This window comes from Phyllobates terribilis, unplaced genomic scaffold (genome assembly GCF_046119375.1).
Source record: "Phyllobates terribilis strain yellow unplaced genomic scaffold, ASM4611937v1 Scaffold_11__3_contigs__length_659146591, whole genome shotgun sequence".
In the NCBI taxonomy this organism is placed as follows: Eukaryota; Metazoa; Chordata; class Amphibia; order Anura; family Dendrobatidae; genus Phyllobates; species Phyllobates terribilis.
In genome coordinates this window covers 545,410,068-545,698,425 of record NW_027362771.1, presented here as the reverse complement: position 1 = coordinate 545,698,425, position 288,358 = coordinate 545,410,068, and the positions used below count along the sequence as shown (strand labels likewise).

General features: G+C 46.3%; 2 protein-coding genes across 8 annotated transcripts; both read left to right on the top strand.

Moving 5' to 3' along the window:
* Positions 1-64,476: 64,476 nt before the first annotated feature.
* NSD3 (nuclear receptor binding SET domain protein 3) lies at positions 64,477-182,230 on the top strand. Of its 6 annotated transcripts, none has more exons than XM_073653944.1 (23): positions 64,477-64,980; positions 76,583-77,352; positions 99,157-99,319; positions 99,653-99,807; positions 102,730-103,275; positions 105,221-105,350; positions 110,505-110,605; positions 151,440-151,485; positions 151,714-151,844; positions 152,906-153,025; positions 154,711-154,837; positions 154,980-155,177; positions 158,670-158,843; positions 165,020-165,043; positions 170,064-170,220; positions 170,923-171,125; positions 171,222-171,334; positions 173,247-173,516; positions 176,495-176,611; positions 176,832-176,973; positions 178,072-178,178; positions 179,175-179,379; positions 181,786-182,230. In XM_073653944.1, the coding sequence occupies exons 2-23, from the start codon at positions 76,627-76,629 to the stop codon at positions 182,025-182,027; spliced, it is 4,197 nt and encodes a 1,398-aa protein (XP_073510045.1). In that variant the 5' UTR covers positions 64,477-64,980; positions 76,583-76,626; the 3' UTR covers positions 182,028-182,230. The 6 variants fall into 6 exon arrangements, with proteins under 6 accessions (XP_073510045.1, XP_073510044.1, XP_073510043.1 ...); XM_073653943.1 differs by having other exon boundaries at positions 170,061-170,220; XM_073653942.1 differs by having other exon boundaries at positions 164,900-165,043.
* Positions 182,231-248,022: 65,792 nt separating this feature from the next.
* On the top strand, positions 248,023-288,099 carry PLPP5 (phospholipid phosphatase 5). Of its 2 annotated transcripts, XM_073653939.1 has the most exons (8): positions 248,023-248,141; positions 260,283-260,373; positions 274,788-274,896; positions 276,500-276,590; positions 277,715-277,778; positions 278,329-278,453; positions 279,722-279,892; positions 281,732-288,099. In XM_073653939.1, exons 2-8 carry the CDS (start codon positions 260,303-260,305, stop codon positions 281,899-281,901), a joined length of 801 nt encoding a protein of 266 aa, XP_073510040.1. In that variant the 5' UTR covers positions 248,023-248,141; positions 260,283-260,302; the 3' UTR covers positions 281,902-288,099. The 2 variants fall into 2 exon arrangements, with proteins under 2 accessions (XP_073510040.1, XP_073510041.1); XM_073653940.1 differs by lacking the exons at positions 248,023-248,141; positions 260,283-260,373; positions 274,788-274,896 and adding an exon at positions 274,940-275,122.
* Positions 288,100-288,358: the final 259 nt, after the last annotated feature.

The following is a 288,358-nucleotide window of genomic DNA, read 5'->3' as shown; positions in this document are numbered from 1 at the left end:
GGCCATGCGTACCAGGACTGGGAGATGAGGGGTGCCATACATGACAGGATTGGGGATGAGGGATGCCACACATACCAGGATTGGGGATGAGGAGAGCCACACATACCAGGATTGGGGGATGAGGGAGGCCATATTTATCAAAATTGGGGGATGAGAAGGCCATGCATACCAGGATTGGGAGATGAGGGGTGCCATACATACCAGGTTTGGGGGATGAGGGGTGTCATACATACTAGGATTGGGGGATGAGGGGTGCCATACATACCAGGATTGGGGGATGAGGGGGCCATGCTTACAAGGATTGGGGATGAGGGGGCCATGCATACCAGGATTGGGAGATGAGAGGTGCCATACATACCAGGATTGGGGGATGAGGGGTGCCATACATACCAGGATTGGGGATGAGGGGGCCACACATACCAGGGTTGGGGGATGAGGAGGCCATACATACCAGGATTAGGGATGAGGGGTGCCATGCATACCAGGATTGGGGGTTGATGGGGCCATGCATACCAGGATTGGGGGATGAGGGGTGCCATACATACCAGGTTTGGGGATGAGGGGGCCACACATACCAGGGTTGGGGGATGAGGAGGCCATACATACCAGGATGAGGGGGGCCATGCATACCAGAATTGGGGGATGAGGGGGGCCATGCATACCAGAATTGGGGGATGAGGGGGCCATGCATACCAGAATTAGGGGATGAGGGGTGCCATACATACCAGGATTGGGGGATGGATGAAGGGGCTATGCATGCCAGAATTGGGGGATGAGGGGGCCACATATACCAGGATTGGGGATGAGGGGGCAATACATACCAGGATTGGGGGATGAGGGGGCCATACATACCAGGATTGGGGGATGAGGAGGCCATACATACCAGAATTGGGGAATGAGGGGACGCACACATACCAGGATTAGGAGACAAGGAGACCATGCATACCAGGATTGGGGGAAGAGGGAACCATGCACACCAGGATTGGGGGATGAGGGGGCCCACACATACCAGGATTGGGGGATGAGGAGGCCAGGCATACCAGGATTGGGGATGAGGAGGCCATGCACACCAGGGTTGGGTGATGAGGGGGGCCATACATACCAGGATTGGGGGATGAGGGGTGCCATACGTATCAGGATTGGGGGATGAGGGGTGCCATACATACCAGAATGGGGAAATTTACCAGTAGCTGCTGCATTTCCCACCCTAGGCTTATACTCAAGTCAATACGTTTTCTCAGTTTTTTGTGGTAAAATTAGGTACCTAGACTTACTGTTTGACTGCGCCCCTACTTGTATATGTTTGAGGAAAAGGTGTGTGTAAATGGGGTGGCTTAAAAAGGGCGTGGCTTTAACAAATGGGTGTGGTTTTCCTACACAAAAACACAGAACCTGTTGTTAAAAATTTTAATCCCACCCCTGCTTGGAACACTTGTGTGCTGAAGATATAGCAATAGCAAAACAGATGCTGAGAGAAGAGTGTCATGCATTCTCTAAAGATGACTCTGATATAGGCTGTATCCCGTCATTGCAATTGAAAATCAATTTGAAAGACACGACCCCAGTAATCAGAAGTTACATGTCTGTGCCAAAACCATTACATCATGAAGTGAAAGAATATTTACAAGATCTTATCAACAGAGGTTGGGTCCAAAAGTCTAAGTCGTCTTATTCCTCTCCTATTGTTTGTGTTAGGAAGAAGGATGGTACATTGAGACTCTGCTGTGATTACCAGGAACTAAACCGAAAGTCAGTACCTGATCGACATCGGACAGCCTATCAGGATGTACCTGATTCTCTGTCCTCGATCAGGGTAAGGCATACCACCAAGGGTTTGTCGAAGAGTCCAGTAGACCCTTGACAGCATTCATCACAGCGTGGGAATTATATGAATGGATCCGCATACCGTTTGGGCTCAGTTCAGCTCCAGCAGAATTCCAGAGGAGCATGGAGAAATGTTTAGAAGGATTGAGGGACGATATCTGCCAGCCGTACTTGGATGACAATGTGGTACACAGCAAAACCTTCCGGGAGCATGTTGAACACGTGAGGACCGTATTACAACGGTATTAACAACACAGAGTTAAGTTGACCCCAAAGAAGTGTGAACTGTTCAAAAGACAAGTCCGATTTCTAGGGAAAATTGTGTCCAGAGAAGGATATACCATGGACCCAGCAGAAATCGCTCCGGTACTGGCCTTAAAAGACAAGAGGCCCTCTACCGTCGGGGAGTTGAGGCATATATTAGGATTCCTCTCCTACTATCGTACTTACATTCCAAACTTTTCCAGGATTGCCGCCCCACTATACCTCCTTTTGGGGGGGGACGAAAGAGACAACAACACCCATGGAGAAAAAGAAGAATGCGGGTGGGACGGGGCTTAAAATAAACAATGCCGTTTCGTCCCAATAGCCCATTCTCTGTGCAGCAGACCACCAGGAGGTATTGGAAGAACTAGTAGACTACCTGGTAAAACCACCCATCTTGGGATATCCTGATTTCAATTTACCATTTGTTCTTCATTTTGACACTTCTCAAGTTGGACTGGGAACTGCCCTGTATCAGTATCAAGATGGAAAAATGAGTCATCGTTTACGGTTCTAGAACGTTGACAGACGCCAAGAAGAATTACCATCTACATTCTGGAAAATTGGAGTTCCTGGCATTGAAATGGGCTATCTGTGAACGATTTAGAGATTATCTCTACTACACCAAAGAGTTTGAGGTATACACTGACATCAACCCTTTGACCTATGTCCTTACTACAGCCCAACTGAATGCAACGGGTCAGAGATGGGTCGCTGAACTAGTTGACTTCATTTCAGCATCAAGTACAGGCCAGGAAAATGCAATGCGGATGCTGACAGATTGTCAAGAATGCCACTAGAGCCTGAGGAGTTCATGCTAGAATGCTCAGAGGAAGTCAGTCTGGAAGCAATTGAGAGCACTACCCAAGCAGTACAAGCTTATCAGGAGGAAGACACACCATTGCGGTGTCCGTTGATGGCGGAAACCACGAAAAAAGCGAGAGAACAAGATCACCCCTTACCAAAAGGGAAAATCCATAGAGCACAACGGGAAGATCAGTTAATTGGTAGAATACTGCTTTATGTGGACCAAAATCGCTTTCCAAGTAAACGAGAGAGAGACAATGAGTCACCAGCAGTATCTGTTTTAATTAAAGAATGGACGAAGCTCTACTACAGTGAAGACAGTATCCTGTATCGTAAAGGAGGATAAAACTGGCAGTTGGTACTACCCAGAGTATTCCGTAGGTTCGTCTTCAAAGCACTCCATGAAAACATGGGACACCTGGGAGTGGAAAGGACAACCAACTTGATCCATGAACATTTCTTCTGGCCGTACATGCAGAGAGATATTGAGAGGTACATGACCTGGGAGTGTGGGTGTCTGAACGATAAATGTCCCAACACGTCAACCCGCGCACCTATTGTCACGCCAGATGTAAGTGCAATACAGAGAGTCACGCCAGGTGTGAGTGCAACACAGAGGGGAAAGGGAGCCAAGATACTAGGGAAAGGGGCAAGAGGTGACCTCCTAATCTGGACTAGCCCTGTCTCCCCCTAACGTCCCTATACAGCCTCTGCAGCTGTCGCTGATCACGTGCCTCACCCTACCATCCCTGGCGTAAGGCTATAGCTGGGGGTTGAAGGAGATGAGCACTAGTCAACCTCCGCTAGCACTCTAAAGACAAAAGGGGAAGACATCACAGGGGAATAACAACTTAGCTTTTAGAAGAACTCCAAAAGGACACACGGCCTCAAGACTCAAGAGAGGACGTTATGCTGCTTCATCCAAGTTCCAAGTAGAAATGAGTATAACCGGCGATGCCCACCTAGACACACCAGGCATATATACACCCAGACTAAAGAGAGGTAGTCGCTGGGTCCTAAACACAGCCTCCTATCTAGGCAGCTGTCTGCATTGCCAAACGTGGAGATATCCTGTAAACCACTGCAGGGCGATTGTCTGTCACCTCTGACACAACCGTGACAGTACCCCCTCCTTTACAAATGGCCTCCGGACACTCAGGACCAAGTTTCCCAGGAAAAGAGGTGTGAAAAGAGCGAACCAATCTGGGAGCGTTCACCTCTGACGCTGAAACCCACGTTTTCTCCTCCGGACCATAGCCTTTCCAGTGCACCAAGTATTGCAGAGAACGACGCTGGAGACGAGAATCTACTATCCTCGAAATCTCAAACTCCAAATTACCATCAACCATTACTGTGGGCGGTGGTAGAGATGAGGGCTCAAGAGGTTCTATGTACCTTTTGAGTAAGGACCTGTGGAACACATTGTGAACCTTAAGGGCCCGAGGAAATTCAAGACGAAACGCTGCTGGGTTAATGATAGCAGTAATTTTGTAGGGACCAATAAACCTAGGTCCCAGCTTCCAAGAAGGAACTTTCAATCTTATATTCTTGGTAGACAACCACACAAAGTCATTCACATTCAGGTCCGGACCTGGCAAGCGTTTTCTGTCAGCCATACATTTATACCTGTCACCCATGGTCTTCAAATTACATAGAACACCCTGCCATACCGAGGAGAGCGACAAAGCAAACCGTTCCTCTTCAGGAACTCCTGAAGCTCCTCCCCCACTGAAAGTACCAAACTGTGGATGATAACCGTATGCAAAACGGTGACCTGCCAGTGGATTCTTGATGATGATTACTGATGGCAAATTCTGCCAGCGGTAAGTAGGATGCCCAATCCTCCTGATTTTCGGAGACAAAACACCCGAGGTATGTCTCCAAGTTCTGATTGACCCGCTCGGTCTGACCATTCAGATGGTGGAAGGCAGAGGAAAAGGACAGCTGCACCCCCAGTCAAGAACAGAATGCCTTCCAGAACTTGGAAACAAACTGAGTCCCCCGATCAGACACCACATCGGAGGGAACCCCATGAAGCTTCACAATCTCATTCATGAACACCTGAGCAAGTGTCAGCATTGGGAAGTGCAGGTAAAGCGACGAAGTGAACCATTTTACTGAACCTATCTACTACTACCAAAACCACCATTTCGCCTGCAGAAACCGGTAGGTCAGTAATAAAATCCATGGACAAGTGTGTCCATGGCTTGCTAGGGATAGGTAGCGGAAGAAGAGTACCAGATGGACGGGTGTGCGAAACCTTAGAATGCGCGAAAATACTACAAGCAGCTACGTGTTTAATTACATCCCGATGCAACCCCGGCCACCAAAAACGACGAGAGAGGAGGTCTGCAGTTGCCTTACCACCTGGATGCCCAGCAAGCACAGAGTTATGATGTTCCTTGATTATTATATGGTGCAGATCAGGTGGTACAAATAACTTTCCTGAAGGGCAGGAGGCAGGGGCGTCCCCCTGAGCCTCCAGCACTTCACCCTCCAGTTCAGGAAAAAGAGCTGACATAACTACCCCTTTCTGTAATATCGGGGCAGGGTTCTCATGGTCACCCCCACCAGGGAAGCTCTGGGACAAAGCATCAGCCTTGATGTTTTTGACCCCTGGACGAAAAGTGACAACAAAATTGAACCTAGAAAAAAACAGGGACCATCTGGCTTGCCTAGGGTTGAGACGTTTAGCTGACTGGAGATATGACAGGTCCTTATGGTCAGTGATAACAGTAATAGGATGGACAGCCCCTCCAACCAGTATCGCCATTCCTCGAACGCCAATTTGATCGCCAAAAGTTCCCTATTAGCCACGTCATAATTTCTCTCAGTCGAAGACAATTTTTTAGAAAAGAACACATTTTTCTAGTTTGGCATAAAGTTTGTTATCCCTTAATATCTGGAGCACCTGCTTAACATGCCCGGAAATCTAAACAGGGAAGTAGACCGCCATCTTTTTTCTTCACAGGAAGAACCCTGCCACCACGGGTGAAGATGAGGGTCTGATATGTCCCTTCTCCAGACTTTCCGCAATGAAAACCTTCATGGCTTGTCTCTCAGGGCCAGAAAGATTATATAGTCTGGACTTTGATAGTTTAGCTCAGGGGGTCAGGTTAATAGGACAGTCATAAGCACGATGAGGAGGCAAATCCTGACACCCCTTTTCAGAACAAATGTCCTCAAAACCAGACAGAAAAGCAGGCAGTATCCCCGTAGAGACAACAGCAATAGAAACATTCAGACAGTTCTCATGGCAGTAATCTCCCTATTCAGTAATCTCCCCGATTTGCCAATCCACCAACGGATTATGTTTAACAAATCAGGGGATACCTAAAACAATCGGAGTAGGAAGATTTTCCAAAACATAGCAAGGGATGATTTCACAATGAACTGATCCCACCCTCAGTTTTACATTATGTACAATCTGAGTAAATGTTTTCTGCGCAAGTGACGCCGAGTCAGTAGCAAAGATAGGAATAGGTTCAGCTAAAGCACAGCAAGCAAGACAATGAGTTTTCACAAACTCAGCCTCAACCATGCTGACCCCGGCTCCACTGTCAACAAACACAGAAATTTTTTCGGTTTTGCTCTCTAGCACCACCTCTGCTGTCAGGACAAAGCGGGAACTGCAGTTTGGCCACAATTGCACCCCTTGTTTATCCAACTCCAGACTACCGAGATTTAAACGAGTCTCCTTTTGTTTAGAAATTGAAGGACAGGTCCCAACAAAGTGTTCCTTTTTCCCACAAAAAAAACATACGCCTCTTTTCTTGTGAATCTCCTGGGGGGTGTATGATGTAGAGACACCCCCTAACTGCATAGGTTCCTCCACCTCCCCCAGTACTGGTTCACCCCCAGACCGCTCCCTTGGCGAAGGTACACAACCCCGACAAGAAGGCCCCGGAGAAGGTTGCACCCGTCTATCCCGAAGGCGCCTATCCAGACGTATGGCCAACGACATGGCAGCCTTCAAGGACTGAGAGGTTTCATATACTGCCAAGGCATCTTTCAACCTTTCAGAAAGACCCTCACAAAATTGGTTTCTAAGGGCTGAGTCATTCCATTTGGAATCCGTTGCCCATCTACGGAATTCAGAACTGTACGTCTCCACTAACCGATTCCCATGCTGAAGGTGACGTAGCGTAGACTCAGCCAAGGCGACTTGGTCAGGGTCATCATAGATGAGGGCAAGAGCTCCAAAAAAAAACTCCACAGACTGGAGACAAACTGAGTCCTGCGGTAACGAAAATGCCCATGACTGAGGATCGCCCTGCAGTAGAGAGATCACAATACCAACCCGTTGCTCCTCATTACCGGAGGAGTAGGGATGAAGTTTGAAGTACAATTTGCATGCCTCCTTAAACACAAAAAAATTGTCTCTACCTCTTGAAAACCTGTCCGGGAGAGCAACCTTGGGTTCAGACTGGACAGGTCTACCAGCAGAAACCCCTACATTGGTGGCCTGTAACTGGTGATACTTCTGCTGATCCTCACAGCGGAGGTCATTCACCTCCAGAGACAGACAGCGGAACTGCTCTGCGAGCTCTGCAACTGATTCCATACTAAAGGGAGTAAGGAAAAACAAAGGTGCACACCCAAAAACACACACACAAAAAAAAATGTCAATCTTGTGTCGTTTTTTTTTTTTTTTTTTTTTTCAAAACATGCTCGGCCGGTTATAATGTCACGCCAGGTGTGAGTGCAATACAGAGGGGAAAGGGAGCTCAGACACTAGGGAAAGGGGGAAGAGGTGACTTCCTAATCCGTCCAAACACAGCCTCCTATCTAGGCAGCTGTCTGCATTAACATGCATGGAGATCTCCTGTAAACCACTGCAGGGTGACTGTCTGTCACTTCTGACACACCCGTGACACCTATGGGCAGCATCCAAACTACGTATCCGTTTGAGGTGGTCTCAATAGACTTTCTACATCTCGAGATGTGTAAGGGTGGGTTACGACTACATCTTGGTGGTGATGGACCATTTCACTCGATTTGCTCAAGCATATGCCACCACCAATAAATCAAGTCGAACAGCGGCAGAAAAGATCTTCAATGATTTTGCTTTGAGGTTTGGGTTCCCTACGAGGTTACACCACGACCAAGGAAGAGAATTTGAGAACCAGTTCTTTGCTAAGCTAGGAAAGTGCTGTAGAATTCAGAGATCCCACACAACGCCCTATCACCCAGAGGGTAATGGACAAGTGGAACGTTTTAACTGGACATTATTGTCAATGTTGCGCACTTTAACAGCTGTTGAGAAGAAAGACTGGAAGAGTTCCTTGTCAAAAGTGGTACATGCCTATAACTGTACAAAGAGTGATGCAACGGGTCACTCACCCTTTTTCCTATTGTATGGGATGATCACCAGGACTGCCAATCGACATCATGTTCGATATTCCGGTGTCAAAGACTTAAAGAAGGTATCCGGAGTATGTTCGGAAATGGAAGGAACTGATGGCAGAGGTATACAACATAGCGTCCAAAGTGGTTACTCAAGGACAGAGCAAGAGTAAGGAGTACTATAATTGAAAATGTTATGCAGCAGAATTGGCACCGGGAAGCCGGGTGCTAGTCAAGGACGTACGTGAGAAAGGCGGTCCAGGAAAACTTTGTTCGTACTGGGAAGACAAGGTGTATGTGGTCGTAAGGAGGAAAGCTGATGACAACCCAATGTATGAAATCCGATTGGAAATGGGAGACAAGAAGACCAGAATAGTTCATCGGAATTTACTACTACCCTGTGATTATCTCCCACCACAACAAGACTTCCCAGAAGTAGACCGACATCGTCCGAGATCGACTAAGGGACCACCACAGACTGAAGCTCTAGAGGTGGATAATGGCCTTGAAAGTTCCAATGGAGAAGAACACACCGCTGTATTTCTCGGACCGGCAAGGAGAGGGATGTACCATCCTCAGGAGAGTGAACTAAGTCCTGAGACTCCAGAGTTCGTACCAAGTAGTACAGATGAAGTACAATTCAGATCTGATGATCGAACACTGGCCACTGAAGAGACCGATCGACACTCAGGAGGAGCGGAATTACCAGACCGTGCGGAAACAAGCGACTCAGGAGAAGTACAGGAACTTACAGAGGCAGCTCCAAGAGCATCTGAGGAACCACGGGAAATGAGTGCGGCGGAAGAAACTTCTGTGACTGAAGAACCCGTGGTCTCTGAGGAATAACCCACCAGGAGGATGTCGACTCGAGAAGTGAGGAGGCCCGTGATGCTGATGTATGAAACACTTGGTGAACTGAGTCAAGTGCCAAGGACTGTCGACTGGAAGCAGGTATCTCTGCCTGCGGACCAGGTAAGCCCACTTGAGTGGCATTCACCACCGAGAGGCAGTATGGAAGATGTTGCCTGGTGGAAAGACTTGTTTTCATGCTTTGATCTTCCTTAAAAGACTTTGTAGAAACAAAGAACTGTTAAAGCATAGAGAGAGAGAGCTAGTTGAAGATGTACGAAAAGCTCCTGCTGAAGAGATGCTGATTGTTTTAATTGTGTTAATTGTTTATTTCTTACAGGCATACTACAAGAAAAAGGTTGTAAGATTAGGTTGTTATCAATGTTTATGAACGTTATACCAATTTCACAATGCCAATTTGTATATAAAGTTATCCAACTTTCACCACTGTCTCAGAATTGGTCAGATTGACCAATTAAGACAAATGTCAAGGACAACATTAACAAAGGAGGGAAGAGTGTGACATGTAGAAGTAGTGCTGTTGCTTTAAAAGCATTCAGCAACTATTAGAAGTAACACAAGCACAGGAGACAGGAAGTGTTGTGCTCCAGAAGCATCCAGCAACTAGAGGGATTAACACAGTCACAGGAGAAGGGGGAATATTTTAGCAGAGCCCCAGGGGGATTGTGGGGAAGTTGTTTACTGTCTGGCTGGAGCCGAAGAGAAAGGTGGTGTGTGTGTTCTATATCTCACAGAAGCGCCCCTGCAAGTGAAAAGGATTCAAGTCAGGAGTGAAGCTCAGCACAGGTCAAGTAGAGTTCTTGAACTAACAGTGCAGAGTATTTCCAGGCAGAAAGATAAGGGCTGGAAGAAATGGTGTCACAGGGATTATCTCCCTCAGCAAACCCTCCCCCCTCCTCCATCTCACTGTGCTGTAAAGAATGCTGTGTTCATTAATGTGCCTTTGCATTACAACTGTGCTGTCCTGTACTACTGGGAAGACTGTGAACTGCTGTGCTGCTAAGGAAACTGTATTGTTTGTCACTGGAGCCTGTTGCTCATAAGACTTAACTTGCACTGGCTGTGCAGCTTCTTATTAAATGCTACTGATCTACCGCTTATGAGGACTCTTGTCAAGTGTGTCTGGTCAGCAAGTGAAACAACCTACGTGTCTGTGCCTGAGGGTCAATACCCCTGTGTGCCTGAGAGAAGCTGCAGCACATGGTCTATGGTCACCCTGAGTAATGGTTCCTCCAGGATTTCAAAGAATTCATGTAACCTGTCTCACCTCTATCTGAAACTAGCGGCGTGCGTGTAATAGTGTGACATGCAGAAGTAGTGCTGTTGCAGAGTGTGACATGCAGAAGTAGTGCTGTTGCTTTAAAAGCATTCAGCAACTATTAGAAGTAACACAAGCACATGAGACAGGAACTGTTGTGCTCCAGAAGCATCCAGCAACTAGAGGGGTTAACACAGTCACAGGCGAAGGGGAGTGTTTTAGCAGAGTCCCAGGTGGATTGTGTGGGAAGTTGTTTACTGTCTGGTCGAGAAGAAGAGAAAGGTGGCTTATGATTTGTATCTCACAAAAGGCAAGGGAACAGTATCCAGGTCAGGAGGGAAGCTAAACAAAGGTCAGTTAGACTCCCTGAGCTAACAGTATGGAGTATTATTGGTCAAGAAGATAAGGACTGGAAGGAAGCCTGTCATAGAGATCATCTCCCTCACCCCCTCCATCTCCATGCAGGATAAAGAATGCTGTGTACTACTGAGTCCTTGTGAAGGAAAAGCCTGTGGCTGTGTATGCATTAAAACTGTGCTGTATTGTGCTACCGGATAATAGACTGTGTACTGCTGTGCTGCAAAGGAGACTGTACTGTTATTACTGGAGCCTGTTGTTCAAAGAGACATTTACATTGCACTGGCCGTGCCTCATTAAATGTTACTGTTCTATCGTTTATGAAGACTCTTGTCAGATATGTCTGGTCAGCAACTGAATTTATCATGTGCCTGAGAGAAGCTGCAGCCTATGGCTGCCCTGAGTAACGGTTCCCCCAAGATTCCAACAAATTCATGTAACCAGTCTCGCCCCTATCTGACCTTAGGCGGCGTGCGTGTAACACATGTAACGTGATTCATTGGGTACCTGGGGGGGGGGCCACGCTTTCTAAACTGCACAGAGCCCTGGCTACTCTTAATCCACCCCTGGCACCACATTACACTTAGCGTAGTTGGCAGGATCGAGTCTCACACCAGGAAGAATGAAAGGATGCGAGGGAGACTCGAGTTACATGGAGGATGGCAACCATTACGTGATCTAAAATGTCTCTGAGTACAAACTCTAAAATGGTGGCAAGTGGCACAGTACAACAAGGAGGTTCCACCCATCGTGTGCGGAGAAGACACAAAAGAGCGTGAAGAACCATCCAGCCCTCCAGAGGTTTTGCCTACCAAAGGGGGGTCTTATCTGGAAGTGCCAGCCCACAGTACGAGATGCCCGCCCCAGGAGGGCGAAGTGGAAGGACAGGACCCGCCCAGTGAAGTATGATGAAGAAAAATGGGCAGAGGTGTTAACAAAACTGGATGAAGCCCCAAAAAATACCCCACCGAATGACAGGCAGAGCAGTGACATTGACACCAAGCAGTGAGAAGGCCGGCACCATTTGTTTGTTGGAAGGCAGAGAGCCAACAGCGTTTCATGGACGAAGGACTAGAGTCATCAGAAAACATGGTGGAGCCATGGAATGGAGGGGGGTGAAGGAGACCCGGAGTTGGCTAGTCGTGCTGCAGAAGAAATGTGGGCTTGCTTTGGGGGTCTGAAACGAGTCAGCCCAGTTCGCACACCGCGGGTCACAGGCGTTGACTGATGAGACTACTACCCCCATCAGCTGTTATTGTAAACAGCGAGCGCAGGCGCCGCTGGATGGGAGAAGCAGTCTCTCATCACCTGCGCTCCAAGTAAAAAAAGTTACAATTAATAAATAAATATTCAAATAAAAATAAAAAACACAGTTATACTCACCTACACCTTAGGGTAATCCCTGAAGCCATTGTCCCCTGTAAGAAAACAGAAAATAAAAAAACACCCAAATACTCACCTAATGCCTAATCCCCAATGCCCATGTCAGCTGTAAAAAAATAAAAACTAATAAATCACCATATACTCACCTATTCGCCGTAATCACGAGTGTCCCACGGCGATCGGATCACCCGGCAGCAAGCTATACACTGACAGGTGTCACGCAGGCGCTCATTTATGGTAAGTGCCTTGTGCTCCAGAGCTGAAGACACCGAAGATATATTGTAATGGATGGGAGAGTCAGTGTGAGGGGAGATTTATTGTATGGCTGGGAGAAGATTTAGTGTGGGGAAATTTATTGTATGACTGGGGGAAGATTTAGCGTGGGGGGAGATTTAATGCACAACTGGGGGGAGATTTAGTTTATAGCTGGGGGATATTTAGTGTATAGTTGGGGGGATATTTAGTGTGGGGAAGATTTAGTGTATAGATGGGGGGGAGATTTAGTGTGGGGGGAGATTTATTGTATGGTTGGGGGAAGATTTAGTGTGGGGGGAGATTTAGTGTGGAGGCAGATTTAGTGTGGATGGAGATTTATTGTATGGCTGGGGGGAGATTTATTTAATGGTTGTGGGGAGATTTAGTGTGGGGGGAGATTTATTGTATGGCTGGGGGGAGGTTTAGTGTGGGGGGAGATTTATTTTATGGTTGTGGGGAGATTTAGTGTGGGGGGAGATTAAGTGTGGAGGGAGATTTATTGTATGGCTGGGGGGAGATTTAGTGTGGGGGGAGATTTAGTGTGTGGCTGGGGGGAGATTTAGTGTGGAAGGAGATTTATTGTATGGTTGAGGGGAGATTTAGTGTGGGGGGAGATTTAGTGTGTGGCTGGGGGGAGATTTAGTGGGGGGCAGATTTATTGCATGGCTAGGGGGAGATTTATTGTATGTGTGGGAGGAGATTTAGTGTGTGACTGGGGGAAGAATTAGTGTAGGGAAATTTTGTGTGGGGAGAGGGGTGGGGGAGATTTTGTGTGGGGGGGATTGGTTCCAGATACAGTATGGTGAGTGGGGGATTGGTGCAGACACAGAATGGGGAGGATGAGTGTGTACACAATATGGGGAGCAAAGGAAGGTGCGGACACAGTATGGTGAATGGGGGAATGGGTGCAGACACAGTATGGAAAGCGAGGGTGATGTGATGTGTGCAGACACAGTATGGGGAATTGGGTGGAATGTGTGAGGGGATAAATATATGAGGAGACAGTATGGTTAGTAGGGGGGATGTGAGCGAAGACAGTATGAGAAGGGGGGAAACGTGTGAGGAGACTATTGAGGGGAATAGTGTGAGGAGACAGTATGGGGAGAAAAGCGTGAGTGGGCACAGAATAGAGAATAAGTAGTGTGTGGGGGTGTAGTATGGGGTGACAGTGTAAGGTCACAGCCAGCAGGGGACAGTGTGCCAAGGACAGGGAGTGTGATGAGGGGGCACAGTATAGAGACAGGGCCCTATAGGGGGGACACAGTGTGAGAGGCAATGTGAAGAGGGGGCCCAGTATGGAAAGGAGACAGCAGTGTGGAGGGCATGTACCATAAGAGGGACAGTGAGTGTGTGGCGCCCCTGCGCAGGGCCGACTCCAGGTTTTTGTGGGCACTGGGCGAAAGAGTCTCAGTGGGCCCCTTTAACACATACCACGATTCATGATGCACAGATACCGCAGAGAAATATATATATAGTACAATACCAAATATTTCACTTCTTACATTACATGAGCGATATCTATTGTAAATTCTACAATAGCTCATAAACCAGCGAATCGCTCCACACAGTATACTGTCCCCCATATAACGCTCCATACAGGATACTGGCCCCCATATAATGCTCCATACAGGATACTGGCCCCCATATAACGCTCCATACAGAATGCTGGCCCCCATATAACACTCCATGCAGGCTGTGCCACCACATAATGCTCCATGCAAGCTGTTCCCCTCCACATAATGCCTCATGCAGGCTGTTCCCCCCACATAATGCCTCATGCAGGCTCTTCCCCCCACATAATGCCCCACGCAGGCTGTTCCCCCTACATAATGCCCCACACAGGCTGTTCCCCCCACATAATGCCCCATGCAGGCTGTTCCCCCCTTATAAAGCCCCATGCAGGCTGTTCCCCCATATAATGCCCCATGTAGGATGCCCCCACCTTATAATGCCCCATGCAGGATGTCACACACCCCCTCCCTTATAATGCCCCATGCAGGATGTCACACCCCCTCCCTTATAATGCCCCATGCAGGATGTCACCCCCCCTTATAATGCCCCATGCAGGATGTCACCCCCCCTTATAATGCCCCATGCAGGATGTCACCCCCCCCCTTATAATGCCCCATGCAGGATGTCATCCCCCCTCCCTTATAATGCCCCATGCAGGATGTCACACACCCTCCTCCCTTATAATGCCCCATGCAGGATGTCACACCCCCTCCCTTATAATGCCCCATGCAGGACGTCACACACACCCCCTCCCTTATAATGCCCCTTGCAGGATGTCACCCCCCTTATAAAGCCCCATGCAGGATGTCACACCCCCCTCCCTTATAATGCCCCATGCAGGATGTCACACCCCCCTCCCTTATAATGCCCCATGCAGGATGTCACCCCCCCTCCCTTATAATGCCTCATGCAGGATGTCACACCCCCCCTCCCTTATAATGCCCCATGCAGGATGTCACCCCCCCTTTATAATGCCCCATGCAGGATGTCACCCCCCTCCCTTATAATGCCCCATGCAGGATGTCACACACCCCCCTCCCTTATAATGCCCCATGCAGGATGTCACACCCCCCTCCCTTATAATGCCCCATGCAGGATGTCACCCCCCCTCCCTTATAATGCCTCATGCAGGATGTCACACCCCCCCTCCCTTATAATGCCCCATGCAGGATGTCTCCCCCCTTTATAATGCCCCATGCAGGATGTCACCCCCCTCCCTTATAATGCCCCATGCAGGATGTCACACACCCCCTCCCTTATAATGCCCCATGCAGGATGTCACCCCCCCTCCCTTATAATGCCCCATGCAGGATGCCACCCCCCCTCTCTTATAATGCCCCATGCAGGATGTCACCCCCCTCCCCCTTATAATGCCCCATGCAGGATGTCACACACACCCTCTCCCTTATAATGCCCCATGCAGGATGTCACACACCCCTATAATGCCTCATGCAGGATGTCACACACCCCCTTATAATGCCCCATGCAGGATGTCACACACCCCCATCGCTTATAATGCCATCAGGATGTCACACACCCTCTCCCCACCATATAATGCCCCATGCCCCATACAATAAAAAAAAATCAAATACTCACCTCACTTCTCACCTGCTGCCGCTGCTCTGGACTCCTCACGGGTGCCGGCATCTTCCCGCTCTGCGCTGTGACGACTCAGGAGAGAGCGTGGTGGAAAGACGTCACCGCACCCTCTGACCTCAGACGTCACTGTGCAGCAGCCGCGGAAGAGACAGGAGCTGCTTTGGAGGCACGGGGAGAGGTAAGTATTGCGCCGGCTGCCGGGGCCCTGAGCAAGCGGGGGGGGAGCGGGCGCTGGCACCGCTCTCCTCTGCTCACGGGTCCCATAGCGCGGTGGGGTGCCCGACGGCGAGTGGGCCCCCCGCCTGCTCAGGGCCCCGGCACTTGCCTGGGTGCGCTGGGTGCTGACGCCAGCCCTGCCCCTGCGGGTTCAGTTGCCACAGAGGTACTGCATCTCACCCAGAGGTGTGGTACCCCACTCTCAGGTAAGAAGGGAGTACAACCCGGGACCCACACACCCGCATCCATCACACTCCACCTCAGTAGGGAAGGGCGAGATTGCTCCTAAGGGAGAGCACAGTCCCTGGTCCCTAGCTGGAGGGTGGAATCATGTAGTGGGTGTGGGTGGAGGAAGCAGATACGGGGAGCACCGTCAGGAAGAGTATAAGAAAAGAGGGAATCATCTAGAAGCAGTTCAGTCAGAGGAGAGAGAGTTAGGAGCAGGAGCTCAGGAGGAGCTCTGCTCAGGAGGAGTGGAGAAAGGAGCAGGGCACAGTCTGAGAAGCCCAGGAGGAAAGACTGAGAGAGAGGACAGGAGCAGAGGGAAGGCTCCAGAATCAGAGGGAATCCCAGGGGCATGGTGAGTGCAGGAAGCCACCCGTGCACCCGAATCTACACGGACGTGGAGGGATCAGGCCGCAGAGCGACCAGCCCCTAAACTAGTGGAGAATAATCAGGCTCAGCTAGATAACCGGAGGCTGCTGTATTTGCAAGCTGCAGCAGCCAACCACCACCATTATATCGCCAAAAAGGTGGTTGCATAGGGTCCAGGGGACTGCATGTCGCCCATCAAGACCCGAGGATACCGGCTTGGGACACTGATTGTGAAGCGCAGGGCAGGAGGGCGAGAGCCAGCGCAGGGAAGACGACCGTGAAAGGAACATAAAGTGGGGTCCCGTTTAAGTACTCCTGAGAGATTTGAGAGTTGCTGAACCCCTTCCCTGGTGAACACAGGACGACGTGGGAGGTTACACACCGGCCCTGGTAAGCTGGAGTCTTGAACAACTGTGAGTAAACGTTGAAGACTGCACCCCACTGTGTCCTGGAATTATTGCTGCCCCATCACCAGCCCTGCACTACACAGCACCAGCAACATCTACCTCATAAAATCATCATATACTGCCCTGGAGCTAAGCTCTGCCTGTGGAGAGCTGAACCAACTCTGCTGCATCACCATCAGCTCCAGAGGATCTGCACTGCAGCGGCGGCTCCATATAGCCGCATACCACAGGTGGCGTCACGAACATTATCTTTAAAAACTTTATTCCCCTTTTTCTTTTCCCCTTTAATTGACCTTCCTGGGTCATGGACCGAGTCACTGCCACCGTGACATCCCCCAGCCTCGACCGGCCCGGCTACCGAGTACCCCACGGCCCAGGGGGCGCGTCATACTTGGCGTCACGAACAGGATGAACAGACCCGGGTCTGTGCGCCTATAGACTGTGTTTGATACTGAAAGCGGCGCCCGCCCCAGAAGAACGGGCGCCATTATGTGTGTGATTAAGGACGACAAGAAACCTCCCATCGTGGGCCGGGTCCCAGAATGGCGCCAAAAGCGGAGCCCGCCCCATGCACCTGTGGCCATATACCTAGACTTGTCCATCAGTCTGGGGAAGCCGCTCCCAGGTGTGGCCAACAGCAAGCTGCCATGGAACCGCCCCAGAAAGGGGAGAGGAGAAGAAAAACCTTACAGACAGGGCAAGGCCACAGGCAGTGGAGACAGAACGCACCCGGCAGGCAACATGGACGGAGACAAGCACCAGACTCCCACCCGTGGCATGCAGCCAACTGAATCTTCCCTAAACCTGGAGAGGTTTCCTCCGCACCGAGGTACAGGAGCTGGGCCGGCGGATGGAAGAGGCCCAGTAGGCCGCCGTTGCGCTATGAAAGGACGAGCTGCTGGAGAAGCTGATGACCCGGCAGCAGTCCACGCTGGGTTCCACAGTCAGCATCCCAGCCCCGGCGGAGCCTATCCTGGATCTGGAGGCGACGTGCAGTACCGCAGCGGCCGCAGGAGCAGTTAATAACAGCACCCCTGCCCCGGGCGCCGACGGCACTGACACGTGACGCGTCCCCAGGGCAGTGGGGTACTCGGAGTCCGGGCCTATGGATGCTGGGGGGAATATGTCACAGAGGCTGGCCCGGTCCGTGGCCCAGGGCGGTCAACAAAAAGGGGATAGTTTATATGGGATTTGTAGTTATTGTGACGCCACCTGTGGTTTCTGGTAATTTGTACCAGCGCTGCTGCAGAGCTCTGAGGCAGTTGATAGGCAGCTAGGATGGAACAGCTCCTCACAGGTGGAGCGGGCCTCAGGGCAGTGTAGAGTTTGCGGTGGGTGGTGATGCTAGGGCTTGTAGTGCAGTCGGGATGGCGCAGCAAGAGTAACTGACAGAGACAGGGGATTCGCTTCAATACTTTTACTGGTGTGGATGTCAGGTACAGTCCAGGGTACTCGGTAGGAAGGGTGCACTTCAGGACTTCTCCCCAGTGAGCGGGTATAAGGCCTCCTGGTCCTTATCTCCCTTTCTCTAAGCTCCTGGCCAGCCTGCAACTGGGCCTAGCTTTTGTGTCGTACTCTTCCTTCACCTGTCGCTTGGTAGTAGGACCTTCCACTGGCAACCACTATCCCTGGGCGCCGGGGCCTTCGTGGTTCCTGGTCCTGTGTGGGTCTAGCTTGAGGTCGGCCAGGGACTTGTAGTCCTCTTGGTATGCTGGTGAACCCTACTGGGTATAAAGGGACCCTGTAGGCGCAGACCCGGTGTCCGGTTTACGTTCTGGGGTGAGCCTATGATGCTCCTCTGTCCCCTTATCACTTCTCTCCGCTGCTTGCCTCCGGCCACACTCGGGGCCCCTCAGGCTTCACCTCGTGCTGTAGGCCTTGGCTCGCCTAAGCACAGCAGCCAGCGTGCTGCATCTTCACTGCTCTCCTAGCGTCAGCACACTCTGACTACCTAACTCCACCCTCCAGTATATATATCCCTAACAGGGTTCCCTCTGGTGGTCTGAGGTGGAAGGGTGGAGGTGTTTGTATGTAGTGAGGGCCTCTTGTGGAGAAGTCCGTCCATGCACCCTTTTAGGTCCTGTGGTACCTGTGCACAGCAGGGTGCCACATTCCCCCCTAGTACAATTCAGTACTCCTGGACTGAAGCATTTTGTAACAGGTAACAACAATAACAATAACAAGTATAATAACATTAATACATTTTCTTATATAAAACACTCTTCTTAAAGTCTCAATGAGATCTGTTACAGGTGTCCATCTCACTGGTGAGGATGCAAATTGAGCAGCATGAGGGACCTGTCCGAAAACCCTCAACGTAGGCCCTGGGCGTGGCTGCAGGGCATAGGAGATCCTGGTGCTGGACCACGTCTTCGGCCACACCAAACGGGTTTTTGTTCTGAGGTCATGTGTTGCATACAATCAATAAGGGCACTTTAATAAATGCAACTATTTATATGGACAGTTTTTGGCTGCTCACAGTCCTCAGCCTACAAGTCTCTGTACCCTGACTGGTAACTAAAGCACACAGTTCACATAAAAACAATACTCAATACCCAACTGGGTAACTATTTACACTGCAGGCATTTTTAACTCATTCCCTATACCTGGCAGGGATCTGTCCTTGTGTGCTGCGTATGGACCTTCGTAGCAATGGGGTGTTACTAGTGTCTGTGCATGCACTCTCTGTTAATCTAGCAGGTGAACGTGCTGTTAGATTGTAAAACTGCCTTAATCTCTCTATGGGGCTGGCAAGTGCACTGTTCACTGGGCCTTCAGGCTCTGTTTCAACTGGTGCTTCCCCTCTTACTGGGGACTCTTCCTGTTCCTGAGCAGGCTCTTCCAGGGTGCTTACAGGTTCTTCTGGTTGTTGATAGAAGTGTATCACCGGTATTATAACTGCTCCATCAAGTTGAGGCCAGTCCGCAGGGAAATCTCCTAGAACTGTGTGAAGCACATCTTCCTTGGGTTCTACCGGTGCTATAGGAGGTACTTCTTGCTCTGTTGTCTTCAATAGACCTGGGCACACTTTCAAATGGTCTCTTGAGACTGTTGTGGTTGTTTTACCTCCATCTTTACTGATCAGGCAGGTTTTACTGTTGTCAAATCTGGAGTTTAGCACAGTGTAGGGCTCTCTTTCCCACTGGTCATCGAGCTTGTGACCTCTCCTTTTCCGCTTCAACACTATCTCTCCAGGTGCCAAGGGTTTTGCTGGTGCATTTTTATTGTACTGTTCTTCTTGTTTTTCCCTTACTCTGTTTAGACTGTCTTCGACACAGGCCTGTACTCTCCTGTACTGCTCTTGCCGATTTGTATCCCAGTCTTAAGTGGACATATCTGCTTCAGGTTCTACCACTCCGAGTTCCAGGTCCATGGGCAACTTTCCGGGTCTTGCTCTCATGAGGTACGCTGGGGTACAATTAGTAGAACTCACAGGTATGTGATTGTACATATCTACCAGGTCAGGTAGTTTGTCTGGCCACTGGTTCCTTTTTTCCAAGGGTAAGGTTTTCAGCAGGTCTATGACGATGTTGTTCATTTTCTCACACAAACCATTGGTCTGAGGGTGATACGGCGTAGTCCAGATCTTCTTGCACCCATACAGATGACAGAATTCTTTAAACAGCTCGGCTTCAAAGGCAGGGCCTTGATCTGTCAGCACTTTGTCCGGGTATCCATGGGGCCTGCAGAAGTATGCTTGGAACGTTCTTGCTGCAGTTTCTGCTGTCAGATCCTTGACAGGAGCTACCACCAGGAACCGGGAATATTGATCCACCATGGTCAGTGCACAGGAATAGCCTGACCTGCTGGGTGACAGCTTGACGTGATCCAGAGCGACAATCTCCAGGGGCTGGGTTGTTTTGATGGACTGCAAGGGTGCTTTCTGGCTGCCGTAGTCTTTCCTTCTGAGGCTACAGGGTCCACAATTCCGGCACCACCTCTCTATGGAGCTCGGCATTCCAACTCAATAGAACCGGTCCTTCAGCAGGGTTTCAAGCTTATTCCAGCCAAAGTGACCTGCTTGGTCTTGGTAGGCCTCCAACACCATCTGGATATCCGTCCTGGGTACAACAATCTGCCACACCATTTCATGGGTCTTGGGGTTGACATACCTTCTGCACAGCTTCTCTCTGTAGATGAACAGCCGGCTTCTCTTGAATCCAGACAGGGTGTCTGGTTTACCATCATACTGGGGAAGCCATTTTGCTCCAGGGATATACAGCAGGGCCATGGGTATTAACGGAGTCACGACCCCTGCTGGTGGGGCAGCCGCTCCGGCCTGAGCAGCGCGGGGCGCAAGTTGAGCATCAGGAGCGTTATCCGGTGCTCCGGCGTCTCGCTGGTCGTCGGCCATGGTTGCGCCCCCCCTAGTAAACCGTAGCCTACCTCCTGTTTCTTTAATCGGGTAGGCCGCAGCTCCGCAGATAACGATCTCCTTCCAGGACCTGACGCTTCCTGGTGCTGCGTCAGAGTGTGAGGCGGGGCTAGAGCTTCGCGCGCTTCTAGCAGTCACGCCTCTCCGATTCCCACGGTTGCGCCCCTCTTCTTCCCGCGCGGTGACGCGGTAATGGCGGCGATGTTCACCACAGTAAAAACACAGTTCAATTACGGCACACAGTACCTGGTGGCAACGTGCACGAAATCCTGTTCGTGACGCCAGAAGATTATGCGCCCACAGGGCAGTGGGGTACTCGGAGTCCGGGCCTATGGATGCTGGGGGGAATATGTCACAGTGGCTGGCCCGGTCCATGGCCCAGGGCGGTCAACAAAAAGGGGATAGTTTATATGCGATTTGTAGTTTGATCGTGACGCCACCTGTGGTTTCTGGTAATTTGTACCAGCGCTGCTGCAGACCTCTGAGGCAGTTGATAGGTAGCTAGGATGGAACAGCTCCCCACAGTAGGACCTTCCGCTGGCAACCACTATCCCTGGGCGCCGAGGCCTTCGTGGTTCCTGGTCCTGTGTGGGTCTAGCTTGAGGTCAGCCAGGGACTTGTAGTCCTCCTGGTATGCCGGTGATCCCTACTGGGTATAAAGGGACCCTGTAGGCGCGGACCAGGTGTCCGGTTTACGTTCTGGGGTGAGCCTATGATGCTCCTCTGCCCCCTTATCACTTCTCTACGCTGCTTGCCTCCGGCCACACTCGGGGCCCCTCAGGCTTCACCTCGTGCTGTAGGCCTTGACTCGCCTAAGCACAGCAGCCAGAGTGCTGCATCTTCACTGCTCTCCTAGCGTCAGCACACTCTGACTACCTAACTCCACCCTCCAGTATATATATCCCTAACAGGGCTCCCTCTGGTGGTCTGAGGTGGAAGGGTGGAGGTGTTTATATGTAGTGAGGGCCTCTTGTGGAGAAGTCCGTCCATGCACCCTTTTGGGTCCTGTGGTACCTGTGTACAGCAGGGTGCCACAACACGCTTCTGGGCCCCCTAGAGGAACCACCTTCCCCCACACCCAAATGGGTGTACGGACGTGCCGAATGGGATTGGTCCGCGAAAATTGAGGACCAGAGTCTCCCGTTGCTGCCCGCTCCCGCACCCCCGGTTGTCCGCTAGAAGGAAGGAGAGGAGTATAGGTGGAACAGCCCGGTGGGTGACCTGATGGGATTCCCCAGGGAGGCCCAAACAGAGGCCCTACGCAGGGAGGAGCACTGCTGGCAGGAACTCCTCAAGCTAGAGGCAGAGCGGCGGAAGCGACGGTTACGCTGGGAGGCGATGGAGGCCCGCAATACTCAAGATAAAACCCGGGCCCGAAAAACCAAGCCTGCCGCACCCAGTCCACGTGCAATGGGGATCGTGGTCAAATTTGACCTGGAAGCTGGATGAGACTTCATCAGGGAGCCGCATATGGCCACGGATCTCTTCGTCAACTGGCGTGACGTGGAATCCCACCTGTAACAAGAACATCCCGGACGGGATCTATACCCTGACGACAGGGTTACCTACACCCGGCATAAGGGAGCGCGTGGATGGTACACCCTCCATGTGCACAGAGTGATGGAAGAGGAGGACATGCCTCTGCTGTCTGAGGCTGATGACCCGGCTGGGCCATACAGTGGTGAAACACTTCCCCGGAGGGGACACCACTATTAAGACTGAACTGTTCACTTAAAAAGTTTAAAAAAGAACTGTATATAGTTACCCGGAAGGGTATTGCAATAATTATTGTATGAGTGTTCAAAAAGTTTGTCCATTTATTAAGTGTACCCGGTAAAGGTACACGGACGCTTAGGTTGTGGACGGTGAACAGCCAAAAAACTTTCCATTGTAAATAGTTCGCACTTCTTAAAGTGCTTATTGTTGGTTTTATCATGACCACCAAACAAAAACCCGTTTGGTGTGGCCGAAGACATGGTCCAACAACTGGATCAGTTATGCCCTGCAGCCATGCCCAGGGCCTACATTGGGGGTTTGTTGTGGACGGGTCCCCCCACTTTGCACCTTCTCCAGTGAGATGGACACCCGGTTACAGATCTCACTGTAGCTTGCTGAAAATGTGTTTTATATGAAAAATGTTTTATATGTGTGATGGAAAAATGTTATTAAAAAATAAGTTTTATATAGTAACCTGAAACATTCAAGGAAAGTGCCTCCCATAAAGGGAAGAAAATGTTATGGTTATTCTTATATGCGATGCATCTAAAATTTTGTATGTCTTAAAAATTTGCTTTACTCTGTTCCAGCCCGCGGACGTGCTGTGTTTAACTGGGTTCAGTCGCCACAGAGGTACTGCATCTCACCCAGAGGTGTGGTACCCCACTCTCAGGTAAGGAGGGAGTACTATCCGGGACCCAAACACCCACATCCAGCACACTCCACCTCAGTAGGGAAGGGCGAGATCACAGTCCTTGGTCCCTAGCTGGAGGGTGGAACCATGTAGTGGGTGTGGGTGGAGGAAGCAGATACGGGGAGCACCGTCAGGAAGAGTATAAGAAAAGAGGGAATCATCTAGAAGCAGTTCAGTCAGAGGAGAGAGAGTTAGGAGCAGGAGCTCAGGAGGAGCTCTGCTCAGGAGGAGTGGAGAAAGGAGCAGGGCCCAGTCTGAGAGGCCCAGGAGGAAAGACTGAGAGAGAGGACAGGAGCAGAGGGAGGGCTCCAGAATCAGAGGGAATCCCAGGGGCACGGTGAGTGCAGGAAGCCACCCGTGCGCCCGAATCTACACGGACGTGGAGGGATCAGGCCGCAGAGGGGACCAGCCCCTAAACTAGTGGAGAATAATCAGGCTCAGCTAGATAACCGGAGGCTGCTGTATTTGCAAGCTGCAGCAGCCAACCACCACGATTATATCGCCGAAAAGGTGGCTGCATAGGGTCCAGGGGACTGCACGTCACCCGACAAGACCCGAGGCTACCGGCATAGGATACTGATCGTGAGGCGCAGGGCAGGAGGGTGAGAGCCAGCGCAGGGAAGATGACCGTGAAAGGAACATAAAGCGGGGTCCCGTTTAAGTACTCCTGAGAGACTTGAGAGTTGCTGAACCCCTTCCCTGGTGAATACAGGACAACGTGGGAGGTTACACACTGGCCCTGGTAACCTGGAGTCTTGAACAACTGTGAATAAACCTTGAAGACTGCACCCCACTGTGTCCTGGAATTATTGCTGCCCCATCACCAGCCCTGCACTACACAGCACCAGCAACATCTACCTCATAAAATCATCACATACTGCCCTGGAGCTAAGCTCTGCCTGTGGAGAGCTGAACCAACTCTGCTGCATCACCATCAGCTCCAGAGGATCTGCACCGCAGCGGAGGCTCCATATAGCCGCATACCACAGGTGGCGTCACGAACATTATCTTTAAAAACTTTATTCCCCTTTTTCTTTTCCCCTTTAATTGACCGCCCTGGGTCACGGACTGAGTCACTGCCACCGTGACATCCCCCAGCCTCGACCGGCCCGGCTACCGAGTACCCCACGGCCCAGGGGGCGCGTCATACGTGGGTCATATCTTGTGCAGGGAATATAGTGAGGGGCAATTATTTATTCAGGGGCTCAGCGTAGGGCAGATAATTTTATTCTGTAGCATTATAATAACACTCTTATTTTTAAGGGCACCATGTGGGGATGTGCTGCAGAAAACCAGAGAAGATGGAAGTCTACAGAGACAAGATGTGGCTGTGAAAAGTCATCATGGAGTCTGGACAAGATGAAGCAGAAAGAGAACGACTCTAGAGACAACGTCATCTATCAGGTACCAGGATGTAAATGTTATTTGTGATACTGACTAATTTTCTTTTTATTTATGTTAGGAGCATTAAAGTGATTGTCCAAGTTTGTGATGAGCCTGCAGTCATTCTATGTGACTGCAGACTTCTGAATTCTGACAGTGCGCACTGCACGCTCTCAGGATTCTCTGGTGCCAGCGATATGCATACACGCGGTCACATGCCGACTAGACATGTGTGTCCTCTCTCAATGAAAACTAATTAGGCAAGGCCAGCCATGTCTAGTCGGAGTGTGGCCAGAAGTATACGAATCACATACTTGTGTTGATATGACCGTCCTCTCTTTCCAATGGCAAGGAAGAATCCTAAAAGTGTGCAGTGCATGCGCTGTGAGAATTCAGAAGCCTGCAGTCACATAGAGTAACTGCAAACTTTCATCTCAAACCTGGACAAGCCCATTAATTATAAAATGAAGCCCTGTAGCCAATCCTAACAGCGTGTAATATACTCACTGTCAGGATTCAGCCCTGCTTGCTGGTTTCAGCAGTCATCACATGGCCACTTCACTCATATCGATTTTCATACTTTCAGTCACGTGACAACTAGCTTTTCTTCCCGCTTCTCTCAGTTTTTCATTGAGCATTGAAAGAATTAGGAAGAGCAGCTCGTCGGCACGTAACTAAGTGTGCAAATCGCATATGTGCTTAAGGAGGGGGTTGTGCCAAACCGAATTCTTGCGCCGGGTGCCAGAAAACTTAGATACACCTCTGCACAGGAACTCTGTATAAAGTGTATAGTGTACAGGTAATACAGGAATCACCGGTGACATTATATACAGGAGCTCTGCATATAGTGTAAAGTGTGCATGTACATGTGATACAGTGACTCACCAGTGATGTCTCTAGGTGAAGTCCTTCATCTTTGCTTTTCATCTTTATCTGGCACAGACCGCAGAAAATAACAGTCATTTATAGCTGATCTCGTCTAGAATACATTTTCCACTTTTTCCCCGACTTCTACACTATGCAAGATGAAGAAAAAAGCGACATAGTGCTGCCATGCACAGTAACAGTGTGGCACCCCTGCGGGTTCTGTCGCCACAGAGGTGCTGCATCTCACCCAGAGGTGTGGTATCTCACTCTCAGGTAAGGATGGAGTACTGCCCGGGACCCTAACACCTGCATTTATTACACCACACTTCAGAGGGCAGGGCGAGATTGCTCCAAAGGGAGAGCACAGTCCCTGGTCCCTGGCTGGAGTGGGGGGAACCCAGAGAGGGGGAACCACGTAGTGGGTGTAGGTGGAGGAAGTAGATTAGGGGAGCACATGAGAGGGAGGTATAAATTGGGAAGCCATCTTAGAAAGACAGTTCAGTCAGAGGAGGAGAAGTGAAGGAGCAGAGGCTCTGCAGGAGCTCTGCTCCAGAGGCAGGCCTAGTCAGTGAGGCCCAAGTCTGAAGAGAAGGAGAGAAGAGAGGAGAGAGAGCAGGAGAAAGGCTCCAGGAATAAGAAAGGACCCTAGGGGTACTGGCCATGCAGAAGGCCACCCGTACGCCTGCATCTGCCAGGCAGTGGAGGGGTCAGGCCACCTAAAAGGGAACCGGTCCCTCAATTAGCGGAGGACTTTATGCCCAACTAGAAAACGGAGGTTGCAGTACTTTATGTCCTGTAGCCACAAGTCCACGCCAGTCTCACCGAGAAGGTAGCCACATAGGACCCAGGGGACGGAACAGACTTCGCCCGCCAAGGCCCGCGGGGACCGGATTGGAGATACTAGGTGTGAGGTGCAGAGAAAGGCCAGAGAGAGGACACAGAAGGGGGTCCTGCTAAGTACTCCGGAGTTACCTGGGGGTAGACCGAACCCCTCCCTGAGTAAACATAGGATGACGAGGGCAGTTACATGGATCCCTGTAATCTGAACTGCAACAACTGTGAGTAAAGACCCTGGGACTGCACTTCCTTGTCTCTGTGTTTCTTTCTGTGCCATCAACCCCTGCACTATAACGCCCAGCACAACTTGCAATATCTACACTGACCTGGAGCTAGCTCTTCCTGTGGAGAGCCACACCATCCCTGCTGCAGTAACATCAGCTTCAGAGGACTGCTCAGCAGCGGCGGCTCCCTTTAGCCACATTCCACAGGTGGCGTCACGAACTCTATGAAAAACACTATAAATCCCCTATCCATAACCCCTTTTTATTGACCGCCCTGGGTCACGGACCGGGTCACCGCCACTGTGACATCCTCCAGCATTTACCGGCCCAGCACCGGGTACCCCACGGCCCAGTGGGCGCGTTATCATTGGCGTCACGAGCAGGATATGAACCCACCCATTATCACCGGGTATTGTGCGCCTAAAAACTGTGTTTTCTACTAAATGTGGCGCCCGCCCCAGAAGAACGGGCGCCATTATGTGCGAGCCAAAAGACAACCAGAGACCGCCTCCCATCGTGGGCAGGGTTCCAGAATGGCGCCAAAAGCGAGGCCCGACCCGAGCAACAGTGACCATGTATGTGGATGTGTCTGTCAACCTGGGGGGGCCGCCCCAAAGTGTGTCCGACAGCAAGTTGCCATGGAACGGCCCCCTAAAGGGGAAAGGAGAGAAGAAACCTCGGAGACAGGGCGGAGTCTCCAGGAGTCCAGACAGACCGCACCCGACAGGCAGCGTGAACGGGAGTCAGGACCGAGCTCCCGCCCGTAGCCTGCAGCAGCCAGAGACACCCCTCACCTTGGAGGAGGTAGTCTCCAAGTTATCCCTGGAGGATGCGGAGTTCCTCTACACCGAGATGCAAGAACTGGGTCGGCGGATGGAGAAGGCCCAGCAGGCAGCCATCGCCAGCTGGAAAGAGGAGATGCTGGAGAAGATGGTGACCAGGCAGCAGCCAGTGCTGCGTGCTACCATTTGTGCCCCAGCCCCGGCAGAGCTGCTCATGGCCCGGGAGGTGTCAGGCCGAGCTGAAGCGGTCGTGGGAGCAGGTAGGAGTGAAGTCACTGTCCCGGACGCGGCTGGCGCTGCTCCGTCACTGGTCCCCCTGCAGGAACCTCCGTCCCCGGTCGCTCTAGCCTCAGATCTGCTCCTGGGCCCGGAACTGTTAACCCCGGGCGCTGGTGAGGCAGACCTGCTCCTGGGCCCCTTGCTAGAGCCACAGGTCGCGACGAATTTATTTGTTAATCGGAGGAACGTGGAGTCACACCATCAGCAAGGACATCTTGACCGAGAACTGTACCCTGGTGACCGAGTCACCTACACCAGGCACAGAGGTGAGCGGGGTTGGTATGCCCTGAACGTCCACAGGGTGGTGGAGGAGAGTGAACCCTCACCATCTAGAGCTGAAGACCCGGCTGGGCCAGCCTATTGTGGACAGGTGCTTCCCAGGAGGGAGCACCACTATTGAACTGCTTCCTTTGAACTGTACTGTATATAGTTAGTTACCCGTAAGGGTACAGCAATGTTGGTGTGAACTGGAAAAAGTTATGAGTGTGTTTCCATAGTTACCCGGCAAAGGTACCAGAACTTGTAGGCTGAGGACTGTGAGCAGCCAAAAACTTTCCGCTGTAAATAGTTGCACTTCTTAAAGTGCCCCTTATTGGTTTTATGTATCAACGAATGACCTCAGAACAAAAACCCGTTTGGCGTGGCCGAAGACGTGGTCCAACACCCGGATCACTTATGCCCTGCAGCCATGCCCAGGGCCTACGTTGAGGGTTTTCGGATGGGTCCCTCATGCTGCTCATGTTGCACCTTTACCAGTGAAAAGGACATCCGGCTATAAATTTCACTGCAGTTGATTAAAAATGTTTGAGATGAGAAATGTCTTATTTGCTTGAAAAATGTTTTATATGACAAATGTTTTACATATATGAAGAGAGTTTTATTGAAGAAAGTTTTATAATGTTTTGATAAAAACGTAACCAGTAATTTTCAAGAAAAAGTGCCTCCCATAAAGGGAAGAAAAGATGTTATGTTTATGATCTTATATATGATGCATCTAAAAAATTGCATGTCTGTAACATACCCTGTTTTTACTCTGTTCCAGCCCGCGGACGTGCTGTGTTTTACCAAGGGGGTATGTGGCGCCCCTGCAGGTTCAGTCGCCACAGAGGTACTGCATCTCACCCAGAGGTGTGGTATCTCACTCTCAGTTAAGGATGGAGTACTGCCCGGGACTCTAACACCTGCATTTATTACACCAAACTTCAGAGGGCAGGGCGAGATTGCTCCAAAGGGAGAGCACAGTCCCTGGTCCCTGGCTGGAGTGGGGGGAACCCAGAGAGGGGGAACCACGTAGTGGGTGTGGGTGGACGATGTAGATTAGGGGAGCACATGACAGGGAGGTATAAATTGGGAAGCAATCTTAGAAAGACAGTTCAGTCAGAGGAGGAGAAGTGAAGGAGCAGAGGCTCTGCAGGAGCTCTGCTCCAGAGACAGGCCTAGTCAGTGAGGCCCAAGTCTGAAGAGAAGGAGAGAGAGGAGAGAGAGCAGGAGAAAGGCTCCAGGAATAAGAAAGGACCCTAGGGGTACGGGCCGTGCAGAAGGCCACCCGTACGCCTGCATCTGCCAGGCAGTGGAGGGGTCAGGCCACCTAAAGGGAACCGGTCCCTCAACTAGCGGAGGACTTTATGCCCAACTAGAAACCGGAGGTTGCAGTACTTTATGTCCTGTAGCCACAAGTCCACGCCAGTCTCACCGAGAAGGTAGCCACATACCGTAGGACCCAGGGGACGGAATAGACGTCGCCCGCCAAGGCCCGCGGGTACAGGATTGGAGATACTAGGTGTGAGGTGCAGGGAAAGGCCAGAGAGAGGACACAGAAGGGGGTCCTGCTAAGTACTCCGGAGTTACCTGGGGTAGACCGAACCCCTCCCTGAGTAAACACAGGACGACGAGGGCAGTTACATGGATCCCTGTAATCTGGACTGCAACAACTGTGAGTAAAGACCCTGGGACTGCACTTCCTTGTGTCTGTGTTTCTTGCTGCACCATCAACCCCTGCACTACAACGCCCAGCACAACCTGCAATATCTACACTGCCCTGGAGCTAGCTCTTCCTGTGGAGAGCCACACCATCCCTGCTGCAGTAATATCAGTTCAGAGGACTGCTCCGCAGCGGCGGCTCCCTTTAGCCGCATTCCACAGGTGGCGTCACGAACTCTATGAAAAACACTATAAATCCCCTATCCATAACCCCTTTTTATTGACCGCCCTGGGTCACGGACCGGGTCACCGCCACTGTGACATCCCCCAGCATTTACCGGCCCGGCACCGGGTACCTCACGGCCCAGGGGGCGCGTCATCTTGACCCCCCTTTTGTTCCCCCTGATGGAAAACAGTCTCCTAGAAAGTAAATTATATTACAACAGTAATAATGTCCCCCACTTTCCACCATTAACTAATAATGTATGGCCCCCATAAAATAATTATGTTCCTCATCCTGGCCCCTTTTATTTAATAATGTGCCCCATTCTGGCCCCCTATGTCCCTTGGCCTGGCTGGCCCCCTATGTCCTTTGGCCTGGCTAGCAGCCTTGTCTCTTAGTTTGGCTGGCACACTATGTCCCTTGGCCTGGCTGGCACGCTATGTCCTTGGCCTGGCTGGCCCCCCTGTCTCTTGGCCTGGCTGGCCCTCCTGTCTCTTGGCCTGGCTGGCCCCCCTGTCCCTTGGCCTGGCTGGTCCCACTGCCCCTTGGCCTGGCTGGCCGCACTATTCCTTGGCCTGGCTGGCCTCCCTCTGTCCCTTGGCATGGCTGTAACCTCCTCTCCCTTGTCCTGGCTGTACCCTCTTGTCCCTTGGCCAGGCTGGCCCCACTGTCCCTTGGCCTGGCTGGCCCACCCCTGTCCCTTGGCTTGGCTGGGCTGTAACCCATCTCCCTTGGCCTAGGTGTACCCCCCTGTCCCTTGGACTGGCTGTACCCCACTGTCCCTTGGCCTGGCTGCCCCTCCTGTCCCTTGGCCTGGCTGGCCCCACTGTCCCTTGGCCTGGCTGGCCCCACTGTCCCTTGGCCTGGCTGGCCCCACTGTCCCTTGGCCTAGCTGGCCCCACTGTACCTTGGCCTGGTCCCAGCATCATGCCGCCCGCATCCACAGAAGAAACAAAAAAAAGATTCCTCTTACCTGCCTGTGCTCCCAGTGCCGTGCGACGTCCTCTTCTTACAGAACCAGTCACCGACCTAGCAAAGGCCGGCAGCTGACGTGAGTGCACCCGTCGCAGGCACCGCATGACAGTGACGTCATACACTGGCGATATCACTGTCATGCGCCGCCTGTGAAAGGTGCACAATCATCAGCCGCCGGCCTCTGCTAGACGACGGCCTCGTTAACTATTGCAACAGGGCAATACATTTCAACTAAATGTGCGTTCGAAGGACGCACATTCAGTTGAAACCAGCTAGCCCTCTCCTTGTCCTGCTCGGGGGCCCGCCAGTGCCCCGGAGACCACCGGGAAATTCTCCAGTGTCCCGGTGGGCCAGTCTGACCCTGGGTACAAGTCATGCTTGGGGCGGTGGCTCATGTCCACGTCCCAGCAGAGGTGAGGAGAAGAAGGTCCAGGAGAAAGGGGGATATCGTCTCCACGTTCCTTAGAGGAAGAGGCAAAAGGAGCTTTCCAGGACAGATTAACATGCCCATGAGAGTTGAAAGCAGGAAGAGTTTGCATTCTGCTTGTTGCATCCAAATGGCCGGAGCAGTTAAAGTTCCAGGAGAGCGGAGGTCTAGCAGATCTATGATCACGTATACAGGACTCCCCCACATTGTTAGCCATGGTTCCCTGAAGTCGTGTTACCCCCCCCCCCATGTTTATTGCGCTTTCATCTGCTGGATTGAGAGTCGTTGCAGTGGCTGGAAGGTCCTATACCTCAAGTTGACTGATTCCAATCCAAAATGGACGTTGCCCCTAATGGACTGTATTCCTTTGTCTTGGACAATTGTGAGCTACTGTACGGTGTCCCTGTTCTAAGGACGGATGGGGGGACAATGGACTGTGTTCTTGCTGTGTGGGTTCCCTGCAAAAAGAGAGACTTTGCAGTTGTTGTTCCAGGGCCTTTGCAAAAAGCGCCAGACAAACCTGATGGACTGGTGTCGGGTTAGAAAGGACTTGCATGGTTGCGGTTCCAGGGAAGTAGGACCAGGTTGGCGATACTCTACGTTAAGAAGAGAATCCAGTAGTGTTTGACATCGTTTGTGTGAGACAAAATGTTTGGTGACTTCCAGGTTTCAGATGGCCGAGGATGGCCACCATTAAAGAAGGGGGAAAAGTAAGGAGATGAACATACTGCCCACTTTCCCCCTTAAAGACAAGCGTATTGTTGTTTTGTGTAAAGTGTTTTGTGAAATGCGTTATTACTGAAGGTGTTGTATTTTGTCTGACAGTAGGGAGAATTAGGGTTAACGATTGGGACTAGCTCAGAGTTGGAGGGGCTAAAGTGATGGGAGAGAGACAGTTTCCTGTCAGGAGGTCAGATCGGGCCCAGCCTGTAGCAGAAGCAGACCTATGGTCTGATCAGTAAGTAGGGTCGCATTACTAGGGTGTCCCTGAAGTGAGTGGAGACCGAGAAAATGCATATAGAGACCCAGAAAAGAGGCATGAGAAAGTGACAGAAGGTATAAGTTAATATCTGGAGACGGGACCTGGGGCAAGAAGCCTAGCTACTCAATATCGATCTTAAGAAGTAATCAAAAATGCGGAAATGTAGGGGTGAGAATTAGAGAAAGCTATAAACCCCATAGTAGGACTGAATGTATTAGGGACTACTGAAGTGCATCATATAGGAGACAAAAACAAGAAAAACTTCGGAAAACGTCCAATAAGTAGAAAATATATATACTTTATTAGCAAAAAGAGGAAGACAGATCGAACACAACATGAATATAAAAACACAAGAGGAGGGAGACATGTGGGCATGCAAGGACAAACGGCTACCAAAGACAAAGGACAACCTCATGAATTATACTTGTACAAAAAATAAATAAATATATATAATGATATAAGGTAAATACAAAAAGTGGGGTTAATTACTTCAGGTCACATGTGTCTAAATCCTTAAGTATACATTAAGTATACAGTATAATTCGAGATCGATACTTACAATGTCAAACTGGAGCCGAGGTCTCGTGCTCACACGCCACCATCTACCCTACACGCGTTTCGGCTGGGGATGCCTTCGTCCCCAGCCGAAACGCGCGCAGGGTAGAGGGTGGCGTGTGAGCACGAGACCTCAGCTCCAGTTTGACATTGTAAGTATGTAACCTACACGTGGGATTTGTTGCTAGACTACAGATCTTGAGATATTTCTCCATGATAGCTGCATTTAGATTTTATTACATTATTGACACTTATGTGTTCATCATTCCTCCCCTCTTTCCTCCCCATTTTGGGGGATATTGGTTGTAGATCAGGGTTGGTACACCTGCAGCTATCTTGCCAGATATAATGATTATCACTTGTATTTATTTATGATATCCCTCTAGTGTCCATACTGTCAACTCTGACATAGATCTCGAATTATACTTACCTTTTCTTAGTTATTGTAGGTTGGGGTAATTCCGCTGGTCACATACTCTATCCATATTAAACTGTGATCTCTACTAAAGTTCTCTTGTTATACGTTAATAACATTACAACATCAAGGGTTCAATATTGTGATGGTTTTACATAGTTACATAGTTACATAGTTTATAAGGCCGAAAAAAGACAAGCGTCCATCCAGTTCAGCCTATTTCTTGTGCACTGCAGCTATTCCGCAGCGTTGATCCAGCGGAACGCAAAAAAAAAAAAAAAAAAAAAACATGCGGTATAGGCCAATTGACATCATTGAGGAAAAAATTCACTTCCCGACACCAATCTGGATTAATTAACTATCACTAAGCATAAGATGTAATTTTATTGTTCTCAAGAAAGGCGTCCAGGCCTCTCTTGAACTCATTAAGTGAGTTGGACATCACCACTTCCTCTCCCAGAGAGTTCCAGAGTCTCACGGCTCTGACCGTAAAGAATCCCCTTCTATGCTGGTGCAGGAACCTCCTTTCCTCCAGACGCATAGTGTGCCCCCTCGTCTTTGTCACCATCCTTGGTATAAACAGGTCATGGGAGAGATCTCTGTACTGCCCCCTGATGTATTTATACATGTTTATGAGGTCTCCCCTAAGCCTTCTCTTTTCCAACGTAAATAGGCCTAATTTTGACAACCTCTCTGGGTATTCTAGTCCCTCCATTCCCTTTATTACCTTAGTCGCCCTCCTTTGTACCCTCTCTAGCTCCAATATGTCTTTCCTGAGCACCGGAGCCCAGAACTGTGCACAATATTCTAAGTGCGGCCTTACCAGCGCTTTATACAGAGGAAGAACAATGTTCTCATCATATGCCCCTATTCCTCTTCTGATGCATGCCATGACTCTATTTGCCTTCGCAGCTGCTGCCTGACACTGGGCACTCCAATTTAATTTGCTATTAACCAAGACGCCCAGGTCCTTCTCCATGTCAGATTTCCCCAACGATTTCCCATTTAATATGTATGGGTGACTGCTGTTTTTCTTTCCCATGTGCATGACCTTACATTTATCGGCATTGAACCCCATTTGCCATTTTTTGGCCCAACTCCCCAATTTATCTAAATCCTCCTGTAGCTGTGCCCTATCCTCATCTGTGTTAACTACTTTACAAAGTTTAGTATCATCTGCAAATATTGCTATTTTACTATGCAACCCTTCCACTAGATCATTAATAAATATATTAAATAATATAGGGCCCAAGACAGACCCTTGAGGCACCCCGCTAGTAACCCTGACACACCCTGAGCTTACTCCATTGATAACCACCCTCTGCTTTCTATCACTCAGCCAGCTATTTACCCACTTACACACATTATCCCCCAGACCAAGCATTCTCATTTTATATACCAACCTTTTGTGTGGCACGGTATCAAATGCTTTGGAGAAGTCAAGGTATACAACATCCACTGACTCTCCACGGTCCAGCTGTGAGCTCACCTCCTCGTAGAAGGCAATCAGGTTTGTTTGGCAGGAGCGATCCCTCATGAATCCATGTTGATATGGAGTTAGACAGTTATTATCATTAAGATATTCTACAATAGCATCTCTAAGAAATCCTTCAAACAATTTACCCACAACAGAGGTTAAGCTGACTGGTCTATAGTTCCCAGGGTCACTTTTAGACCCCTTTTTGAATATTGGTACCACATTTGCTTGGCGCCAGTCTAGTGGGGCAGTCCCTGTCCATAAAGAGTGCTTGAATATAAGATACAGCGGTCTGTCTATCACATTACTTAATTCTTTTAGTACCCGGGGGTGTATGCCATCTGGGCCTGGTGACTTGTCTATTTTGATATTATTTAGGCGTTTCTGAACTTCCTCCTGGGTTAGGTGGGTGATATTTAGCGGAGGGTTTACTTTATCACTTTGCATTTCCTCCGATAAATTGTTTTCTTTTGTGAAAACAGTGGAGAAGAAGCTATTGAGTAGGTTTGCTTTACCCTCATCGCCCTCTATGATTTTACCCAGGTTATTTTTCAATGGGCCAACTCCATCAGTTTTAATCCTTTTACTGTTTATATAGTTAAAGAACAGTTTGGGATTCGTTTTACTTTCTTTGGCAATTAGTCTCTCTGTCTCCTCTTTTGCTATTCTTATTTGTTTCTTACAGATTCTGTTTTTTTCCCTATAAGATATTAGCGCTTCCTCGCTGCCTTCTTGTTTAAGTTTACCGAAAGCCCTTTTTTTGTTTTTCATTGCCCTCTTGACTTCCTTATTTAGCCACATTGGCTTCCTCCTATTCCTAGCCCTTTTATTCCCATAAGGTATGTACCTTCTACAGTGACTATGTAGGACTGTTTTGAAAATTTCCCATTTTCTATCCGTGCTCCTATTACTGAAGATACTATCCCAGTCTATAAGGTGAAGGGCATCTCTTAGCTGATCAAACTTTGCCCTCCTGAAGTTCAGTGTTTTTGTGACTCCCTTGCTGGGCACCCTACTGAAGCACATGTGGAATTGTATAATGTTGTGGTCACTATTTCCGAGGTGCCCCCCAACCTGCACCTCAGTTATTCTGTCTGGCCTGTTAGTTAATATTAAGTCTAAAAGGGCCGTCCCTCTAGTTGGTTCCTGCACAAGTTGTGACAAATAATTGTCTTTGATAATTGACAGAAACCTGTTTCCTTTCTGAGATCTACAGCTTTCGGTTTCCCAGTCTATATCGGGGTAGTTGAAGTCCCCCATAATAATCACCTCGTTATTTTTTGCTACTTCATCTATTTGTCTCATTAATAGACTTTCCGTGGCTTCTGCTATATTTGGTGGTTTATAACAGACTCCTATGATAATTTTATTATTGTTTTTTGCCCCATGTATCTCCACCCATAAGGACTCGACCTCCTCATTTCCCTCCCATACATCCTCCCGTATTGTAGGCTTTAGACACGTCTTTACATATAGACAGACTCCACCCCCTTTCCGATTTCTTCGATCCCTTCTAAACAGACTGTAACCCTGTAAGTTAACTGCCCAGTCATAGCTTTCATCCAACCATGTCTCGGTTATTCCCACTATGTCATAGTTACCTGTAGATATTTCTGCTTCCAGTTCATCCATCTTGTTTGTCAGGCTCCTGGCATTTGCTAGCACGCAGTTTACACGATTTTGTTTTGTTCCAATCTTCTCCCTGTGGATTGTATTAGAAATTTTCTTACCTTCCTTCCAAGTATCTGGTCTTGGACCTTCTTTGTCGCACTTCATATCTTTCATTAGTATGTCCTCTGGTTGCATCTTCGTGTCCGGCGTTTTTCTTCCCATCCCCTCTTCTTCTAGTTTAACGCCCTCCTGATGAGTGTTGCGATTCTCCTGGCGAATGTGTGTTTCCCGGGTTTGTTGAGGTGTAGTCCGTCTCTGGCAAGGAGTCCATCATAGAGGTAATTCACACCGTGGTCCAGGAATCCAAATCCTTGTTGTCTGCACCATCGTCTCAGCCAGCTGTTCACATCAAGGATCCTGTTCCATCTCCTGACGCCATGCCCGTCTACTGGAAGGATAGAAGAAAAAACTACCTGCGCATCCAGTTCTTTTACTTTCTTCCCCAATGCTTCAAAGTCCTTGCAGATTGTCGGTAGGTCCTTCTTTGCCGTGTCATTGGTGCCAACATGTATCAGAAGAAATGGGTGGACATCCTTGGGACTGATGAGCTTTGGTATCCTATCGGTAACATCCTTGATCTTCGCCCCTGGGAGGCAGCATACTTCTCTTGTTTTGACATGATGTATACTTAAGGATTTAGACACATGTGACCTGAAGTAATTAACCCCACTTTTTGTATTTACCTTATATCATTATATATATTTATTTATTTTTTGTACAAGTATAATTCATGAGGTTGTCCTTTGTCTTTGGTAGCCGTTTGTCCTTGCATGCCCACATGTCTCCCTCCTCTTGTGTTTTTATATTCATGTTGTGTTCGATCTGTCTTCCTCTTTTTGCTAATAAAGTATATATATTTTCTACTTATTGGACGTTTTCCGAAGTTTTTCTTGTTTTTGTCTCAATATCGATCTTGCAAGTTCAGGAGGTAACAGGACAGTTCAGCGCAGGGAACGTGAGATGAAGAGAGTGCCCCAGGCGGTAGTTCCAAGGCGTCGGTCAGTAGAGAAGCTGAGTGTCATGAGAACACCAGAGAGATCACGCAGATTCCACTGCTGCAACCAGTTTGTCAAGGTATACCTGCAGGGAGAGTCGCGCAGATCTGTCACGGGTGTGTCAGAAGTGACAGACAGTCGCCCTGCAGTCACCTTCTTAGAAGCTGTTTCTCTAGGCCCAGCGCTACCTTACTCTGGCTAATTAACACCCTGGCCTGGGTGTATAAATACCTGCTGTTTGCTAGAGGGAGTTGCCAGCGATACTCACATTACCCCTTGTGACGCCTCAGAGCAAGTGCATTACTTTTTCCTCTCTGGTGCTATGAGGACGGGTGTTCATCTCTCTGAAGTCGACTAAAAGCTAAGCTATCTTCCCTTGTTTGTTGCCCCATTGTTGTCCTTAGTTGTCAGTGGGGATCGACTAGTGCTCATCCCCTTCCTTCCCTAGCCAGGGCCAAACGCCAGGGAAAGACAGGGCGAGGTTCCTGTGCGGCAATTGGTGAAGAATAGTGATGAGAGTGCATGTTCTATTAACCCTTTCGGTGAGCAAGCTCGGGTGCTCGCTGAGTATTTTCAGCGTGCTCGGGTGTTATGTTTGAGTCACTCCGTGTGCATGATTTGCGACCATTTGACAGCTTTAATACATGTGAGGAATGCCTAAGAAACAGGCATTCCTCACATTTATTAAAGCTGTCAAACAGTCGCAAATCATCGCACGGAGTGACTCAAACATAACACCCGAGCACGTCAAAGATACTTGGAAAACACCTGAGCATGCTCGTAAATCTCGAGTAACGAGCATGCTCTCTCATCACTAGTGAAGAACCATATAGGGACATTAGTGGAGACAGGGTGATATCAGATCAGCCTAGAAGGTCTCCCCTTCCCCCTTTCCCTAGCGTCTGGGCTCCCTTTCCTTTCCCCTTTGTGTTGCATTAAGTCTTTCCCACACTGTGCGTGACATTATCGCCGACCGTGCACATTTTTTGAAAAGAAAAAAAACAAAAACTGTCAGTGTTTGTTTTTATTTGCATGTGTTTTTTGTGTGTGTTTTTTTTTTCTTTTCTCCCTTAGTATGGTTTCAGTTAAAGAGCTCGCAGAGGGGTTGCACAGTCTGTCTCTGGAGTTGATTGACCCCCGCTGTGAGGTTCAACAACAGCATTCGCAGCTACAGATCGCTTATGTGGGGATCTCTGCAGGTAGGCCTGTCCAGCCTGAACCCAAGGTTGCTCTCCCGGATAGGTTTTCAGGAGGTAGGGACAAGTTTTTTGTATTCAAAGAGGCCTTCAAACTGTATTTTAAACTTCGTCCCTTCTCCTCTGGAAACGAGGAATGGGTTGGAATTGTAATCTCTCTGCTGCAGGGAGATCTTCAATCATGGGCGTTTTCTGTACCGCAAGATTCGGTTTGTCTTCAATCTGTAGAGGGTTTTTTTGGGGCTCTTGCCCTCATCTATGATGACCCTGACCGAGTCGCCTTGGTTGAGTCTAGGCTATGTCGCCTTCAGCAGGGAAATCGGTCAGTGGAGACATATAGTTCTGAATTCCGTAGATGGGCAACGGATTCTAAATGGTACGATACAATCCTTAGAAGCCAATTTTGTGAGGGTCTTTCTGAAAGGTTGAAAGATGCCTTGGCAGTATATGAAACCTTGAAACCTGAGTCCTTGGAGGCTGCCATGTCGTTGGCCATACGTCTTGATAGACGCCTTCAGGATAGACGGGTGAGACCACCTTCTCCGGGGCTTTCTTGTCATGGTTATATAAATCTGCCGGGGGAGCGGTCTGGCGGTGAACCAGTAATGGGGGAGGTGGTGGAACCCAATCAGTTCGGGGGTGCCTTTACATCATTCATTTTCATGGAGATTCGCAAGAAAAAAGGTGTATGTTTTTTTTGTGGGAAAAAGGGACATTTTATTGGGACCTGTCTTTCAATTCCTAAACAAAAGGAGACTCGATTAACTCTTGGTAGTCTGAAGTTGGATAAGCAAGGGGTGCATTGGTTGCCAACTTGCTGTTCCCGGTTTGTCCTGACAGCAGAGGTGGTGCTAGAGAGCAAAACCAATAACATTTTTGTGTTTGTTGACAGTGGAGCCGGAGTCAGCATGATTGATGCTGAGTTTGCGAAAGCTCATGGCTTTGCTTGCTGTTCTTTAGATAAGCCTATTTCCATCTTCGCCATCGACTCAGCGCCACTTGCACAGAAAGCATTTACTGAGATTGCACATAATGTAAAACTGAGGGTTCAATGTGAAATAATCCCTTGCTATGTCCTGGACAGTCTTCCCACACCAATTGTACTGGGTCTTCCGTGGCTGGTGAAACATAATCTGTTAGTGGATTGGCAAGCGGGGAGATTATTGAATGGGGAGATTACTGCCATGAGAACTGTCTAGATCAGGGGTCTCAAACACGCGGCCCGCGGGCCGCATGCGGCCCCTGAGGCTGCTTTATGCGGCCCGCAGGCACAGACCCCTTGACGATCCCGACCTGGTCCAGGAGGAGCCGCCGACAGCAGCGCTGCATTGCCGCACAGAGACTGTTTCCCAGCACTGCATTTCCAATGCCAGCCGCCGGCCAATCAGAGGCCAGCAGCTGATATCTGCGTGTCGGCGCAGCGAGTATGACGTTATTGCCATACGCAGCTATCAGCTGCTGGCCTCTGATTGGCCGGCGGCTGACATTGAAAATGCAGTGCTGGGAGACAGTCTCTGTGCGGCAATGCAGCGCTGCTGTCGGCGGCTCCTCCTGGACCAGGTCGGGATCGTCAAGGGGTCTGACTCTGTGGTGCCTGCGGGCCACATCTGCAGGAAGGCCGCCGAGGGAACGGAGGACAGGTGAGAATCATCTTTTTTTTTTTCTATTTTATGTGTGTGAAGAACAGGGGGCACATAGCCACAAGAGGGGACCTGGATGGGGCACATAGCCACAAGAGGGGACCTGGATGGGGCACATAGCCACAAGAGGGGACCTGGATGGGGCACATAGCCACAAGAGGGGACCTGGATGGGGCACATAGCCACAAGATGGGGACCTGGATGGGGCACATAGCCACAGGATGGGGACCTGGATGGGGCACATAGCCACAGGATGGGGACCTGGATGGGGCACATAGCCACAGGATGGGGACCGGGATGGGGAACATAGCCACAGGATGGGGACCGGGATGGGGCACATAGCCACAGGATGGGGACCGGGATGGGGCACATAGCCACAGGATGTGGACCGGGATGGGGCACATAGCCACAGGATGTGGACCTGGATGGGGCACATAGCCACAAGATGGGGACCTGGATGGGGCACATAGCCACAAGATGGGGACCTGGATGGGGCACATAGCCACAAGATGGAGACCTGGATGAGGCACATAGCCACAGGATGGGGACCTGGATGGGGCACATTAGTACAAGATGGGGACTTGGATGAGGAACATTACTACAAGATGTTTGCCATTATTACTATATGATGCTAATTGTAAGACAATATTACTGAATGTGGCCAATTGGGGGAAACAAAATTGTAAAAATCAAAAAAATAAAAATAAAGCATGAAAAAATATTGGGCACTAAAAATGCTGTTTTATATGTAAACTAAAGTAAACACAAAAAAGTGCACGTTTATTATCACCACATCCATAACGACCCAAGCCATAAAAAAATAAACACGGAAAAAATGTTCAAAAGGTGTATACAAAAAAAAATGGTATCACTAAAAATGTCTCATTGAACAAAGAATGCGGCCCCCCAAATTCAATTTTTTTCCATGTGCGGCCCATATACCCAGCCGAGTTTGAGACCCCTGGTCTAGATATTTCCATTGCTACTGTCCCTACGGAAATATAACCTGATTTTCTGTCTGGTTTTGAGGACGTTTTTTTCTGAGAGGGGGTGTTAGGATTTGCCTCCTCATCGTTCTTATGACTGTCCTATTAACCTGACCCCCTGAGCTAAGACTGTATAATCTTTCTGGCCCTGAGAGACAAGCCATGAAGGATTTCATTGCGGAAAGTATGCAGAAGGGACACATTAGGCCCTCATCTTCCCCTGTGGCGGCTGGGTTCTTCTTTGTGAAGAAAAAAGATGACGGTCTACATCCCTGTTTAGATTTTCGGGAATTAAATCAAATTACCATCTGAGACCTATACCCTCTTCCTCTGATTCCGGATTTGTTCAGCCAGGTTGTGGGAGCTAAGGTATTCTCCAAGTTGGATTTAAGGGGAGCCTACAATCTGGTTAGACTCAGAGAAGGGGAAAACAACGTTCAATACCCTATGAAGGACATTTTGAGAGTCTTGTTATGCCTTTCGGTTTGACCAATGCACCTGCAGTATTCCAGAATTTCATAAATTATATTTTCCATCATTTGGTTGGGAGCTTTGTGATGGTCTACCTGGATAATATTTTGGTTTACTCACCAGATTTTGAGACACATCGGGGGCATGTTAAACAGGTGTTCCAGATATTAAGGGATAACAAACTTTAAGCCAAACTGGAAAAATGTGTTTTCGCCGTTCAGGAGGTGCAGTTTTTGGAGTACTTGTCATCTTCGGGTTTTCAGATGGATACGGAGAAGATCCGTGAAGTCCTTGATTGGGACCATCCTGAGAACTTGAAGGCTCTACAACATTTTCTGGGCTTTACTAATTATTACTGGAAATTCATCCAAAATTACTCAGTAATTGTGAAACCCCTTACTGACATGACTAAGAAGGGGTCTGATTTTTCCAAATAGTCGGAGGCCTCCCTCCAGGCTTTTTCTTCCTTAAATAATAATTTTTCCACTGCACCTATACTCACTCAACCCGATGTTTCCCAGCCCTTTATTGTGGAGGTTGATGCGTCGAATGTGGGGGTTGGGGCTGTGTTGTCTCAGGGTCCATCCCTTGGTAAATGGCGTCCATGCGCCTTCTTTTCTAAAAAATTGTCTTCGGCTGAGAGAAATTATGACATGGGTAATAGGGAACTTTTGGCGATAAAATTGGCGTTCGAAGAATGGCGACATTGGTTGGAGTGGGCTGTCCATCCTATTACTGTTATTACTGACCATAACAACTGTCATATCTCCAGTCAGCTAAACGTATCAAGCCTAGGCAAGCCAGATGGTCCCTGTTTTTTACTAGGTTCAATTTTGTTGTCACTTTTCATCCAGGGGTCAAAAATGTCAAGGCTGATGCTTTGTCCTGGAGCTTCCCTGGTGGTGGTGACCATGAGAACCATGCCCCTATATTACAGAAGGGGGTAGTAGTCGTTTCGGCATTATATTCTGAACTGGAGCGTAAGGTGTTGGAGGCTCAGGGAGACGCCCCTGCCTCCTGCCCTCCAGGAAGGTTATTTGTACCATCCAATCTGCGCCGTAAGGTTATTAAAGAACATCATAACTCTGTGCTTGCTGGTCATCCAGGCAGTAAGGCAACCACGGACCTCCTCTCTCGTCATTTTTAGTGGCCGGGGTTGCATCGGGATGTGATTAAACACGTAGCTGCTTGTAGTATTTGTGCGTGTTCTAAGGTTTCGTACACCCGTCCGTCTGGTACTCTTCTTCCGCTACCTATCCCTAGTAGAGCATGGACAAACTTGTCCATGGATTTTATTACTGAACTACCGGTTTCTGCAGGCTGTGGTTTTGGTGGTTGTAGATAGATTCAGTAAAATGGTTCACTTCGTCGCATTACCTGCAATTCCTAATGCCAAGACACTTGCTCAGGTGTTCATAAATGAGATCGTGAAGCTTCACGGGGTTCCCTCCGATGTGGTGTCTGATCGGGGGACTCAGTTTGTTTCCAAGTTCTGGAAGGCATTCTGTTCTCGACTGGGGGTGCAGCTGTCCTTTTCCTCTGCCTTCCGTCCTCAGTCAAATGAACAGACCAAGCGTGTCAATCAGAATTTGGAGACCTACCTCAGGTGTTTCATCTCCGAAAATCAGGAGGATTGGTTACTACCCACAATTTGGTACCTTTAGTGGGGGAGGAGCTTCAGGAGTTCCTGAGGAGGAACGGTTTGCTTTGTTGCTCTCCTCGGTATGGCGGGGTGTTCTGAGTAATTTAAAGATCATGGGAGACAGGTAAAAACATATGGCTGACAGAAAACGCTTGCCAGGTCCGGATCTGAATGTGAATGTGCGGTTGTCTACTAGGAATATAAGATTGAAAGTTCCTTCTTGGAAGCTGGGACTTAGGTTTTTTGGCCCCTATAAAATAACCGCCGTCATTAATCCAGCAGCATTTCGTCTTGAACTTCCTCAGGCCCTTAAGGTCCACAAAATGTTCCATAGGTCTTTACTCAAGAAGTATGTGGAACCTCTTGAGTCCTCACCTCTACCACTGCCCCCAGTAATGGTTGATGGTAATTTGGAGTTCCAGATTTCGAGGATTGTAGATTCTCGTCTCCAACGTCATTCTCTACAATACTTGGTGCATTGGAAGGGCTATGGTCCAGAGGAGAGGATGTGGGTTTCAGCATCAGAGGTGAACGCTCCCAGGTTGGTTCATTCATTCCATACCTCTTATCCTCATAAACCCAGTCCTGAGTGTCCAGAGGCCACTCGTAGAGGGGGGGTACTATCACAGGTGTGTCAGAAGTGACAGACAGTCGCCCTGCAGTTGGTTGCAGGAGATCTCTTTGTTTGGCATTACAGACACCTTCTTAGAAGCTGTCTCTCTAGGACCCAGCGGCCCCCTTCCTCTAGATAATTAACACCCTGGCCTGGGTGTATAAATACCTGCTGTTTGCTAGAGGGAGCTGCTGGCGATACTCACATTACCCCTTGTGAAGGCTCAGAGCAAGTGCATTACTTCTTCCTCTCTGGTGCTATGAGGATGGGTGTTCATCTCTCTGAAGTCGACTAAAAGCTAAGCTATCTTCCCTTGTTTGTGCCCCCATTGTTGTCCTTAGTTGTCAGTGGTGATCGACTAGCGCTCATCCCCTTCCTTCCCTAGCCAGGGCCAAACGCCAGGGAAAGACTAGGCGAGGTTCGCGTGCGGCGATTGGTGAAGAACTAATATAGGGACGTTAGTGGAGACAGGATGAAATCGGATCAGCCTAGGAGGTCTCCGCTCCCCCTTTTCCCTAAAGTCTGGGCTCCATTTCCTTTTCCCTTTGTGTTGCACTAAGTCTTTCCCACACCGTGCGTGACAAGATCCCACCACTGCCACCAATTTGTTAGGGAGATGCAACTCCACTGCCTCCAGGACAATTATGCAATTGACTGACGAGTGATGGACAAGGCAGCAGCTGTTTTCCCTGCTAGGCCAATTATTGGGGAACTGACAGTGAGCGTTATGGTATATACATCTCCGATTCCAATGTATGGAGTATATAGCTCCACATAAAAAAAGGAACTACTAGCTTCCAACACCAATCATTTATACAGGACGATTGGACACCCGTTACAGGTGTAGTATGGATTCAGGGGTGCGGTTTACAGAGCAAGAGGAACGAAGCTATTAAAGAAGTTGTCCACTACTTTTCGATTGAAGCCCTATCCATAGGATAGGGCATGTTTGATCGGCCAGGGCACCACACCCGGCACCCCCGCCGATCAGCTGTTATTGGTGCAGGCAAGCTGTAGTGCCCGCCGTGGGGTTCTACACATTCACCTCCTTTTAAATTCAATGGGAGGCGGATGTGCAGTACCCCGCAGTGGAAAGAGAAATCTGACAGATATGGGCAATGTATATGAAATAATCACATTGTGCTTATTGTATTCCATCATAAAAAATTGCCAAATTAGGACTAATATATGGAAGGATCATCATGCAAGATATACAGAGGAAGAGGGGGAGGAGCCTAGGCTCTGAATAGAAGATCCATCACAAATATGAGGGCAAATAGTATAAATTTTTATTGAACAAATACAATTAGGGGTGAAAAAACATACATGAAAGACACACAGTGTCTTAAAATGGCGCGCACAGTGGAATAAAACACTCCATAAGGACCATAATTAGCATAGTATATATAGTCACCTATTATAACATTAGTATTCAGGTGCATTGATTAAATATGTCGCTTATGGCCCGCAGTGGCCAAGCACCGCAAGCGAGTACTTCCGGCCGGATAGGGCATCAACGGAAAAGTAGTGGACAACTTCTTCAAATTTTTCCATAAACTATAGAAAGGTTCTTACAAAATGGGAACAAACAGTACGGTATATACAATTACATAAGATAAAAAAGGAATAATGAAAGATGAGTACTAAACCTGATGTTGCAGGTATGGCTGTTATCTTTATGGAGGGAAGCGCTCCCATTGGGAAAATTGTACACTCTCACAGAGAACTGTGTCTTCCAGAAATGAACAATGACAGAAAACCAAACTCTGATTTTTATTAGATCAAGGTTATGCCCACGTTCCTCCCCTTGGTGTGCTCATATGGGGGCTGGTTGTGGGATGTGCTAGGTCTTTTAGAATTTTATGGGATCCCCAACTTTCAAGATATCTTTGGCCCTGGTGATAGATATTGTTGTCATTTGTTCCGCTGCTTTTAAGCTGTATGTTTTCTGCAGGTGTCTGCACCAAACTACACAATAACAATCTTCTCTGGTTATTGCATTTTTTATGCCTTTCCCCCCGCATTTGAGGCATTTTTTGTGCAGATGTGAAGCAACATTTTAAATGGGGTTTCTTATAGTACAGAAAAGCTTTGATTCAGCACTTAAAAAAATGCGCTTTTTACATGCGTTTTTAAATGCTTCATTAACCATTTTTTTTCAACCTCCCCATAGAAGCCTATAGAGAAAAAAAACACAAAAAAAACGCACAGTTCAGCAGCATCTTTAGACACAGAGTGGCCAGGAGTTTTCATAAATCACATCCACTTTGATTGGACAGTTAAAGGGAACCTGTCACCAGGCTTGGCCAATATAAGTTAAGGCCATCTCTTTTCATGCAGGATATACAGTCATGGCCAAAAGTTTTGAGAATGACACCAAAATTATATTTTCACATGATCTGCTGGCCTCTGGTTTTTATTAGTGTTTGTCTGATGTTTATATCACATACAGAAATATAATTGCAATCATATTATGAGTACCAATAGGTTATATTGACAGTTAGAATGAGTTAATGCAGCAAGTCAATATTTGCAGTGTTGCCCCTTCTTCTTCAAGACCTCTGTAATTCTCCCTGGCATGCTCTCAATCAACTTTTGGACCAATTCCTGACTGATAGCAGTCCATTCTTGCATAATCAATGCTTGCATTTTGCCAGAATTTGTTGGTTTTTGTTTGTCCACCCGTCTCTTGATGATTGACCACAAGTTCTCAATGGGATTAAGATCTGGGGAGTTTCCAGGCCATGGACCCAAAATCTCTATGTTTTGTTCCATGAGCCATTTTGTTATCACCTTTGCTTTATGGCAAGGTGCTCCATCATGCTGGAAAAGGCACTGTTGGGCGCCAAACTGCTCTTGGACGGTTGGGAGAAGTTGCTCTTGGAGGACATTCTGGTACCATTCTTTATTCATGGCTGTGTTTTTAGGCAAGACTGTGAGTGAGCCGATTCCCTTGGCTGAGAAGCAACCCCACACATGAATGGTTTCAGGATGCTTTACAGTTGGCATGAGACAAGACTGGTGGTAGCGTTCACCTCTTCTTCTCCGAATAAGCTGTTTTCCAGATGTCCCAAACAATCGAAAAGGGGATTCATCAGAGAAAATGACTTTGCCCCAGTCCTCAGCAGTCCACTCCCTGTACCTTTTGCAGAATATCAGTCGGTCCCTGATGTTTTTTTCTGGAGAGAAGTGGCTTCTTTGCTGCCCTCCTTAAAACCAGCCCTTGCTCAAAGAGTCTCTGCCTCAAAGTGCGTGCAGAAGCACTCACACCAGCCGGCTGCCATTCCTGAGCAAGCTCGGCACTGCTGGTAGTCCGATCCCGCAGCTGAAACAGTTTTAAGATACGGTCCTGGCGCTTGCTGGTCTTTCTTGGGCGCCCTAGAGCCTTTTTGACAACAATGGAAGCTCTCTCCTTGAAGTTCTTGATGATGCGATAGATTGTTGACTGAGGTGCAATCTTTGTAGCTGCGATACTCTTCCCTGTTAGGCCATTTTTGTGCAGTGCAATGATGGCTGCGCGTGTTTCTTTAGAGATAACCATGGTTAACTGAAGAGAAACAATGATACCAAGAACCAGCCTCCTTTTAAAGTGTCCAGTGATGTCATTCTTACTTAATCATGACTGACTGATCGCCAGCCCTGTCCTCATCAACACCCACACCTGTGTTAATGGATCAATCACTAAAACGATGTTAGCTGCTCCTTTTAAGGCAGGACTGCAATGATGTTGAAATGTGTTTTGGGGGTTAAAGTTCATTTTCTGGGCAAATATTGACTTTGCAAGTACAGTAATTGCTGTTAAGCTGATCACTCTTTGACATTCAGGAGTATATGCAAATTGCCATTACAAAAAATGAAGCAGTAAACTTTGGAAAAATTACTATTTGTCTCATTCTCAATACTTTTGGCCATGACTGTACAGCATTCTATAATGCTTTATATCTGCCCCCAACCCGACCTGACAGAGAAGAAAAAGAGCTTTTACTATACTCACCTAGGGGGCATTCCAATGGGTGTTGCTCGCTCGTCTTGGTCCGGCGCCTCCCATCTTCTTACGATTGCCGTCCTCATTCTTGCTTCGTGTGGATGACGCGTCCCTACGTCATCCACACAAGGTCCCCGGCATCGTGATCCAGCACAGGCGTACTTCTCTGCCCTGACCAGTGCGCAGGCGCCAGGAAAGGTCAAAGAGCCCTGGCGCCTGCGAGCGAAAATAATCTTTCCATGTCAAAGTGAATGGTGTCATTCAAAACTAAAAATCGTCCTTCAAAATTCAAATCATTATATAGGTAAGTACAGAAAAAAAATGATGGCCATTGGAGGAAGAGGAGAAAAAGAATGACAGCGTAAAAATGTAAAGTTTCCGTAGCCTGGAAAGGGTTGTCCATTCTAAAATGACATAGAGTGACTGCAGTTTTGTCATTTTAGACTGGGCAACCCCTTTAACAGTTCAACCCCTTCCCAACATATAACGGACAGTTTTGCCATATGTCGGATCATGAGTACCGCTCGTGTCCACTTTACATATCACGTAGTCGGCAGGATCTAACCATGCGTCAAGAAAACTTGACAGATGCGGGGAAGGATCCAGTGAAAACAAAGATTTTGCCAAGCACAGACTACAAGATGGCGGTGAGTGTCGCGAAATGGCAAGATGGACCCATCCATCGTGGGAGTAAAAGGCGCGAAAATCCATCCAGCCTGGGAAGTAGCTTCACTGGAGAGGCCAGTCTGTTGTGAGCGGTGCCTTCCCCAATGGGCATAGCGGAAGAAAAAGAAACTCCATCCATTGCAGCAAGTCAATGGAGAACGGTCAGCAGCTGGCAGAGAACGGGCACTCGGAAGTAGCTCAACCCAGGAAGAGGAGGAACCATGACAGGCCCCAGAAGCAGGAAGAGATGACTGTAACATCCCTGGCGGCGTGCTGGCATGGCTTACCACCTCCCACCATGCAAGACCGCCATCTTACCTATCAGTCCAGGCTGCACACTTTGCTCCAGTGCCTGCTGTGTGCATGTCTCTTGTCTGATTGCTTAGGGCGGCGGCGCGGTTATTGCCTGATTCTTATAGTTACTGTGTGCGCACTCCTTATGCATCCCCAGGCTATTGTTGTGAGTCACTGGATACTTAAATCCCCTCCACCCAGTAGGAGGTGCCTGAGCAACACTTTCTTTCAGTGTGTTCTGTGCAACTGAGTTGCCAGGTCCTGTCCTGTATCTTGTCTGTTTCCGCCACCCTGGGGGCTGTAAACCCAGGCCTGTTACCTGTATCTGTGACTTCTAGTCTGTTTCCGCCTCCCTGGGGGCTGAGTTCCCAGGCTCGTTCCTGCATCTTGTTCCTGGTTCAGTTCCTGTCTGAACAGTGTCCAAGCCCGTTACTTGCCTCTATGTTCGTATCTTCCCTTTTCCTGCAGTGTCTGAACCTGCACCTAACTCCAACTCGTTGTCTCTGTACTTCTGTTTGTGAGTTTAGTGTCCACTCGCTACTTCATTGTAAGTACCTTGTGTGTATCTGCTCTGCTTGTCTACCGCACCTGCGGTTTTGCTCTGCTCTGCTTGTCTACTGCACCTGCGGGTTTTGCTCTGCTCTGCTTGTCTACCGCACCTGCGGGTTTTGCTCTGCTTGTCTACCGCACCTGCGGGTTTTGCTCTGTTCTGCTTGTCTACCGCACCTGCGGGTTTTGCTCTGCTTTGCTCGTCTACCGCATCTGCGGGTTTTGTTCTGCTTCGCTTGTCTGCCGCATCTGCGGCTCTATTCCTGTATCCCAGTCTGTACTGGTCCCTATCCTGCCTGTACCTACCTGTCTGCATACCAGCCGTGCCTGCCAGTACCTAACTGTCTGCATACCAGACGTGCCTGCCAGTACCCACCTGTCTGCATACCAACCGTGCCTGCTAGTACCCACCTGTCAGTATCTCAGCCTAACCTGCCTGTTCCTGCATTCCCCGGTGTGGGTCAACAGCTGTGACCGGGGTCTGACCTGGAGTAGCACCTGGTCCCTCTGCTCGGTTCCTCCCTGGTTCACAGAGTCGACTGAGCCGCCGTGCGACCTTGGTCGGACCGAGTTGATACTTAGTCACGCCCCTCCAGGCACTCCTCGGTTCATGGTCCAGTGGGATCACTAACCACGCTCACGCCAGTCAGTCCGAGCGTGTGCGTAACAATGACACTATTCGTGGGTAGTGAATCGGCGAAAGAACAACAGAGTGAGACAATGGCGAAGTTAAGCAAGGATTCCGAGGGTGCGGTTGGAGGAGTGAAGGGACCTGAGCAGGCCAGATCAGTAGTGGAATGGGCAGAAGCTTGTGGCCCAGAGCTGAGTGACATTGTTGGGCAGACAAGGCCCAAAGCTAGGATTTCGCCACTGGGGTTCTTGAGGACAAGAGTGTTATGATAGGCTACAAGCACTAAGGAAAGACAGGAGATCTGTCCCTACAATAGAACTAAGCTAGATCCCTACGATGTAACGGGGAACCTGATCCTGCGATCAGACCCGCTAAAGTCCTCAGGTAGTCTGAACGAAGACCTATAGATGTGAGGGAGGGATCCCTACAAGAACTAGGGACTGGGAGAAAGACGGACACCTCCTAGCAGAAATTGTAGCAGTAAAAAGACAAACACACAACATAGAACATAAAGGTCAAAATACCTAGCTAAACTGACTGAGAAAGGTTACAAAGCACCTGGCTAGCTTAAGAGTAGAAATTACAATGAAGTCCAGCATGGCCAGAAGGGCGGAGCAGGATTAAATAGGCAAAAAGGTCATGTGACCAGCAAAATAGAAAAAACCTAACAGGAGAGTTCTAACAGTACCCCCTCTTCTAAGAGGATCCTCCAGATCCCCGAGGCCCAGGCTTATCCGGAAACCTCTTTTGAAACGCTCTGACAAGTCTGGAAGCAGAAACATCATCCGCCCTCACCCATGAGTTATCCTCGGGACCGAAACCCTTCCAAGCGACGAGATACTGCAAACTCCCCCTATACCGTCTAGAATTAAGGATGCGGGAAATTTCATATTCCCCGTCCTCCACCACCGGAGGAACAGTGGCAGTGGCGTCTCTATATGATACATCAGCTTTTTTCAATAGAGAAACATGAAAGACCGGATTAATCTTCCAGGAGGTAGGAACCTCCAACCTAACAGCAGATTGGTTAACTACCTGAAGCACCTTAAAGGGCCCTACAAACTTGGGACCCAATTTTTTAGAAGGAATCCTCAACCGCAGATTCTTAGAGAACAACCAAACCATGTCACCAACCGTAAACAAAACCTCTTGACGTTTCCTGTCAAAGTACCTCTTAGATTTTTTGTTAGCCTCCTGAAGATTACCACGCACATCCGTCCAAAGTTTCTCCAAATCACCGGAAAAACTCTCCTCCTCAGGCACAGCCGATACCAATTTGGAGAATGACCCAAAAGACGGATGTCTCCCAGTACAACAACAAAAAAGGCGAACACCCAGCAGAAGAGGATGTATGGTTGTTAAGAGCAAATTCAGCAAGCGGCAGAAACTCAGACCACCCCTCTTGATTGTCTGCCACAAAGCAACGCAAGAACTGCTCAACATCCTGATTCTTCCTTTCTGTCTGGCTATTAGACTCGGGATGATATCCAGATGAAAACGACAAATTAACTCCCAACCTGTCACAAAAGGCATGCCAAAAACGAGCCACGAACTGAGGTCCCCTATCAGAAACAATGTCAGTAGGAAGACCATGGAGTCTGACAATTTCCTTGACAAAGGCCTTAGCGAGTGTCTTAGCGCAGGGCAGTATGATGAAGGGAACCAAGTGACACATCTTGCTAAAACGGTCCACGACCACCCAGATGACCGTGAAACCCTCAGAGGAGGGAAGGTCAGTAATAAAGTCCATAGCCAGATGTGTCCAAGGTGCACTAGGAACCTCCAAAGGGCAAAGCAACCCCGCAGCAGGAGTATGAGAAGACTTAGATCTAGCACACACAGTACATTGACGCACCCACTTAATGACTTCCTTCTGCCATCCACGCCACCAAAAACTGCGACCCACAAGTCTCTTGGTCTCAGAAATTCCTGGATGACCTGCCAACCGAGACTCATGACACTCAACAAACAAATCTCTCCTAAAGGTCCTAGGCACAAACAACCTCCCATGGGGAGTGTTAGATGGGGCATTCTCCTGTGCTTTAAGAATCTCATCTTCCAAAACGGAGTCCAATGCAGCAATCACAACACCTTCTTGTAAAATGCTCTCCTCCTCCTCAGCACCGACCATGGGAGAAAAGCTGCGAGACAACGCATCAGCTTTAACATTCTTGGTACCCGGGATGTAAGTAACGGAAAAATTAAACCGCTAAAAAAAAAGTGCCCACCTAGCCTGACGGGCATTCAAGCGCTTGGCAGCATCAAGATAGATCAGATTTTTATGATCAGTGAAAACCTGAATGGGAAATTCAGCACCTTCCAAGAGATGACGCCAGTGTTCAAATGCGAGTTTAATAGCCAGAAATTCCCGATTACCAACATTGTAATTAAGTTCAGTCTCAGAAAAATTTTTTGAAAAAAAGGCACAGGGATGTACTCCATCCTTGTTTTCCTGAGACAACACCGCAACGACCCCCACAGAAGAAGCATCAACCTCAACCAAAAACGGCTTAGTCACATCAGGCTGCATAAGGATGGGGGCAGAGCTGAACCTCTCCTTTAGAAACACAAACGCTTCAATGGCCTCAGTAGTCCACTGAACCGCATTAGCACCTTTCCTGGTGAGATCGGTCAGTGGTTTAACAAAAATAGAAAATTTTTTAATGAATTTTCTGTAATAATTGGCAAAACCCAAAAACCTCTGTATCGATTTCAAACCAATAGGCCTAGGCCATTCCTGCACAGCTTGAACTTTAACCGGATCCATCTCAAAACCTTCACTGGAGATAATGTAGCCCAAAAAACTAATTCTCTGTACAGCGAACTCACATTTCTCTAGCTTAGCAAAAAGCAAATTGTCAATTAATAACTGTAATACCTCATGTACGCTCCACCAATGAGACTCCAGATTAGGCGAATAAATCAAAATGTCATCCAAATACACAACCACATTTTTGCCGATCAAAGGTCTAAGGATGTCATTAATAAGATTCTGAAAAAATGCTGGTGCATTGGTAAGACCAAAAGGCATAACCAGATTCTCAAAATGACCCACAGGAGTGTTAAAAGCAGTCTTCCATTCATCACCCTCCTTCATGCGCAACAAATTTTTTCCAAGAATCCCCCATCAATCACATTCAGAGTAGAACCACAATCCACAAATACCCGAAATTCAATTAATTCTTCCTGAGCTGCAGTAGTAGCAGAAAGAAATACCCCCTTAGTGTTTAAACAGGCTATACAGGCGTAACTGACCTTTTTTTTTCTTTGTTCATACGAAGCACACAGTTCTTAATGAAATGGTCAGATTTTCCACAATAAAAGCACAAACCTTCAGAAAACCTGCGGTCTTTTTCCTGAGAGCGCCCCAATCTCCATCGGCTCTCCAATGTCAGTACAGACCCTCTCAAGACTAGGAGCTGACATGGCAAAGGATTTACTCTCATTAACCCTTGCACGCAGTCTCCTGTCCACCCGTATAGCTAATTGCATTGCCTCCTGCAAGTTTCCAGGTGTAGGATAAGCAATAAGCAGATCCTTAACCCTTTCACCTAGCCCAGCAAGAAACAAACTTTTCAGAGCTGAATCGTTCCACCCCACCTGAGCAGACCACCGACGGAAGTGAGTACAATAATTTTCCACATTACCTGATCCCTGTCTCAAAAGTCTCAATTCTGTCTCAGCTGATGAGACACGATCAAGATCATCATACAACAACCCCAAAGCAGAAAAAAAACTATCCACTGATCTAAAGCACGGATCACTAGGTTGGAGAGAAAAGGCCCATCCCTGAGGTTCTTTGCGCAAAAGTGACATTATGAACCCTATGCGCTGTGATTCATCACCAGAGGATCTGGGTCTCAAACGAAAATACAATAAACAAGCATTTTTAAAGGAAAAAAAATCTTGTTGTTCACCAAAAAATAAATCAGGCAATCGTACCTTTGGCTCCACAAAATGCGCTCCAGAACAGCTACTCATGTGTTGTTGGAGCTTGGCCACCTCCAGAGAGAGTCCCTGCAGGCATTGAGCCAAATCCTGAACCGACACCATGATGGAAATTGGAGGTCTTTCCTTAGAGATATTTTTGGGCTGGACTTACTGTTATGATAGGCTACAAGCACTAAGGAAAGACTGGAGATCTGTCCCTACAATAGAACTAAGCTAGATCCCTACGATGTAACGGGGAACCTGATCCTGCGATCAGACCTGCTAAAGTCCTCAGCTAGTCTGAAAGAAGACCTATAGATGTGAGGGAGGGATCCCTACAAGAACTAGGGACTGGGAGAAAGATGGACACCTCCTAGCAGAAATTGTAGCAGTAAAAAGACAAACACACAACATAGAACATAAAGGTCAAAAGACCTAGCGAAACTGACTGAGAAAGGTTACAAAGCACCTGGCTAGCTTAAGAGTAGAAATTACAATGAAGTCCAGCATGGCCAGAAGGGCGGAGCAGGATTAAATAGGCAAAAAGGTCATGTGACCAGCAAAATAGAAAAAACCTAACAGGAGAGTTCTAACAAAGAGAACCCGGAATCGGCAGTTGGTGAGCGACCTAAGTGGCCTGAACTAGACAGTTGAGAGAAGGAGACGGGCCAGAGCCAGAGACATGCTAGTAGGTTTGCTTGTTATGATCTGCAAACAAGAACCAAGAAAAGAAGGGGAAAGCTATCCCTACAGTAAGACTAAGCTGAATCCCTACGATGTATCGGGCTGCCTGTTCCTAGTGAACAGACCCGCCTTAGACCTAGGCTAGTCTGAACGAAGACTAAATAAAGGGAAGGGGTCCCTAAAAGAACTAAGGACTGGAACAAAAATGGGACACCTCCTGAACAGAGAAAGTTGTTGCAGAAAACAAAAGATAAACTGACAAAGGGGTACTAGAAGTCCCAAAGGACCAAGTGAACTGAGAGATAGGCACCGAAGCACCTGGCTAGCAAAACAGTCAAACAACACTGAAGTCCAGCACAGCCAAAAAGGTGGAGCTGGAATATAAAGGCAGATGGTCATGTGACCGCAAAACACAAGATGGAAAAAACAAACAGGAGGGTTCTAACACTGCTAGCTATAAGGCACAGAAAGCTGGCATCCCGGGGGGGATGTTGTCAGTTATGATCCCCTGCGCAAACAGGGGTCCATAGAAGATTTCAGAACTCACCCCCACATTCTGTTTAAGCAGAGGGCGGTCGAGACAGAGCACCTACGCCGAAGGCTGCAGGAGATGACGTCCGGTACCAGGGTCACCAGCCTAAAAATGAAGGGGCGACATCGGTGGTATGCCATGAGTGTGATCTGGGAAGACAGGGAGCAGGATGAGCCTTTCCTGCAGAATGAAAAGGCCTGAAAGAGACTCATCGAGGTGGTGTGGGTTGGGGCCACCACCTCAGGGTTATCAGATGGTCCCTGAGAATCTCCACCTCCTGTCCGGAAGTAGGCGATGTTACAAGTGACGCAGCGGGTCGTAGCCCATTTCTACATGTCGGGGATTCCGGCACTACCCGAAGCTGGGTCACTAGTAGCCCAGGCACCTGGGAACCGGGCTCCAGGGAGCAGATGGAGGCAGTCCCCAGGCTCCCCTGAAGAAGGAGCAGATAACACGAATGCCTGAATCATGATTGAAATCTACTTTGGAAGTTCAGTTGTGCTTGTTGCACAAAGAGATCCACTAGAGGTACTGGCCTGTGTTCCAGAGGGCAGAAGAACAGGGGCAGACATACCACCGGTGCAACTGCACTGGGGCTCGGCTGTGCAGGGGGGCCCTTGCAGGGTGGATAATACTGAGGGCAATCTGGCCAGTTTCTCGGAGCCCCAGGCTCCAGGGGGCCCATGGCCAGATTGACACAGATGTGTGCTGCTTGATGACGTCAGCAAGCAGCGCGCGCCTGTGTCAGGGCGAAAGTTGCTGGTGAGGACGATGCTGAGGGGGAGCGTGCAGAGAGGTAAGTTGTTTTTTTAAAAATTTTATCCAATACTATGGGGCAATGATGCGGGGAGAGCAATGATGAGGGTCATGGGGGGACAGCAATGATGGGAGTGATGGGGGAGAGTAGTGATGGGGGCAGTAATGATGAGGATGATGGGGGGACAGCAATGATGGGGGTGATGGGGGGAGAGTAGTGATGGGATGATGGGGGACAGCAATGATGGGGGGAGAGCAATGATGGGGTTGATGGGGGGAGAGCAGTGATTGATGGGGGGACAGTAATGATGAGGATGATGGGGGGAGAGCAATGATGGGGTTATGGGTGAGAGCAGTGATGGGGGGTGATGGCGGGAGAACAATGATGAGGGTGGGGGAGAGGACACTGAGGTGTGGTGTGGGAGAACAAAGATGGGAGGAGAGCAATGATGGGGGTAAGATCCATAAGACACTTTATAATGAATTGAAAGGTGGGAGAAGACGCTGTCAGAGGCTCGTAATGAATTGGGATGTGGCAGAGGATGCTCAGTACTTGATAACGTCTTCTCCCACCTCCAAAGTGTGGGGGAGACACATGTATATATACAATATATGTGACCTTGTTATTTTCTAGGCTGGAGATCATTGTGACAAGACAAGTCGTGGCGGGAGATGTCGACATGAAGGTCTGACCAGATGGAGAAGAAGCAGCAGAAACCGACTCTGATCAGATGACACGTCAGTTGTAAGTGCCTGGATGTAAATATTATTCTGTATCTGCACTGTGTGACTTGGACTGATAATGTTATCTGTAAAATCCCTTAGGCTGCATTCTCACTTTTGTGTGAAATGTGCGTGAGCTGGCAGATTTTTTTATTAGACGGCACAAGAACTTGTAGAGTTTTATAGATTCATTCACAGATTCATGAAAATTACGGATCTAAGAATGAGATCTGTGAGGGTCAGAGAATGTCCTGTTCTGATCCGATTTTGAGGATTAGAATAGGGCGTGCTCAATGCGTCTGTAAAACAGGGCAGCACACCGGCACTGCACACAGATGCAGGAATGTAGCCTTATTTCTTATAGCACAGTCCCTTAATATATAGACTATGTAAGGTGTATATACAGTACAGACCAAAAGTTTGGACACACCTTCTCATTTAAAGATTTTTCTGTATTTTCATGATTATGAAAATTGTACATTCACACTGAAGACATCAAAACTATGAATTAACACATGTGGAATTATATACTTAACAAAAAAGTGTGAAACAACTGAAAATATGTCTTATATTCTAGGTTCTTCAAAGTAGCCACCTTTTGCTTTGATGACTGCTTTGCACACTCTTGGCATTCTCTTGATGAGCTTCAAGAGGTAGTCACCGGAAATGGTCTTCCAACAATCTTGAAGGAGTTCCCAGAGATGCCTAGCACTTGTTGGCCCTTTTGCCTTCACTCTGCGGTCCAGCTCACCCCAAACAATCTCGATTGGGTTCAGGTCTGGTGACTGTGGAGGCCAGGTCATCTGGCGTAGCACCCCATCACTCTCTTTCTTGGTCAAATAGCCCTTACACAGCCTGGAGGTGTGTTTGGGGTCATTGTCCTGTTGAAAAATAAATGATGGTCCAACTAAATGCAAACCGGATGGAATAGCATGCCGCTGCAAGATGCTGTGGTAGCCATGCTGGTTCAGTATGCCTTCAATTTTGAATAAATCCCCAACAGTGTCACCAGCAAAGCACCCCCACACCATCACACCTCCTCCTCCATGCTTCAAGGTGGGAACCAGGCATGTAGAGCCCATCCGTTCACCTTTTCTGCATTGCACAAAAACACGGTGGTTGGAACCAAAGATCTCAAATTTGGACTCATCAGACCAAAGCACAGATTTCCACTGGTCTAATGTCCATTCCTTGTGTTCTTTAGCCCAAACAAGTCTCTTCTGCTTGTTGCCTGTCCTTAGCAGTGGTTTCTTAGCAGCTATTTTACCATGAAGGCCTGCTGCACAAAGTCTCCTAACAGTTGTTGTAGAGATGTGTCTGCTGCTAGAATTCTGTGTGGCATTGACCTTATCCTCAGAAGCAGAGGTGACTCTTGGTCTTCCTTTCCTGGGGCGGTCCTCATGTGAGCCAGTTTCTTTGTAGCGCTTCATGGTTTTGGCAACTGCACTTGGGGACACTTTCAAAGTCTGCCCAATTTTTTGCACTGACTGACCTTCATTTCTTAAAGTAATGATGGCCACTCGTTTTTCTTTACTTAGCTGCTTTTTTCTTGCCATAATACAAATTCTAACAGTCTATTCAGTAGGACTGTCAGCTGTGTATCCACCAGACTTCTGCACAATACAACTGATGGTCCCAACCCCATTTATAAGGCAAGAAATTCCACTTATTAAACCTGACAGAGCACACCTATGAAGTGAAAACCATTTCTGGTGACTACCTCTTGAAGCTCATCAAGAGAATGCCAAGAGTGTGCAAAGCAGTCATCAAAGCAAAAGGTGGCTACATTGAAGAACCTAGAATATAAGACATATTTTCAGTTGTTTCATATTTTTTTGTTAAGTATATAATTCCACATGTGTTAATTCATAGTTTTGATGCCTTCAGTGTGAATGTACAATTTTCATAGTCATGAAAATACAGAAAAATCTTTAAATGAGGTGAGTCCAAACTTTTGGTCTGTACTGTATATATATATATATATATATATATATATATATATATATATATATATATATATACAGTGGGTACGGAAAGTATTCAGACCCCTTTTAATTTTTCACTCTTTGTTTCATTGCAGCCAATTGGTAAATTCTAAAAAGTTCATTTTTTTCTCATTAAAGTACACTCTGCACCCCATCTTGACTGAAAAAAAAAGAAATGTAGAAATTTTTGCAAATTTATTAAAAAAGAAAAACTGAAATATCACATGGTCATAAGTATTCAGACCCTTTGCTCAGTATTGAGTAGAAGCACCCTTTTGAGCTAGTACAGCCATGAGTCTTCTTGGGAATGATGCAACAAGTTTTTCACACCTGGATTTGGGGATCCTCTGCCATTCTTCCTTGCAGATCCTCTCCAGTTCCGTCAGGTTGGATGGTGAACGTTGGTGGACAGCCATTTTCAGGTCTCTCCAGAGATGCTCAATTGGGTTTAGGTCAGCCAGTCAAGAATAGTCACAGAGTTGTTCTGAAGCCACTCCTTTGTTATTTTAGCTGTGTGTTTAGGGTCATTGTCTTGCTGGAAGGTGAACTTTCGGCCAAGTCTGAGGTCCAGAGCACTCTGGAAGAGGTTTTCATCCAGGATAGCTTTGTACTTGGCCGCATTCATGTTTCCTTCAGTTGCAACCAGTCATCCTGTCCCTGCAGCTGAAAAACACCCCCATAACATGATGTTGCCACCACCATGTTTCACTGTTGGGATTGTATTGGGCAGGTGATGAGCAGTGCCTGGTTTTCTCCACACACACCGCTTAGAATTATCACCAAAAAGTTCTATCTTCATCTCATCAGACCAGAGAATCTTATTTCTCATAGTCTGGGAGTCCTTCATGTGTTTTTTAGCAAACTCTATGAGGGCTTTCATATGTCTTGCACTGAGGAGAGGCTTCCGTCGGGCCACTCTGCCATAAAGGCCCGACTGGTGGAGGGCTGCAGTGATAGTTGACTTTGTGGAACTTTCTCCCATCTCCCTACTGCATCTCTGGAGCTCAGCCACAGTGATCTTGTGGTTCTTCTTTACCTCTCTCACCAAGGCTCTTCTCCCACAATTGGTCAGTTTGGCTGGACGGCCAGGTCTAGGAAAACTTCTGGTGGTCCCAAACTTCTTCAATTTAAGGATTATGGAGGCTACTGTGCTCTTAGGAACCTTGAGTACTGCAGAAATTATTTTGTAATCTTGGTTAGATCTGTGCCTTGCCACAATTCTGCCTCTGAGCTCCTTGGGCAGTTCCTTTGAACTTATGAGTCTCATTTGGTCTGACATGCACTGTGAGCTGTGAGGTCTTATATAGACAGGTGTGTGCCTTTCCAAATGAAGTCCTATCAGTTCAATTAAACATAGCTGGACTCCAATGAAGGAGAACCATCTCAAGGAGGATCACAAGGAAATGGACAGCATGTGACTTAAATATTAGTGTCTGAGCAAAGGGTCTGAATACTTATGACCATGTGATATTTCAGTTTTTCTTTTTTTAATAAATTTGCAAAAATTTCTACATTTCTGTTTTTTTTCAGTCAAGATGGGGTGCAGAGTGTACTTTAATGAGAAAAAAGAAATGAACTTTTAGAATTTACCAAATGGCTGCAATGAAACAAAGAGTGAAAAATTTAAAGGGGTCTGAATACCTTCCGTACCCACTGTGTGTATGTATATATATATATGTGGCTATATACTGTATATATCTGTAGCTTTGTCGCAATAAAAGGAGGGGGGGCCATACACATTTCTTGCACAGGGGCCCCAAGCTGTCAGTGTCCGCCCCTGCAGAAGACCCTGAGTGTACCGGGAACCCCGTGGTGTTTGCCAGGACTGCCGAAGTTGTGAGTCTTTTTCGCCCTCCCAGTTGTTTTACGCACAGTTGCGCATCCCCCTGCTGGATTAATTAACTGTGAACCGTTTAAGGGTCTCAAAACCTTTTTGTCTCTATGGACTGTACACATTGCCCCATGAACTCTGTCCCATCTCCCCATGAACTCTTCCTCTTGTTTTCCATGAACTTTGCCCACAGGAACTGCAAGCCTGACATTAGCGTAGCATTGTGCAATTTAAAGGGACTGATGTTTACAACAGGGGGAGGGGAGGAAACGGATGACTCGATGTTGAAGCCGGGTCAAGACTATGTGAAATGTACCCTTGTCTTAAAAAAAGGACTGATGAGGGACTTCCAGAGACTGTGCTCATGGACTGGTGATGAGCCATTGTGCAGGAAACATGAACTCGGATGGCCATTAGTTCTGTGGTTCTAACCAAGAGGACCGACTAAAGTATTGTGCAGGAGAAGGACTTGGTATGCTCCCAAAGACTTTTGGGCTGTTGTTATGTTGGCCTACGGGCCCAAGAACTTGAGCTCTTTTATTCCAAGGTCAGTGTTAGAACCCTCCTGTTAGTTTTTGCTATCCTATGTTTTGCGGTCACGTGACCATCTGCCTATATATTCCAGCTCCGCCCTTTTGGCTGTGCTGGACTTCAGTGTTTGACTATTTCTCTAGCCTGGTGCTTCGGTGCCTTTCTCTGTCAGTTCCCTTGGTCCTTCTGGGACCTCTAGTACTTTTAGTCAGTTTGTCTTTTCTGTTCTACAACAATTTCTGTTTAGGAGGTGTCCCATTTTTGTCCCAGTCCTTAGTTCTTTTAGGGACCCCTCCCTTAAATCTATAGGTCTTCGTTCAGACTAGCCGAGGACTAAGGCGGGTCTGTTCACTAGGAACAGGCAGCCCGCTACATCGTAGGGATTCAGCTTAGTCTTACTGTAGGGACAGCTTTCCCCTATCTTTCCTTAGTACATGTTGCAGATCATAACAGTCAGTGCAACTCTCTGGCAATGGACACTCTGTACCCTGGAAAGCAGAGACTGCTAGTTTTGTGTATTTTATGTAGATTTTATATGCTTTGTGTTGTCTTCCAGGTTCCCGAATAGTCAAGGATGACTATGCACAAAGAGGGGAGGAATGTAATAATGATGGACTGTTCTGCTACGCTCCTAACCCCTGAAGACAACAATCGCGCTATATATACAGTGTTATGCGGTTTAATATGTAATGTGAATAGTGATGTACGTCTTTCATATTGTATGATGGTAATGTACAGTGTATAAGAATGTATAATGTGAGTAGTGCATAGTATAGGGTAACCACATGATTAGACTATGGATAAGATAAGTACTGTTCATCTAGTAAGTGGCTTGGCAACGGCATAGGACATAAAATAGGGACAATAGGTTTAGTCTATAGGATAAGATACAGTTAATGGATAGAACTAGCCCAGTGGGTGAGGACTAGTGTTAGTGAAGAGTAGGCGCTTCCTGATAGTGACTCAGATCGGCAAGTACCGTGACTCAAGGTCTAGTTCAGGTGCATAGGACCAACATGGGACAATCGTTCGAGGAAGTGGGAGGCCGTACTGATATCCCTTGCGGATATTCCTGCAACATCTGGAACCTAGGGCCCGGTCCAGGTACTAGGAAGAGTACCTGGTCTTCTGACGTCTTGAGGTCGGTGGACGTAGAATTGTGTGAAGGGCAGGTGGCCGGTCCTAGGTGCATTGCTGAAGTGGACAGGAAATCCCTGAGGCTGACAGAGTCAGTGGGGTTAGGGATAGTCCAGGATGAATGAGTGGTATAGCTGAAGATACGTTGTACTAAAGCAGTAAGAAACAAGAAGTGCTGTGCCCTATCCCACATGTTACACCCTTATGAACTTGAACTGCCAGTAAACATTTGCTCGTTGCAATGAAGTTGGTGTCTCCTGAATTGTGTGCGGCGGCTCCTGACGATGGAGACCTGGAAGAAGCGGGGACCTGAGACCTACAAGTGAGTGTGATGCATCCCGCACCCTACAGCACACTGGGACCGGGACACCCCTTGCCTGTAAAGTGCCAGAGCGAAACCGGACAGCAGCGAGGTCATGACTGCCGCTCTTGGCAACTTTACAATGTCTTCATATATTTCTATGAAACTGACGTCAGACCGATTATCACGAACATCTGAAAGAGCACTTACTGTAAAGCTTAGTTTCCCATAGCATCTTAAGAAATAAAAGCTGTGTTCTGATCGGTTGCTATGGGAAACAGACAGTTTTACCGGTAGACAGTTTTTATTAATCTGTCCCATTGCATCTAAGATGCCATACACACAATCAAAAAAATTAGGTTGTCCGCCTATGTCCTTTCACCTCTTGCCATTTTTAGCCTAAGGCCACGGCCCCACTATCAGTATTCGGTCAGTATTTTTTCTCAGGAGTGGGAGCCAAAACTAGGAGGGGGTGATAAATGCAGAATTGGTGACTTGTTTGAAATCCCCCATATAAGTCTGTGGGACAAGTCACAGACAGCACACTGATGGCATCAGTGCGCTGTCTGTAAGGCCACGTTCACACGTTCAGTATTTGGTCAGTATTTTACATCAGTATCTGTAAGGCAAAACCAGGAGTGGGGGATAAATACAGAAGTGGCGCACGTGTTTCTATTATACTTTTCCTCTGATTGTTCCACTCCTGGTTTCGTCTTACAAATACTGAGGTAAAATACTGACCAAATACTGAATGTGTGAACGTGGCCAAATAGGTGCGTGTTCTATCCATGAAAAACACAGAAAGAACTCGTATATGAAAAAAAAATGAAGTCTGAATGAGGCCTAACACTGACAGGCTGTGATAATACATTGCACTACATAAGCAGTACAGTGTATTATCTATGTGATCAAAGGATCATATGTTCAAGTCCTATTGGGGAACTAATAAATAATGCAAAAAAAAATTAAGTTATGTTTTAAATAAAGAATAAAAAAATAAAATCCCAGTTTTTTCCAATAAAAAATGTTTTAGGCTTTATTCACACAAGTGTTTTTGATCAGTATTTCTATGACAAAACCAGGAGAGTCAATGTTTTAATTCTGGTTTTCCTCTGTATGTTCCACTCCTGGCTTTGACATATAAACACTGATGAAAAATACTGACCAAAAACTGATGTGTGAATGAGCCCTTAATCTGGAAGAAAGCAGACACCCCCAAAAAATGACTCATTTTTGATATTTCTGTGTCCGTTTCAACACATACTATAAAGCTATATTATTTGTTAACCCGCACACTAAAAAAATCTCTTAAAACAATGGCAGAATTGCATTTTTTTTTTTGCTATTTCACCCTATTTGGACTTTTTTTTCACCCATTTTACAGCACATCGTATGGTAAAGTGAATGGTTTGATTCAAAGCTGCAAAAAAACAAAGCGCTCGTGAGGCTACTTGTACGGCAAATAAAAAAAAAAGTTTTGGCTAGTAGAATGAAAGGAAGAAAAAAAAACCCCGAAAACCCCAAAATGGAAATTCACTCAATCCTGAAAGGGTTAAAAAACACAAGTTGTGAGATGTAAATGGCTGCAGAATCCATAGCAAGTCTACCAGGTTTGAAAAATACCTAAAATTAGAAAAAGTTGTCTTTTTTTTTTGTATATAGGCAAAAAAAGGTTTCTGTTCACTGACAGCAATAAGAGATGATGAGAAATGTAATTAGCAGCTGAAATCTTGCAGAGGTTTTCGCTATACTGCACTTCACCCTCCAGCCATCAGGTGTCGCACTAGAATTCTGCCTACACCTCATCTCGGTTTCCAAGCTTTAATGACAGCGATTCTTACTGACACCTTAAAGGGAAACTACAACTCCCGGGATCCTCCGCGAACATTCTCCAGCCAATAAGAGAATACGAAATTTTTTTTTTTTTTTTTTTCACTGGCGCTGCCGGGGCGCGCGGGCGGCTTTTGTGTGAGGAGGAAGCGGGCGGTGGTGACCCGGACACACCCGGAAAAATCCTGGAACGTACCGGGGGGGAGGGAGGGGGTATTTAGTCACCCGGGAGCCGACAACCGGAAGCCTCACACGACGCCAGGACCCCCCTGGGCAATAAAACACCGGTCACCCCCTCCCCTTTCCCCCTGAAATTAAGGCCCCGCTTCATAACTGCTCACACCGGGTGTACACCCGCCGGAAACGGCACCTCCCCCTGTGGGAGGATTAACTTCTACCGACACCCGAATAAAAGGACAGTCGCCATTTTATGTCGGACGAGGATCACCCGAAATATTGGTGCGGACGCCCGGAATATTCCTCTCATCAGCCCGGATATTACGTCACACGCCCGGCAGCTACGGTCACCCGCGGGTTCTTGTCCGAGACACCCGGATCTAGAATGGAACAAACTGAAGGTGATGACGGGTGTAACGGGCGTCTATGGGGGAGGGGCCGGGCCGCAGAGCTGACACTGCTGGGGGGAGGGGCACAGGGATGGCAGCAGGGGGCGCCGGGGTCCTGCTCTCTGACCCTGGCATGTGTGTGTATGGGGGGGCACAGGGATGGCAGCAGGGGGTGCCCGGGTCCTGCTGTCTGACCCTGGGATGTGTGTGTATGGGGGGCACAGGGATGGCAGCAGGGGGCATCGGGGTCCTGCTCTCTGACCCTGGCATGTGTGTGTATGGGGGGCACAGGGATGGCAGCAGGGGGCACCGGGGTCGTGCTCTCTGACTCTAGGATGTGTGTATGGGGGGGCACAGGGATGGCAGCAGGGGGCGCCGGGGTCCTGCTCTCTGACCCTGGGATGTGTGTATGGGTGGGCACAGGGATGGCAGCAGGGGGCGCCGGGGTCCTGCTCTCTGACCCTGGGATGTGTGTATGGGGGGGCACAGGGATGGCAGCAGGGGGTGCTGGGGTCCTCCTCTCTGACCCTGGGATGTGTGTGTGTATGGGGGGCACAGGGATGGCAGCAGGGGGTGCTGGGGTCCTCCTCTCTGACCCTGGCATGTGTGTATGGGGGGGGCACAGGGATGGCAGCAGGGGGCGCCGGGGTCCTGCTCTCTGACCCTGGCATGTGTGTATGGGGGGGCACAGGGATGGCAGCAGGGGGCGCCGGGGTCCTGCTCTCTGACCCTGGAATCTGTGTATGGGGGGGGCACAGGGATGGCAGCAGGGGGCGCCGGGGTCCTGCTCTCTGACCCTGGAATCTGTGTGTATGGGGGGGCACAGGGATGGCAGCAGGGGGCGCCGGGGTCCTGCTCTCTGACCCTGGGATGTGTGTATGGGGGGGCACAGGGATGGCAGCAGGGGGCGCCGGGGTCCTGCTCTCTGACCCTGGGATGTGTGTATGGGGGGGGCACAGGGATGGCAGCAGGGGGTGCTGGGGTCCTCCTCTCTGACCCTGGGATGTGTGTATGGGGGGGCACAGGGATGGCAGCAGGGGGCTCTGGGGTCCTGCTCTCTGACCCTGGGATCTGTGTGTATGGGGGGGGGGGGGGCACAGGGATGGCAGCAGGGGGTGCTGGGGTCCTCCTCTCTGACCCTGGGATGTGTGTATGGGGGGGCACAGGGATGGCAGCAGGGGGTGCTGGGGTCCTCCTCTCTGACCCTGGGATGTGTGTATGGGGGGGCACAGGGATGGCAGCAGGGGGTGCTGGGGTCCTCCTCTCTGACCCTGGGATGTGTGTATGGGGGGGCACAGGGATGGCAGCAGGGGGCTCTGGGGTCCTGCTCTCTGACCCTGGGATCTGTGTGTATGGGGGGGGGGGGCACAGGGATGGCAGCAGGGGGTGCTGGGGTCCTCCTCTCTGACCCTGGGATGTGTGTATGGGGGGGCACAGGGATGGCAGCAGGGGGTGCTGGGGTCCTCCTCTCTGACCCTGGGATGTGTGTATGGGGGGGCACATGTTCTAGGAGCGTCAGTTTTGCTGCTGCTGGGGATCGTCCTGTATCCTCACTGTGTGTATGGGCTGTACACAGGGGGTGTGTGAGATCATAGATATATCATTTTTTATTTATTGCTGCTGGATTTTTATCACCTGTGAGTGTGATATATATATATATATATATATATATATATATATATATATATATATATATATATATATATATATATATATATATATATATATATATATATATATATATATATATATATATATATATATATATATATATATACTCACTCGCAGCGCTGTCTATAATTTGTTTCTTGATTTGTGTACAGGAGCAGTGTATCAGGCCCCGGAGGCCGGCACCGGTGTGTGCAGTGCTGCTGCCTTCCTATATGAAGACCTATAGCTAAATATATATCACACAAACGTGTGTGTGTATAAAAAAAAAAAAAAAAATAGACACATTTCAAATATATATTCTTCTTCTGCACACAGATCAATGTGTACTCAGCAATATATATATTATTGCGCCATTTAGATAGCGACTGGTAAAGGAGGAGAGGTGTATGTATGTATGTATGTATATATATATATAATCTATCTATCTCTGTGCACACTACATAAGCATACATCATATACACAAACTACAGTAACTGTAATAATAAACACAGCCATATAAACATGCAAACTCTTACTGTAGATAACCAATTACACATCCACATGTACACTGTATATACACATTTATAATCATAATGTTCAAAATCCATATATTGTCCAATCTGGCTGGATTCATGATAGAATCAGTCTCCCCATAAATAATCAGTGGATTACTCTCTTATCTCACATCTGGATCTGAAGCACCCAGAAAAAAACACTGGCAAAAGGCTATAATACTAAAAAATGATCCATTTTATTCATATTCAGTAAAACCACGAAGTGGCACAGAGTATTGTGCAAAGAGGATTGTCCAAATAATTGAAGGCAGTGGTAGAAAAACGATCAGTATACATTCATTGCGTCAAAATATTTAAGGTCCTGTTTGTATAGGGTAAAGGCTGCCAGCGCTGTTGCTGCTGATGAGCCCATATCAATTTAGACCATGAATTTGAGCACGATCGATATCTCAGTCAGACTTGCCCATATTGGGACACCACCACAAGCCGCCCCGACGCGCATTTCACACACACCAGAAGTGCTTTCTCAAGGGGAGAAAATGGCCAGCAATAGTAACTAGTAGAAGACCACGTGTACGTGTGTGTGTGTGTGTGTGTGTGTGTGTATATATATATCTATATCTTTATGTATTATGTACTTGCATCTCCATATTGTATTTTCCTTGCTTTACAGCTGATGTTTCGTCACATTGTATTATCTAGATCTTGCATTGTTTTGGCTGGAGCTACACGGTGACTTTGGCTGTGACATCTGTCGTGTGCCCAAAGTTTGCTAGGTGTTGCTGCGACAATTCAGCATAATACAGGTCAGTGGGGGTCTCATTGCCCACAACAAGAGGTCCATTGATTTACTGGTCACTGTCCCCTCGGGGTCGCAATGAGACCCCAATCACTTATATGGTGCTGCATTGTTGCAGCACCACCTGTTGTGTGACTGACGTTTGCTAGGTTTCGTGTTGTAGGCTGCACCTTAGTGTTACTGGGGCTGGAAGGTATTAACTCTGTATTTCCCAGCTCCTGTCCATGTTCTGACATAGACCCCAGGGTCCTCTGCCCACTCACCCCTCTATACGGTGCAGGAGACGCTGCTGACCTGCGGTGTGAGACATTACATGGATTGTCCAGGACCAAACTATTGCTATTTATTCTGTAAGATAAAGTGTTTTCAACATCTCGTTCACAATCCTCCTGCTGTGTTAACACTGCCGAGCTCAACAATGTTCTTTTATGCAGCACAAAATATCCTTGTTCTCGGCAGCACATCATTCTGTGTAATCAGGACTCGCTGCCGAGAACTGTGGCAGCCTGTGCGCGCTGATCTAGTACTGATCTCTGTGCAGATACGTTTGCTTTGGTCTGCCTGTGTGAACAGGCCTTCTAACATCCGCCGATCGGCTGGTGACGTACAGTACCTCTCGTTACATATCTGAGGGCGCTATGGAGTGGGCTTAGGAGCCGAGCCAACTTCATACCAGGCAAATGCCAGCTGTGTTACTTAGCCAATATTTGCCTATGACGGCAGCCCTGGTCGCTGTTAACTGTTCAGATGCCATGGCCTATCTCTGACAGCTGCATGTCCTTTGCTCATGCACTGGCTCCACCACCTGGATCATGGGGAGCAGCGGAGGACCTGCTGGTGGCTGCCACCTGTGTCCTCCCGTGAAGCTCGGCCATCGGTTGGCCTTCACGGGAGAGCCACAATTTTACTATGAACTGAAATGCAATAGTATTATAGTATGTGATTGAAAGATCGCAGGTTCAAAATGCATTGAAAGAAATAATTTAAAAAAAAAAAAAAACAACCCTCACTTAGTATTATAGACAGAATGTAAAAAAGTTACAAGTGTCCAAAGATGGCAACACGAAAAAAAAAAATATTATATAAAATGAACTACTAAAATAGAACAATGTCCCAAGTTTAGTATTGCCCTAGTCGTACTGGCCTGGAGAATCATGTTATCCAATCACTTTTATTTTATATATTTTAATTTCCCTTGGATGAATGTGATTAAAAACTAGAACTCGCAGCGCAGTATAACAGCGCAATTTAAACAGAAAATTGTTTAAAAATTTACGGTGCTTGGAAGAAGGGGAGGAAATAGTGAAGGCAAAGAGACAGGAAATGGCCGGGTCCTTTAAGGGTTAATACAGATGGCTCTGAAGCCCTGGTGTGTGCCAGGGCCTGGTTTATGCCTCATCTTCTGTTTGTTAAAGGGGTTTTACCTTTTATGTTTACCAATTAAAGGGAACCTGTCACTGTGTGCTGACTACACCTGCCTGACTCTCAGCCTGGCGGCTCGGTGTGTTTTTTATTTGAATTGATCCTGTAGAAAATCTAGTACTCACTATTTTGCATGATACCTGGGGAGAGAGCAGTCACTCAACATGGGAGGGGGGGGTGGTCTTGTCTCCTGAATAGCTTCATAGGCATTCCCCCCCCCCCCACCCCCCCAACCCAGCTGGCTTGGTTTATGTGGCACTTCCAGGTGATGGCACCTGACTGCTGAGGCCACTGATTGGCTGCAGTGGTGACATGCAGGCAGCTTGTAAACAAATACCACCCCCTTCTGCCAATCAGCGCTTGTTTTATGAGGGTAAAAGAGGTGAGCCTTTGTCTAGTCCCTTCTGTGAAGCCCATCGGCCCCCCTCCCTGCTGTGCAGGTCATGTGCTCCAACAGAGGATTTCTTTAACTCTTTAGTGAGTGTGCACATTGTAAACGGGCTGTAGTTCTGGTGATCCAACTCCTATTCTGCTTTTTATACCCCAGTCAGTTCTGTATACATAGGAGAGCTGCAGTCACATGATCACAGGGTCATTGGTCTCGTTCGACTCTGCCAGACTATGTTGTCCTGTCCGTCCCAGTATAGTGACCTGTAATGATCATCCACCCCCCCCCCCCCCCCCCTCAAGTTTTGTTTTGTTTTTTTTTTTCCCCTAACTCTGTAGGTCAATAGGTGGGGGGTCCCAGAGATGGCCCTATGGCTATAATACCATTCTTCACAGAACCCCTTATAACTTGTACGAATATTCCTCTGTCCGCTGCTCCCGGTGTAAAGCGGCTGCACTGATGTTTCCTCCTTAATGTCGATCACTGCCCCCCATTCTCCCGTGCCTCAGAGGGAGTGACTTTTTTTTTTTTTTTTTTTTGTAGTCCAACCCTTGAAATGTCCTTTGGCTCAGCGCTGGCGATCTCATGGTCACAGTGCGATGGCGACCCCCTCCCTCACTTCTTGTCAGGCACAGCAGGGATTTCCTAAAGTAAAAGTTTAGTGAAGTTTGTGCATGAAGTCATTTTCTGGGAAATAACTGTTTAAATGTCATGATGACAGTGATCAGGGGATCGCCACACCGCAGACTCCTCCAGCTGTGGAGCTGCAGAAGTCTGTTTGTTTGTTTTTTTGTTTTTTTTTAAAGATTTGCTTCTTAAAGGGATGAGCCCTTGATAGCCCGTACTACATGCAGATCAGTGTCCTGTGCCTTAGCTAAAGGGGTGTGGTCTAATGTGCCAAAAAAATATGGGCTAGAAACATGGTGTGAGATTTTGCCACAAAGTAGTTTTGCAGTTGACTTGGACAGACTTAAAGGGGATGCCTGATACTTGAGTACACTTTTATTTTTTCTAGGAATGAATGGATTTAAAATGATAAACGGAGACGTTTACGTCCTCCATCACCCTGCGGATTCAGTGCTGGCGGCTCTAGAGGTCGGCGCCAGCAGTGACTGCTCTGTTCGGAAGTCACCAGGACTGGCTGCAGCGGTCAGGTGACTAGAGGAGCAGGTCTCCCAATGTTTCACTGATGACCTGCTCTTCTAGTCACCTGACCGCTGCTGATAATCACAGGCTTTAGTGGTCCTGGTAAGTTAGACTGAACAGACTTCTGCAACTGCCTGCGCTGAATCTGGAGGGCGCTCATGGGGAGTCTGCCTCCCCTTATTATTTTAAAACCTTAATTTAAAAATTTTTTTTTTATTAGTGTTGGACCATTCCCTGTAAAATTTAGAAAGTTTTCTCAACCAGCAGGAGCCACTTTGTTAAATTTGGCACGTTTTAAGCCTGTTTAGTCTACGAATTATGAAGTATTGATAATCCTGCTGCAGGGTGTGCGCACCGGACCCCCGAGCTGCAGCCTGACTACATTTTCTTTGGATAACCCCCTTTAATAATGTTAGTGACTCCGGTGTGAACGAGGCCGGTTTCTGAGGTTTTTCTCGGGGTGGATGTCTCATAAGTTGCATCATACATTCCCCTATTGTGGCTTTAAACTTTCCATATGGTAGGATCGGCTGAGCCGTGGTAGACAAGTCCTGCTTTCTGGACCTCAGATGATTAAAGGGGTATTCCTGTCTAAATAAAGGTGCTGCCATCCACTGTATGGGGGTGGTAGATTATTGTTGGGTCAGGGTGGGCCCCACAGAACTACCTGAATGGGAGACTTGTCCCCTGTTTGATTATCCCCTGGCCTCCAGGAGGGGTTGAACAGAGCCCGCTGGTCACTGCGGACACTATATGCATCTATTTGCCTCTTGGTAAGCAAAGTCTGGTCTCTCCCGAATGCACAAAGCAGCTGGAGGGGGCACAAAATGAAACGCATCCATCAGAATCCTATTCTTTGCAGTACCAGTAGTGGCCACTATACTGTGTATGGCGCTGTGCTCTTTACATACGGCTGCTGCTACAGCTAATAACAGCTGATGGGTTGGGGTGCTGGGTGTAGGACCCCCCAAACATCTGAAATTGACTTCTGAGCATGGGTCATTAGTATTGAGGTAGTAAAATACCCCTTTAAAATTAAAATTGTTGACATGTGGGACATATTTTGGCTGTCTAACCACCTTTTCGCTTACTTTGTGCCAGATATCGACCACAAAATGAGTTGTTTTTTTTTCTTTTGGTGCATATGATTGCCTATTAGAGTGTGGCTTCATAGGGAAGGGGTATGGCCTGTTGGACAAACTACAGGAAAGGGCTAAAACGCATAATAAAGTGTGATGTTTGTCAGAAGGTAAAGCAGCATATTTGGCAGAATCTGGTAATGTGTCTGGCTGTCAGGGCAAGTAAGGAGGCGCAGACCTCTGCTGTGAATGGATGATTAGATTTGCCTTGCACTGAGGAAGTCTGCTTTTATAGATATAGAGGTACAGTACAGACCAAAAGTTTGGACACACCTTCTCATTTAAAGATTTTTCTGTATTTTCATGACTATGAAAATTGTACATTCACACTGAAGGCATCAAAACTATGAATTAACACATGTGGAATTATATACTTAACAAAAAAGTGTGAAACAACTGAAAATGTCTTATATTCTAGGTTCTTCAAAGTAGCCACCTTTTGCTTTGATGACTGCTTTGCACACTCTTGGCATTCTCTTGATGAGCTTCAAGAGGTAGTCACCGGAAATGGTTTTCACTTCACAGGTGTGCCCTGTCAGGTTTAATAAGTGGGATTTCTTGCCTTATAAATGGGGTTGGGACCATCAGTTGTGTTGTGCAGAAGTCTGGTGGATACACAGCTGATAGTCCTACTGAATAGACTGTTAGCTGCTTTTTTTCTTGCCATAATACAAATTCTAAGTAAAGAAAAACGAGTGGCCATCATTACTTTAAGAAATGAAGGTCAGTCAGTCCGAAAAATTGGGCAAACTTTGAAAGTGTCCCCAAGTGCAGTTGCAAAAACCATCAATCGCTACAAAGAAACTGGCTCACATGATGACCGCCTCAGGAAATGAAGACCAAGAGTCACCTCTGCTTCTGAGGATAAGTTTATCTGAGTCACCAACCTCAGAAATCGCAGGTTAACAGCAGCTCAGATTAGAGACCAGGTCAATGCCACACAGAGTTCTAGCAGCTGTTAAGAGGAGACTTTGTGCAGCAGGCCTTCATGGTAAAATAGCTGCTAGGAAACCACTGCTAAGGACAGGCAACAAGCAGAAGAGACTTGTTTGGGCTAAAGAACACAAGGAATGGACATTAGACCAGTGGAAATCTGTGCTTTGGTCTGATGAGTCCAAATTTGAGATCTTTGGTTCCAACCACCGTGTCTTTGTGCGACGCAGAAAAGGTGAACGGATGGACTCTACATGCCTGGTTCCCACCGTGAAGCATGGAGGAGGAGGTGTGATGGTGTGGGGGTGCTTTGCTGGTGACACTGTTGGGGATTTATTCAAAATTGAAGGCATACTGAACCAGCATGGCTACCACAGCATCTTGCAGCGGCATGCTATTCCATCCGGTTTGCGTTTAGTTGGACCATCATTTATTTTTCAACAGGACAATGACCCCAAACACACCTCCAGACTGTGTAAGGGCTATTTGACCAAGAAGGAGAGTGATGGGGGGCTACGCCAGATGACCTGGCCTCCACAGTCACCGGACCTGAACCCAATCGAGATGGTTTGGGGTGAGCTGGACCGCAGAGTGAAGGCAAAAGGGCCAACAAGTGCTAAGCATCTCTGGGAGCTCCTTCAAGTTTGTTGGAAAACAATTTCCGGTGACTACCTCTTGAAGCTCCTCAAGAGAATGCCAAGAGTGTGCAAAGCAGTCATCAAAGCAAAAGGTGGCTACTTTGAAGAACCTAGAATATAAGACATATTTTCAGTTGTTTCACACTTTTTTGTTAAGTATATAATTCCACATGTGTTAATTCATAGTTTTGATGCCTTCAGTGTGAATGTACAATTTTTATAGTCATGAAAATACAGAAAAATCTTTAAATGAGAAGGTGTGTCCAAACTTTTGGTCTGTTCTGTATATATTTAAATGTTGCTTCATTTTACGATCATTGGGAAAGAAAAAAGATATAGATTATTTTTATTATCGAAGCACCTTTTCAGATGGTCATTGAATGTCGTTGTGGGTCTGCAGCTCCTGTGCACATCTGTGTCTACGGCAGCAGCAAACCTAGTTTGGACTCCTCAGCTGTATAGTAAGCCTGAGAACCTTTCTCTCTGATCTTTGGTGTAACGATCTGACATCTTTAAAGCGTATCTGTTTTAATATTTAATCTGATAAATCAGTAGTACAGGTGAAAATAATCTTTGTAATGTATCTGATCAGAGAAAGCTGCTTTCTCCTCTTGGACTGATCAGTCATTCTCAATTCACAGGTAAAAATCCATATTCAGTGATGAGATTTACATTACTGAGATAGGAGATGGCGGATGGTGCTCGTAAGGTCCTATGTAGATTGGAAGGGGGAGGAGCCCCTTCAACTTCTCCCTTCTACATAGAATCTTAGGAGATGGCCTTTGGTGCTCATATCTCAGTAATGTAAATCTCATCACTGAATACAAACTTTACCTGTGAATTGAAAATTCCAGGAGGAGAAAGAATCTGATCTATCTTAGACGATATAATACATAGTTGCTCATTTTCACCTGTACTATTGATTTATGATATAAAACGGAAGCAATGGTTACTTTAAGGGGTTGTACTGTAAATGCAAGAGAATAACAAGTGACTTGCTGACATGGAAGATCCTGCCACCGATGCCCCAAGTGCTTAGGTTATAGGACTTCCATTCTATTCAGTCTCCTCATCTGTATGTATGAAGCATGGCTTTGCAGGACAGCTGTGTGCGCTCTTGCGGAGACCTCTCAGGATGACTGTGTATTAGAGATGAGCGAATCAATTTGCTGGACCCTGGTCCAACGGCCCCAGTAATAGTCCCTGGCTGCCAGGGCCCCATGACCCTCTTCCTACATGGCACATGCTTGGTGCCTATTCTGATTAGTAGGTCTCCATCATGCCTGAGTCTTGCCACCACAATGAGGAAGTGCTGGGCCAGGGTACTGCGAATGGTCTCATCTTTGTGTGTGAAGTGTTGTTGTATGGCTCTGCAGGAGAGCTGCGTGCAGTCTCTGGCAGACCTCCCATGATGACTGTACATGCACCGCATTGGAAGCCTGCATAACTATGCAGGATAGCTGCATGCAGTCCCAGGCTGACCTCCCAGGATGACTGTACATAGTATCTGAGGGCTGCATGCGGAGCCTTGCTGTGTGGCTCTGCAGAAGAGCTGCATGCAGTCCCAGGCTGACTGTACATAGTATCTGAGGGCTGCATGCGGAGCCTTGCTGTGTGGCTCTGCAGGAGAGCTGCATGCAGTCCCAGGCTGACCTCCCAGGATGACTGTACATAGTATCTGAGGGCTGCATGCGGAGCCTTGCTGTGTGGCTCTGCAGAAGAGCTGCATGCAGTCCCAGGCTGACTGTACATAGTATCTGAGGGCTGCATGCGGAGCCTTGCTGTGTGGCTCTGCAGGAGAGCTGCATGCAGTCCCAGGCTGACCTCCCAGGCTGACTGTACATAGTATCTGAGGGCTCCCAGGATGACTGTACATAGTCTGAGGGTTGCTTGCAGAGCGTTGCTGTATGGCTCTGCAGGAGAGCTGCATGCAGTTCCAGGATGACTGTACATAGTCTGAGGGTTGCGTGCAGAGCGTTGCTGTATGGGTAACACAGATAAGCTCATTGCTGCCAACCGTGATAACCAAGGCCGCAAGTCTGAGGGAAATGGGAAAGCAAAAACCCATTTTATTAATGCGTTTTTACATTTTCTGTCCCCTCCTTCGCCCCACGGTCAGTACGTAGTCACATGTCTCCTGTAGTTACACCTTATCTAGTGATCTGGATGACGCGGTCATGTGACATCACGGAGAACCTCCTCTGATCCTTTCTGGGTCTCGGCTTAGAACTGCATGATCGTCTTTCATGTCACAAGGACTAAATGATGGGCTGACTGCCGCTCACTAGCCAAAAATGGGGAATGTTTTACCTGGTGTAAATGCCAATGATCTCCTGAATCCGGCATGGGTTTTCTGAAGGCCTTTCTCCTCTCCTTTCTGGAGATTTTATATAAATCTACTTTTGCAAGCCAACGTGGTCCTTTCTTTGTGGGCATCTTGTGGTGGACCAAGCCCAGTTGGCTGAACAGACTAGATTTATAGACCATATCTCAAAAGAAAAAGAAAAGCCTTGCTGGATTCAGGAGAACAGCGGCATTTACACCAAGTTAAGAAAAACAAACCTTTATTGCAAGTGCAGGTCGTCTTCAAGTGATAACTATAAGGTTCAGGAAGATGAGTTTCCAAGATGTATGGACCCGGCCTCACAGCGTATGATCGCCTCCTCCTTGCCTGCCAGGCAGCTCGATCGCCTGCAGCCTCCAGATGAGCTGTAGCCAGTCGGTGGTAACGGAGGGGCGTCTGCAGGGCAGTCGGGTCCGTGCCAGTTTCTGGGGTGCAGGCAGCAGTTTGTCCGACATCATGTAGCTCCTGGCCCCCCACTTATCCTTTAAAGTCTATTGGAGATATGTATTGGTGTATTTGCTGTGATATAATAGTTACTTGTAATATTTAGTGCTAGCAGTGTGTTAAGTTGTGTTTTGTTTTTTTTCTTATATGTAAATGGAAACCAAAATTATTCCTTTTTTGTATTTTTTTTCTCTAGGCCCTATGAGAGAAAGGGAAAGCTGATGATGCCTGAGCACGACAATGGATTTCTCCTTCTCTTTCATGCAAGGGATCATGGGAAACACAATCCAGCAACCCCCTCAACTCATCGACTCCGCCAACAACCGGCAGGATGATGCCAACAGCAGCGATCAGGCCGACGAGGGTGGGCACACACCCTACGATTCCGGTCTCCAGACGGACTTCCAATACCCCACTCCCACCACGGAGGACCTGCCGCCTCTCACCAATGGCTATCAGTCTTCGCTGGGTTACGACTCGCAGGTCAAATACCCAACTTATTCTCAATATCCCAACGGCTCGGCCAACGGGTACAGCAACAGGAACTACAGCACCTTGGAGTATTACCACCACCTGGAAACGGCAGCCATGCGCCCCCACGAGGGGATGGTCAAATCCTCACCCCCTCAACCCACATCCCCGCCCAACCTTCTCCAACCACCTCCATGCTCCACCATCATTGCCCAAAAAAAGACCGGTTCCCCGGAGATCAAATTAAGGATTACAAAGACAATTCAGAACGGGCGAGAGATGTTCGAGTCCTCGCTGTGTGGGGATCTCCTTCATGAATTCCAGGCCCGAGAAATTAACAGGAAAAAGCACGAAAGGAGGAGAGAGAGGAAGGAGAAACGGAAGAAGAGCAGCCGGCACCATCATCACCATCACCACCACCATCGGGAAGAGCTGAAGGTGGAGGAGCCACAGCCGCACGAGGTGCAAAAGACGGAGCCTCCCGAGGAGGAAGCTGTGAGTTCTTCTACATTTCTGCCTTAAGCTTTAAAGGGGCTTTTGAGATGTGACGCCAATGTTGTTTCTGGACGTTTTAGGGTTATATGTATGTCATATCCTGCCCAGAGTGAGGCACTATCTAGCTGCTGCTTTTTCAGGTCATTCGATTTTATTAGCATTACAGGTGAAGAGGGCACCCGACCGAAGGGCTCTCATTGAGGGGGGCAAATACTTTAAAGGATTCACAACCCCCCGAATAAAAGCAATACTCTTTACTGATCCTTATGCTGCTCCCCTTCCAGTGCAGCACAGCTCCCCTGCCAATCTCTCTGCTTGCTCTACCAGCCAGCAGATGTGTGACCCCTGCAGCCAGTCATTGGCCACCACTATGATCAGCTGGTTACTGCTGCAGCGATCACACATCCATATGGCTGGTAAAGGAAGGGAGAGACCTGGGAGCACTGGAAGAGGAGTGAAGGGGGTCAAAGGTATGATTATCTCTTGTTTTTAGGCTTGGAGCCAGTTTGATTTGTTTTTTTAATCTCTCGCCGAAACAGAAAACCTTATAGATAAATGGTGATTGTGAACTGTTGTGACTACTGTCTATTTTCCCAGTGTTGATTTCCTGATAGATAGATAGAGATATATATATATTTTTAACCCAGAGTCTGCTGATTACGTAAAAAAAATAAAATAAGCAAAGCGCTCGCTCTTTTAGTTCTGCTTTAAAAAATCGTTGTTCTCGGCAGCGCCTCCTGTGTACACGGGACTTGTGCTGCCGAGAACAATGGCGGTCTGTGTGCTCACTGAGCGATCTCGCTGATCGTACCGTGCACATATTAAATGAGACTATAGAACGACGTCAGCAAATAACAGATTGGCGGATGTGTAATGCCGCAGGTCGGGAGGTATAAACCCGAACAAGGATCTTCTTCTTCATTTACTCTTCCATTTTTTTTTTTTTTTGTTTTCTTCACGTTTACTTTTGACTCTTGCTAGAATTAAATGTTCAGATAATGTTGGGTATGACCGTGTTAACACTCACGTTGGGTCCTGTTTTTAGTGTTTTTCTCTTTTTATTAAACCATATTTTAAACTATTCTTGGCATTAAAATTGCATGTATACATTATCTGTCTGGATTCATTGGATTCCCCCCCCCCCTTTTTTTTTTCCCTTCTAATAAATGATCCAATATATCTGTCCTTACTCTGTTAGGGGGATATATCAAGGATCATTTAAAGATGTCTGGATAGCGCCAGACATAAGCAAAGAATAAACCTTATATTCAGTAAGCCCAGTGCTTGCACCACTCGGTTACAGTCTTCTTGCCGCCTTTGGTACAGTGAGTCTCACACTTGACTGCTGCAGCTTATAGTCTTTTCATTACTTTGTCATTGAGGCCTGTGACCGCTGCAGTCAATCACGTGTAATTGTCTGGATGGCAAAAAAAGGCTGGAGGGGCCATTAGAACGGTGGCGTTGTAGTAACCTGAGTTACTGGTTTATTTTAGCACTTCCCCCTACTAGAAGGCCATTTAAAAAAACAAATCTTGAATAGAAGCCATGATGGCCATGTGAACAGAGCCGTATCTTTATGCATTGCTGCAGTGTCAGATGGGGCGGCGCGTGATGAAGTGCTCAATCTATGGCCGGTCTGTCACAGGACCCGATGTATGAGCCATTGTCTAATGTCATAATTGTGTTTTGTGCTCGGGAGCTTTACAATGACCGCCCATGCAGCTCATAGATGGGATATATGACCACTGAACAGATGTGCGCCATATCCATAACAATATGGCGGTAGTTGCGTGGCTTGCCCACATGAACATCCGTCCCATATCTCCATCCACTCCTGCGGAGAAGTGGACGGGTCTGTACAGGGGAGGAAGACAAACGTGTATGGACGCCACATTACTGGCCTCGTTGTGTTATTCCTCCGGGAAATGTGTGACAATAGGTGTTGTCCCCACATCGGTCTGGGTGGTTGGAAAGTGTCAGGTGAATGTTAAAGGGGCTGTCCAGTCCAAATCGATAGGTATGCAGTTAGTGATTGCAGACTTATCAATTTGGACCAGACAACCCCTTTAACACCTAAGTCTCTTCATACATTTCCAGGAGGAGTAACTGAGGCACAGCAGATTGCTAAGCAATAAGAAATGATGCGTTCACTGTTGGATAGTTATTGCTTGAAACCGTTATGTCAGCAAAGTGTGGTTCCTCCCCCCCCCGCCAAGTGTTAAGGGATTGTCCCATGACGGCAGTCTTTATTTTAAGAGGAAGCTGTTGCGGTTGTCAGCGGGCCTGATGTCCTCGCTAACCCCACGATAACTGTAGCATCTTGTGTAGCAGAGATGAGACCATTCGCAGTACCCTGACCCAGCACTTCCTCTCTGTGGTGGCAAGACTCAGGCATGATGGAGACCTACTAATCAGAATAGGCGCCAAGCATGTGTCATGTAGGAAGAGGGTTGCAGGGCTTCCATCTGACAGCCAGGGACTATTACTGGGGCCGTTGGACCAGGGTCCAGCAAATTGATTCGCTCCTCTCTAATACACAGTCATCCTGAGAGGTCTCCACAGTAGGGCACGCAGCTCTCCTGCAAAGCCATGCTTCATACGTACAGATGAGGAGACTGAATGGCATGAAGGTCCTACAACCTAAGCACTTGGGGCATAGGTGGCAGGGTCTTCCATGTCAGCAAGTCATTGCTTATTCTCTTACATTTACAGTACAACCCCTTAAAGTGTAAGAGCAGATACAGAGCAGTGTACACCGTATACCTAAATGGTACTTAATAAATGAAAACTCGCAATGCCAGGCCTCACCCCGAAAAAGCTGGGGAAAGTTTGTGCGTTGTAAACACGCTTGCAGTCTTTTGTCTGCTTGTCCTAGAATAAACGCCATAACCGAAGGAGACCGTGTACTAAGAAATGGCTGGAAAGCATGGCTGTGGAGTCAGGATTAAATGACCGTCTCCTAAAATATATGATAAATTGAGTTCAGTGCAGGATGTGCTGTAAATATATTCATACGAATTTGGGAAAGTTCTGAAATGTCCTATAAATGTCTGTTCTGTTCCTGGTCTAAGGATCTCTGCTTTTACAACCCGTGGCAAAAATTATGGAATCACCGGGCTCGGAGGATGTTCATTCAGTTGTTTAATGTTGTTGAAAAAAAGCAGATCACAGACATGGCACAAAACTAAAGTAATTTCAAATAGCAACTTTAGGGCTTTAAGAAACACTAAAAGAAATCAAGATTAAACATGTGGTACTCAGTAAGGGTAATTTTTTTCAGACCAAGCAGAGGGAAAAAATTATGGAATCACTCAATTCTGAGGAAAAAATTATTGAATCACCCTGTAAATTGTCATTTCCAAAACGAACACCTGTATCAAATTAGATCTGCTCGTTAGTCTGCATCTAAAAAGGGGTGATCACACCTTGGAGAGCTGTTGCACCAAGTGGACTGACATGAATCATGGCTCCAACACGAGAGATGTCAATTGAAACAAAGCAACATTAAACAACTGAATGAACATCCTCTGAGCCCGGTGATTCCATAATTTTTGCCAGGGGTTGTAGTTGAGATGAATCTGTGCTGCACTTTATGTACACGCTCCGTATTGAGGCAGTGCTGAGGAGTCGGAGGTTTGACTTACGGACTCCACAGCCCTGCTGGAAAGATCAAGTCAGAAAATGGCAGATTTTAATTGAGACTAATGGGTTATCCTGCGCCTCTCGCTACTGCATCGGAACCGGAAGTGAGCGGTGTCCATGCTGGGACGCACCCACACCCACACATACATACACACTGTCCGTGCCAGGTCGCTCGCCATTCCGTCATATATAATGCCAGTATCCTATTCTAATGAACAAGACAAGTGTTCAGGGCTCCTCGACAGCTGTGCGGAAGTAACATCGATGGCACTGCGCATTTCCAATATGGTAACTAGCAATGCCTGACAACCTCTTTTAAAGCGCACCTGTCAGCAGGATTGCTCTTAATAAACCACATACACTGTCAGGTGGGTGCCATTATACTGAGTAAAATACCTTGGGTGATATCTGTCCTGTGATTCTTTTATAATCTTTACTTTCATTTCTGATATAATGATATGTATGTGCTCTGCTTCTGTATTCATGTAGTCCTATCTCTGGCCTCTGACAAATCACTGCTTTCAGTGACTTGCCTACTATTTTAAATATTGCCTTTTATAATTTCTCTGCCAATGTGAAATTTACATATCCCAAAATGGCTGCTCACTCCCATGCATACGCAGTAGCATCTTTTGGTTGCTGAGTGATGCTATTGCGCAAGCGCCATTGTGCTTTTGGAAAAATGTGGTTGCAGCAGTATGGTGCAGCGCATGCTCAATAGCATCTCGGCAATAGAAAGATGCTACTGCACATGCGTGAGCGTCAGCAGCCATTTGAGATATGTAAATTTCACTGGCAGAGAAATTATAAAGGCAATATTTAAAATAGTAGGCAGGTCACTGAAAGCACAGTCACCTGTCACAAGGCACAGATAAGAATACATAATGAGTGCCAGAGCACATACATATCATTGTCAGAAATGAAAGCAAAGAACCACTGGACGGATTTCATCACCCAAGGTATGATTTTACTCAGTGTAACGGCGCCCACCTGACAGTCTGTGGTTTACTAAGCACAATCCTGCTGCCAGGTGCGCTTTAAGGGGAACCGGTCACCATGAAAACGCCGTCCAGTCTGCAGGCTCCATGTTATAGGGCAGGGGGAGCAGAGTAGATTGATTATATAGTTTTGTTCGTATAGATACGGTATATTTTGTGTTTTCATCATTTAATAGTCTGCTCTTTCTGGTATTCCCGGTCCAATGGACAGTGTCATCAGTGACTGACAGCTATCTGTATGCACACTTGTACAAGGAAAGCTTTCAGTGACTGAACCTGAAAGAACAGAGGTTTACATGAGAAAAACACAAAATTATACTGAATCTCTCAAAACCATATATCAATCTACTCTGCTCTATAACATGGTGCCTGCAGATTGGATGGCATTTTGATGGTGACAGGTTCCCTTTACCTTGTAGCATAGATGACCTAGCCATGTTCACCTGATTGTCAGCAGCTGCATCTTCCTGCACGTTCAGCTCGGTATCCACAGCTCTGGCAGCTGCAGATTTCCCATGAATATAGAACTTGAGACATGCTGTACTCCATTTTTATTTTATTTTTTTTAAATATTCATCTCTCTGTCTTTGGGATATCTTTTATTTGCATTTGATAATTACTGGCCTTATGTGCACCCTACTTGTAATGTCTATGGACCACCTTTTAAACTCTCATGGTTTATTTTGGTGGAGGCTCTAAAAGGGATGTTTACACTGAAAGCTGATCTCTAAAGAAAGATAATTTTGCAGTGTAAACAGACCACCAATGAGCAAGCAAAACGCTAGTCTGTCTGGGCTAAATGAGTTGCGCTTGCTCGTGTAAACGGCTGAGAACGCTGCAGCCTGTGTGCACAGAGCCATTGACTATACAGACCGTGTTGCGGGCTCGGCCTGTATGAACAGTCTATTAAATGACCGCCGATCGGTGAATATTCAGCCTTCAGTTCATCTGTACAGACCCTAATATTAAGATTCTCCCCAGCATTAAATGGGTTATACTAACATTTATCACCCATTTAGAGTAGCTAATAAATGTATGCCCCACCAATCCCAAGAACGAGGGGGGGGACTCGTGTGAACATATGTAGCTGTAGTATTGTCCACAGGGCGATGGAGTCGGTATAAAATGGACCAACTCTGACTCCTAAAATATATAATAAATTGGGTACAGTAGCTCAATGCAGTTTGGGGAATATTTTTTTCATAAAAGTTTGGGAAAGTTATGAAATGTCCTATAAATGTCTGCCCTATTCCTGATCTAAGGATCTAGACTTTTAGCTGAGATGCATCTGTGCTACAGTAAATTTATCACTTAAACATGAGCCATGTATGAGGGAGTCGGAGTCGTGGACATTGAGGGGTCGGAGGTTTGGCTTACCAACTCCACCGCCCTGATTGTGCATGTATGACTTCTGCATTCATTACTGTCAGTGTTAGCAGGTGTTATGCCTGCTCTCTACATACTGGGCTACTGTGCTCAAAATTGGTGGGGGCGCAAGCGTACAGACCCTCAGCAGTCCTACATTTATCACATATTCTTTGGATGGGGAATATCCCCCTCTAGAAGCTGCTGCATCTTCCATGTCATTACTGACATAGCAGCATCTCCTCCTGCCAGTGTGCCTGGCACTGCGAGACCAGGGACTGATGCCCATCTGCCCTGGGGGAAGAATGAAGGAGGTTTCTACGCCGTTCTTGTGCTGACTGGCAGAACCTGGACCATCACGATCATTGATGACTTCTGTGAATAGTCCATCTATACCACATCAAGCTGAAAACGCAACGTGTCGGTGCGGCTTTCTCTAGAGTAGCCATGTGTGGCTACTACCTATAGCGGCCGGCTCTAACTCTGCTGCCAGGTGCCACGCTGTGGCATAGCCTGGCTCCTGGAATGAAGTATCACACTAAAGACTGAAAAAAAAAAACCCATTTACTCCATTACACATTCCTCCAGGCCATCTGTGAACTGAACTCTCCTAATTCTGAGCCTCCTCCCTAAATTATAGCCTATTAAATAAAAATCCTTCACCTGCTGCGACAGGTTTGTGCCTCCGCGCTTGCTTTATTTCATGACTGTTGGCAGAGAGTTGGGCCACGTGCCCATGATGCAGCCGATTTACTGCTGACCCCAGCACTTTTCTGAAGCCAATCACTCAACCACCAAGGTCTACACCCAGTGTATTGGGAGACCTGGTTTTTAGGGTTTTAACTCTTTAACTGCCAGGGCTGTTGTGGCCTTAAATAAGCAATCTTGCCGCTCTCGGACCAACATCGGACGGTGAGCAAGGCCGTCAGCTATCAGTAGGCATCTCGTCTCTGGCCCAATGTGGAAGATAGTGCCCATGGGTTGCACCTTTTATGTCATACAGGGACTATGGCATTAGAAAATGACCTAATGAGTTCTAAAGGGTGTATCCAGGATGATTAGATTTTAGGCCTGGAGTAAAAAAAAAAAACGAAAAGCAGGCAGGTAGTTGCTGACTGTGGCTGTAAGACCCGGTGCCGGCTCAAAGCGATCATTGTGAAAGGAGGAGGAGGTGAGCTGTGCCATCACCTATTGTGATTGGTGGAGCCTGTGTGATCAGCACTGTACAGAGGTGTTATCTGACACTGTAATCCTGCCTCTGATGATAGAGACTGCTGAAAACTCTGCCTGAAAGGACGTATGAGTCTAAAAAAAAAAAAAAAAAAAGTGCCAGTGGTCAGCGTGAAAATGGCAAGATTACTAATGCTGTTTTTTTTTTAATAAAGCTTGTGGCATAAAAAAAAAAAAAAAAAACACCTTGACACAAAATCATGTACTTGTAAGTCGGGGGACATGTGCATGATTCATTTACAGTCTGCTGAGATCCCCACCGACTTTCATCGTGGTTGGTCTGTCTGGACAGAGGCTGGTGTAACCTGATTTTCCGTCTCCTATATTTTTTGTGTCTGAGAATAATGGAGCCGGCTGTCAGACAGCTCAGCTGAATGTTATACGCCCTCCTGCATCGGTCACAATCCGTGTTCCTGCCGACCGTGGCCATTTAAAGGGACTCTTGTCATCAGAGAACGACTGTTCAAACCAAGTCCAGTCGCTTGGTGCGTCACGGCGCGGCCAATCATTTATATTCACCATCCCTCCTACTTGGTTGCCTCCATCTCCTCCCTTCTCAGGCTTTATGAAGTCAGAGCTGTCAATCAAAGAAGAGGAAAGGTAGAGGGAAAACAAGCAGGAGGGAAGGTTATAGAAATGTTTGGCCCCGCTGTAAAGCACCGGGAGCAGGGACTTCGTTTGAACAGTCATTCTGTGCTGACAATTGGTAGGATGATAGGAGTAGTAGTCTGCGCTGCTGTTAGATTCAAGAAATCCAGAGGACGTGATGAGAGATTAGACCACGCGGTTTATTCTTAACATGTTTCAAAGGTGGGCTAACTTCTTCATCAGAAGCACAATATTATTATAGAACATTAAAAAAACAGGTCTTTATTATAGTAAAATGGTGAAAAAACACTCATCTTTGTGTTTGTTTTTTTTTCCCAACGATATCTACTCGAATGAAGACATTATTTTTAGTATACAACTGCTAACATACCATTTCATTTCAATAATCTCTATCATATAATCATTTTTGTAAGATTTTTTTTTTCTTTTCTCAATTTGAACTTCATTATTTATTATTCATATTTAAATAAATATATATATATAATAAATTAAATTACTAAATATGAATAAGGGTAAGTGGAGAAAATAAAAAAAAAATCTAATATAAATATATATAAAATTGTATTTATTTTTCATAAATAAATACAAGTCTGGCAACATTATAAATAGATTCCTTTTACACACACACAACACATCCAAGCCCCTCCTATATAATTTTGTTTTAACCACAACATTATAAATATATAATTTTTACTTCCACACAAGCTTTTTTCTGTTTCCCAGACTTTGATACATACAAGTGTTCAGTCCCATGTACCATTCAGGTCTGTTTTCTACTTTTTGACCCTTTTTTTTTTTAAATTGTAAACTATTTGTTTGTCCATGGCGTGTGCTATTATAATATTGTGCTTCTCCTGCTGAAGAAGTTGGTTCAACTTCGAAACGCGTTGTGAATAAATCTCATGGTCTAATCCCTCAGCATGTCCTCTGGATTTCTCGAATACAGCACAGCAGGGCAGACTACTACTCCTATCCTTCTACACGACGGGATCTCCCGACCTGAGGGTACCGCAGCAGCTGTCATACCTTGATTCTTCAGTTGTGGGTTAAAAAAAAACCAAAAGATGAGCAATTCCTATACCTCTCACCTAGATCAATTTCTCCACCATATTGCGCTTGGTGTGTCCCCTTTTTTCTATTCTGTGCTCACAGACCCCCTTTAAAGAGACTTTTTCGGCACAGAATGACTGTTCAAAACAAGTACAAGCGCTCGGTGCACCCTTGGTGTGGCCAAACAGTAAAGTCCTCCTTCCCACCTGCTTGTTTTCCCTCGATCTCTACCCTTCTCTGGCTCTATGAAGCCACAGCTGTCAATCAAATAAAGAGGGGGGGTGAAGATGGAGGGAAAATAAACAGGTGAGAAGGTATATTTATTTAGCCCCACCATGATTCACTGAGCGCCTGTACTTGGTTTGAACAGTCATTCAGTGCTGACTGTCCGTGCAACCTCATAGATGCTGCTGTAAATAGCGACAAGCATCTAGATGGTTAACAGAGGGAGGGGGCTCTCTTTTTAACCCCAGGGGGTTCAGGAGACCCTCATGGTTACTATGTCACCCCTGAGGCAAGTAGTGTCCTGTGGGTCTGCTGGCTGCGGGGGATTGTACGGCGTGCCATAAGCGGTGGGGTCTCACAGTCTCGGGTCTCATGCACTGCAGTACAGACCTGCTTCAGTGTATCAGTCCAGCCGCCAACAAATACTCAAGTCCCCTAGTGGGACTGAATAATAGAATTTGTAAAGATGTGAAAAAAAAAAAAAAAACACAAAAGCAGTAAAAACAAAAATGCAAGTTTTATGGAAAAACAGAAATAAAATTAAAAGTACACATAATTGGTATTGATCCAAATGGAATGACCCAAACTATATAACCTATAATATTTGTCCTGTACCTTGAGCACTGGAACAAACAAGAACTTTAAAAATACAGCTTTTTCATCATACTGACACAGAAAAAAACAAGGCCTCATCTGGTGCTGAAATAAGTCATATAGTGTGTAAAAGCATCAGAACATAAATCTGGTACTGCTGTACTTGTACTGACCTGAATAATACATCTGTCTTATCACTTATACCGCACGGTGACCAGGAGTGGGGGGACGGGGACGGACAATTCTTGAATTGCCATTTTTGTTCATTCTTCCTCCCAAAAAATTGCAATAAGGCTCAGTTCACATTTATCCTGTGCTCTTCTGACAAATGAAACCCCACTCCCCAGACTGAACCACTCACTATAAGGCCCCCTTCACACTGCCGTGTTTCCGATACGTATGGTATCCGCTCTTTTCACGGATACCACACGTCCCCATTATAATCTATGCTGCTGTGCACATGTCCCTGTTTTATCCGGCAGTGCAGATAACAAGAGCCAATACAAGTCTATGGATCCGTAAATAACACGTACAGCGCACCGATGGCATCGGATCAAAATCTGACATGACACCAACTTTTTTTTTTCTCTCTATGAGGGAAAAAATCGGACATGTACACAGCGCCATAGAATATCATGGATACAAGTGATATCTGAAAACCACAGCTAGCACTCATCTGATGTAATCGGTCATGTGCACGAGGCACTAATTAGGCACTCGGACACTTTATACTCCATTTGGCCTCTCTTCCAGCTCCGTCCAGCTTTTTAGGTATTCTTTTACCCCCAAAAATTGTGTCGTTGGCCACAGTTGTGCACACACCTAAAAAGATGGCCGCTTGTCTGAGTCCAAAGTGTCTCCATCTGTCACATTACAGTGAATGTTTAGATTTCATCTAAATCACATTTTTTGTTGAGGATTTTTGTCAAACACTTGAGGTAAGTGCTCAGCGTAGAGCACAGGATAAATATCATCCTAGCCTTAAAGAGGTTATCCACTACTAGGACAACCTCTTCTTGATCTAAATATTTGGCCTCGATAAAATCAAAAAAGCCTATACTCACCTCCCATACCATCGGTGGTCCAGCGGTGTCGGCACTCACGGTCCCGGGTCTCCCGTGAGGTTGCTGTGACATGTGACCCCGGCGCCCAATCAGCACTGCTGTCACTGGCCCCGCCTTCGTACGAATTGAACATGAAGAGGAAGTCAGAGATCAGCTGCAGCCCGGACATCCTCTTCATGTTCAATTCGACAGAAGGTGGGGACAGTGAAGCCAACGCTGATTGGACGCTTGGGTCACATGTCAGAACAACTGCACGGGAGCCCCGGGACCGCGAGTGCCGACACTGCTGGAACAGCGCCTGCACGGGAGGTGAGTATAAGCGTTCTTATTTTATCGGGACTAAGCGTTGGAGTATGACAAGGACTTGTCCAAGTAGTGTAGGTAATTAATGTCTGATCGATTGGGGTCCGACACCCGGCAACCCCGCCGATCAGCTGTTCTCGGTAGCAGTGGTCGCCGGCCGGAAATACTGGCGGAGCTGGCTGTCTTCTGATAGTGGCTGGGTGTCGGACCCTGACTGATCAGACATCGATGACCTATCCTATGGCTAGGTCAGTGATGGCGAACATTTAGAGACCAAGTGCCCAAACTGCAATCCAAAACCCACTTATTTATCGCAAAGTGCCAACGCGGCAATTTAACCTGAATACTGAGGTTTTAGTTTAGAAAAACAACGCGCTATAGAGTCTATAGCAAAGAGCTTGTAAGCGCTGCACTCCAAGCCTAAGATACTTGCCACCGATTGCAGCGGAGGTCTGTTATTGAGAAAGGAGAGGATTTTTAATCAAACGTAAAATTGCAAAGTTGTTTGTTTTTTCAGCCTCTTTGCAATTGTAACCCTTTATCGTGATGAGAGTGACCCTTTAAGCCAGGGATGTCAAACTCAAATACACAGAGGGCCAAAGTTAAAAGCTTGGACAAAGTCGCGGGTCAACCTTGATATTTGTTAAGGAAAAGCTTCAATTGTAGACATTTTTTTTATCAAATAAAATGATTAACTTTTGGAATTATAGTGGAATAATATGTTATGTAAGAGAAGTAAAAAGCATATGGCCCAATGGCCTAATTTAAATATGTAATAACAAAGGATAAAAAAGCTTGAATAAAACAGATAATGAAGTACGATGCAAACAAAAGTGCCCCCAAACACAGTATGATACCCCCAGAGTGAATTCCTCCACACGCACAGTATGATAGCCCTACTGTACCCCTCTCTCCCTCAATCTCCCCAACAAAGAACAGTGACCCCATAACAGTATGATTATCCAACTCTAATCCCCACACAGCCCTCCATACAGTATAATGGGCACAAAAAGTCCTCCATACAGGATAATGGGCCCCACATAGTCCTCCATACAGTGTAATGGGCCTCACATAGTCCTCCATACAGTGTAATGGGCCTCACATAGTCCTCCATACAGAATAATGGCCCCACATAGTCTTCCATAGAGTATAATGGGCCCCACATAGTCCTCCATACAGTGTAATGGGCCCCACATATTCCTCCATACAGAATAATGGGCCCCACATAGTCCTCCATACAGTGTAATGGGCCTCACATAGTCCTCCATACAGTGTAATGGGCCTCACATAGTCCTCCCTACAGTATAATTGGCACCACATAATCCTACATACAGTATAATGGGCCCCACATAGTCCTCCATACAGTGTAATGGGCCCCACATAGTCCTCCATACTGTATAATGGGCCCCACATAGTCCTCCCTACAGTATAATTGGCACCACATAATCCTCCATACAGTATAATGGCTCCACATAGTCCTCCATACAGTGTAATGGGCCTCACATAGTCCTCCATACAGTGTAATGGGCCTCACATAGTCCTCCATACAGTGTAATGGGCCTCACATAGTCCTCCATACAGTGTAATGGGCCTCACATAGTCCTCCATACAGTGGAATGGGCCTCACATAGTCCTCCATACAGTGGAATGGGCCTCACATAGTCCTCCATACAGTGTAATGGGCCCCACATAGTCCTCCATACAGAATAATGGGGCCCACATAGTCCTCCATACAGTATAATGGGCCCCACATAGTCCTCCGTACAGAATAATGGGCCCCACATAGTCCTCCGTACAGAATAATGGGCCCCACATAGTCCTCCATACAGAATAATGGGGCCCACATAGTCCTCCATACAGTATAATGGGCCCCACATAGTCCTCCATACAGAATAATGGGCCCCACATAGTCCTCCATACAGTATAATGGGCCCCACATAGTCCTCCATACAGAATAATGGGCCCCACACAGTCCTCCCTACAGTATCATAGGCCCCACATAGTCCTCCCTACAGTATCATGGGCCCCACATAGTCCTCCATACAGTGTAATGGCCCCCGCATAGTCCTCCATACAGTATAATGGGCCCCGCATAGTCCTCCCTACAGTATAATGGGCCCCGCATAGTCCTCCCTACAGTATAATGGGCCCCGCATAGTCCTCCCTACAGTATAATGGGCCCCGCATAGTCCTCCATACAGTATAATGGGCCCCGCATAGTCCTCCATAAAGTATAATGGGCCCCGCATAGTCCTCCATACAGAATAATGGGCCCCACAGAGTCTTCTATACAGAATAATGGGCCCCACATAGTGCTCCATACAGTATAATGGGCCCCCATTCGAAAAACTACTCCCCTCTGCCCGTTCCAACGCTGATTTGGTCTCTTCAAATATCACAGTCCTACCTGTGGGCACGCGCGTCGTCTCCACAGTACTACCACTCTTCTCAGCTTGATGGGACAGCGTGCGTGCAGAGGAGAGTGGCGGCGGCGGCACTAGTGAGGAGGGGGATGGTGTGCGGGCTGTGGAGAGTGGTGGTAGTGACGGCAGTACTGAGGAGATGGCCGCATGCCCACCGGGAGGGCTCGGCGTGTCCCCTCTGGCACTCATGCCATAGGCTCGCCACCACTGGGCTAAGTCATCAACGCTAAAGTAAAGTAATGCTAAAGTAGTGGACAACCTCTTTAAGTGCAAATGATGCAGCTCTAAATCTAACCAATGAAAACTTCAATTCAACCCACAACAATCAACCCCCAATCAGGTTTGTCATCTAAAAAACAGGGTTTCCATGTTCCTTGTAGTACAAAAGCTCTGGAAAAGCAACATGGAGCCCCCCAAAAACCAACCCAGCTCAATCTGCACTCCCATATCCAAATGCCCTTTCCCTTCCGAGCCCCACACTGGGCCTACACTGCAGTTATCGTCCACATGTTTGGCATTACTGTAGCGGAGAGAGCCCACTTACCAATTTTCAGGGTGCGTCACATGCACGAGCTGGGCATAATGTATGGGCACTAAGCTGCTGTATTTTCGATTTTCACTCTGCAACATCCAAAATAGTCGCTGCACCTGTATATGATTTCAGTGAAGGGTGCAATTTCCAAAATGGTTTCACTTTTTTTTTTTTCCTGCTGTTCCGCCGCTTTAGCAGCTCCATAAATGGCGCCCACAATCTATTATGGGAAAATCTGCTCAAAAATCAGGGCTGTGGAGTCGGTAAGCCAAACCTCCGACTCCCTCATACATGGCTCATGTTTAAGTGATAAATTTACTGTAGTAAAATGGTACCATCAGGCTTTTTAATCATTATTATGATACAATAATCAAGCTATTTAGATAGAACATAAAATATATTTATTGGAATACAACTTTAGAATAAAAAACTTTTGCATATTTACAATTTATTATACTCTCTGCAGTAAGGGGAAAAAACAGTTTTCAACAAAAACATACTGAATAACATTTGTGCAGTCTATGAATTTGATCTGAGAAATAGTATCGCCTCCATCAGATCCTCCTTCATAGATGACCTCAAATCTGACCTAATTATTTTAAGGCTGGAGAAGAACCTCTCTATACTAACTTGGGTTGGTGGCAAAGCAGTAACCACATGGGCAACATCTGTAACAATTTCAGAGTATAAAGGAATTGCCTCGTGCACAGTCAGTTTTGATGAATGATTGAACTTTTCTACTTCTTTGAGAGCAAGTGAAAAATGTTGTAATTCCACAATTGCCTCTTTTCCAGCGCTTCTCTTCAAGATGGAATCAATTTTAGGCTATGTGCACACTAAGCATTTTTGATGCGTTTTCGTGGTGGTTTTTCCACTGCGGAAACTCATCAAAACGCTTGTTAATAGGTCTGCCAGCTATAGCAATGCTAATCCTGATGTGCTGTGCACATGATGCGGAAATTTCCGCTCAGGATTAGCATTGCGGAAAAAAAACGCCATTATGCCAAGCGTTTCCGGAGCTTTTCCCGCCCATTGACTTTAATTGAAACGCAGCAAATCCGCGAGTATATGCGGATTTGCTGTGTTTCAATTAAAGCCAATGAGCGGGAAACGCGGTGCGGGTGGTACCCAGGTTGGGAGAGGAGGACTACAACTCCTCTCATCCGACTGCCGCTCCCTCTGCTGAGAGGAGCAGTAGTTCTCAGCAGGGCCGGGAACCACCGGCAGTGAAAAAATGAAAAAAAAAAAAAAACCTTCATACTCCCCTGTCCGGGGGCCCCCTGTATCTTCCTGGTCCCTGGCGATGTTGTCTTGCCGGCGTTATACTGCGGGGAGCGTGCTCGCTCCCAGCAGTATTCTGGCTAGATTACATGGGAGCCCCAGAAAAAAATTGACGCAGGGTCCCCCTGTAATCTAGCCAGTAAAGGCTAAGCAAACAGCTGTGGGCTGATATTAATAGCCAGGGAACAATGTTGTCTAATGACCCCTTCCCCGGCTACTAATATCAGCCCCCAGCGGTCGGCTTTCTCTCTGCTGGTTATAAAAATGGCTCTGTGCCCACAATCCGGACGTAGCAGCGCTTTGGACGCATATTTTTGCTGCGTCCAAAGCGTTGCATTCCATTGAACGTAGGTAAATCCTCATGTGTTAACTGAACCATACGGATTTACTACATTCAATACATTCTAGTGGTCAAATTTCTGTTGCGGAGACTAGCGACTCCGCAAGAGAATTTGACATGCTGTGGTCCCGAAAAACGTGCCGCGTGTCCACGGGTGATTCGCAGCCCCTGATGCACGCATAGTGGACATGGGATTTCTAGAGATCCCATCCACTATGCTGTAACATCTGGACGCTGCGGGTTTGACGCTGTATAAACACGCAGAGTCAAACCTGCAGCAGCTCCTGACCGTGGCCACGTACCCAAACTCTCCCGCATGTTAATTTCTGTAGTGGACACTCTAATCTCTGCTGCAGATTATGACTGATTGAAGTGTCATTATATGCGGTGGATTCACATGTACCGACAACAAAGGTACGACATTAGAGCACTTTGTTTTGGACGCAACAAAAATATTCTGTGTCCAAAGGGCTGCTGAGTGCTGATTGGGGGGACGTAGCAGCTAACAAAACAGCTGTGAGCTGTTAATAATGGCCAGGGACCATGTTTGCAAATGGCACCTTCCCAGGCTAGAAATAGCAGCTCACAGCAGCCGCATAAATTACATGAATAGAAATGCCAATGAGATTGGGTGTATGGGATCAGCTGACACCTAGCTCTTTTGTTTGGTTATGGCAAGGTGTCAATCAGACCTTTTCATGACCAAACTTAATTAAAGTAAAGAGTTAAATAAACACACTAACACAGAGCAAACACTTTATTTGAAATACAACAGACACATTATTTAATCATTTAAATTAACCAATATACTTACCCCAGTTCTGAAGGTAATCCAAGGGTTTAACAATGTCCCACCAAATAACTTTATTTAGCTCCAAAAAGCATTCATTGATGTACAAAAAACGCTTCAAAAACCGCGTGGAATTTCCGCAGCTTTTTCCCTGCCAAGGAGATGCAGAAATTCTCAGGAAATTTCTGGTTCAAATCCTGATTGTGTGCACATAGCCTTAGGGGTTCTTGCAGCAATAGCCAATTTCCTCACTTTACTGAGCAGAGTTGCAGCATGTCCCTCTTGCAGACTATCTCTTCTTGCCAGGTGCAGCGTGTGCTCAACACCGCACATGTGATGAATAGGAAAGAGGTGTAAAGCAGCTTCAACAAGATCATCTAATTGTAATGTAATATCTGTTTGTTCCTCCATTATTGGAACAGGACTGTGGCCTTCAATCTCCAACATACTGAATCTGAAATGTTCTTCTAGCTGCTATTCACTTTCATTATTCTCATTCATCAGTTTAATTCTACTTATGTTTGAAGCATTATCAGTTATAATAGCAAGAACCTGTTCTTTTTTGTTCTTAATCCTGCTTTCCTGTTCACTCCAGCAGTTCTGAGATGAGTGCAGGCATTCCTTCCCTGTGTGTTGTTTTTTTTTCCCCTTATCAGTAGAGGAGGAGCTTCACTACTAATCACGTACATAAACTACAGCACAGATTCATCTCAGCTAAAAGTCTAGACCCTTAGATCAGAAATAGGACAGACATTTATAGGACATTTCATAACTTTCCCAAATTCTTATGAAAAAATATTCCCCACAAACTGCATTGAACTACTGTACCCAATTTATTATATATTGTCGGAGTCGGTCCATTTTATACCGACTCCACCAAAATGGACACTGACTCCAAGACTCCGACTCCACAGCCCTGTCGAAAAAAGTCACATGGTGCTCCTTCCCTTCTAAGCCCAGTGGCCAAACAGAAGTTTTCAATGACTTATGGGATACCTCCGCATTCAGGAGACATTGAGGCATCTATTTTCTCTTATTACCCCTTGTAAAAAATGAAAAATTTGCAGTTTTGTTTTTTTTATTAACACTGCCCAGTTATATAAAATTATGTGAGGCACCTGTGGGTTCAAAATACTTAAAGGGAATCTGTCAACGGGTTTTTGCCATCCCATCTAAGAGCAACAAGATGTAGGGGCAGAGTCCCTGATTCCAGAGATGTATCACTTGCTGAGCTGCTTGCTGTCAATTTGATGAAATCCCTGTTTTATCTGCTGTAGATCTAGCAGAGCTCAGAATGCTGAGCTCTGTATAACCCCTCCCACACCACTGATTGGCTGCTTTCTGTGTGCATAAGTAGAAAGCTGCCAATCAGTGGTGGGGGCGGGGTTACATAGAGCTGGAGGACTACAGGGCAGCAGGTTTACTAGTCCTCTAATGACAATCTCCTGCTGATAAAACTGATTATATCAAAGTTACAGCATGCAGCCCAGTAAGGGACACATAAATAGAATCAGGGTTTCTGCCTCTACATTATGCTGCTCTCAGACTAGGTGGCAAAAACATTGGAGAAAGATTTACTTTATTAAAATACATCCTTAGATGAACCCATTGATTGGTATAGTTTCCAAAATAGGGTCACCATTGTGGTGCGTTTTTTTTTTTGCCGATCTACCAACTCGGGGTCTTTGCTAATGTGACATGGCATCAATAATCTGTTCAAGGTAAATTCGCACTCCATCACTTACGAGCCTGTTCGTGGGCCTAAACTGCAGTTTTTGACTACATATGGGGTATTTCTACGTTCGGGACACATTTTGAGGTCCATCCTCTATTACCGTGTGATCGGTCTCCCCGCGTCATAAATGTTTGTGAAACACATGTGGGGTAAAAATGGTCACTACACCCCCTAGATGAATTCATTAAGGGAAGGAGGGTACAGTTTCCAAAATGGAGTCACTTTTTGGCTAATTTCTGCTATTTTAGCACCTTGGGGGCTGTGCAAATTCAGCATGGTGACCATAATTTATTCTGGCCCAAATCTCTCTCCAAAAGTCAAATCCTTCTCTTCCAAGCCCCGCCACGTGTCAAGACAGTCATTTTCAACCACATGTGGGGTTTTGCGGTATTTGGGAGGTATCGCATAATTGTGTGGTTCATTTTGTCCAGTTGCGTTGAATTTGATTTGTGTATAGATTTATCTACTCCTTTTGCACATTGCTAAGTTTTGGGTTTGTTTACGTCTTCATCTGAAGTCTTATTTTTCCCTTCACTGGAGCTGTGTAAGGGCTTAGTTTCTGCAGGATGAGTTGATGTTTGCAGTTGTACAATTTTGGAGAGCATAATTTTTTTTTATATAGTTTTCATTTATTTCTATTTTTGTGAGTTGAGAAAAACAATAAACTATAGTTAAATAATGAACACAAGAGAAAATGCGAGTATATTGGCATAAAAAAACTTTATTCATGTATAAGATATACAAAAGCAGTGCATCAAACTAGCAATATCAAAAGTGTAAACATACGGGTATAGCAGCCATATATATCTGAGCTAGAAAAGAAAGGATAAGGGGGAGAGATGGAAATGTTTCCCCACAAGGCCCTAGTAAGAAACAGCCAGGGGATCAAGTGAACCTATAGCTTCATTGCAATTGTCATAAATCCTTGGATTAACGCAGTTAATTCCATAAGGAGACGACAAGCACTCACCCAGTATGCGAGGGCCCTGCTCAGGGGGGACCAGAGACAGAACAGGACGGTGGAAAGAAGGAGCCTCTACGCGCGTTTCGCTGGTATAGATAGCTTTCTCAAGAGGCATATAGGAAAGACCTGCAAGGACCTCTTAAATAAGCCCCCTCGGTGATCACACGTGTGATCATGTGATCGGCCAACATGGCCGATCACAGGTCGATGCTCACGGCGCATGCGTCAGGGCCGCCGACGCCTCCATGCCAACGCCCCATCCGTCATGACGTCGACGCATATCCGGGATAGCGGTGTGCACCAAACCCGGTGACGCGCCGAGGGCATAGAGACAGCTGAGCACGGCCACGGAGCACGAGGGACCCCGGCGCATGCGTGGATGCATGAAGACCAGAAAGAAGTAAGAATAAGTATGGTCACAGACTAAAATGTCCGCTTCTCACAGGATATATACATTTAATATTAATGGCACTTTTAAGGGGTCAAGGAGCCTCCAATAAGTGAACTCTTTCTAATTATTATATATCCAAAATAGGACTATAGAAATATATTAATCACCATAGAGACACATACACAAAGAAAAAACTACAGTGTTATGAAGGGGTGGAGTCATATAAGGGCGTCATCCATCTGATCCTTTTCCATATCGGCCAAAGACAAATCCGCAAACGTCGGCACCCACAGATGGAATAGGGCAAAAGAAGAGGTCCTTTTGATTTTACTAGTTTGATGCACTGCTTTTGTATATCTTATACATGAATAAAGTCTTTTTATGCCAATATACTCGCATTTTCTCTTGTGTTCATAAGTTTTTGAGTAGACACAAGTACGCGGTGATGGAGGATGAGTTGTTGCTTTTCCATACCCCCTACCCGCTACCTTTATGATGTGGACCGCAGTTTGTGTATTGATATAGTTAAATAATATAGTATTTTTTTTTTATAAAGGCTGAAGAGTGGAGTAAGACGTATGGTTTACATCTATCTAGATAGATATTATATTTCACATCTCCCAAGTATTTGGCGCCTGATGAGTTAATTTTTAAGTCCAAGTGGGTGTTATCATATGGTTATCACTGGAGGTGTGTACTTCTTCCTCCTGTATGACATTGCCCAATCATAAGCAGGCAGCAACTCTCAGGGTAAAGAAGAACATGCCCCCACCATAGCTTACAGCAGGTTTCTCAGGGTGTGAGATGTAATGACAGGCCGCACTGATCTCCTGGTCTAACCTCCTGCATGATTAGAAAGTGCTGTGAGTGGAGCACAAATGACTTAACACCATTCAGATACGGTCCCAGTAGTGCTTGTGCACATGGAGAGTGCAGAGCAGCTGAGTTTAGCTGTCACATTACAAATCCATCTATCATCTCTCCTCTCATAGCACTGTGGCCTCTGCTGTACTTCCCCTCCCTCACACTGTCTGTTTGGAACGGAGAACTCAAAAGTATTAGTAATAACACTTATGTCTGCTGTTCTCAAAGCAACTTGTACTCAATCTGCAGTGAGATCAGAGCAGGGTGTCACTATATGTCTCTACAGGAGCAGTCTGTTCTGGACTCCTCATATGTGAGATGTAATGACACCGTTCTCTGATCTCACTACAGCAGAGGTGACCTTGCCGTGAAAGGAGGAGAGCTGGTAGAAGGGTTTGTATTGTGAAACTACTAAACTCAGCTGTGCAGCCTCTTTTCCCACTGGGACCAAATCTGAAAAGTGTTGGTCATCTTACAAGGGCTGTGGAGTCGGAGTCGATGTCCATTTTGGTGAAGCTGGAGTCGGTATAAAATGGACCGACTCCTACTCCTAAAATATATAATAAATTGGGTTCAGTAGTTCAGTGCAGGATGTGCTGTAAATGTTCTCATAAGAATTTGGGAAAGTTATGAAATGTCCTATAAATGTCTGTTCTATTCCTGATGTAAGAATTTTGGCCTTTAGTTAAGATTAATCTGTGCTGCACTTAATGTACATGCTCAGTAGTGAGGCAGTGCTGTGGAGTCGGACGTCAGGGAAATTGAGGAGTCGGTGGTTTGGCTTACCGACTCCACAGCCCTGCATCTTACTCTATTCCCAGCACTTTCTAAATCATGCAGGAGGTTAGACCAGGAGATTAGGGCTGTTTGTCATTATATGTCTCACGCAGTGAGAAGTCTGAGCTGTAGTGGGGGCGTGTTCTATTTCTGCTGTGTTGCTGCCTGCTTATGATTGGTCAGCATCATACAGGGAGAAGAAATGCACGCCCACAGTGAAAACTGTCTGACAACACTCACTGGGACTTTACAAAAGTTAACTCATTAGGTGCCAAATACTCTGATTGCTACCGGTAATATAGTAGAAAAATGGTGTGTCCAGTTAAACATGAAAAATTTCCTTTTTTTTTCACATGAAACATTTTTACAGGAAAAATGTTTTTTTCTAATTTTTAGACTTTGTCTAAAAATAGTACATTATTCTTTACAATGTACTTTATCAACTTATTTTATAAATTGGTCCCCGGTACAGATGTTTTTTTTTTTTAACTCTTGCATGTTTTCCTGCTCCTCAAATCCATGTTGGATTATAGTCTTAGATATATTTCATCCCTGTAGGTATGTGTGATCAATTTTCTTAACTTTTTATGAAGTTATCAGTGATCTTAACAGTGCTTTGTTCGCCAGGTGCAGCATTTGCCCATCTCTCCGCTCCAGCCTGAGGTCAGGACGGGCGTTTGGTTTCAAGTGGGTGATTTAGTTTGGTCTAAAGTGGGAACGTACCCCTGGTGGCCCTGTATGGTGTCCTCTGACCCACAGCTCCGTGTGCACAGCAAAATCAACACCAGAGGTAAGAGATTGGGGGGGTGGGTTAGTAAATTATGCAGAAGTTGCAACCAGTTGATGGGTGGGTGTACTGAGCGTCGGACCCACATCGGTCTGATATTGATGACACAGGCAGCCGTATAAATTGAACCAAGATTGGAACGCAGTGCATGGACTGGCCGGTGGCTCTCCCGATCCAAGCGTGGCAGGAGGTCAGGAGAGACGCCGGCCAGTCCGTGTACTGCATTCTGATCTCAGTCCGATTTATATGGCCGTCTGACAGTGCCTTTAAGACAACTCCTTGCACTCCGTCTTAGCGGTGAGGACCGTTCTGACCTAACCCTTTCCTCTCCTCCAGGCGCTCGTGAATACCATGTCCAGTTTTTCAGCAATGAACCGGAGAGAGCCTGGGTGCACGAGAAACGTATGCGGGAGTATCGGGGACAGAAGCAGTACGAGCAGCTGCTGGCTGAAGACTCTGCCAAGGTTGTCAACCAGTCCGAGAGACTTAAGGTGCCTTATCTATTTTTTTTTTTTTTTTCAAGATACAGAAAAAAATAAATCCCCATAAATTATCCCAATTAAATCTTGTCCAAATTTTAGGATTATTATTATTCTTTTTAGACTATTTCACAGATCTGCTTTTTCATGCCAGCATATTTTTGCCAGGGCCCATTGCATAGGGCTATACTGTGATCTCTGTTTGGTAGGGGTCTAAGTGCTGCGGCCATGATAAGAAGATCAAAAAGCAATCCTCTGTGAAACAGATCAAAGGCATTAAACAGCACCCCCAATGCAGGACAAGTTGTACTTTTAGTGGTGACGTTTGCAAAAAAAAAAAATATATATGTATACATATATATATTTTGGGTTGTGTCGCCATTTTCCAAGACCCGTAACGTTTTCATTTTTCGGACGATGGAGCTGTGTGACAGCTTATTTTCTGCGGGGCGAGACAATGTTTTTATTGATACCATTTTGGGATAGATGTGACTTTTTGATCACTCGTTAGAGCATTTTTTGTGGTATTGCAGCAACCAAAAAACACGTAATTTTGGCGTTCTTTAATTTTTTTTCCTTTTTCGGTGTTTACCGATCAGGTTAATTATTTTTATATTTTGATGGCTTCACCCAACCAATAACCATGAGTGGAGAAAAAGTTTTTTTATCATCATTCATATTCTCTGAAACAAGGCAAAGAAAGGAAAAATTCTGCTGGGGTATGTAAACTTTTGAGCACAACTGTATGTATATATATATATATATATATTTTTTTTTTTAATTATTATCTTTATTTTAAATGGGGGAATAGGGTTGAACTTTTATGTTTGTTTGTTTTTATTTTTGGATTTTTTAAAACTTTTTTTTTTAGCTTCTCACTGTTCTTAGTAGTCCCCTTAGGGGACTTGAAGCTGTGATCATCTGATCACTTGTGCTATATACATACACACACGTGGTCAAAATTGTTGCTACCCCTCGTTTAATGAAAGAAAAACCCACGATGGTCACAGAAATAACTTGAATCTGACAAAAGTAATAATAAATTAAAAATCTATGAAAATGGACAAATGAAAGTCAGACATTGCTTTTCTGCTTCCACAGAATTTAAAAAAAAATTAAACTCATGAAATCGGCCTGGACAGAAATGATGGTTCTTCTTAACTTAATATTTTTTTGAACAACCTTTTGAGGCAATCACTGCAATCAAACGATTCCTGTAACTGTCAATGAGACTTCTGCACCTCTCGACAGGTATTTTGGCCACTCCTCATGAGTAAACTGCTCCAGTTGTCTCGTGTATGAAGGTTGCCTTTTCCAGGCGCCATGTTTCAGCTCTTTCCAAAGATGCTCAATAGGATTTAGGTCAGGGCTCATAGAAGCCACTTCAGAATAGTCCAATGTTTTCCTCTTAGCCATTCTTGGGTGTTTTTAGCTGTATGTTTGGGTCATTATCCTGTTACAAGACCCATGACCTGCGACTGAGACCAAGCTTTCTGACACTGGGCAGCACATTTCTCTCTAGAATCCCTTGCTAGTCTTGAGATTTCATTGTACCCTCCACAGATTCAAGACACCCTGTGCCAGATGCAGCAAAGCAGCCCCAGAACATAACAGAGCCTCCTCCATGTTTCACAGTAGGGACAGTGTTCTTTTCTTGATGTGCTTCATTTTTCCGTCTGTGAACATAGAGCTGATGTGCCTTGCCAAAAACTTCCATTTTTTGTCTCATCTGTCCATAGGACATTCTCCCAGAAGCTTTGTGGCTTGTCAACATGTAGTCTGGCAAATTTCAGTCACTCTTTTTATGATTTTTTTTTCAACAATGGTGTTCTCCTTGGTCGTCTCCCATGAAGTCCACTTTGGATCAAGCAACGACGGATGGTGCGATCTGACACTGATGTTCCTTGAGCTTGAAGTTCACCTTTAATCTCTTTAGAAGTTATCCTGGGCTCTTTTGTTACCATTCATATTATCCGTCTCTTTGATTTGTCATCAATTTTCCTCCTGCGGCCACATCCAGGGAGGTTGGCTACATACAGTCCCATGGATCTTAAATTTCTGAATAATATGTGCAACTGTAGTCACAGGAACATCAAGCTGCTTGGAGATGTTCTTATAACCTTTACCTTTTAACATGATTGTCTATAATTTTCTTTCTAATCTCCTGAGACAACTCTTTCCTTTGCTTCCTCTGGTCCATGTTGAGTGTGGTACACACCATGTCACCAAACAGCACAGTGAGTATCTGTAGCCCTATATACAGGCCACTGACTGATTACAAGATTGTAGACACCTGTGATGCTAATTAGTGGACACAACTTGATTTAACATGTCCCTTTTGTCACATTATTTTCAGGGGTACCGTCATTTCTGTCCAGGCCGATTTCATGAGTTTAATTATTTTATAAATTCGGTGGAAGCAGAAAAGCAATGTCTGACTTTCATTTGTCAATTTTCAAATTTTTAATGTATTATTACTTTTGTCAGATTCAAGTTATTTCTGTGACCATTGTTGGTTTTTCTTTCATTAAACGAGGGGTAGCAACAATTTTGACCACGTGTGTATAGTTAAAATCTTGGTCTCCTTTGAAGCCTGGCCCTCAGGCGGGGTTTCCAAGAGCCCCTTTAATAACAAGCACGGAGGTCTTCAACAGACGCCCTGCTGTAGCAACCCTGACAAGCCCCCATGCCGGCGCATGTTAAATGCCGCTCCAGCCGTGATTGTTAGAGGCATGTGCTGACTGTAACACACAGTCATCGCCTGAGGAGTATGGGACAGGCTCACCCACTGAGCCCGCTGCATACACCCGCTTCCAGCTTGCGCCGTACATATACAGCAGATGTCATGAAGTGGTTACAGGGGTGTTGCGGATGCTCGATAAACGTTCAGAGCAAGGAACCATATGAAATTTGCTATCATATTTTTGGTTTTAGATGCGGAAACCTCGCCCTCAGAAGGAGCGCATACAGTGGGACATCGGCATCGCCCACGCCGAGAAAGCCCTGCGGATGACACGGGAGGAGAGGATAGAACAGTACACCTTCATTTATGTGGACCCAGTGACCTCTCCTGAACCCAAAAAAACAGTAATCAGTAGCAAGAGGAGTCGAAGATCCACCTCTAGTAACGAGGCCGAACCTGCTCGTCCTAAAGAAGTCTCCTCTCCACCGTCAAGACACTCTGCCCCCGTACAGTCCCCTTCATCCAAGGACAATAAAGACTCCCTACCCGAAACTCGGAGGCAGAGCCAGAGGAAACAGGCTCAGGAAGAAGAACCGACGCCGCCCACGCCACCTCCAGTAAAGATTCCCTGGAAGACGGCAGCCGCCCGCAAGTCGCTCCCAGCCTCAGTTTTATTACACAAGGGCACAATTGACCTTCAGAAGTGCAACATGTCACCTGTGGTGAAAATAGAAAACGTCCTCGCTCTCCATAATGCATCTTCTGATGGTTTTGAACAGTTCATATACACAACCAAGGTAGGGTGAAGAAAAAAATCTCCATCATCTGTATTTACGGTGATGAAAAATGTATATTACAGCCTTTAACTTTTCTCCGGTGGGCCCCAAAGATCAAGTGTGTCGGCTGATCCTGCTTTACCCTAACATCTGCCTCGATTCATATTAATTGAACGGGTTGGGATACCCTCTCCCCATACATATTGAATAGTCGACCGGTACAGATTCCTTTTACCTTGGATGTAGCCCTATTCTAACATATGAGGGGTCTTCCAAATACCCTTGTACTAGCACTCCATGTATAGTGTTATCTATTGAGGCACACTGGCTCTCCGCCCAAAGGAAGTGGGGCTGGCCGGGAGCCTGAAGCCTGATGTGACCTAACTTGCCTCTGACAGCCGATTTAAAGCAGAGCTGCCGTCTTAATATGCCGCCGTAAGTAGGCTACATATTGCTGATCACAGGTCTTTACTTGTAAGTGCCAAAACTGCACAAAAATCTTTTTTTGTACTGTTTTGGCTCCTGGGAATTCGGTCCTGTAATATGCAATATGTAGGTGTAATATGCTGTTGCTTATGTTGGACAGCTGTAATGTCCGTCTGAGGTTGGCGGCTCAAATCTGCCCTCTCGAAGAGGGTTGGTACTAGCCACTGCCGTCTATCAATTCCTAGAAGATCCCTGGAATTAAACTCTTATACTAGGATCTAGACTTACTACAGAGTCCCTTGGGTTACATCAAAGGAGTAGCCGCTGGCCGGAGAAGTGAGTCTTGCGGCAGAATTCGTCGTATTAGCCTGGTCAGTAAGGGACAGAATCAGGATACTAAACGATGGTCAGAGGGATAGCTGCGATCAAATGCCAGTAAGTCAGTCAAGCTTGGGTAAAGTCAGGAGGGATTACAGAACGGATGAGTTCAGAAATGGAAATAAAGCTGTATAGGAGAACCAAATACAAGGTTCGGTCTGCAGGATGTTGCTATGTAATCTGAGAGTAGCATGATGTAGGGACAGAGACCCTGATTCCCGTGATATGTCAATTACTGTGATGCGTGTTGGTGTTTCAAGAAAATCACAGTTTTATCAGCAGGAGATTATCACTATTCTAGTTGTTCCATGCTTCCTAGTACTCCTGCTCTGTATAACCCCGCCCCCACCACTGGCAGCTTTCTACTTATGCACAGTATACATAGAAAGCAGCCAATCAGTGGTGTGGGAGGGGTTATACAGAGCTCCGCATTTGAGCTCTGCTAGATCTGCAGCTGAGTAAACAGGGATTCTATCAAAATGACAGTAAGCAGCCCTGCAAATGATACATGGCTGGAATCAGGGCCTGCCCCTACATCAGATGGGATAGCAAACACCTGGTGACAAATTCCCTTTAAATAGGGTGTTATGCTGCCCCATAGGTCGCAGCAGTCACGCACACACCCTGACTGGACCACACCACAAGTGTTACGATACTGGCATAGTACTGCTGGAAACCAGTGGCTGAAGGAGCACGAGCAGGAACAGCAAGCGGTAGTAGAAGTTCTTGAAGTTAGCAAAAGGAGTTGTAGGAAACAATCCGTAGATAGGTGAGAACAATCTAGGTAAGAATGTTCAGGAGCTTGGAGACTGGAAACTAGGCTAACAGCTAGACACAATACTCAAGCAATGAGTGAAAGGTCCATGTGGCTTTAATAGGCCCAAACAGGAAACAAGATGGATTCTGCAGGTTCAGAATCTGCCATCTTAGTAAAGGGCAATTGCAGAACACAACAGCAGCCTCCAGTGGTAAGGAGTGGGATTGCTGCACAATTATTAAACTGTGGAAGGACACCTGGAATCCTGACAACAAGTCACAGCCACACCAGTATTCTTGGCTAGACAGCGCCCAGTGATGCGGTCTTTAGGGAGGGTTCGACATATGTAGACGTCTTTCCTCTGTACATATGACCGGCATGTAATCTTCTATGTTTGTTTTCAAGGGAGTCGGTAACAAGACAGAAATCACAGTCAAAGCTCCAGAAAAGACATCTGTACCCTCCCCCAATTTGAAGGCGGAGAAAAGCTCAGCACAACACACGCCTGCTCCCGAAACCTCATCGGGGGCCACAGGTAGGCAAACTGCACGTGTCTGCCCCTAACACACACCTCCCTACTGCCAAAGTGAAAGGGGGAGGGGGGAAGAGACTGTTGAGCCCGCCGCCAAGATCTATAAACTAAACTAAACGGAGAGGGGGACATCCCCTTACCCCTCCAAAAAAAGAAAAAAAAAAGATCAGTATTTTCCCAAATCTGCGCTGTCACCCATTTTCACATTTTTTTGTTATATGCTGCTTTTTGTGCAATAAATGATACAAAGATGACGACGTTTGCATTGTTCAGTGGGTTTTCTGTTGTGTTTTACTCTGTGCAGACGAGATGGGGCTGCGTCCGCAGGTCTTTGTCATACCGCCTGGCTGATAACAGCAACCAATAGCATATACGTAGCCGGTATGAAATAAACCTGTAGGACATGACAATCCTGTATAGAAAGGTTTATTAGTCATAAGGTGGGGGGCTTATTCCTAATATAAAGGCAGCGATGAGGGTGAGAGATTGAGGAGAAAAACATGATCCACCCCCAGTACTGGAAAAGCTGATGTCAGCACAAAACACTTTCCTAATTTTCCATATGGGGCACATTTTACACAACTGATTCTCAGATCACCAACCCTCGTTCTTTAATAGAACTATTCACACATCGCTTTCACTTTTTTTTTATTTTTATGGACCCATATTGTCATTCCATTAAACTCAGTGCATGTCCTATTGTCATCTGTATCTGCGGATCAGACGGCACCATGTATGAGGCTCCGCTACCACTGGGCACGGTCTCCTGAATGTGCCCTTACACTGGCTGGGCTCTCGGGGCTTCATAGGTTTCACTAATCACATACTTGGTTGTGCCACAGATGACATTTATCGCCTATCCACAGGATACCTGACAGTTGTCTAATCTGTGGGGGTCCTAACAATCACTAGAGCTGGGGTCTCAACCACATCCCCTGGTTCCTCCTCACTGTCTGTACTCTGCCGCTCCCTTCATAGTCTGCAGGGCTGACACTCAGAATAGTTGTGTATAATTCAGTCATTGCCGTCTGGTAGTGATTGAGAGTATTAGGAGTTATGTGACAGCCGGCGCACTTACAGCGTACCTCCTGTGTAATATCAGAGCTTCGTGTAACCTTGCACCTTACAGCTCAGTGATTTGTACTGTGGACCTCTCTTTCCTAATTCACTTAAAGGGGTATATCCATTTCACGGTGTATCACTAGGATATGACGTCACTTAAAGATGTTGTCCACGACCCGGACACCCACTTTTCAATTACAATATTCCCCCATGTACTATAAAAACACCGGCCCCAGGGCTTGCGTGACATTATGTCACGTGAGCCCTGCAGCCAACCGGGCGAAGCTAAAGGGCCACTTCACTCTCACTTCCTTATGACGAAACTGCTGAAAGTGAGATGGAAGCTGCCACTGATTGGCTATAGGACTCACGTGACGTAACGTTACACAAGCCCTGGTGCTGAAGTGGCTGGAGCGGTTCCCGTACTGGAGGTGAGTGTAAGGTGTTGTTATTCTACATGGGTAACATTGTAATTAAGAAGGGGTTTCTGAGTAATGGTCAACCCCTTTAAAGGGGCTGTCTGGTCAAAACAAGTGGTAGGTGATAACCTACTGTGCTTGGTGTGGGTCGGCAGAACGGGTCATTTTTATCCCCTACAGGGAAGCTATATCCTCGTTACAAATGGAGGGGTAAGTCGGACGCCCGACCACCGCTACATTCATTTCCTATCCATAAAAAGCTGCCGCATAGGGAACGCATGGAGCTAAGGTCAACCATACCTAGCCGGAATAAAAGTGCCCCGTTTTTCTGATCAGTACAAGTCCCCCACCGATAACCAAATCACCACCCATCTTGTGACTGTGGGGGTCTCAGAGATCCTAGTGAGATGGGAACACCTCTTTAAAAAGAAGTCATAGTTCAGTGTATCCGACATAGCGGAGCCGCGGCCCGGTCACAGTCACTCTTTCTACTAGCCTCCTCGCTGACTCTGCACTTGCCTCTCCACCTCTTACCACACTCCTACCCCCGGCAGATTTCCTCAGCACAAGCTGCTTCTTGCCATGTGTGCCTGGAGTAAGCTCTGGGTAGATCCAGGAGCTCGTCCTTGGCCGCCGGCTGAAGGAGAGTGGGGTTGTAAGTGTCTATCGATTCATGTTGATGTGATGCATCTGGTTGGAGACTCCATACCTGGTTAAGTGTGAAAGAAGGGTCCTTCTGGCTGAAAGCTGAAGTCCGGACCCTGTGAAGGAAGGACCCGAAAGACTGAGGAGCAGAAAGGGATCCATTCCTATACATGATATCGAGGGTTACTACCGTAAGACTGATGGATAGTGTAATAGTGAAGGATAAAATCTCTCGTGGTCCATCATACGGTCTCATGACTAGTGCACCCAGCTCCACCATGAATGATGTGTGCATTCGCTGATCTCCGACCTCTATACAGTAACATCGGAGGTAAAGATCTGCCGCTACAGCTCTCATCAATGCCATTCACCGGTTATTCTCCATCTTCACATCCACATCTAGTTTCTTATATCCTCTGGTACATAGATTGAGAATAATTTGGATGGACGATTCGTTTTCACTTTTTTTTTCTTTTCCTTTTTTTTTCCTATAATGAACCTGGTAAGTTTATAGTTTAGATTCATAACTTGTTTTTTTTTGGGGGGCGTTATATCTTCTGTTATTATTGTCTGTCAGTTCTAGTACTTGTGGGCTCTGGGCAGAAAATCAGCAGTGTATTACAGTACACAGCGTACAAAATGTTATCCACACGCTGTGCAAATAATCCACCCCGTCACTCGCACCGCAGTGCAGGTTCTCAGCGCACAGCATTTCTATTAAGGCCGGGATTGGATGAGCGCATGCAAAATTAGTCAATTTTTTCACTTTAAATGTCTAGATTTTAGCAATTTCAAAGCAAAGTCCATACAACCTGTACTTTAGGGGCCATCCTATATCACTAGGCCCTGATCTGATGGGTTTACATGCACGTTTTATCTTTTTTTTCCCTGCTTTTCATCTATGCTGTGCTCCATCAGGACACCACCACCATGATTTCCATTACCACCATGCACTGCTACCACGGCCCCCCAAGATTTATTGCTGAGCAATTACTACACACGCTAAGTGATATGCCACCCAATGAAGGGTGTACTTTAAAGGGGTATTCCCATCTCCAAAATCCTATCCCAATATGTAGATTCTTTATGTCGCTTACCCCATGTTCAGGGCATTGCAGTAGCTTAGGTATCCATGGTTACAACCACTCATCTAGTGACATTTAGTTGCTAGTGGTCGTAACTATGGATACCTAAGCTACTGCATTGCCCTTTACATGGAGTAAGCTACATAACAAATCAGAAGAACTATGCTAAATTTCTTATTGGAGGTATTTTCTAATATTATTTATTATTATTACACCTACTATATGTCGGGATAGGATCTTGGAGATGGGAATACCCTTTAATGTGGCTCCATCCTGGAGAAAGGCTCCCTTTAAATCACTCCTAAAATATTTTTACATACTGTCTAGGACATCTAAGAGAACACAGCTCCATATATATGTAGAGTTAGACTTTATAGTGGTCAAGTTGTATTTGACATTTTTATTTTCTTCTCCCCTCTTTTTTTTTTAATTACTGATTGAATTGTGACTGTGACCACCGACCGAGTTTTGATAGAGGGGAGTCCAGGTGCTCAGATCCGCATCAGTTGCTAAAGCAAAAAGGCAGAAGCGTTCATTCGAACATTACTTAGAGATTGAAGGCGAGCTCAATAGAAAATCCATGTGCCAGTCTACGTACCATTATCTTTCTGCAGCTCCTATGCAGACTATGCGTCTCGACAGTAATAAACGGCAAACGCATTCTGTGATTTGTAACCTTGCATTTTTCGTTCAGGTGCAGATTATTAGGCACACACGATACTAAAGGTATATAGCCAACACTGGCTGCAGTCTAAATAGTGTGTAATATATGTGCATACCGACCAGTCAGAGGCCAAAAGAACACACTTTTGGCCTTTATCATGGCCTTTGTTAACTTTAAAGTATGTCAGGAAAAGCAGACGGCATATACTTTAAAGTGTGCCTTTAGCATTAAAGGGCTTGTCCAGACTTGAGGTTAATGTCTGCCGTTACGCCTAGTAGCGGCATACTTTGGAACCCTCAAAGCGCACACACTGCACGTTGTAATGATTCTCCGGCACCCGGAGCGGGCGTTCATGTCACCTCCCAACTATTTACCCCACAAATGCCAGGGCAAAAGAGGATCTGGTCTGTGTGCTCTGTGAGGATTCTCTGGTGCCTGAAGCGGTGTATGACCGCAGGTATGTGATTTGCATAGTTGGTCACATACCGACTAGACATGCACAGCCTTGTTCAATACAAGTGAATGGAGCGAGGCCAGACACGTCTAGTCGGAATGTGACCGGGAGTATGCAAATCACATTCTTGCAGTCACATGACCACCGGCACCAATGAATCCTGACAGCGAACATTGTGAGGATTCAAAGATCTGCAATCACATATAATGACTACAAGACTTAAACCTCAAGCCTGGAGAAGCCATTTAAAGCCCCCATACAAATTATACCAATGTCGGCTGACCGTTTGCTGTGTCTTAACTCTCCCCCGACATCATCTCTCCGATTTTGGACTGATGATCCTTTTGCTCTTGGTGAGATGAGCCACCTTCAGAGATGTCTAGCAGAGGCGCTTTCATAGAGAACAGATGATTGTTCGGCAGACTGAGTGCTCCTGTGTAAAGAAGTATCGGGAGAGGTGGCTCCCGGCCGATCAGCCAGATGATGGTTCGGCCGACAGCTCTCTTTTGTGTATGGGGCCCTTAGCATTATCATACTTTATTCCATTTGTCTTCTGCTTTGTGCTGTCCTACTTTTGGTCGGTGGGAGAGTTAGAAGGGAATATGACTCCAGGGTCAGACTACACAGCATGTTTGTTGTCTGTTACCATGGAGGCGCATTGTCCGCACAGGCGCTGTTGAAACAAAACTGTTGAAAAGTAATCAAGCTCTACTGCAAAGTGGCTTCAGTCTATGGGCCTCGAGTCTCACCCAGAGGTGGGTCGTTTGCAGTCCTTCGAGACACTGACCCAATGATGGATTAATGCACAACACAGTTTCTTTTTACTAGGAACCTCTGAGAAGAAACACCAGAGAAGGTCCAATCGGACTCGTTCAGAATCTGAGAAGTCCTTGGACTCCGTGCCAAAGAAGAAGGTGAAAAAAGAGCAGGTGGGTTGCATGAATCGTTTGCTTTCTCTTCTCACCAGTTGTCAGACCTGTCGTGTCCATGGATTGTGGTGACTTAATACTCGCCGCTGACTAAACGTGTGGCTGAACTCCTGGTATCTCACCTGTACTATTAAAGCATACAACACATCTGCCTTGCATTTTTCTTTTTCATTCACCATTGTTTTGTGACGATTTTGCCATTACGATTCCATTGAGACAACCAGTTTGCTTAACATCTCCTAGGTTAGATGTTTTGAATACACATTTAACCTGCGATAAAAAAGAAAGAATATCATCAATGTGAACGGAAGAAAAACTTGCCTTCCTGGTTTGTTGTAGGTGCAGACTAAAGGTATTAGACTGAAGTCTGCCAATCTGGGGATATGGGCAGGATTGACCTACAGTCTTACGTATATGGGGACTACATGTGTGTTCCCCGACAGATGTCAGGGCAGAGAAGGATCTGGTCTGTGCACACTGTGAGGATTCTCCGGGAGCTGGCAGACACGTGACCGCAAGTGTGCGATTTGCATAGATGCTGTCACCTACCAACTAGACGTGCACCTACATGTCCAGTCAGAATGTGGCCGGAAGTATGCAAATCATATACTTACGTTCACATGACCACTTGCTCCCGGCACCAGAGAAACCACGCCTGGAACGCTGTGAAGATTCATAGAGCGACTGCAGACTTGTATCCCAAAGCTGGACAACCTCTTTCAAGGGGTATTCCCAAGGGATGACATATGAGTATAATATGCCATCTCTTTATGATCAGTGGTGCCCCTGCCAACTGCTGCTCAGAAAGCTGATGCAGAGCCCCATTCAAGTGAATAATATCTTGCTGCAGTTTCCGGAGTGCTGCTGTGAAGGTAAAAATGGGGTAAAATAATGCAGCACAAGTGCTGCAACCCCTATATTCTCAGGATTTCTTATTAGAGTCCCAGATGGCTGGATCACACTGATCATTAATAGTATTGTTGCAGATTTTCGCTTTCAGCAGAATTATTCAAAACTCAGATTTAAGTGGGAGAAAGAACCGTTTTACTTGGGACATACAGGGACCGTTGTCTTCATCGACACAACATTGAAGATTGCAGGAAAAGAACACACATCAAACAGGTCATACAGCGCAGTGTTAACAAACTAACAAGACATCTGCTGTCTGCACAAAAGTCCCTCCAGCACAAGTCTGCTGCAATGAACTCAATTCTCCGTTCACTTGGTGCAGCCCCTTCATCTTTCTGCAGGCAATGCCTTTGCGAAAATATCCGTAGTCACATTCTGATTGGGCAGTACTGTAAGTCCTGAAGTCCTTGTTCTTAAAGATCAAAAAATGGATCTTCCGATCAATATGGCTGTTTTTTGGGTGATCTCTTTTCATCTGTAAAAGTGCCAATTATCCTTGGTTGTCATGCATGGATTGTATTTCTTCCTCTGCATCCTTTATACATTTATTGGCTTCTCCTCCTGAGAGCTAAGATATGTCTTCCCAAAATGTGGGTCATGTACAGTGGTGTGAAAAAGTGTTTTCCACCTTCCTGATTTCTTATTCTTTTGCATGTTTGTCGCACTTAAATGTTTCAGATCACAAAACAAATTTAACTTTTAGACAAAGATAACACAAGTAAAAACAAAATGCAGTTTTTAAATGAAGGTTTTTATTATTAAGGGAAAAAGAAATCCACACCTACAGGGCCCTGTGTGAAAAAGTGATTGCCCCCTAAACCTTATAACTGGTTGGGCCGCCCTTAGCAGCAAAAACTGCAATCAAGCGTTTGTGATAACTGGCAATGAGTCTTTTACAACGCTCTAGATGAATTTTCACCCACTCATCTTTGCAAAATTGTTGTAATTCTGCCACATTGGAGGGTTTCCAAACATGAACCACCTTTTTAAGGTCATGCCACAGCATCTCAATTTGATTAAGGTCAGAACTTTGACTAGGCCACTCCAAAGTCTTAATTTTGTTTTCCTTAAGCCATTCAGAGGTGGACTTGCTGGTGTGTTTTGGATAATTGTCCTGCTGCATAACCATAGTGCTCTTCAGCTTGAGGTCACCAACAGATGGCCGGTTATTCTCCTTCAGGATTTTTTGGTAGACAGCAGAATTCATTGTTCCATTTACCACAGCAAGTCTTCCAGGTCCTGAAGCAGCAAAACAGCCCCAGACCATCACACTATCACCACCATATTTTACTGTTGGTATGATGTTCTTTTTCTGAAATGCTGTGTTACTTCTATGCCAGATGTAATGGGATATACACCTTCCTAAAAGTTAAACTTTTGGCTCTCCAGTTCACAGAGTATTTTCACAAAAGTCTTGGCGATCATAAAGATGTTTTCTGGCAAAACTGAGATGAGCCTTTATGTCCTTTTTTCTCAGCAGTGGTTTTTGTTTTGGAACTGTGCCACGCATGCCATTTTTGCCCAGTCTTTCTTATGGTGGAGTCATGAACACTGACCTTAAATGAGGCAAGTGAGGCCTGCAGTTCTTTGGTTGTTGTTGCGGGGTCTTTTGTGACCTCTTGGATGAGTCGCCGCTGCGCTCTTGGGGTAATTTTGGTCGGCTGGCCACTCCTGGAAGGTTCTCCACTGTTAAATGATTTCACCATTTGTGGATAATGACTCTCCCTGTGGTTCGCTGGAGTACCAAAGCTTTAGAAATGGCTCTATAACCTTTTTCAGACTGCTAGATCTCAATTACTTTGTTTCTCATTTGTTCCTGCATGTCTTTGGATCGCAGCATGATGTCTAGCTTTTGAGGATCTTTTGGTCTACTTCACTTTGTCAAGAAGGTCCTATTTAAGTGATTTCTTGATTGAGAACATGTGTGGCAGTTATCAGGCCTTTGTGTGGCTAGGAAAATTGAACTCCGCTTCCCAAAGATGTGATAAACCACAGTTAATTTATGTTTTAACTGGGGGGGGTGGGGCAATCACTTTTTCACACAGGGCCCTGTAGGTTTGGATTTCTTTTTCCCTTAATAATAAAGACCTTCATTTAAAAACTGCATTTTTTTAGTTTACTTGTGTTATCTTTGTCTTATATTTAAATTTGTTTTATGATCTTGATCTGAAACATTTAAGTGTGAGAAACATTCAAAAGAATAAGAAATCAGGAAGGGGGCAAACACTTTTTCACGCCACTGTACCTTATCTGTGCATGCTTTGTATGAGATGTACAGGTGCTTTACCTATTGTTTTCTCTTGTTAAATGCTTTAGTTCTGTATGTGGTTTCGGTTGTATCTGCTCACTTGTAGTGTTTGGACTTTCGCTAACATCAGCTTTTTGTTCAGAAGTAGTCGGATCACTATAGGGCTTCTCTTTGTTCATATTTGCAGTGATGTCATCGCATTATCTTTCAGATTTTTTGGTCAGATTACACTTTTGCAGTTCTTTGAAGGAGTTGTCCACTATCCGGACAAGCCCATTTTGAATAAAATAGTCCCCCAGATAGTGGACAACCTCTTTTAAAGGGAATCTGTCATGAAGATTTCGCTATTTAACCTGAGAGCATTAACAAAGCAAGAGGTCCATCAATAATAATGGCAACTGTAACTCAACAGAAAACTATCACTTAATCAGCAGGAGAGTACCAAGAGAAGGTAGAATCAATAGTTTCAATAGTCAAAACCTAACTTTGAATGATTAAAGGTAAAAGATCTCTGCTCAAAAACATGCAATTATAACACAGACAAGGTGAACGGCGAAGCGTAAAATCGCATATATTCAATAATAAAGTACTCTGTGATGCTGTGCCAATAAAAAAGTTTGATCTCATCCAATTCTTGTAGTGAATCCAAGGCATGCACGAAAACAGGAGTACATGGCCATAGGGGTAAGCTGAAAACTTAATGTCCCCTGTCCTGCCCCATAAAGCTCCTGCCCTGACGAGAAGTACTCAAGTGTATATAGTTGGGTAGGATATACTCCCAAAGAATACCTCTCCCATTGCATTTCCACCTCAATAACAAGACCTCATCAGGGGAGTGTACTTGCATTAAAGGGGAAAGGGATTTATTAGATCCACATCTAAGGGGTGTATCTGGCCCTTCAGTGGCAATGAAACCCTGATAACCCCGTGCCAAGTAACAGGTGTGGGTAATATTAAAAACACCTGAAACCAGATAAAAAGGGGAGAAGGTTGACTCAATCTTTGCATTGTGTGTGCCACACTAAGCATGGAGAACAGAAAGAGGAGAAGAGAATTGTCTGAGGAGCCACTATTGTTGAAAAATATCAACAATCGCAAGGTTACAATTCCATTTCCAGAGATCTTGATAATAATAATCTTTTTATTTATATAACGCCAACATATTCCACAGCGCTTTACAATTCAGACAATTTACAGACATTATGGGCACTGTTCCCACTGGGGCTCACAATCTACATTCCCTATGAGTATGTCTTTGGAGTGTGGGAGGAAACATACAAACTCCTTACAGATGTTGTCCTTGGTGGGATTTGAACCCAGGACCCCAGCGCTGCAAGGCTGCAGTGCTAACCACTGAGCCACCATGCCGCCCATGATCTTGATGTTCCTTTGTCCACGGTGTACAACATAATCAAGAAGTTTTACATACCATGGCACCGTAGCTAATCTCCCTGGACGGCAGAGAAAAATTGGTGAAAGGTTCCAACACAGGATAGTCCAGATGGTTGATAAGCTGCCTCAATCAAGTTCTAAAGAAGTTCAAGCTGTCCTGCAGGCTCAGGATGTATCAGTGTCTGCATGATCTATCCATCGACATTTGAATGAAATGAAATGCAATAACTGGAGACCCAGGAGGACCCCACTGCTGACCCAGAGACCTAAAAAAGCTAGACCGCAGTTTGCCAAAACGTAAGCCAAAATCCTTTTGGGAAAAAGCGTCTTGTGGACTGATGAGACTAACATAGAGGTTTTTAGTAAAGCATATCACCCTACTGTTTACCAAAAATTGATTGAGGCCTACAAAGAAAAGAAAACAGTACCTACAGTCAAAAATGGTGGAGGTTCAAACATGTCCTGGGGTTGTTCTGCTGCCTCTGGCACTGGGTGCCTTGTCTGTGTGCAAGGCATCATGAAATCTGAAGATTACCAAAGGATCCCTTTGGGATAAATAACTGCATTCAATCGCTTACCAAAGGATTTTGGGTCGCAGTGTAGTGCCCAGTGTCAGAAAGCCGGGTTCGCGTCCTAGGTCATGGGTCTTCCAGCAGGACAATGACCCCAAACATACATCAAGAAGCACCGAGAAATGGATGGAAACATAGCGCTGGAGAGTTCTGAAGTGGTCAGCAATGAGTCTGGATCTAAACCCCATTGAACACCTGTGAAGAGATCTTAAAATTGCTGTTGGGAGAAGGTGTCTTCAAATATGAGAGACCTGGAGCAGTTTGCAAAAGAAGAGTGCTCCAAAATTCCAGCTGAGAGGTGTAAGAAGCTTGTTGATGGTTATAGGAAGCGATTCATTGCAGTTATTTTATTCCACATGTGTATATCAAACGTGTAATTGTAATAATTTTTTGGAAGAAATACAAGGATCAATTTCAAGGATGCAAACACTTTCGGCCATTACGGTAGGTTATACTCCCGGGCATTGCCCTTGTCAGGGCAGGAGCCATACGGGGCATGACAGGGGACATTACCCTCTGGTCATGTACTCCTGTTTTCGTGTGTGACTTGGCTTCACTACAAGAATTGGTTTAGATTAAACTTTTTTATTGGCACTGGCATCACTGAGCACTTTATTATCGTATATATGCGAATTTACGCTTTGCTGATCACTTTGTCTGTGTTATAATTGAGCACAGCGTTTTTGGCTTTAATCATTAAAAGTTAGGTTTTAACTATTGAAACTATTGATTCTAACTTCTATTGATACTTTCCTGCTGATTGCGTTAATCTGAGAGCAACATAATATAGGGCAAGAGAGCCTGATTCTAGAGATGTGTCACTTATTAGGCTGTGTGTTGTAGTTTCAATACAATCAGTGTTTTATCAACAGGAGATCATCACCACAGGACTAGGTCTCATTTGCTGGAAGGCCAGTCATCTGTGTAATTCCACCCCCACCACTTTTCCAGATGTTTTGGACAGATTCATGAAATGCAAGTTTTGCCAAATGTCGCAATTTTTTTTCTCTCATGTTTCTGCAGTCCCAACCTGATGTAAATAAGGTTTCTGGAAGAGTATTCAGATTGGCGCATTTTTGTAACTTTTTAAAGGATTTGAAACTTTTGGTGCTAAAAGTTCTCAAACTACTTAAAGACAAAAAAATTGTTTGATTTTGCGCCAAATTCCTTAATTGCGTGTTCCATTTTGAAGAATTTGGTGCAAAAAACCTCAGCGAACACCACAAGACCAAAAAAAGAAGTGGTTTAGATAGATCGTAAATGATGAATGGAGCACATAGTGTCTGCGTACACTATCCCTAGATCTGTTTTTCAGCTGACAGACTGAAGCTCAATCCCACACGGGATTAGGACAGGCTGCCGTTTGAATTCAGTGACGGGGGCCATTTTTTATTAAATTCTTGGAGAACCCCTTTAAGTCAAGTTCTGTGAAAAAGCTTCTATCACCTTTCTACATCAATGCATCGCACTTGGAATTTTCCCCCATACATTACATGGTAAAGTGAATGATGTTTTTTGTAGGACACATTGTACATGTACGGTGCAAGTTGGTAGTGGGTGTATGGAACGGGCTAACGGGGTGAGCAGCCAGGACCTGGGCTTGTTAACCTGTTAAATGCTGCTGGCAAACTCTGACAACGGCATTAGCAGCACGCCGGCATGGTGACATGATCACAGGACGCCGATGGATTGCTATGACAGCCCAGGATCTGTTGAAGACCTCCGTGCTTCTCATACTGCAACTCCCTTGAAACCAAGCCTGTGGCCGGGCTTCAAAGGAGACTGTAACTGGGGTATTGCTGTATATACAGTGCAGACCAAAAGTTTGGACACACCTCATTTAAAGATTTTTCTGTATTTTCATGACTATGAAAATTGTACATTCACACTGAAGGCATCAAAACTATGAATTAACACATGTGGAATTATATACTTAACAAAAAAGTGTGAAACAACTGAAAATATGTCTTATATTCTAGGTTCTTCAAAGTAGCCACCTTTTGCTTTGATGACTGCTTTGCACACTCTTGGCATTCTCTTGATGAGCTTCAAGAGGTAGTCACCGGAAATAGTCTTCCAACAATTTTGAAGGAGTTCCCAGAGATGCTTAGCACTTGTTGGCCCTTTTGTCTTCACTCTGCGGTCCAGCTCACCCCAAACCATCTCGATTGGGTTCAGGTCTGGTGACTGTGGAGGCCAGGTCATCTGGCGTAGCACCCCATCACTCTCCTTCTTGGTCAAATAGCCCTTACACAGCCTGGAGGTGTGTTTGGGGTCATTGTCCTGTTGAAAAATAAATGATGGTCCAACTAAACGCAAACCGGATGGAATAGCATGCCGCTGCAAGATGCTGTGGTAGCCATGCTGGTTCCGTATGCCTTCAATTTTGAATAAATCCCCAACAGTGTCACCAGCAAAGCACCATCACACCTCCTCCTCCATGCTTCACGGTGGGAACCAGGCATGTAGAGTCCATCCGTTCACCTTTTCTGACACGGTGGTTGGAACCAAAGATCTCAAATTTGGACTCATCAGACCAAAGCACAGATTTCCACTGGTCTAATGTCCATTCCTTGTGTTCTTTAGCCCAAACAAGTCTCTTCTGCTTGTTGCCTGTCCTTAGCAGTTGTTTCCTAGCAGCTATTTTACCATGAAGGCTTGCTGCACAAAGTCTCCTCTTAACAGTTGTTGTAGAGATGTGTCTGCTGCTAGAACTCTGTGTGGCATTGACCTGGTCTCTAATCTGAGCTGCTGTTAACCTGCGATTTCTGAGGCTGGTGACTGGGATAAACTTATCCTCAGAAGCAGAGGTGACTCTTGGTCTTCCTTTCCTGGGGCGGTCCTCATGTGAGGCAGTTTCTTTGTAGCGCTTGATGGTTTTTGCAACTGCACTTGGGGACACTTTCAAAGTTTTCCCAATTTTTCGCACTGACTGACCTTCATTTCTTAAAGTAATGATGGCCACTCGTTTTTCTTTACTTAGCTGTTTTTTCTTGCCATAATACAAATTCTAACAGTCTATTCAGTAGGACGATCAGCTGTGTATCCACCAGACTTCTGCACAACACAACTGATGGTCCCAACCCAATTTATAAGGCAAGAAATCCCACTTATTAAACCTGACAGGGCACACCAGTGAAGTGAAAACCATTTCCGGTGACTACCTCTGGAAGCTCATCAAGAGAATGCCAAGAGTGTGCAAAGCAGTCATCAAAGCAAAAGGTGGCTACTTTGAAGAACCTAGAATATAAGACATATTTTCAGTGGTTTCACACTTTTTTGTTAAGTATATAATTCCACGTGTTAATTCATAGTTTTGATGCCTTCAGTGTGAATGTACAATTTTCATAGTCATGAAAATACAGAAAAATCTTTAAATAAGAAGGTGTGTCCAAACTTTTGGTCTGTACTGTATAGCGATCAGACGATCACAGCTTCAAGTCCTCTGAGGGGGCTAATAAATCCAGTGAAAAGTAAAACGAAAATAGTTCTAAAAAATATGAAAAAAAACCCAGAAAAGTTCAAATCACTTCAGTTTCCCCTATTAAAAATAAAGATAATAAAAAATGTAAAAAAAAATACACAAATGTGATATGACAGCATGGAGAAAAGTCCGATTTATCAAAATAAAAAAGTAAAAAGCCCGATTGATAAACACCGTAAACTGAAAAAATACAGCTCCATTGACCAAAAAATTAAATCTTTGCGAGTCTCAGAAAACAGCTACACAACTCTCCCAATTTTTTTTTTTCAGACGTCTGATTATTTTTTCATTACTAAAATAATAAAAAAAAGTGGACATGTTTGGTATCGCCGTAACGTACTAATGAGCAGAATCCTATTGCGAGGTCATTTTCACCCCACAATGTATGCCATAAAAACAATGTCTAAAAGAACAATGTCAGAATTGCATTTTTTTGTTCACAACTTTTCTCCCATGTTCTAGTACATTACGTGGTAAAACAAATGGTGTCATTCAAAAGCACAACTCATCCTGCATAAAAACAAGCTCTATGTCTATGTGCAGAGAAAAATGAAATAGTTTTGGCTCTGGGAAGAAGGAAAGGAAAAAAAACGAAAATTCAAACACGACCGTGTTGGGAAGCGGTTGAAGCATGTCACTAGGTCAAAAGTGACCAGATTTTGTTCTCATTTTATTCTCATTTCTCCCCTGAGTATTGTGATTTTTTTTTTTTTAAATATTCCATACGGTCCATTTCAGCAGCAGATGGAAGGAAGGGAGACACAGTCATTACTAGTGGGTAGGCGGAGCCCACATAGGATAGAACAGAGGTCCCCAACCGCCGGTCCGCGGACCAGGACTGGGCCGTTGGGGTTTTTCAGCCGGTCCGCGGGGAGAGGGGGCCCCTCCAGCCTCCAGCAGGGCCGCCATCAGGGCATGACTGCCCTGACTCCAGTATGGGGCCCGGCCGGTAGGAGCCCCCTCGGAGCCCCCCTCTTGTGCGTCTCTCTCCTCATGGGGCCCCCGGCCGCATGCTAAGCGCCGGGTCCGGGACATCTTAGCGCTGCGCTGCTGCGGCAGCACCTTCATGATTCCCCTGACTTCCGGTCATGTGACGGCGCCGTCACATGGCCGGAAGTCAGGAGAACCTGGTGTCAGCGATTTGGACGAGCGCCAGGATTCTGCAGGGATCGCATGGGGGTAAGTATAACAAGTTTTATTTTTTTTTAAATACAATTAACTAGGAGTGCGGGGAATGGGAGATGCACATGGGGGGAGGGGAGAGATGAGAGATGCACATGGGGGAGGGGAGAGATGAGAGATCCACATGGGGGGGAGGGGAGAGATGAGAGATGCACATGGGGGAGGGGAGAGATGAGAGATCCACATGGGGGGGAGGGGAGAGATGAGAGATGCACATGGGGGAGGGGAGAGATGAGAGATGCACATGGGGGGAGGGGAGAGATGAGAGATGCACATGGGGGAGGGGAGAGATGAGAGATCCACATGGGGGGGAGGGGAGAGATGAGAGATGCACATGGGGGAGGGGAGAGATGAGAGATCCACATGGGGGGGAGGGGAGAGATGAGAGATGCACATGGGGGAGGGGAGAGATGAGAGATGCACATGGGGGGAGGGGAGAGATGAGAGATGCACATGGGGGAGGGGAGAGATGAGAGATCCACATGGGGGGGAGGGGAGAGATGAGAGATGCACATGGGGGAGGGGAGAGATGAGAGATCCACATGGGGGGAGGGGAGAGATGAGAGATGCACATGGGAGGGAGGGGAGAGATGAGAGATGCACGGGGGGGTGAGAGATGCACGGGGGGTGGATGAGAGATGCACGGGGGGTGAGAGATGCACGGGGGGATGAGAGATGCACGGGGGGGGGATGAGAGATGCACGGGGGGTGGATGAGAGATGCACGGAGGGGGATGAGAGATGCACGGAGGGGGATGAGAGATGCACGGGGGTGAGCTGCACATGGGGGGGTGAGAGATGCACATGGGGGGTTATGTTTACATAACTTTGTTGCCTTATGAAGGGCGGGGGGGGCCCCCAAAAATTTCTTGCACAGGGGCCCACTACAGTCTGTGTCCGCCCCTGGGATGAAGTAAATGCAGCTGAACAGCAGCTGTCAGGACAGCTGCCCTGTCCTGCTGCAGGGCGTGATGGGGCCTCAGTGATGCGGCTCCTGGCACAGCACATTATGTGGGGCTCCTGGCATAGCTCCTGGCGGGGACCTGGTCTACACTATATGATAAGTATGCACTAAACTCCAAATCCCTCCATTACCCCGCCCCCATATGACCAAAGCCCCGCCCACCCCACCCCCTCCTTGCTGGGCCATGGAAAAATGATCTTGCTTCAAGCCGGTCCCTGGTGCAAAAAAGGTTGGGGACCACTGGGATAGAACACCTCAGATTAAAAAAGAGTGTTGTCCGGCCCCTCCAGCTTGGGCTCCTCCTACTCCAGCTCTCCAGTCTAAAATTTGAGGTCACAGAGGATGGTCGCTGCTGGAAGCAGCTCCTCAGAAAATTTTTTTATTTTTATCGGACAGAGACTTGGACCCCCGTGGTCTTGAGGTCTCAGGGGTCTCAGCGCTGCTGGACCCCCACCCCTCCCTTGGCGGATCTGCATTACCCTTTGAGAGAGGTCCCTGCAGAACTCTGCCGGCCCCGGGGGATGAGGGATGCTTCCCTGGCGGGGACGCAAACCGCGCATCTGGGGTCACTGCGTTCTCCGCCCTGGGGGGAAGCTTGGGCACAGCGCCACAAATCCCTGGGGGTCCCTGTGGCGCTCAGCTGGGTGAGTACTCAGCATGTTAATGTGTTTTGAGTGCTTCAGCGGCTGCTGCGGCAGCCGCTGCTACATGTATTCAGGTGGTGACTTGTGTTTTTTTGTCCGCAGGTGGATGCCTGCAGGACATGGAAGCGGGGCAGGAGCGGAGAGCGGAGGAGTCGCGCGCGCTTTTTTTTGAAGCCGGCGGGGGGCGTGGCTTCGCGCCTTCCCAGTCTTTCGCGGGCAGGAAGCGCTCTGAGCGCGCGCTTTCTCCTGCCCCTCCTCTTCCGGCTTCTCTCTCCTCACAGCGCGGCGGCCATTACTGAACGGCTTCCATCGGGCTCCTCACTCTCCTCTCCTCCCGACAGACCGAAGGAACACTGCACCGCGGCCAGCTGGGTGAGTCGCTTCTGCCTGTCAGGGCAGAAGCTTAACCCCTCACCCCCTCAGCGCAGGGCACCTTTCTGAGGCACAATAAGGTGGCAGACTGTGCTGTCCTGCAGCTATTACCTCATATAGAGGTTCCTTTTTTTGTCTGGGGCTCGCACATCCTTTTCATTTCACAGAGGTTGTGGGGAGTCTGCGACATTAACCCCTTATTAGGCGGTTATCCCTTAATTGGGGGTCAGCTGGGGTAGCTCTCTCTTTAAGAGCTTTAACCCTTCAGCTTTCTTTTAAGAAACCACACTGTCCTACTTACTGACAGGTTTAACCTGCCATATACTGTGTGATGGCATGTCAGATCAGGGTCCAGGAGGTGCGGACCGTCTCCCAGGTCCGCTACAGGATCAGTCTCGCGTGTCTGACACGCAGGAGTCCTCGACGGCGTCAAGCGCAGCGGTCGGGGGTTTCGGTGATGGGGCAGTGGTCAAAATGGAGGCCCTCACTCGTTCTATTGATGGCCTGTCTGACCTTCTAGGTTATTGGGTGTCAGCTAGATCCTCTCATGGCAGGAAGCGCCACAGGCCGGTGCTGCCCTCCCCGCGCAGCGACTCGGAGATCTCTGTTATGGAGGGTTCCCCTTCAAGCTCAGATGGGGAGATGTCCGATTCGGATAAGGAGGATCGGCAGGGGCACTCTGCCTCTTTTTTGGGCCGTGCAGAGGCTTTTATTGGAGCCATGAGGGAGGCTTTACAGTTTCCGGAGGAGGTAACTAGACGTCCTGGTAAGTCGGCCCGGATGTTTCAGGAGTCGCATAGGTCGCGCTTGGCATTACCATCTCTGGATGAGCTTAATGGGGCAGTGGAGAAGGAACGCCTGTGTCCAGATAAACGTTTTCAGGGGACACGGTTTTTTTGAGGCACTGTATCCGTGTTCCACGGAGTTGATTGATAATTGGATTCCTTCTCCTGAAGTGGATGTCCCTTTATCCCAGCTTAGCAAATCCTCATTACTGCCTGTTAAAGGGAAGGCGAGTCTGCAGGATCCGCTGGACAGAAAAACGGAGATGGCGGCGAAATCCATCTACGAGGCCGCGGGTCATGGATTCAGAGCGGTGCTAGGATCCATGTGTGCTTGTAAAGCTTCCCTAAGCTGGTTGGACCATCTACGGACGGCGTGGCAGGATGGATCCCCGCTATCCGAGGTAGATGGGCTTTTCAAGTTGTTGGAGGATGCGGCCCGATATGGCAGTGATGCAGGTTTGGATACCGCGTCACTGCTGTCCAGGGCGCAATCCTCGGCGGCAGTCAGAAGAGCACTGTGGCTCAGACAGTGGACCGGGGACGCGGTTTCCAAGCAAGGTTTGCTATCTTTAGCTTACAAGGGTGGTCAGTTATTTGGATCTGACCTCACGGAGCTGATTGTCAAGGCAAAGGCAAAAGAAGCGGCCTTACCACAGCGAAGAACTGTGGCTTCTGCATCGGGCAGGCCTAGTGCCGGTAGTAGTCGGCGGCCCTTTCGGTCCAGGGGACGGTCCGGTCAGCCCTCTTGGGGATCGGGTCGTCCCTCTTTTTCAGGAAAAAAGGCTTCTCAGAAATCCCGCACTCCCTGGAAACAGAGCTTCCGTCAAGACAAGCGGGAAGCTGACAAAAAGCCCGCTAAGGCGGACTGACGCCAGGTTTTCACTCGAGGGCTCTCGAGTGGGGGGTCGCCTGCTCCAATTCGAATCGACTTGGGCGTCCCGCGTTTCGGACGCCTGGGTGACGCGGGTTGTGTCAGCAGGCTACTTCATAGAGTTTCTTTCTCGACCCCCGGACAGGTTTTGCCGATCTCTCTTTCCGTCAGAGCCCGAGCTAGTTGCCGCTCTACGGCAGGAGGTCGATTCCCTTCTGCAGAAGGGTGTGGTGGTACCGGTTCCGCCGGAGGACCGGGGAAGAGGGTTTTATTCAAACCTCTTTGTGGTCCCCAAAAAGGAGGACAAATTTCGCCCCATTCTGGATCTCAAAAGATTGAATCGGCATGTCCGCACCCGGAAATTCCGCATGGAGTCGCTTCGCTCGGTTGTGGCGGCCCTGTCGCAGAACGACTTTTTGGTGTCAATCGACATTCGCGACGCTTATTTGCATGTTCCCGTCGGAAGGGCCCACCAACGCTTCCTTCGTTTTGCCATAGGTCAGGACCATTTCCAGTTTGTGGCCCTACCATTCGGGTTGGCCTCGGCGCCCAGAGTTTTTACAAAAATTCTGGCACCTCTCATGGCGATCCTTCGAAGACAGGGGGTTACGGTTCTTCCCTACCTGGACGACCTTTTAATTGTGGCGTCCTCAAAGGAGGAGGCGGTGACGGCTCGCAATCTATCCCTTCAGCTCCTGGAGGACTTCGGGTTGCTGGTCAATTGGAAGAAGTCGTCTCTGGAACCGTCGCAGTCAATCCTGTTTTTGGGGATGCATTTCGACACGGTACGAGCAGTGGTGTCCCTGCCTCCAGACAAGCAAGCAAGTCTTCTTCGACATGTACAGGTTATGAAGTCTTCGACAGCAATGTCCCTTCGAAGGTGTATGCGCCTTTTGGGTTTGATGGTGGCGTCAATGGAGGCACTTCCGTTTGCCCAATTTCATTCCAGGACTCTCCAAATGCTCATTCTGAACCGTTGGGATCGATCACAGGCTTCGCTGGATCGCAGTGTCATCATCTCCCACAGGGTGCGAGAGTCTCTAGAATGGTGGTTACGTCCGGAAGCGTTATCCCTGGGGAAGTCCTTCCTCCTTCCGAGGTGGTCGGTCATAACCACCGATGCCAGCCTGTCAGGCTGGGGGGTGTCTGGAACGATCTCTGGATTCAGGGAGTATGGTCGTCGGAAGAGTCTGTCCTGCCGATCAACATCCTGGAATTGAGGGCGATTTTCCTTTGCCTCCAACACTGGACGGTCCCTTTAAACGGTCTGCCAGTCCGAGTGCAGACAGACAACGCGACGGCGGTCGCGTATATCAACCATCAAGGTGGAACGAGGAGCTCCAGGCTCATGATGGAAGTGTCTCGGATCCTGGTATGGGCCGAGGCCAAGGTGCCAGCCATCTCTGCCATTCACATTCCGGGAGTTCAGAATATCACGGCGGACTTCCTCAGTCGCGAGAAGGTGGATCCCGGAGAATGGAGTCTTCACCTAGAAATTTTTGCACAGCTGTGCTCCCGTTGGGGAACTCCTCAAGTGGATTTGATGGCATCAAGGTTCAACACCAAGTTACCGACGTTCATGTCCAGGTACAAGGACCCGAAGGCTGTGGCGGTGGATGCTCTGGTGGCTCCGTGGGACCAATTCGAGCTAATCTATGTGTTCCCGCCGATATCCTTACTTCCTCTGGTGTTGCGTCGGATCAGACTGGAAAGAGTCCCGGCTATGTTAGTAGCCCCAGACTGGCCAAGGAGGACGTGGTTCTCGACGCTGGTGTCGCTTCTGGCTGCGCCTCCACTTCCTCTCCCTCTTCGCCCGGACCTGTTAACCCAAGGGCCCGTTCGTCATCCGGACCTGAAGTCTCTGCGTTTGACGGCGTGGCTCTTGAGACCGAAATCTTGACTCGTCAAGGTTTTTCAGCCGAAGTCATTGCCACTCTGCGAGCTGCCAGGGGTCCTGCCACTACTAGGATCTATCACAAGACTTGGGAGGCCTTCTTTTCATGGTGTTCGGGTTCTTCAAGGAACCCGAGGATTTTTTCCATTCCCAATTTGTTGGCCTTTTTGCAGTATGGCCTGGACAAGGGTTTGGCAGTTAGCACTCTGAGGGGTCAGGTTTCTGCTTTGTCCTTGCTGTTTCGCAAGGCTATCGCCTCGCGTAGGGACGTTCGTTCCTTTTTTCGCGGGGTAACCCGTCAGTTTCCGCCGCGGAAGGCGCTTGTGTCCCCTTGGCGGCTCAATCTGGTCTTGGAGGCTCTTCAACATGGGCCTTTTGAGCCTATGGACTCCGTTAGCCTTTCTTTGCTTTCTTGGAAGGTTGCCTTTTTAGTGGCAGTCACCTCTTTGAGAAGGGTTTCTGAACTGGCGGCTCTTTCTTGCTCGCCTCCTTTTCTGGAGTTTCTCCCGGATCGCGTGGTGCTTCGCACACGGGGCGACTTTCTACCTAAGGTGGTGTCACAATTTCATGTTAACCAGGATATTGTGTTGCCCTCGCTCTGTCCGGAACCGAGGAATGCGAAGGAACGGACCTTGCACTCATTGGATTTAGTGCGGGCTTTGAAGTTCTATTTGTCTATTACTCAAGGTTTTCGGAAATCGGACTCTCTGTTTGTGATTCCAGCAGGTCGTCGGTGTGGTCAACGAGCTTCCAAGGACACTATAGCTCGATGGATTCGGTCGACCATTTTAGAGGCTTACCGACTCAAGGGCGAATCTTGTCCAATTAAGATTCGAGCTCACTCCACGAGAGCTGTGGGTTCATCGTGGGCTTTTCATCAAGGGGCCTCGGCAGCTCAACTCTGCCGGGCGGCTACCTGGCGCTCCGTCCACACTTTTACAAAGTTTTATAAGGTGGACGTCAGTGCTTCCGCTGATGCAGCCTTAGGACGTAGGGTCCTGCAGGCGGCTGTAGTTTAAGTTATCGTTAACTTGTATTTAGCGCTAGTTGCGCATTTTTCTAGGTTGTTGGGATTCTGCCTCTGTTGGTTTTTTCCCACCCTTAATTTTTGGACTGCTTTGGGACGTCCCACTAGTAATGACTGTGTCTCCCTTCCTTCCATCTGCTGCTGAAAGACGGATTTTGGTAAGACCTTACCTGTAAAATCCTTTTCAGCGAAGGAAGGAAGGGAGACACAGCTCCCTCCCATGGCAGAAGTGTGTTGTTGTGTTTTCAGATGCGGCGTGACCCTTCTCTGATAGCGATTATCTGGGCTGAGGTCGGCGCGCTAAGGCTCTGTTCCAGCATTGCCAGCTCATCGCAGTGGTCAGGTCCAGTGAGTAGTACCTGGGACTGTGTGGTTTTTCTGTTATATGCATAACCTGTCTCTTGTTTTTTTCTCTGAAGTTCTTCAGAAGGGGTTATGTTGCTCCGCTGGTGATATTTGCTCTTCCTTAGCTTGTGTACGGACTGGAGAGCTGGAGTAGGAGGAGCCCAAGCTGGAGGGGCCGGACAACACTCTTTTTTAATCTGAGGTGTTCTATCCTATGTGGGCTCCGCCTACCCACTAGTAATGACTGTGTCTCCCTTCCTTCCTTTGCTGAAAAGGATTTTACAGGTAAGGTCTTACCAAAATCCGTCTTTTTATGGTCTTTGGGGGCGTGGCTCTTGGGATCCTCTGGGGCGTGTGTTTAAGCTGCTCTGCATAATTACCCTGTGAGCCACGCCCCTTTGTAAAGACATTAAAAATTATCACTAAATAAAAAGGCCCCATATCTCTGGAGCTGTATGGCGGATATAAAAATAAAAAAAAATAATAAAAATCAGAATACTCTGGAGTAATGGGAATAAAATAAGAGCAGAAATTAGAAAACTTTGACCTGGGGACAGCTGCGATTTAAAACTTTACGGGAAAAAATACTTTTGAGTAGCTGTAGAGGTATGTGTCTAACCTGTGTTGCTTTTTTCGTTGCTTTGATTTTTTTGTTTGTTTTTTTCCCTCTATCTTGAAAATGCATATTTTTGTTCTTCCAAATGAGAAGGGCAGTACTGGGCAGTTTAGGCAAAATTACACTTTGCTTTCCTTCCCATAGTATGCAGTCTCATAGATGGACAAAGTTTAGAATGGAGTTGCACCTTCCACCTCCCCATAGATCAGGGGTGCACCCGCGATGCCATTCTGTGCGATCCCTCTGTTTAGTAACACTCGTAAACCATGGAGGAGGATAGCTGCGCTCTATGGCGGCCATTGATCAAAGCTTTTTCCCCAGATTTCTTAGCTAAAAAAGCTTTGAAAAGTCGCAAGGTTACGCAAAAAAATGCGACTTTTGGCATTCTCTTCCCAGCTCCAACAAAGTGGGCGGAACTAGGGCATGGCAGTGGCAGTCAAATTCTCAACGAGCTGGGGGGGTTGACTGCTATGCCACAAGTCTTACTCCAGCAAGGACTGGAGTAAGATTTGTGGCAAGGCGCACACCACTATGCACATCGCCTGATTCATTAAGAGGTGGGATCGTCTGCTCTAAAACACCCCCCCATCAATACTAGAGAGAAGATCGCCAGTCTTGTTGAATCGCCCCCATTGTATGGTCATTTCAAGCCCTTTTTTTTCCGGACTGATAAATAGAGGAGCAGAGGAACCTCTACCATAGTGGAAGTCCCAGAAATACTCCTCCAAATGTTATTGGCCATTGGGAATGGTATACCACATAGATGGTATTTTGGGACCTGAGCATTTTTGGAAGATGACACTTTTCGCCTATAAAGAATAGAAACATTACATAGGTACTACAAAACTTACAAAAAAGAAAGCTGTTTAATAATTGATCTGGCATGAGCCAAGGTGATAACACTCACAGACTGTAAGGGAACCCGTCATATTAAGCATGGCACCTGAGCATGGTGCAGAGCAGGAGCTGAGCAGAGTGATACTTTTTCATTTATGGTAAAATAATATTCAGTATAACTTGTATTTTATTCATTTAAAGGGAATCGGTCACCAGGTTTCTGCTATATAATCTGAGAGCAGCATGATGCAGGGGCAGAGATTCTGATCCAAGATATGTATGACTTACTGGGCTGCTTACTGTCATTTTAATAAAAGCCCTCTTTTATCTGCTTCAGATCTAGCAATTCTTTGAATCTGAGCTCCGTGAGCTCCACTGATTGGCAGCTTTCTGCCTATGCTCAGTACACACATCTGCCAATTCATTGTGGGAGGCGGGGGTTGACTACCTGGCAGCATTTTTACTAATCATCTAGAGATAATCTCCTGCTGATAAAACTGTTACTTTTATCAAAACTACAGCAAGCAGCCAAGTAAATGATACATCACTGCCCCTACATCATGCTGCTCTTAGATTACGTGGCAAATTCCTGCTCTTTCCAGGCTTAGGACTGTTTCAGTGACTGCCAGTCTTTCCTGTAAAACTGTGTATAGAGACATAACTGTCAATCACTGATTAGACCTGCCCACTGGACTCTTCAGCATAGAAAGAGAAGTGTTTAAATGAATAAAATACAAGTTATATTGAATCTTTTCCAACAAACCTCTGTAAAATGAGCTGGTCTGAGCTATTAATCTTCAGAAGCGCATAGCTCCCCTGCAAATAGAAAACCCAAAGGCAGAGGAGCTGTGTGCTCCTGAAGATGAAATTTTAAAATAATCCTTTTAAAGAATTTAAGAAAAGCCCTTTAACTGGGTAGTCATGTGTCAGACGTGTATTGTTCGTCTGCTGAGTAGCAGTTCAGATGCGAGACTCAGATCTATCTCGAGGACTAGGGTACCAGTAATTTCTCTGTGCTCTTCACTGACAACCTCCCAAAGGTGGACATGCCCCAAACTGAATTGAATTTGCAACTTCACGTTTATAATCTCACATTTAATAATTGCTTTCTGCTTTTATTAACATTACTTATTTTTAGGCTGCACTTTTTCAATCATTTATTAGGAGGAGGTGGAGACTTGAATTACTGCAGCCCTTTGCTTCCTCCCTGCTGAAATAAAGACATGTGTAGATGGCACTTGCTAGTGAAGACCATTTGATGTACTGTAACCTTTCATTTTTATAGCTATTTTCAGAAGGGCTACAAGTAGCAGCATGCACATCAGTCTGATTCATCCAAAATGTTCTAGGATCAGAATCATCAAGGTATCCATGCCAGACTTCTTCTGTAAAACACCTTTAAAATGTGTCATCATTTTTACATAACTCAAACTTGCGCAAAAATTTGTAACTTTTGGGGTTTTCTTGCATCATCAAAGTGAACTGAGCTGGGGCGGCACAAGACACAGCAAAGTCCTCCTGCGTAATTCATCAAAAATGATGCAACTTCAGTGGAGTAACTTATTCCAGAACTGGAGTAACATTTTTTGGCGCACGCCGGTTGTAAGATGCACCTAATTCATTAAGTAGCGTGCGCCTCTAAAAAAATAAAGCACAGCTTACTCCAGCGCTCCCTTTTTTAAAGAGGACCTGTCAGCATGAGTTTGTAATGTAAAGACATGGCCATAATGGCGCTGTAACACTGATTCCATTGATACCATGGGTGAAGAAATCCACTTTGTTCTTCTTTAATCACTATTTGAAGTATCCTGATAATTCGATTTCAGTGCAAAGGGCCAGACTCTGCAATGGATCTTCCCCTCCCTGTCAGTGATTCTCCGGCCCTTCTTGTGCTCAGGGGCCAGACTGTGCACTGGATCTTCTCCTCCCTGTCAGTGATTGTCCGGTACACAGGGGCCACACTGTGCACTGGACCTTCTCTTCCCTGTGTGTGTTCTCCGGTGCACAGGGACCAGACTGTGCACTGGATCTTCTCCTCCCTGTCAGTGATTCTCCGGCCCCTCTGGTGCTCAGGGGCCGGACTGTGCACTGGATCTTCTCCCTGTCATTGATTCTCTGGTCCCTCTGGTTCTCAGGGGCTGGACTGTGCACTGGATCTTCTCCTCCCTGTCAGTGATTCTCCGACCCCTCTTGTACTCAGGGGCCAGACTGTGCAATTGATTTTCTCCTCCCTGTCTGTGATTCTCCAGTGCACAGGGGCAGGACTGTGCACTGGATCTTTTCCTCCCTGTCAGTGATTCTCCGGCCTCTCTGGTGCTCAGGGAGCACACTGTGCAATGGATCTTCTCCCTGTCAGTGATTGTCCGGAGCAAAGGGGTCGGACTGTGCAGTGGATCTACTCCTCCCTGTCAGTGATTCTCTGGCCCCTCTTGTACTCAGGGGCCAGACTGTGCAATTGATTTTCTCCTCCCTGTCTGTGATTCTCCAGTGCACAGGGGCAGGACTGTGCACTGGATCTTTTCCTCCCTGTCAGTGATTCTCCGGCCTCTCTGGTGCTCAGGGGCCACACTGTGCAATGGATCTTCTCCCTGTCAGTGATTGTCCGGAGCAAAGGGGTCGGACTGTGCAGTGGATCTACTCCTCCCTGTCAGTGATTCTCTGGCCCCTCTGGTGCTCAGGGGCCAGACTGTGCACTGCATCTTCTCCTCCCTGTCATTGATTCTCCGGCCCCTCTGGTGCACAGGGGCCGGACTGTGCAATGGATCTTCTCCTCCCTGTCAGTGATTGTCCAGTGCACAGGGGCCGGACTGTGCACTGGATTTTCTCCCTGTCTGTGATTCTCCGGTGCTCAGGGGCCGGACTGTGCACTGGATCTTCCCCTCCCTGTCAGTGAGTCTCCGACCCCTCTGGTTCTCAGGGGCTGGACTGTGCATTGGATCTTCTCCTCCCTGTCAGTGAGTCTCTGGCCCCTCTGGTTCTCAGGGGCTGGACTGTGCATTGGATCTTCTCCTCCCTGTCATTGATTCTCTGGTCCCTCTGGTGCACAGGGGTCGGACTGTGCAATGAATCTCCTCCCTGTCTGTGATTCTCCTGTGCACAGGGGCCGGACTGTGCACTGGATCTTCTCCTCCCTGTCATTGATTCTCTTGCCCCTCTGGTGCACAGGGGCCGGACTGTGCACTGGATCTTCTCCTCCCTGTCATTGATTCTCTTGCCCCTCTGGTGCACAGGGGCCGGACTGTGCAATGGATCTTCTCCTCCCTGTCTGTGATTCTCCGGTACACAGGGGCCGGACTGTGCACTGGATCCTCTCCCTGTCAGTGATTCTCCGGCCCCTCTCGTGCTCAGGGGCGGGACTGTTCACTGGATCTTCTCCTCCATGTCTGTGATTCTCCGGTGCACAGGGGCTGGACTGTGTACTGCATCTTTTCCCTGTCAGTGATTCTCCGGCCCCTCTGGTGCTGAGGGGCCGGACTGTGCAATGGATCTTCTCCTTCCTGTCAGTGATTCTCTGGTGCACAGGGTCCGGACTGTGCACTGGGTCTTCTCTTCCCTGTCAGTGATTCTCCTGCCCTCTGTCTGCCTCCGGCCTGTGAATGCCCAGTCACTGCTGAGATTTCAAACAGAGGAGGCTTGTCATTCACAGACCGGAGGCAGGCAAAGGGGCCGGGGAATCACTGACAGGGAGGAGAAGACCCAGTGCACAGTCCGGACCCTGTGCACCGAAATCTAATTAGCAGAAAACTTCAAATAGTGATTAAAGAAAAAGAACAAAGCGGATTTCTTCACCAAAGGTATCAATGTAATCAGTGCTACAGCGCAATTAAAGCCATGTCTTAGCTTTATATTATCATGTTGACATGTTCTCTTTAACACTGGCATACACAACGCTAGGCTTAGTGAAATGAGACTTCAGTGTACAGTCACTGTGCAAAATACTTCACCCGTGTATGCTTATGGCCCACTTTGTGTCATATGATACCCTCCTAAGCTTTTCATTCTATGATGAAGCACGTTTGAGGCTTTTTTTTTTTTCTTACATGTATGCATGCTCAGTAATAAAGGTAGAAGAAGAGTTACCGCTATAAAATACCACGTCCTTCTGGAGCTATACACTGCCTGATATATAGCCTGTTAGTTTCACGCTAAAAAGCTATTAGATTGCAAACCAGAATTTCATCACTTGACAAGCAGAACACTAAACCTAGAGATTAATGTGGAACCCACCACATTGTACATGTAGTTTTGATCTGTGGACAGCACAATATAGAGAAGGAGAAGATGAGCAGGATGATACATACAGTGGGTACGGAAAGTATTCAGACCCCTTTAAATTTTTCACTCTTTGTTTCATTGCAGCCATTTGGTAAATTCTAAAAAGTTAATTTTTTTCTCATTAAAGTACACTCTGCACCCCATCTGGACTGGAAAAAAACAGAAATGTAGAAATTTTTGCAAATTTATTAAAAAAGAAAAACTGAAATATCACATGGTCATAAGTATTCAGACCCTTTGCTCAGTATTGAGTAGAAGCCCCCTTTTGAACTAGTACAGCCATGAGTCTTCTTGGGAATGATGCAACAAGTTTTTCACGCCTGGATTTGGGGGTCCTCTGCCATACAATCCTCTGTATGTTCAGGAGTCCAGTGGGCAGTTCTATTAGTGATTTACAGACTGTCAATCACTGGTAGGACCGCCCACTTGACTCCTGAACATACAAACACCAAGGATTTCAATGAATAAAATATACGTTTTACTGAATCTTTTCTCACAAAAATGTCCATTAATCTGATCTGTAACCTCCTGCCTGTCGATACCATTTTCAACTAGACAGGATCTCTTTAAATAATATCGCTGTATTCACTGTTAAATCATTCGGAAGTTTTTATACACTATAGTAAAAAGGTCTTGTAGAAATCCTGCAGGGAACACGGGTTAAAGGGAACCTATAAGGCTACTTGCTGCACAAAGTACGTGCAGCATCAGCCTGGCTGCGCAATTGCAGACTGGTATATTATTCTCTTTAACACTCTGGAGTTTCCAAGAAAATATACTTTAAAGATACAGCGAGGGATTATAACCGGAGACGTGACTAGTCCGGCTCCATCCCTGCCCTCCATCTTTTCAGATTTCTACTTATTTACAACCAAGGGAGAGACCTGTCAATGAGCTGCAGCAGCGTTGGAAAAAATCTGTGGCTGGGCTTCAAAGGAGACCGTGATTTTTACTATATGCAGCAATGCTATAGCGATCAGACGATCGCAGCTTCAAGTCCCCTAAAGGGACTAACAAATACTGTGAAAGATAACAAAATGTTTTAAAAAATATGAAAAAACCCCATAAAAGTTCAAATCACCCCTTTAAAAAATAGATGAATTTAAAAAATACACACACATGGTATCGCCATGTTAAGAAAAGTCAGATCTATCAAAACATAAAATAAGTAACCCGATCAGTAAACACCAAAAAAATTCAAGAACGCCAAAAATTATGGGTTTTTTGGTCGCTGCAATAACACAAAAATGCTGTAACAGGAGATCAAAAAGTCATATCTATCCCAAAATGGTATCAATAAAAACATAGTCTCGTCCTGCAAAAAAAATAAGCCATCGCACAGCTCCATTGGCCAAAAAATGAAGAAGTTATGGGTCATGGAATATTGCAACACAACCCAAAAAAATGTTTTCAAAAAAACTTCTGGGTTTCATTTTTTTCACCATTAAAATAATTTAAAAAAAAACCTGGACATGTTTGGTATCGCCATAATCATACTGATGAGGAGAATCACACTAAAAATAATTCCCCAAAAAAACAATGTCAGAACTTACTGGCTGGTAATTGCTAACGACCTGCCTGTTCTGGCCAGAGATGAATAGAGAGGTCCAGGATAACCCCTTTAACAATATGTTGTCCCACTGCAAACGGAAGAAGGGAGAGGCTCCTGCTGCAGCTTGGTCACCTGACCGCTGCAGCCAGTCACAGGCCACAGTGATGCTGGTGGAACAAGCATGTCTTCTCTTCCTGTATCAGTGCTGGATCCATGCGGCTGCCAGGAGATAACTATCAATAAATTTGTTGTGTTTTTTTTAACTTATTCAAGCTCCCCTGTACACTTTAATTTTTGCCTAGACATCCCGTTTGCCTATAAATTCTTTCTCCCCCGGGAAATAAAGGTAACACGTTATTTTACACAGTGAACACCCTGAGAACAAAACATAACATATTGCAGAATTGCTGTTTTATTCCATCCACCCGCTCCCAACCCCTTAAAAAGGGTTTTGAATTTTATAAAGAAATACAATTAATCTTCCTGAAAACAAACTCAAGGCTCATGAAACACGCAGGGTTTCTCCCCGGAAAAGAGGAAAAAAAACAACTTCTTTTGTCTATTGACCTGCAGTGTAAAACACGGACTATTGAAGGAGCAGCGCTGTTTCTTGGAAAAAAAAAATCTAATTTCTCTCGTGTTCCCAGATAAACCCCTTCAAATTGTATTTTTTTTCAATATGGAAGTTGAAGTCTCCATGGTGGCATCCTCCTTCGCCGGGTCACAGATTCTGTACATATGCTGGAGTTTTACCACTAGGGGGAGCTTACCTGTTGTGAGCTCCAAAGGAGCTGTAAAAGTTGTGTGTGATGAGCGCTCCCTGGTGGTTACAGGAAACACCTAATTTGTAACAGGAAGCAGTGGGTGTTACATAACACAGGCTAGTGAATGACACATCGCTGGAATCAGGCTCTCTGCCTCAACATCAAGCTGCTCTCACATGGAGTAGCACAATCCTGCTTGCTGTAGGAATGATCTGATTTTCTCCTCTGAAGACATTATACAATGGTGAGTGCAGATCTCACCAGCAAAAGATTCAGAAGCCTAATCACTATGGCTTTTCAGCTATATATTTTGTACTAGATGGTGGCCCGATTCTAACGCATCGGGTATTCTAGAATATGTATGTGGCCGACCGGGCGCAATCAGCAGAGCGGTGTTTAAATTTGGCGCCAAAATAGCTGATTGGTCGTGGCAGGCAACCGCGACCAATCAGCAAAGCGGTGTTTAAATTTGGCGGCAATATCGGTGAGTGGCCGCAGGCGGCGGCCACGACTAAGCTGAGCGAGGTTTAAATTTGGCGCCAATAATGCTGATTGGTCGCAGCCGGCGGTCGCGACTAAGCTGAGCGGGGTTTAAATTTGGCGCCAATAATGCTGATTGGTCGCGGCCAGCAAACGCGACCAATCAGCAGAGCGGGGTTAAATTTGACGCCAATACTGCTGATTAGTCGCGGTCGGCAAGCGCGACCAATCAGCAGAGCGGGGTTTAAATTTGGCGCCAAAATCGCTGATTGGTCGCGGCCGACGGTCACGACCAATCAGAGCGGGGTTTAAATTTGGCGCCAATACTGCTGATTGGTCGCGGCCGGCGACCGCGACCAATCAGCAGAGCGGTGTTTAAATTTGGCTTCAATAATGCTGATTAGTCGCGGCCGCGACCAATCAGCGAACCGTGTTACTGGGTACTGAAGAGCGAGTTTAAATTTGGCGCCAATACTGCTGATTGGTCGCGGCCGGCAACCAAAACCAATTAGCAGAGCGGTGTTTAAATTTGGCGCCAATAATGCTGATTAGTCGTGGCCGCGACCAATCAGCGAACCGTGTTACTGGGTACTGGAGAGCGAGTTTAAATTTGGCGCCCAAATCACTGATTAGTCGCGGGCAGCGGCTGCGGCCAATCAGCGACCCGAGTTACTGCGAACGGGGAGTGGCGTTGATGTGCGGGTACTTTCGGTGTGAGCAGCCGGGAGATGAACGGCTAGCGCCGGTCATCTCCCGGCTGCATCGCCGCTGACTTCCATGCGGCTACCGTGCTAGTGCCGCTGATCTCCCGACGGTGGCCTGCGTGTTTAAAATCCAGCGCCAATTCGCGGCCGTGCTGCGGCAGTCGCTGATTGATCGTGGCCGGCTGGGCGCGACCAATCAGAGAAGCGGGGTTTTACATTTCGCGCCAATTTCGCTGATTAGTCGCGGCCACGACCAATCAGCGTCGTATTAGTGAGGATCGGGGAGCGGCGCTGCCTGTTCGGGTACTTCCGCTGCGAGCAGCTGGGAGATGAGCGTCTGCTCGCAGCAGAAGCATCCCTACCGGCGGCGCCGCTCCCAGGTCCACCGTTCACACTTTCCGTCGGGAGATCAGCGGTCCTAGCCGCTGATCTCCCGACTGTAGCCGCATGGAGGTCAACGGCGCCGCCGGTCGGGGTCCTTCTGCTGCTAGTAGCCGGGAGATGACCAAACTAGCGGCAGTCATCCCCCGGCTACATCGCCGCTGACCTCCGTGTGGCAGATGAGCCGCTAACGGCCGCCATCTTTTTTCTTAAATCCCGCGTCGCTGATTGGCCACGGCCGGACCAATCAGCGACGCGGGATTTCCTGGACAGAAGGACAGACAGACAGACGGAATAAGACGATTATATATATTAGATACTCATCCAGGCTTTGCTGCATGTGCCTGAAGCAAGTCTGTAAGGGCAGTCACCAATGGGGAATAGTGTAGAAAAAGCCAGAGCTATCAGGCAGAAGGGAAAAGCTGAGGGTCTGATGTGGAGCTTATTACACCCTGTGTTGGGAGATCTGGGGCTAAATGTGCATGTCAACCCTGCAATAACCAGAGCGTGTGTCCTAAATGACTAGGCACTTTTTAGTGATTTTGCACATGTATTAGTGAGACAGCCCTAACTCTAAAGTCATTTTAGCATTTTCGTGACAGACTGTGTTTATACAGTATGTGTGTATATATATATATATATATATATATATATATATATATATATATATACTGTGTGTGTATATATATATATATATATATATATATACATACACTGCTCAAAAAAATAAAGGGAGCACTGAAATAACACATCCTAGATCTGAATGAATGAAATATTCTCATTGAATACTTTGTTCTGCACAAAGTTGAATGTGCCGACAACAAAATCACACAAAAATCATCAATGGAAATCAAATTTATTAACCAATGGAGGCCTGGATTTGGAGTCACCCGCAAAATTAAAGTGGAAAAACACACTACAGGCTGATCCAACCATGATGTAATGTCCTTAAAACAAGTCAAAATGAGGCTCAGTATTGTGTGTGGCCTCCACGTGCCTGTATGACCTCCCTACAAGCAGATCGCTCTCAACGGTGTCTCCAGACTCGGTCATGTCTGTCACATGTGCTCAGTGTGAACCTGCTTTCATCTGTGAAGAGCACAGGGCGCCAGTGACGACTTTGCCAATCCTGGTGTTCTGTGGCAAATGCCAAGCGTCCTGCACGGTGTTGGGCTGTGAGCACAACTCCCGTCTGTGGACGTCGGGCCCTCATACCACCCTCATGGAGTTGGTTTGTAATGGTTTGTGCAGACACATGCACATTTGTGGCCTGCTGGAGGTCATTTTGCAGGGCTCTGGCAGTGCTCCTCCTGTTCCTCCTTGCACAAAGGCGGAGGTAGCGGTCCTGCTGCTGGGTTGTTGCCCTCCTACGGCCCCCTCCACGTCTCCTGGTGTACTGGCCTGTCTTCTGGTAGCGCCTCCAGCCTCTGGACACTACACTGACAGACACAGCAAACCTTCTTGCCACAGCTCGCATTGATATGCCATCCTGGATGAGCTGTACTACCTAAGCAACTTCTGTGGGTTGTAGAGTCCGTCTCATGCTACCACGAGTGTGAAAGCACAACCAACATTCAAAAGTGACCAAAACATCAGCCAGAAAGCATTGGTACTGAGATGTGGTCTGTGGTCCCCACCTGTGGAAACACTCCTTTATTGAGGGGGTCTTGATAAGTGCCAATAATTTCCATCTACACTGTGTTCCAAATTATTATGCAAAAAGTGTTTAGGAGTGATAAGGGAAGAATTTTTTTGTTTGTCAGTTAAACTCATTGATGGTGATGTGTGTCAGGGCTCTTTATATCACTGTAAGCAATTGCAGACACCTGTGCTAGATAGTTTGGCAGATGTGTCCAATGAACGGCAAGACTACTTAAGAAGGCTGTCCCACATTATTAAGCAGCCTACATTTTCTGCCAAAATGGGAAAGAAAAAGGATGTGTCGGCTGCTGAGAAGCAACAAATTGTGGAGTGTTTAGGTCAAGGCATGACTACAATCAACATTGCCAAGACACTTCGTGATCATCGCACAATCAAGAATTATGTAGCTGATTCACAGTACACACGTGTGCGTGCTGATAAGGGAAAATTGAGGACTCTTTCCTACAGGCAATTACGTCAGGTTAAAAGAGCAGTGGCAAAAAAGCCTTGTCATAGCAGCAGACAAGTTTTTGAAGCTGCTGGTGCCTCCAACGTCCCCCGAACAACAAGATGCAGGGTCCTTCAGAGGTTTGCAGCTGTGCGTAAGCCATCCTGTCGACCTCTTCTATCCACTGCACACAAGCTCCAGTGGGCCAAACAATACATGAAGACTGACTTCAAAACTGTTTTGTTCACCGATGAGTGCCGTGCAACGCTTGATGGTCCAGATGGATGGAGTGGAGGATGGCTGGTTGATGGACACCCCATGCAAACACGGCTATGGCGCCAACAAGGAGGAGGTGGAGTAATGTTTTGGGCTGGAATCATGGGGAGAGAGATTGTCGGCCCCTTTAGGATCCCTGAAGGGGTAAAGATGAACTCCATAATGTTTGTTGAGTTTCTCAAACAGCACTTCCTGCCATGGTTCAAGAAGAAGAACCGTGCATTCCGAAGCAAGATGATTTTCATGCATGATAATGCCCCGTCTCATGCTGCACATAACACATCTGCATCTCTGGCTGATATGGGCATAAAAGGGGACAAACTTATGGTGTGGCCCCCATGCTCCCCTGACCTCAACCGCATTGAGAACCTCTGGAGCATCATCAAAAGGAGTGTCTATGATGGCGGGAGGCAGTTCACATCTAAGCAACAGCTCTGGGAGGGTATTCTGTCCTCATGCAAAACAATTGAAGCAGAAATCATCCAAAACCTGACAAATTCAATGGACGAGAGAGTTCAGAAGCTCCTTTCGAACAAGGGGTCCTATGTGCAAATGTAACATCACCTAGAATAAAGTTTTGAGTTGAAAACTGTTTGATTTCAGTTTGTAATAACCTGCTAATGCTTAGAATTTCAAAAATGACCATTTTTTTGTTCTTTATTAAAATGAAAAGATTGAAAACTCTGCTGTGCATAATAATTTGGAACATGCATTTTGAGTGCAGTTTGAGTGTTTTATTTTTTTTTAAATATCCTGTTATCATAGGCAGTTTGTACAAAAACCTTTCAATTGTACTCTAATAGTTATTTGACTGGAAAATTACAATGACTGCAATTCATATAGGTAATTTGGGAAAATCTGAGAAAATATTATTTGCATAATAATTTGGAACACAGTGTATTGTCTATTCCATTTGCACATCAGCATGTGAAATTGATTGTCAATCAGTGTTGCTTCCTAAGTGGACAGTTTGATTTCACAGAAGTTTGATTTACTTGGAGTTATATTCTGTTGTTTAAGTGTTCCCTTTATTTTTTTGAGCAGTGTATATATAATATACATACATACATACATACAGTACAGACCAAAAGTTTGGACACACCTTCTCATTTAAAGATTTTTCTTTATTTTCATGACTATGAAAATTGTACATTCACACTGAAGGCATCAAAACTATGAATTAACACATGTGGAATTATATACTTAACAAAAAAGTGTGAAACAACTGAAAATATGTCTTATATTCTAGGGTCTTCAAAGTAGCCATCTTTTGCTTTGATGGCTGCTTTGCACACTCTTGGCATTCTCTTGATGAGCTTCAAGAGGTAGTCACCGGAAATGGTCTTCCAACAACCTTGAAGGAGTTCCCAGAGATGCTTAGCACTTGTTGGCCCTTTTGCCTGCACTCTGCGGTCCAGCTCACCCCAAACCATCTCGATTGGGTTCAGGTCTGGTGACTGTGGAGGAATCACTCTCCTTCTTGGACAAATAGCCCTTACACAGTCTGGAGGTGTGTTTGGGGTCATTGTACTGTTGAAAAATAAATGATGGTCCAACTAAACGCAAACCGGATGGAATAGCATACCGCTGTAAGATGCTGTGGTAGCCATGCTGGTTCAGTATGCCTTCAATTTTGAATAAATCCCCAACAGTATCACCAGCAAAGCACCCCCACACCATCACACCTCCTCCTCCATGCTTCACGGTGGGAACCAGGCATGTAGAGTCCATCCGTTCACCTTTTCTGCGTCGCGCAAAGACACGGTGGTTGGAACCAAAGATCTCAAATTTGGACTCATCAGACCAAAGCACAGATTTCCACTGGTCTAATGTCCATTCCTTGTGTTCTTTATCCCAAACAAGTCTCTTCTGCTTATTGCCTGTCCTTAGCAGTGGTTTCCTAGCAGCTATTTTACCATGAAGACCTGCTGCACAAAGTCTCCTCTTAACAGTTGTTGTAGAGATGTGTCTGCTGCTAGAACTCTGTGTGGCATTGACCTGGTCTCTAAGCTGAGCTGCTGTTAACCTGCGATTTCTGAGGCTGGTGACTCGGACAAACTTATCCTCAGAAGCAGAGGTGACTCTTGGTCATCCTTTCCTGGGGCGGTCCTCATGTGAGCCAGTTTCTTTGTAGCGCTCGATGGTTTTTGCAACTGTACTTGGGGACACTTTCAAAGTTTTCCCAATTTTTTGCACTGACTTACCTTCACTTCTTAAAAGTAATGATGGCCACTCGTTTTTCTTTACTTAGCTGCTTTTTTCTTGCCATAATACAAATTCTAACAGTCTATTCAGTAGGACTATCAGCTGTGTATCCACCAGACTTCTGCACATCACAACTGATGGCCCCAACCCCATTTATAAGGCAAGAAATTCGACTTATTAAACCTCACAGTGCACACCTGTGAAGTGAAAACCATTTCCAGTGACTACCTCTTGAAGCTCATCAAGAGAATGCCAAGAGTGTGCAAAGCATTCATCAAAGCAAAAGGTGGCTACTTTGAAGAACCTAGAATATAAGACATATTTCAGTTTTTTCACACTTTTTTGATAAGTATATAATTCCACATGTGTTAATTCATAGTTTTGATGCCTTCAGTGTGAATGTACAATTTTCATAGTCATGAAAATACAGAAAAATCTTTAAATGAGAAGGTGTGTCCAAACTTTTGGTCTGTACTGTACATACATACATACAGGTGCATCTCACTAAATTAGAATATCATCTAAAAGTTAATTTATTTCAGCTCTTCAATACAAAAAGTGAAACTTATATTGAGTCATTACAGACAGAGTGATCTATTTCAAGTGTTTATTTCTGTTAATGTTGATGATTATGACTTACAGCCAATGAATACACAAAAGTCATTATCTCAGTAAATTAGAATAATTAACAAAAAAACACCTGCAAAAGCTTCCTAAGCGTTTAAAAAGGTCCCTTAGTCTGTTTCAGTAGGCTCCACAATCATGGGGAAGACTGCTGACTTGGCAGATGTCCAGAAGGCAGTCATTGACACACTCCACAAGGTCCTAGAGTTCCAATTTTCATTTGTAAATCAAGGTCCCAGAGTCTGGAGGAAGAGTGGAGAGGCCACAATCCAAGCTGCTTGAGGTCTAGTGTGAAGTTTCCACAATCAGTGATGGTTTGGGGAGCCATGTCATCTGCTGGTGTAGGTCCACTGTGTTTTATCAAGACCAAAGTCAGCGCAGCCGTCTACCAGGAAATTTTAGAGCACTTCATGCTTCCCTCTGCCGACAAGCTTTTTTTGGAGATGGAAATGTCATTCTCCAGCAGGACTTGGCCCCTGTCCACACTGCCAAAAGTACCAATACCTGATTTAAAAACAACCGTTTGTAATGACTCTATATAATATGAGTTTCACTTTCTGTATTGAAGAACTGAAATAAATTAACTGTTTGATGATATTCTAATTTAGTGAGATCCACCTGTGTATATATATATATATATATATATATATATATATATATATATATATATATATATACCGTACTTGTATATGCAGAAACATTATGTAATCTTTATTTATTTTTGGAAAATTTTAACCCAGGATTTTTTTTATATATATATATATATATATGTGTATATATATATATATATATATATATATTAGTACAGACCAAAAGTTTAGACACACCTTCTCATTTAAAGATTTTTCTGTATTTTCATGACCATGAAAATTGTACATTCACACTGATGGCATCAAAACTATGAATTAACACATGTGGAATTATATACTTAACAGAAAAGTGTGAAACAACTGAAAATATGTCTTATATTCTAGGTTCTTCAAAGTAGCCACCTTTTGCTTTGATGACTGCTTTGCACACTCTTGGCATTCTCTTTATGAGCTTCAAGAGGTAGTCACCGGAAATGGTTTTCACTTCACAGGTGTGCCCTCTCAGGTTTAATAAGTGGGATTTCTTGCCTTATAAATGGGGTTGGGACCATCAGTTGTGTTGTGCACAAGTCAGGTGGATACACAGCTGATAGTCCTACTGAATAGACTGTTAGAATTTGTATTATGGCAAGAAAAAAGCTAAGTAAAGAAAAACGAGTGGCCATCATTACTTTAAGAAATGATGGCCAGTCAGTGCGAAAAATTGGGTAAACTTTGAAAGTGTCCCCAAGTGCAGTTGCAAAAACCATCAAGCGCTACAAAGAAACTGGCTCACATGAGGACCGCCCCAGGAAAGGAAGACCAAGAGTCACCTCTGCTTCTGATGATAAGTTTATCCGAGTCACCAGCCTCAGAAATCACAGGTTAACAGCAGCTCAGATTAGAGACCAGGTCAATGCCACACAGAGTTCTAGCAGCAGACACATCTCTTCAACAACTGTTAAGAGGAGACGTTGTGCAGCAGGCCTTCATGGCAAAATAGCTGCTAGGAAACCACTGCTAAAGACAGGCAACAAGCAGAAGAGACTTGTTTGGGCTAAAGAACACAAGGAATGGACATTAGACCAGTGGAAATCTGTGCTTTGGTCTGATGAGTCCAAATTTGAGATCTTTGGTTCCAACTACTGTGTCTTTGTGCGACGCAGAAAAGGTGAACGGATGGACTCTACATGCCTGGTTCCCACCGTGAAGCATGGAGGAGGAGGTGTGATGGTGTGGGGGTGCTTTGCTGGTGACACTGTTGGGGATTTATTCAAATTTGAAGGCATACTGAACCAGCATTGATACCACAGCATCTTGCATCTTGGACCATTATTTATTTTTCAACAGGACAATGACCCCAAACACACCTCCAGGCTGTGTAAGGGCTATTTGACCAAGAAGGAGAATGATGGGGTGCTACGCCAGATGACCTGGCCTCCACAGTCACCAGACCTGAACCCAATCAAGATGGTTTGGGGTGAGCTGGACCGCAGAGTGAAGGCAAAAGGGCCAACAAGTGCTAAGCATCTCTGGGAACTCCTTCAAGATTGTTGGAAGACCATTTCCGGTGACTACCTCTTGAAGCTCATCAAGAGAATGCCAAGAGTGTGCAAAGCAGTCATCAAAGCAAAAGGTGGCTACTTTGAAGAACCTAGAATATAAGACATATTTTCAGTTGCTTCACACTTTTTTGTTAAGTATATAATTCCACATGTGTTAATTCATAGTTTTGATGCCTTCAGTCTGAATGTACAATTTTCATAGTCATGAAAATACTGAAAAATCTTTAAATGAGAAGATGTGTCCAAACTTTTGGTCTGTATTGTATATATATATATATATATATATATATATATATATACTGCTCCAAAAAAATATAAAAAACACCTATAATATGTGTGTGTGTGTGTATACAGTATATATGTGTGTATATATAAATATATATTTAAGTGTATATATCTTACATACAGTGGGGAAAATAAGTATTTGATACACTGCCGATTTCCAAGATTGCCCACTACAAAGCATGGAGATGTCTGTAATTTTTATCGTAGGTACACTTCACCAGTGAGAGACAGAGTCTTAATAAAAAATACATAAAATCACATTGTTCGATTTTTACATAATTACTTTTCATTTTATTGCATGAAATAAGTATTTGATACAATAGAAAAACAGGACTTAATATTAGCCACAGAAATCTTTGTTTGCAATTACAGAGGTCAGACGTTTCCTGTAGTTCTTGACCACGTTTGCACAGACTGCAGCAGGAATTTTGGCTCACTCCTCCATACAGATCTTTCAGGTTTCAGGCTGTCATTGGGCAACATTGAGTTTCAGCTCCTTCCAAAGATTTTCTATTAGGTTCTGGTCTGGAGACTGGCTAGGCCACTCCAAGACGTTGAAATGCTTCTTACGGAGCCACTCCTTAGTTACCCTGGCTCTGTGTTTCGGGTCATTGTCATTCTGGAATACCCAGCCACGACCCATTTTCAGTTCTCTTACTGAGGGAAGGAGGTTGCTGGTCAAAATTTCGCAATACATGACCCCATCCATCCTCCCTTCAATACGGTCATCCTGCGTTTTTGCAGAAAATCACCCCTAAAGTATGATGTTTCCCCCACCATGCTTCACAATTGGGACGCTGCAAACACAGCGAGTGGAGTTGATACCAAAAAGTTCTATTTTGGTCTCATCTGACCACATGACCTTCTCCCATGCCTCCTCTGGATTATCCAGATGGTCATTGGCGAACTTCATTCGGTCATTCACAAACTGCTCGTGAGCAGGGGGACCTTTTTTGCCCCGCAGGATTTTAATCCATGACAGCGTAGTGTGTTACTGACGGTAATGTTTGAGACTGTGGTCCCAGCTCTCTACAGGTCATTGACCAGGTCCTCCTGTGTTATTCTGGGCTGATTCCTGACCTTTCTCAGAATCATCCTTAGTCCACAAGGTGAGATGTTGCATGAAGCCCCAGACTGAAGAAGATTGACAGTCATCTTGTGTTTCTTCCATTTTCTAATAATTGTGCCAACACTTGTTGCCTTCTCACCTAGCTGCTTGTCAATTTTCCTGTACCCATCCCAGCCTTGTGCAGGTCTACAATTTTGTCCCTGGTGTCCTTTGACAGCTCTTTGGTCTTGGCCATGGTGGAGAGGTTGGAGTGTGATTGAGTATATGGACAAGTGTCTTTTATACAGGTAACGAGTTCAAACAGGTGCGATTAATACAGGTAATGAGTGCAGAGTAGGAGGGCTTCTTAAATAAAACTAACAGGTCTGTGAGAGCCAGAATTCTTGCTGGTTGGTAGGTGATCAAATACTCATTTCATGCAATAAAATGCAATTTAATTATTTAAAAATCATATAATGTGATTTTCTGTTTTTTATTTTTAGATTCTGTCTCTCACAGGTGAAGTGTACCTACTATAATAATTACAGACCTCTCCATTCTTTGTAGGTGGGAAAACTTACAAAAACTTACAAAATCAGCAGTGTATCAAAATACTTATTTTACCCACTGTATGTATGTGTGTGTATATATATGTATATGTGTGTCTTTTTTATATATTTTGTTTTTTTATTTAGAACTTTTCTTTATCATATTTATTTCTTTTAAAAATCCTGGGTTAAAACTTTCCAAAAATAAATACAATTATATAATTTTTGTTATAACTTCAATGTTAAATGAGTTTATTACACTGCTCAAAAAAATAAAGGGAACACTAAAATACCACATCCTAGATATCACTGAATGAAATACTCCAGTTGCAAATCTTTATTCATTACATAGTGAAATGCGTTGAGAACAATAAAACATAAAAATGATCAATGTAAGTCAAAATTAATATCCCATGGAGGTCTTGATTTGGAATGATACTCAAAATTTAAGTGGAAAATCAAATTACAGGCTGATCCAACTTCAGTGGAAATGCCTCAAGACAAGGAAATGAGGCTCAGTATTGTGTGTGGCCTCCACGTGCCTGTATGACCTCCCTACAACGCCTGGGCATGCTCCTGATGAGGCAGCAGATGTTCTCCTGAGGGATCTTCTCCCAGACCTGGACTAAACATCCGCCAACTCCTGGACAGTCTGTGGTGCAACTGGCGGATGGAACTAGACATGATGTCCCAGATATTCTCGATTGGATTCCGGTCTGGGGAACTGGCGGGCCAATCCAAAGCATCAATGCCTTCACCTTGCAAGAACTGCTGACACACATCAACCCCATGAGGCCTAGCATTGTCATGCATCAGAAGGAACCCAGGGCCAACCGCACCAGCATATGGTCTCGCAAGGGGTCTGAGGATTTTATCTCAGTACCTAAAGGCAGTCAGGCTACCTCTGGCGAGCACATGGAGGGCTGTGCGGCCCTCCAAAGAAATGCTTCCCCACACCATTACTGACCAACTGCCAAACCGGCCATGCTGCAGGATGTTGCAAGTGGCAGAACGTTCTCCACGGCGTCTCCAGACTCTGTCACGTCTGTCACATGTGCTCAGTGTGAACCTGCTCTTATCTGTGAAGAGCACAGGGCGCCAATGTGGAATCTGCCAATCACTATGCACGGTGTTGGGCTGTAAGCACAACACCCACTTGTGGACGTCGGGTCCTCATACCACCCTCATGGAGTCTGTTTCTGACTGTATGAGCAGACACATGGATGTTAGTGGCCTGTTGGATGTTATTTTTCGGGGCTTTGCTCCTCCTGTTCCTCCTTGTGCAAAGGCGGAGGCAGCGGTCCTGCTGCAGGGTTGTTGCCCTCCTACGGCCTCCTCCACGTCTCCTGGTGTACTGGCCTGTCTCCTGGTATTTGCTCCATGCTCTGGACACCGTGCTGACAGACACAGCTACCCTTATTGCCACAGCTCGCATTGATGCTGCCATCCTGGATGAGCTGCACTACCTGAGCAACTGCTGTGGGTTATACTGTAGACACCGCCTCATGCTAAGGTACCTCTAGGGGTGAGAGCAATGAGAAATTGCAAAAGTGACCAAAACAGCCAAAAAGGATGAGAACAGAGAAATGGTCTGTGGTCACCACCTGCAGAACCTCTCCTTTATAGGGGGAGTCTTGCTAATTGCCGATCATTTCTACCAGTTGTCTGTTCCATTTGCACAACAGCAGGAGAAATGGATTCACAATCAGTGTTGCTTCATAGCTGGACAGGTAGATTTCACAGAAGTGTTATTGACTTGGAGCTGCATTGTGCTGTGTAAGTGTTCCCTTTATTTTTTTGTACAGTGTATAATATAAACTTATTTAACATTGAAATTATGTCACCAAGAAGGAAAAGTTATGGAATGATGGATGGATAGAGAAGTTACTAATCTGCAAATGATGAAAAATTTTCAGAACATCTGGATTTATTCACTATGGAATATGTGCACCACATGCAGAAATCCCCGCACTTAGATCCTTGGCTGCTATCAATGAGGTTATTAATGGTTGTCTAGGAAAGTTCTGCCTCGCTGAATACACTTGAGCAAATCATCAAGATCCACTGCTGGAAGCTTCCTTTGAAATTGCCGTCCAATGACGTCCCAGATGTGCTCGATGGGAGACAAGTCCGTAGATGCTGCAGGCCATGCAGGCTGCTCAGAGTAGCACAAGCAAAATGCGGCCTGGCGTTATTGTGTTGCCCCTTCACCAGGAGACAAAACAATATGGCACAGCCATGATAGAGATGCTGCCCAGGGGAGACCCTTTATTTTTGATTGTTGGAATTCTGAGTGACACATAGGTTGTATACAGTTGTGCTCAAAAGTTTACATACCCCGAGAGAATTTTTTCTTTCTGGGCCTTGTTTCAGAGAATATGAATGAAACAAAAAAACTTTTTCTCCACTCATGGTTATTGGTTGGGTGAAGCCATTTATTGTCAAACTACTGTGTTTTCTCTTTTTTAATCTTAATGACAACCAAAAACATCCAAATGACCCTGATCAAAAGTTCACATACCCGGGTGATTTTGGCCTGATAACATGCACAGAATTTGACACAAATGGGTTTGAATGGCTACTAAAGGTAACATCCTCAACTGTGACCTGTTTGCTTGTAATCAGTGTGTGTTCATAAAAGCTGAGTGAGTTTCTGGGATCCAGACAGACTCTTGCATCTTTCATCCAGCCACTGACGTTTCTGGATTGTGAGTCATGGGAAAAGCAAAAGAATTGTCAACGGATCTACGGGAAAAGGTAGTTGAACTATATAATACAGTAAAGGGATACAAAAAAATATCCAAGGAATTGATTATGCCACTCAGCAGCGTTCAAACTGTGATTAACAAATGGAAAATCAGGGGCTCTGTAAAAACCAAACCACGGTCAGGTAGACCAACAAAAGTTTCGGCCACAACTGCCAGGAAAATCGTTCGGGATGCAAAGGAAAACCCACAAATAGCATCAGCTGAAATTCAGGACTCTCTGAAAACTAGCGGTGTGACTGTTTCAAGATGCACAATAAGGAGGCACTTGAAGAAAAATGGGCTGCATGGACGAGTCGCCAGAAGAAAGCCATTACTATGCAAATGCCACAAAGTATCTCACTTACGATACGGCAAACAGCACAGAGACAAGCCTCAAAACTTCTGGATTAAGATAATTTGGAGTGATGAGACCAAAATTTAACTTTTTGGCCACAACCATAAACGTTACATGTGCTGAGAGGTCAACAAGGCTTATGATGAAAGACGGACGTTCCAACATGACAACGATCCAAAACACAAGGCCAAGTCGACCTGTCATTGGCTACAGCAGAACAAAGTGAAGGTTCTGGAGTGGTCATCTCAGTCTCCTGACCTCAATATCATTGAGCCTCTCTGGGGAGATCTCAAGCGCGCAGCTCATGCTAGACAGCCCAGGAATTTACAGGAACTGGAGGCTTTTTGCCAAGAAGAATGGGCAGCTTTACCATCTGAGGAAATACAGAACCTCATCCACAACAACCACAAAAGACTTAAAGCTGTCATTGATGTTAGAGGGGGCAATACACGGTATTAAGTACAGGGGTATGAGAACTTTTGATCAGGGTCATTTGGATGTTTTTGGTTTTCATTAAGATTTAAAAAGAGAAAACACAGTAGTTTGACAATAAATGGCTTCACCCAACCAATAACCATGAGTGGAGAAATAGTTTTTTTGTTATTCATATTCTCTGAAACAAGGCCAAGAAAGGAAAAATTCTGCCGGGGTATGTAAAGTTTTGAGCACCACCGTACATTGTTGCATGGAGGGGATCATACAAACATTCGATTTAGGAATGGCAGCATCATCAAAGTATTTTCTGCTTTCTCCTCGGGGGTCTATGGATCTCTCTGACCGCCTTGCACTTAACCAGCTCCAGCTAACCCTGCGTCCCATACTTTTAAAATAAAAGAGTTTTAATCCCGAGCATCAGGTTAAAATTCCCATGCAAAGAAAAATGGCCTTACAAACTACTGCAAAATGTGCATCTATTTTTTTTGCAGATTTTGCTGTGGATTTCACCCTTTTTGCAGTGGTTAAAGGGATTTTATCCCCGATCCATGAGATCCGAACAGTCAGTTCCCTTTAGGATTATCTGGTCAGTGTGCAGCAAGTGGAATTAAATCAGCCTGTGTTTTAGTGAATGTCCAGGAGAGGTGAATTTGCAGTATGATTTCTGCGGCAATTAACGGTCTAATATATTTTCAAAACACAATCCATGCATGGCGGAAAAAAACAGCATAGGAATACGAGCATGTGGTGTGTCCAGATCTGAAGGGCTGCCACATGGGGCTTCCGGATTACCATTACATTTTCCATTAGTAAAATATATCTTTTATTTCTTTTTTTTTTGTTTAATTATTCTCATATTGCAAATAAAATGAAGAATAAAAAAACATTCCAGTAGGTATTGATTAAATATTTCTTACCATTTTGTTTGTGCAGCTCCTATGAAGAATAATGTGTAGTCTGATCCTGAAGTCATATTCCCTTCTATCTGTCCCCTACTTTTGGCTATCCTACCAAATGTTCGTTAGCATAAAGTCAATGTATATACAGAATTTGTTTGCTGTCTGTTACCATGGAGACACATAGGGCCCATAAATAAAAATATATATGAGTTTAAAGGAATCTGTCAGCAGTTTGTTTTTTTAATGTAATGTTAGGGGCAGAGCCCCTGATTCCGGGGATGTGTCACTTACTGGGCTTCTTGGTGTAATTTTTCATAAAATCCCTGTTTTCTCTGCTGTAGATCTAGCAGAGCTCAGAATGCTGAGCTGTGTATAAGTCCACCCACACCACTGATTGGCAGCTTGCTGACAACGTATACAGGAAACTGCCAATCAGTGGTGGGGGGCGGGGTTATATAGATTAGCTGGACTTCCTGGCACACAACATCTAGTCCTGCAGTGATAATCTCCTGCTGATAAAACACGAATGAAACAGCACACAGCCTAGTAAGTGATACATCCCTGGAATCAGTGTCTCAGCCCCAACATCATGCTGCTCTCAGATTACATAGAAAAACCTGCTGTGCTAACAGATTCCCTTTAAAATCTAATGCAAAATTACATATATTTCATTATTTTATTTCTATTGGGGCATTAAGAGGAATTTGTTTGCAAAGATGGACATAAACTTTTAATCTCGGGGATTATCAAGCACATCCAAAGTAACGCAGTCAGTTTGCATGTCGATGAAAAAAGATTTATGTAGGGGGGGATGCAGGTGACCTCCCTTTCTGATCGTCTCAGAGACAGATTGAGACCCCTTCATTGATTATTTTCTGATATTCTCCTACAGGTTGACGTTACGCCATTAACAGCGGTGCAGACGGGATTGCAGAAGGGTGAGTGTTGTTGGTATAATACTAGTGTATACACTGAAAATCTCACAATTTCCAAGGTCTCCATATTCCTTTGACCATGTTGTTTGTTTGACATCTACACTAAAAAGCCAAGCATTAGCCGCAGTAACTCCATAACGTAACTTCCCAAACATCTGCATTCGTTCTCATTGAAACTAATGGAAGCTGCTACATGGCTCGTTAGTGAATCCTGACCCTCCTCGTTTCAAGGGGCCAGTGAGATATCAGACGCATGCAAGCCCTTGAAGAAGAGAAGCCGGGCCTCTACCGACGTGGAACTTGCCAACTCCTCTTACCGGGACGCCTCTGACTCTGACTCGCGGGGCCTGAACGATGCTCAGGTGGGATCAGCATGCAACGTCTTAAGTCCTAAAAAAGTTAATGGTTGAACGTTAAATATATGTAGGCAAGTCATGATAATAGTCATTGTGGTAACGCACTTTGAGGCGGTGCACAGCACAGACGTTCTCCGGAGAATGAATTCTCCCGGGTCTGTCAGCTCTGATCACATGAGATGATGCGGTCTGTGACTCTTGTGTATAAGGAGCTATGGAGCATGTCACCGACTGAGAGGGATCATGAGATTCACATTGTAATCCACCGCCTCTGTTCTTATGGTGTCCTACTTCCCACCCTGCCTTCACTCCCCTTGTTTCTTTTCCGCCTGAACTTCCTTCCTCAATTCCCTTTTTCTTTACGTCCTTTCTCCTTCATTTCTTTCGGGCTTCGCTTCTTCCTCCATCCTTCCATTAGTTCCCACTTCACGCCACTCGGCTTGCTTTCGCACCCGCCCTCAGCCAGCGTTCGCGTCCCCACTCTGCCTGCGTTCGCTCCCCCACTTGGCCTGCTCTCGTACACGCACTCGGCCATCGCTTGCACCGACGCTCGGCCTGCGCTCCGCACCCATGCTCGGCCTGCGCTCGCCCCCACCCACGGCCTACTTTCGCCCCCACCCACGGCCTGCTCTCGCCCCCACCCACGGCCTGCTCTCGCCCCCACCCACAGCCTACTTTCGCCCCCACCCACGGCCTGCTCTCGCCCCCACCCACGGCCTGCTCTCGCCCCCACCCACGGCCTACTTTCGCCCCTACCCACGGCCTGCTCTCGCCCCCACCCACAGCCTGCTCTCGCCCCCACCCACGGCCTGCTCTCGCCCCCACCCACGGCCTACTTTCGCCCCCACCCACGGCCTGCTCTCGCCCCCACCCACGGCCTGCTCTCCCTTCCTCCATCCCTCATTCTATTACTATTACTTTTTGCTTTCATTTTCTCCTAGCTTCTTTAATAGTAAAAAAAATATTTTATCTAGTTACTTTATTAAATGTGTGCGTAAATATATTCCCATTTTTCCATTTTATTTGACTTGTCGTGCATAACCTGTTGTACTTCATTTCGGATACAGATTAGCTTTGAGAAGCAAGTGGACAGTCCGTCAGCTGCTGGTGATGCCGATGCCTCTGATGTCCAGTCTGTAGACTCCACTGTTTCTCGGCGTTCCGGAAAGAGAGACACCGTATGTCAGGTGTGTGTGCAATAATTCCCATTGCCATAACACTAGGACCTAACATCACCTTATCATCACCCCTCTTATGGTCAGTGGGAGTTCCAGTGGTTTTGCCCCTCTTATGGTCAATGGGAGTCCCAGTGGTTTTGCCCCTTCTTATGGTCAGTGGGAGTCCCAGTGGTTGGCCCCTCATATGGTCTGTGGAAGTCCCAGTGGTCGGCCCCTCTTATGGTCAGTGGGAGTCCCAGTGGTCGGCCCTCTTATGGTCAGTGGGAGTCCCAGTGGTCGGCCCTCTTATGGTCAGTGGGAGTCCCAGTGGTCGGCCCTCTTATGGTCAGTGGGAGTCCCAGTGGGTTTGCCCCTTTTATGATCAGTGGGAGTCCCAGTGGTTTTGCCCCTCTTATGGTCAGTGGGAGTCCCAGTGGTTTTGCCCCTCTTATGGTCAGTGGGAGTCCCAGTGGTCGGCCCCTCTTATGGTCAGTGGGAGTCCCAGTGGTCGGCCCCTCTTATGGTCAGTGGGAGTCCCAGTGGTCGGCCCCTCTTATGGTCAGTGGGAGTCCCAGTGGTCGGCCCCTCTTATGGTCAGTGGGAGTCCCAGTGGTCGGCCCCTCTTATGGTCAGTGGGAGTCCCATTGGTCGGCCCCTCCTATGGTCAGTGGGAGTCCCAGTGGTCGTCCCCTCTTATAGTCAGTGGGAGTCCCAGTGTTTGGCCCCTCTTATGGTCAGTGGGAGTCCCAGTGGTTGTCCCCTCTTATGGTCAGTGGGAGTCCCAGTGGTCGGCCCCTCTTATGGTCATTGGGAGTCCCAGTGGTTGGCCCCTCTTATGGTCAGTGGGAGTCACATTGGTCGGCCCCTCTTATGGTCAGTGGGAGTCCCAGTGGTCGGCCCCCCTTATGGTCAGTGGGAGTCCCAGTCGTTGTCCCCTCTTATGGTCAGTGGGAGTCCCAGTGGTTGTCCCCTCTTATGGTCAGTGGGAGTCCCAGTCGTTGTCCCCTCTTATGGTCAATGGGAGTCCCAGTGGTTGTCCCCTCTTATGGTCAGTGGGAGTCCCAGTGGTTGTCCCCTCTTATGATCAGTGGAAGTCCCATTGGTCGGCCCCTCTTATGGTCAGTGGGAGTCCCAGTGGTCGACCCCTCTTATGGTCAGTGGGAGTCCCAGTGGTCGGCCCCTCTTATGGTCAGTGGGAGTCCCAGTGGTTGGCTCCTCTTATGGTCAGTGGGAGTCCCAGTGGTCGGCCCCTCTTATGGTCAGTGGGAGTCCCAGTGGTTGGCCCCTCTTATGGTCAATGGGAGTCCCAGTGGTTGGCCCCTCTTATGGTCAATGGGAGTCCCAGTGGTTGGCCCCTCTTATGGTCAGTGGGAGTCCCAGTGGTTGGCCCCTCTTATGGTCAATGGGAGTCCCAGTGGTTGGCCTCTCTTATGGTCAATGGGAGTCCCAGTGGTTGGCCCCTCTTATGGTCAATGGGAGTACCAGTGGTTGGCCCCTCTTATGGTCAGTGGGAGTCCCAGTGGTTGGCCCCTCTTATGGTCAGTGGGAGTCCCAGTGGTTGGCCCCTTTTATGGTCAGTGGGAGTCCCAGTGGTTGGCCCCCTACCGATCACATATATGAAACAGGAATAACCTTTAATACTGGTTGGATCATGTACGCTTGTAAGACGCAGTTCCAATACTAATTTAACATTTTTGTGAAACCTTTCCTTTTAGATCTGTGAAAATTTTGGGGAGTCTTTGGTGTCCTGTAATGGAGATTGCTCTCGGCTCTTCCACCTTGAATGTCTTGGCATGGATACAGTTCCAGAAGGAAAATTCATCTGCATGGAGTGCAAAACTGGTGCGTATGGGAAGATTCATGTTATCGTGCGGCAGGGTATTCTGTATAGTAGGGATTAGTGTGTGTTTTTTCTAGCCTTCTATACGGTGCAGATATTACTTTTACCATGATCGGATATGACTTTTTTTTTGCTTTCTGACAGGTCTCCATACATGCTTCTCCTGCAAAATTCCTAGCACCAGTGTTAAGCGCTGCTGTGTTTCTTCTTGCGGCAAGTTTTACCACGAAGCCTGTGCGCGGCAGTATGCGGCAACCGTCTTAGATTCCAGGGGCCTCAGGTGCCCCCACCACTGCTGTAGCTCCTGCACCACTGACAAAGGCCTGTACAGAGCTTGCAAAGGTGACCTAGAAATATAGGGTAGTTGTATGCAAGAAGTGGGACCTGAAGGTTTCTGTAAAGTTCTGCAGTGGTGGCGCACCCACTTCCCCATTAAACTCCTTGGCAAATTGTTCATCAATTCTTTGTTCTCTAGATGGCTGCAAGCCCCCACTTTTAGGACCCTCGTGATAGATTTATGGTATCTCTGGGTGTACGATAAATGCTTAAAAAAATTGTTTTTCTGGTTAAAAAACTTGTACAACTTTATTATGCTGTCACTTCTTCACCATTTTTTTCAAGATGTGAGTTGAGTCCGTAATTCTAGTATATAACTAATCCTGCTCCCAACTGAGAAGCGGATGCAGTTATATTCAGTCTGGTCAATGCTCTGTGAGCTTAACAGCAGAGAAATTAATGTTTAGCTCACAGAGCATTGCCTCCGCTGTATACAGTTGTATCTCCCAAGAGCAGGACTAGCTCTGTACAGATTTACTGCCACTGTATAAATCTACATGCATTCTTCTGTACCTTTGCAAAAACTTTTAAGCTTCACTTCTATAATTTTGAATGAGTTAAAACGATTTGCAGTTTTATAGAAATAAGGTTGTCCTCTACTAGGACAGTTCCTTCTTAAATTCTATATTCCTCGATGAAAAACACTAGAGATGAGCAAATCGAATCACGGGATTGCAGTCCAGCTTCAATGTCAGTGGTGTCACAAGACTGTTGTTTGATATCCCGGGCTAGATGCTTCTTCCCTATCCCTAAAGCTAGGGGCGCCTTAGCTATCTCTGCTCCCTGGATTACTTTTAATGGTGAAGATGCCGGGGCCACGTGCCTTGCAGAGCTCCTGAATCAGACCTTATATGTTCCCTCCCCCACCCAGGGAAGTGGGGAGTAGTAGTGTATAAGAATACACAAGCCCGACTAACAAGGGAAGACGTAAATGGATAAATGAAAGTACCAATCACACAAATATGCACTCACAAACAACAGAGTGGAATACCAGGAAATATAGGAAGGAAAAAAACAAATGTGAGAGGATTAGGATATGCACTCAGATAAATCACCAACCCAACCAACAGTCTTTAGAACAACACTCCAAACGCCTCCTCAAATAACTAACACCTCCAACTCTGGAACCAGGCGGTATAAAACTAACACTGGCATTCCTGATTGCCAGAGGTGAGTATATGTAGGAGAGGGGAGTGGCCAACACTGAACAGCTGAGACTATTAAAGCAGGAAAGCTTCAGAGACTCTCGACTGTACAGCTTAACCCCTGCAGTGCTAGCAGAACCCTGCACCGTTTAATATGATGGTGAAGTGCTTCTAATCAGTGCAGTATGTGAAATCAGACACCGTGGTCTTCTGGCCCCTCTCTGTCATGGTAAACCCGTGATAAGTGGTACCTGTGAATCTTTTACCGTCTGGCGTCTGTGGCGCAGTTTTTGATTAGCCAGGGCTGGTAGCACAGATGTCGTTGCACCAATCCTGACAAATCAAATGTCGACACGAGGATACTGGAAGGTTAGAGATTCGCAGAATTCCTGTCTGGCCGCCTCTGACATGGAAGCTGGACCGAAGTCCCACAAATTGATCCGCTCACCTCTAATAAAAAGCTAGTTAAAGGAGGAAGAGAAGGAGTATTTCTTTTAAAAAGGTATAATTTTATTGATCACATAGATAAAACACCAGGTTTAAAAGAAGGAACATGAAGGGTGGTAAGTCATACAGGAGGAGAAAGGAACCGCATAGTAAATGGGAGATAGAATATAAAATTATGGGTCAGTGGGACAGACCGTAGATGATTAATCATGAGAGTACCCAAACATATGTGCTCATGTAATGGGCACACAATCACCATAAGATGTGCCACTAAATTGTACCCAGTATCTAATGTAACCTCTCAAAAGCAATATGTCACAGTTCACCGAGGCTAGACATGAGTGGCATCAACTGGTGAGGGTCATCTAGTATATCAAAATGCCAGGATTCCCATAAAACATATTCCTCTATGACACCTTACCCGTATTGTGGACAGGCCTCCCTTGGGGTATAGACAGAATGGATGGGTCCCCGACGCGCGTTTCGCGTGCAAGGCTCACACTTTCTCAAGGGGAAGTATCATATGGTTATCTACAGGACCTTTTTATCATGTGATCAAAGTCACATGATCGCTGAATCACCCTTCGCGAGCGAGGGTACAGCGCCTGCGTAGATCGCCGCAACTGCGATGCGCCTGCTCCTGGCTGTCAAGCCAACCCAAACAAACCCGGCAGCCATGGAGACTCCCAGGCATGCGTGGGATCGCATGAAGACGCCGGAGTGTAGTGCAAAAGCGGTGTTTTATCTGTGTGATCAATAAAATTATACCTTTTTAAAGAAACACTCCTTCTCTTCCTCTTTAACTAGCTGCATACTTTTGGAGTGAGCATTTATGCATGCATGCACTATATGACCAATTATGCTCTGATTTATTAGAAATTCAGAACGCTCGTGAAATTGTTGACTGTAATAAACCCTATATACTCACCTCCTATACCGGAGATGTCGGCTCTGGGTTTTCCATGGCTCATGTGACATTGTCTGCAGGGCTCACGTGGCATAACAATCAGCAGTCACTTATGAGCTGCTATGCTCTCACTTCCTTTGGATACCCGAGGTTTCTCCAAAGGAAGTGAGAGTACAGTCGCTCAATAGCAGGCGCTGATTGGCTGCAGCGCTCATGTGGCATAACAATATTATGCAAGCCTCATGTGACCCAGCTCTGATATCGCTAGAATGGCGCCGGTGGGTGAGGGGGAGATTGGGTAAGTATTTGTGGTCTTTATTTTACTTTGGGAATATAGGGTTTAGGAAGATGTTGTCCAAGAAGTGGCAACCCCTTTAATCATGCTATAAATGAAAAGTTCTACAACCTTCTAACATACTTTTTCATTTCAATCCCTCACTATTTAAAGGGAACCTTTCACTATGGGGGTATAGGTCCCAGTGCAACAATAAAAATCATTCCTGTTTTGTAGTAATATGATGTGCCAGCTCTGAGAAATCAAGCTATATGAAAATTAGCCACCTGGAAGTGAATTTGGAGTGTGTCAAAGCATTGTAGGACATTAACACGCCCCCATTGCACTGTCAGGCTGATTTGCATACAGTTTCAAAGCTCCAATTTCTCAGCGCTGGCACATCAGATTCCTACAAAACAGGAATCCTTTTTCTTGTTGTACTAGAACCAGATACAACAGTAAAATCGTCCATTTAAAAAGTGAGGAATTGAAACGCATGGTATATTAGAAAGTTGTAGAACTTTTCATTTATGTAACGATGAAGCTTAATGTATGTAAAACTGCATTATCCTTTTAAGAAGAAAATATCCCTTTAACACTTTCAAAACTATAAAAATGCAGCTACAATCAAAAGTTACAGACCATTGCATGTAGATTTATCCCGGGGTGTAGAGGCGGCGGTATTGTGCTCTTTTCTAGGTCACTTAGCTGCTTCTCTCTTGCAGGACGCATATTACGCTGTGTGCGGTGCCCTGTGGCGTACCACAAGGGGGACAGTTGTATGGCTGCCGGCAGCCTTAGCCTGTCTTCAGGCCTCATGATTTGCAGCAACCATTCCAAACGCAGCGGCCATTCGTCCTGCGCGGTCAACGTCAGCTTCTGCTTTGTATGTGCGCGAGGTAAGCAATGTGACACGTTCAGTCATGTTCGGCGCTAATGTTTAGGGGGTTTAGTGAGTGTGATCTCATAGCGCAGGATCCATCTATCATACGGGAGCTAATGTGTGCTCATACATCCATGTGTCGTCCGCTTACACGGCAGCCTGCCCAGGGTATTGGGGACAGAAAAAAGTGGAGAAATGAGACCTATAAAGGGGACTCTGTCAGCTCAGAATGACTGTTCAAAACAAGCACAGATGGTTGATGCACCCATGGTGTGGCCAAACATTTAACTGCTACTTGTTTCCCCTCTATCTCCACCCCCTCTATTTTGATTGGCAGCTCTGGCTTTATAGAGCAAGACAAGGGGGGTGGGATAGATGGAAAACAAGTAGATGGGAAGGTGCACTGAACTGTTTGGCCACACCAAGGGTGCACCGAGCACCCAAAGTGTTAAATTAGCCTTAAAGGGGTTATCCAGCGCCTCTCTCTGCCTGATCGAGAGTAGAATGGCACTGCTGTTGTTGTGTCGATGGTCTCCTGCTTTGTTGCAGGTATCGTATCCAGGCGCTGGATAACCTCTTTAAGCATCCAACTCTGCTAATATGACCATGGGAGGGAACAATTGAGAAATCCCCCCCCAAAAATGTAACCTGCCCTTTTACTGAACAACATTTTGTAAATCTGAGCTTTTCATCTGTCCAGCTGCCTCCTTCTCCACATATGTAGCAATGTCAGCACCTGCTGGGGGTTGTAGTTTCACACAGCATGGGTCAGAAATCTGTAGCCAGCTAAGTAATTGATCAGATAGCTGAATGTCCTCTTAACCACTGGGGCGGCCGCCTTAGGTGTGGGAATCTTATATATATGTGTACCTGTATGCTCCCTGTGCATGTAATGTATGACCTGATGACAGATGATCATGAAGAGTTTCACGTTCATGTGTTACTATGTATCCAGCCCTATTATTGGTTAATGTTAGATTACTATAGACCCTGACCAGATGAAGCCTGTAGAGTCTTTTATTCTTTATTCACATTTCTTCTTTTCTTTTGTTACTTTATCATCTGTAGTTTTACGTTTTTTTTATTCTGTTTTCATTTACAAACCCATCGTTCATAACCGGCTTTACTAACAGCAATTACACTTGGTAACTATAAGATCGCAATGTACCGTGTGACCCTATACACGGGCCGATATCTGGCCATAGGAAGCTGCGTTCACTAAAAGAAAATTTACTAATTCATCCCAATGAACTGCAAAAAGACTTTCCTCATCTCCTGTAAAAGAGCCTGAACTTTTCTACACACAAAATATTAGTATTTATACGTGTAATAGGATGTCCCTGAGTATTATGCAGGAGGGGGATGCAGTTGCTTAAAGGGGGATTTGACCGTTATGAGAAAAATATAAAAAGTGACAGTAGATGACATTATAAGGCTTTTGTCAAATATATGTCATTAGGAAATCTGATGATTTCCCTCAATATTTCAGGGGCACGGGTTTTGCTTTCACTTTATTAGAGCGGGCACAAAATCTGGTGAGATCCTTTTGTCTTGGAGATACCAATTGTGAAGGGGGGTGGGCAGCTAATTCTATTCTTCTTCTGAATGGTAAAAGGAGCATTGTACTAAGATTTGCCAGGATTTGGCCTGTTTTGCCATTTTCTATACTTACAGGTTCATAGAATATAATAGGAGAATCGATTCACTTATTTTACTCATAAACTCACCAAAAGCGAATTCGCTAATGCATCCCAACAAGCAACAAATTAGCAATACGCAAATCAGGTGACTTTTTTTTTTCCTCCCCTAATAACTATAGTTATTTTATTACCCATTTAATAAGTTGCCTGGTGTATTATGCAGCCCAGATAAATGAGGGGCATACAGCTTCTAGTAAAGGGGGCAGGGGGTTATTTGCAGGAAGAGGACATAGCTTCTTGTAACTGGCTAATCTGCAAGATGGGGACATAGCTGCTTATAACAGGTTAATCTGCAGGAAGGGGACATAGCTGCTTGTAAGGGGTTAATCTGCAGGAGGAGGACATAACATACATATTATGCTGCCCAGATAAATGAGGGGCATACAGTTTCTAGTAAAGAAGGTGGGGAGGGGGTTATCTGCAGGAAGAAGACATAGCTTCTTGTAACGGGGTAATCTGCAAGATGAGGACATAGCTGCTTGTAACAGGTTAATCTGCAGGAAAAGGACATAGCTGCTTGTAAGGGGTAAATTTGCAGGAAGAGGACATAACTTCTTGTAAGCTATATCCTCTTCCTGCAGATTAACCCTTTACAAGCAGCTATGTCCTCTTTGTAATGGGTTAATCTGCAGGAAGAGGACATAGCTGTGTGTCAAAGGTTAATCGACTACAGAAAGATTATAGCTGCTTTTCTGAGTCAGGGTTAATCTGAGTCTAGCTAAATTTTGTACTCAGACAACAACCTGAGGAGAAGGCTGTGACAGGGTTTACCTCAGTTGCTGTTTCTAACCCCCTCCTGCTCCTCAATAATACACAGGAATCCATTTTACATGTCTTCTTCATACTGGATGCAATTATATAGGATATCAATAGAGATCATGTGATTTTCCTCCCACTCAGTAGTAACTTAGTGGTAGGAAGCCTCATACAGATCTCTCCTGTCTCCTAGGCAAGGATCGCAGTGCTTAGAAGTTCCCTACTATAGAGCTTGTAAGCACTCCACTGAAGTTGGCCGAAGCTCTATATCCAGCCAGATTCAGTGCCCCTGTGTTCCTCCGATGCTGCAGAGGCAAAGCTGTCTCTGCTTTCCGCTTCAGAGAGTGCTCCGTTCAGATCAGCAGCTCAGCTGAACTGTCAATCATCAGGTGCTCACCGCCTCCTGGCAAGCAGTAAGCCTGTAGGCTGGGGAGCGGTGCACTTCTGAAGCACTACGTTGAGAATAACCTTTAAGGACCAGTCACTGTATATATGACTAGCTGTCCTAGTACTTACTACCAATGTACAGGTTTTTACCACTTCTGCCTCTTATTATCACTTGAATCCACTCAAGCGATTGTTGGGATGCCACTGTTAGTAGACAGCTTCTAGGCTTAACTAGACCCAGCACAGTACTGGAAAAAAAATAATAATGAAAGTTCACTAATCATCTTTTTTTCATCTTTGTGAGATAAGTAAAAAAAATAACTAAACGTTAAAAAAAAATTACTTACAAAATTATGAAAAATTACCCCTTCCCGCCAGTCATTGTTATAACTGCATATAATTGCATATATTGTTATAATTGCATATAAAATGGAAAAGGAATACAACAAAATGACTGGTAGATGATGACGAACACAAATAGTGATGTCATAAAATGTATTTTTTAAGTACTAGAATGGAGGAAAGAATATTTCACGTTCATGGTTGCTCCCCCATTAGCCCAGCGCGTTTACATATGGCGTGATGTCTCTTACTCCCATAGTTTTATAGCATTATACTATAGGCAAGTAAGGAGTTGTCAAGTGTATCGGCTGTTCTCTTATTGTAATGGTAAATAACTTGGGTTATCCTTCAGCATCTGCACATGGCTCTCGGTTACCACCTACAGTAATATCCATTGTATGCCCCCTGTCAGAGAAATTTCATGATTTCAGCCATTTAAAGAGTTCTGCAGGAGCACACTGCTCCTCTGCCTCCCAGCTTCCTGCTTGCTGAAGGGGAGCGGTGCGCTCCTGATGACTGACAGCTCGAGAAAGTGGCATGCCTGAGCCATTGGCCCAAACTGTGCGCTCTCTCGGCAGAGGAAGCTTTGTCCCTGTACCATCGGAGGAGCACAGGGGTTCCAGCGATCCAGCCAGCTTCCGAGCAGCACTCACAAACTATAGCTTGTAAGCGCTGCACTCTCCTGGCCTAGGAGACCGGCCACCACGGATCGGTTACTAGCCAACTATTCAGTCTAAGCAACAAGCAGTATAAAATTAAAAATCCCTCCATTCTTGACACCGGAGAAGATTTTTTTCAATTAAGTTTCTTGTTTTTACAAGCACTTTGCATTTTCACATCGTTAAGAAGATGAGGAAACCTCTTCTGTAAGACTTCACGTTCTCATTAGAAGGGTTTTCCAGACCTAAGAATGTTTTTTTTACATTACTCTCCTTGCCAATCACGGCCGCTTTCGTACTAACGATTCCCTGGTCCCCACCAGGCTCTGCGCACTCGACTCCTGCAGTGACTTATCACCGCTACTTCCGTTGATTGGCTGCAGCGGTCACAAGTCCCAGAGTTGGGGACTGGATGGTATCAAAATAAGACAGGCAAGCAGGGAAGATGGGTGAGAAATTACTTTTTTTTTTTTTTTTTTAGTCCCCAAACCAAGAGTAAGAAATTTGGCATTACTACTTTTCGAAAAAAAAATTACACACATCAGAAACTTTCATCTGTTGGGGTCCGGGTGATGAGACCCCTAATAATCGCCAAAATGTAGAAGTGCTGTTCTCCTCCTAGTCTGGCGTATACTTTGTCTTTGGTCTCGGGGGAGAGAAGCGCTTGTCTCGTAGCTTCTACTTTTTCATTTTGCACTCGGTGAGGCTCTTCTCACTCGGATTCCCACCAGTCAGAACTTCTGACACTTCTGCTACACTTTTATCCTTGATTCAAGCTGCAAGATAAAAGCATTTGAGCCCCCTGCAGACCACCACACACGTTTGTTTTTTTTCTCTGATCATTAGATTATTACATGGGACTGGGAAGTGAGTCAGCCACCGGCACAAGTGTGCACTGGGATCTGGACCAAACAAGGGTATCTTGTTTTTTGTTTTTTTAACCCAAGCCTTTGTTTTTCTCATTGAAATAAAACATTCTCTTGGTGGAGCCGAATAGACACTTTTATAAGGGAGTCAGAGAGCGATAGTACGGCCAACTAAGTATATGAGGCCGCTGCGATCTCTGGCTTTGCCGAGCGCTCCTGGGTCTTCTGAGACCCCTCTATTGATGGCTGATCTCGCCGAGGACTAAAGGATTGGCAGTCTACAATCGGACATGCTGGATCCTTATCTCCCCCAATATCATCTGTTGCGAAAGAATTAGGAGACCCCAACACACGTTAGACTATCGTCCGAACCCGCCGATATCAGTTTGTCTGCATAAGGGGGCCTTAAAGAGGTATTCCCATCTCCAAGATCCTATCCCAATGTGTAGTAGGTGTAATAATTATAATAATAAAGGCAAATTTATAATAATATTAGCAAATACCTCCAATTAGAAATGTAGTATAGTTCTTCAGAGTCCGCTATGTCACTTACCCCATGTGCAGGGCATTGAAGTAGCTTAGGTATCCATGGTTACGACTATTGAAATAGTGGCTGTTAGCTCTTAGTGGTCGTAACCATGAATATCTAAGATACTGCAATGCCCTGCACATGGGGTAAGTGACATAGTGAATCAGGAGAACTATACTACCTTTCTAATTGGTTGTATTTACTAATATTATTATTACACCTACTACATATTGGGATAGGATCATGGAGATGGGAGTACCCCTTTAACTCTTTAGGATTATCGCTTTATGATCAGTACCATTTTGACCTCTGCCACCACCACCAGTCCTGAGAATAAAGGTGATGTAGCCGTGCATCCCCTTCTGTGTTTTCCCGGCACAGCCGCACTCCCAACCGTCGACCTTCATCAGCCCAAATAACTCGTGCAACAGTTCAAAGAAGGGGAAGCAGGATCATTGGGGGTCCCGCTGGCCATCAAGGGAAGCATATCTTACATACATGCCAACACTTTACAAGGCGGAAATTTAAAGGGATTAAAAAAAAAAAAAGTCACTCTTTTCATTGAGCTGCAGGACCAGACAGGTCATCTCCGATGATCCTTTGATTAGCCCTGGTGTAATCTAGAGCCATGTGCTTATGCTGATATCACCATTTTTTTCGTATCATTCTTTTTGAGTCATGTTTTCTTTCCATTTGCTCATTGTCTTTTTTTGTTTGTTCCTCCCTCCTCTTCCCTCTTGTTCCCCGAGCCTCCACCTCCCCTCACCCTGTGTTAATCCTTGTGGAATCATGGGTGCTTTCATTGACCGCATCTCTCTGTTTGTTTTGTATAGGGCTGATAGTTCAGGATTATACCCTGGTCAGTTCTATGTCCTTTAAGTCCCACTATCTACTGAATGACTCAAAGCGTGCAGAGTTGATGAAAATACCTATGATTCCTTCCTCCTCGCCAGCTTTCCTAAAGAAATCTGAGAAAGGTAACTGTAAAATAGCTTTTCCCCCTATTGAAATCCCTTATATCTGCATTTCATCTTTTTCCGATCTAAAGCCATTAAATCTATATCCCTGCCTGGCACTCGGCTGCGCCCGCTTTGCCTTTCTGCTTTGCACGCCATGTGACGTTGTAATGAATGGCGTTTTTACGCTTTGGGTGTGAATTTTTTTTTTACTTTTATTTTTCTCTTTTCTTTTGTGTGAGTTTTAAACAGCTTTTATGGGCTTAAAATAATTATACCTCTTTCCTATCTATTGAGGAAAGGTCATCAGTATAGAAGTCTCAGGAAATACCTTTACATTTGATACACATCATAGTTTCCTTAGGGTAAAGTTTAACATGAAATAGGAAAGATGGGACAGGTGTGGACTGGTTGGAATACAACAGATGGAAATGGGTTGAGATGCGACGGATTGGGATACAATAGATGGGAACCGGTTGGGATACGACTGGTGGGGAGGGGTTGGGATACAATTGGTGGGGATGGGTTGAGATACTACTGGTGGGAATGAGTTGAGTTGCGTCTGGTGGGGAGGGATTAAGATATGACTGGTGGGGCTGGGTTGGGACACGACTGGTGGGGACGGGTTGGGACACGACTGGTGGGGACGGATTGGGACACGACTGGTGGGGACGGGTTGGGACACGACTGGTGGGGACGGGTTGGGACACGACTGGTGGGGACGGGTTGGGACACGACTGGTGGGGACGGGTTGGGACACGACTGGTGGGGACGGGTTGGGATACGACTGGTGGGGACGGGTTGGGACACGACTGGTGGAGATGGGGTGGGACACGACTGGTGGAGATGGGGTGGGACACGACTGGTGGGAACGGGTTGGGATACGACTGGTAGGGAGGGGTTGGGATACGACTGGTGGGGATGGATTGGGACACGACTGGTGGAAATGGGGTGGGACATGACTGGTGGGGATGGGGTGGGACACGACTGGTGGGAACGGGTTGGGATACGACTGGTGGGGATGGATTGGGATACTACTGGTGGGGAGGGGTTGGGATACTACTGGTGGGGTTGGGTTGGGACACGACTGGTGGGGACAGGGTGGAACACGACTGGTGGGGACAGAATGGGACACGAATGGTGAGGACATGTTCGGCTACGACTGGTGGGAATTGGTTGGGATACGACTTGCGGGGACGGGATGGGATACGACTGATGGAGACCAGTTGGGATAATATAGGTGTGGTGGGTTGAGACTAATAGAATTGGGGAGATAGATAGGATAAGAAGGGACAGTGTGGCACATGGTATAGGAGGGAAGGACATGGAACTAATATTAAAGAAGGGATAGGAGGGACAGAATGGCATAGATGGGGTAGGTGGAAAGTATGGTACGGATAGGATGGTGGAGACAGGTTGGGACTGATAGGATGAGGGGGGAGCGGGATGATATGGATAGGATGGGAGGAAAGGATGGCACACATAGGATGGGATGGGGGACGGGATGGCACGGATAGGATGGGGGGACGGGATGGCATGGATAGGATGGGGGACGGGATGGCACGGATAGGATGGGGGGACGGGATGGCATGGATAGGATGGGGGACGGGATGGCACGGATAGGTTGGGGGGACGGGATGGCACGGATAGGATGGGGGGACGGGATGGCACGGATAGGATGGGGAGACGGGGTGGCATGGATAGGATGGGGGGACGGGATGAGACGGATAGGATGGGGGGGCTTGATGAGACGGATAGGATTGGGGGACGGGATGAGACGGATAGGATGGGGAGGTCGGAATGAGACGGATAGGATTGGGGAGTCCGCATGAGATGGATAGGATGGGGGGATCCGGATAAGACGGATAGGATGGGATGTATAGGGTGGAAGAGACTGAGGGGGATGGATAGGATAGGGGGTATGGGATGGAATTGATTAGTGTTAGTTACAAGGCTGGACCATTCCCATTAGCCATGGCACCGAGCACTTGTTTCCTACCTGTCTGGCCTGTCTTCTGCTGCTCCTGATGTCTTTCGCTTCCTTGTGGTCAGACAGTAACAGAATAACGTCTTCCTCTGTTCATCCTGACTTGTTTGCAGACACAATTATTTTCAGCCCTCTGCTTGCGCTCCCTGCTCCCGGCTTGACGCTGAATCCTTCTATGTAAGCTGTGTTGATGTTCATTATGTGGCTTAACCTCTATATTTCCTCTAATATCTGGATCACAAGGTCTTATGGGTGGAGAACCATAAAGAGGAAATATAATTTTGCTGGTATTGGATGTTGGGATTTGCTCACAAAATTACTAGAGAATCTCTTTGTTGGGTGGTGGTGATGGCATCTCACGTGGTGTGATAACCCAATGGTGGTCTTTAAAATTACCTATATCAGGAGAAATGTGCCAATATGATGCTTGGTGGGACGATTTGTAAACAGAATAATTTGGCGTCACAGCAATGATGGAGAAAAATAAGTGTTTAAAGGCGTCTCTGGTAAGAAGTCATCACCTATCCCCAGGAGGGCTTCGACTTGTGAAATGTCCCCGGATGGCCAAGACCGGGGGAGTTATATAGTAGCTGTCACCTATCTGATTGAGATTGAGAATTTCTCCATTTTGACTATCAGGGAGGGGGTGCTAGTGGTCGGACCCCCACCGTTCTAGAAGTTATAACTTATCCAGTGGATAGATGATGACGTTTATTTTTACCAGAAAACCCCTTTAATTATTTATTTACCTTTTTAGACATGAACAAGGAGAAAACAAACAAGGATTCCCAACTTTCTATGTAGATCATAATTGCAAATGTTGTAAATCACTGTTTAAAACAGTTTTTTTTCAGTAAAATGTCTTTGTTAGGAAAAATTAAAACACTCCCACTACTCCCACCATGTTATCATATAATCTTAATGGGGTTTTTGAGGCTTACTAAATTGATGACCAATGCTTAGGATAGGTCATCAATATCAGTTAGATGGGGAGTCGGACCCCCGACATCGCCCACCAATCAGCTGGAACAGCACAGCTCCGTTTACTGTGTAGTGGCCGTTCCTGGGTACTGCAGCTCAGCTTCTGTTCACTTCAATAAGAGCTGAGCTGCAGTACCTGAAAATGGCCACTACACAGCGTATGGAGCTTTGCTCCTCCAACTCCTTTCACTGTTTATATCTATTATAGGAGGTACAGAGTGTTGGACCCCCATTTGATCTGATATTGATAATCAATCTTATAGAGTAGCCATCATTTTTATTTAATAAATTATTAGAACACATGGAAATAAGAACAATTGTAATATATCTTATCAGAAAAATCTGCTTCTTTCTCCTTCTGGACTGATCATTCAATTCACAAGTAAAATCTGTCTTCAGTGAATACAGGTTTTACCATTACTCAGATAAGAGGTGACAGTTGGTGCTCATCAATTTCTACGGAACTTGCAGCGGAATGTCTGTGTTCCTCTAGCTCCTCCCCCAATAGAATTTTAAAAGCTCCAACTGTCATCTCCTATCTCAGTAATGGGAAAATCTGTCATCGCTGAATACAGATTTTACCCTTGACTTGAAAGTGAAAGTTCAGTCCAGGAGGAGAAAGAAGCAGATATTACAAAGTTTCTTATTTTCATGAGTACTATTGATTTATGAAATAAAAATGTATAACGACAGATACCCTTTAAGGGGATAGGACTTCAATATGATAAGCCTGGTAAACCCTTTTAAAGGAACACTAAACATAGAAAATGCACAAAAAATATATCCCAGCTCTTCCTTTTTAGCTTCTTCTTTTGTCTCATTTTACAATTAAAACTGGGAAAATATATAAAGAAATCTCTCTGCGTCCCAGGTGTCCTTCGGACTGCAGCAGAAGCCTCTCCCCTCCTCTCTGCACTGTCTGCAGGAACACAAAGAAAAAATCGACAGAAAATAACCCCAAAGGTTTCTGCAGGATTTTCTACAAGACCTATTTGTTTCAGGAACATGCAGAAAATCCTGTGAACAGTGAGATCCTGCTCACGTACGGCATTCCTTCCGGGTTTAGTGTTCCTTTATATTCCTGTGTGTTACTACAGTCCTGACATTTCTGGATTTTGGCTTCTTGGTTGTCGCAGGTGGTTTTGTTTGCTTGTGTGTATGGTTTTATAATTGATTGTGCCTTCGAACGGAGGGTAAAGGACTGAAATCAGTAATGTCCCCTTCTCGTCAAGGCGTCGGCAAGCGCGCAAAAATAGCGCTCATGGCTACACCTTTAAACACCATTTTACCGTACAGCTGCATAAAAGTGCGAGTAGTTGTATAAATCTCCCCTGGTCACATCTTGAAGGAAGCCCTGCTGCTTCAGTGTCTGTTCTGGGCTATAAAGGATGTCATTGGACGGGTTAAGTATTGGCAAAGTTACTTGGCGTTTTATGCAGATGTGTATCTAGATTTTGGGGTGTAAAATGATGTTCAGTGGTGACGCCCCTTTGCTTTTGATTCTGTCCTGATCACAGCGGGAAAACACCTGAGAGAACTGGTGGTAAAAACCCAAACCTCCATAACATTCTAGTTATAGAGGTTCTAGATGTTCCCTACTAGTTTATTTTTTAAAGAGGTTGTCCAGGATTTTGATATTGATGATCGGATCAATGGAGGGTTCAGCACCTGGCACCCTCTCACTGATCATCAGGTCCTGTATATAAACAGCATACAGAGCCAGAAAAGCACAGCTGTGAGCTAGCTGCAGTACCAAGAATGGCCACTACTTGGTGTAGAGAGCTGTGCTGCTCTGGTTCTGTATACTCTGTACACTATGTGCTTCCTGCTGCTAATAGCTAATGGATGGGGGTGTCGAGATTGGACCCCCTCACCAATTTGATATTGATAACCTATGGATATCAAAATCACAAACAACCCCTTTAAACAGCCCACATAGCAGTAAATTCAATCTCCTCTTTTGCTGTGCAACCCTTTAATTCATGGGGAGGGCAGGGTTGATCCAGACACCAAGAGAGCTGCTGTTACACCTTAATCGGAAGTCTTAATAAAGTTGTCTGTTTATCCGAGGAGGCGGCAAACTCCTGTGTTGCGACTCCTGTCCAGCCGCCTTCCACCCTTCCTGTCTCAACATGGAGATGCCACAAGGGTCGTGGAGCTGCAACGACTGCCGGACTGGAAAGAAGCTGCACCACAAGCAGATCGTGTGGGTTAAGCTGGGGAATTACAGGTATGCGCTCCCCGTGTTGTGCACCGTCCTCGAGTCTATGAAAAGGTAGTGAGCTGCGATGAAAATTTCTCGGGCGCCTCATTGTGGGGGACGCAGGAACCATGGGACATGTTCCTTGATTCGTCTCCAGGTTTCGCAATCCCTTAGCTGTCTCCTTTTTGATGCTCTGGCAATTCCAGGGTCCCAGGTGGTCTCAAAATCTGGACATGAACCGAGGAACACGTCCAGGCTCAGACTGGCTCACAGGAGAACCGGAGAATCCTCCGGTAGGCCGCCCCTGTGAAGGAGTGCTGATCAGCCGTGCTATTACACTTGATTCACTATTTGCAGAAAAAGGTATAATCTAATCAATCATTAAACAAGCTAGCCAAATTAATATATAGAAGCAAAAATAAATTTGTGTAGTAGGGTCAGGTTATTTTTGCATGTAACTGAACAGTGGGCCCCAAGAATCAATGTTACTGGTGGGCCTTTGCAAACCCTGTCCGACACTGAACACTTCCTATGGTTCTTGTGTCCCCCAATGAAGGTAACAAGTAAAGGAATTTATAGTAAGTCCCAAAAATCTTCTTTTTCCACACGACTGTGCTCGCATCTGCTGTAAGCCATGCTGATTCAGTGTCTGTGCAGAGCTCGGGCCCCGAGAAGAGCATCTAAAATCTTGCTTCCTTGTCAAATCCTTGACCTCTTCTTGCTTTCTAGGTGGTGGCCTGCAGAGATCTGCAATCCAAAGTCTGTCCCATTTAATATCCAAGGACTGAAACATGACATAGGAGACTTTCCGGTTTTCTTCTTTGGCTCAAATGATTACTACTGGGTGCACCAGGGTCGCGTCTTTCCCTACGTAGAAGGGGATAAAAGCTTTGCCGAGGGCCAGACCAGTATTAATAAAACTTTCAAGAAAGGTGAGCGCAAGGCTTGATTGACCCGTCCGAGATCACAGCACACGAGTCTCTCCTTTCCTCCTGTCATTTTACTTGTCATTATGTCTGTTTTATCAGCTCTTGAAGAAGCTGCTAAGAGATTTCAGGAATTGAAGGCACAGCGAGAGAGTAAGGAAGCACTGGAGATAGAGCGCAGCTCCAGGAAACCTCCTCCTTACAAGCACATAAAGGTGCGAGTCCCCTGGTGTGAGCCTTATATTATAGACTGTCCAGACTGTCAAAATTATACTTGGCACAAAATCACACTCATGTACGTTATTGCGGGGGTGCCCATGTTGGGTGGGGGCTCAGGAGCTGAGCTCTCTACATAGCCGGTATCCAAAAGCAGCGGCCGGAGCTGAGCTCTGATCTCTGCTTTTGAGTAGTATGCACGCACTGGCTATCTTCGACTCGGCTTAGTGGGCCACCAATGGTTTGCCAGTTTTGCCGGGAACCTGCCATCCTTCTACTCTTTCATAGGAGACCTCAATCTTCACTATATACTGCAACCCTGCTATATTGCAGTGTATAGTATAAGAGATTGGACGATCGCAGGTTCAAGTCCCCTAAAGGGACAAAAAAAATAAAGTACAAAAATGGGGAAAAAATAAATGTTTTTTTTTAAATAAAAAAAGAAGAAAATTCTAATCACCTTTTCCACCATTAAAAATAAAGGTTTTAAAAACTGAAGATTTTCTGTATCATCACGTGCAAAAAAGATGTAAAAATAATTAGTCTGTTTGGTAAAAGCCGGAAAAAGGGGGGAAAAAAAAGGATCAAAACACCTGATTTCAGTCACCACCAGTCTTCCATAAATAAATGTAATAAAAAACTATCAAAACATCATAAGCACCCCAAATTGGTAAAACCGTCCTCTCGCCTCTCAAAAAAAAGCACAGCTCCATCGACGGGAAAATAAAAGCGTGTCTCGGATAATAGCAAAACAAACCCAAAAATATATATATATTTTTTTTTTTTACAAATTTTGTAATTTTTATTGTTTATCACTTTAAAAATACAAGTAAAAAAAAATCAAGTTTGGTATTGCTGTAATCGTCCTGACTTGGAGTGTCATGTTACATAATGAGTGCCGTAAAAATAAAATTAAAAAAACATGATGAAATTGCATTTTTTTTTCTCACAATTTCTTCCCACTTTTGGAATTTTTTTTTGCAGTTTTTCAGTATGTTATATGGTAAAGTGAATGAAGTCATTCAGTCATACAACATGCAAAAAAAAAAACAAGCCATCATACAGCTATATCGGCAGAAAACTAAAAAAAGTTATGACGCTCGGACGAAAAGGATGGAAAAATGCAAAATTGGCTTAATTTTTAGGAGGTTGTCTCAACTTGTTAAATGGGTAAAAGTGCTTGTAAATACAATCAACTTTGTAATATACTTATTGAACATCCTGTCCGTTCTCAGGCACAGAGGGATTCTTAGTTCTGTTTGTTGCCTAATCTACCGCCCACTGCTGCTGTCTATCAGAGGTGGTCGATTTCCTATAAAAAGGAGCGCAGCGCTTGTAGCTCTTTGCTATAGAGCTTGTAAGCGCTGCTCTGAAGCTGGACCTCCAGAGATCAGGAGGTTATTCCCTATTCTGTGGATAGGAAATCACTTCAAAACACGGTAAAACCCTTTAAAAGGGGCTTGGACTGGTTAAAAAACTATAAATGATCTTTCCCCTCACCTATCCTCCATATCTACCGTGGCCGCACTTACCGGGGTTCCACTGTTTTGTGCTCCTTGGCCCCACCTTAATACAGGAAATGCCTCCTGAGCCAATCATTGGTGTCTGTTTCTGGCATGTTGTAGATGGCACCATGGGTTCTCCAGAGCGGGAGCTGCTATCTGGGGTGGGACCACCCTTTGTTATCCAAATCTACAGGGGTCGATCACTGCTTTACGAATCCCCAACAATCAGCTGTGATCTGTAGGAATATCTGTCAGCGCCACTCCTGGGTAAATTGAGCAGTACACGGTGTCTTTTCTATAGGAACATTTTTAGCATATTTTATACCCAGTTTCGGTAAACTGGACAATGACGCCACAATTCGGACTCGTCCTTATCGTGTTTTTACATTTAATGTCTTTTCTACAGAACAATAAAGCGGTGGGGAAAGTTCAGATCCAGTTGGCCGATGTCTCTGAAATACCTCGTTGTAATTGTCGTCCCACTGATGAAGCCCCCTGTGGCCTGGACTCCCAATGCCTGAACCGCATGTTGCTGTACGAGTGTCACCCTCAAGTGTGCCCTGCTGGGGAATACTGTCAGAACCAGGGCTTCACCAAACGGCTCTACCCCGAGACTGAGATCTTCCGTACGGACAGGAGAGGCTGGGGTCTCCGGTGCAGAAGAGATATCCGCAAGGTATTGTCCCGTTGACTATGGAGACAGAGATTTTTTAAAGGCAGTGTCTGCTATGACTTATATTTAAATGGAATCTGTCACCAGGTTTTTGCTATCTGAGCACAGCATGATGTGGGGGCAGAGACTCTGATTCCAGCGATGTATCGCTTACTAGGTTGGGTGCTGTCATTTTAATAAAATCAGTGTTTTGTCAGCAGGAGATTATCACTACAGGACTAGGTGTCCCATGCCTCCTGGTCCAACCACACCCCCACCGCTAATTGGCAGCTTTCTGTCAATCAGTGGTGTGGGTGGAGTTATACCGGGCTCAGCATTCTGAGCTCTGCTAGAGCTTCAGCAGGGAAAGCTGTGATTGTATCACAACTGCTGCACCCAGTAAACTAAATGATACAATGCTGGAATCAGAGTTTCTGCCTCTATATCACCACAAAAACCTGGTGACAGATTTTCTTTAACCCCTTAAAGCCCCATGGCGGATAAATCCGTAATGGAACAGGTATGGATGTGTGTAGCGGGCTCGGGAGCTGCGGCAGATGCTGGCTAAATTAACTGACATCAGTGTCTTAACAGCCTCTGTCTGAGCTAAGCCCCACCTGCTGCTGTTAACCGTTTAGATGACGCTGTCAGGCTCTGAAAGCAACACTTCAATTTCAAATTATTGTATCTAATTCATTTTAGCTATCACTCTGCTATTAACCCCTTAATGCTATATGATATACATATCCGTCATGACCACAGGTTATTTAATGTTCGATGACGGATATATCTGTAGCGCCCCGAGGGTTCGGTCGCTACAGAGGTTTTGCACCTCAACCAGAGGTGTGATATCCCACTCTCGGTAAGGATGGTGTGTGGACCGGGACTCAGTTAGGTGCATGCATCACACACACCCCATTTCCGGGGGACAGCTCAACAGTGCTCCCATTAGTACAGTCATGCAGGCACGACAGAACATGTTCCTGGCTGGAGTGGGGAGGGGGAGGAAAACCCAGTGATGTAGGAGCAGGAGGGGACGGTTTCTGGGCATAGGTAGGAGCCCATTGGTTGCAAGTCACCTGGGCTCATACATTAGGGGAGGTATATAAGGTGGGCACCATCTTAGTTCTAGGAGAAGAAGGTCAGACAGTCAGGAGGAGAACAGAAGGAGTTCAGCCAGAGAGGTCTGACAGGGAGCTGTGGCTCAGTCTGGGCCCAGCTCCACGAGGCAGGCCTAGGGTGAAGGCCAGAGCCAGCAGAAAGGAACAGAAACAGAAAGGAACAGCAGAGAAAGAGAAGTACCCAAAGAGTAGAAGGGCCCAGAGACACGAAGGCAGAAGGAACCCTGAGGACCCAGGAGATTGCGGGTGACGGGTTGGCAGAACAGGGTACCGGATCCCAAGTTGGTGGAGGCGACTAATCCTTAGCCAAGAACCGGTGGTCGTGATCATTTACTGGTGCGACCTCTCACTACACCTACTAGGAAGGCACACCACATAGGGTCAGGGAAGTGGACACCCAGTCCTCCCAGGAGAAGACCCGAGGCAGCTGGACAGAAGTAGTGTCACTGGTGGGGCACGGCTGACTAAAGGATAGAAGGGAGTCCTGTGCCAGACTCCGGAATTACCTGGGGGTTGATCGAGCCCCCTGTCTGGTGGACGCAGCACGGCTCGGGCGGTCCTATCTGTGCACAAGTGACCTGGATGAGAACTGTGAGTAAAGAACCTGAACTGCAACACCTTGTCTCTGTGCTGTCTCACCGCATCAGCACTACTAGTACTGGGACGCCCCACACCACAACCACCATCATCACTCTACACTGCCCTGAGGCTATACTCCTCCCGTGGGGAGTTGTACTACACTCTGCTGCACCCACAACACCAGCCTCAGCGGTCTGCCCTGCAGCGGCGGTACACCCTGACCGCAATCCACGGGTGGCGTAATCGGACATTAAACCATAAAAAACCCTATAAAAGACTGCCACTGGTCTGACCACCCTGAGCCACGGGACCAGGTCGCCACTACTACTCCCAGCATCCCACAAAAGGCCCGGTTCCGGGTTCCCCACGCGGCCCATGGGGCGCGTCATATCCGTCATGCAGATCGTACGGTACAGCTTTTGTACCAGTGCAATCAGCTGCAGGAGCCCGGCATATACACAGCCGGGCTGCTGCTGTAACTGCTAGGACTGTCCTTCTCACTGATCCTAGCAGATTAACCCCTCATAAGCCGCTGTCAAGAGTGACAGCAGCACATGAGGAGTCTGACAGAGGGAACCCGATCCCTTTGTCAGTCCTTTGGCTCTTCTGTATGGCACCCGGGGGCCTGACATACACCACAGCCAATCAGATCTTGACAGGGGTGGGGCCTAATTGGCTGACTGTCAGTCAAGAGCTGACAGTGTAGTGTAGTACTCAGCACTGCTGATGGTAGTGCAGTGTATTACTAATGCGATCACGATCTCTGCTTTTTGAGAGCCAAAACTGTAAGGTTTTGTTTGTTGTTTTTTATATATACTTTATTCTGCTTGTAGTTATAATTATGAAATGTATTTTTCTTTTCCTTAATTTTTGAGAGAAGAAATCAGTTTGTGAAGATACCAATCAAGCGTTCTTTTTAAAGCATTTTTATTTTATAAGGGGGAAAAAAGTTTTGGATTTTTTTTTTCTGATATTATTAAACTTTTTTTTTTCATTTAGTACTATTAAGTCATTTGCTCACTTTTGTATTACACTGTAAAACTTTTGTCAGTGCTAGGCCTAATAGACAAACACATAGGGGGAGACTCCCAGCTATTATAGCAACCAGTAGGCACCCTATAATCACGTCAAGGGGTCACTTGAAGCACTTTGATGCTAGCAACAGCCACAATGTTCTGCAACCCCAGCCATTGCAGCAGTGCCTCCTCCATCCCTTTACCGTACATTTATGGTTACTTACACCAATGCCTCAAATGTGCAGTGAATCTATAATCACCCATCCATCTTCTTACTTGTTCATAGGGCGAATTTGTCAATGAGTACGTTGGGGAGCTGATCGATGAGGAGGAGTGCAGATCACGCCTGAAACGCGCCCACGAAAACGGAATCACCAACTTCTACTTGTTGACAGTCACAAAGGTGAGAACATGCTTGCCTCTGTGGAAAACAGCCTGTCTTGAGAAAAAAAAAACGCCCAAAATTTGCTGCCAGGGTTGCATAGATGATCTTCTTTATGGATATATGCCCATAAAAGTGATACTACTGCCAATCATACACAACCTTTTTGTCGTTTTTTATCGCTATTAGCTTTGTATACCTCTTCCTTCATAACATATTTATTATAACGACTTCATTTCAGGATCGCATCATCGATGCCGGACCTAAAGGGAATTACTCACGATTCATGAACCACAGCTGTAACCCAAACTGTGAAACACAGAAGTGGACGGTAAACGGGGACGTCAGAGTTGGGCTGTTTGCCGTTTGTGACATACCTCAAGGTACAAGACGCAACACTCTCCTCTTTCTGCTTTATTAGATTTGATTCATGTCGATCCAATATGTGTAAAACGTTCACCTTATAGACCTTAAAAGGGTATGGTCATCTTCGTATATGCAGCCCATGAGAGGTCACCATCTTCATTCACTAGCAGACTGCACACTCAGTATATTTCAGTATTGGCCAGAGAAGGGGCAGAGCTAAATTATTGCAGCGCTTACTTGGTAACGTTCACTGCCGGAGCTGATAGAAATATCCAGATATACCAAACCTGGGAGATACAGGTCGTCTCTGTGTCTGTAGAGGGAACTCGTTAATGAAGTCGTGGTGATTACAGCAGCCTCTGCACTGGTTAGAGCAGATAAGTCTGAACAGTCTGAGAGAACAAAAAGGGTAAGTAGCAAGTGAAATATCATCAAGTGAAAATATATATATATATATTTTTGTATTTTTTGGACAATTTTCAGATATTTTTTGACATCCATTAAGCAATGAATAAAATGTTTAGCATTTTTTCAAGCGAAAACACAAAACAAAGCGTTCACGAAATGGCCATTAGACTTCCAGCAGTTTTTAGGCTTCTTTTGTAAAGTAACGAGCGTTTTCCGAGCGGTAAACGTCAGAAGAATAGAAGTGTGGCTTTCAATGTTTTGCCATTTTTAAAAGCCTGAAGTGTTTTAAAGACGCTCTAAAGCCTGAAGATATGAACAGCAAGTCGTTCTGCGATATAAACGAACAGGAAGATTGTTTTGAGCGTTTCGGAGAGATTTTCACAGCGTTTTTTCGTAGCGGAACCTTTTTAAAAAATGGCATAAAAAAAAAAAGAACATGTGAACAGACCCTAAGATCTTTCACATCTGCCTGTATGAAGAAGCAGGAGAAGGGCGGAGAGGCATTGCGGTACTTGTGATCCTCTTCCTGCCCCTGTATGTCTTTTGATGACTCGCAGGAAAGATTTCAGTGCTGTGTATGGAAATGTATAGCTGTGGGGTTTAGTATGAATTTATTTTAGACTTCTGATTTTATATCTACATGACAGAAATGCAAAAATTGTCCCAATTATCGGAACGTTATTTTCTCTCTCCGAACATTTCTGTAGGAATGGAGTTAACATTTAACTACAACCTTGACTGTCTCGGGAATGGCCGGACAGAATGTCATTGTGGGGCGGAAAACTGCAGTGGCTTCTTGGGGGTACGACCTAAAGTAAGTGCATTGATTGGTTTACTGTTACATGATGGCGATGTATATTCAACAATGTATGTCTTTACGCTTGACCAAAGATCGGTTCTAGCACTCATGCACGGAGCTATTAAAGTTGCCTTCATTTTGGGGGTTAGAGAGGTTATAAATTTGGAACCCTCTCTGCAAAGGCAACTTCCCCTCACTAGAGATGATTCAAATCCATTCGAGGGGTCTGGTCCAGCAACAGTAATCTGTGGCTGTCGGATGAGAGCCGAAATCAATTTTCACTATCATGGAAAACTCAATTTTTGGCGAGGCTTATAAACCCCACCTCCTTTCAGCTTTCAGTCCCCAAATAAATGGGTAAATCAGGAAGTAAACAAATTTTTACTTTTTCTTTTTGTAGTCCTGCAATCAGCTTTTTGAGCCTGCAGTCACCTGATCATGAGTACGATACACTGCAATACTGTGGTGTTGCAGTATATCATGGTAGGATGTCATACGAGCGCAAACATGGCAGGCAACTCATCGGCACCCTACAGAGGAGGAGGAGTTGATGGCGTGACAGAGGGCACCATCCCCCTTGTAACCACTTAGTTGCTGCTATTGCTACCAATTGCAGCAACTAAAGGATTAACTGCAGCCATTATATTGAGCTTGGAGGAACAACGCTGCGGCTTCAAGCATGTGTCTGCTACATAGTAGCTGGCCCACCTCTATTCAACCTATACCTTCCCGTCATATTTCAGAAAGGGGTTGTATTTGCCTCTGGGATCAGAGTCCTGTTTTTCAATATTAGTTCTCCATGAAAAATGAATGCGATACTGCCGTGTGTATGGCCGGAGTATATACATACGCCCACCCCTCTCCCAATGTACACTTGACTCACAGTAGGTGAATACACAGCCACTCACAATAGGTGAATACACAGCCGTACGTGTGGATTATTTGTTTTTCCCCTGATGATAGCATAACACTTGCTTTGCAGACATCACTGAGTTTCGTTGATTTTTGCAGACAGCTTGTGCGACAGCAAATGAAGAAAAGGCCAAAAACGCTCGTCTGAAGGCGAAAAAACGGAAGATCAAAACCGAGCAGAAGCAGATGCACGAAGATTTCTGTTTCCGCTGTGGAGATGGAGGAGAACTGGTGATGTGCGATAAGAGAGACTGTCCTAAAGCTTATCACCTCCTCTGCCTTAATCTGACACAGCCGCCCTACGGTAATACACCATTTACTGGTCACATACTGTGTAGTATGTAGAGATGGGGGACGTTCAACCCACATGGCCAAAACTAATACCCTGTTGTGCTTTGGCTCTTGCACCAGATCTCAGTGTATGCTTTTTGCCTGGGGACGTCCTTTACTTTTAAGTGTTTACTACTTAAATATCATTAAAACTCATAATTCCCATATAATTTCATCTATTTTATGCCATTTGTGCACTTTTTCATTCTTATAAGGTGTAGACTGTTTCCCTCTTATGTAGCAAATAATATATATATTTTTATATAGCATCAACATATTCCTCAACGCTTTACAATTTAGAAGGTACACGTACAAGCAAATCAGAAAGTAATGAAATAATTACCTACGCCAACACTAGGAATGAGGGAACCTGTTTGCAAGAGCTTGCAATCTACAAAGATATAGGGATGACACAAGATATAAAAGTGCTTCCGTTGTACAATAGTCCAGCCCAAATGTATAAAAGAAAACAAAACTTAAAGGGGTATTCCCATCTCAAAGATCCTATAGTAGCAGGCTAGTTTCTTAAAATAAAACATAGATTTTATTGTGCCCATTAAAACATTGCTCCACACCAATTGTCCATATGGTGCACTACAAGGATCAGGACCTACGCTTTTCGACGTTTAAGTCTTAATCATGGTCTCCATGTTACGCTGGATCATCCTTTCCTTTTTTCTCATTACAGTAGCTTAGGTATCCATGGTTACGACCACTAACAACTAACTGTCACTATATGAGTGGTCATAACCATGGATACCTAAGCTACTGCAATGCTCTGCACATGGGGTAAGCGACATAACGAATCTGAAGAAATATACTACATTTCTAATTGGAGGTATTTGATAATATTATTATTATTATTACCACTACTACATATTGGGATGGGATCTTGGAGATGGGAATACCCCTTTAAGTTTACTCATTAGCTGCCAAATATTTGATTGCTAATATCTCCGTAACGGAGTGGTGGAAGTAAAAAAACAAAAACTTTTTATTCTGTTCTGCAGCCACTATTACATCTTTTATCCAGTTCAACGTGAAAGGTTTGGTGAAAGGTTCACTTTACTGGTATATAAAAAAAATGGGTCCATTTGGGGTATTTAAAGCAAAAAAAGACCAGATGTTCATCTACCGGACACCCAGCGCCCCTCCGCAACACTCCCTGTGTTGCCCACCGTGATGTCACTTGACCCCTGTGGCCAATCAGCCACTGATCAGCTGTAGCGGTCACATTATGTCCCCCATCAGAAGAGGGAGCAAGGAGACCAGTGAGGAACGCAGGTAGCGGTACGGCAGGGCTCCTGTAAATGAGTATCTTTTTTTTGTTGTTTTAACAGATTTCATTTTTAATATAAAGAAATGTAGTGGAGTGTAGTGTAGTAAAGACCGCGTATGCCATCAAAATCTAAAATGAAAAATATTCAATCATTTTTGTCCTACAGCTTTGCGCTGACCTATGCGTCTCCATGTTATGATGGAGACTGATAGGTTTTCATAGGAGCTCTAAAGACAAAACGATGGGAAGTTTTTATTCAAAAGTTCATTTTATTAGGTGAAAAAATTGCCACAATTTTACAAAAAAAATTGGCATAACCAAAGGCAAATTGGAAGCAAAAAGACCCACTTAAAGTTAGAGTAAACTTTATTGATATTCAAAATAAGACCTAAATGCTAAAATCAGAAAAAAAGGAGAATGATGACACAGAACTCCAGGACAGTCCAAGGCACCATACAATGACATAGTTAACAGCTGACAATCTTAGATATAATGTACATAAGTAGTGCTAGAAAAGGCTTAGTGGCAAAAATGCAGACAGAAGTCATTAATAAATAATACCATAGTAGGGCCATATTAATATGCACTCTGCGTCATAAAAAAATGCAATAAAATATATCATACATTGCAAGTGCAAAAAGAGGTAACGTGGAGCAGCCTGAAACATAACCCCGACGCGCGTTTTGCATTAGCTATCTCCTGGGGTAAGCTTCTTCATTTACACACCCAGGAAGAAGCCAATGCGAAACCCAAAACGTTTTGCTTCCAATTTGCCTTTGTTTATGATAGTCTTTAGAGAGTGCCCCTTATGTGAATAGGCCACTTTGTAGGTATTTACAAAAAAAATTGTTTGTAAATGTGGACATTTAGGCCAAATTCAGACGTCCAGGAAACAGGGGCCAAGTATGGGCCGCAGTATACGGACTGGTTCTGCTGACCCGAACTCAACAGCCCACGTTCGGGTCAGAAGACTCACAGCCAGTCTGAACGCGTTTCACGTATGTCTGAATTCAGCCTATCCATGATGGGTAGCTCACATCTAAGCAGTTTGGCAGTTTATCTATTTCATGTTTTTTTTGTGATTTTCTGTTTTTGTAAAAGGAAAATGGGATTGTCCGTGGCACCAGTGTGACGTGTGTGGGGCAACTTCGTCATCCTTCTGCGACTTCTGCCCGTCATCCTTCTGCAGAGCGCACGAGAAAGGCGCGCTGACGGCCTCAGCCCAGGACGGGAGACTGTACTGCTCGGAGCACGACCCCCAGCACTTGCCGTCCTGCGGAGACGAGAAAAAGTTTAAATGTAAAACAGAGAGCGAGGACTCCTCGTTTCCTTCCAGATTTTAAAGGAGACAATGCACTTAATACAGAAAACTATTCCTGTCAATACCACGTACTCCGGCCCTCCACCTCTTCCTCAGTGTGTAGTGGGGGCTTGTAACGCACACATCAACGTGTTTTAATGCCAGGATTGGATTGTACTCGTCTTTTTAGTGTCATTTTGTTGTTCCTGGAAACTTCTTTTAACATTTTTATTTTTAACAGTGAAATCAGTCTCCTTTATTTTTCCTCCACTTTTGCGGTAAGCAAAGTTGTATTTATTCTATTTATTACTTTTTTTTTATTATTATTATTACTATTGATTTTTTGGGGAGGGATCATGCTATAAATGCAGCTCGGTGCAACCAGTTTCATAGAAGTATTGACGAAATGGCAAGTTTGCAGCGCCGACGTGTTAACGGACAGGTGGAGAATTCAGCATTATTCCTGGATACTTTCCAGAGTATTTTTTTCTTCAGTAGATTTCGATAGGATTCAACGGCAGCTGTTCTCTCTTAAAGGATGTATGTTGAAATTCAACGCCTCGCGTGCCGATTTTATGGGGGGGGGGGGTGTAATTTCAAGAAGAAACTTACAATGGCTGATTCCACGGCATATTCGGTGAGGCGTAAGGTGCAACAAATCTTCGTCGTACTCTTCTGAGGCACCTCAAGGGGAACAGATAGCGTCCGCCACGTGCCATCAGTGTACACGTATATGTCATACCTCCTGGATATCCAAGGAACATGAAAAAGAAAAATGACAATGCTGTCATCTCTTATCTCTCTAATATGTGGTGGATCGAAACAAACTTTTTTTGCCTGTCTTGTGAATCAGCAATTATGTGTCCTGACTAATCCAATATTTCATTCCTGCCAGAGATGAAGGTTCCCATCAGGATGCAATAGGTCAACGACTTCAGATACCCTTTAATAAAGGAATTTCAGCTGCTTCCTGCCACGTTATCCTAGACACATACAGAATATGCCTGCACGTGTATTGTAAACTCGGTGTAACGGGGTGGGAAGACCACGAGACATGAAGGTTGTAGCCCATCTTCTACGTTACTCACTGTGCAATCACTTAGTTGTCCACTTCGAATGGCAAAAAAGATGTGGTACCCACCGCCCCCCCTACCGCTCTTGTTTCGTCTATCCGCGGATCCTGCGCTCGTTTCCACTTCCTGGTTCCTCTTCACGACTCCTCAGCCAATCATTGACTGCAGCCGTGATGCACCTCAGTGATTGACATTTCCAGAAAGTAGAAATCTGCTTAGGATCTGGAAATTTTCGGAACAGGAGTGGCGAGGGATTGATGGGGTGAGTATCTCTTCTTTTTGTTTCTGACCCTTTGAAAAAAAAATGGAAGTGGACAAACCCTTTTAAGGCTCCTTCACCAGATACCGCGCTGTATGTAAATTTACGAAAGGCATTGAAGGGGTTGTCTACTGCTTGGATTACTATATTCCCCAGTGTAAACAGATCAAACAGTTACCTCTCGAACCGGCGGCGTGTCAGGGAAGTGTGAGAACAGCGACCGCCAATAACAGTGTGACAGGAGAATCGGGAGACCCTGCTGGAACGGCACCGGTGCGGAAAGTGAGTATCTGTTGTTTTTATTTTACACTGGGGAGTACAGTACCCTTTAAGAAGGGATTGTCCAAGTAGTGGACAATTCCTTTAAGTCCCTTCTCTTCTTCTCCAGTGCAAGTTATTTCTTCCATTATCCAAGGGTCTCTTTAAAAAGTGTGATTGGTTACCCACAAGCACCTGATTTACCTTTTATTTTTCCGATACCTCTTCAGAACTGGGCACCCCTTCCTCTCTTCTTTTCTTGTGTTTTTTTTTTTGTCCTATACTGCACATAAGACGATATGTCTTATAGTAAAATCTAATACTCCTTATACTGGTGTCATTTAGGCCGTTTTTTTTTTATAAAGATGTACCTAGTTATACCTTCCCCACCAACGTAAGGGGCTGAAACATTGCTCCATCTTGACACTAAAGGTATCGTGAGGTCTTCATGTTACAGATTTTATTTTTGGCACCTCAGGAATATTCAGATCATTGGTGTTATTTGTAAGGTATCTCCTAAATTTCCACCCCTGGGGCACCACCTGTTTTGAGAGTGTGTCCAGTGATCCTTGAGGTCCCATCAGTGCAGAGAACGAGCTTCCGTGAAAAGGAAATCGCTTGCTGTGATGACCACAAAACACCCGTTCTCCCAATTGCTTGGGGTCCCTAAGGTAAGACCCCCACCTATTTGACAGTAATTACTTTGTAACTATCAATGGTCGAAACTTTTCAAGCTTCAGTCTCCAGTTATGTGATTTAAAACCTGCTCCAGCCTGTTGTAATATTTGCAAGGAGTCCTATAGAATTTACTTGCATCTGCCCAACCTACAATGCACATGCATGCAAAAGTATGCACACCCTACGTATGGTAAAGGCACTGTTCTGTCGTCTGGGCTTTGATATACATTCCGATAATGTGTGTAGCGAACACTTCTCTGTCTTGTCTGAATGGACCCCAATGTGCGGTTTGTCATCTTTATTTGCCAGTGGGCCCACAGAAGGGATTGGTTGTCTTGTAGAATATACATAGAAATGTACAATGGGGTTTGCAATGTATCAGCCACCAAACCTGTTTGGAAGATATTTTTTTTAGTTACTTCAGATTAAAGGGAATCTGTCAGCAGTTTTTTGCTGTTTAATCTGAGAGCAGCATAATATAGGGCACAAGTGTCTGATTCCAGGGATGTGTCACTTATTAGGCTGTGTGTTGTAGTTTCAATAAAATCAGTATTTTATCAGCAGGAGATTATCACTACAGGACTACATTGCATGTGCAGAGCAGTCAGCCAAATCGGTGTAACCCCGCCCCCATCACTGATTGGCAGCTTGCTGACAATGTACACAGGAAGCTGCCATTTAGGGGTGTGGGTGGGGTTATACTCAGGAAGCTACCAATCAGGGGTGTGGGTGGGAGTTATACACAGCCCAGAAGTCTTTCCACTGCTACATCTACAATCAGGGATTCTATCAAAACTACAGCAAGCAGCCCAGTAAGTGACACATCCCTGGAATCAGGATTTCTTGCCCTATATTATGTTCCTCTCAGATTATATAGCAAAAACCTGCTGACAGATTCCTTTTAAAAGGTTCTCAAAGCTTTCTAGAAAAGGGTCTCCTTTTTTTTTTTAGACTGCTTTATTTTCTTTTATGTGCTAATGCTTGGCTTTTAATCATTTGCAAAATTCCAGCTGTAATACCAAGCACTGCCTTTAAGCAAGAGTGTCACTGTTTTTGTTAAGGGGAAAAAAGGCAGAACCCTTTAATTTTATTTTTCTCTAATCCCAGACAACCTTTTTAAAGGGAATCTGTTATCAGGTTTTTGCTATGTAATCTGAGAGCACCATAATGTAGAACCAGAGAACATGATTACTTACTGGGTTGTTGTTTCAATACAATCAGTGTTTTCTCAGCAGGAGATTACTACAGGACAACTGGCCTCATGCCTCCTAGTCCAGCCCCTCCACCAGCACTGATTAGCAGCTCTCTGTCACTGTGGTATGGGTGGATTTTTACCCAGCTCAACTACTGAACTCTGCACCCAGTCATCTAAGTGACACATCACTGGAATCAGGGTCTCTGTCCCTGCATCATACTGCTGTCAGATTACATAGCAAAAGCCTGCTGACAGATTAGGATACTATTTGTCACTGATAAGATTTTACAGCTCTCTGCCTGGGAGTGAACCGCATCTTGAAAGTTTTGCCAAACACACCAGCCTTTTTAAATTTAGTTTTTTTTCTTTGTCACAAAGAAACACAATAATAATTTTGTCGCTAGGCCTCAGTTGCGTGCCAATGATTTTTGTATTTGCAATCTAGCTGTCTAGTTTTTCTTTTTTTTGATCCACTGTTATGATTGTTTTTGTGCTGTTTTAGTAGTTAATTTTTTTTATTATTATTTCACTTCCTCTATGGCTTTATCCAAATTGGTATCCAGTTCGTTCGAAAACCAGTAGATGCTGCTATTGTAAAGCTACTGCCGATTTTAATTTCCTTTTAAAAAAAAGTAAAAAATAAACCACGGTTAGACCTTGAACACCAGGTGTCCACTTCACTACACTAATCCACTCTCTGGCCTGGGCTTCACTGTTAAAGGTTGTGTATGTTGCAAATTTACTTTTCTCAAACTTAAAAATAAGAGCAAGAGAGGGCAGAATAGGGCATATATTCACCTTCGAACGCCAGTTTACAAGTCTTGCCAATACATCCGTAATCTTGTATTGATCCTGAGTTACAGCCTTGCGTCATAGTGAAATCTGCATTAAAGGCTTCAGAGCTGTAATCCGATATCGGCATACATGTAGATGATTTGCATTCTGAGAAATAGTCTTTATGCTAGGCACTGGACAGAAATCTGATGAAGGACAACTGTTTCCATACATTATAGGAGCTCAGCTAAGCTGTTAGGGCAGAATTGTGAATGCAGCTCCGGACTATAGTACAAAATAAATTAACGCGTATTATGGAGGGTAAATGTATACCTTTTTAAAGAGAGATTGGCTCATTATCTAATTTTGTTTGTTGCGTGACTTGTTAAGGGTAGTAACAGATACTTTTCATAGAAATGGTACTAAGCTTTCTGATGTATTGTTGCCCATCTGCCTTGGCCTCGGCCAAATTACAGCTAAAGGATGTAGATATGACTTTTGTGTGGTTCGTGAGCTGAACTTGACTATATGCACTCATCTACGTGTTGGGGACCTACTCGTGCAGTTTACAGTCCACCTAATAGCCCGCTGTCAAGTTTACTTTTTATGTTTCTTCTCTGTTTTAATAAAAACTTATATAATTTGTTTAACTTGCGATAAATTGATTTATCTTACTAGTCACTACTCTTTTACTAATTTACTTTAATGTTTGCTTGTGATTTATGGAAATGTATTGATATCATCAGGTACGATTGAACTTCCCTGGATAGAGAAATATCCTTCTGTTATATTTAAGGGCAATATAAAGAGCCTGTTTACTGTTATGGAATTGAAACCATACTGAAACACTTGCGTTAAAGAACTGATTGAGTTGGTAAAGGCATAGCTAGCGATACTTTGAAAAGTTTGATACATTTATGAAAAGACCAATATGTGGAAACATGTCAGGGTAACAACTTTTTTTACCATTTGCTAAGCCTGTGCTATTTGAATCTATATGATTGTGTTATTGCATCTAATTTATTGTATAGATTATTACTAAGAACAGTGCTATATACTCAACAGTGTTGTGATAACGTTTTGTTTGGTATTGTCATATAATCCTCTTGGGACCTACAGAGTTGATACTGCTTCGGCTACTTTTAAGGCATTTACACTGACAAGTTGGGCTAATGTATGAAAAAAATATTACGAATGAGACCTTAAGTTAATAACCGTAGATGCAGCCTTCCTTATTGTTTGAGGGGTATGTGTGGAGCCCATGGCAGTCCTCTTTCTGATTTGTACTTTTGGAATGTCTTTCAGCATCTACAGTATGCTGTTTTATTCATAATAATTTATGTTTTGAAGTCTCTCAATTTTAACATAGCAAATTGGACTGTGAAGATGGTGGTAGTGTAAAAGATAGTGCTTGGTTATTGAACTTCAGCTGCCATCCATTTCTTTTTAAATATAAGTTTGATCTGAAAATGAATCTCCACTTTTTAACACTCAGTTGGCTGACAATTTGATGCTGATTTATTTATTTATTTATTTTACAAGGGAAGAGTTGTTCCATTAGCAACATTTTCCACCTATCCACAGGATCAGTGTTTGATCCCCAGTGATCATATTTCATCTGTTTAGCGAGACATTTGTTTTAGACTGATGGCTAATAACTTTTCTAAAGCATTTTTCCCATCCTATCCAGTCTGTTTCGACAGTATGTTAGAACAATTTCCTTCGACGGCGTATGTTCTTTATATATTTTGTGCATTCTTGGGTAAGACTTGTGCTTGGCTCTGGACATATTCTGTGTTCTATGGAAAGATATGATAATACTTGGCAGTCCTGTGCTATAGTCTGTGGTTTTCTTGGAGAGGTTGATGCTGACAGGTTCTCTTTTGTACACCGTGTGATAGATTACTGATAGATGTAAAGGATTTTGTATTTGATGTTTATTACTGATGACTTTTTGTTACCTTTTTTGGCCTTCCATTTCATTTTTGTTGGATTTTATATTTCATACATATTTCACCTCTGTTGGGCTTGTTCACGCCAGTTTTCTTTTTTTATAGTGTAGTCAACTATGTGTTTCTACACTCTAAGTTGCGCTATCCAAGCGGGAGTCAATGGGGTGATGTATATCATTGGAGTCTTCCATTGTAAGTGTACTTTTGTTGGAAGGCTCGGATGTGATGCGAACAGAGACTAAGTAATGCCTGGAGGACACAGCAAGCTAGACGTGTATGAGAAGTATTTCAGTGGATCCTAAAATCTTGTCCTGCACTTTCGTCAGTCCCTTACCGTAGGAAAAGTTAACCCGGTTTCACTTGTTTAATGTCCAAGCACGGGCATCGATGCCTGGACCAGCTGCGGGTCTCCTGACCCAATCTCAACAGACAATATATGCCTCTAAGGCTGTTTAGTTGGGGTCAGGAGACTCGTGGCCAGTCCAGACATGGTGGTCTGTACTTGGACCTTGAATGTTGGATATGTAAAATCAACCTTAGTGGTTTTCAGTTGGGTAGATGGCTACAGTTTTAACCTTAATGTTATTTAAAAAAAATATTATGATCCTTTGCAAAGAGTCGAAGGGTGTTGTAAAGTGTCGCTTGATTACAAAGTGTCCTGCTTGGTCCTCCAGCAATCAGCTAATATCTGTTCGGATACTTGGCACAAAGTGTATTTCCCTGCAGCAGCCACCAAAGGAGACTTACGCTTTACACAGTGTCCATTTCCATCAATAGGATGTATGTAGGATGGGAATTTTCCTCCAGAGTGAGATGTTCTTTGCCCCCTTTCCTCTGTTATTTTTGTAAATGGTCCACTAAATAACGCTTGTGTAAGCAAATCTAACTTTTGGGGGTTTTAGGTTCCCTAGTGTTTAAGCTAGAGATCTTTGGAGGACTCAGCTCATTATTCAGACTGCCTATTAATGTCAGTGGTACTTTGTAATGCTTAATTTCCCCTGCGGTGGCGCTGCAGGGAAATGAAACACTTATTAGCAAGTTCCCTCACAGATTACAGCTGATCGCTTGTGATCAGCCTGTTGTTCAGTAAATCTTCTATGGGTATGTGCACAAGATGTCTTTTTAAAGGCTGGCATTCCCAAAAAAACACTTAATACACCACCAGTGTTTCCCTGGAGCGTCTTCTGCTTGAAAAACTTGACAGATACGTTGGCATCTAAAAGACGTTCTGTGCACATACCCGAAGAAAAACAGAAAAAACCTTAGAAATGCAGCTATCGTTCCTTATGAAAATTTTAATTTCTTAGAGGTTATTGATAAAATTAATTATTTAGGGGGGTTATTATATTAAGCAGAACTTGTTTGTATGATGACTCCGATATTCCCTTTTTGGTAGTTGCAAATTGGTAATGGATTCCATCTAGACATCCCTCAGATGTGGCTGGGCAAATAAACCATGAAGCTTAGATACACTGAATCCAGTGTTTTTCCCAAAAACATCAGTTGTCGAACCCACAGATCTAAAAGGAGATTTACCTCCTATGATTGTTCCTTCGGGAAAGTCGGCATGCACATTGTGACATTGGAAATTTTTGATCGGAACGTTTTATGAGGTCTAAAAGGTCCTATCCATGTGCTGTTTGTCATGGTGCTTTATCTTTATTGTATGTGTTGGTTTACTACATATAGAATTTTGTGTATTACAATTTATACACTACTTTTCCGGGAATGTATTTGCATTGTCTCTGGATTATGTGTTATTTTTGTCCTTCTGGCTTCCATAGATTCCTGCGCAAGTTTACTAGCTATTTTTTTTTTCATTCCCAGAAGGACTGGTGTAAGGGGTTTTCTTGTCTTCGATTTTAAGAGTCACATTGGTGGTGGTCTGTCAGCTGGAATCTTCACGTGTGGCATACCTATTGTATGCCTTTGGAAATCTCCTTGAAAAAATTAAAAGAACATGGCTTCTTATTTTCAGAAATGGAACCACCAACTTTGTGGTGGCTTTGTAGCTTGGCTCTATGAAAGTGAGAAGGAATGAGATGTAATACCGTACACAAACTTTGGACAGGGTTGACCGGAAGAAGCCATGTTTTTGTAATTTTGTACTACCTCGTTGGTGTTGACTTGTCCCTCTTAATAGTAGAATTAGTATTCAACCCCTCAGATATTGAGATAAAGGGTTATTTCCATCTTTTACTTTTAGAGCATATCCACAGGATATGGTAGGTAAGGTCTCGCCTGTGGGGCGGTCAACTCTCTGGAGAACAGAGTTCAGTTGTGTGCCATTGTCAATGTAGAGGTGGCCCGGCATATGCGGCGTTCTCTACTGATTTCCATGGGTGCTACAGAAATTGCCGTCAGATTGGGAGTTCCATAGACCGTGAATTAAAGTGTAGAACGCATCCTCAACCACCGTTCCATTTATTGAAGGGATTATGGGATCCCCCGTTCTGGTGATCGGTGAGGAACCCAGCAGGTGGATCTCCAAAGAACTTCAATTTATCACCTTCTTAGTGGATAGATGAAAAGTAGAAGAAAAAAAATCACAACCAGAATACAACATTAAGTCTCATTCCAACGGGTATGTTGTACCCGTATCTGTATCCCGGATGTAATGCCCAAACCTAATTTGTTAGATCCTTATGGTGGGTTGAGATCAGTAGAACTAAAGGAGGGTTACTTCTGTAGTACAGACTGTTAAACATGGGTACAATATGCCCGCGTGGCCTTTTGACAGATGTCCCTAGCTTTGAGGTCATAGGATAGTAGTTATAGCTTGCACAATTGCTACCTACACTAAGAAAGATCCATTCTCCTCTTCCTTACCACGACGCTAAGATTCGGTTTCGTCTTTTAATACGATGTACGGTTTTCTTTTGTTGAGATTTGTACATATATATTTTTATATTTTCTTCAATCATATTTTATTTACTTTGATATATTCATTTTTTATTTTATTTTATATTCCTGTGGTGGTTGGGGGAAAAAAAAAAAAAACTACCATTTTAGTATGGGTGAACTAAATGCCTGCCAAATATTAATAATCTCCATTAATCTGTACCATCGTTATTTTTTTATTTTTCTTTTGTTTAGCAGGTAGCATTTCTGAATCCGCAAATTAACAAAAAATTGAAAAAAATAAATAAAAAGACAATAAAAACCTTTTTAACGTTACACATTGAATTGTACATTTATTTTTTATATATAATTATTGTAAGTAGTTTTTTGGAATCGTTCTAAAATGCCTCCATTGCTCTACCACCAATTCGACTATCCGGGAAGGTTAGAAAATGACGGTGTATAAAAAAGCGGCGGGTGCATAGAGTTTAATTTCAATGATCTAACCCGAACTAGTTCACAAATCCACACGGTATAACTCAGCGTCTTCTGTATTTTTTGACTTGATATGACCACATTAATATTTGAATATATAGTGTACGAGGTGTGTGGGATTATTACAGTTTTGCCTTTTTTTTTATGTTTTTTGGATTTTTCCTCTAAAGTGTAATTCATCCGCACTTATATATATATTTTTTTAAAAGGTCAGTCCCACGTAAGATATATTTAGTGAGACTGATGTGATGTTGGTGATACATGTCGGTAGGTAATACAATTTTGATTGTAGTTTTCTTTTTTTTTGTTTGTTTTTTTTTAATTGTAAATGTACTGTACATTAGAAAATTAATGTTCGTGTATTGTTATATATATATATTTTTTTGTTTTTCATCTGCCTTCAACGTACTTTATATATAGATGGACGGCTAGTTACAAGCACAACCTCAGATTTGACTTTTAAGAACACCTTTTTTTTTTTAGACGTGACACTTCTTTGAAGGATTGGCTGCCGCGTTTAAGACTGTGACCTCAAGATTAAATATCACCATCGTGAAACTCATTGCTGTTAATTGGTTCTCTCAGGTCAGGTCGATTCGTGTTTATTATACTGGAATAAAGATATTTACGTGCATCCACCATTTTTATTTTTTGGGGTATTTTAAAGTGGGTGGGTGGGAGGAATGGTTGTAAAAAGGCACTTTATTCCAAATAGTCACGTGTTCGATGCTGGATGTGTTTCATAAACTTCTATGGAGATTGCACTTTAATGCTTGTAGCCATTTCATCTCTCGTCTCCTATACGATACAGATAGCAGACAGTATGTATACATTTCTGTATAATGAAACCAAGCAAATAGTCATGTTAAGTGCTTTAATTCTATGGCATTTATGATCAAAGTTTACGTATTAAAACTGAAGAAATCAGTTGTTAGCAAGTCTTAAGTGGGACTGACCAATTTATACTGTATATAGAAGGAAGTATTACACTAGTCATTTTAGAAATACCTGTACCATTTTAGTTATCACTGAATGTCTGTGCATATACATTTTGTAAATTAAAATGCTTTGCATATAAACATTATTTTTTTTTATTTTTTTTCCATTTTTGTTTTTGTTTTAAATGTGTGTTTTAGCTGTTCAAATGTTAACGAAGAAAAATGAGAAAGTGTTTTTTATGACATTCCGCTGATTTGAAAGTTTGCTTGTTGAATTCAATAAAAAATTGTTCTGAATGTCCCATACCCCCGTGTGATTAATAATTTCAGAATTGATTTATTTATAAGTAAGAAACTGTAAGGTTCACACGACTGTTGAGGCTGTTTTTCTTTATCCATTCTATGGGGTCAATCACTAGATCCAACCACTTAACATTTTGTGATTCCTGTTAATTTGGGTCATGAGACTTGTAATCAGGCCAGAAATTGTGGCTGTAATAAGGACTACAAAGTATGAACCTTGGGGCTGCCATCGACATATGGGAAGCCTCAAACAAGGGTTTGGGAAATGGAATCATAAAATTACAGGGTGATTCACTCTCTACTTTAACCAGAAAAATTGCTGTAACTTCTAAAAGAGACGTTCTATCGTACTGAAATTTGGACTCTACATACTGTAGGAGTTTTACTCACTTGGGTGCGACGGGAGGAAAACAGGAGGCTTGTACCTTTAAAAGTTCATGTGGGTTTATTGCTTCATAAGCCCAGAAGCCAAACAGAAAAGCAGATAGCCTTTAGATCAGGCAAACAAAGTAAATGTCCTTAGCAGGTCTTTGCTCGCTCAGGCCTGTTTGGCACACAGGCTGGGGTAGCGTCCAGACAAACATACACAGGAGGACTTCTCCCTCCAAACACACAGACCATGTGCCAAGCAACAGCCTCCATTATATAGGTTGTTAACCACACCCAGAGGTGAGGTATGTGGGTAGCTAGACCCACCCATTTCTCTAAACTACCCGTAACCCGGCTCCCAGGTGCACCAAACAATTCTCTTAGTGCTTACATGCACTAGAGAAACACTCCAGGTTACATCGCAGAGGCCAGCCATCTCTGTGACACATACCTCCCATTGATTATGCGACCATTAGCCACCTTACATACTTTCCCACTCTGCCTAAAGCCGTGGGCCTTGGCACTTTCTACTACCAGACGGGATTCTCGAGAGGGCATCGGCATTACCATGTAGCTTCCCTGCTCTAAGTTCTACATGGAAGTTGAAATCCTGTAGGGCTAAAAACCAGCAGGTGACCCTGGAATTTTTCCCCTTTGTTTCCCTCATCCATCTGAGTGGGGCATGGTCAGATATCAATCTAAATTTTCGACCTAACAGATAGTACCTGTTACGGATCCAGGTGCTGGAACCTCTGTGCTTTGATGCAAGGAGGGACCAGAGGGGCGTAACTAAGTGCCTACTCGGACTGACCCAGGTCACACGGCGGCTTAGTCGACTCCGTGAACCAAGGAGGGACCGGGCAGGTGAACCAGGTGCCACTCTGGGACCGACCTTGTGTGAGAGCAGGTGACTCCCACGGGTCAGATGACAGGAGCTGACCGGTACAGCGGATAAGCATGGCAGGTAGGCTGGCGGGTGATCCGGGTAGACAAACAGGTGGGTACAGCGGATAGCCAGACAGGTACTCCAGGTAAACGAGCAGGCGGGTATGGCAGGTTACTTGGCAGGTGCTCCGGGTAGGCAGGCTGGCGGGCACAGCTGATAGACTGGCGGGCAGGACTGTTAGACAGACTGGCAGGCAGGACTGTTAGACTGGCGGGCAAGGAACCTGAGGGCTGAGGACAGTGTTAGCACACAACAACCTTACACAGGCACCTCCATTTTGGAGGAGGTGCTTAATATAGGGGTAGTCCACCAGCCATTGGCCGGGGACTCTTTAGGACGGCGCGCGCGGCCCCTTTAAGAGGAAGGGAGCGCGCGCGCCATATGCACAGTGCCCGGGAAGCTGCGCGCAGTGCACACCTTAGCAGCAGGGGAACAGGAAGAAGCCTGACCGGGACCGCAGCGGTGAGGGGAACGGCGTCTCTGCCCGTCAGGAGGCTGAGACGTCGATGCAACAATACCGTAATGTGTCCACCCCCCGATTTATAGCCAAGCACTCCTTCTCTATGACGGAATAATTTTTCTCGCATGAGGACAGCTTCCTACTCAGGTAGAGGACAGGGTGCTCCTCCCTGTGTATCTCCTGGGAAAGGACTGCTCCTAAACTGACATCTGAGGCGTCTGTCTGGAGTATAAACTCTTTTTTGAAGTCCGGTTCAACCAGAACCTGTTGCCTATACAGAGCCACTTTCACCTCCTGAAAGGACCTCTCCGCCTCTGCAGTCCACTTGGCCATGGCTGATTTTGGCCCCTTAAGGAGGTCAGTTAGGGGTGCGGCATCATGGCAAAGTTTGGGATGAACCTCTTGTAGTATTCCAGGAAGGCTCTAACCTGTTTGGGGTTTGATCTCGCCTCTCCCCACTACATAATCGAGGTATTTGGCTTCTTCTTTCCCCATGGCACATTTCTTCAGGTTTATTGAAAACCCCACCTTCCTTAGAGCATCAAACACTGCCTGGACCTTTTCCAGATGACTCTCCCAGTCCAGGCTGAAGATAACAATATCATCCAGGTATGCTGTGGCATATTGCTTATGGGGTTCAAGGATTCAATCCATAGTTCTCTGGAAGTTTGCAGGGGCCCCCTGCAGTCCAAACGGCATCCGGACATACTGGAAGCATCTGTCCAGCGTAGAAAACGCAGTCTTCTCCTTGGCTCCCTGTGCAATGGGGATCTGCTAATATTCCTTCGTCAAATCAAAGGTGGTTATGTACCTTGCTGGCCCAAGTCTCTCGATCAGCTCATCGACGCGTGGCATGGGATATGCGTCGAACTTGGAGACCTCATTCAACTTCCAATAGTCAATTCAGAACCTCCATTCCCTAACGGGCTTTGGGACCAGGACAATCGGGCTCGACCAGCCACTCTTGGATTCCTCAATGACCCCGAGTTTCAACATACGCTCCACCTCCTTGGAGATCACTTCTCGTCGGGCCTCCGGAATTCGATAGGGCTTCACGTTTATACGCACGTGACTCCGTTAGAACTTCGTGTTCTACGACCTTTGTGCACCCCGGCAATTCTGAGAACAGGTCCCGGGTTCTTCTGGAGCAACCTGCGGCACTGCTGTTTTTGGGCCTTCAACAGCGTCTTCGCTATGGCGACACCTCCAACCTCGCTTTCTGGCTTCCCCAGCAAGGACGTAGTTTCAGCCGGCTCTCTTGCCATAGCTTGATGAGGTTGACATGGTAGATCTGATATGGTTTCTGTCTTCCTGGTTGATGAATTTTATAGTTCACATCACCAAGCTTCTCACCTCATACGGCCCTTGCCATTTGGCCAGGGTCTCCCGGATTGAACTGCTTCACTCTGGCTGACCGGTTGTAGACCCTGGCCTGAGCTTCTTGTGCCTGAAGGAGATGTCCTTTTGCGATGGGCATCACCTTCACGATCCTCTGCTGCATCAGTGCCACGTGATCGATGACGCTTCTATGGGGCGTGACTTCGGCTTCCCGGGTTTCCTTGGTTATATCCAGGAGACCTCGCCGATGTTGGCCATACAGGAGTTCGAATGGCGAGAACCCCTTAGAGGCCTGTGGGACCTCTCGGATGAAGAACAACAGATATGGCCTTCCTCAGCATACTCTTTAGAGTTTTATTAAACCTTTCCACAAGGCCATCTGTCAGAGGATGGTACACTGAAGTCCTCAGTTGGGAGATTTGCAAGACCTTTCAAAACTCCCTCATCACCTTACTCATAAAAAGTGTTCCCTGGTTTGTCAGGATCTCACTTGGTAAACCTGTCCGGGAAAAAATGTGGACCAATTCGCGGGCTATACTCTTTGCGGAGGAATTTCTCGGGGGAATTGCTTCTGGATAGCGTGTGGCATAGTCCAGGATGACCAAGATATATTGATGCCCATGAGCAGATTTAACCAGGGGACCAACCAAGTCCATGGCAATTCTCTTGAACAGCACTTCAATAATGGGCAATGACACGAGGGGACTTCGACATTGAGAGGTGGGGGAGGTTAACTGGCCCGTAGGGCAGGAACTGCAATACTTTCATATTTCCCAGTGACACCGGGCCAATAGAACCTCTGCATAATCCGTTCCTGCATTTTTTCCACCACTAGATGTCCCCCCAAGATATGCGAATGGGCCATGTCCAACACCTTTCGTCTATAGGGACCTGGCACTATTAACTGTTCCACCAGCTCTGCCCTCACTTTCGTGACCCGGTACAACAATTCCCCACTTATCATAAAATAGGGAAATCTGGTGCCACCCCGTTTATGACTGTGACATTATTGAAGGCTTCCTTCAGAGTTATGTCCCTATGTTGGGCAGACCCGAAATTCTCGAAGGTCACCCCTAACAAGTCCTGAACGACGCCGACCTCGTGGGACTCAGTACCGTGGGCCGTTTCAATGTCCACTGTGGCCATAGGACAGTCCTTAGCATCGCCATGAATGCACCGTAAGCTGACTTTTTTCCCCGGGATCAGTTGGAGAGGACAGTGGCCCTCACAGGGGTCATCAGACTCCCGGAGTCTAGCAGCGCCGTTATCTGCCACCCGTTCACCTTCACGGGACATGCTTGTGGCCCCTCGCGGGGTGGACAGTTCACACTGCAGGCCGGATACGTGTAATATGAACAGCTGTGTCCTATGTTGCAGTCCATCTGCTCAGGGGTCAGGGGACAACGGGCAGCTATATGGCTTGCACCTCCAGCAGATCACATCACCCGTAGGGACCTTGGGCACCACCTCCCCTACCCCTTTTGACCTTCGATGCCCCACCCCCTTTTGGTCCTCCGCCCCCTGTTGGGACTCCCAGTATGGAGCGGGCTGCCTTCCCAAGGAACCGTCAACCCCCTGGTATCTCTCGACCAGTCTGACCAGTTCATCCGCATTCTGGAGATCACCCTGGGCAACCCAAGTCTGTATGGGCCTCGGTAGGGAGTACACAAACCTGTCCATTACCACTCGCTCTACCATCTGCGCAGGCATAGAGGACTCCGGCTGCAGACACTTCTGGACCAGGTGAAACATTTGGGAGCGAGGAAGTTTGTCCCGGTAATATGCCCAACGGTGCACCCGCTGTACCCTGACAGTCATCGTCACCCCCAAGCATGCCAGAATTTCGGTTTTTAATTTACCATACTCCTTGGCATCCTGCAGAGCTCAGTCATAATAACCCCTCTGGGGCTCCTCTGTCAAGTATGGCGCCAGCACCACTGCTCTGGCGAAAGTCTCTTGCCGACCCTTTCAAACACCATCAGAAAGGCTTCTATATCATCCCCCGGGGTTATTTTCTGCAGGGCTCCCCTTACCGCCTTCCGGATGGAAAAGTCGCCCACTGACCTTGTTGTCAGAGCTGTTGCCGAGCCACGGATAGCCTCTGTGAGCAAATCGATCTGCTGCTGCTGTTGTCGGCCCTGGTCCGGTTGGGCCTGCTGCTGGAGCTGAAGCTGCTGCATAAGCAATTTGGTGGTCTCCTGTTGCGCCATCTGCTGTTGCTGTAGCATCTGCCGGTGCTGCTCTTGTTGCGCCTGCAACATGCAACAGATGCTTGAGCAGGTCCTCCATCTTGTCCGGTGTCACTTGCTGACTTATGGCAGACTTCACACAGGACATGCAGTCCTTCTTATAGCAGTCACATGTGTCTGCTGGGAACGTTGCCTGCATTTTCCACCAATTGTAGGGGTTTTACTCACTTGGGTGCGACGGGAGGAAAACAGGAGGCTTGTTCCTTTAAAAGTTCATGTGGGTTTATTGCTTCATAAAGCCTCCATTATATAGGCTGTTAACCACACCCAGAGGTGAGGTATGTGGTTAGCTAGACCCGCCCATCTCTCTAAACTACCCGTAACCCTGCTCCCAGGTGCACCAAACGATCCTCTTAGTGCTTACATGCACTAGAGAAACACTCCGGGTTACATCACAGAGACCGGCCATCTCTGTGACACATACCTCCCATCAACTATGTGACCATTAGCGACCTTACAATACTTTGATTCATGAGAAGTGAGAGCCCAATGAACTTCAGTGACGAGAAACATCTTCGCTAGTTATGAGTTAGCGTACTTGCTATTCAAGTGAGCACGGGGTGCTCAGGTACGCATCGAGTATTACGGTTGCTCGAGTCCCTGGGGATTACCTGCCATACACGGTAATGCCATAGCCAACATGGCTAAGGCATTACCGTGTATGGCAGGCAATGCGCTCATGTTTATTGGCTGTCTAACAACCACGAAACATGCTAGGCAGGGACTCAAGCATGGTTCTCGAGCACCTGCGATACTCGATGCGTACCCGCACACCCCGTGTTCACTCGAGTAGCGAGCACACTCGCTCATCATTAATCCTCGTGCCGATTGGTCTCGCCCACTCTTCACCCCGCCGATCGTCTCCACTATGAGATATACTTGCTGTGCGTCAGTAGTTTATGTGTCGTGCTTGCATTTCATTCTTGCCAAATTCCTTTTTCATAACTTAACAATGTAGAGATATAGTTTGGAGGCGCGAGTTTTTATTGTGAAAACTTATTCGAAAAATGAGTCTTTAAAGAGGTGCCAAAGTGAGTTTCTAAAGAAGTTCGGAGGTCAACATCCGACGTCCAAACCATATATTCTCTCATTGATGAATAAGCTGGAACGTACAGGAACATTACTGGATAGGCATGATGGAGAACGTCCGAAAATGTCTGAGTAAACAATTCAAGATGTGAAACAGCGACTTCTGGTATTTTCACGTAAATCGTTGCGCAGTCTTTCCCAGGAGACAGGCATGTCACTTTCCACATGTCAAAAAGCGGCCATGAAAGGTCGTGTTCGCCCATACAGAGTCACTGTACTGATTTAACACCGCCAGCTTTTTTTTCCTTTTGGGTCATTTTAAGAGTCAGGTATACAGTAACAAGCCACGAACATTACAGGCACTCCAAGAGAACATACGAGAAATTCAGGCTATGACCCCAGACATCCTACGGAATACATTCAACAATATGGAACCATGCAAGTGTGCTTGGATATGAATGGGGACATTTTCAACACCTGCTGTAAAATATCAGTTTCTCATGAACCAAAGTATGTACGGTCCAAATTTCTGTACAATAGATAATCTCTGTTAGAAGTTACAGCAATTTTTCCAGGTAAAATAGCAAGTTAATCGCCCTGTATAATGGCGGCACCAGGAAATCCTGTTGTGTATGGTTAGGAGAGTTCTGTGTCAGGCATCATGTGGAAGGGGGCTAATTTTTTGTTATGGAGGTCCTAGTGTTGGTCATTATGTTTTAAAATTACGTAAATACAAGGTCAGATGAACAACACGTGACAAATTACAATGTCTCATTTCTTATTTATGAAACACTAGGCCACATTGAAGCATAGAGTAAGTAGCAGCTTGGGGCTGCTAATCAAATGCCCTTGATTCATTTTATGGGGTAAGGGAGTGTCTGTAATTGTATGGGATGTCTGGAACTACAGGGGTGACCTTACTTAGTCTCCCTTATTACATATATAATTAATATTTTTTCCTCTTTTTCTCTCTGCTGCAGATTTGGTGGGTGAAGGGCTGAGTCGGTTACCTTTTTTAATCTTTTAATTGTTGGATTATGAAATGGCGTGCAATAAAGGATTTAAAAAAATGTGAATCAGCATGTGTGACCACCTTTCTAAAAGCAGAAGTTTAAGCAGTTTACTGGTCTGGAACTTTTAGATATGTGCTAATACAATGCCAAGGAGGAAAGACATCAGCAATAAACTTAGAGAAGAAATTGTTGCTGCATATCAGTCTAGGAAAGGTTGTAAGCCAATTCACAAATACGTTGGAGTCCATTATTCTACAATGAGAAAGATTATTCACATGCAGAAAACATTCCAGACAGTTGACAATCTTCCCAGTAGTGGATGTCCCTGCAAATTTACCCCAAAGATAGACCATGCAATGCACTGAGAAATTGCAAATACAAAATCTAAGAGCTAAAGCTCAGACTCTAAAGGCCTCATCATGGTAAATGTTCAAATTCAATTAGAAAAAGACTAACAAGTATTGGCTTGTTTGCCATGGTTACCAGGAAAAAGTAAACAACCAACCAGTGACAAAATTGTAATACCTGTCCCAGGATATGAAGAGATTCCAGGTATTTTAAAAAAATATATTTTTTTATTAAACAAATCCATAAAATAACTTACTGAATAAAATGACAGGGAAAAGAAACCTCCAGAGACACAGAATACCCTACAAAATATATTATATATAGATACATTAGCATAAAGGAGCCAAGAGTATTAATGACTAGAGTGCAAGTTCTAGACTATTAGAAAGGTATAATTGTCCCACCTAATTGGCTAACTGTGCAGTGGTCTAATATGTAGCATTGCCTTCAGGTAGCATGCATTACAAACCATGTATAAAAGATACAGTGGTGTGAAAAAGTGTTTGCCCCCTTCCTGATTTCTTATTATTTTTCATGTTTCTCACACTTAAATGTTTCAGATCACAAAACAAATTTAAAATATTACACAAAGATAACACAAGTAAACACAAAATGCAGTTTTTAAATGAAGGTCTTTATTATTAACCCCTTAGTGACCGCTGATACGCCTTTTCACGGCGGTCGTTAAGGGTACTTATTCTTCAGCACCTCTTCTTAACGGCACTGAGGAATAACAGTGTAGCGCCCCCCAGCATCGGTGGCTGAGATCCTGCAAAAAAGGTATCAGGAGATTTTTAGTGGGGGTTCTCTCCTTTTGGTCTGTGGCATTACAGGATACACTGGAGTATGCCAAATTAAAAACTGAAATTTTGGCATGCACTGGAGTGACTATGTTAGTTAGAGCCCAAAGGGTTCACCGCTGGGCATACAGTGGGGAAAAAGTATTTAGTCAGCCACCAATTGTGCAAGTTCTCCCACTTAAAAAGATGAGAGAGGCCTGTAATTGACATCATAGGTCGACCTCAACTATGAGAGACAAAATGAGAAAATAAATCCTGAAAATCACATTGTCTGATCGGGAAAGAATTTTTTTTCAAATTTTGGTGGAAAATAAGTATTTGGTCAATTACAAACAAGCAAGATTTCTGGCTCTCACAGACCTGTAACTTCTTCTTTGAGGGGCTCTTCTGTCCTCCACTCATTACCTGTAGTACTGGCACCTGTTTGAACTTGTTATCAGTATAAAAGACATCTGTCCGCAACCTCAAACAGTCACACTCCAAACTCCACTATGGTGAAGACCAAAGAGCTGTCGAAGGACACCAGAAACAAAATTGTAGCCCTGCACCAGGCTGGGAAGGCTTGGTGTGAAGAAATCAACTGTGGGAGCAATAATTAGAAAATGGAAGACATACAAGACCACTGATAATCTACCTCGATCTGGGGCTCCACACAAAGATCTCACCCCGTGGGGTCAAAATGATCTTAAGAACGGTGAGCAAAGATCCCAGAACCACACGGGGGGACCTGATGAATTATCTGCAGAGAGCTGGGACCAACGTTACACAGGCTACTATCAGTAACACACTACGCCGCCAGGCACTCAGATCCTGCAGTGCCAGATGTGTCCCCCTTCTTAAGCCATTACATGTCCGGGCCTGTCTGAAGTTTGCTAGAGAGCATTTGGATGATCCAGAAGAGTATTGGAAGAATGTCATATGGTCAGATGAAACCAAAGTAGAACTGTTTGATAGAAACACAACTCGTCGTGTTTGAAGGAGAAAGACTGCTGAGTTTTATCCAAAGAACACCATTCCTACTGTGAAGCATGGGGGTGGCAACATCATGCTTTGGGGCTGTTTCTCTGCCAAGGGACCAGGACGACTGATCCGTGTACATGAAAGAATGAATGGGGCCATGTATCGTGAGATTTTGAGTGCAAACCTCCTTCCATCAGCAAGGGCATTGAAGATGAAACGTGGCTGGGTCTTTCAGCATGACAATGATCCCAAGCACACCGCCAGGGCAATGAAGGAGTGGCTTTGTAAGAAGCATTTCAAGGTCCTGGAGTGGCCTAACCAGTCTCCAGATCTAAACCCTATAGAAAACCTTTGGAGGGAGTTGAAAGTCCGTGTTGCCCAAAACATCACTGCTCTAGAGGAGATCTAGGGGGGAGAGACGACAAGGTCGCCTAAATGATGATAATGACGTCCATAATGTACAAAAGGAATCGAATAAACGTTATTGTTTAAAATTTAGACAGATTAATGTGGAATAAAAACATCAACAGCAATTGCCATATGAAAGAGAGCACAAAAGTAGACAACATGCATATGAATGTGCCGGCAGCAGCTCACCTCGGCCTATGAGAGCGCACGCAGCTCAGATGCCGACATGAGCTGCTGCAGACAGGACGCAGCGCTGGAGCAGAGGTGAGGAAGGAAGGTGAGTATAAGTGTTTATTGTTTTATGTGTGCAGTGATTGGGGGGGTGAGGAAGCCACACATACCAGGAATGGGGGATTGAGGAGGCCACACATACCAGGATACTTGGATTGAGGAGGCCACACATACCAGGAATGGGGGATTGAGGAGGCCACACATACCAGGGATTAGGGGATTGAGGAGGCCACACATACCAGGATACTTGGATTGAGGAGGCCACACATACCAGGAATGGGGGATTGAGGAGGCCACACATACCAGGAATGGGGGATTGAGGAGGCCACACATACCAGGGATTAGGGGATTGAGGAGGCCACACATACCAGGATACTTGGATTGAGGAGGCCACACATACCAGGAATGGGGGATTGAGGAGGCCACACATACCAGGAATGGGGGATTGAGGAGGCCACACATACCAGGATTTGGGGATTGAGGAGGCCACACATACCAGGATTTGGGGATTGAGGAGGCCACACATACCAGGATTTGGGGATTGAGGAGGCCACACATACCAGGAATGGGGGATTGAGGAGACCACACATACCAGGAATGGGGGATTGAGGAGGCCACACATACCAGGAATGGGGGATTGAGGAGGACACACATACCAGGAATGGGGGATTGAGGAGGCCACACATACCAGGATTGGGGGGTTGAGGAGGCCACACATACCAGGATTGGGGCGTTGAGGAGGCCACACATACCAGGATTTGGGGATTGAGGAGGCCACACATACCAGGATTTGGGGATTGAAGAGGCCACACATACCGGGATTGGGGGGTTGAGGCCACACATACCAGGATTGGGGGATTGAGGAGGCCACACATGCCAGGATTGAGGGGTTGAGGAGGCCACACATACCAGGATTGGGGGATTGAGGAGGCCACACATACCAGGATTGGGGGATTGAGGAGGCCACACATACCAGGATTTGGGGATTGAGGAGGCCACACATACCAGGAATGGGGGATTGAGGAGGCCACACATACCAGGAATGGGGGGTTGAGGAGGCCACACATACCAGGATTGGGGGGTTGAGGAGGCCACACATACCAGGATTTGGGGATTGAGGAGGCCACACATACCAGGATTTGGGGATTGAAAAGGCCACACATACCAGGATTGGGGGGTTGAAGAGGCCACACATACCAGGATTGAGGAGGCCACACATACCAGGATTGGGGGATTGAGGAGGCCACACATACCAGGATTGAGGGGTTGAGGAGGCCACACAGACCAGGATTGAGGGGTTGAGGAGGCCACACATACCAGGATTGGGGGATTGAGGAGGCCACACATACCAGGATTGGGGGATTGAGGAGGCCACACATACCAGAATGAGGGATACCATACACACCAGGATAGGGATGAGGGGTGCCACGTATACCAGGATTGGGGATGAGGGGAGCCACGCATACCGGGATTGGGGATGAGGGGAGCCACGCATACCAGAAATGGGGATGAGGGGAGCCACGCATACCGGAAATGGGGATGAGGGGAGCTACTCATACCGGAAATGGGGATGAGGGGAGCCACGCATACCGGAAATGGGGATGAGGGGAGCCACGCATACCGGAAATGGGGATGAGGGGAGCCACGCATACCGGGATTGGGGGTGAGGGGTGCCACGCATACCGGGATTGGGAGTGAGGGATAGGGTGCCATGCATACCAGGATGAGGGATACCATACACACCAGGATAGGGATGAGGGGAGCCACGCATACCGGGATTGGGGATGAGGGGAGCCATGCATACCGGGATTGGGGATGAGGGGAGCCACGCATACCGGGATTGGGGATGAGGGGAGCCACGCATACCGGGATTGGGGATGAGGGGAGCCACGCATACCGGGATCGGGGATGAGGGGAGCCACGCATACCGGGATCGGGGATGAGGGGAGCCACGCATACCGGGATTGGATGGTGGGGACAGGATGGTGGCAGCACATACCAGCATGGGAGACCATATACCAATAAAAATGCTCGCCACCCGGGCGTAGAACGGGTTCAATAGCTAGTTATTATATATGTCAATATGTTTGAAAGTAAATCATGTATATGGCTGATTTCTGTTAGTTCCTTTTACTTTCTAGAGGAGATCTGCATGGAGGAATGGGCCAACATACCAGCAACAGTGTGTGCCAACCTTGTGAAGACTTACAGAAAACGTTTGACCTCTGTCATTGCCAACAAAGGATATATAACAAAGTATTGAGATGAACTTTTGTAATTGACCAAATATTTATTTTCCACCAAAATTTGAAAAAAAATTCTTTCCAAATCAGACAATGTGATTTTCAGGATTTGTTTTCTCATTTTGTCTCTCATAGTTGAGGTCTACCTATGATCTCGATTACAGGCCTCTCTCATCTTTTTAAGTGGGAGAACTTGCACAATTGGTGGCTGACTAAATACTTTTTCCCCCCACTGTATTATGGTGATAAACCCCCTCGCTCCCAAATGTTCGACCTTCTGCATCTTGTACAGAAGTGGCTGCAGCCAGAGTCCTCCACTCCAGCCCAGACTGTCGAGCGGGTTGTCATGGCCTTCCTAGGCCGGTGCAGACCTGAGTTGCCCACGGAGACCCCTGGAATGCGGACACACAGGTTGGCTTAGTGGAGAGGTATCAGGTGGTCGAGAGGTCCCTAAGGAAGCTGGGCGGTGTTGCATGCCCATACTGGGGTACCCACAAGGAGCCTGAACCTCTAAAGAGGGGTAGTAGAGCCACAACTGGGGGGAGTCCAAGGTCCCAAGGGGTTGCCAAAGGCCGTCGGTAACGGCTTGATCTGCTGGAGGTGTCACGATCCTGGACACATAGCCACCCGTTGTCCTATGTCCTCTGAACAAATGGACTGCAGCATAGGGAGGTGGTGCTCATACTATGCCTATCCTGCCTGCAGTGTGGACTATCAGCCCAGTGAGGGGCCGCAGGCAGATTTCACCAGTTGATCCCAGGGAAACACGTGGGCGTCCGCTGTATCCACATGGACGCCAGGGACCACCCCGTCGCCCGAGGGACTATAAAAACTAACCACAGCACTGAGTCCCATGAAGTCGTGGTAGTCAGAGACATGCTATACCCAGTCATAATTGGGCGGGACTTCAGCCTGTTCTGGGACATGTGGGGAAAAGTGGGGGTGCCCACTAACTCAGACCGTAGCTGGTTCATCCATGAAGAATCCCCATTGCAGTTGGAGGCAAGTTTCCCCGATGTGTCCTTGCTGGCAATGAGGACAAGACAGTGACCCATGAGGATGATATTCCTGAATTGAGGGTTTCTGGGGGGAATTTTGGTACTGCTCAAATGCAGGATCTTACATTGAAATGTGCATTTGATAATGTGACTGTAATAAATGGGGTTGCTCAAGAGCTGACACCAGGTTCCCATATTTTACCTTAAATGAGGAGCTGCTTTATCGGGTTACTAAACCAAGAGGGGAAGTTATAGAGCAGTTGTTGGTGCAGTGTCCCTATAGACATAGGGTATTCGATTTAGCCCATTTCCATGAGCATTTGGGAGTCGACAAAAACCCAAGAGCTGGTCCAGCAGAGGTTTTACTGGCCTGGATGTCACCGAGACATTGTTAATTTCTGCCGATCCTGTCCTACCTGTCAACTAAGTGCTCCAGTATCCCACTTACACAGTGCCGTTGCCCATTATACAAGTCCCATTTGACCGGATTGCCATGAACCTTGTTGAGCCCTTGGTTAAGTCTGCCAGGGGGCACCGGTATATCCTAGTGGATGGCGGTACCACTGAGAAACTCCTCTGCCAGGAGTATAGCACGAAAGCTAGTCCATATCTTCTCCCGGACGGCCTGCCAAAAGAGATCCTGATGGACCAAGAAAACTCCTTTCATATCCAAAATGAGGTTCTACAGATTACACAACTCAAGACGTCCATGTACGTCCATGTACAATCTGCCGAAGGGATCACCACACAGGGAGGACACCTGTAGCGTCGGCGTCCCTGCCTCCTGCTGGGCAGAGACGCTGTTCCCCTCACCTCCCTGCTCCGTCCTCGGCGTCCTCTTCCCGCGCTGCTGGCAGTGCTCGCTGCTTCCCAGGCACTGTGCTTAGGGTGCGCGCTCCCTCTCTCTTAAAGGGGCCGCGCGCGCCGTCCTAAGGAGTCCCCGGCCAATTGCCGGTGGAGCTCCCATATATAAAGCACCTCCCCCAAAATGGAGGTGCCCGAGCAAAGTTGTTGCAAAGCCTTTCACCTCTGCTTCAGCCCTCAGGTTCCGTTGCCAGTCTGTTTTCCAGCTCTGTCTACCTGCTTGCATTCCCTGCGGTCCGACAGTCTGTCTACCAGCATCCGCCAGTCTGTCTATGGACCAGTCCGCCTGTGGATCAGGAAGCACCTGCCTGATACCTGCCTGATACCTGCCTGAGACCACCTGCCAGCCAGCCGAGAGACTCTTACCCGCTCACCTGGGAGCGCTCACCTGCTACCCGCCTGCTAGCCTACCTGGAGGCTTTGCCGTCACTTGCCGTGACCACCTGCCTGTCTAGAGACTCTTACCCTGCTGTCACTTGCCGTGACCACCTGCCTGTCTAGAGACTCTTACCCTGCTGTCACTTGCCGTGACCACCCGCCTGTCAAGAGACTTTCCCCGTCACTTGCCGTGACCTCCTGCCCTTCTACCCAGAGACTGTTCCTGTCACTTGCCGTGTCTACCTGTCCGCCTTCCCTGGGAGCCACCCGCTTCCTTACAAGGACTGCCCCTTTGTATAGTAGCTCAGAGGTTCCACCTCCCAGACCCGTTACAGTACCGGGGAGATCACGCGATATCACACCGTGCCGTCACGCTGTCAGTATTTTGTCCAGAATCGCGAGCACACGATCCAGACTACTCACTCCTTGGGCATCGGTGGGCACGCAGAAAGCATATGGCGTCACACATCTGAATTCCAGCTCCAGGAATATGTGTGTACTCCCCGTACGGTTCCTGCCGGCTGCACGATAGCCCGATTATTAATATTATTCTCTGCCACCACCATCCAGATTTGAAATATAATGCAGGCCTGAGCGAACGCCTGCGTTTTGTAGCGTATATGGCTTCAGGGAAGGGAACGATTACATGACAAAAGAAACAGAACTATTAAATTTTATATTTAATCCAAAAGGGAGGCAGTGTTTAGGAAAAATATATACAAGGATGTTACAAAGGAGACATTAAAATACATGACCAGTTACATAAAATAAACAGGATAAAAGAAGACAACTTACTCTATAAAGATCGCTGCGACAATTCAATATGGGTGGAGGGGAGACGCTCCGTTTAAACTGTTATCGAACAGGGTCCTCCACTATGATAGACATATACTCCCAGGCAAAGAACACGGCTTCAGCCTCAACAAACTATTTTATACTGAAGGGAGAGACCCCCCCTGTGATGACATCACAGGGGCTGGGCTCCACCCTTCAGATTTGTATTAAAAGCCTGTTTTTTGGGATAACTTATCGCGCGTTGATCACAGAAGCCCAAAAGTAATATATTTTCTATTATGATTTTACCTTCATGTAGAGACCACACATCGCATAGTTGCAGTACGCTATTCTGGGTTTTTTTGCGCTACAGCTCCATGTAGCAGAAAAAATATCCCTATCATTCCCTCGCTGATTTTACCTCTAAAAATATGGGTCCTGTTATTGCCCGACGCATGGAACTCACAATTTTTCATATTTCATATCAGAGTCGACGTGGCTATGGCTGGTGGCTGGGAATTGTTTGTGAGTGCATTTGAACTTAATGAACCATTTCCTCTTCCTCCAAACTCTGGCCTGGGAGAAGGTGTCAATCTATCTCAGGTCTGTGTTAAGAGGAAATACACTTGCATTTTAGTTAGCCTGTAACACTTCATGGCTGGCATTAGTTTGTGTAAGGCCTCCCTCATGACGTTGTTAATTGGGGCTTTTGTGCTGAGCAGAAGGGGAAGGATGGTCAACATCTGGGTCAGGGAAATATGGAAAAACACTTTCAATATTCCTCAATACTTCCCTGACATCTCCCCCTCTTTGAGGTGGCGTAATAGGTGATTTACCAATCACCCCTTTATGCCCACCTCTTGGACCACCCTTCCTGCTGTTCGGACAAGCTGGGGATCCAGCTTTCCGATCACCCTGACAGGTTCGGGATACATTTTCCCCACACCTCTGACAGGCTATGGCTGCCTTCTTCCCATTCTCCTGACAGACATGGCGACACACCTTTCTCCTAGCTCGCCTGGTTGCGGGGCCTACACTTCCACCCCTCATGGCTACCTGGGGGGCCGGACTAGCTATGGGGCACCTATGACCGGCCATGTCACAGTCCATTGTGACACTGGTCCGCGGCACGGGACCACTTTCCCTATGATCTCGTGTTTCGCCCCATCCTTTCTCATCACCTCTGGAGCCGTGCTAGTCATGGGGCAGCTACCACTCACCATGCCACTATCTGGCGTGACACTGGCCACCTGCACAGGACAACCTGCTTCCTGGTGCCCGTGCCTGCTCCCCTTGCCCCTAGCACTTATGCTGGGTCGCTTTAAGGGATCCTCAGCTGCATCACCTCGCGGGATGAGGTGGCTGAGTTCTCCTTTACCACACACACACTTTTATTATTCATCACATGGACATTATGGACAGTGGCATTACATTACATAACATATCTGGGAGGGATGTCAGGAATGTATCGGGCAACCAACCGTCCCAGATCAGTTCCCAGCAGCACATTAGTGGGGAGATTCTCTGACACCCCTATGGCGCCCATGAGGGTTCAGTCGCCACAGGGGTACTGCACCTCAGACCGAAGTGTGGTATCTCCTCTCCGAAGTAAGGAAGGAGCTCCTCTCAGGACTCATCCATCCATCCAACACTACACCTCTCCCACCTGAGGGGGGCTTATATGCACCAGGGTGCTGCCCCAGCTGGGATAAAAGGAGATGGGGGGAACCAAAAGATAGGGGGAACCATGTAGTGGGTGAGGGTGGAGGACGCACTTTAGGTTACACTTAGTATTTCATATTTAATAAGCGGCCATCTTGGGCTTATGGTCTTTGATTGTGATCTTCATCACTGAACGTGGCTTTCTGTGTGAACCTGCAGCTGATTGAGGATATACGGTCCTCGTTCTCTGAGGCGAGGAATGGGTTAGAGTTAACGGCTGTCTCTACCCAGTCAAGGTCCCTACCTAAGAAGGCCTGGAGGGGAGCAGAGGAGACAAGCTCCACAGGCAAAAGTATCCCAGGGGGATGCAGACAGAGCGGCATACGCCACCTGTCCTCACTATTCTGGCCTAGTCAGAGGGACTCCTGCAGCAAAAGGGGTACCGGCCCCCGATATCTGGCTTTGCTACTTCATGTCCTAGTCAGAAAAGCCCGGAGGCTTGGAGGATCCCACCGGGTAACGGACGGAGCGGAGTCGCCACCCGTACCCTTGTTCTGTGTATAGCCAGAGGGAGACCCAGCCTTGTAACATGCACCACATACGGACAGGAGAGGACCTATTGGGAAAGTCTAGGGTCACTCTGGTGCGGGGGTCCTGATTGTTGCACCCGAACTACCCGGAGTGTGCTGAACCCCTTCCTGGTGGCTGCAGCGCGCCGTGAGGAGCAAGGACAAGTCTAGCAGCTGACACCTAACAACGTGAGTAAAGCTTGGAAGACTGCATCCATTGCCTCCGGTTCCTTATTCCAGCGCGGCACCACACCTCACCACACCACCCACTACTACTCCCCTGATCCCTCTTCACTGCCCTGAGGCCCTGCTCTGCCTGTGGGGAGTAGTACCATCTTCTGCTGCCACTACATCCCGCCTCAGAGGACTGCCGCAGCGCTGGTGGCGAATCACCAGACTCCACAGGTGGCGTAGTCAAATCCACTCGATTACCACCGTCCCTCCTAGCCCTTATTTTGATGTGACAACCCTGGGCACGGGCCAGGCCTAGGCCACGACTGCATCCACCCTCCACCTGGAGGCCCGATTCCGAGTACCCCCATCTCTCAGGGTGGGCTAGTGAGCCCCCACTTCCCTTAAGCCCCTCCCCGCACCCCAGTCCAGGAAAACTCGGGCCATCGGTATGGGACGGCAAACAACCCCAAACCCGGTGACAATCAGGGTCTTTCCAGGAATAAGTTCCTCTGGTAACACAAACTCAGGGTGGATGAGGGTACGTTCTGCGCCAGTGTCCTTAAGGCCGACAGTAACGGTGTTGCCCACAGTAACGGGTTGTAAGTTTTCCCGGGCCCGGCCAACCGCCCCACCCACAAAAAGAATGGCTGCAGTAGGCCTGGGGCCTCAGGTGTGGTGTCCATCTTCTGCCTGTCCGGGCAGACAAGGCTGACGTGACCCGTTTGGTCACAGGTATAGCACTTACGGGAGTCAGATGCAGTCCAGGTGCTGTAAGATGGGGCAAGGCCCGCTGAGGGCCAGCTGGCTGGAGCGATTGGGGTGGTTGTAGGCTTACCCCCTTTCCAGCTGGCGGCGGCTGACTTCCGAACCTCTGGTGTGCGGTTGGCCTCATAGGCATCCGCGATCTGGGCTGCTTTGGTGGCTTCCTTTGGCTCCCGGTCAAGCACAAACTGTTGCACTTCCACTGGGCAAACATGAAGAAACTGGTCCTTCACCATCAGATCCTTCAGGTCCTCAAAGGTGGTAATGGACAATCCTTAGACCCACTGCTCAAAGTTGGTTCTGAGCCCATCCACCAAATCACATCACTGTAGCTATCATAGGGTCCACGTTGGAGGGCACTGAACTTTTTCTGGTAAAGCTCCGGAGTCAGCTGGTACTTTATAAGGGCCTGTTTGACGGCCTCATAGTCTCCATCTTGCTCTCGAGGGAGGGAAGCAAACACCTCCAGAGCTTTTCCCTGGAGCCCTGGGATTAAGTACCTAGCCCACTGGTCCGTGGGCAGCTGATTCCGTCTGCAGAGCTTTTCAAAGCCTCGCAGAAATGTGTCCAAGTCCCCATCCTTTTCCATTACAGGAAAATGCTCAGGACAGGGTTTAAAGCTGTTGGTGCTGTTGGACTCACTGGTCTGTGTGGTGGAGGTCTGCAGCTGGATTCGGGCTAGCTCCAGCTGGTACTGTCGCTACTGCTCAGCAGCTTGTCAGTCAGCTTGGACCTGGCACTCAGCAGCCTCTCATTGCTCTGCTCGCTCCTGTCGGTCAGCTTGTCGCTCTGCTTGCTCCTGGAACTTCAAGATCAGCTGCAGTTGTCCGTCACAATCATCTTCGGCGAGCTGCTCCAGGGCCATCTGCAGGTGAGGGTCCACAATACCCTGGCTATGGGTATGGCTGACTATCACAGGTGTTACCCCTGCAGCAGGGCCATCCGGGCCTTGGCTGGCCGCCCCATCATCAGGGCTCTGCTGTCGGACGGGCTCTGCAGCACCTCGCAGTTCAGCAATCATTTGGGCCTTGGTTTTGCCCGTGGGGTCAATCTGCCTCAGCTCCCAGAGAGCAGTGATAGTGTCCTGTGACTGCTGGTGATACCAGGGCTCTCCACGTGTAGCCATTATTGCCAAATAAAAGATAGGATGGAAAAACAAGAGAAGGGAGGAATTCTACCGCTTTACGTACAGTAATGTCCCAGATTCAAGGATTCCACACAGCGACGACACCAGGGAGATCACGCGATATCTCACCGTGCCGTCACGCTGTCAGTATTTCATCCGGAATCCAGACTACTTGCTACGTGAATATCGAAAGGCGACCAGTGATAGTATGGCGTCACACCTCCAAATTCCAGCTCCAGGAATATGTGTGTACACCCCAGTACGGTTGCTGCCGGCTGCACAATAGCCCGATTATTAATATTATTCTCTGCCACCACCGTCCAAATTTGAAATATAATGCAGGCCTGGGTGGACGCCTGTGTTTTGGTAGTGTATATGGCTTCGGGGAAGGGAGCGATTACAGGACAAAAGAAAACAGAACTATTACATTTTATATTTAATCCAAAAGGGAGGCAGTGTTTTGGAAAAATATATACAAGAATTTTACCTAGGAGACATTAAAATGCATAAGCAGTTACATAAACTAAACACCCCCGGAAGAAGGCACCTGGTCGAAAAGCACGTAGGGGCGGCGGCACCATAGACTGACCTACACATGTGAGTAGTTAGAGCATATCTTTTCTATTTACTTAGGTGTGGGATGTTTCCTTTATGAAAATCTACAATGCACAGTGAACTTTAACACCTATTTATGGTCCAGACATAGGAAATAAACATTAATTTATGAGTTGATATTCTATTATACTCCTTTCTATTATCTGTACCTTTACTCGTATGCTCTTCCCTCATGTGGATGGCTATCTGTGGTGCCTTACTTGGCCCACCACTGATGTATTTGTTGCCATTGGAATGTTGTATGTTTATTGTTTTTATTTATTTGTATCAATGAAATTTATTATATTTTTAGATATTGTTCACTATACATTCTTTTCTTTTTCTGATTTGTCCTTTGATTGACGTTGAACAGTGTAATTTTGTCCTGATTTATAGAGATGTATATGTACACGATCCTAGTGGTCAATCCCTTTGATAAAATAAACAGGATAAAAGAAGACAACTTACTCTATAAAGATCGCTGTGCCGATTTAATATGGGTGGAGATCTGATGCTCCGTTTAAACTGTTATCGAACAGGGTCCTCCGCTATGATAGACATATACTCCCAGGCAAAGAACACGGCTTCAGCCTCAACAAACTATTTTATGCTGAATGGAGAGACCCCCCTGTGATAACATCACTGGGGCTGGGCTCCACCCTTCAGATTTGTATTAAAAACCTGTTTTTTGGGATAACTCATCTCGCGTTGATCCCAGAAGCCCAAAAGTGATATCATATTTTCTATTATGATTTTACCTTCATGCAGAGACCACACATCGTATAGTTGCAGTATGCTATTCTGGGGGTTTTGCGCTACAGCTCTATGTAGCGTTTTTCAGCGGCATAAAAAATACCCCTATCATTCCCTCGCTGATTTTACCTCTAAAAATATGGGTACTGTTATTGCCGGATGTATGGAACTCACAATTTTTCATATTTCATATCGGAGATGACGTGGCTATGGCTGGTGGCCAGGAATTTTTTGTGAGTGTCTTTGAACTTAACGAACCATTTTCTCTTTCCTCCAAACTCTGGTCTGGGAGAAGGTGTCAATCTATCTAAGATCTGTGTTAAGAGGAAATACATTTGTATTTTAGTTAGCCTGTAACACTTCATGGCTGGCATTTGTTTGTGTAAGACCTCCCTCATGACTGTGTTAATTGGGGCTTTTGTGCTGAGCAGAAGGGGAAGAATGGTCAATATCTGGGACAAGGAAATATGGAAGAACATTTTCAATATTCCTCAATACTTCCCTGACAGGGAAGGGACGGGGTGAGCACTAGTCAGGCCCCACTACAAACTAAAGACAACTGTTAGAACCCCCCTGTTTGTTTTTTCCATCTTGTGTTTTGTGGTCACGTGACCATCTGCCTTTATATTCCAGCTCCGCCCTTTTGGCTGTGCTGGACTTCAGTGTTTGACTGTTTCTCTAGCCAGGTGTTCTGTGCCTTTCTCTGTCAGTTTGTTTATTCCTTCTGGGACCTCTAGTACTTTTTGTCTGTTTGTCTTTTTGTGTTCTGCAACAACTTCTGTGTTTAGGAGGTGTCCCATTTTTGTTCCAGTCCTTGGTTCTTTTAGGGACCCCTCCCCTTATGCTATAAGTCTTCGTTCAGACTAGCCGAGGACTAAGGCGGGTCTGTTAGCTAGGAACAGGCAGCCTGCTACATCGTAGGGATTCAGCTTAGTTTTACTGTAGGGACAGTTTTCCCTTATCTTTCCTTAGTACTTGTTGCAGATCATAACAACATCAAGGTAAACAAACAAAGAGGATACTATCACTGGTGTGTCAGAAGTGACAGTCGCCCTGCAGTTGGTTGCAGGGATCTCTATGTTTGGCATTACGGACACCTTTTCAGAGGCTGTCTCTCTAAGACCCAGCAGCTACCTTCCTCTGGTTAATTAACACTCTAGCCTCAATCTATAAATACCTGCTGTCTGCTGGAGGAAGGTGCCGGCGATGCTCACATTACCCTTTGTGAAGGCTCAGAGCAAGTGCATTACTTCATCCTCTCTGGATGAGGACGGTGGTTAATCTCTCTGAAGTCGACTAAAAGCTAAGCTATCTTCCCTTGTTTGTTCCCCCTTGTTGTCTTTAGTTGTCAGTGAGGATCGACTAGCACTCATCTCCCTCCCTTCCCCAGCCAGGGCCCAACGCCAGGGAAAGACCGGTCAAGGTTCACGTGCGGCGATTGATGAAGAGCCAATACAGGGACGTTAGTGGAGACAGAGTGATAGTTGATCAGCCTCAGAGGTCTCCACTTACCCCTTTCCTTAGAGTCTGGGCTCCCTTTCCCTCTTTCCTTTGTGTTGCACTAAGTTTTTCCTTAGACTTGCTAGACTTGTATGTCATTATCGCCGGCTGAGCACATTTTGAAAAGGGAAAAAAAAACCTGACACTTTGGTTTCTTTTTTGTATGTGTCTTTTTTTCCTTTCTCCTTGTTATGGGTCCAGTTGCAGAGCTCGCAGAGCAGCTGCGCAGTCTGTCTCTGGAGGACAATGACCTCCGCTGTGAGGTTCAGCAGCAGCATCAGCGGCTACAGGTTGACAATGGGGGGGTCTCTGCAGGTAGGCCTGTCCAGCCTGAACCCAAGGTTGCCCTCCCGGACAGGTTTTCAGGAGGTAGGGACAAGTTTTTTGTATTCAACGAGGCCTGCAAACTGTATTTTAAACTCTGTCCTTACTCCTCCAGAAATGATGAGCAACAGGTTAGAATTGTGATCTCTCTACTGCAGGGAGATCCTTAATCATGGGCGTTTTCTTTACCGAACTCGGTTTGTCTCTAGTCTGTGGAGGGGTTTTTCGGGCCTCTAGCCCTCATCTATGATGACCCTGACCAAGTCGCCTTGGCTGAGTCTATGCTACGTCGCCTTCAGCATGGGAATTGGTTAATGGAGACGTACAGTTCTGAATTCCGTAGATGGGCAACGAATTCTAAATGGAATGCCTCAGCCCTTAGAAGCCAATTTTGTGAGCGTCTTTCTGAAAGATTGAAAGATGCCTTGGCAGTATATGAAACCCCTCAGTCCTTGGAGGCTGCCATGTCATTGGCCATACGTCTTGATAGACGCCTTCGGGATAGACGGATGAGACCACCTTCTCCAGGGCCTTCTTGTCAGGGTTATGTACCTCTGCCAGGAAAGTGGTCTGGGGGTGAACCAGTACTGGGGGAGGTGGAGGAACCCATGCAGTTGGGGGTGTCTCTGCATCATACATTTCCCTGGATATTCGCAAGAAAAAAGGCGTATGTTTGTTTTGTGGGAAAAAGGGACATTTTCTTGGGACCTGTCCTTCAATTCCTACACAAAAGGAGACTCAATTAACTCTTTGTAGTCTGGAGTTGGATAAACAAGGTGTGCATTGGTTGCCAACCTGCAGTTCCCAGTTTGTCCTGACAGCAGAGGTGGTGTTAGAGAGCAAAACCGAGAAAATTTCTGTGTTTGTTGACAGTGGAGCCAGAGTCAGCATGGTTGATGCTGAGTTTGTGAAAACTCATGGTCTTGCTTGCTGTACTTTAGCTAAACCTATTTCCATCTTCGCCATCGACTCGGCGTCACTTGCACAGAAAGCATTTACTCAGATTGTACATAATGTAAAACTGAGGGTGGGGTCAGTTCATTGTGAAATAATGCCTTGCTATGTCCTTGACAATCTTCCCACACCTATTGTTTTGGGTATTCCTTGGCTTGTTAAACATAATCCGTTGGTGGATTGGCAAGCCGGGGTGATTATTGAATGAGGAGATTACTGCCAAGAGAACTGTTTAGATATTTCCCTTGCTACTGTCTCTACGGAGATATTACCTGCTTTTCTGTCTGGTTTTGAGGACGTTTTTTCTGAGAGGGGATATCATGATTTGCCTCCTCATCATGCATATGACTGTCCTATTAACCTGACCCCCGGAGCTAAACTACCGAAGTCCAGACTATATAATCTTTCTGGCCCTGAGAGACAAGCCATGAAGGATTTCATTGCGGAAAGTCTGGAGAAGGGACATATCAGACCCTCATCTTCGCCCGTGGCGGCAGGGTTGTTCTTTGTGAAGAAAAAAGATGGTGGTCTACATCCCTGTTTAGATTTCCGGGATTTAAATCAAATTACCATCCGTGATCCATACCCTCTTCCTCAGATTCCTGATTTGTTCAGCCAGGTTGTAGGAGCTAAGGTATTCTCCAAGTTGGATTTAAGGGGAGCCTACAACCTGGTTAGAATCAGAGAAGGGGACGAATGGATAACAGCGTTCAATACCCCTGAAAGACATTTCGAGAGTCTGGTTATGCCTTTCAGTTTGACCAAATGCACCTGCGGTATTCCAGCATTTCATAAATTATATTTTCCATCATTTGGTGGGGAGGTTTGTGGTGGTCTATCTGGATGATATTTTGGTTTACTCATCTGATTTGGAGACACATCGGGGGCATGTTAAGCAGGTGCTCCAGATATTAAGGGATAACAAACTTTATGCCAAGCTGGAAAAATGTGTTTTCGCTGTTCAGGATGTGCAGTTTTTGGGGTACTTGTTGTCATCTTCGGGTTTTTGGATGGATACGGAGAAGATCCGTGTAGTCCTTGATTGGGACCGTCCCAAGAATCTGAAGGCTCTACAAAGTTTTCTGGGCTTTACTATTTTTTACTGTAAATTCATCCAAAATTACTCTGTAATTGTGAAACCCCTTACTGACATGACTAAGAAGGGGTCTGAATTTTCCAAATGGTTGGATGCCTCCCTCCAGGCTTTTCCTTCCTTAAAGAATCTTTTTGCCACTGCACCTATACTCAGTCAACCCGATGTTTCCCAACCCTTTATTGTGGAGGTTGATGCGTCGGATGTCGGGGTTGGGGCTGTTTTGTCTCAGGGTCTGTCCCATGGTAAATGGCGTCCATGCACCTTCTTTTCTAAAAAATTGTCTTCGGCTGAGAGAAATTATGACGTGGTAATAGGCAACTTTTGGCAATAAAATTAGCGTTTGAAGAATAGCGATATTGGCTGGAGGGGGCTGTCCATCCTATTACTGTTATTACTGACCATAAGAACTTGTCATATCTCCAGTCAGCTAAACGTCTCAACCCTAGGCAAGCCAGATGGTCCCTGTTTTTCACTAGGTTCAATTTTGTTGTCACTTTTTGTTCAGGGGTCAAAAATGTCAATGTTAAGGCTGATGCTTTGTCCCGCAGCTTCCCTGGTGGTGGTGACCATGAGAACCCCGCCCCGATATTACACAAAAGGGTATTTATTTCGGCACTGTATCCTGAACTGGAAGGTGAGGTGTTGGAGGCTCAGGGGGATGACGCCTGTCACACAGGGTATGGGAAAGAGTGCAACATAGAGGGAGGAGGGAAAGGGAGCCCAGACACCAGGGAAAGCGGGGGACCTCTAGTCTGGTCTAGTGTCACCCTGTCTCAACTACCGTCCCTATATTGGCTTTTCACCAATTGCTGCACCCGTGCCTTGCCCTGACTTTTCCTGGCATATGGCTAAGGCTAGTGAAGGGAGGAGGTGAGCACTAGTCGATTTCCACTAAACTCTATAGACAACAAGGGTAGACAAACAGGGGGGATTGCTTAGCTTTAGACGACTCCAGCCAAATGCACTCACAGCCTCAAGCTCCAGGGAAGACGAAGTACTGCTCTTACTAAAGCCTCACAAGTAGTAATGAATATCGCCGGCACCTCTCTCAGACACACCAGGTATTTATACACTCAGGCCAGGGAGCTAATTAGTCAGAGGGAGGCAGCCGCTGGATCCTAGAGACATCCAGCCTCTAAGATGTCTGTAATGCCAGAGATCTCCTGCAACCAACCGCAGGGCGACTGTCTGTCACCTCTGACACACCCGTGACAAAGCCCCTGCCCCCTGACCTTCAGGAAGGTTATTTGTACCATCACAGCTGCGCTGCAAAGTAATTAAGGAACATCCTAACTCTGTGCTTGCTGGGCATCCAGCTGGTAAGGCAACCACGGACCTACTGTCTCGTCATTTTTGGTGGCCGGGGTTGCATTGGGATGTGATTGAACACGTATCTGCTTGTAGTATTTGCGTGCGTTCTAAGGTTTTGCATACCCGTCCGTCTGGTACTCTTCTTTCGCTACCAATCCCTAGTAGGCCATGGACACACTTGTCCATGGATTTTATTACTGACCTACCGGTTTCTGCAGGCAAAACGGTGGTTTTGGTTGTTGTAAATAGGTTCAGTAAAATGGTTCACTTTGTCGCATTACCTGCACTTCCAAATGCCAAGACACTTGCTCAGGTGTTCATAAATGAGATTGTGAAGCTTCACAGGGTTCCCTCCGATGTGGTGTCAGATCGGGGGACCCAGTTTGTTTCCAAGTTCTGGGAGGCTTTCTGTTCTCGACTAGGGGTGCAGCTGTCCTTTTCCTCTGCCTTCCTTCCTCAGTCGAATGGACAGTCCGAGCGTGTCAATCAGAATTTGGAGACCTACCTGTAATGCACACGCCCGGGCTGAGCGGCGTGTGCGTGTGATTCCACTGGACCGTGCCGGAGAGTGAATGCCTGGAGGGGCGTAACTAGGTATTCACCCGATCCGACCAGGGTCGCACGACAGCATACGACGCCAGTGCACCAAGGAGGAACCGAGCAGAGGGACCAGGTGCTACTCCAGGACAGACCTCGGACACGGCTGTTGACCCACACAGGGGAATACAGGAACAGACTGGTTAGGCTGGCACACAGACTGGTGGGTATAGGCAGGCACGACTGGTATGCAGGCAGGCGGGTATGCAGGCAGGGGGGTACAGGCAAGCATGGCTAGAGTGCAGACAGGGAGGCACTAGCAGGTAGGAACACAGGCGGGATAGGACCCAGTACACACTGGGACTCAGGAACAGAACCACAGATGTGGCGGACAACCACAGCAGAGTAAGGCCGCCCAGAGTGGTGAGCGAGAGCAGGGCAAGACGAGGCCGCCTACAGCGGTGAGCGAGAGTAGAGCAGGACGAGGCCGCCTGGAGCGGTGAGCAAGAGTAGAGCAGGACGAGGCCGCCTGGAGCGGTGAGCAAGAGTAGAGCAGGACGAGGCCGTCTGGAGCGGTGAGCAAGAGTAGAGCAGGATGATGCCGCCTGGAGCGGTGAGCAAGAGTAGAGCAGGACGAGGCCGCCTGGAGCGGTGAGCAAGAGTAGAGCAGGACGAGGCCGCCTGGAGCGGTGAGCAAGAGTAGAGCAGGACGAGGCCGCCTGGAGCGGTGAGCAAGAGTAGAGCAGGTTGAGGCCGCCTGGAGCGGTGAGCAAGAGTAGAGCAGGACGAGGCCGCCTGGAGCGGTGAGCAAGAGAAGAGCAGGACGAGGCCGCCTGGAGCGGTGAACAAGAGTAGAGCAGGACGAGGCCGCCTGGAGCGGTGAGCAAGAGTAGAGCAGGACGAGGCCGCCTGGAGCGGTGAGCAAGAGCAGAGCAGGATGAGGCCGCCTGGAGCGGTGAGCAAGAGTAGGGCAGGACGAGGCCGCCTGGAGCGGTGAGCAAGAGTAGAGCAGGACGGAACCGCCGGAGCGGTGAGCAAGGCAGAGCAGGCTAGAACCGCCGGAGCGGTGAGCAAGGCAGAGCAGGGGGGACAGGGCTCTGTTCACACGGAACAGACAGGAAGGGAAAGGCAGAGCCAGATACCCACAGGGTACTTGCAGTGAAGTAGCGAGTGGACCACAAACTCACAAATGGGAGTACAGAGACAACAAGCAGGAGTTAGGTACGAGTTCAGACTCTGCAGAAAAAGGAAAGGAACGGACATAGAGAAACACAGGAAAACAGGCTAGGAGAGTATACAGACAAGAACAGACACAGCAGCAAGATACAGGAGCGGGTCTAGGTATGCAGCCCCTAGAGGGCGGGAGGAACAGGCTAGGAGCGTGTTCAGACAGGACAGACAAGATATGGGAGCGGGTCTAGGTATGCGGCCCCTAGAGGGCGGAACGAACAGGCAAGGAGCGTGTTCAGACAGGACTGGAAATACAGCCTACAAGAAAGGCAAGCAAACACAGAAAGGGACCTGGCACATTCAGAGTGAAAGCACACACTGAATGAAACACAATGCTCAGGCATGGGTTAATTGGAGCAGCTGGGTTAAATACCAGGTGACAGACAGCAATAGGCTGAGGACACACAAGGGGTGTGCCTGCAGCAGGTACAAAAAGCAGGAAGTGATCGGGCGCCGCCCTTAAGCAGCAGAAACAGACACAAACAGACAGCATGGAGGGAAGCCAGAGAGACATTCTGGATTGGAGATCAAGTGCGCGCTCTTGCACAGTGGGAGATGGACCACTATGCAAAGACGCCGCCAGGTATGTTACAGTACCCCCCCCTTACGCCCCCTCTTCTTCAGGCCTGCCAGAATCTTCTGCAGGGAATTCGAGGGCCAATCCTTCACTTCAAGGAGATCACTTCCACTGTCCACAGGAAAAACTGGTCTCATCTGGTTACCTAGGATGCTACCTCCTATCCAGTCATCCTCAGCAACAGATGAAACGGGTGGAGTACCAGGAACAGCACACAAGGAAGTCTCTCTCCACATATTTTCAGGTGGCACCCCAGAGGGTACAGGAGACAACTGGAAGTCCTCCACCGGGTTGGAGGGGAGCAGAGACTTGGGGGTAATCTCTGCTTCAAGGTACATCTTGTCAAGCTCACAAGAAGAAATAGACGGGTTATCAGGTACAGGGTGAGGAAAAGTCACTGTCTCTTTGCTATCTGGTGGTACCCCGGAGGATTCAGGAAACAACTGGAGGTCCTCCGCTGGGTCAGAAGAGTGCAGAGGCTCGGGGAAAACATCTGCTTCAGAGTACACTAGGTCGGACTCACTGGACGAAGCAGGCGAGGTATCGGGTGCCGAGTATAGGAAAGTCTCTGTCCACTCACCACCAGGTGGCACCCCGAAGGGTTCTGGAGACAACTGGAGGTCCACCGCCTGGTCGGAGGGGTGTAGAGACTCGGGAATAACCTCTGCTTCGGAGTACACTAGGTTAGACTCACTAGGCGAAGCGAGCGAGGTATCAGATCCAGGATATAGGAAAGTCTCTGTCCATTCACCACCAGGTGGCACCCCGAAGGGTTCTGGAGACAACTGGAGGTCCTCCGCCTGGTCGGAGGGGTGTAGAGACTCGGGAGTAACCTCTGCTTCGGAGTAAACTAGGTTGGACTCACTGGACGAAGCGAGCGAGGTATCAGGTACAGAGTATAGGAGAGTCTCTGTCCTTTCGCTACCAGGTAGCACCCCGATGGGCACAGGAGACAACTGGAGGTCCTCCGCCAGGTCGGAGGGGTGAAGAGACTCATGGGTAACCTCTGCTTCGGAGTACACTAGGTCGGACTCACTGGATGGAGCAGCCGAGGTATCAGGTACCGAGTATAGGAAAGTCTCTTTCCACTCGCTACCAGGTAGCACCCCGAAGGGTTCAGGAGACAACTGGAGATCCTCCGCCTGATCGGAGGGGTGTAGAGACTCGGGGGTAACCTCTGCTTCGGAGAACACTAGGTCGGACTCACTGGACGAAGCGGGCGAGGTATCAGGTGCAGATTATAGGGAAGTCTCTCTCCAATTGTCATCAAGTGGTATCCCGGGGGATTCAGGAGGCAACAGGGGGTCCTCCGGTGTGGATTCTGGATGGGCAGCAGTCTCTTCGGGCAGGAGAACTGTTGCGCTACCCACGCACATTACCCGTCGGGGCTGCTCCGAGATACTGGGAAGTAAAGCTTCAGCAGGGATTTCAGGGTTAGGGTCCTCGAAGACCATACAAAAGGCCACCAGGAAGGCCTGCAGGTCAAGGACGACAGGATCCCATGCTTCCCATAGGGGGGTGACCCATTTCAAGGCATCACCCGCTAGGTAGTCAATCATAAAGGCCACTTTAGCCCAATCGGAAGGAAAATAGAGAGGGTAGGCCTTAAAGTGTAGCATGCATTGCTCCACAAATGCACGACTCTGTCTTGGATCCCCATAGTACCGTGGCGGATCCACAGGAACGAGTGCAGAAAGATCCATCTGGACGGGTGCATAATTCGCCTGGAACTCAGCTAGAGAAAAATTTTTTTATTTATTTATTTTTAATGCATGTATTTGCTGGAAAACTTCTCAGAGAGCGAAGGCCGTGGGGCTCAACGGGAACCATGGCCTGAGCATGCTGTAATGCACACGCCCGGGCTGAGCGGCGTGTGCGTGTGATTCCACTGGACCGTGCCGGAGAATGAATGCCTGGAGGGGCGTAACTAGGTATTTACCCGATCCGACCAGGGTCGCACGACGGCATACGACGCCAGTGCACCAAGGCGGAACCGAGCAGAGGGACCAGGTGCTACTCCAGGACAGACCCCGGACACGGCTGTTGACCCACACAGGGGAATACAGGAACAGACTGGTTAGGCTGGCACACAGACTGGTGGGTATAGGCAGGCACGACTGGTATGCAGGCAGGCGGGTAGGCAGTTAGGGGGGTACAGGCAAGCACGGCTAGAGTGCAGACAGGGAGGCAATAGCAGGTAGGAACACAGGCGGGATAGGACCCAGTACACACTGGGACTCAGGAACAGAACCACAGATGTGGCGGACAACCACAGCAGAGTAAGGCCGCCCAGAGTGGTGAGCGAGAGCAGGGCAAGACGAGGCCGCCTACAGCGGTGAGCGAGTGTAGAGCAGGACGAGGCCGCCTGGAGCGGTGAGCAAGAGTAGAGCAGGACGAGGCCGCCTGGAGCGGTGAGCAAGAGTAGAGCAGGACGAGGCCGCCTGGAGCGGTGAGCAAGAGTAGAGCAGGACGAGGCCGCCTGGAGCGGTGAGCAAGAGTAGAGCAGGACGAGGCCGCCTGGAGCGGTGAGCAAGAGTAGAGCAGGACGAGGCCGCCTGGAGCGGTGAGCAAGAGTAGAGCAGGACGAGGCCGCCTGGAGCGGTGAGCAAGAGTAGAGCAGGACGAGGCCGCCTGGAGCGGTGAGCAAGAGTAGAGCAGGACGAGGCCGCCTGGAGCGGTGAGCAAGAGTAGAGCAGGACGAGGCTGCCTGGAGCGGTGTGCAAGAGTAGAGCAGGACGAGGCCGCCTGGAGCAGTGAGCAAGAGTAGGGCAGGACGAGGCCGTCTGGAGCGGTGAGCAAGAGTAGAGCAGGACGGAACCTCCGGAGCGGTGAGCAAGGCAGAGCAGGCTAGAACCGCCGGAGCGGTGAGCAAGGCAGAGCAGGGGGAACAGGGCTCTGTTCACACGGAACAGACAGGAAGGGAAAGGCAGAGCCAGATACCCACAGGGTACTTGCAGTGAAGTAGCGAGTGGACCACAAACTCACAAACGGGAGTACAGAGACAACAAGCAGGAGTTAGGTACGAGTTCAGACTCTGCAGAAAAAGGAAAGGAACGGACATAGAGAAACACAGGAAAACAGGCTAGGAGAGTATACAGACAAGAACAGACACAGCAGCAAGATACAGGAGCGGGTCTAGGTATGCAGCCCCTAGAGGGCGGGAGGAACAGGCTAGGAGCGTGTTCAGACAGGACAGACAAGATATGGGAGCGGGTCTAGGTATGCGGCCCCTAGAGGGCGGAACGAACAGGCAAGGAGCGTGTTCAGACAGGACTTGAAATACAGCCTACAAGAAAGGCAAGCAAACACAGAAAGGGACCTGGCACATTCAGAGTGAAAGCACACACTGAATGAAACATAATGCTCAGGCATGGGTTAATTGGAGCAGCTGGGTTAAATACCAGGTGACAGACAGCAATAGGCTGAGGACGCACAAGGGGTGTGCCTGCAGCAGGTACAAAAAGCAGGAAGTGATCGGGCGCCGCCCTTAAGCAGCAGAAACAGACACAAACAGACAGCATGGAAGGAAGCCAGAGAGACATTCTGGATTGGAGATCAAGTGCGCGCTCTTGCACAGTGGGAGATGGACCACTATGCAAAGACGCCGCCAGGTATGTTACACTACCTCAGATGTTTGGTCTCTGAAAATCAGGGATTGAAGCTTGAAGAGGACAATTTGCATATTCCAGGTGCCTTCTGGGAAAAGCGAAGAGTCTCCCTCAGCTAGAAGATCGTTGGGTACAGCCGGGACCAGCTGCTTGGAAAGCATCGCCAAACCAGGGATTGAAGCTTTGTTTATCCTAGGGTATCACAAGAAAGAAGACAGACATCAAGTCAGCAGGGACAAGGAGCAGCATGGCAGATGTGACAACTTACATGGTGAGCTGCAACATGTGCTATATGTTCACAGATCGACCAGAAGATGAAACCAACTTCACCTGCCAGAAGTGTAGACTACTGGCTCTTTTAGAAGAAAAGGTGCGGGGACTGGAAGAAAGAATTGCGACATTAAAACTCATCAAGGAAAATGAAGACTTCCTGGACAGAACAGAAGCGTGACTACTGGTCACGGAAAGTGAAGGAAGCGTCAGAGAACCTCCAGAGGCAGACAAGTGGAGGCAAGTGACCAAAAGAAGCAAGAAGACCATGGAGACACCACCAACCACACAAGTGAGAAACAGATTCCAAGGACTTGTGGAGGACGAAGATGGCACACCTAAGGATGAGGCACTACCAGCAAGCAAAGAAGAAACGAGCACCCAGAAACACCCAGAAGCGACAAGAAAAAGGACAGCCAAGAAGGGAAGAAGAGTGGTGGTGGTGGGAGACTCACTACTGAGAGGAACAGAAGCAGCTATCTGCAGACCGGACATAACCGCAAGAGAAGTATGCTGCCTCCCAGGTGCGAGGATCAAGGATGTTACCGATAGGATACCGAAGCTCATCAGTTCCAAGGATGTCCACCCATTTCTTCTGATACATGTTGGCACCAATGACACGGCAAGGAAGGACCTACCGACAATCTGCAAGGACTTTGAAGCATTGGGGAAGAAAGTAAAAGAACTGGATGCGCAGGTAGTTTTTTCTTCTATCCTTCCAGTAGACGGGCTTGGCATCAGGAGATGGAACAGGATCCTTGATGTGAACAACTGGCTGAGACGATGGTGCAGACAACAAGGATTTGGATTCCTGGACCACGGTGTGAATTACCTCTATAACGGACTCCTTGCCAGAGACGGACTACACCTCAACAAACCCGGGAAACACACATTCGCCAGGAGACTCACAACACTCATCAGGAGGGCGTTAAAATAGAAGAAGAGGGGATGGGAAGAAAAACGCCGGACACGAACATGAAACCAGAGAACATACTAATGAAAGATATGAAGTGCGACAAAGAAGGTCCAAGACAAGATACTTGGAAGGTAGGTAAGAAAATACAATCCACAGGGAGAAGATTGGAACAAAACAAAATCATGTAAACTGCGTGCTAGCAAATGCCAGAAGCCTGACAAACAAGATGGATGAACTGGAAGCAGAAATATCTACAGGTAACTATGACATAGTGGGAATAACCGAGACATGGTTAGATGAAAGCTATGACTGGGCAGTTAACTTACAGGGTTACAGTCTGTTTAGAAGGGATCGAAGAAATCAGAAAGGGGGTGGAGTCTGTCTATATGTAAAGACGTGTCTAAAGCTAACAATACGGGAGGATGTGACGCGCCCCCTGGGCCTGTGCTGTGCAGGGGGATACCTGGAGCCGGATCGCTGGGGGTTGTAGTCTCCGTGTGGCGGTGACCCGGTCCGTGCGCAGGGTGGTCAAACCAGTGGCAGTCTTAACGTATAGCAAATGTCCGACTACGCCACCCGTGGATTGCGGTCAGTGGGGACCGCCGCTGCGCTGCCGACCGCTGAGGCTGATGTTGTTTGCGCAGCCGAGTATGGGATAACTCCCCACGGGAGAAGTATTGCCTCAGGGCAGCTAATGTGGATGATGGTGGTGATGGTGTGAGCGTCCCAGTGCTAATGGTGCTGGTGCGGCAAGGAATCACAGAGACGTGTGGTGCAGTTCAGGGTCTTTACTGATGGTACAAGGCAGACCCTCCCGGGAGTACTGGCTAGTATAAGGGGCCTGATCAGTCTGTGAGCATGCAGGAGTTCCCCTGGCCAGGTGGAGTTGTAGGCCTCCCCGTTTATCTGCACTCTTCCTGGCTACCTTGCTGTCAGCGGTTACAAGTAGCCCACGTCCCTGAGTATACCGTGTGGTGCTCACCCGTATGGCTGGTGACTTGGGGCCTTCTGTTAGCCTCCGCTCCTGGATGGCGGCGCTGGTCCCTTCTTTGTGACTGAGCCTCCGGGCTTCTATGGCCAGGGGACCTGGAATCCCCTGCCGGCTGGTTTCTGCTGCTGGGTATATATCAGTCCCCACAGCCTCGGACTCCTGTGTCCGGTTTTAGTAACTTCAGCCAGGGCGAGCTATATCTCTGCTCACAGCCCCTGGTCTTCTGCTGCTGCTCCTACAGAGCTCCTGATGTATCTTTCCCTGTGTCTGGAACTTCACTCCAGGCTCTGACTAACTTAATCCCGCCCCAGACCCAGTTTATAAGGGCAGATTCCTCCCCTCCCAGGTCTGGGTGGGCCGTGTTGCATGCTTAGGGTTCCTGACCAGAGAAACCTCCCACTTGCTCTCAGACATAATATCTCTATTACTGTGGTAACCAGACCCCTGGGGTGCCACATTCCCCCCTAGTAAATTTTAGTACTCCGGGACTAAACACATTTTTTTAAAGAAAAATAAATACAGGGTATAACAATAATAAGACAACATATTTACAAGAAGCTTTAGTTCTTTAAAGGTCAAGACGTGTCCGTAACCGGGTGTCCATATCACCCAAGGTGAAGTTTGTAAAACAAGGGGGTGTCCATGTCACCCAAGGTGAAACTTTAAGCGAAGTAGGGGACCTGTCCAAAGCAAACCCCTTGCGTTGGCCTTGGGCGTGGCTGCAAGGGTAGACTAACTACTTTGGGCCGCAAGTAGGCCACGCCAGGCAGGTTTTCTCTTCCGCGGCCGTCTTCGCAAGAGGCACCAAGGTGCAACTATCTACAAGCATTGTTCCGGTTATCCAGTGTGCATAACCTGTTAGTCCAAATAAATCTGCAGGGTAACTGAGAAACATAATTAGTTACAGGCAACAAACATAAACCATAAACAGTTAACAGATAAATTCACAGTGCATTAGTTTAGATTCTCCAGCGTGCGGGCATCTGACCTCTAGTGACTCTAGTGGACCTACGGAGCTCACTAACTGGTTCTGCACTACAGGGTGTAGGGGAGGTTGTAAGTAAGCTGGGCAGCTGTCTGCGCACTCTTTGGCTCACTAGGGGCACGGCAGGCTCACTACTAGCAGAGGGTTGATCCTCCTGGACTGCTGGTGTGGATTCTTCTGCCTCTTGGGCCGGCTGCTCTTCCAGCTCTACCGGTTCCTCTGTAGGCACTTGCGGGGCTGGCTGGAGAAAGGTGAGGACGGGTACCACGACAGCGCCGTTTACTTGTGTCCAAGACCGGGGGAAGTCTCCGAGTACGGTACTGATCATTTCTTCCCTTTCCTCTGCGGGTTGAGGGTTTTCTTGATCTTCAGGGCTTTGCAGCTGCTCGGGACACTTCTTCAGGTGGTCTCTGGAGACAATGGCTGTGGTTTCTCCTCCATCCTTACTGATTATGCAGATTTTTGGGTTCTCATGGCTTGATGGCAGTACGGTGTACGGGTCCTTCTCCCACTGGTCGTCCAACTTGTGGAGCCGCCTCTTCCTCTTCAAGACCTGCTCTCCAGGTACCAGGGGAACAGCGGGAGCATACTGGTTATAAGCCTTCTCTTGCCTCTCTCTAGCTTGAGACAGACTTCGCTCGACGCTCTCCTGTACTTTCCGATACTGCTGCTGCCGTTCTGTATCCCAGTCTGCCTCTGGCGAGGTGTCCTCAGGCGTCAGGACTCCCATATCCAGGTCGATAGGCAGCTTACCAGGTCTTGTTCTCATTAGGTAAGCCGGGGTACAGTTGGTGGAACCTACAGGGATGTGGTTATACAGGTCCACCAGATCGGGCAGTTTCTCAGGCCACAGACTGCGTTCTTCCAGGGGCAATGTTTTTAGCAGATCTATCACCACCTGGTTCATCTTCTCGCAGAGTCCATTGGTTTGAGGGTGATAGGGCGTTGTTCTTATCTTCTTGCAGCCATACAGGTTGCAGAACTCCTGGAAGACCTCCGCTTCAAAGGCTGGTCCTTGGTCTGTCAGCACTTGGTCCGGGTACCCGTGTGGATGGCAGAAGTGCTGCTGGAAGGCTCTAGCTGCTGTTTGAGCCGTTAAGTCCTTGACCGGGACCACCACCAGGAACCGGGAGTAATGATCTACGATTGTGAGGGCGTAGACATACCCAGATCTGCTTGGAGCCAGTTTCACATGGTCCAGGGCTATCAGTTCCAGTGGCTGTCTGGTGATGATGGGCTGCAGGGGAGTCTTCTGGCTGGCACGGTCCTTTCTTCTTAGGTTGCACGGGCCACAGTCTCTGCACCACCTCTCGATGGCTCCTCTCATGCCTACCCAGTAGAACCGTTCACGCAACAAGAACTCCAGCTTCTTCCATCCGAAGTGTCCTGCTCCGTTGTGGTATGCCTCCAGAACCATAGCCGCATCTCGTCTTGGGACCACTACCTGCCAGGTCAACTCATGTGTTCGAGAGTTAACCATTCTCCGGCACAGCTTCTCCCTGTAGAGGAACAGCTTACTTTTCTCCTTCCACAGTTGCTTGGTCTCCTCTGGAGCGTCTGGGTCAAGACTGGCATCGGCCTGGGTCAGCATTTCCTTCAACAAATGGACTGCGGGATCACTGTCTTGCGTCTCCGCCCAGTTGTAGTGGGGCAAGGGATTGAACGTCACGGAGCGCCTGTCCTTCACACGGTGGGAATACAGGGTAATCCCATGACGGTGGAACGCAGGGAGCTCAACTTCTTCCAGATCTTCTGGATCTTCCCCTACGTCCGGAAAGTTCGGCATTCTAGACAGGGCATCCGCGTTGGCATTTGAGCGTCCTGCCCGGTATTTGATGGTGAATTCAAAGTTGGACAGGCGGGCCATCCATCTCTGTTCCAGGGCACCGAGCCTTGCAGTGTCCAGGTGTGTCAATGGGTTGTTATCCGTGTACACGGTGAATTTGGAGGAGGCAAGGTAATGCTTGAAACGTTCGGTCACTGCCCACACTACTGCCAGGAACTCCAGCTTGAATGAGCTATAATTCTCAGGGTTCCTCTCCGTGGGCCGTAGCTTTCGGCTGGCGTAAGCGATTACCCGTTCTTTCCCCTGCTGGATCTGGGACAGTACGGCTCCTAGCCCGATGTTGCTTGCGTCCGTGTGGAGGATAAAGGGCTGTCTGTAGTCTGGATATGCCAGGATTTCATCCCCCGTGAGGGCCATCTTCAGCTGGCAAAAGGACTCCTCTTCCAGCTTTTCCCACCTGAAGGGCGGCTTCTGGTTTTTGGCCTTCCGAGATTGACCTATCAGGAGGTCCTGCATAGGGGCTGCCATTTTGGTGAAACCGGGAATGAATCTTCGGTAGTAGCCTACCAACCCGAGGAACTGCCGCACTTCCTTTATGCTGGAGGGTCTTGGCCAGTCCTTAATCACGGTGATCTTATCAGGGTCGGGAGCCACTCCGTCAGCACTCACCACGTGTCCCAGGTACTGCACCTTTGGTTTCAGGAGGTGACACTTGGAGGGTTTCACTTTTAGGCCGTAGTTTGACAGAGCTTCAAACACTTCTGCCAGGTGTTTCAGGTGGTCCTCGTAGGTCTTGGAATAGACGATGACATCGTCCAGGTACAACAGGACCGTCTCGAAGTTCCGGCGTCCCAGACAGCATTCCATCAACCGTTGGAAGGTTCCTGGTGCGTTGCAGAGCCCGAACGGCATACAGTTAAATTCGCTGAGACCCATCGGGGTGGTGAATGCGGTCTTCTCCCGGTCCGCCTCTGCTACAGGAACCTGCCAGTACCCGCTAGTGAGATCCAAAGTAGAGAAGAAGTTAGCAGATTTTAATGCAGCTAAGGACTCTTCTATCCTTGGTAACGGGTACGCATCTTTGTGTGTGATACGGTTGACCTTCCTGTAGTCTACACACATCCTCATGGTGTTGTCTTTCTTTTTCACTAAGACTAGTGGAGCTGCCCAGGGGCTACAGCTGTCCCTAATTACCCCAGCCTCCTTCATGTCTTTTAGCATTCCCTTGGCGTGTTGATAGTGTGCAGGGGGTACGGGTCGGTATCTCTCCTTTATGGGAGGATGGTCTCCTGTGGGGATGTGATGTTCTACCCCCTTTACTCACCCGAAGTCCAGCGGGTGTTTACTAAACACTCTCTCGTACTCTTGAACCACCCGATAGACTCCCTGTTTTTGGTGTGAGGGAGTGGAGTCAGTACCCAAATGTAGTTGCTGACACCAGTCCTCCATTGGTTTCTTAGAGCCGTTACCTTCCTCTGGTTGAGATGGAGGCAAGGGTTCCACGGCCTGTACAGAATTCTGGTTTATGGTGAACAATTTGGCTAGCGTGGCATACCGGGGCAGGTATACTTCTCTCTCCCCGATATTTATGATGCGAACGGGCACCCTCCCATGGCGTACATCGACCACCCCCCGTGCTGTCAAAATGGTGGGCCTACTGTCTGAGTAGACGGGTTCTACCATTGCTTGGTAGTCTCTACCTCTTAGACCAATAGCTGCCCGGCACCAAATCATCATCTCACTTTTTGGGGGCATGGCAATAGGGAACGGGTCACACATTCTCACGCTACCTATCTCACCACCAGATAGTTCCACCTGTTGACGCTTCATCAGTGCCCGGATCTCTTTTTGGAGCACACGCTGCTGGCCGGAACTGGCGTTCTTGGCAACCTGCTGTAAAATGAGAATCACCTCTGCAAGACAATTTTCAATCACATTAGTTCCCAAGGTTATTCTAGGGTGACTCTCATGACGGTCTATGTCCACTATAATCAGTCCTTGTGCCGCCAGTTCGACTTTACCGATCTTAATGGTCACCTCTTTGAATCCCACCTGCGGCACGGGCTGACCATTGCTGGCGATGATACTCAGGTCGTCATCTGGGTAGAGGGTTATGTCCGAGTCATTCCAGTACTGCTTAAAGAGCACGTACGGGATGGTGGTCACCTGTGACCCAGTGTCTAGTAGGGCACTCATAGGAATGCCATCCAGTACCACAGGCAAGATTGGACGTCCCCCTACATATTTATCACGCCAGTTTGATGGGCCTGATGGTCTTATGCCTGGGGGTTGGCCCTCTACCCCAGGTTGTGCCCGTTTAAATGACAGTACCTTGCCACATGTCCGGGTTGATTGCAGCGGCGGCAGATGGGTCGTCCGTCCTCGTTGTATCTGTCGCTGGGTCTTCCTCTGGCCGGTGGGGTCCTCCTCAGTCGGTGCCACGGGACGTCCTCCGGTCCGGATGCCAGCTGGATCTTTCCTGGAGAAGAGACCTGTAAAGACTGCACAGTTCTGGTTAGCGCGGCAACGCTCTTAGTCAGCTCTTGGACCTGATGGTGCAGGTCTGTAGCCGGGTCACTGTTTAAAGCCTGCGCATCAGCTCCCACAGGCCCTGCAGACAAGGGCGCCGTCTCCTGGTGGTAAGTGATAGCAGGGCGCCTGTGGGTCACAGCGCCACCTGGTGCCGGTTCTCGGAGCACCCGGATGGCTCTGTCCTTGAACTGTGCAAAGTCCAGGTCAGGGTCCTGTAAGGCCATTGCCCGCAACTGGGTTCGGTGGGCACTGCACAGTAGACCCTCAATAAATTGTTCAGTCAACAGCTTATCTTCATTTCCCATGCTGTCAGGGTCTGCCTGCTTAATGGCTCTCAGGGCCTCTTGTAGGTTTAGAGCATAGTCTCTTATACTTTCATGTGCCCGTTGTTTGCACCCATAAAATCTTAGTTTTATTTCGGCTGAGGTGCGGGTGTCAAACGTGTCTTTCAGCCGGGCTAGTATCTCTCTGACAGTCCTCTTCCTCCCAGGTGGCCAGGACTTTACCTCCCTTTGGGCTGCCCCGATTAACTGGGCCACCAGGATGCTCACTTTTTGCTCTTCTGTGAGGGGGTACACCTGGAAGAGGCTATCCAGTCTTTCTCTAAAGTCATTTAGGGTATGTGACTCCCCTGAGTACTGGGGTAGCCAGGTTGCCCCTGGGATATAAGGCATGGTGAATGGCATGACTGCTGCAGCGGTTGCGCTGGCGGTGGCTGTGGCAGTGGAGCTCCCCTCGGTGTCCGGCATCTTCCTTTTCCCCTAGTGGACCGTGGCCTACCTTGCGATGCTCTTCTTCCGTAGGCCGCGGCTCCGCAGTCAATCGTCGGGGTCGAGGACCTGGCGTCGTGCTCCGATGACGTCAGCGTCGCTCTTCCTCCCTTCCAGGACCTTGCACAGTGTCAGAGCGTGGGGCGGAGCTTCGGATCTCGCGCGCTTTCGGCGTCCACGCCCCTCTTCTTCCTGTGCGGCGTCCCGAAGATGGCGTCCGAAGGCGGGAAGCAGCTGCGGATGGCGGGAAGAAGGCAGAAGACGGCGGGAAACGGTCCAAGATGGCGTCTGATGGCGGGAAGAAGGCAGAAGACGGCGGGAAACGGTCCAAGATGGCGTCTGATGGCGGGAATCGGCTCCGGACGGCGGGAAATGACTCCGGACGGCGGGAAACTTCACCACAGGTAAGTTCAAAAGTCTTTTTCAGGCACGCAGTACCCGGTGGTTGCGGGCACGAAATCCTGCCGACTACGCCAAAGTTGACACGCCCCCTGGGCCTGTGCTGTGCAGGGGGATACCCGGAGCCGGATCGCTGGGGGTTGTAGTCTCCGTGTGGCGGTGACCCGGTCCGTGCCCAGGGTGGTCAAACCAGTGGCAGTCTTAACGTATAGCAAATGTCCGACTACGCCACCCGTGGATTGCGGTCAGTGGGGACCGCCGCTGTGCTGCCGACCGCTGAGGCTGATGTTGTTTGCGCAGCCGAGTATGGGATAACTCCCCACGGGAGAAGTATTGCCTCAGGGCAGCTAATGTGGATGATGGTGGTGATGGTGTGAGCGTCCCAGTGCTAATGGTGCTGGTGCGGCAAGGAATCACAGAGACGTGTGGTGCAGTTCAGTGTCTTTACTGATGGTACAAGGCAGACCCTCCCGGGAGTACTGGCTAGTATAAGGGGCCTGGTCAGTCTGTGGGCATGCAGGAGTTCCCCTGGCCAGGTGGAGTTGTAGGCCTCCCCGTTTATCTGCACTCTTCCTGGCTACCTTGCTGTCAGCGGTTACAAGTAGCCCACGTCCCTGAGTATACCGTGTGGTGCTCACCCGTATGGCTGGTGACTTGGGGCCTTCTGTTAGCCTCCGCTCCTGGATGGCGGCGCTGGTCCCTTCTTTGTGACTGAGCCTCCGGGCTTCTATGGCCAGAGGACCTGGAATCCCCTGCCGGCTGGTTTCTGCTGCTGGGTATATATCAGTCCCCACAGCCTCGGACTCCTGTGTCCGGTTTTAGTAACTTCAGCCAGGGCGAGCTATATCTCTGCTCACAGCCCCTGGTCTTCTGCTGCTGCTCCTACAGAGCTCCTGATGTATCTTTCCCTGTGTCTGGAACTTCACTCCAGGCTCTGACTAACTTAATCCCGCCCCAGCCCCAGTTTATAAGGGCAGATTCCTCCCCTCCCAGGTCTGGGTGGGCCGTGTTGCATGCTTAGGGTTCCTGACCAGAGAAACCTCCCACTTGCTCTCAGACATAATATCTCTATTACTGTGGTAACCAGACCCCTGGGGTGCCACAGATGTATGGGAGGGAAATGAGGAGGTTGAGTCCTTATGGGTGGAGATACATGGGGCAAAAACAATAATAAAATTATCATAGGAGTCTGTTATAAACCACCAAATATAGCAGAAGCCACGGAAAGTCTATTAATGAGACAAATAGACGAAGTAGCAAAAAATAACGAGGTGATTATTATGGGGGACTTCAACTACCCCGATATGGACTGGGAAACCGAAAGCTGTAGATCTCAGAAAGGAAACAGGTTTCTGTCAATTATCAAAGACAATTATTTGTCACAACTTGTGCAGGAACCAACTAGAGGGACGGCCCTTTTAGACTTAATATTAACTAACAGGCCAGACAGAATAACTGAGGTGCAGGTCGGGGGGCACCTGGGAAATAGTGACCACAACATTATACAATTCCACATGTGCTTCAGTAGGGTGCCCAGCAAGGGAGTCACAAAAACACTGAACTTCAGGAGGGCAAAGTTTGATCAGCTAAGAGATGCCCTTCACCTTATAGACTGGGATAGTATCTTCAGTAATAGGAGCACGGATAGAAAATGGGAAATTTTGAAAACAGTCCTACATAGTCACTGTAGAAGGTACATACCTTATGGGAATAAAAGGGCTAGGAATAGGAGGAAGCCAATGTGGCTAAATAAGGAAGTCAAGAGGGCAATGAAAAACAAAAAAAGGGCTTTCGGTAAACTTAAACAAGAAGGCAGCGAGGAAGCGCTAATATCTTATAGGGAAAAAAACAAAATCTGTAAGAAACAAATAAGAATAGCAAAAGAGGAGACAGAGAGACTAATTGCCAAGGAAAGTAAAACGAATCCCAAACTGTTCTTTAACTATATAAACAGTAAAAGGATTAAAACTGATGGAGTTGGCCCATTGAAAAATCACCTGGGTAAAATCATAGAGGGCGATGAGGGTAAAGCAAACCTACTCAATAGCTTCTTCTCCACTGTTTTCACAAAAGAAAACAATTTATCGGAGGAAATGCAGAGTGATAAAGTAAACCCTCCGCTAAATATCACCCACCTAACCCAGGAGGAAGTTCAGAAACGCCTAAATAATATCAAAATAGACAAGTCACCAGGCCCAGATGGCATACACCCCCGGGTACTAAAAGAATTAAGTAATGTGATAGACAGGCCGCTGTATCTTATATTCAAGCACTCTTTATGGACAGGGACTGTCCTACTAGACTGGCGCCAAGCAAATGTGGTACCAATATTCAAAAAGGGGTCTAAAAGTGACCCTGGGAACTACAGACCAGTCAGCTTAACGTCTGTTGTGGGTAAATTGTTTGAAGGATTTCTTAGAGATGCTATTGTAGAATATCTTAATGATAATAACTGTCTAACTCCATATCAACATGGATTCATGAGGGATCGCTCCTGCCAAACAAACCTGATCACCTTCTACGAGGAGGTGAGCTCACAGCTGGACCGGGGAGAGTCAGTGCATGTTGTATACCTTGACTTCTCCAAAGCGTTTGATACCGTGCCACACAAAAGGTTGGTATATAAAATGAGAATGCTTGGTCTGGGGGATAATGTGTGCAAGTGGGTAAATAGCTGGCTGAGTGATAGAAAGCAGAGGGTGGTTATCAATGGAGTAAGCTCAGGGTGTGTCAGGGTTACTAGCGGGGTGCCTCAAGGGTCTGTCTTGGGCCCTATATTATTTAATATATTTATTAATGATCTAGTGGAAGGGTTGCATAGTAAAATAGCAATATTTGCAGATGATACTAAACTTTGTAAAGTAGTTAATACAGATGAGGATAGGGCACAGCTACAGGAGGATTTAGATAAATTGGGGAGTTGGGCCAAAAAATGGCAAATGGGGTACAATGCCGATAAATGTAAGGTCATGCACATGGGAAAGAAAAACAGCAGTCACCCATACATATTAAATGGGAAACCGTTGGGGAAATCTGACATGGAGAAGGACCTGGGCGTCTTGGTTAACAGCAAATTAAATTGGAGTGCCCAGTGTCAGGCAGCAGCTGCGAAGGCAAATAGAGTCATGGCATGCATCAGAAAAGGAATAGGGGCATATGATGAGAACATTGTTCTTCCTCTGTATAAAGCGCTGGTAAGGCCGCACTTAGAATATTGTGCACAGTTCTGGGCTCCGGTGCTCAGGAAAGACATATTGGAGCTAGAGAGGGTACAAAGGAGGGCGACTAAGGTAATAAAGGGAATGGAAGGACTAGAATACCCAGAGAGGTTGTCAAAATTAGGCCTATTTACGTTGGAAAAGAGAAGGCTTAGGGGAGACCTCATAAACATGTATAAATACATCAGGGGGCCGTACAGAGATCTCTCCCATGACCTGTTTATACCAAGGATGGTGACAAAGACAAGGGGGCACACTATGCGTCTGGAGCAAAGGAGGTTCCTGCACCCGCATAGAAGGGGATTCTATACGGTCAGAGCCGTGAGACTCTGGAACTCTCTGGGAGAGGAAGTGGTGATGTCCAACTCACTTAATGAGTTCAAGAGAGGCCTGGACGCCTTTCTTGAGAACAATAAAATTACATCTTATGCTTAGTGATAGTTAATTAATCCAGGGATTTAATCTGACTGCCAGATTGGAGTCGGGAAGTGAATTTTTCCTCAATGATGTAAATTGGCCTATACCGCATGGGTTTTTTTTTTGCCTTCCCCTGGATCAACGCTGCGGAATAGCTGCAGTGCACAAGAAATAGGTTGAACTCGATGGACGCTTGTCTTTTTTCGGCCTTATAAACTATGTAACTATGTAGGAGGATTGGGCATCCTACTTACCGCTGGCAGAATTTGTCATTAATAATCATCGTCAAGAATCCATTGGCAGGTCACCTTTCTTCAGTGCATACGATTATCACCCATAGTTTGGTACGTTTAGTGGAGGAGGCGCTTCGGGAGTTCCTGAGGAGAAACATTTTGCTTTCTCGCTCTCCTTGGTATGGCAGGGTGTTCTGAGTAATTTAAAGATCATGGGAGACAGGTATAAACGTAACAGAAAACACTTGCCAGGTCCGCACCTGAATGTGAATGACTTTGTGTGGTTGTCAACCAGGAATATAAGATTGAAAGTTCCTTCTTGGAAGCTGAGACCTTGGTTTATTGGTCCTTATAAAATAACCGCCGTCATTAACCTAGCAGTGTTTCATCTTGAACTTCCTCAGGACCTTAAATTCCACAACATGTTCCACAGGTCCTTACTCAAGAAGTATGTGGAACCTCTTGAGCCCTCATCTCTACCACCGCCCCCAGTAATGGTTGATGGTAGTCTGGAGCTCCAGATTTCGAGGATTGTAGATTCTTGTCTCCAACATCGTTCTCTACAATACTTGGTGCACTGGAAGGGTTATGGTCCAGAGGAGAGGATGTGGGTTTCAGCATCAGAGGTGAACGCTCCCAGGTTGGTTCGTTCATTCCACATCTCTTATCCTGAGAAACCCAGTCCTCAGTGTCCGAAGGCCACTCGTAGAGGAGGGGGTACTGTTACAGGAGTGTCAGAGGTGACAGACAGTCGCCCTGCAGTTGGTTGCAGGAGATCTCTACGTTTGGCATTACAGACACCTTCTTAGAATCTGTCTCTCTAAGACCCAGCTGCTACCTTCCTCGGGCTAATTAACACCCTGGCCTGGGTGTATAAATACCTGCTGTCTGCTGGAGGAAGGTGCCAGCAATACTCACATTACCCTTTGTGAAGGCTTGGAGCAAGTGCATTACTTCATCCTCTCTGGAGCTTTGAGGACGGGTGTTAATCTCTCTGAAGTCGACTAAAAACTAAGATATCTTCCCTTGTTTGTTCTCCCTTGTTGTCTTTAGTGGTCAGTGGGAATCGACTAGCGCTCACCCCCTTCCCTTTTCTAGCCAGGGCCCAACGCCAGGGAAAGACAGGGCGAAGTTCGTGTGCGGCGATTGATGAAGAGCCAATACAGGGACAGGGTGATAGTAGGTTATAGTAGGTCTCCACTTCTCTCTTTCCTTTGTGTTGCACTAAGTCTTTCCCACACCTTGCGTGACAGATGCACTTAGCTTGAGCAAACACCAGAGAGATAACGCCAACTGTCCTCCAAGGGCATCAAAGACGAGACTAGCCAACTGCTAGTACTCCAAGCTTGCACAGAGGTAAATAAAACTATCACCAGCGACTCTCTGGAGAAACTGAGAGTTTTTAACTACCAAGCAAGGGTGTATCAATCAGAAGCAGAAGGTGGAGGTCGCTGCTCGGTCCTAAAGGGGGAAGGATATAACTATACTACAGAGATGAGAGGATCAAGAAGGCGTCTGCAATGCCAAGCGCAGTGACCTTCTACAGTAGGATCTAGAGCGACTGTCTGTCACCCCTGACACACCTGTGACACCTAAAGTTCATGCTTTAGAAGGTCGTAAAAAAGGATGGCCGATACTGAGAGCACCTACTCTCCTACCTACTATTCTCGATTAGGGAAGTTCCCCAGGACTCTACGGGGTTCTTACCCTTTGAGCTGCTTTACAGACGGCACCCTTGGGGACTTCTGGACATTGCGAAGGAGACCTGGGAAGCCGAGGTAACACCCCACCGGAGCGTCATTGAGCATGTGGCCCAGATGCAGGACCGGATCCGAGTGTGATGCCGATTGTGAGGGAGAGTCTCCTTCAAGACCCAGGCAAGGGTCTATAATCGGTTGGCAAGACTGAGACAGTTTAGCTCTGGACACCAGGTGTTGGTGTTGATCCCCACGGTGGAAAGTAAGTTCCTGGTCAAGTGGCAGGGGCCATACGAAGTGGTAGAGAAGTTGAGTGATGTCAACTACAAGGTCCATCAACAAGGGAGAAGAAAGCCGTACCAGGTGTACCACATTAACCTGCTCAAACCGTGGCGAGACAGGGAACCAGTAAAAGCTACGTGCCTGAGGGCTCATCCTGAAGCCAAGGTCGAGAATGTCACAGTGGCTGAAACACTGTCACCAGCCCAGAAGCAACAGTGTCAAGAGCTGCTTCAGCGGAACCGGGACCAGTTTTTGGAGCTGCCATGTTGTACGCATGTTGTGGAGCATGAAATCCTGATGGAACCGCATCTAAGAGTGAGCCAAAAGCCTTTTCGGATTCCTGAAGCCTGCCACGAGGTGATCTCCAAGGAGGTGAGGAAAATGTTGAGCCTGGGTGTTATCGAGGAGTCAAAGAGCTGCTGATCCAGCCCCATTGTCCTTGAGCCAAAGCTGGATGGAGAGTGGTGTTTCTGTAATGACTACAGGAAGCTGAATGAGGTATCCAAGTTTTACGTATATCCGTTGCCCCGGGTCGATGAGCTCATTGAGAGGCTAGGGTCAGCCAGATACATTACCACCCTGGACCTAACGAAAGGGTACTGGTAAATTCTCCTGTCCCAAAGTACCAAGGAGAAGATGGCCTTCTCTACTGCTGACTGGTGCTTTCAGTACACCAGGATGCTGTTCGGTCTGCAGGGAGCCCCAGTTACTGTTAGAACCTTGCTCTTAGGTTTTTTCCTTTGCTGGTCACATGACCTTGTTGGCCTATTTAATCCTGCTCCGCCCTTCTGGCTTTGCTGGACTTCATTGTATAACTACTTTCTAGCTAGCCTGTGCTCTGTATCTAACTCTGTTAGTTTGCTTGGTCTACGGACCTCTATGTTCTATATATTTTGTTTGTTCGTCTGTCTGCTACTATTTCTGTTAGGAGGTGTCCCATTTTCCTCCCAGTCCTTAGTACTTGTAGGGATTCCTTCCCCACATCTATAGGTCTCCGTACAGACTAGCTTAGGACTTTAGCAGGTCTGATCGTAGGATCAGGTTCCCTGTTACATCGTAGGGATTCAGCTGAGTTCTATCGTAGGGACAGATCTCCTCTCTTTCCTTAGCTCTGGTAGCAGAACATAACAGTAAGTCCAGCCTGCAAATTCTCTAAGGAAAGATTTTTCTGTTCCATCATGGTGTCGGTTCAGGATTTGGCTAAACACCTGCAGGGACTCTCTCTGGAGGTGGCCGAGCTCCGTCAGCACGTGAGTAACTGTCCTGGAGCACATTTCTTGGAGCCTAAGGTATGTTTGCCAGATTTATTTTTTGGAGAACACCGAGAATTTTTTTCATTTAAAAATGCTTGCTTATTGTATTTTCGTTTGAGACCCAAGTCCTCTGGGGATGAATCCCAGCGCATAGGGTTCATAATGTCACTTTTGCGCAAAGAGCCTCAGGAGTGGGCCTTTTCTTTGCAACCTAGTGATACATGCTTCAGATCAGTGGATAGTTTTTTTTCTGCTTTGGGACTATTATATGATGATCCTGACCGTGTCGCATCAGCTGAGACTGAGTTGAGACGTTTGAAACAGGGATCAGGTAATGTGGAAAAATATTGTACTCATTTCCGTCGATGGTCTACTCAAACAGGGTGGAACGATTCTGCTCTGAAAAGTCTATTTCTTGCTGGGCTCAATGAAAGGGTTAAAGACCTGCTAATTGCTTATCCTACACCTGAAGATTTGCAACAGGCTATGCAATTAGCTATACGGGTGGATAGGAGACTGCGTGCAAGGGTTAATGAGAGCAAATCCTCTGCTATGTCAGTTTCTGGTTATGAGAATGTGTGTACTAACAGTGGTGAACCGATGGAGATTGGATCGGTGGCACCTCGCTCTCAAGAAAAAGACCGTCGATTTTCTGAAGGCTTGTGTTTCTATTGCGGAAAATCTGGTCATTTGATTAAAGGCTGTGAGCTTCGTATGAAGAAAGAAAAAAAATGGTCAGTCATGCCCGTATTGCCTGTTTAAATTCCAAGGGTGTATTTTTAGCTGCTTCCACGATTGCTCAGGAAAAATTTATGGAATTTCGGGTGTTTGTTGATTGTGGGTCTACTCTGAATGTAATTGATGGGGGATTCTTGGAAAGACTCAATTTAAAACCTGAACCTTTGTCATCCCCCATTGCTGTGGTTTCTGTGGATGGTTCCCCTTTGAAGAATATTACTCTCAAGGTCTGTGAATTTCCTCTCACTATTAATGGTGTTCACCATGAGAAATTGGATTTGGTAGTTTTGAATAACTTGCCTTCTCCAGTAATATTGGGATTGCCCTGGTTAAAATTTCACAATCCTGTACTGGATTGGTCTACCAGTGAAATTAAATCCTGGAGCCATAAATGTTATGACAAGTGTTGTAACGGGCGTATTGCAGCTTTGGATAGGGGAGAATTGCCTGTTCCTATTCAGGATTTTTGGAGAGTTTTTTCTGAGAAGGAATCGCAGGTTTTGCCTCCCCATAGAGACTATGATTGTTCTATTGAATTTGTCCCTGGAGCGACTCTTCCTAAAAGTCGTTTATTTAACCTTACTATTCCTGAGAGGAAGGCTTTGGAGGAATACATACAGACAAGTTTGGCCGCCGGTCACATTAGGCCCTCTAAGTCTCCTGTGGCGGTTGGATTTTTTTTTGTAAAAAAAAAGGACGGCGGTTTACGTCCTTGTCTGGATTTTCGTGAGATTAACAAAATTACTGTACACAATCCTTACCCACTGCCATTGATTCCTGATCTGTTTAACCAGTTAATGGGGGCCAAGTGGTTCTCTAAAATTGACCTTAAGGGGGCATACAATCTGTTGCGCATGAAGGAGGGTGATGAATGGAAGACTGCTTTTAACACTCCTGTGGGTCATTTTGAGAACCTGGTTATGCCTTTTGGTCTTACTAATGCTCCTGCATTTTTTCAGAATCTTATTAATGACATCCTTAGACCTTTGATCGGCAAAAATGTGGTTGTGTATTTGGATGACATTTTGATTTATTCGCCGGATCTGGAGTCTCATTGGCGGAGCGTACGTGAGATATTACAGTTATTAATGGACAATTCGCTTTTTGCTAAGCTGGAGAAATGTGAGTTCGCTGTACAGAGAATCAGTTTTTTGGGTTACATTATCTCCAGCGAAGGTTTTGAGATGGACCCGGTTAAAGTTCAAGCTGTACAGGAATGGCCTAGGCCTATTGGTTTGAAATCGATACAGAGGTTTTTGGGTTTCGCCAATTATTACAGAAAATTCATAAAAAATTTTTCTAGTATTGTCAAACCTCTGACCGATCTCACCAGGAAAGGTGCTGATGCGGTTCAGTGGTCTTCTGAGGCCATTGAAGCTTTTGTGTATCTCAAGGAGAGGTTCACCTCTGCTCCCATCCTTATGCAGCCTGATGTGACTAAGCCGTTTTTGGTTGAGGTTGATGCTTCCTCTGTGGGGGTTGGCGCAGTATTGTCTCAGGATAACGGGGATGGATTACATCCCTGTGCCTTTTTTTCAAAAAAATTTTCGGAGACTGAACTGAATTACGATATTGGTAATCGGGAATTATTGGCTATTAAACTCGCATTTGAACACTGGCGCCACTTCTTGGAAGGTGCGGAATTTCCCGTTCAGGTTCTTACGGATCATAAAAATCTGATATATCTTGATGCTGCCTAGCGCCTGAATGCCCGTCAGGCTAGGTGGGCACTGTTTTTCTCGCGGTTTAATTTCTCCGTTACTTACATCCCTGGTACTAAGAATGTTAAGGCGGATGCCTTGTCTCGCAGTTTTTCTCCCATAGTCGGTGCTGAGAAAGAGGAGAACATTTTACAAGAAGGTGTTGTGATAGCTGCTTTGGACTCCGTTTTGGAAGATGAGATTCTTAAAGCACAGGAGAATGCCCCATCTAACACTCCTCATGGGAGGTTGTTTGTGCCTGGGACCTTTAGGAGAGATTTGTTTGTTGAGTGTCACGAATCTCGGTTGGCAGGTCATCCCGGAATCTCTGAGACCAAGAGACTGGTGGGTCGCAGTTTTTGGTGGCCTGGATGGCAGAAGGAAGTCATTAAGTGGGTGCGTCAATGTACTATATGTGCTAGATCTAAGTCCTCACATACTCCTGCTGCGGGGTTGCTTTGTCCTTTGGAGGTTCCCAGTGCTCCTTGGACACATTTGGCTATGGACTTTATAACTGACCTTCCCCCCTCTGAGGGTTTTACTGTCATCTGGGTGGTCGTGGACCGTTTTAGCAAGATGTGTCACTTGGTTCCCTTCGTCAAACTGCCCTGCGCTAAAACTCTCGCTAAGGCCTTTGTCAAGGAAATTGTCAGACTTCATGGCGTTCCTACTGACATTGTTTCTGATAGGGGTCCTCAGTTCGTGGCTCGTTTTTGGCGTGCCTTTTGTGACAGGTTGGGAGTTCATTTGTCGTTCTCGTCCGGATATCATCCTGAATCTAATGGCCAGACAGAAAGGAAAAACCAGGATGTTGAGCAGTTCTTGCGTTGTTTTGTGGCAGACAATCAAGAGGGGTGGTCTGAGTTTCTGCCACTTGCTGAATTTGCTCTGAACAATCATACATCTTCTTCTGCTGGTTGTTCACCTTTTTTTTGTTGTTCTGGGAGACATCCGTCGTTTGGGTCGTTCTCCAAGTTGGGATCTGCCGTGCTTGAGGAGGAGAATTTTTCCGGTGATTTGGAGAGAGTTTGGACGGATGTGCGTGGTAATCTTCAGGAGGCCAACAGAAAATCTAAAGACTACTTTGATAGGAAACGACAGGAGGTTTTGTTCGCTGTTGGTGATATGGTCTGGTTGTCCTCTAGGAATCTGCGGTTGAGGATTCCTTCTAAGAAATTGGGTCCCAAGTTTGTAGGGCCCTTTAAGGTGCTTCAGGTTGTCAACCAATCTGCTGTTAGGTTGGAGGTTCCTACCTCCTGGAGAATTAATCCGGTATTTCATGTCTCTCTGTTAAAAAAAGCTGTTGTGTCGGATGGTGACGCCTCTGCCTCTGTTCCTCCGGTGGTGGAGGACGGGGAATATGAAATTTCTCGCATCCTTAACTCTAGACGGTATAGAGGTAGTTTGCAGTATCTTGTGGCCTGGAAAGGTTTCGGACCCGAGGATAACTCTTGGGTGAGGTCAGATGATGTTTCCGCGTCCAGACTTATCAGAGCGTTTCACAGGAGATTTCCTGATAAGCCTGGTCCTAGGGGATCTGGAGGATCCTCTTAGAAGGGGGGGTACTGTTAGAACCTTGCTCTTAGGTTTTTTCCTTTGCTGGTCACATGACCTTGTTGGCCTATTTAATCCTGCTCCGCCCTTCTGGCTTTGCTGGACTTCATTGTATAACTACTTTCTAGCTAGCCTGTGCTCTGTATCTAACTCTGTTAGTTTGCTTGGTCTACGGACCTCTATGTTCTATATATTTTGTTTGTTCGTCTGTCTGCTACTATTTCTGTTAGGAGGTGTCCCATTTTCCTCCCAGTCCTTAGTACTTGTAGGGATTCCTTCCCCACATCTATAGGTCTCCGTACAGACTAGCTTAGGACTTTAGCAGGTCTGATCGCAGGATCAGGTTCCCTGTTACATCGTAGGGATTCAGCTGAGTTCTATCGTAGGGACAGATCTCCTCTCTTTCCTTAGCTCTGGTAGCAGAACATAACAGTTACCTTCCAGAATGCCATGGACTGGATTCTAGCCTCCCACAAAAAATACACCGCAGATTACCTAAATGACATTGTGATCTTCAGCTCAGATTGGGGAAGTCATCTACAGAAGGTCCAGGCGGTACTGGATGCGCTGAGGAAAACAGGGTTTACCATAAACCCAAAGAAGAGCACCATGGGAAAAGAAGAGGCAAAATACTTGGGCTACATCGTCGGAAGGGATGAAATAAAACCGCAAGTAAATAAGGTGGAGGCTATCCAAAATGGGCCGCAACCGAACTCCAAGTTTGGGCGCTTCTGGGAATTGTGGTATACTATCGACGATTTATCCCGAATTTCGCCAAGATAGCAGCCCCCCTGACCGATCTTCTTAAGGACACGAAGACGTCGATGGCCAAATGGTCCTCTGAAGAGAAGATGGTGTTCCAGGAGTTGAAGCTCGCAATATGTAAACAGCCGGTCTTGATCACACCTGACTTCACTAAGGAGTTTGTGGTTCAGACGAATGCCTCTGGGGTCGGTTTGGGAGCTGTATTGTCCCAGGAAATAGATGGAGATGAACATCCAGTCATATTCCTGAGTAAGAAACTCTCCTTCTTTGAAAATAACTATGCCATCGTAGAGGAGTGCTTGACCATGAAATGGGCAATTGACACGCTGAGGTACTGACTGTTAGGCCAGAAGTTCAGGCTAGTGTCAGATCATGCGCCCCTGAGATGGATGAGGGAAAGGAAGGGGAAGAATGCCCGGGTGACAAGGTGGTTTCCAATTCTCCAGGACTTTAGTTTTCTTGTGGATAGTCCATCAATGTAAAAGTAGTGGTGGACAACCTCTTTAAATGATACTATAAACAGTTGTTTTTAATTACGTCCCTCAGATTTGTTGCTGTTTCTCTCTGTCTGTTGCCGATGCAGCAATTTTTTCCTTGCACTCCCAAAGTGACACCTCTTCACAAATTGGTGAGCTGGAATATTTTTCTTTTTCTTATGCCTTAATATAGTGTTCCCCAACTCCAGTCCTCAAGGCCCACCGACAGGTGATGTTTTCAGGATTTCCTTAGTATTGCACAGGTGATAATTGTATCACCTGTGTAATAGTAAGGAAATCCTGAAAACATGATCTGTTGGTGGACCTTGAGGACTGGAGTTGGGGAACACTGCCTTAATAAAGTGCCGGCAAAGAAAAAAAACTTTACAAACTCAACAAAACCACAAAATCTTAACATTCAAGTGTTTTATTTTGGATATTTCATTACAATTAGTATTTAGTCATTAATTAATATTTACATTTTACTAATCCAGTTTTGATATTAGACAGTTTTTGATTAACTCCTTCATTGTGTGCACTTTTAAGAAGTGAAACGACGCGGAGTTTACATGTAAAAAAAAATTTGGCTCACAAATGTAAAGATTTTTTTTACAGCACTGTATATATGTATGCACATACATTATACTACTATATACAAACGCACACATATGTCCTGCCACTATTCACACACATACAAGGAGCCTTTATATAAAAACATAAATAATGCTACTAGTGATGAGTGAATTCATACCCAGAACCTTGGTCCAGTCGCCATGTCAGTAGTCTGAGACCCCCAGACGGGAGCCCTCTGAACGGCTTCCCAGCAGCCCTCTGAACGACCTACCACCAGCCCTCTGAACGGTCTCCCGGCAGCCTTCTGAACGGCCTCCCGGCAGCCCTATGAACGGCCTCCCGGCAGCCCTATGAACGGCCTCCCGGCAGCCCTATGAACGGTCTCCCGGCAGCCCTATGAACGGGCTCCCAGCAGCCCTATGAACGGCCTACCACCAGCCCTCTATACGGCCTCCCGGCAGCCCTCTGAACGGCCTCTCGGCAGCCCTCTGAACGGTCTCCCAGCAGCCCTCTGAAAGGCCTACCACCAGCCCTCTGAACGGCCTCCCACCAGCCCTATGAACGGCCTCCCGGCAGCCCTATGAACGGTGTCCCGGCAGCCCTATGAATGGCCTCCCACCAGCCCTCTGAACGGCCTCCCGGCAGCCCTATGAACGGTCTCCCGGCAGCCCTCTGAACGGCCTACCACCAGCCCTCTGAACGGCCTCCCGGCAGCCCTCTGAACGGCCTACCACCAGCCCTATGAACGGCCTACCACCAGCCCTATGAACGGCCTACCACCAGCCCTCTGAACGGCCTCCCAGCAGCCCTCTGAACGGCCTACCACCAGCCCTCTGAACGGCCTCCCGGCAGCCCTATGAACGGTCTCCCGGCAGCCCTATGAACGGCCTCCCGGCAGCCCTCTGAATGGCCTCCCGGCAGCCCTATGAATGGCCTCCCACCAGCCCTCTGAACGGCCTCCCGGCAGCCCTATGAATGGCCTCCCACCAGCCCTCTGAACGGCCTCCCGGCAGCCCTATGAATGGCCTCCCACCAGCCCTCTGAACGGCCTCCCGGCAGCCCTATGAATGGCCTCCCGGCAGCCCTATGAATGGCCTCCCACCAGCCCTCTGAACGGCCTACCACCAGCCCTCTGAACGGCCTACCACCAGCCCTCTGAACGGCCTCCCAGCAGTCTGAATCCAGGGGGCCTCACCTGACTTCTAGGCCTGACACTATGACATTGTTGCAGTGTGACACACTCCTGAAGTCATACCAATCATATGAGGCCTCACACCCGCAGATATGGTCGGTGGTCACTGACTACTGACATGGCTGCTGGACCAAAGTCCTGGAAACCATTTTGCTCAGCTCTAAACACTAATCTATAACACACACATACACAGTCACTCCCTAGCAGGCTGTTAAAACTACACCACCCCCCTCCAGTAATCAATCCTCCTATGAAATCCCATCCCACAGTGTTATTCTCCTCCATTCTGCAAGTGGATGAACTGCGCTTTTTTCGGCCGCTAACAGGTGGCAGCACTCTCCAGGCTGAGTCTCCGGGACTTGTCTGTCTGCCGCCTCCTCTCATTGGTTCTGAAGTATCTATATAAATAGCGGACTGAGGCAGCAGCGAAGAGACAAGAGACAGCGCCACGTGTGCAAGGTAGGAGGGCGGGGCGGTGACGTCACGGCGCCGCTGCTGTTATCAGCTGTGGCGGCGGCTGCTCGGGGCTAATGACGGAGAATAGACGCTAATTACTAATGATCAGTCTAATGAGGAGGAGGGGGCTGCGCTGTCTGCAGGGGCTGCACCACCGGGGGCTGAGGAGAGGGATGGAGGAATGCCTTCTACATTGTGTTATCACTGCTTCATAGCACGAGGGCAGGCCGGGCAACTGCTCATATAGCAATTACCTCAATGTCAACTTGCATGTCTGACTGTAACCAATGCAATCTGTGTGTGTAGATAGAGTAATAAAAAAAAAAAGTGATACATATATCTAATTATGGTCAGCTTATATCTGTACTGTGTGTCAGATGCAATATGTGTGTGTGTGTGTGGATGGAGAGCTAGTAAAGTCCCAGTAATAAAAGAAGTGTCATACATATATCTAATTATGGTCAGCTTATATCTGTATACTGGTTACATACATACATACATACATACATACATACATACATACTAGATGGTGGCCTGATTCTAACGCATCGGGTATTCTAGAATATGTATGCGGCCGAGTAGGCGCAATCAGCAAAGCGTTGTTTAAATTTGGCGCCAATATCGCTGGCCGGCCGCGACCACTCAGCGAATCTTATTAGTGAGGACCGGGGAGCGGCGCTGCCTGTGCGGGTACTTCCGCTGCGAGCAGCCGGGAGATGAGCAGAAGTGTCCTGACCAGCGGCGCCGCTCCCCGGTTCTCCCTTCATACTTGCCGTCGGGAGATCAGCGGGCCTAGCCGCTGATCTCCCGACGGTAGCCGCATGGAGGTCAGCGGCGCCGCCAGTCGGGGTAGTTCTGCTGCGAGCAGCCGGGAGATGACCGCCTAGCGCCGGTCATCTCCCAGCTGCATCGCCACTGACGTCTGTGTGGCAGATGAGCCGCTAACGGCCGCCATCTTTTTCTGAAATCCCACGTCGCTGATTGGCCGCGGCCGGACCAATCAGCGACGCGGGATTTCCTGGACAGAAGGAAAATAATATATATTAATATATATATATATTACATACACCAGTATACAGATATAAGCTGACCATAATTAGATATATGTATGACACTTCTTTTATTACTGGGACTTTATTACTATCTCTCTATCTACATACATACACACACATTGCATATGACACACACACAACCAGTGTACAGATATATATAATTTTATTATTGGTAGATAAGTAGTAAAATTATATCTAATACACATAGAGATATATAGTACATGTGGCAGTACAGTGTATATATCTGATGTGGCACACTAAGCTGTATACGGACATTGAATAGATCAGACATTCCTCTGATCACACACTGTATAATTATATTCTAATGCTGCTTAAAATTCATGTATTCGATGTTCCTGTACACCTCAGTGCAGGGAAGGCGGATGTATTTGTTTGCTCCTTTTTTATCTATTTCATTCTCTTAGCAGGTTTTTTTTTTTTTTTGTTTGTAGCATATGTTTGGGAGGTAGTTAGTTTGTAGCAGTCACACAGCGATATAAATTGGACCGGACTGTCCGGCGGCTCTCCCGACCCGAGAGTGACCACTACATAGAAATACATGACGCTGTCAAGATAGCTGCCGGCCAGTCCGAGCACTGCGGTCTGATTTATACCCCTGGTTGACTGCCCCCTTAGGGTGTGAAGACAGTGAGTCTTTGGGCTAACGGCCCTTATGACCTGCTGTTGGCAAAGACCCAACAGCGGGGAGTGAGTGGTCGACTCAATCAACCCTTTACATGCTGCGTTCAGTGGTGACCAGGGCTGATAAGGCGTTTGACAGGAAGATCAGTTGCCCACATACATATGAACAGCAAAGTGGTTTTACAATGGAAACAAATGGGACAAACCTTTTAAGTATTTTTTATAGTTTTATCTTGTTGGCACTTTTTTTTTGTTGTTGTTGTAGCGGATCCACTAGAAGAAAAACTAAAACTGTGTGCACATAGCCTGAAGGTATTTGCACACAAAGTTCTTTGAGACGTTTCTTGTAGCACATCAGCTTCCAAAAACAGCTGAAAAAAAATCACTTGGGCCACGTTCACACGGTCAGTATTTGGTCTGTATTTAACATCTGTATTTATCACCCACTCCTGGTTTTGGCTTACAAATACTGATGTAAAATAATACTGAACGTGGCCTTAAAGGTATGTGCACATGTATAGTATTTGCAGCAGATTTTTCTGCTGCAAATACTGTAGTGTTAGAAAGAAAAAAGCAGTGTAAAATGTGTGCTTTTTTGATTTGTATTTTTCCCATTCATTTGAGTGAAGAACACTGCAATAACAAAATAATTGACATTCTGGAGACTTGACAATGCTTCAAATCTGCAAAGAAAAAATAAACGTGCATACAAACGTGCATACATTTTGACTGTAAAGAATGTGAAACCATCCTATTCTTTGTATCTAGGCTTCTGGCTGTGATGGGAAGCTATATGAAGGGTGACCTTTTTGGGATATCTGTAATAAATTTGCTTCAAAATCTGTAGCAGAAAATATTCACTACGCCTAGAGCTAACCTAATAGGGAGTTCCAGTTTCAGCAAATATTCATTGTGAAACTTTGTCCTATACTTTGTGTATCACTTCCTCACAATATTCAAGATCTGCTTGCTGTGTTTTAAAGGGAACTTGTCATGTGAAAATATGCTATTAACATGCAGATATGGGGTTAATCTGCAGATTAATCTCATTCTGAATTTACCAAGCGGCACTTGAAGCCCTGCTGCCTGTAGAAAATTAACTTTGTTCTCCCCAGGAGAGTGCTCGGGGTCCAGTCATGGGGGCTTTGCTGATGCCGGTTCAGTTACTGCTCTGTGTATATAGATCAGCGGCTGTAACCATGCCTCCGGCACTGACAGCTCGCTCAGCATTAGACCTGGCTGTCAGTCAGTACCCGGGGCACGGTTACAGCTGCCGATCTCTAAACACAGAGGGTTGTCTGAACCAGTGGCGGTGCCCCTATGACTGAAATCTGAATGCTGCCAGGCGGAATAAAGTTGGACCCCCGCTACCAGAAGAAAACTAAGTGCCTGACCTGGGCAGGTTCAGAACGTGATTAACCCCGTATCTACAGGTTAATAGCTTTTTTCATGTGACTGGTTCTCTTTAATGATGGACTTGCCAGCTGTACACCTGTGTGATCATAGTGTGACCTGGATGGCTTTTTAAAAGGAACATTCCTATGTAATGACAGCAAGCAGAGATTTTAGGGAGAAAAAAATGAAAAATCAATACATAATGTATGTTAAAAGAAACTTTATTTTCCCCTCCCCCATGACGGCACACCTTGAGAGAGGATCCGCCCCACCAAGGACAGGAAACCGTCTGAAATAAAAGGGCGGCACCTCTCCCTCGCTTCAGTTGGTTTCCTGTCCTTGATGGGAACCTGTCTCAGGAAGAAAAGAAGACTTACCTCGGGCTGTCCCGGTGTGGAAGAAGCGGGCACTGGCTTGTGCACCGGGTTCAGTATCCCAGAAGCGCCGTCCGCAGCTTCCCCTGGGGTTTCTGCGCCGAGTGGGGCGCACGCGGTGAGGCAGGCTCTGTCCTCCCGGAGACCGCGGCGCCGTCCTCCCCCTGCCGTGGGCAGCGCTTCTGGGTGTGACGCGCCTGACGTCACGGCGCAGGGCACGCTGGGAGCGGCGCGCTGGGCGACGTCAAGAGGCGGCGCCCGATCCAAGATGGCGGCGCCCATCGGAGCTTTCCAGGCCGGAGGGTTTTTTCGATAGAGCTCCGGCCTGAGGAAGGGGGAGGGCCCACGAACCGGAGGAGGCTGGATGGCCCTATTTTTAAGGGGGGGGGGGGCTATCCTGGAAGCGTGGTACGCTTCTGAAACATGGCTGACCAGGATAACCAGGAGCAGCAGCTTACCCCCCCCCCCCCCTCAGCAACGGAAAAAGCAGAGGGATGCATCGCATACAGACAGCCGCTCGAGTAATCGTAGCGGCAGCTGCAGGAGTAAGGCTTCAAGTGCCTCGGGACCATTCAGAATGGAATCATCGGTTCCGCGACAGCCTCCAAATCCGGTATCCGTTTGTGACCTCCGGGGGGTGAGTGAGCTTCGTGAATGTCACTGGTTAGTAACAAGAAGTCTCTTATGTGCTTCCTTTTTTTTTTTTTTCCCTTTGTGTGCCCTTTGCCAAGCTTCCCTCTCTGTAGAGTGGCAGAAACCACTTTGCCAGGGCTGTGTGACCAAAACCATAGCTGAGAATTCCCGGGATTTCGCTGCAAATTTGAAGTCCATAGTGCACGCAGAAGTTCAGGAGTCCCTGAAAGGGTTCTTTAGAGGGAAGAAAAGACCCCATAGAGAGGTTTCCTCCGTCTCTGATTCCTCCCAGTCCGAGGAGCAGTGGGATTCGTCGTCCTCTTCCTCATCGGGGGGCGGTAGACCCTGCTTCCCCATTTGAGAATACAGACAGGCTGGTTAGGGCAGTAAGATCAACCATGGGTCTGGAGGAAGAGAGAGCATCTAAATCCTGGGAGGACATCAGGTTTGCGGGCTTGGGAGAGAAAAAGATGCTCATTTCCGGTTAACAGTAAGATTCAGGGCCTCATTGACTGACTGGGAGTGGAGGAGACCAGAGAGATCAGGAGCTTTACCCTCCTTCTCTAAAAGAAAGTACCCCTTCGAAGAGAAGGACGCAGGACCTTGGGCTAAGATCCCCAAGGTAGACGGGACTGTAGCAAGATCATCGAAAAAATCTTCCCTGCCCTTGGAGGACTCTGGCATCCTAAAAGGCGCCCTGGATAAAAGAGCTGACTCCTTCCTGCGCCACACGTGGGAGGTGGCGGCAGAAGGCCTAAAACCAGCGGTGGCTGGCACCGGTGTGGCGAGATCCCTGATGGTGTGGCTCCAACAGCTGGAAGACCAGCTTAAAGATAAAAAGGTTTCCAGAGAGGCAATTCTTGCGGATCTACCTTTAATGCAAGCAGCATTGGCCTTCCTGGCCAATTCTTCAGCAGACTCGGTCAGGCTTTCAGCTAGGGCAGCGGGACTATCTAACGCAGCCAGGTGGGCCTTTTGGCTCAAAGGTAGCCCAGGCGACCTACCTTCAAAACAGAAGCTGTGCTCCCTCCTGTGTGATGGTAGACTCCTGTTTGGCCAAGTATTAGAAGACCTGTTAGAAAAGCAGGTGATAAAAGCAAAGGGTTCCCGGGATTTTCGGGGAATCAAGAAGATTTAGTTTTCGGAGGAGGAAATTTAATCTGGGTCGTCCTCCGGGAGACAAAAGGAGATAGGAAGCCAAGACCAAAAGAGTCGGGCTACATGTTTGGGGCACCATCCTCCAGTTCAAAGAGATCCTCCCAATGACGCCAGGCTGGAAGTGGGTGGAAGGCTTTCCCACTTTTTTCCAGCTTGGGAGGCGGTTACAACAAACCCCTGGATTCTAAAAATTATCAGTGGGGGCCTGAAGATCCGGTTCAGCCAGACCCCCTGTCGGACCTTTGTGGTTACCCCCCCCCCTACGGAAGGTCCAGGAAGAACAGTTAGCCCTGGAATCAGAGGTATTAGAGTTAGTAGGGAAGCGGGTCCTTCTCTAAGTACCAACACCACAGAGAGGGAAGGGGTTCTATTCCCCACTATTCATGATAAAAAAAACAAATGGGTCCTTAAGGACCATCATCAACCTCAGGAGTCTGAACCAAGTAGAAAACCAGACTTTCAAAATGGAGTCAGTAAGCTCGGCAGTGAAGCTTTTACATCACAACTGCTTTATGGCTGTAATAGACTTGAAGGACGCATATTATCATGTCCCAATCCATCTGGAGTATCAGAAATATCTGAGAGTAGCCCTGTGTGTTCAGGGGGAGCTGAGGCATTTTCAGTTTGCTGCCCTACTCTTTGGCCTCTCCATTGCCCCGAGAATATTTGCGAAACTAATAGCAGAAGTGACAGCCTTTCTACGGATCAAGAACGTAGTGATTGTGCCATATTTAGACGACTTCTTGATAATGGGGAAATCAGAAGTCCACTGCTCCGGTCAGCTCCTAGAGGTCACGGAAGTGTTGCATCAGTTGGGGTGGTAGTGAATGTCCAAAAATCAAGACTAACCCCCTCCTAGACTCTCATCACCAAGCCTGCTTCCTCCAGAGGACAAAATCTGCAGGTTGATTGCCTCTCTCAGACATCTCTGGAGCTTGAATGGCCTCCGAGACTAAAGCAATGTCCCTCCTGGGTTCTATAACTGCCTGTCTCCCAGCAGTAATGTGGGCTCAGGGGCATATGAGACGGCTTCAATGGGAGGTCCTGTCAGCACAGAGGTCCTGCAACGGGCATTTGGAAGGCAGGCTCTCTCCCCAGAAGTAGTAGATTCCCTTTCGTGGTGGACAGTCGGGGGAAATCTGACCGCAGGCGTTCAGTGGTCCAGACCAGTAGGTCGGATAATTACGACCAACACAAGCAGTTCCGGATGGGGGGGTCATCTGACAGAACTCGCAATACAGGGTCACTGGGCTTACCACGAGAGGGGGGCATCCTCAAACATAAAGGAACTTTGGGCTGTAGAAAGATCCCTCAGGGGCTTCCTCCCTCACATCCAAGGTCACCATGTCCAGGTCGGGTCCGACAACCGGACAGCAGTAGCCTATGTGAATCACCGGGGGGGACAAGGTCACACCCTCTGATGGTGGTGGCAGACAGGATCCTTCGTCTAGCAGAGCGAAACCTCCCATCCCTCAGCGCCCTTCACATAAAGGGGGTAGAAAATGTGAAAGCAGATTTTCTAAGCTGCCATACCCTAAGACAGGGGGAGTGGGGGTTAAACCCAGAGGTCTTCCACCAGATTGTCCAGTTATGGGGGCAGCCAGACATAGACCTATTCGCCACAAGGGCAAACAGGAAGGTGCAGAGATTTTGCCCCCTAAATCCGGCAGAGAATCCCCATGCCGTAGATGCCCTCCAGATTCCTTGGGGGTTCAGGAAGGCCTATGCCTTTCCACCATTAGTGATGATTCCAGTAGTGGTGAGGAAGATCCGGGAGGAAGGCGCCAGGGTGATTCTGATAGCCCCATTTTGGCCCAAGAGGCCTTGGTTTTCTCTGCTTCGGCTAATGTCTGTGTCAGATCCCTGGATTCTACCAGAAAGGCCGGACCTTCTCATGCAGGGACCAGTATTCCATGCCCAGGCCAGGGGGTTCCATCTTTCGGCATGGAATTTGAGAGGTCACTATTGAATAGCAAGGAGTCTTCACCAGGCTTAGTTTCTACTTTATTGGGGAGCAGAAAACCAGTTACAACTAAGATTTATAGCAGGGTTTGGGGTAACTTCCTAGAGTTTATAGATGTCCCGTTATCGAGCAGACCTCCGATCAGAGGGATCCTGGAATTTCTACAAAAGGGATGGGACCTGGGTCTAGCTACAGGGACTCTTAAGGTTCAGGTTTCAGCTTTGGGGGTAATCTATAATTGTAATCTGGCTGGGAATACGTGGATCTCGAGGTTTATCAAGTCCTGTGCCAGAGCAGGACCGGTTAGGTCCATGGGAGTTCCTGCTTGGGACCTGAATTTAGTCTTGAACGCGCTTGCCAGCGAACCGTTCGAACCCCTACACAAGGTCTCTCCAAAGATTCTCACCCTCAAGACTATCCTCCTAGTGGCCTTAACGTCAGCCCGTAGGGTGGGTGATCTGCAGGCCCTCTCGGTTAATCCTCCTTACACACAAATCTTTGAGGATAGGGTCACCTTGCGGCCAGATCCAGCATACCTTCCCAAGGTGTGGTATCTAGATTTCACCGTAGTCAAGAGATTGTGCTACCCTCGTTCTGCAGCAATCCCAAGAACCCAGGGGAAGTCGGGTTCCATAGCCTAGATGTTAGGAGGTCCCTGCTACAGTACATTCACATGACTAGTCTGTGGAGGAAGGACTATTCCTTGTTCCTGGCCTTTCAAGGGAGTAGGAAAGGTCACGGGGTGTCCAAGGGTACCATCTCTAGGTGGCTTAGGGAGGCCATTTGCTTAGCCTATACGTCCACAGGGGTTCCAGCCCCGGACAATGTGAGGGCTCATTCCACCAGAGCTGTCGCAACCTCCTGGGCAGAGAGGGTAGACGTCTCGATCGAGCAGATATGTAGGGCTGCTACTTGGTCTACACCATCCACCTTCTTTAAGCACTATCTGTTGGATCTGTCCTCTTCTGGTCTCACCTTTGGGAGAAGGGTACTTCAGGTGGTGGTCCCTCCCTAGGGTGCTCATAAATTCTCTCAAGCTGTGCTGTCATGGGGGAGGGGAAAACACCAAGGTTACTTACCGGTAGCCGGTTTTTCCTGAGCCCATGACAGCACCTGTAGGTTTCCCCCCCCCCCCCCCCCCTCCCCCCTATTTTTTCTATGTTTCTCACACCCTGGTGTGCACTGTTTTGGGTGGTGTGTATATGTATATTGTGGGTGTTGGTTATATGCCTAACCTGTTTAGGGAGGTCCTCTCAATGCTCTGTAAACAACTGAAGCGAGGGAGAGGAGCCGCCCTTTTATTTCAGACTGTTTCCTGTCCTTGGTGGGGCGGATCCTCTCTCAAGGTGTGCTGTCATGGGCTCAGGAAAAACCGGCTACCGGTAAGTAACATTGGTGTTTTGGCTTTGTGGGTGCAGTGTGGGCCACTTATGTGGATGTTTAGGGGAGAGTTGGGTATTGTTTCCATCCTAATGAGAGGTATCCAACTTCTGGACTCTTCTGAGCCTGTGCTCATATACTGAGAAACTTTCTGTAAGTTTCTTAGTATTTTTTGTTAACGGTTTGGTCAGATTAAAAGCCTAGATGACCGGCGGTGGTCCCTAACCCTTAACTGATCTCTTGGCCAGGATTTAGGCGCGCGGCCTTTGGAGACTTTGCATTCTGAGTGCCCAGTAAAGATGAGTACGGTAACCCTATTGTGATACTGGGCCAAGGATACTGGGTGCACAAGTGAAGACCAGTTGATACTGCGGATCAGATCAGAGCAGTGTGACTCAATTTGCTCCTTCCTAGTGCCCAGTCTTTATATTGTTTCCATCATCTGCAGGAAGGTCATTATGACAACCAGGACATCCGTCCACTTCCTCCTGTAGTAATCATGACTATATATTTCTAATGTGTGATTACTATACCTAATGCCCTCAACTCTACTGCTTTTTTTTCTAGCCAAAATAGCTGCTGCATAGGTATGGGGCATGCTAAGATAAGTCTGAACCATGCCTCCACTGGTGCCAGTTGGACCAGCGCCAATGACTATGGTGCTATATCCATCCTGGGGCAGATAGAGATGGAGGATGTGGTTCAAACTTGCCAAAGCTCTCCCCATGGCTATGCAGATGCCATTTTGGGCAGGATGAGAAAGTGGAACAGACTAATAAGGGTGGATTGGCAGCAAAGTCAAGGCCTTAAGATTTAGAGACTATGCTTAAGAAATGTATAGTTGCGTTGACTTTGGGGAGTGGAGGTCTACATACACCAGCAAGTCTAAGGAAGTGGCCTTCATAATCTCCCCTGACTGAAAACTAAAAATAAAAAAATAGAACAATCACAAAAATCCTATAACCTATTTTATTAGTCTTTACAATTCTGAGGCTATCTGTACAGACAATATCAGGCATTAGTTTATGACTCCAATCTACAACTCAAACACATAAAGGTGCATGAGCCACTCAGCAGCCAAAGTCCATGTGTACACAGATAAAGAAGTGTATGGGGGTTAATTATTGGATAAAGGGATGAGGTTCTGAGGCATAGCGGTGATGAAAGGACTAAATTTATAAAATGTGAAGCTCTCCTAATGTGTACTTGAAGCACACAAGTGGAAGGGCAACCAGTGTAATGACTGGCACAGGATAGAGGCATTAGAGAAGCGGGTGGACAGAAATCCAAGCCCGACTGTTGAATTCAGGATAAGTTGGAGGAAGGCCAATTGGTAGCGAGTTACAATAATCAAGATGAGACTGAATTATATAGACAGCATATGGCACATAGTATCAATGGTGCCCATTACTATATCTGGTCTGGATGTATAGACAGTACACGTCTTGAAGCTGGTTTTCCCTGGAGACTCTATCCTGCCATATTCATGTGGAGGGTACTATACCCTACTCATGGTACATGTTTACCGCTGCCTTGCAGGTCCTCAGTGGTGTGCGTGATGCTCAAGCCTGATTCTAGACATGGATTTTGTTACTTTCTCACATAAAAATCCAGGTCTGAATTAGGGGCCTTCCCCTATGGGCCCCCAGCTTCTATCAAACAGCCCGTCTGGTTTCTATGATCGTGTTGTGAGGTGCCCAATGAAGGTGACATGTTCACCATGGCAGCTAAGGGGATAAATTGCTGCGATCAGTGCTAGTTCCGATCAAAGTAGTTACTAGCGGTTTTCTGTGTGTGAAATATCCAGCATCCGTTGGATATGGAGCAAAGTGAACACGGCATGTGATTCTGCTCCATACAAATCTTACCGACTTCTGCCATACATATACAGTGGGTGTTGGGAGAGACTGGTGGATCCTTAGCAGGTGATGGTACTGTTCAGCTCTGGGACTTGCTTGCTTACAGGGTCCATAGCGGTCGTGTAGTCTGACGCCATTGATGGCATGTCAGTGTCTAACAAATGTGTTTGTATGGATGAAGTCCTGCTATCTACTGGTGCCTTGCTGTGCCTGTCAACCCCATCTTCTAGCTCCACAGTATTCACAGGTAGTCTATTTTCTTCATTATTACCTTTGTTGCTCTACTAGTAACATGAGGTGTTGCAACACCTTCTACCTGATTTTAGGCTTAAAGGGGAAGTGGTCCGCTTGATTGCACCCTCCAAATTGTTTTGTGTGCATGTAGGTCTTGTAAAGACAAGTTCATACTTGCCTTTAGCTAGCCAGTCTTTCCTCTGCTACCAAGAAATCGCCATTTGAATCAATGTGCACATGAGGCTGAAGTGTCTTGGGCGTTACAAAGCACTTCCCAAGCCTTTGTTTCGCCAGCTCTATTCAGTGCCCAGAGCCACCTTCTCCGGCTTCACTGACAACCCCTTTGCTGTGTGACTTCAAGCAAAGAAGCTGTCAGTTAAGCAGTAGAAGGCAATGAATAGAGGCTTGGGAAGTGCTTTGTCACACCCAAAGCTCTTCAGCCTCGTTAGCATATTGAGTCAAATGGTGAATTATCGCTGACTCAGGAAAGGCCTTGCTAGCTAAAGGTATTGATGGACTTGTCTTTGCAAGGGATACATGCATAAAGAGTTTGAGGTTGAAATTCTGCTGATTCCATGTCCAGAAGGTAAATTTCATTCTTAACCTAAGTGGCCTTTAGGCTTCAATCCATGTTCCCATTTTCTTCTTTTTACATGTACTGAGTATTTTCCATGGTTGCTGTATAGATGCAAATCAATTGGTTGTCTTCACTCTTACCCATATTCTCCCTAGTTAACACTGATCTAGATCTAAGCTACTTGTGTTATTTTCGCACTGTACAAGACCAGTTCAAGGGACAGGTTTATCTCAATTTGTAACCCTTGTCCTGCCCTAGGGTTTACTAGTGGAGTATTTTACAAAAAGTATGACTCTGATAAAGAACTTAAAGGGGTTGTTCCCTTTCAGTAAATAAATGTCCCTGGCTGCAGGTTAAGAAACAAGCCGTGCTGTACTTGCCTTTCCGAGGTCCACCATTACACCACATTGACCAGGAATGGTCTTTTCTCCGAGCCAAAAATAGACTACTGTTCATTGCCCTGACCCGAGTGTGGCACTTCATGCCCACTGTACATGTAGCCAAAAATTGGCACTTGAAGATGTGATAATGATATTTCATACATTGGAGCCATTACACTGTGGGTACATGCCACCAGTGTAAATGATGGCAGCAACACAATCGTGTGACTGGTCAGGACACATCCAGAATAAAAAATGATTCATTTAGTAAAGAAGGCATTGATGAGGGTGGGGGGGAGAGGGTCTTGGAATAATCCTTTAAGGGCTGTGCTATATTTATTCAGTTTTTCCCCTGGTGAGTAAAATGTAAACCATGTTGGGAATGTGAGCTGTGGCCTGCAGCCAGCTCACGGTTTCTCCTCTTTCTTTTGTGCAAAATGACTACGAGGGTGTGGGCTAGTCATAGATCACATTACTCAACATTTCTTATCTTCTAGGGATTCGCCATTGCACTAGGATGGAGAAGAGGATACTGGAGGGCTTTGCAGCAGAGTTCTTCATCAGGGCGCTGCTCCTGGGCATATTTCTGTAAGTAAAGATGAGCAAACAAACTGTAAAGTTCAGGATTTGTACCGGACGCCTAGTGTCAGCAGCTGAGCTCCGAACACTGACTTTTCTCCTGGGAGTCCATCTTGCATTTCGGGAGATTGAGATTTTCCAGCTCCAAAGTTCTGGTCCCCATTGATTGGTGGACACACTGTATTTTTTTGTTCCTGTGTCATTGATTAGGAACACATGTCCCTTTTAGAGCTTCGATCCACAAGATATTCCAAAAAATGGTTGGATGCAGGTTCCACCTCTGGGATCTCAATCTAGCCTAAGAATTGAGTACCAGGAAAGGAGTTTGAGCATTCGTAACACTGTTCTCTTGTATGAATGTTCAGAAATTTGCAGCGTAAGCTTGATCCCACCTATGTCACAAATAAAACATGGGATAAAAATGAGCACATGCCCTGCAGTAAATAAATATTGTCAACTAAGTGTACCCCATGTTATTTTCATGTATTACTATTTTCATCAAAAAAGCGTAAAAGCCATCCCACCACGACAAGGTATGCCTTATCAGGATGGTCCCTAACTCTAATATCTCACCTCTGTGCCAGCAAGCCTCAACATAGACTGGGGGGAGGCTGAGGCAGAGCAGAGCATGGACCCTACTTTGTTTTGCTTCTGCCTGAGGGAAGCTAAATGAACAAGGTGCTCAGCCCAAAGAGGAAAGGCCCTCTCCCCAAAAGAATGTATTCAGTTTAAGAAACAGAGGCAGAAACTAAAAACTGTCCCAGCACACTTGTTGGTATAAGTGCAAAATTTAGATGCACATTCACTGTGGCCATTAACAGACAAAATGTAAAATAAAAACAATAGATACCCTGTAGTAATAGTACATGTAAATAACATGGGGTACTTGGTTGACTTGGAATTGGTGGACTCAATCCAGACATTTCCAGTCAAACGATCATGAGGTTTACTATTCTGGCAACAAAGACTAAGCAGTGTCGCTTTTCTCAACTGAAGATTGACCAGCACTGTCCTGATGTACTATGCAGTCAGTGATGGTCGTCTCGATACCACTACAAGGGGTGCGAATTCATGTCGGTTATAAAAGTCTAATCACCAACAGATTCCGGTTTCAATAATTTTTTATTGGCAAGTTTTAAATCCTAGGGAAGGGAAACAAAGGGATGGAAAGATAATACAAACCAACAAGTGTTAAAAGAATTCGATATACAAGGTTAACAAAAGTCTTATTGCAAATCAACAATTAACTAGAATCATGTAGAAGTTTGTTATAGAATTGTAGAGAGCAAATTGAGTAATCAAGTTAACCTATCAAGTAAAAGGTTCGAAACCTAACATATTAATTGACTAATGGATAATTTCCAACCAGCGAGCCCACTTTTTTGTATATCTGTTAAAGCAATTATTTGCTACAGCAAATTTAAATTCATAAATTCTGTGTAGTTTGATTCTCTCTATAATATCTGAATAAAGTGGAGGATTAATACTCTTCCAGTGGAAAGCAATAGCATTCTTGACAACCAAAAAAATGTGAATTAATATAGGTCTAAGTGAGGGGTAAACATTTTCCATTCCTATAGACAATAATACTAACTGAGGAGTGATAATTATCCTATTATGAGAGATTTCTTTGAGATCAAATACTTGAGTCCATAAGGTTTTTAATTTTTGGGCATTTCCAGAAAATATGAAATCTCCATCTCAACCACAGTTTCTCCAGCATTTAGGTTGTAAGTCTGAGTTAATGTGCGAGTGTCTTAAAGGGGTGTAGTACCATCTGGAAAGTACTTTAAAATATGATTCGTGAAGGGGCATTGAGATGTTAGATGATTAAGTGAATGTTATGGCATTTTCCCATTCTTCTGGTTGAAAAGTCTTGCCCAAGACAGATTCCCATTTCAACATGTATGGGTTTTTAATTATTTCAAAATCATTGTTAAAGTAGTCATAAATATATTTCAAGCTCCAGAAGATCTTATGATTAAAATTATTGATCAAGTTAGAGGAGGCCTCGGAACATAAGGGATTATTTTTAAGAAGCTTACGAATGGAATCTTTTAATATTAAATAGTGCATAAAGTCTGTTGCATTTAAATCAAATTTTTCCTTTAAATTTGAGAAGGGAATATAATTTGTCCCGTCAGAGGTCTTAGTTTTTTTTTATGCCTAGTGCCCACCATGAACTAGGAATGATAATTTTATATATTGAAGCGATCATGAATAAAGAAATATTTCTAAGATAAAAAAATTTGTTCGATCCTCTTCTTGGTTTCAATAGTTTTTTTCCAGGCATAAATTATTGCCTGGAAAATGGGATGAGAGATATTCTGATGAGAATTAGTCAAAGTACATTTAATGAGGAGATCTCTAGGATGTAAGTTATTCAAAAAGCTCTTTGTTTTATCAAGTTTGCCAAATACGTTGAGACATTTGGCAGACCCAACCCACCTTGTGTTTTCTTTTTAAATAAAATAGGCGTAGCTACTCTTGCCCTCTTGTTGTTCCAAACGAATGAGTTAAATAATAATTGGAAGTCAGTAATTTGACTTACAGAAATCAGAAGAGGAAGTGCTCTAAAGATGTAAAATGATGGTTTTTATCAATATTTTACCCATCCAAGATAGGTCAGTATTGCAGAGTGCATATAAGTCTTTTGATATTACTTTAGAGATTTGTTAGCAATTGGCTGAAATAATAGAATTTATATTTTTAGTAACAATAATGCCCAGGTAACTAAAATTCTTGTCTGCTTTACTAAAAGAAGAAATAGTTTCTATTTCCTCAATAAGTACTACTTTGAGATATAAGATTTTGGCTTTTTCTTTATTTTAAAATAAGAAACTTCTGAGCACCAATTAAGTACATTAATTCTTTTATTGAATTTAGTGGATCAGATAAAGTAGAAGATCGTCCGCAAATAGGCTTATTTTATGATGAAGTGAAGGGGTACGAATTCCTGAAATAAGAATGTTTTCTCTGATTTTTTTGTACTAATGGCTCCATAGCCATTATAAATAAGAGGAGACAAAAAGGGCAACCTTGTCTGGTACCATTTGTAATTTGGAAAGTGTTGAATAAATGGTTATTTAAATCCATTTTTGCGCTTGGATTTTTATATAGGGCTAAAATTTGGGTTATGAATTGTGGATCAAAACCGAATTTTGATAATGTTTGACTTGAGAATTCCCAATTAAGCCTATAGAAAGCTTTTTTGGCATCTAATGTTACTAGAATTGCTGGAATTTTGGCTGAACTTATAATTTTTAAGGAGTTAATAACTCTTCTAGTTCCGTCTGTAGACTGTCTATTTTTAACAAATCCAATCTGATCATTATTTATTAGGTAGGGAATTACGTTATTTAATCTATTAGCTATAAGTTTCGAATAAATTTTTATGTCGGAGTTTATAAGGGAGATTGGGCTATAGTTTTTGATACTATTAGGATCATTATTGGGTTTTTGAATTTAAAATTATTGTTGCCTCTAACATTTCTGATGGAAAAAACCCTGATTTGAGGCTGATTTGAATAGTTGGGCTAAATGAGGAGATAGGATGTCTTTGAAGTTTTTATAATACTCATTGTTAAAACCATCAGGTCCAGGAGATTTAAACGATTTTAGGTTTTGTATTTCGCTAATTTCATTAATAGAAAAAGGGGCATTAAGTGTAGATAAATCCTCTGGTTTAACTTTTGGAAGGGTGATTGAATCTAGAAATAGTTCTATAGAACTCCTATTATTTTGGGTAAGAGAAGGTTGATTATCAATGTTGTAGAGTTTTTGATAAAAGTTGGCAAACTCCTCTGCTATATCTTTTGGATGAGATAGGGCAATGCCCTTATCTGAAATTATTTTATCAATTCGATTATGTATTCTCTTTTGTCTGATACGATTCATCATGAATCTAGTGGGTTTGTTCAAGGCCGAGTAGCATTTAAATTTAGTGGCATTAATCACTGAATTGTATGCAGAAAATATTTCAGTCTTGAGATTTTGTCTTAAGTTGAGGATATCTTTGTATAGAGGTTGAGGGACTAGAAAGACTAAGTTGTTGTTCAGTCATTACTTTTAATTGGGCCTGAATTTGCATGTTTTCTTTATTAATTTTTTGTGCCTAGATGATATTTGCATTAAGATGCCTCTAATATGCTTTATGGGCATTCCAGCAAATAGGATTGATGTATTCCGAACAATTCTCTGTAAAATAATTTTTAAGGGACTGTTCAGTTTCCGTTTTATAATTAGGATGTTGTAATAAGAAGGAATTGCATTTCCATTAAAAAATTCTTTATCGGCGAACCCACAGTAATTTCTCCTATAACAGGGGAATGATCTGAAAAGGTCTTATCTTTGATGGTGACTTTTTTGAATTTAGGAAGAGTAAAGATGTCCGTAATGATCAAATCAATATGTGAAGCTGTTTGATGCACGTCAGAGAAATGCGTGTACTCTCTAGAGGACGAATTGATGCACCTGTAAACGTCAAATAGTTCACTCGCATAAATCCAATTAAGAGTATTTGATAGGTAGCGGGATTTTGAGGAGGAGTCTAAATGAGCATCTGGAACCATATTAAAATCTCCAAGCAAAATTAAATCTCCTTTTTTGACTGTCAATATTTTCTTTATTAAAAAACTAATATGACCTCTATTGGGGGCATATAAATTAACTATGGTACAAATTTGAGAATTAGTTGGCACACCTAGATATGGTATCTTCCCATCGTGTCCTTATGCTCCTCAATAAAATTAAAGGGAATAGTATTCTTAATTATAGTAGGAACTCCAGCTTTTTTCCTAACGTTAAGGGACTCGTATGTGTGGGAAATTCTTATGTTGGAATTTAGAGTGATTATCTTCAATGATTTTTTTTATTCCTGTAGACAGATAATGTCTGCATTTTTATCTCATTAATTCTCTCCATAAAGTGAATCTCTTATTCGGGCTGTTAAGACCCTTCACATCGTAAGAAATCAATTTAAAACTCCTTAATTAAAATAGGAGAAAACGGAAAGTAAATGCTAAGCAACGCAATAAATTGATAAAGTGGGTCGGAAAAGAAACCTAAAAAGAAACACCAATAGTTAATAACAAATACAAAATGAAGCTTAAATAAGATAATATTGAAAGAAAATAAAATGTAAACCAAATTCTTCTTGAAGTCCACTCAACCAGTGGATTAACTTCTTTGATGGGGAAAGTTCATGGAAGAGTCCGCAGATGGGCTACTCCAAATGAAAAGAGGATAAGGAAAAGAGACGTTTAATACGTTCCAATATTTTTCTGAGGATAATAAGACAGTTAAGAACATCCTTAGGCTAAATAACTTAAAAATTTCAACGTAAATTGTTGGATGGTGATCTAGATTTAACAGGGGAATCCATTTTTTATTTTATCTTACCAGCATATGGTCTTACAAGGGGTCTGAGAATCTCCTCTCGGTACCTAATGGCAGTCAGGCTACCTCTGGCGAGCACATGGAGGGCTGTGCGCCCCTCCAAAGAAATACCACCCCACACCATTAGTGACCCACTGCCAAACCGGTGATGCTGAAGGATGTTGCAGGCAGCAGATCGCTCTCCACGGCGTCTCCAGACTGTCACGTCTGTCACATGTGCTCAGTGTGAACCTGCTTTCATCTGTGAAGAGCACAGGGTGCCAGTGGCGACTTTGCCAAGCCTGGTGTTCTGTGGCATTTCTTTGGAGGGCCACACAGCCCTCCATGTGCTTGCCAGAGGTAGCCTGACTGCCATTAGGTACCGAGATGAGATCCTCAGACCCCTTGTGAGACCGTATGCTGGTGTGGTTGGCCCTGGGTTCCTCCTAATGCAGGACAATGCCAGACCTCATGTGGCTGGAGTGTGTTAGCAGTTCCTGCAAGATGAAGGCATTGAAGCTATGGACTGGGCCGCCCGTTCCCCCAGACCTGAATCCGTTTGAGCACATCTGGGACATCATGTCTCGCTCCATCCACCAACGTCACGTTGCACCACAGACTGTCCAGGAGTTGGCGGATGCTTTAGTCCAGGTCTTGGAGGAGATCCCACAGGAGACAATCCACAACCTCATCAGGAGCATGCCCAGGCATTCTAGGGAGGCCATACAGGCACGTGGAGGCCACACACAATACTGAGCCTCATTTTGACTTGTTTTAAGGACATTACATCAAAGTTGGATCAGCCTGTAGTGCGTTTTTCCACTTTAATTTTTGAGGTGACTCCAAATCCAGGCCTCCATTGGTTAATAAATTTGATTTCCATTGATTATTTTTGTGTGATTTTGTTGTCAGCACATTCACCTTTGTACAGAACAAAGTATTCAATGAGAATATTTAATTCATTCAGATCTAGGATGTGTTATTTGAGTGTTCACTTTATTTTTTTTGAGCAGTATATATGTGCGGAAACCCCGAAATTTGCCTCTGACCTGATAAAGTCACAGGTCGAAGATGCCATTAAATCCTTTCGGGGGGGTAAAAACCTAAAAAACTAACATATCCCCCGAGTCCGGGTCTAGCCGCTCTGAGAATGGCGGAGATTCGGACACGTCTTCCTCTTCCTCGTCTACAGATGGGGAAACTGCTCCGTCCTTCTCTATCGAGGAAACAGCCTCATTAAGGCCGTCAGGTCCACCATGGAGTTTGCAGATCCCCAGCCCAAGAAGTCTATCCAGGACGTAATGTTCAGCGATCTAGAACAAAAAAAGATCTTTTCCACTAAATGAGCAAGTTCACTCTTTAATTAAGAGAGTGGAAAAGACCAGAGAGGAAGGGCTTCCTTTCCCCTAAGCAAAAGTACCCCTTTGATGACCCTGCATGTTCCTTTTGGGAGAAAGCACCAAAACTGGACATCGCCATAGCCAAAGCCTCAAAGAAATACTCCCTTCCATTTGAGGACATGGGCATCTTAAAAGACCCCATGGATAAAAAAAGCAGACTCCTTCCTAAAGGGTTCCTGGGAAGCCGCTGGGGGGGGTTAAAACCTGCGGTGGCTGCCACATGTACGGCCAAGTCATTAATGGTCTGGCTAGACCGGCTTGAAACACAACTGCAGCAGAAAACATCTAGAGACACAATTCTAGAAACCATCCCGGTAATGAAAGCTGACGCCTCGGCAGACTCCGTCAGATTAGGGGCTAAGGTGACAGGGCTCACTAACGCGGCCAGACGAGCCCTCTGGCTCAATTGTTGGCCTGGGGATCTACAGACAAAATCTTAATTGTGCTCCATCCCCTGTGAGGGTGAATTTCTATTTGCGCCTACCCTTGATGACATCTTAGAAAAAGCAGGGGACAATAAGAAGCAGTTCCCTATCCTGTCTAACACTGCTTACAGGAAACCTTTTCTGAGCAAAAGGTTTATCTGTAGAAAACCCCCCTAAAGAGCAGGCTAGATGGAAGGAAGACCAAAGGGTTCCTATTTAACAAACCCCCCGCCCTCCCAATGAGTATTTGCCGGGTGGGGGGAAGGCTATCAGGCTTTCTCTCGGCCTGGGAATTAATAACAGACAGCTCATGGATTCTGAGCCTAATACAATCGGGCCTGAAACTCCAGTTCCTCACATTTCCTCAGCCAAACTTTGTCGTAATCCCTGAAAGGTCCTCAAATGAGGAGCAGCTGGCCTTGGAGCAGGAAATCTGGGGATTGGTAGGGAAGGCAGTCCTTCAGGAGGTCCCGTGGGGGGAGGAAGGGAAGGGCTTCTATTCTCCATTATTCCTAAGAAAAAAAGCAGATGGGACTTACAGGACGATTATAAACCTAAAAAAGCTGAACAAGCTTTTGAAGGTGGAAGCCTTCAAAATGGAGACAATAAAATCAGTAAAAATGCTGTTTCCCGATTGTTTCATGGCCGTCCTGGTTTTAAAAGACTCTTATCACGTCCCGATACACAAAGATTACCAAAAGTTCCTCAGAGTAGCAGTTCCCATAGGTGGAGTGGTCAAACCCTATCAATATACAGCCCTCCCATTCGGCATCGCCATAGCCCCAAGGGTTTTCACCAAAGTTATTGCGGAGGTGATGGCTCATCTAAGGGAACAGAACACCCTAGTCGTCCCATACCTGGACGACTTTCTGGTAATAGGCAGTTCCTTCCTAAACTGCAAAACCCATCTGGGAAAGGTCATGAATTCCTTGACACGCTTAGGATGGCTTTTGAATCTGGAAAAATCCAAAACAGAACCATGCCAGATACAGGAATACCTAGGCATCGTGCTGGATTCAAAAACACGAGTGTCTTCTCCCCACAGGGGAAATTTCACAAAATCATAGACCAAATATCACGGGCAAAGTCCCACCCGTCTATGTCCCTACGGAAAGCCATGTCCCTTCTAAGCTCCCTGACAGCATGTTTCCCGGCCATCCAATGGGCCCAAATACACACCAGGATCCTACAGTGGGAAATCCTAGAAGCAGAAAAATCCCTAAAAGGGCATTTAGAAGGGCAGCTAACGCTATCTGCAGAAACCACAATTTCCCTAGAGTGGTGGGGGAAGATAGACAATCTAGCCTGGGGTGTTCCTTGGACAATTCCTACACCTCAAATCCTGACCACAGATGCAAGTCCTGGGGGCTGGGGGGGCTCACCTCAACAACCTTGTAGCTCAGGGGGTCTGGACAGAACGTCTAAAGCTAGTTTCCTCAAACATGAAGGAGCTTCTAGCAGTAGAGTGGGCACTCTGGGAATTCATGCACACACTACAAGGCCACCACGTGAGGGTAGTGGCGTACCTGAACCACAAGGTCCCATTCCCTGATGCAGGCGACAGGTCATCTTTCGCTTAGCTGAGGAAAACTTACAATCCCTATCAGCCCTACACATAAAAGGGATATAAATCGCACCGCAGAATTCCTGAGTCGGACACAGCTAAAGCAGGGCGAATGGGAGTTAAATCAGTCAGTTTTTCGTCAGATTGTACAAATGTGGGGACTTCTTCCATAGATCTGTTTGCCAACAGTTGGAACAAGAAAACTCACTTTCTGCTCCCTAGACCCCAAAGGAAACCCCATAGGTTTAGATGCCTTCATGATCCCATGGAGTTACCCTCTAGCTTACGCTTTTCCTCTGACCGCCCTGATTCCAGCTGTTCTGAGGAAAATCAGGGAAAAGAAAGCGAGCATAATCTTGATAGCCCCCTTTTGGCCAAAGAGGGCGTGGTTTTCTTGGCTGAGGATGTTATCAATCTCCGACCCATGGGTTCTTCCGGACTTTCTTTCTCAGGGTCCAGTTCTCCATCCTTGGGCATCAAACTTACACTTGACAGCCTGGAATTTGAGAGGGCTCTTCTGAAGGACAAAGGTTTCTCTCCAAATCTTATCACCACAATACTTCAAAGTAGGAAACCAGTGACCACCAAACTTTACTGGAAAACCTGGAAGAAATTCCTTTCAGTCTCAGGTTCCAGGCTGGGAGGGGAGGTTCCATTGACAGCTATCCTGGAATTTTTAAAGGGGTTTGGAACAGGGTCTGGCCACAAGTACCTTTAAAAGTTCAAGTTGTGGCCCAGGGAGCCCTCTACAATTTTGATCTGGCTAGGGATAGATGGGTATCTAGGTTCATTAAAGCATCATCCAGATCCTGACCCATCCCCTCCCAAAATACTACACCTTGGGATTTAAACTTTGGTCCTTTCAGCTTTAACAGAAGCCCCTTTTGAACCTGTCAGAAGCGTCCCTAAAAAATTATATCCCTCAAAACAGGGCTCTTAGTAGCTCACATCCGCACGTAGGGTTAGTGATATTCAGGCCATATCGGCAGCCCCCCCCCTCACACAAATCTTGGAGGATAGGGTTACTCTGAGAACTGATCCTGCCTACGTGCCAAAAGTGGCGTCAAGATTTCACAGGTCCCAGGAAATCACCCTCCCTCCTTTCTGCCCCAACCCTAGGAACACGAAAGAGTCTTGCATACACTAGACGTCAGAGGTGACACCAGAGTGTAGGGAGGATAGTTCTTTGTTTGTTTTAAGGGCCCTTGTAAGGGGAAGAAAGCTTCTAAGAGCACGCTGGCCAGGTGGATAAGGGAGGCCATCATACTATTGTACTCCTCACGCGGGGAAGCTGACCTGGAGAAACTGAAGGCCCACTCAAGAGCGGTGGCAGCCTCCTGGGCAGAGAAGGCCGGTGCTACAATAGAGCAGATATGTAGAGCGGCAACCTGGTCTTCCCCCTCTACCTTCTTCAGTCACTACCAGCTAGACTTAACCCTTCTCCCGAAAGTAAGGTCTGAAGAAGAGGTTATGGAAGCTGTGGTCCCTGCCCTAATGAGTCACTTCTCTGTAATTATCTCTGTGGTGCCATCATGGGGGAACGAGAAAGACAGTTACTTACCGGTAACAGGATTTCTCAGAGCCCATGATGGCACCCAGTACATTCCCTCCCTTGACGTGTGGGTTAGCACACACTTATTAGTTACCTGTTGTATCCACATGGTGTTTCTGACAAGTTCTTAAAAATTTTGTGTTACTAACCTGGTGGTCCTCTCATGCTCTGTAAACAACTGATGCAGGAGAGGTACCGCCCTTTTATCTGTAGGTTTCCTTTCCTTGAAGGGCAGATCCCCTCTGTCCGTGGTGCCTTCATGGGCTCTGAAAAATCCCGTTACCCTTAGTTCTACGTCTTTTTGCTTCATAGACTACAGCAAAGCCTTTGACTGTTGATCACCAGAAACTTTGGAATACCATAAAAGATATGGGTGTGACAAACCATCTGATCAGCCTCATTAGGAACCTTTACATCAACCAAGAAGCAACAGTCCAAATGGGACACTGCATGGTTCAAAGTAGAGTGCAGTGTTGGACAAGACTGCATCCTTCCACCATATCTCTTCAATTTATTTTCAGAAGCTATTTTCAGGAAAGTTGGACTTGCTGAAAAAAAAATCAAAATTGCTGGGCGAACCATCAACTATCTTAAATACACGGACGATACAACACTGGCACCAAGTGTAGATGGAATGAATGACTTATTACCGAGTGTCAAGATGGAAAGCTCAAATGGGACTGCTACTCAACACAAAGATATTGACACATTTGAGATGGATGGCAACAAACTGGAAGTTGTGAAGGACTTCAAACCTACTTTGATCAATGATCCAGATGCAGTAACTCATCAGGAAGTCAATAGAATAGCTTTGGGCAAATCTACAACAATGGAGTCACTGGACAAGGTTTCAAATCGAGGAAGATTTCACTGTCTAAGACACAGCTCGTACATAGTTTGGTCATTTCTGTGGTAACAACAGAGATGTTAAACTTGGACCATAAAGAAGACCTAAGAATTGACACCTTCGAAATGTGGTGCTGGAGAAGGATGTTATCAATACCATGGATGGCAAGATGAACAAACAAATCAATTTTGGAACACCTCAAGCTAGTCACTCAACAGAAGGACCCCTAAGCTGACTTGCCTACTTTGGACACCTCATAAGAAGATGGCAAGGACAGAAGGACAGTGGTCGTAAAAATAGAAGAAACAAGGCGAAGAGGAAGACCAACAACCTGATGACTTGACACTATCAAGATAAGTGGAAGAGACCACTGTGGACCGATCTAGGTGTGCACAAGAGCTGTCTTCCTACAAATCGTTCATCAAGTTGCCATGGCTTGAGATCAAGCCGGAGGTATTTTTTGCACCTGCCCATGGAAACTAAAGGGACCAGATGCACAGCCTAAATGGGGGGTAACTCTAATATGTACAAGGAACTAAAGCAAAACTGAAATTGGGCCGGCACTCCTGTTTGTAGAAGTGGCGTATGTAGGTTCACATTCACACATTGGCCATTAACGGACAAAACCTAGGATAAAAACTGTAAATGAGTACACTGCAGTAAAAAAATAAAAATGTAGTAGTACATCTGCCACAAATGGTCTGGTCTGCCTGCAGTCACCACAATGGCAGCTTATAAACTACAGCATATACATTGCGGATAACTGACAATCACTCCTCTGAACTCCAGCACCAAAACCATGGGCATGAGCGTTTTATAAGGAGCAGAGACTTTTAAGATTAAAAAAAATAAAAATAGAACCACAATGCACAAGAAAACGAATAATCTTTAATGTGTAGAGACCACACAACCACCAATAGTTTGGCGCCCAAATATTTTGTCCTATGCAGCCAATCACAATAAATATAGCACAAGGGCACCAATTTGTAGAAGGAAATGCTGTGGGTGAAATGTGCGTCAGATGGAGACTTGGCAGGCACCACATTGCCGGTCACGGGTTGCGTTCATACAAGATTATAGCTGCTTCTCTGCCAATGTGACTATTTAGGTAGTTCAGGTCATTTTCAGTGTAATTGGCAGGATTCCCACTAATCCTCACCCATCTTATCTGACTTTATATTTCTGCCTCTGTATAGTAAAACAGTACACAAAATAATGAATAGTCTTATCCTCTGAACTATTAATTATTTACTATGATTTATTTTTAAAACCTTTTCCTTTCGTGCATTGCTGCCATTGTATTCTATTTAGTGATTCATTGTGCATTGAGATTGGCCTAGTTCTTCATCCTCCACACTTTTTTTTTAATGTTTGTTTTACATGGGTATTTTTTTTTTTAATTACCCAATGAATAAAGAAATGATTCATTAATTTGTCTATTGTTCACACTCTGGGGAAAGGGATGTTTTTTTTTTTTGTATGCCTGTTTGTGTAATAATTCAGGTAATGGCTAGTGCAGGTCATTCTTACCATGCTATATTATTGGCTGCATTTATATCATGTGAATTGCACCCTGACTACCTGCACAGGGGGATAACTGGCATTAATGTCACAACAAATATATACTCCATCTGAGAGCAGCATGATGTAGGGGCAGAGGCCCTGATTCCTGTGATGTGACTTGCCGTTTTGATTAAAAAATGGTTTTCTCTGCTGCAGATCTAGCAGTTGTATGAATGCTGAGCTCAGTATAACCTCACCCATGCCACTGATCGGCTGCTTTCTGCCTATGCACAATGTACATAAAGCCAGTCAGAGGTGGGGGGGTGTGGTTGGGCTTCCTGGAAGCAGGGCAAGTATAGTCCTCTAGTAGTGGTCTCCCCCTGATTAAAACAATGATTTTATAAAAACTACACTAAGCAGCCCAGTAAGTGACACATCACTGCAATCAGGATCTCTCTTTTCTCTTTCCTGTTCTCAGATAAGTGATGAGATTCTCTTTTAACTCCTCATAGAAGTGCTATGCTGTGTCCATAACTGCTATTCACATCTATGGGAAATATGGAAACACTGTCCATATGCTGCATTAAGGCTTAGGGGCATCATTAGAGGGGGGGGGGGGGAGGGAGTCCTACTTGAACCAGAACAAGACTGTTCCTGTCCTGGCAGACTAGAGCAGCCCTTATGGGCCACCATTTATGGCCGCCACGTAATGTTTCCACTGCTGGGTGACTGTCTAGTTGGCTGCAGCTTCCCCCACTGTTTCCCCCTGGTTTTGCTTCTGGTACTGCTAAAAATCAGCAGGTTTTCATATCCTGCATTATTGGTAATATTACCCATATCTGAAATTGTGTACCAACTTCACATTATTATTCCTCCCCCGCCATCAGATTTTGGCATCTGCAAAGCTGTGGTTTGTAAGGCAGACCAAATTTTACCTCTTATTGCTTTAGGATTTGGAGAACTATATCAGAAGAATGGATATTCTGGATTAACTGACCGTCATAGATGTGTTGGTTTCTATATATCACGTTTGATCTAAGGGGTTACATTACTCCTTGTGGAGAGTGACAAGCCAGGCCTGTGCATGTCAGTGAGGAGACTTATAGGCTATGCATACTCCCCTGGGCAATTAAATATCCAAATTGCCTCTTCAGAGAGGACCAGAACTCTAGCGTCTCCAATTGGAAGTAGCAATCCTAAAAGTCATTATCGACCCTTTAACGAGCCTTGCCATATGACTTGGGATAAAAGCCAAATCAAAATCTCAATTTTCAGACTGTTTCGGGGGTATTGCCCCCTCGTCAGTACAAAGTATGAGATTCGGTTTGGCCCAGTTTTTAGCCTCTCACCTAGCCAAATCAGAGAACACTTTTGGGGTGTTGCACTGATGAGGGGCAAAGTTTGAGATCTGATTTGGCTAGGTGAGAGCCTTAAGACTGGGCTAAATCAGATCTCATACTTTGCACTGACAAGGGGCAATACCCCGAAACACCATGTCTGTAAATTGAGATTCTGGTTTGGCTTTCATCTGAAGTTATATTTCAAGGCTTGTTAGTCGCTTTTGACTTCATGGATTGCGGTTTCCAATAGGTGGCACTAGAGTCCTAGTCCTATTCCTCTCTGAAGAGGCATATTATAGATCATGTTAAAAGAACAAAACAGCTCCTCACCATTGTGTGCTGAACTAATGGAATTTCGCTGGAATATTAATTTTTTTATTTTTCTTTTTTAAATCTTTTCTTTGTTTTGTCTATAGGATAACAGAAATGATGCATCCATTCCATCGAGTTATACAGCCAGAAGAGATGTGGCTGTATAGAAATCCCTACGTAATGTCGGATCGGGTGCCCACTAACAGCATGTTTGTACGTGGTCTTTGGTTTGAGAAGATTTAGTAATCAAAATTTAGACTGCATAAAACTCAGATTCATTTGACCCTGGTCCAGACGCCATGTTCATAGTCCAGGGCTGCTAACTGGAGGCCTCCAAACCTACCTGCCAGAATCCCCGGCACTTCTATTCTCTTGTATGACGTCTTGACGCATGATGTCTTGCTGGACCTACTGATCATAAGATGCACCGAAGATGCAGGTAGGAGAAGGTTTGAAGGGCTCGGGTCCAGTGGCCACTGAACCAGGGTCTTTCGAATCTCGTTTATCATCTGTACAAAACTGGTGAAAACTTTGCCAAACATATTACCTTGGCACATCTTACTAGACCTATTTGTGTCCCTCCCCTCTCCTATTCACTGCCCTTTGGTTGGACGACTTTACACTAGAGTTGAAGAAAGATTTGCAGGACCCTAGTCCAGCGGCCTCGTTGGTAGCCTGTGGCTGACTGACCAGAGCACGCCGATCCTGGTGCTACCTGCGGCATCCCCAGCACCTCTTCTGATAAGTAGGTCTTCTCAACGTCATGTGGGCATCACTCCACAACTTAATGATGCCCCAGGTAGTGGTCCTAAGGAAGAGGGAAAGGCGCAATAGGGTCTTATCCTTTAAAGTGGATGAAACAAATAAAGGTTCTGCTAACCTGATTATGTTGTGATCACACAACATTTGAGTGGGCATGTAATCCCAGCTGCAGCAGGTCCAGGGAACAAAAAAACACCTGAAGTATGGTACTTCGAAATGCGTAGACAAAATAAAAAAATGCCCATTATCCTAGGGTGTACCTGGATTTATTACCACTCGCCAGCAGTGCCGATTCTTTTTCCACTTTTTTTCTTTTCCACACAATTCTACAGGTAGTGGTTTGGCATCCAGATTACAGATGTGGCTACTAGACCAGGGTCCTGTTAATCATTTTGCTTCACTCTGGTAATGGTGAACGCCACTTGTAAGGCTAGCGCATTTTTTACAATTTCACTTTGCCGTTCTGTGCAGCATGCCTATTAAAAATGTGGCATTTTAGTCTAACCGTGTGCCGGAGAATATAAAGTACGGCAGCGTTTTGTGTGGTTCTTTGATTATCTGTGCAACAGAAAAAGGGATATGTAATCTTAAGGCGTGAGCACACAACCCTTTATTGTTTAAGCCACCTAAAATTAAAAATCAAGCAACTTGTCTTGATTTAAAGGGAGTTTCCATGAATTTTTTTTTTTTTTGCCTATAGCAACAGTGGAGATGCATTGGGATGTGTGTAACACTAAGATATTATTTAAATTTTTTTTATATATATTTTTATTTATGCCAATAGGGAGGAAAAATGTATTCATGGAAAATCCACTTGTTTTATGTTCACTGCTGTTGTGCTATGCTTCTCCATGGTAACAGACTACAAACATGGCATGTGTAGTCTGATCCTTCAGTCATACTCCCTTCCATCTGTACCCTCATTCTTGCACCCCTTACAAAATGTTAACTCTTTTTGTGCAAAGCTTATATTTTTCTGTATATTGGGTGCAGCAAAGTCTATAATATAATAGAATGAATATATTATATATTTTTTGTCTCCCTTCTACTCTAGCTGATTTCTTTCTTGGCCCCTATCTGTGTCGTGGTCCTAGCACGTCTTTGCCGGAGAGCAGACCTTACAGATTCAAGGGAAGCCATATTTGGTAAGCTAAGCATTTGGATTCTAAACAATAGCCTTTACTCCCAAGGCTGTTTGCACGTTAATGACCAGGCCAATTTTTACACTTCTGACCACTGTCACTTTGAAGTAATTACTCTGGAACGCTTCAACGGTTCCCACTAATTCTGAGATTGTTTTTTTTCCAGTCATATTGTACTTCATGATAGTCTTAAAACTTCTTCACTATGACTTGTGTTTATTTGTCAAAAAACTGGAAATTTGGCAAAATTTTATAAAATTTTAAAACTTTGAATTCTTATGCACTTAAAGAAGAGAATTGTCAAACAAAACAAAATGGTTAATAAAGTATATTTCCCACATGAATGTTTTACATCAGCACAATTTTTGAAACCACTTTTTTTTTTTTTTTTTTTTTTTTTGTTATAAGGGTTAAGTTTGAGGGCTATAACAAAGTACCCAAAAGTGACACCATTCTAAAAACTGCACCCCTCAAGGTGCTCAAAATGACATTTAAGAAGTTTATTAACCCTTCAGGTGCTTCACAGGAATTTTTGGAATGTGGAAGAAAACCAATGAACTTAACTTTTTTCACAAAAATTTTACTTTAGACCCAAACTTTTATTTTTGCTAGGGTAACAGGAAAAAATGGACCTCAAAATATGTTGTGCAATTTCTCCTGAGCATGCAGACACCCCATATGTGGGGGGAAAACTACTGTTTGGGCACACAGCAGGGCTTGGAATGGAAGGTGCGCCATTTGACTTTTTGAATGCCAAATTTGCTGGAGTTTAGTGGAGAGCCCCTGATGTGCCTAAACAGTGGAAACCCCCCACAAGTGACACCAGTTTGGAAACTAGACCCCTCAGGGAACTTATTTAGATGTGTGGTGAGTACCTTGAACCCCCAGGTGCTTCACAGAAGTTTTTATTTTTTCACTTGCCCTCAACTCTTCATGGAGAATTAAACATTACAGGTGTCTATCTATTAAATGGTTTGTCTTGGTAATGCACAGATGAGGCCTTTTATCGCTTCTCTGATCACTAGTAGGGGAGCCTGACTTCCTTATGCTATAGATTTGTATTTTTTTCTTACATTGTGCTCAGTTCTGACATGTTTTTGTATGTAACGGTCTCGTGTTCCCCGCAGCTGCCAGCCTGTCCCTTGGTCTGAACGGCATCTTCACCAATACAATAAAGCTGATAGTTGGAAGGTGAGCGCTGTCCGGCCGAGGTACCAGTTCTTCATGTGAATCTGCATATTGGCCAATAACACTTGGTATTATAACATTTAAAGGGGTTGTCCTCCATTAACTTCAGTAGGGCCTAGTTGCAATACCAGACACAACCCATGGTCAGAGGGAGGGGGTTCATTTCTGCAAGGAGTATTTGGCACCTAATGAGTTAACTTTTAAATCCAAGTGGGTCTTCTCCCTGTATGAGTTGCTATCTATTAACTTTTGTCAAGTCCAAGTGGGTGTTAACTCATTAGCTGCCAAATGCTTGGATTGCTAATATCAGCAACAGAGGCGTAAATTAAAAAAAATATATATATATTCCACTCTGCAGCCCCAATTACATTGTGTCAAATTCAACATGGGGAAAATTTTGTTAACGTCCTCTCTAAGGAGGAAGTCTGAGATTAAGGGTGAAAAAAGTTACGTTACCCCCAAACAGCCTATGGGGAGTGTCGTCATCTCTGAAAACTAAACAAATATCCATATATCTGGTTTGACTAGAGAAACTTTCATTTTTGTTTTTTAGGCCCCGTCCAGACTTCTGGTTTCGCTGTTTTCCAGATGGTCGAGAGTCACCAGGGCTCGATTGTACAGGAGACCCAGAAACTGTGATTGAAGGAAGAAAAAGTTTTCCCAGTGGCCATTCCTCATGTGAGCAGAATGCCGCCTCCTACCCTATATAAAATGGCTTCAAGTATTTTTATTGGCGCCATTCCCCCCCTCCATGGCTGTCTGGTTTTAATAGAGCAAGCTGTTTTCAATAAATTGTCCTGCAAACCCCCTGGCAGCCGCTCGTCTCCCTCCTCCTTATATCTGAGGTGTCCATATAACACTACAGGTATATGTGGGGGTCTCATATGTTGGCGTACAGTGGCAGTCTCAAGACTGTGTGGAACTTCAGCTCAGGAGGAGTTGAATTGTGTTGCAACTTAAGCGGGCGAATCTCACATGCATAAGGACTGTGCTTTCATTAATATTTTGTTTTAGCATTATGCCAGCAAGGTCATGTTTATTTAATTTGTGGAACCTGCAGTGTTTTATACCGTTTTAAATAGACCTGCAGACGAAAACGTTCCTGTGTCTGCTTCTGGAAGCAGCCAAGTGAGTCGTCTTACCTCAGCTGTCAGGGGAATCAATTATAAAAACATGTGCTTCAACTGTAGCATGGTCTAACAAGCTGGATCGCTTTATTATATCTAGGACTCTGACTTCTATACTAGAGCCCTTAAAAAAAGCCAGTATCCTGGCAAAACGCGCGTCAGGGACACATGTCCCGGTTGGAAATTAGATAGCCATATGTAGATCTGGTCGTATATAGATCAGCTGCAGCTTGCATGTCGGATCATTTCGCGGCGTGCTGAGAGCTGGATATAACTTGTATCTGTTACAGTAGAGATAAATTACCTCACAGCCGTATACAGATCTGATACAGCTTGCCCAAGATAAACAATTAATATGTTGTCCTAATAACCCCTGCCTGATGACCCATAATAGCACCACTGGACAATTGAATCCTCTTGAGAGGAATCCAATGGTGATCACTATACAGTTATATCAGATCTAAGTAAATAGTCACACTGTGACAATTCTTGATGTGATTAATCTTGTGACTCTCCCACCAAAAACACAAGCCCTCTTACATCCATGTCGATGGGAACATGAAAAAAAAAAGTTATGGCTCTTGGAAGCAGGGCAGAAAAAAAAACTTTATTTAATAATTCAAGTAAATTACAATATTTCCAGTGGAGTTTTCTGATAAAATAAACTTGCACGTAAGCAGACGGCAATGATTGACATCCTGAATATTGGTGTGTTGCTCAGGTTGGGAGCCATGCTCTGTTTTGTACAGATGACCCGTGCTGTAGACCGGTCTCACAGTTGACCCTTTTCTTAATAGCTTTCATCCCTTCTTTTTCCAGTTGCCTTTGCGGGGCTGGGCTTTACTGCCCTGTATATAGCTGGGAAGCTTGGCAGCTTTTCCCCTGGTGGTCGTGGACATTCCTGGAGATTGTGCAGCTTCCTATTTCCTCTCCTATGTGCTGCCTCTATTGCTCTATCCCGGACCTGTGACTACAAGCACCACTGGCAGGGTAAGGACATCTGTGTGGCTAGAAATGCTCATGTTAAATGGCTGTGCCTTTTGAATAATGGGTGCACTAGAAGGACAGAAGTATTGGTACACCTTAGCGAATTCAGGCTTTCCACTCACTTGGCTGAGTCTGGGTTTGGCAAATGACAAAGGAACATTACTCGCCTGAATGCGATGTGCCACCTGTACCGTTTGGAGGAGGGATAAAGATATGGGGTTGTTCAGGGATCAGCCAAAGCTCTTTAGGTCCAGTGAAAAGAAATGTTATTGCTTCAGCATAGTATATTATGAACAATTTTAGCTTCCAACACTGCCCTTTTCTGTTCCCCATGACTGTGCCCCGTGCACAAGGTCCATAAAGACATGATTGGAGAAGTTTGGTGGGAAGAACATGCCCGGACCTCGGCTCCACCCAACATCTTTGAGATGAACTAGAACTCCCCCAATATCTTATATATCACCTCACAAATGTTCTTCTGGATGAAGAGGCAAAAATTCCCACAGACACCTCCAAAATGTTACAGAAAACCTTCCCTTAAGAGATGAAGCTGTTATATCTGCAAAGTGACCAACTCCATATTTATGTCTATGGATGTAGAGCGGGATGTTATAAAAACTCCTGTAGGTGTCATAATACTTTTTGCCATTAGTTTCAAACTAGTCTTTTGTATCGTGTCACCTGCAACCAATGTACCAGGTCTAGGTCTCCAATGGTTCCTTCTGCTCTTTAGACACCTGCAGTAAATGACCTTGCAGTTGAGAATGTGGAGCTTCTGGGCAGAAGAGTCATGATGGCAGTGCCCTTTAAGCTGCCCATTCAGCTTTTGATGTGCCTGAGGGTGGGATATGTCATCTCAAGCCTATTCAGATTTCGGCGTGTGCTCAGTGAAGTTGGATGACCCTGCTAGTGGCTTCTGGTGCACCTATGAAACCTAGGCAAGTAGACCCAGCTTCACAGAGCATGGGCTGAACCTAGAAGACAAGGGTTTTGAGATGATGACTTATCCTTTCTAAAGACATTAGTTAAACCAGTGAGTTGACAGCATGGCTACCATGACTTTTCTGACAACACTCTGTAGTTCTTACTATTACATGTAAGACCATCCTTAGAAATTGGAAAAATTTAGGTAAGCTTGTGTTGGCTGTGCTAGGGACACCACCTCTGAGAGCTACTCTTCATGTGTGGTATCACATAAGGCATTAGTTGCATGTTCAACATTCATGTTATGGGTAAGGACTGCAATGTCTGGACCGGCTGTGGGTCTCCAGACCAGAAGACTCATGAGACTTTTGCATTTGGGGCAAGAGACACATGGCCGCTGAGGACATTGCAGTCCATACTCAAACTATTTAATGTTGATGTGTGTAGCCCTGTCTGTTTCCCCAGTAATAATGGTTTATCCTTTGGGGTCCCTTGGAGGTAAGTGGGATGGTATAAACTAGACAAAGTAAATTCTTTAGATGTTCTGTTCAGTCCTTTTTGCTTCTATGATCTATTGTAACTACTTAAAAGCATGGCACTCGCCAATCTTTTGTGGTGTTTAATCAAAAAGCGGTGCAACAGTAAAAAAAGGCTAGGTGGGGGGGTGCAGGAAGGCGATGGCCGTTTTGTGTGTGGTAACTCTTCGTCTGGCCGTCCTGCACTCCTTTGGCGTGTTTTCTGTTACACCGCTGTTTGATAAAATGCCACAGAAGATTGGCAAGTGCCATGCTTATTTTTCTTTAGATGTAAGTTTTTGTCTGTTATCTGTTAACAATTTCCCCTGGAGCTATGGTAGTGCTAAGGTAGTGCTGTGGTCTGCTTCACTAATGGGTCATTGTTCTCCTTTTCTTCTTCCAGATGTGGTGGTTGGTGCCATCATTGGATTCTCCTTCGCTTACCTCTGCTACAGACAGTATTACCCTCCATTATCAGACAGAGATTGTCATCAGCCGTACAGGAATAAGGGACGGGTCTCAGCGGCTCAGGAGCGGAAACTGAGCACCCCGGGGTACACTCTGGACGTATAGGGGCACAATGAGACTATAGTGGAGACTTTTACATTCCTTATTTATTGACTTTCATCTGCTTCTGGTGTACAAAGGAGTGACACTGGCTGTCTTGGGAGCAGATCTGATTTTTATTTTTTTATTAGTGGATTTGCACTTAATCTAGTCCTTTGGTGCACCAGAAGGAATCGTCCTGGATCAGGCTATAGTTACAATAGCAAGACTTGATCCATGTGATGGCGTCTATGTCCAATTCGGTGCTGTCTATATTTTTTAAATGGTTTTGTAACCATGTGTAGGGGGTAACACAGGACTGAATTGTGCCATGTGTGTTTCAGATCACAGTTCTGGATTTAAGGGGATCATCCACTCTTAGACAACCTTGTTTGGTTTGCCTTAAGGCATCATGAAGGGACCTTGATAGATATAGATCTATCTTTTTTATTTTTTTTATTTTATGAAATAGAATTTGTACTGAAACCTGTATTCCCAGGAGAAAAGGCAATGGATTCTGGAAGCAGATACTGAGCACAACTTCTGTATGTTAAACCATGTATGTCCACTTGGAAAAAAGCATTGCTTTCTTCCCTCTAATTATACAAGGCGTAATGCCCTGCCTACCTATTAAGTGAAGGACCCTATAAAGGTGAAAGACTTGTGTTTTTGACTCAACCGTCCCTCAAGAGCTGCAACCTTTGTCTTGAAGCAGGCTATAGGTTTCATGTGGCACTAAAGGGTGTTTAACCTGTTGTATAAATCATTATTTAAAAAAAAAAAGACATGGGGTCCCTATTTTTTTTTTTTTTTTAATAACCAGCTAAGGGAAAACAGACAGCTGTGAGCTGGTCTAATTAGTCTGGGAAAGGGCCAAGATCCATGGCCCTTCACATCCTATTAATATCAGCCCACAGCTGTCTGCTTACATAGTTACATAGTTAGTAAGGCCGAATAAAGACTTGCGTCCATCAAGTTCGACCTGTAAGTTATGTAGTTGCTAAAGTTGATCCAGAGGAGGGCAAAAACCCCAAATGATTTGGCCAATCTTCACCTGAGGAAAAATTCCCCCCCGACTCTGAAACCAGCAGTCAGAATAAATCCCTGTATCAACTTACTATTTTATTCCATTTTTAAGTATATGCAGAAATCTGCCTGGTATCTAGAAATGCATCCAGTCCCCGCTTGAACTGGTTTAGTGAATCTGACATTACTGTCTCCTCACTCAGTGAATTCCATATTCTCACTGCTCTTACCGTAAAGAACCCCTTCCTATGCTGGTGCTGAAACCTTTTCTCTTCCAATCTTAGTGAATGCCCTCTTGTTACCGTAATATCCCTCCTTTTGAACAAATCCCTGGCAAGATCTCTATACTGTCCCCTAACATATTTGTACACATTTATTATGTCCCCCCTCAACCTTCTCTTTTCCAGGCTGAATAGTCCTAGTTTTGCCAACCTCTCTGGGTATTGCAGTCCCTCCATTCCCCTTATTAATTTTGTTGCCCTCCTTTGTACCTTTTCAAGCTCATTTATATCCTTTCTATATATTGGGGTCCATAACTGAGCACAGTATTCCAAGTGTGGTCTGACCAGTGCTTTGTACAGTGGAAGAACAATGTTCTCATCCTTTGCAGCTATACCTCTTCTGATACATCCCATTACCCTGTTTGCCCTTACAGCAGCGGCCTGGCTTTGGGCACTCCAATTTAGTTTACTATCAATTAAGATGCCCAAGTCCTTCTCCATCTCTGAATTCCCCAATGATTTCCCATTCAGTGAGTACTGGTGACTTCCATTTTTCCTTCCCATATGTATGACCTTACATTTCTCCTCGTTAAACCTCATTTGCCATTTAATGCTCCACCTACCCAGCTTATCCAAATCCCTCTGTAGGTCTGCACTATCCTCTTTTGTATTAATTGTTTTACATAACTTTGTGTCATCTGCAAATATTGATATTTTACTATTTAACCCGTTGACTGTCGTTAATAAAGATATTAAATAACATTGGGCCTAGTACAGACCCCTGTGGTACCCCACTAGTGACGCTTACCCATTCTGAGTATATTCCATTTATAACCACCCTCTGTCTTCTATCCTTTAGCCAGTTAGCTACCCACTTGCAGACATTTTCCCCCAGCCCCATCATTCTCATTTTGTATACCAACCTATTATGTGGCACGCTATCGAATGCTTTTGACAAGTCGAGATACACGACATCCACTGGTTCCCCCTGATCTACTCGAGAGCTAACCTCCTCGTAGAAGTCAATCAGGTTTGTTTGGCAGGAGCGATTCCTCATGAATCCATGTTGGTTCGGGGTTAATAGATTATTAGCATCAAGATGCTCCATAATTGCCTCATTAATAAAGCCTTCAAAAATTTTGCCCACAACGGACGTCAGACTCACCGGCCGATAGTTTCCGGCGTCACTTTTCGTTCCCTTTTTGAATATTGGCACTACATTCGCCTGTCGCCAATCAAGTGGCACAGACCCAGTCTCAACAGAGTCCTTAAATATAAGATATAACAGTCTGTCTATCACATTACTTAGTTCCCTTAGTACCCGTGGGTGTATGCCATCAGGTCCTGGTGATTTGTTAATGTTACTGAGGCGTTTCTGTACCCCAGCTTGGGTTAGATTTGTCATACTTAGTGGAGGATTAAGCTTGTCACTTCTCATTTCTCCTGTTAGTTCTTTTTCCTTTGTGAAAGTTGACGAAAAAAATGTATTTAATAGATTAGCTTTATCCTCATCTTTCTCTGATTTTGCCTTCATCACTTTTTATCGGTCCAATATTATCCGATTTAATCCTTTTACGTATATAAATAGTAAAGAATAGTTTAGGATTTGATCTACTTTCCCTAGCAATACGTCTGTTTCCTCCTTTGCTATTTTTATTTGTTTTTTGCAGGTTCTCGTTATTTCCTTGTAACACATTAGTGCCTCCTTACTGTTTTCCTGTTTTAATCTCTTGAATGCCTCTTTTTTGCTATTTAACGCCCCTTTTACGTTCTTATTCAACCATATTGGTTTCCTCTTGTCTCTGGCTCTTTTATTCCCATACGGTATATATCTCTCGCACGGAGTATTCAGAATTCTTTTGAAGGTTTCCCATTTACTATTCGTATTCCTTTGATTAAGAACTTTGTCCCAGTCAATAAGTTGAAGGTTTTCTTTCAGCTGATCAAACTTCGCCATCCTAAAGTTTAATGTTTTAGTTGTTCCCTTATTGATAACCCTACTGAAGGGCATTTTGAAGTCGATAATATTATGGTCGCTATTACCTAGGTGCCCCCCTATCTGTACCTCAGTTATTCTATCAGGCCTATTAGTCAATATTAAGTCCAACACGGCCTTCCCTCTCGTTGGTTCCTGCACTAGTTGGGAGAGATAATTATCCTTAATATTTGTCAAGAACCTTTTTCCTTTCTGAGATCTACAGGTTTCAGTTTCCCAGTCAATATCCGGGTAGTTGAAATCTCCCATTACAATCACTTCATTATGTTTTGCTACTTTGTCTATTTGTCCTAATAGCAGATTCTCATTCTCCTTTGTTATATTGGGTGGCTTATAGCAGACCCCCAGTAATATTTTATTATTTTTAGTTCCCTATATCTCTACCCACATGGACTCGACCCCCTCTTCTCCCTCTCCTATATCTTCCCTTAGTCTGGGCTTTAGACATAACTTTACATATAAGCAGACTCCTCCGCCTTTCCCCTGTTTCTGGTCCCTTCTAAATAAAGTATAATCTAATAAATTTACTGCCCAGTCGTAGCTTTCGTCTAGCCAAGTCTCTGTTATACCTACGATGTCATACCTCTCCTCCGATATAAGCGCCCGTAGCTCATCCGCCTTATTGGTCAGGCTTCTTGCGTTGGTCAGCATGCAAGATAAAATTTTGGGGTTATTTAGCATCCTACTCTTCTCTAATGATCTAACTGTGCTATCCCCACCCCCCTCTCCACCCTCATTATATTCACTTATCCCCTTGCTTGCCTCACGTCCCACCTATTTCCTTGCCCCCCCATCACGCCCACGTATCCCAATGTCGTGTGGATGAGATTATATACACTTTATATAGGTAAAGAATGCTGTGTGCAATAACCTGTACAGTGTGTATTAGAAGATCACTGCTAGTATGGGGGTTATTTTTCTTTATAGGGTTTTGGGTTTGTTTATAGTCACTCCCTGTGTAGTGAGTGAATCAGGTCATGCCTCCTATTCTATGTTATGGAGGGGGAGGAGTGGGAATAGTGTGAGAAGACAGTCAAACTGTCAGATCTTGCTGAAGTTAGTGAGGGATTCACAGTCACACTGCTCAGTGCCTACTGTAATTACCTCCATGCTGCTTTTGAGCATATCTGAAACAAAGGGATTCCTATTTTAACTGTATATATGAGAAGACATGGTAGCTAGACCAGAAAATTGTAGTCAAACCCTGCAACAGAGAGAACTGGTAAATTATATATACATAAAAGTTATATAATGGCTGGAGAGGGTGTCATTCTACATGTATGCTGTGAAGATACGGGGTCTTCTGTGGGCTTAATACTACTCAGACAACACAGGGTGGGGGTAAAACAGTGTGGCAATACTTGTCCTGTTTTGTGATTTCAATAAACACATAGAACAGTCCCAGCATATACCCAAGATGGTACAACATTACATAGTCTCACCCTTCCGCTCCACCCGCCTGGGATAGAACAGCTGCAACTTTGGGACTTCCAGGGCCAACTACCTCAACCAGTGGCCCCCTGCTTCTGGCGGTCCTCCACCGAGAGGTGGTAGCGGCAAGCTTGGGAAGCTGGCAGTCCATCGAAGTACAAGGCCAGGAGACCAGAGGGTCCCTCCCTGGCCTCTCCCGAGAGTTTCCATGGGGCCAGATGACGGGCTGCTCCCAATCTGCCTTCTCTGAATGTCTCCATGGGTTCCAGGTGACCGGAGGGTCCCACCTGGCAACCCCAAACAACGTATCCATGGGGTCAGGTGACTTCATCGTCCCATCCTGGTCTCCCCAAATGTATCCATGGGTTCTCTGATGGTCAGTGGAGCAGATCTGTAGCTTTCCAGTCAGGGTTATATACCCTGAGGCTAGAATCATGTAGAATCCAAATCTATGTCTCTTTGGGTAAAGCCATACTACCAAGCTAATGGTGTGAAGAAAGTCTGATCATTGACTCTCCCTGTAAAGTCTCTTTCCAATTTCTGTCCCAAGTCTCTCTGCTACAGAAGCACATGTCCTGTTTAAGTATACATCCACAGGGTGGGGGCAGCCTCATGTCTCATTGTTTAAGCATTTAATAAATTTCCTTAGTTTGTCCTCCTGTCTTGTGAATCAATAAGCTGCAGGGTCCACAAAGGTTAATCAAAATAATTAGCAAACATTCAGTGTTCCACAGGCCAATAGAAGTCAACACAAAGTTAAGTGTATTTCTCTTGGATTAACAAATCTAAATGTCTGGCTGATACAGTTTATAATCTTTATTGTCACATATGCTATAAGGCATATTTCCATGGTTACAATGTGGAATATCTACCAAACATTCAGATTTTTGCTGACCATTTGTAGTGAAATATGTAACGTGAACATACTCTAAGCTTAGGAATTGCATTTGCCAGGAGAAAACAAAATAATTATTCTTCATGGGGGGGGGGGGATTCTATATTACGGAAAAGTTATGTATTTTTTAGGGACTATCCTGACGATGGTTAGTCCCAGGAGCAATGCTGCATATATATGTGAGGGGCTGGGCCAGGGAAGAGAACCTGTCTATGAATGTATTATGCTGATGTCCATTTACATTTCAGGATTATAGTGATTCTTTTTACAAACATAACTTTATACTTCCTGTATCCATCCATTGGGCTGCATATCCATTTGTAAAAAAAAAAGTAAAAGAATATAATGTGGTTGTGATTCCCCCCCCCCCCCCCAACCCATGCAGTTGATCATGAGTCGTCATCATCGGCTCTTCATCTAATAGATGGTGTTGTAGGGTCCTCCATCTCTTACTAATCCTAGCAGGTGTTGGGCTAAGTTCACATCTTCAGTTTTGGCTTACAAATACTGAATGTGTCATTACTCAGCTGAATAAGGGTGGCCCTACTTTTTTTTTTTTTATATTTAATGAGTTTGATTCACTTTTTCCTTTCTGTGAAGTCAAAAACACTTCTTAAGATAACAGTAGATGCAGTTTCTTACAAATAAACCAAGCTTCTATACCGGTTTCATACAGCCCCTTCTGGGGGGACCATACCGATTACATGTCCGGTGTCTTCATAGGCCCTTTATTGCCAGGCACACAGTAGATGGTAGTATTGGCATGGTGTGCCCTCATCATGGCTTCTCTTGGTTTTTAAGACTTCACCTATTGAATGAAATTTTATGATTTGTCGAGGTGGTTAGAATTCCACCCTGAAAAATAACTCCTATAGATGTGACTTGTCTAGTCCTTTTTCTCAACTTGGCGTCTTT

Bases quoted from the DNA above. Each gene is read 5' to 3' on its own strand.
- NSD3 (XM_073653941.1), top strand. From the start codon at position 76,627: ATGGATTTCTCCTTCTCTTTCATGCAAGGGATCATGGGAAACACAATC. The intron at 151,486-151,713 runs GTGAGTGTTGTT...CCTCGTTTCAAG, and splicing joins GCAGACGGGATTGCAGAAGG to GGGCCAGTGAGATATCAGAC. The intron at 153,026-154,710 runs GTGTGTGTGCAA...CTTTCCTTTTAG, and splicing joins AGAGAGACACCGTATGTCAG to ATCTGTGAAAATTTTGGGGA.
- PLPP5 (XM_073653939.1), top strand. From the start codon at position 260,303: ATGGAGAAGAGGATACTGGAGGGCTTTGCAGCAGAGTTCTTCATCAGG. The intron at 274,897-276,499 runs GTACGTGGTCTT...CTTCTACTCTAG, and splicing joins TGCCCACTAACAGCATGTTT to CTGATTTCTTTCTTGGCCCC. The intron at 277,779-278,328 runs GTGAGCGCTGTC...TTTGTTTTTTAG, and splicing joins ATAAAGCTGATAGTTGGAAG to GCCCCGTCCAGACTTCTGGT.